Source organism: Apodemus sylvaticus, chromosome 4 (assembly GCF_947179515.1).
Source record: "Apodemus sylvaticus chromosome 4, mApoSyl1.1, whole genome shotgun sequence".
NCBI lineage: Eukaryota > Metazoa > Chordata > Mammalia > Rodentia > Muridae > Apodemus > Apodemus sylvaticus.
Genome location: NC_067475.1, coordinates 67018118 through 67251492, shown reverse-complemented (window position 1 = coordinate 67251492; position 233375 = coordinate 67018118). Strand labels below are relative to the sequence as shown.

At 45.4% G+C, this 233375-nt stretch overlaps 8 protein-coding genes and 1 non-coding gene across 15 annotated transcripts; 4 read left to right on the top strand and 5 right to left on the bottom strand.

The window, feature by feature from the left end:
- The first annotated feature begins 5160 nt into the window (after window positions 1–5160).
- Ankrd35 (ankyrin repeat domain 35) lies at window positions 5161–25801 on the top strand. Its single transcript, XM_052179690.1, is given in 15 exon segments — window positions 5161–5269; window positions 13105–13235; window positions 14119–14207; window positions 14566–14630; window positions 15512–15526; window positions 15528–15573; window positions 16053–16110; window positions 16354–16486; window positions 16488–16495; window positions 17292–17476; window positions 18140–18177; window positions 18330–20318; window positions 24075–24164; window positions 24343–24408; window positions 24978–25801. Coding segments are annotated over 15 exon segments (3012 nt in total). The 5' UTR covers window positions 5161–5230; the 3' UTR covers window positions 25038–25801.
- Window positions 25802–31462: 5661 nt separating this feature from the next.
- Window positions 31463–41324, top strand: Pias3 (protein inhibitor of activated STAT 3). 2 transcript variants are annotated; one of them, XM_052179689.1, is made up of 14 exons: window positions 31463–31571; window positions 34290–34707; window positions 34866–34950; window positions 35064–35114; window positions 35360–35450; window positions 36123–36257; window positions 36457–36562; window positions 37039–37112; window positions 37222–37382; window positions 38743–38876; window positions 38956–39124; window positions 39277–39410; window positions 39565–39602; window positions 40053–41324. In XM_052179689.1, the coding sequence occupies exons 2-14, from the start codon at window positions 34293–34295 to the stop codon at window positions 40317–40319; spliced, it is 1860 nt and encodes a 619-aa protein (XP_052035649.1). In that variant the 5' UTR covers window positions 31463–31571; window positions 34290–34292; the 3' UTR covers window positions 40320–41324. The 2 variants fall into 2 exon arrangements, with proteins under 2 accessions (XP_052035649.1, XP_052035648.1); XM_052179688.1 differs by lacking the exon at window positions 31463–31571 and adding an exon at window positions 32130–32233.
- Window positions 41325–41341: 17 nt separating this feature from the next.
- On the bottom strand, window positions 41342–43930 carry Nudt17 (nudix hydrolase 17). The gene is made up of 7 exons (XM_052179687.1): window positions 43529–43930; window positions 43193–43376; window positions 42982–43007; window positions 42747–42839; window positions 42408–42506; window positions 42123–42259; window positions 41342–41757 (listed from the first exon to the last, which is right to left on the bottom strand). Exons 1-7 carry the CDS (start codon window positions 43718–43720, stop codon window positions 41592–41594), a joined length of 897 nt encoding a protein of 298 aa, XP_052035647.1. The 5' UTR covers window positions 43721–43930; the 3' UTR covers window positions 41342–41591.
- Window positions 43931–46901: 2971 nt separating this feature from the next.
- Polr3c (RNA polymerase III subunit C) lies at window positions 46902–63557 on the bottom strand. 4 transcript variants are annotated; one of them, XM_052179679.1, is made up of 16 exons: window positions 63424–63557; window positions 61519–61684; window positions 59856–60111; window positions 59573–59758; window positions 58262–58347; window positions 54979–55083; window positions 54780–54872; window positions 52848–52928; window positions 52609–52660; window positions 51651–51711; window positions 51145–51295; window positions 50246–50347; window positions 50072–50121; window positions 49072–49221; window positions 47452–47552; window positions 46902–47290 (listed from the first exon to the last, which is right to left on the bottom strand). In XM_052179679.1, exons 2-15 carry the CDS (start codon window positions 61663–61665, stop codon window positions 47471–47473), a joined length of 1602 nt encoding a protein of 533 aa, XP_052035639.1. In that variant the 5' UTR covers window positions 61666–61684; window positions 63424–63557; the 3' UTR covers window positions 46902–47290; window positions 47452–47470. The 4 variants fall into 4 exon arrangements, with proteins under 4 accessions (XP_052035639.1, XP_052035640.1, XP_052035642.1 ...); XM_052179680.1 differs by lacking the exons at window positions 46902–47290; window positions 63424–63557 and adding an exon at window positions 62627–62638 and having other exon boundaries at window positions 47295–47552; XM_052179682.1 differs by lacking the exons at window positions 46902–47290; window positions 61519–61684 and having other exon boundaries at window positions 47295–47552.
- Window positions 60311–60431, bottom strand: LOC127683874 (small nucleolar RNA SNORA5). Its single transcript, XR_007977660.1, has one exon. It is a non-coding gene; the product is annotated as a small nucleolar RNA SNORA5 (small nucleolar RNA).
- Window positions 63558–63689: 132 nt separating the features above from the next.
- Window positions 63690–130300, top strand: Rnf115 (ring finger protein 115). 2 transcript variants are annotated; one of them, XM_052179684.1, is made up of 10 exons: window positions 63962–63993; window positions 92320–92378; window positions 93164–93215; window positions 96616–96673; window positions 115607–115818; window positions 123182–123253; window positions 124262–124334; window positions 125199–125292; window positions 127967–128082; window positions 129224–130300. In XM_052179684.1, exons 2-10 carry the CDS (start codon window positions 92369–92371, stop codon window positions 129353–129355), a joined length of 819 nt encoding a protein of 272 aa, XP_052035644.1. In that variant the 5' UTR covers window positions 63962–63993; window positions 92320–92368; the 3' UTR covers window positions 129356–130300. The 2 variants fall into 2 exon arrangements, with proteins under 2 accessions (XP_052035643.1, XP_052035644.1); XM_052179683.1 differs by lacking the exon at window positions 93164–93215 and having other exon boundaries at window positions 63690–63993.
- Window positions 130301–139103: 8803 nt separating this feature from the next.
- On the bottom strand, window positions 139104–155712 carry Cd160 (CD160 molecule). The gene is made up of 5 exons (XM_052179685.1): window positions 155547–155712; window positions 148335–148476; window positions 144553–144879; window positions 141031–141162; window positions 139104–139442 (listed from the first exon to the last, which is right to left on the bottom strand). Exons 1-5 carry the CDS (start codon window positions 155673–155675, stop codon window positions 139435–139437), a joined length of 738 nt encoding a protein of 245 aa, XP_052035645.1. The 5' UTR covers window positions 155676–155712; the 3' UTR covers window positions 139104–139434.
- A 15525-nt stretch (window positions 155713–171237) lies between these two features.
- Window positions 171238–197404, top strand: Pdzk1 (PDZ domain containing 1). The gene is made up of 9 exons (XM_052179676.1): window positions 171238–171471; window positions 182681–182892; window positions 183855–184104; window positions 187278–187414; window positions 188401–188596; window positions 189662–189858; window positions 195092–195316; window positions 195720–195995; window positions 196881–197404. Exons 1-9 carry the CDS (start codon window positions 171417–171419, stop codon window positions 196932–196934), a joined length of 1602 nt encoding a protein of 533 aa, XP_052035636.1. The 5' UTR covers window positions 171238–171416; the 3' UTR covers window positions 196935–197404.
- Window positions 197405–197857: 453 nt separating this feature from the next.
- LOC127682926 (Golgi pH regulator) lies at window positions 197858–233069 on the bottom strand. Of its 2 annotated transcripts, XM_052179677.1 has the most exons (14): window positions 232914–233069; window positions 225936–225995; window positions 224801–224904; window positions 220285–220391; window positions 219645–219746; window positions 217599–217719; window positions 216527–216607; window positions 209385–209494; window positions 207413–207501; window positions 206755–206847; window positions 202037–202132; window positions 200023–200112; window positions 199271–199336; window positions 197858–198362 (listed from the first exon to the last, which is right to left on the bottom strand). In XM_052179677.1, exons 1-14 carry the CDS (start codon window positions 232953–232955, stop codon window positions 198156–198158), a joined length of 1368 nt encoding a protein of 455 aa, XP_052035637.1. In that variant the 5' UTR covers window positions 232956–233069; the 3' UTR covers window positions 197858–198155. The 2 variants fall into 2 exon arrangements, with proteins under 2 accessions (XP_052035637.1, XP_052035638.1); XM_052179678.1 differs by lacking the exons at window positions 224801–224904; window positions 225936–225995; window positions 232914–233069 and having other exon boundaries at window positions 220304–220385.
- Between the last annotated feature and the right edge of the window lie 306 nt (window positions 233070–233375).

The following is a 233375-nucleotide window of genomic DNA, read 5'->3' as shown; positions in this document are numbered from 1 at the left end:
GTTCTCGGTGGCTGGAAGAAGCCCTTCCACCCTACCAGGTTTGGGCAACAACAGCCCCATGAGATAGATCCAAACAGGCAACAAGCGGAGTCTGCATCTGGGAGGAAGCCGACATGGTTGGCATCGGGTGCCTGGAGCGTAAGCCCTTACTTGCCCAGCGTTGGCTCTATAACAGTGATATCCTGGGAAGATGATTCCCGACTCCTGTCATGTGCTGTAGGTGTCTCTGCTGCAGTGAGCTTTTCAGCCCTTACTTGATTTCCTTTGCTGGAAATCGCGTGTTAACTTTAAACTCTCCCTTTTGTCCTATGTTTTGGTTCATGGGCAATTGAAATTCTCATAGTAATGGGGAAACTTGTTTTTTATTGTGATTCAGACTTTGAACAGCGGGCTGGAGAGTTGCCTCAGAGGTTAAGAGCACTGAGTGCTCTTCCAAAGGTCCTGAGTTTAAATCCCAGCAACCACATGGTGGCTCACAACCATCCATAATGAGATCTGATGCCCTCTTCTGGAGTGTCTGAACACAGCTACAGTGTACTTACATATAATAATAAATAAATCTTAAAAAAAAAAAAGATTTTGAACACCAAAGGCAGTTACTGCTCTCCATAGTTTAGCTCTGACAAATGCCGTCTTAGACTATGAAGAGAGGAAATCTGATTGGGCAGAGGACTAGCCAGAGAACCGGTCTGTCCAGGCTCTTCTTTGAGTCGGCTTGCGATGTTTATTTTGGTGTCTCTGGTCTTCTGCAGAGCCTCCCTCCTGGGGATTGTCAGGTGAGCAGATGGTCTGAACAAATAAAATCCAGTGGCTCTGTTTGAGTTTCCCGGGATATAGAGTGCTCATGAATAGTGTTTGTAGAGGAATTTTAATCCAGCAACATGGCTGCCCTGACAAAGGATCACACCCAAAGACCTTCTAGATCCCTGGGATCTGGCTGGGATACTGACTTGCCTTTACTCCCAGGAGACAGAGGCAAGCAGATCTCTGCGTTCAAGGCCAGCCTGGTACAGAGTAAGTCCCAGGTAAAGAAAAGTTAAGGTCCAGGCATGGTGGCACATACCTTTAATCCCAGCACTCGGGAGACAGAGGATGCAGATCTCGGAGTTCTGTTCAGTGAGGGCAGTTGAGCTGGCAGTCCAGTGGGTTCAGAGGTGGTTTTTTGAAAGGAACAGTTTTACAGGGACAGGTTGCAAAGAGAACACGGTAGACACAGGTGAAGACAGAATGGGCCAAAGAACGAGAAGGAGCCAGAAGATCAGAACAGATTGCCAAGCAGAGTCGAGCTTAGCTTCAGTGAGAAGCTGGGAGGAGTCAGATGGAATCAGTCATCTTGGAGAGGAGTTTGAGCCAGACTGCTGAGTTGACCCAGCCAGCCAAAATTCAGAAAGTGCTAGAAAGGGTGAGCTTATGCAGAAGTAAGCCTTCAAGACAACAATTACAGAAGGTGAATAAACATTACTTTTACAATTATTGTGAATGTTTTCTGTGACTCTTCCTTCCCAGGAGATCAGCTCCATTGTCCTGCAATCCTCATCTGCTTCTGGGACCATTTAAAGTGTCCTGGGAAACACATAGGCCTGGATTGAAATCTGTGCCTTTCATTTGTTGCCATATCATCTTGAACAAGTCATAATTTCTTGGAGGTTCAGACCACACTAAGAAATTCTGGCTTTCAAAACAAACAAACAAAAAACAAAATCAAACAAACAACCGGGTGGTGGTGGCGTACGCCTGTAATCCCAGCACTTGGGAGGCAGAGGCAGGCAGATTTCTGAGTTCAAGGCTAGCCTGGTCTACAGAGTGAGTTCCAGGACAGCCAGGGCTACACAGAGAAACCCTGTCTCGAAAAAAACCAACCCCCCCCCAAAAAAACCCAAAAACAAAAATAAACAAACAAAAAAAGAAATTCTGGCTTGGTGGTGGTGGCACACACCTTTAATCCCATTGTTTGGAGGCAAAGACAGGTGAATCTCTGAATTTGAGGCTATCCTGGTCTATAGAGAGTTCTAGAACAGCCAGGGCTACACAGAGAAATCCTGACTTAGAAACAACAGAGAGAGATAGATAGATAGATAGATAGAGAGTGAGAGAGTGAGAGAGTGAGAGAGAGAGAGATCTTATATATAGTACAGGAATAAAGGAGAATTTGGGCATATAGACCATGCAGTTTCAAATGTATATGACTTGAGACAAATTTAACCTCTGTCCCAGCCTTCTCATGTTTAAACTAGAGGTTCTAAGAACTAAAAGAGGCCATCCAGCTAACACGACCATGTAACAAATACTTAATAGTAACCATAATTACGAAAATATTTTGTTATAGAATAATCTATTGCTCCATGTGTTGCGAGGATGGAGTGAAGACCTGCTGACGGTCCAGGCGGCTCCGGACCCTGATTTGCTCCGTTAAGCTATTTGCTCCTCCTACTGAATCTCTACCCCGTGCTTCACGTCCTGCGAGGCAGACGCTTCGAGCTTCTGTGGTGATGATTAACTTAGGGTTCTGATGGTAACAGTCAAATCTACTTGGTCTCTTTAAATACCTGCGGTTTTCTGTTTCTCTTTTATTTGTCTGTTGCCTTGGTGGTTGGTTTTGAGATACAATCTTCTGTAGCCCAAGTTGGCCTGAACTTGCTATATAGCCAAGGCTAACCTTGAATTCCTGATCCTCCTGCCTGCACCTTCCCAATGCTGGGATTACAGGTGTATACCACCACACTTGGCTTTTTCTAGGCAGTTCATGGGGAACCAGGGTTCTTAAAGCCCCAGCAACATGTACTGAGTGTATGCCACATATGTGCCTGTGCCCACAAAGGCCAAAAGAGGGCGATAGAGAGCTGGAGTTACAGGTAGATGTAAGCAGCCCAACATAGGTGCTGGAAAACAAATTTAGGTGCTCTGGAAGAGCAGGGAAGTACTCTTGCCTACTCTGCATCTCTCCAGCCCTTTCTGCTTTATCCATGTGATTAAAAGAACACTTTGGAGCTGGCAGATAGCAATCAATTATCTTCTAGAGGTTATAAGTTTTCCTCTGTTCCCTAACCCTGAGAATGGGGACCTGCACGCAATGACCTCACTCTGCTCCAAGCTGGTCAGCTGTGTAGTTATAGAAAAGATTCCATAGCAACCCCTCTATGTACTTCCTATAAGCTATAACTTAATCAGAATTTGTGAAGCATATGTCTGGGGCTTGGACTGAGGCCATACTTACATTGGCCACCTCCCTGGGGTGGAGAGATGCCCAGTGATTGACAGCACTTGCTGCGTTTGCAGAGAACCCTGGTTTGTTTCTCAGTGCTCATGTGACGGCTTAAAGTCACCTGAACTCCGGTTCTAGGGAACCTATCCTTTCTTCTGTCTTTTGCAGGCACCAGGCATGCACACAGTACACATACATGCATATATGCAGACAAGACCCTCATACATATAAAGTGAATAACTTTTAAAAAAAACTTGAAAACAAAACAAAGATAGGTAACTAAAAAGAGAGAACCCCTCACTTCTTTACTCCCAGTAAGTCTCCAGTAAGGGAAATGGGCTCATTCACACATTTATTCATTCATTCATTTATGTAACAGCCATTAAAGACCTACTATGTGCCAAGTGGTGGGATTAATAAAAAACACAACTGTTACCATCTGAGAGACCCTGCCTGATAGGAAAAACAAAGATGTAAACATACAACAGGAAGGGGTGGCTGTCTGGGTGACAGAAGAGACAGTAAGGCGCACACCAAGACACACACTCTGTGGGCAGATTGTCAGGGTTTTAAGGGAAATTTGCAACAGTGAAAACACTTTACACGGATTACAGATGCTGCAAAGAGCATTACCCGTGGTCTGCTACAACAGTTAAAATTTGGATGTTTGCAAGAAAATACTGAGAGTGAAGGTAGACTTCTGGTTTTGGACTTGGTTTGTGAGACAGGCTTTATTATGTACCTCTGGCTGTCCTGGAGCTTGCTATGTAGACCCCCAGACTAGCCTCAGCTCACAGAAATCTACCTGCCTCTGATTCCAGAGTGCTGAGACCAGAACCAGTGCAACACCAGGCCTTCTCCAGGCTTCTGTTTCAGAAGAGCCTTGCAAACCGTGTTAAGAACTTTGAGCCTGTAGCATCTTGGGCGTGGGGGTGGGCGTGGGGGTGGGGGTGGGGGTGGGAGTGGGGGCGCTGTCTGCTGCTAAGCCTCACTACCTTTCAAGCATCGGATTCACTGGCCGGTTGTCTTCTGACGTCCACAAGTGTGCCCACCCTTAGCACATACTCTCGCCCTAGTAACTGAATTAATGTAAAACACTTCTAAAAATAACTTTGGGTTTTATTCCCTAGGGTTTTGTGAGTATTTGGGTGGGCTTGTTTGGTTTATAGGGAGGAGAAAGGAGAGATGGGAAGTTCAGACCAGTTGGCTGCAACTAACACCGGTCAAACAAGAATTACTAAGAAGTGAGTCTAAAGAATAAGGAAGGTTTTTTTTGTTGTTGTTGTTTTGTTTTGGTTTTTTGATTGTTTTTGGAGTGGGGAAGCAGACAGTAAAAACTCTCCCCTTGCTCCTTTCTAAGATCTGTGTTAAGTGATCGGCTTGATTCTTTGAGTTTTGTCTAACCTCTGGTTGCGGTGGGTCACACATCACAAACATGTTTCCAAACTGTTCTCTTTAGAAGATCTTGGGGCTTGGGTTTTCATCGGAGGGGGTGGGGGATGAAGCACACACAGGTCATGGCTATGACTAAGAGTTTTTAACCGGTAAAAGAGGTTGGTGACGTCGAAGCTTGTGGAAGTCCGCGCGAGGGCCCGGCGCGGGCCGGGCGGGGCGGGGCGGGGGCGGAATTTGGGGGTGGAGCTCCACGCAGAAGGGCGGGAGACTTAGGGCCTGGAAGTCGCCTCTATGGAGGCTGCGAGCATCCCTCTCGGATTCTGTAGGTAAGTACAAGGAGCGGGCTCGGGCTGAAGGGCGGAACTTGAGAGCCAGCCAGGGTGGCCACAAAGACTGCGGGCTTTTTTGCCTCTGCAGGGGCGGGGTTAGGCAGGGCCAGAGGCGGGGTTTTAAGCCCAGCCTTCAGGTGACCGTAAACGATTGAGCGGGGTGGGATCTGGGGCGGGGCTTGGGGCGGGACCCAGTCTGCTTTTTGACAGCTGTCTTTCGGCAGAGCCGTAGCCGAGTGGGTTTAGGAACTTGTGGCCCGGCTCTCTGCGCGTCCCCGTCCCCCCCGTGGCCCTAGCCCCGGCCATGAAGCGCATCTTCTCCTGCTCCAGTTCACAAGTAGCGGTAGGTGCCAAATGTGTGGGAGAAGGGCTGGGGCTGGATTCAAGCTCTGTGTTGACAGAAGTCCTGAGTCCCATCTCCATGGACAATCGCATTAACCCTGCATCAGTCTTTCCTGCACTGCTGTTCTGATAATGCGGCCGCCAGCCCTGGTAACTGAACCTATGGGTGTTATCCAAAACCTGTCCCCTTAATCTTTTCCTTCCCAAGGTCCTTCCCCTTGGCTCCTTCTCCCAACATATTTGGCTTCCAGTTTCTAGTATGCTTTCTAAAGATCTTTTCTCTTCCAAAGACCATGGTCTCTACTTCAGTTCTGGCTGTATCCCAGTATCAACCCACCTCCAGACATCTGCACCACCCCCACCCCAGCCTTCGAATCCGTTCCTCCTTTCATCCCTAATCCCTGCCCCATAGGTTCATTTCCACCCTTGCCTTCTCCCAACTTTCTCTCTCACATAGCTCCATTTTTACTGTTTGCTTTCTGTCCCTAACAGTATTTTCTGCCCCCAAAGTATTCTCAGCGCAGTGCCTTCTCTCAGTCCTTCTTCACAGCGGCCTTCACCGAAATTGCCTCCTCTACTCCATGACACTTCCTCTCCCATTCTCTCAAGCATCAATCCAAATCTCTTTCCAATCGGCTATCCAGCATGGAGCCTCTGTTTTCTCTTTAATTTCTGGTCACCTTTTCCTCAATATTACTTCCTCTACCTTTTGCCTGGACCTCCTGCCTGTTCAGAGTGGCTTAATCTTGCAATCTCGCTAGCCAGACAAACACTGTCAGAGGACAGGCAGGTCTCCTGGCTGATCCCCAGCCCCCCCCCCCCCCCCCCCGCCAGGGTGAGTTGCCTGCAGAATCTACCCTGGCCAGTTCTCTGCACTGTCTGATCTTCAGACTGGTTCTTGGAACCAATCAAGTTCTGCCTGGTTCTCTCTCTCTGATTATTCCTTTGTCTCATTTAGGATTTGTGTTCATTTTCTTTGGTTGGGTTGGGGAAATGAGTGAGAAGGCAGTTTCTCACAGTGAGAGAGTTCCTGGCCAGAGTTACTCTTCTCCATTCTCTCCCCTTTAGAGCAGAAAAAAGATTTCAGAAGATGGTGGTTCAGGGAGGGTACAGCTTTCCTTCTCTATAGAGTTCTTCCAGAGCGCCCCTTAGTGGAGGGATGGTGTCTCCTGTGGAGGTTGGGGGTACGCGTCCCTTGGCGCTAATATTGCCTAGTTGACTCATCATTCATTCATAAGCAGATGTGAGACATGTTTGGTTATCTCGCTGTGCATGGGAAGGAAGGCCACAGAAACCTGGCAGAAAGCTGTAAGGCAAGAGTAAGAACTGTCGCGGCCTGTCACTGTCCCACTTACATTTTCTTCTACATGGAGTTTCTACACACTGACCAAACAGTCGAAAGGCATTTTACTATTACAGGTAACAGAGACTGAGGCTACCTGGGATCTTAACCCTCAGTGGTTTCCTAATCCATGAATACTATCCCCTAAATATGGAAAGTTCCCAGAATTGTTCCTGCCTTTTAGATTTATGGAGTCTGCTTTCTCTTTAGGAGGTGGACTAATTCATTCTTTGTTGTTGTTTGGGTTTTTTGTTTTTGTATTTGTTTGTTTGTTCCAGACAGGGTTTCTCTGTGTAGCCCTGGCTGTCCTGGAACCCCCTCTGTAGACCAGGCTGGCCTCACACTCAGAGATCTGCCTGCCTCTGCCTCCCAAGTGCTGGGATTACAGTCGTGAGCCAACGTGCCTTGCTTAGTTCATTCTTTTTTGATTCTTCCATCCAGGTACTAACCTGGCCCAACCCTGCTTAGATTCTGAAATCAGACAAATTCAAGGTGATATGGCCCTAGGGCTTTTCTGGTTCTCTAGTCCTTGGGCAGTGCCTCTTTTCCTAGATGCTGGAGTGAGCAGTGGGCTAGATCTTGGGATCTAGAACCTTCCCTTATCCTTCATGGCCCTAGTCCTCTACATGTTTGACCACGAGGAATGCCCACTCATCTGAGTCCCTAGTATTGCAAGATCGTAGTTTATCGAGAGTGCAGGGCATGAAAGGCACACTTAAAACTCTATGCTTAGAACGAGAAATCTTTCTCAAATCAGACTTGCCAAAGACTTTAAAATAGGTTGGCTGTAGCTATGAGTTGTTCCTCAAGAAACCCCATTATAGCCAGGTGGTGGTGGCGCACGCCTTTAATCCCAGCACTTGGGACGCAGAGGCATGCAGATTTCTGAGTTCGAGGCCAGCCTGGTCTATAGAGTGAGTTCCAGGACAGTCAGGGCTATACAGAGAAACCCTGTCTCGAAACGCATGCACGCACACACACACACACACACACACACACACGAAACCCCATTATAGTAACCCCCCAAGATAATGTCCTCCGCTTATCACACAGAGCCTATTGCAGATACTGTGACAGCTTTCCTAGAAACCCCAGAAGCCCAGCTTCCCAGTTATGCGAGCGGATCATCTCTCGATATCCTAATTCAAGTTTTGTCATGAGGAAGACATGTCATCTGAGGCAAGAATGGAGTGATGATTTAACATGTAGTCTGCACTGGGCTGGGGATGTGGCCCAGTTGAGAGAGTGTTTGCCTAGCATGCATGAAGCCCTGGGTTCAATCCTCAGCTCCACATAAAGTGGGCATGGTAACACATGCATGGAATCCCAGTACTCAGGCAAAAGGATGGGGCCAGCCTGATACATGAGACCTGTCTCAAAAAAAGTAGTAAATCAGCAAAATCTAATGTACGGCATTTAGTGTCTTGGAAGATAACCAAAACTCAGGCCCTCTAATCTCAGGCTATTTGACTCCAAGTTGATGATGCCTTCAAGGGTGGCAGAGACCTAGGCTGCTTCTTCCTGGGCAGGACATAGACCAAGAGGCGGGCTGGTAAATAGCTTTGTAGCTTTGGCACCAGCTCAGCATAGAGGCATTTCTATTGCATTTAAAGTGTTAATCACCAGGTCCTCACCCCTCCAAGGCAGGCATTCCGTCTCCATCCACCTGTTCTTCAGCAGAAGCCACTGTTCCTCCACTGCCTGTTGGTGTCTTTGTCCTCCCATCTTGACATCAAGCCTGGGAGTTCACGGTCAGAGATAGAGGGCAAAATTACATCCACCCGGGCTCCTTAATCTCATCTATAGAGTTGGCACAGCTCGTCCATGTTAGGGAGTCTGGTGATTAATTGGGTGATTGCTCGCTTGAGGCTGTGATGGTAATCCAGCGTCTCCTTTCCAGGGCGCTAAGGCAGGCAAGCGGCTGAGTCCTGGACTTTGGAAGAAGCCCTCCTGTCCTGTACTTTCCAGGGGTTTGATCACAAAGAATTTCTACCTTTTCTAAATTCTCCTTGATATACGAGACTATAGAAAGTAAGCCAGAGGAGTCAGAAGGACCTAGCTGGAAAGAAATATATCCACAGTGCTAAAGCACACTTTACCACCCACCCTAGCTCATTGGCTGGTATAACCAAGATCTTTCCAACTCACCGAGCTGGAGACTCGTAAGCCTGGGAACATCGAGAGTGTGTACCCAGCAAAGCCAAGAAGGATGAGAACAGGAACTTCCGTTTATCGTGTGTCTACTATGTGACAGAGGCAGAGCTATATGCTCTGTCTGCTCTTAAATCATTAGGAGGTTGAGGTTCAAGGACATCTGTACATGCCTGACATAGAGACGAGGCGTTACTATGAAGATTATAGAGTAGAGCGGGGCATGGCGGCACACACTTAATACCCTGGCACTCTGGAGGACGGCGAGCACCAGGCTAGACGAGCAAGTGCATGGAGAACAGGAGCACCGCGGAAGGATGGAGGGCAGTTTAAGTTTGGGAAGGAGAACTTGAGCTCAAGGTCAGCTGGCAGCCGCAGGGAGTGGTGGAGGCACTGCTCCAGCTGTTTGCCATCAGATGACCTGGTTCCAAGGGACACTGAAAAATGCCTGTTCTTGCGTGTCCGAACCTGCTGGGTTGTGGAGGAGTCAGTTTGCTTGCTCTGTCATTGAGAATAAACCTGTTTGGAGACTCTTCCTCACTCGGGGAGCAACAGGGAGTGAGTAGTTTTGCCCTGGAGGCATTCTCAAACTTTATCTGGAAGTAGGTAATCCTTTTCCCATAGCTCTGTAACAGTGTGGTCAGACACAGGAATTAGGCCCGGATGCAAGAAGCCCGAGTGCTCTTCTATTACTGTTTTATGTGATCCTGGACAGATGTTTAACATATGTGTGCCTCCATTTTTTTTTTATGAAAGACACAAGATAATATCATCCCCTGACTATTTGGGGTGGGGGTGGGGGCTATTAGAGGCTGATTGGAAGGACTAGGAGAAGTTACGAATGTTTTACAGGAGCGTTACCTCAGGATCTATCTATCCTAGACAATTTTATGGCTTGGACCTTTAAATCTTTCCTGTGTCGGTGATTAAAAATTTGTCCGGGCTATATAAACAGTACTTGAGAATGAATTATTGGGTTTGCACAGACTTTTTTCCCCCACCCTTCCCTATAACCTCTTTCTGGTAGAGATTATGCCTCGTAAAATGCAATAGGCCACCCCGACTTCTCACTACTTCCTGTGTTGTTCGGATGCCATCCATTTATGTGGTCTATCTGCATTAGCTTGTTTAATCCATTGTGGTGAGGTGGTTATTACTGCCGACATTTTATGCACGAGGAACCAGGTTAAGGTGTCTAATGGCCTGCTCTAGGTCACGTAGCTGAGGATGAGGCTGAACCAGGTCTCAGACTCAGTCCACATGAAGACCCGGCTCGAAGACTTTTCTTCCTAACCAGTGATCTTCACATTCTCCTCTTTCTGCCTGTGTGTTTCCATCTCTGGATCAAACCAGGCTTTTCTGTGCTTGCAGCCCTGGGTGGTTTTACAGCTCTCTCTTTTATGCTCGGTAATACTTCAATTATTTTAATTACTCCTCCACCCTCAAAACCTGAGCTGGAAGGTTGGAACAATATAGGCTGAGGTGTGGCTGCTGTCTGGGGCAGCTGATCCCTGCCAGGGAAACTAGGAGGGAGGAGGAAGGGGAGGCAGGACTCCCTTTCTGCCTCTTCTGGCTGCCTCCCCAAGCACAGCTAGAAACTGGCCTGCCTATGCTGGTTGTTTCCAGTGAGGAGGCTGAGAGAGTGGCAGACGACCAGATAAGACAGAGGAAAGCAGAGACTCTACGACTACCGCCCACCCCACCCCCAATTTGGGGCCTAGATTTAATAGGTAGAGATGGGGTGGTTAGGTATGGCTGTGGCTGAAGGCTGTGTCCTTGATTTACTTCACAAAGGACTAAAGACAAAAGGCAGAGCAGCATTTGTGTGTGTGTGTGTGTGTGTGTAAGAGAGACATTGAGAAATTGAGAAGTGCCGAGGACCAATCAGGAGTAGTCAGGTTGGTTTGCTCAGGGAAGGCCCAGGGGGCACTGAGGAGGGGTCGTTGCTGGGGCTGTGCTCAGGCCGGACACCTAGCACATCATGACTGTGCATTGTTAGGCCTGGGTGGTTTTTGTTTGTTTTATGGTATTAAGATTGGAACCTCGTCTCTGCTGGGAGTTTTAAATGAAAATTATTTTAAAAGGTAAATTTAGGGCCTGAAGAGATGACCCAGCAGTTAAGAGCACTGGCTGCTCTTCTAGAGGACCAGGGTTCAATGCCCAGCACAACACATGACAACTCCAGTTCCAGGGGATCTGACACCCTCACACAGACATACATGGAGGCAAAACACCAATGCGCGTGAAATAAAAAAATAAATAATTTGAAAAGAGTTTTGCCAGGTATGGTGGGGCACACCTTTAATCGTAGCATTCAGGAGACAGAAGCAGGTGGATCTCTGAGTTTAAGGCCAGCCTGGCCTACATAGTGAGTTCCAGGTTGGCCAAGGCTCCATAAACCCTGCCCCCCCCCCAAAAAAAACCCCATGACAAACTCCAAAACAAAAACAAAGAAACATAAATAAAAAAAAGTCTTAAAATCTTAAACATTCAGCATCATTAATAATTTTGAAGCCATGTGTGGCATAGAACTACTGACCTATGAGCATTTCAGAGGCTGAACCAGGGGCTCTTGAGTCTGGGGCCGGCCTGGCCTCATGGAGACTCTGAGACTAGCCTGGAAAAGCTTGATTTTGTTTCAACAAACAAAACACTTTTAAAATAATAAAATTAGGCAGGCGGTGATGGTGCATGTTTTTTATTCCAGCACTTGTGAGACAGAGGCACAGAGGCAGGAGGATTTCTTTGAGTTTGAGGCTAGCCTACTCTATAGAGTTCCAGGATAGACAGGGCTACACAGAGAAACCCTGTCTTGAAAAAAAAAAAAAAAAACCAAACAAGGGCTGGAGAGATGACTTAGTGACTAATCTTCCGAAGGTCCTGAGTTCAAATCCCAGCCACCACATGGTGGCTCACAACCATCCGTAATGAGATCTGACCTCTTCTAGAGTGTCTGAAGACAGTTACAGTATACTCATATATATATATATATATATATATATATATATATATATTTACATATATAAATAAATATTTAAAAAACACAAGCTGGGTGGCGGCGGCAGTGCACGCCTGTAATCCCAGCACTCTGGGAGGCAGAGGCAGGCGGATTTCTGAGTTTGAGGCCAGCCTGGTCTACAGAATGAGTTCCAGGACAGCCAGGGCTTATACGGAGAAACCCTGTCTCGAAAAAACCAAATCCAAAAAAGAAAAAAAAATAAAACCAAAAAAAAAAATATTAACCTTGTTGTGATCATAAAAAGAGAAAAGAGATTTTAGAGCATCCCTTCCCACTGAGGGGACCAGACACACAGCGGTATAGCATAGAATAGAGTTTATTCAGGGCATAGGATGGGAGTTAAGGGGGGTAGTAGAGGCAGAGAAAGGCAGAGAGAGGGAGAGAGTAGAGAAGCAGAGGCCGGCCATGACCACGTGGAGGGGGGTGAGGGGGAGGAGAGTCCAAGGGGGGGGGCAAGAGAGAGCTGAGAGTGAGAGAAGAGAGGTAAGAGAGACAGAGAGAGGAGGGGCTGAGTATCTCCTTTTATAGTAGGAGATACTACCTGGCTGTTGCCAGGTAACTGTGGAGTGGAGTTTAAAACAGAATTCTAACAAAACCTCAAATTTGATATTTTCATCTCAGTCTCCCAAGTGTTGAGATTATTGGCATGTATAACTATGCCTGCAAATTCATACAAACATATATACATATGTGTATATATATATACATACATATATACATATGTATACACATATATGTGTGTATATACATGTGCATATATATATGCACATATACATGTGGGGTTTCATGTATCTCAAACTGGTCATGAACTGGCTATGTAGCTGAGGCTGGGCCTGATCCTCCTGTCTTTACCTTCTGGGGGTCCTAGTATTATGTAGAAAATTTGAGCCACCACACCAACCTTCTTAATTTTTTTTTTTTTAATTTTTTGAGACAGGGGTTTCCCTGTGTAGCCCTGGCTGTCCTGGAACTCACTCTGTAGACCAGGCTGGTCTTGGACTTAGAAATCCTCCTGCCTCTGCCTCCTAAGTGCTGGGATCAAAAGCGTGCATCACCACCGCCTGACAACCTTGTAATTTTTACTTCAGAGATCCACCAAGCACCTTTAGGTTCATGTTTGCCTTACTATGGATAATTCTTGGTGACACATGGCGTGATTAGTGTTTGGCCAGCTCATTTAAGTTCTGCTGCTCTGGGTCAAGTGATTGTGAGCATTAAGGACCTCCAGAATAGTCCTTTACTCTTGCTAAGACCTCTGATATCACTTTTATTTCCCTATACCTTTGCTAGCCCCGGTGTTCATATAATCTGTAACTCCTGATAGGTGGAGAAATGGAACCGTCGTGATCAGAAGTTGTTGGAGGCGGTGCAGCGGGGGGACGTGGGTCGTGTGGCCGCCTTGGCCTCCAGGAAGTCAGCCCGACCCACCAAACTAGACTCAAATGGCCAGTCCCCGTAAGTAAGGTCTTCTTGACCTCACCAGTATGCAGTTCTCTTTGAAAACTTGGAACTTCGGAACAAGCAGGCGAGGCCTATAAGTTCAGAATATTGTTTTGAATTGGAGAGCACATGGCATGCATCAAACACGGAACAACTGAGGGAGGAGGAGGAGGAGTGTCCCACAGTTCCAGCCCTGCACAAGCCACACTGATGTGAAAAAATGCAAGGCTCATTAAACCAACAGACAACTAATTGCTAAACAAAGTTTCTTCATCGAAAAAGTAGGAGGGTGTGTACGCTTGAGAAGTTGGGAATGAAGAAGTGAAGTCATGGGGGTCATGGGGCTAGAGGGAGTATTCAGGACGAAGATGGTGCCATCCTGCCAGCCTTCTGTTCCTGTCTGGGCTGACTCTATGAGGCTTCCGGTTCCCTGAAGGTTGTGTTCTGGGAGAGGCAGGCAGTCATTGTGTGCCCTGAACATCCTTGTGACATCTGAAATACCTTGAGATTTGTCGTTCTTGTAGCTTTTCTGGGGGCATCTGGCAGCTTTGTGGCTGTAGGTCATGGAGACAGGCTTGATCCTCCTTTTAGCAAGGTCAGCTAGGAGAGCTGCCGCCTCTGTACTTGGAACTGGCTTTGGGCTGGGGAGCAGAGGGAAGCCTTGTCAGCGGTGGTGCTGGTACCTGCTTATCAGTCCCAGAATTTGGGACTGATTTGGTGTGAGACTGTATTTCAAAACAAACAAACAAACAAACAAAGCCAAAATAAAAAACATCTAGATTTAAACCGATCAGAACAACTTAGACTATTAAACATGATTTTTAAAAAGGAAAGACCCTCCTCTGTTTTATCCCCCTGGTCTTTCATCCTTCTCTGTCTCTTGCTTTGACCCTGCCAGGTTCCATTTGGCGGCCTCCAAAGGCCTGACAGAGTGTCTGACAATACTGCTGCGAACGGGGGCTGATATCAACAGCAAGAATGAGGACGGTGAGTCAGCCAGCACTGCGTGCCCAGCGCGCTGCGAGGCTGCCCGTGGCTGCAGAGGGGCCGTTGCTGGGCTCTGATGGACGTTCCAGCCAGGGGCCTTTCTTTTTTTTTGCTCAGTAAGCCTTGGCTAGCATCTCTCCTGGGGTTCCCCTCCCTTTAAGCCAGGAACATTTCACCCCACTTCCCACCTCCATTAAGGGTACCAGCTGCTCAAGGAACAGGAATTTCTGGCCCGGTGTGGCCTACAGCTTCCTCTTCCCTAATCTCCCTCTGATTATCTGTGCGTCTCTTGCCCTCCCCTCCCTGTGAGTCATCTGCATTCATGGGGCCACACCACCCTCTCCTTTTCTCTGTCCAGGAAGCACCGCCCTTCATTTGGCCACCATCTCCTGTCAGCCACAGTGTGTGAAGGTCTTGCTTCAGGTAAAGGGCAGTCTGTTGATGTTCCTCGCAAGCAAGAAAGAAACGCAGCGTATCCCCAACTGTGTTTTGTAGTAACCAACAATATTGTCTCATTCCAAATAGCACAGCTGGTTGTCATTTATCAATATGTTTTGCAAGCATTTGTTTAACATCTACTCTGTACTTGTCCAATGCTTGATACCGTGTCTGGGGCCAGGTCAGAAAGCAGGGTATTCAAGGGCGACTGACCTCTGCCGGTAGCAGAGCCATTGCAGAGACTAACTGCTATGCAGAAGAACACCAGGGATGTTCAGCTAGAAATGGCTTTGGTGTGAGGGGCTAGCTAGTAAGAACGCTCGGCAGGCAAAAGAATTTGCTGCCAAGTCTGTCTGAACCTTAGAACCCACAAGATGGAAGGAGAGGACCTAACTCCTGTAAGTTGTTTCCTGACCTCCACAAGCATATCCATACTCCTTCCCCAAGTTAAAATAAAATAAAACGAGGAGGGGGGGTTGTAGCCATTGGATGATTTGCATCTCCCGATGGGGCCACTGAGTGCATACTGACTGGTCTACCTTTATGATTCCTGCTCTTTTCAAGTTTCACATAATGGTTTCCGAAACTCCAGCTGGTTCAGGTGTCATTTCCTTTCCTCTGTTTACTTACCGATCTTGCATTTTTTTTTTTCCTTTGGCCCTAGTTAGGAAACAGGACTGAGTTTCAAGGCTGCAGGAAACTCCTGCAGGGAGTGACTGGGCTTGCCTGGTAGTTAGCTTCCCTCAGAGCTGTGGTCCTCCTGTTCCTTTTCATATTACCATGGAAACTGGTGGCTTGGTATGAGGTGCACGCTGAGGATGCTACAGCGGAGCTCCACATCTGCTTCTCTTTGTGGCTCTTTACAGCATGGTGCTAATGAGGGATGCCGTGGATATAGAAAATCGCAGTCCATTACACTGGGGCAGGTGTGTGTCCGGGGAGGGGGTGGGCAGTGTGTGCCCGGGGAGGGGGTGGGCAGTGTGTGCCCGGGGGAGGGGTGGGCAGTGTGTGCCCGGGGAGGGGGGTGGGCAGTGTGTGCCCGGGGAGGGGGTGGGCAGTGTGTGCCCGGGGGAGAGGTGTGGGGCAGTGTGTGCCCGGGGAGGGGGTGGGCAGTGTGTGCCCTGGAGGAGGGGTGTGGGCAGGGTGTGTGCCCGGGGAGGGGGGTGGGCAGGTGTGTGTCCCGGGAGTGGGGTGGCGAGTGGTGTGCCTGGGGAGGGGGGTGGGCAGGTGTGTGCCCGGGGAGGGGGGTGGGCAGGTGTGTGCCCCGGGGAGGGGGGTTGGCAGGTGTGTGTCCCGGGAGTGGGTGGGCAGGTGTGTGCTGGGGAGGGGATGGGAGGCTAACGTTTGTGTGGGAACAGCAGATGTTCTTCCAACCTCTTCTTATCCAAATGTCTTTCCATTCTTCAGCCTCCTCTGGCTGCGCCTCAAGTGTCCTCCTGCTGTGTGACCATGAAGCCTTCCTGATGTGCTGGATAATGTGAGTATGATGGGCCAATGGGCAGCGTCTCACACACAAGCGGCTGCCATCTTCTCTGAGCTTGATTGGCCAGAGTCTATCACACTCCTCCATTCCTCCTCTTTTCCTTATCATTTGGGAGGCTCCTAACTCTCTGAACCCCCAGGACCAGAGCTTGATTCTGTGGGTGGTTAGGGGTGGGGGTGGGGGATGCTTGGGGGGGAAGAGTTGGTGGGGTTTGAGTCATCACAGGGTTCCCCATGCTTTCCCGCCCCCCTCTGCAGGATGGACGCCACACCCCCTGATGATTGCATCGCTGGGTGGCCACGCAGCTATCTGTTCACAGCTGTTGCAGAGAGGTGCCCGAGTGAATGTCACAGACAAGGGACGACAAGTGAGCCATCTCTATGTCCGTCCTATCCCAAGTCCCCGGTTCTTTACCAGTCTGGAAGGAAGCCCGTGGGCCACAGCGTGCGCACTGGAGAGAATAGGCTACTCTGTTCTTTGGGCGCTTCTTCCTTTCCAGGAATGGTTCAGAAACAGCTTTGCCTCACCATTTTGAGGTAGTCATGCTAGCACAGACGATGCCACAAGTGGAGTGGCTGTGCTTGGGGTCACTGCTTTAATTTACTAGTTTTTAAGCTCTGTCCTAAACAATTTTCTTCCAAACATATGCAGATGAGTGTGGTGGTGTATGCTTGTAGTCCAGTACTTAGAAGGTTGAGGCAGGAGGCAGGATCATGAGCATATATGTTGCCATGTGTTTGTGTGTGTGTGCTCGTGCATGTGTGTGTGTGTGCTCGCCCCATGTGCATGTGCAGAACTTTAGCATTCTATAAAGCATACAAAAATGGAGCCCTGCCGGGCGGTGGTGGCACACACCTATAATCCCAGTACTCTGGGAGTCAGAGGCAAGCGGATTTCTGAGTTTGAGGCCAGCCTGGTCTACAGGAGTGAGCACCAGGACAGCCAGGGGCTACACAGAGAAACCTTGTCTGGAAAAAGCAAAATCCAACCCCCCCCCCCCCCAAAAAAAGGAGCCCTATCAGTGGGGAAGAGTCCCTGCTCTGGTCTAAGGTTTTGTCCTCGGCTGGTGTTGGTGTGTGGTTCTGACTCCACTGACCCTGTGAGCGGAATTTCTGAAAGCATGAGGGGAAGCCATGTGTTCCAGATTCTGTCTCCACCCACAGGTCGGCTTTGATCCTGGCCTGTGAGAAAGGCAGCGCTGAGGTGGCCGAGCTGCTCCTGAGCCACGGAGCGGATGCTGGAGCGGTGGACAGCTTGGGGCACAACGCTCTTCATTACGCTCTGCACACACAAGACAAGGAGCTGTGGAGGCTGCTACAGCAGGCCCTGAACCGGCGGCAGAGAGGCGGTAAAAGTCTTTTTGTGCCCTCAAGAATCTCTTCAGTAGCCAAAGAGTTAAAGATGTTTCGTAGTAGCCCACTCTCACGGATGCTGTCCATTCGACAGAATGGACCACCGCCTTAGTCAAGGCTTTACTAATTTAGTGCTGCTGCATTTTGGAAATGTGTGACCCCATTGTCACAAAATTCTCCAGTGTACCCTTTGCTCATTGAAACACTGGCTATATATATTGTTATATATATATATATATATATATTGTTCTATTGTTTGTTATTGTTTTTGTTTGTTTGTTTTGTTTTTGAGACAGGGTTTCTCTCTGTATAGCCCTGGCTGTCCTGAAACTTGCTCTGTAGACCAGGCTGGCCTCAAACTCAGAGATCCCCTGCCTCTGCCTCCCGAGAGCTGGGATTAAACAGCTATTGCTATTGTCATCCATGTGATTTCTATTTTGCTCACCATTGATGTTCCAGTGCCTTCATAGTACTAGCATAGTGATCAATAACAGAGGGGAGTAAACAGAATGAAGGAACACAGGCATCTCCGGAGGAAGAAACCAAAGTTGCTGGATAGTTAGGGATCCATGGAATACGACGGTCACCACTTTTCTCTGACTATCTCTGAAAATTAGAAGAGAGCTGAGTTCTCTTTTGTTCCATGTCTTTTCTTATAGGTCATGGACTGGTTCAACACCCAGATCACGCATCTCAGGTATGACCCTAAGAGTCTCCCTTTTTTTTTTGTTTCTGACTTACCCCCAAGCAATTCCAGCGTCCATGTGGGCACCAAGACATTCTCAGAGAAGCAGGGCCCTTTCAGAGGCTGTGTGGATAGCCTCACACCCTTGCTCTTTTTTGACACAGGCCTCTTCATCTGAGCCTCGGGTGGGATCTCCTCCTAAGAGCTCAGGGAGAGCAGAGCAGGAGGAGGAGGGGGAGGAGCGGTGCTCAGAAGAGTGGCGGTGGAAGTATGAGGAGGAGCAGAGGAAAGTTCATCAGCTGGAGCAGGAGCTAGTGCGGAAGACAGAGGAGTGTCAGGCCCGGGCTGCAGCCTTCTTAAGCCTTGAGAACCAGATTCGGGAGCAAGCGCTAGAGCTAGGCCGTCTCCTAGTGCAAAGACCTGGAGCTCCAGGAAATCAAGGCCCTGGTCTCCGGCCTGAAGGAGATGGTATGGAGCAGGGCTGTCCCCTGGACCTGCTGGCTGAGCGGATCCAAGAGCTAAAGCAGCAGCAGAAGGCGTCCGCCACAACGTTAGCTCCCAAGAGAGCTGAAGGCTTAGCCCCAGCAGAGATTCATTATGAAGCACATGCAAAGTCCGAAGCAGAACAGGGGCTGCCCCAGAGCCCAAGATCTGAGACCATCGGGAAAGCCACAGGACAGCGACCAGACACCAATGGTGGGCAGAACTTTAGCCTCGAAAACACCAATAACATCGAGCAGGTGTGTGCTGACCAGAAGGAGACGGCCCCAGCTCCAGGGACTGAACCAGCGGGCACAGTGGGGGAACCAGTGGGCACAGCAGCCATGAACCAGCTCCTCCTACAGCTAAAGGAAGAGCTGGCTGCAGTGTGGCGGGAAAAAGACGCTGCCAGAAGGGCTTTGTCAAGACCAGTTCTGGAGGGAACCCCAGGGACTCACAGAGCTGAGGCTGCAGCAGCCGCCTGGGAAAAGATGGAAGCCAGGCTTGAGAGGGTGCTGGTGAGGTTGGATGGGGCAAAGATGGGGCTGCATGTGAGACCTGAGGTCCCCGTCCAGGGGTCCAGAGACAGAGCCCTAAAGGCAGTCCCGGGATGCACTAAAGAGAGGGAAGAAAAGAGGGCTCCTGGAGCCAGAGGAGAGCCCTTGGGGGCTCGTGGAGGGGAACAGGCCTCAGGGGGAGGTCTGGCAAAGGGACAGCTGGAGAAAGAGGTGTCAGCTCTGAGACTGAGCAATAGCGACTTACTGGAGGAATTGGGAGAGTTGGGGCGAGAGAGACAACGCTTGCAGGGTGAGCTGCAGTCCTTGACCCAGAGGCTACACCGGGAGTTTGTGCCCAAGCCCGAGGCACAGGTCCAGCTACAGCAGTTGCGGAGGAGCGTGGCGTTGTTGACAGAGGAACTGGCCATGGAGAAGGAGGCCACAGAGAAGCTGCGCAGGCGACTGGCCTCCCAGACCAGCGGCCTCCAAGGACTGTGGAACTGCCTACCCCCAGACCTCGTGGGCAAGGGCAGTGCGCAGACTACAGCTGCAGAACCCCTAGAGGAGCTGCAGGCCTGCATCAGCACCCTGGTGGATAGGCACCTCGAGGCCCAACGGGTGCTGGCTCGGTTGGAGGAGGAAAACCAGCAGCTGAGGGGATCCGTGGCTCCCTGCGGAGAGTCAGAGGCCTCCCTGAAGGTTACAGCGCCTCCGCCTCCGCAAGTGGCCGCCCTGGAGGAAGATCTGGGGAAGCTAGAGGAAGAGCTACGGGCCGTGCAGGCCACAATGAGTGGGAAGAGCCAGGAGATCTGTAAGTTGAAGCAGTTGCTCTACCAAGCCACGGAAGAAGTGGCGGAGCTGAGAGCTCGGGAAGCAGCCAGCCTGCGCCAGCACGAGAAGACGCGAGGCTCGCTGGTGGCCCAGGCGCAGGCTTGGGGCCAGGAGCTCAAAGTTATGCTGGAGAAGTACAACACAGCCTGTCGGGAAATGACTCGATTGCGGGACACCGTGGCGGAGGAACGTCGCCGCAGTGAGGACCTAGTGGCTCGGGCGGCCGAGCAGGAGCGCCAGGCTGGCGAGATGCGCGGGCGCTCGGAGCAGTTCGAGAGAACTGCTGAGCTTCTGAAAGAGAAGACAAACCACCTCATCGGGGCTTGCCGGGACAAGGAGGCCAAGGTGAGCGCCGAGTTAGCCGTGAGAGCATAGCGGGGAGCGGAGGCGCTTTGGCGGGGTTGCAGAACCGAAGGTCAGATTGATACGAAACAGAAACAAGAGTTCTTGCAAGGACCGCTCTGTGCTTGCCTAGAGCAAGAGAGGTTTGGGGTTGAGCTGGAGCTGCGGTGTAGTTCAGATAGAAGAGATAAAATTAAGTAACACCGTACAAGAGAGAAGAGGGCGTAGGTACTAAAATTTAGCACTCAGGGTTCAGAAGTTATGTATGCCCCCAGGGCTACCACCCGGGAACACCATGGACAATTAGTATTTTATCTTAATCCTGCATTAGCCCAGCCTAGTGGTGTAATGAGTTCTGTGGTTTTGCTGAGGTTCTCCGCTGACTCAGAGTCTGGTGGGTTAACTGTAGCTGCTCTTCCTTCCAGATCCATTCACAATGGTCGCCCCCCATCCCCTCTCCCCGCCCGCAAACAATTCCCACTGCCCAAAAAAGACGCTAAAGCAAAGAAAAATAAGAATAAAATAAAACAAAACAGTTTGAAGAAGTGCGTGCAGGAGACAGGTTACAGAGCTGATTCCAAGGCACCCTGGATCCAGAGACCCTGTCTGAAGATCCCAAGAGTTTGAAAGTCACTGTTTTCTTAGTGCTGTTGGGCAATGAGACATATTTTATATATTCTAAACCACTTATTTACAAATGGATTTAGGAGTTGTAGAACTACCCACTAAATGAATGAATTCAGATTTCTTACTAACACTTGTACACCTATCCAAATTTGGAACAACAGAAAAATACAAACAGCATGCACCTCGTGCACAGACAGAAGAACAGCTGTCCAAAATAGGCGCCGTCTTGGGAGGGAGTTAAAGGAGGCATTATGTCAATAAGTGGCAAGAAAGTCAATAAAATTTGGCAGAGAAAATTTGGTGTAGTAGTTGAGAATGTGGCACAAACGTGCACACGCGTGCATACAGACACACAGACACACAAGGTAGGTAGGGGTCAACGATTTAGGTTGGGGAATATAGTTCAGAGGCAGAATAATTGCCTAGCATTTGTATGTAGGCCTTTGGTTCTATCCCCAGCATTGATAGCAAAAACAACAAATAAAACTTAATGGCTGGCTAGGCAGTGGTGGTGCACGTCTATATTCCCAGCACTCTGGGAGGCAGAGGCAGGTAGATTTCTGAGTTCGAAGCCAGCCTGGTCTACAAAGTGAGTTCCAGGACAGCCAGGGCTACACAGAGAAACCCTGTCTCAAAAAAACTAAATCCACTTGGAAAAAACAAAAACAAAAACAAAAATAAAAGCAAAAAACTTAATGGCTGACTGATCTTAGACAAGCTTTTGCTTTGTTTTGAGGTAGGGTGTCACGTTGAAGCCTTTATGTCATAGAGATCAGTCTGTTTCTGTCAGTGCTGATATTAAATGCTTGTGACACCACATCTGGCAACTTTCTTAACATCTCAAAGACCCAGGGGTTTTTTGTTTGTTTGTTTGTGTTTTATTGGTTCTTTGAGACAGGGTTTCTTTGTGTAGCCTTGCCTGTCCTAGAACTTGCTCTGTAGACTAGCTTGACCTGGAACTCAAGATCAGCCAGTCTCTGTCTCCCATATGCTGGGAGTAAAGATGTGCGCCACCACTGCCTGGTTGAAACCCAGTTTTCTCTTCAATAAGATTCTAGGCTGGAGAGATGGCTCAGTGGTGAAGAACAATGGCCCCTCTTGCAGGGGGCTTGCGTTCCCAGTACCCAAGTGGCTGTTCTTCCAGAGACTCCAAGTTTAATTCCTTGAACTTACCCAGTGGCTCACAACCATCTGTAATGTCAGATCCAGGGTTTCTGAGAGCACCAGGCATGCACATGGTACACAGATATACATGCAGACAAAACCCCTACACATAAAAAATTAAAATAAACAAATAAAAGTTCAAAAAGAAGTTAATACAAGAGAATCAGGTATTCAAGGCTATCCTTGTGTTTGAGACCAGCTTGATTTCTAAGAGACCCTGTTTAATTAGATTATTATAACTACTCAGAAGTTTGAGGATATGGAAGCCAGGCATGGTGGCACACACTTTTAGCCCTAGCACTTGAGAGGCAGACACGGGTGGATCTCTGAGTTCAAAGCCAGTGTGCAGTGTGTTTTGCAGAATGAGTTCTAGGACAGGCAGGGCTACACAGAGAAACCTTGTCTCAAAAAAAAAAAAAAAGTTTGAGGTCATGGCTTAATGATAGAGCATTTGCCTAGAATGAAGAGAGTCCTGGTTCATCCCCGATCACCATCTCCCGAGAAAGAAAAAGAGAAAGAAAAAGAGAAAGAAAGAAAGAAAGTAAATTGCCTTATTGGGCCTGGGGAGATGGCTTGGCAATTAAGAATGCATACTACTCTTCTGGAGGACCCCAGTTTAGGTCACTGCACCCACACAGTAATTCATAACTATTTATAACTCTGATAGCAGAGGACCTGGAGTCCTTTTCTAGCCTCCACAGCCATCAGCTACACAGGTGGAATGTATACTTACATACATACCTGCAGGCAAAACACACACACTCACTCACACACACACACACACACACACACATACACACACAGAGGCAAAATAAAATACACAGGATAATTTGGGGCACATGTCAAGTACTCAGTAAAAAAGTATGGTGGCACATTCTTTTAATCTCAGTACTCTTAGGCAGAGGCAGGAGGATCTTTGTGAGTTGAGGCCAGCTTAGTCTATGTAGTGAGCCCAGGTCACCTAGGGCTATACAGTAAGACTGTTTAAAACAAAAACAAAACAAAACAAAACAAAAACAAAAAAACCCCACCAAAAACAAAAACAAAAGTTCATAAACAATAGTAGAGCCAAAGAGAAATGGGTTTAAACCATGATTTATTAGCTGTGTGATTTTGGTTTTGTTTTGATTTGAGGCAGGGTCTCACTACACAGCTCTGGCTGTCATCCTGGAACGCACTATATAGACAGAGTGGCCTCAAACTCACAGAGCTCAGTCTGTGTCTGTCTCCTGATTGCTGGGAACAAAGGTGTGCACCAGCACCTTGGGGATAGCTGCATGGCTTTGAAGATTAGTAAACTTGGGCTCCTACCCTTAAAAGGTAGCCAGTAGTCCCTTCCTCGGAGAAGCGCTCTTCTTAGAAGAAGGGCAGGATTGGATATCATACAAGACAATGCATATAGAAATATCTGGCACACATTAAATACTCAATAAGGAAACATGACCTTGACCCTGGGCCATCTTGGGGAAAATTACTTGGGTCCCCCACTAACCTCAAGGGGTGAGAATAAGACCATTACCACCTTTTAAAGCCAAATTGGAATCAAGCTTCATTAAATACTGGTCAGGATGGGGGACACTGGCTAGGTCCACACCCAGGATTCCCAGACAATGGCTGTAAATTAGGCGCTTACAGAGGCAAACCCCACAAGGTCCTGCACTTCTGTCTTCATCCAGCTGGGGGGGCAAGCACACATTCTGACAGATTTCCTGCCTTCATACCTCCCACCTGCGTGCAATCAAGCACGTCCTGTGCGGTTGGGCAACCAACCTTGTTTACAGAAGTGAAAACCCGTGGCTCGGTTTCTTAAGTGAGCAACAGCCCCAGCTTTCCAGGAAGCTGTCTCTCCTTAGGCAGGCGGGGTCACAGGTTAGGGGCATTTTTGTTTTATAGATCTTAAGCACAGTAAATGTAAACTTAAAATATAACTTCAGCCCTCACATCCCTTTCTTCCCTTTTTGGCCTTAGATCAAGGAGTTGTTGAAGAAGCTGGAACAGCTTTCAGAGGAAGTTCTAGAAGTCCGGGGGGAGAATGCCAACCTCGCCCTACAGCTGCAGGTATATTTTGGCCTGCAGGGAAATGGAGGACGCTAGAGAAGCGGCGGGTGGGGAGTGGAAGTGGGGCGTGTCGGGAGACTAGCCATGGGTGGACCGGCGATGGGTCCGCGGAGGCAGCCTCCAGCCGGGTAGGCATGGGAACGGTAGGCATGCGACTTCCATGGGTTCTCCCTTCCAGGATACCCAGAAGAACCATGAAGAGATCATCTCCACCTACAGGAATCATCTGCTGAATGCTGCTCGGGTGAGCGTCTGTCCCTCCTCTTCCCTATACATCCTCGTCAGGCCCACGGGACCCCGTGGCGGGTCCCGGGATCTCATTAAGCTAGCTAGGCAGTGTGTGAATGGGAGGAGGAGGAGGAGCTTCTGCTTCCCTTCCGGTTCCCTAATCCGTTGTGAGGGTTTTTCCCCGGCCCCTCCCCCCTCAGTTTTCTCTGAGGTGACTTTGCCTTAATCATGGAAGAGTGGGTGTGCCTGCTCCTTTCTTAGGGACGATAAGGGAGTAGAGCTACTTTTAGCATTCATGGTGTGGCCCTTACAGCAGTTCTGAGGGGTAGACAGCGTTGCCCTCCTTGTGAAGATGGGAAAGCAGCCATGGAAAAGTTATTTCATACAAGTGAGGGCTGGGGGTATAGCTCATTGATAAGCACTTGCCCTGTTCAATCACAAGTACTGAAGCAAAATGAGTTAGGGATTATGTAATTGCAAGAGGTAATGACTGACATTGTGCTATCCTACAAAGCTGCCCCCTCATCTGCCTCTCCCCACCTTCTGCACTCCATCATCTTTTGTATCCTTCCTGCCACCCTCCAGGGCTACATGGAACAAGGTGTCTACGACATCCTGCTTCGAATCCTCAGCATGCAGGAGTGAGGCGGGCTCACTGTGGATGCTCAGGGATAAAGGCATTTCCCTTTTGTGAGTTGTAGATGGAAGCCAACCAGGCCTGGGGCTGTGGAGAAAGGACTTGGGGGAAGTGGTGCTATGGAAGGGATGGGGTGGGGTTTGTTTGCTTGTTTGCCTCTCTGGTGGCTGACACTAGGGCACAGAGCATTGAAGTAGTCAACTGAGATGACAAAGTGTGGGTCACTAGGGCGAGTGAGGACCTTGTGAGCAGGTGACACGAGATTAATGTGTAATGGGATGGATGACTGAGGCTAGGACAGACAGAAAAGATGGCGGGAATGTTCTCCTAAAGTCTGGGGGTACAGAGATGCCGGTGAAGGATGAAGGGTCGCGGGACAGTGGGACAGTTGTTTCCTAGGGTGGGACTTTACAGACCCCAGGCTTTCTCACCCTCCACTCAAAAACTAACCATCTCTCAGCCTCCCTCCTACCCCACTGTGGGCAGCCCTCTCTCCAGTTTGAAAAGACAAGCAGACCCTTTAGCAAGTCTATGTGGCTAGCAGCAGAGTGAGGATACAGAATTCATCTTTGAATTTCTTCTTACAGGGAATAATGAGGCTCAATAAAGCTGAGGTGGATGAGTGGGTGGGTGGTGATCGCCTACTAGCGATGCTATGGGTGGGGCTTCACGGGACACATGGACTCCAGACCTGAAAACCTGGACCCTGGGATCAGCACAGATGAGACCAGAATTGTGAATGTAAATGAGCCCCATGGAAAATAAAGCAGAAAGCAGATGGTTCTGGGTGTTGTCTGTGGTTTTTGTCAAAAAGGGTAGGATGAGGAAAAAAAAGAATCTTTTTTTTTTTTAAAGAATTATTTATTTATTTTATGTATGTGAGTACACAGTTGCTGTCTTCAGACACAGCAGAAGAGGGCATTGGATCCCATTACAGATGGCTGTGAGCTACCATGTGGTTGCTGGGAATTGAACTCAGGACCTCTGGAAGGGCAGCTAGTGCCAACCACTGAGTCATCTCTCCAGCCTAGAATAAAAAGAATCTTGATCAAATAACTTAAAAAATAAGCTGGGTGTGGTGGTATATACTTTAATCTCAGTGCTTGGGAGGTGGGGGCAGGGAGAGCAAATTTCGGGACCAGCCTTTGCTACATACTGAGTCCAATCAGCCTGGGCTACAATTGCCACTCTGTCTAAAAACAAACAAATTGCATCCTTTCTCTTGCCCTGTTAGCAAAGTCCCTCACTAGAGTGATACATATGTAACTGACTAACCTATGTCAGTATGCACTGTCACAGGTGTCCATGAATACATTATAGCCCACTCCTGAAGATGCTTAGACAGGCTTGCAATGGTATGTGCCCAGCACAGCAGTCACAGGAGTTTTACAGACATAGGGATTATTTATGGTTTGCTCTGCTGGTTTCTTCCCACTCCTTCCTAGCTTGCTTTCTTTCTTTCTTTCTTTCTTTCTTTCTTTCTTTCTTTCTTTCTTTTCTTTTCTTTTTTTTTTTTTTTTGGCAGGGTTTCTCTATGTGGTCCTGGCTGTCCTGGAGTTCACTATGTAGACCAGGCTGACTTCAAACTCACAGATTCCAACTCCAAAGGGACTGGACACCTCTGACCTTGGAGGATACTCATGGTTTATCACAGACAGTGAAAAAGATTCAATCCAGTCCGGTAGTGGTGGTGCACACCTTTGATTCCAGCACTTGGGAGGCAGAGGCAGGTAGATTTCTGAGTCCGAGGCCAGCCTGGTCTACAGAGTGAGTTCCAGGACAGCCAGGGCTACACGGAGAAACCCTGTCTCAAAAACAAAACAAAACAGATTCAATCTGAGCTTGCAACTATCTCTGGGAGCACCTATGCTTGTATATGGGTTTAGTGACCTGCCCTCAATCTGATGATCTCACATGGGGGAAGAAGAGAACCAACCAATTGTCCTGTCACCCACCCATACACCTGTGTCAAATGCACACACACAAATAAATGGAAAAAGTAAAAAAAAAAATCTATCTGTTAAAATCTTGCCTACAAAACAAAATAAAACAAAAAACCTGGGTGGTGGTGGCACATGCCTGTAATCCCAGCACTCTGGGAGGCAGAGGCAGGTGGATTTCTGAGTTTGAGGCCAGCCTGGTCTACAGCATGAGTTCCAGGACAGCCAGGGCTATACAGAGAAACCCTGACTCAAAAAAAAAACAAATCAAAAAAAAAAATTCTTGCCTAAATAGAACAGGATCACTTATAAAATTACTGTGACTATTGTGCTGGGCACATAGATTATAAACCTGGCTAGGCCCTAATATACTCTATGAATGCCTGTGACATTGTGTTCTGATTTGACACACATGTTCTTGTATGATCACTATTCTTTGCATATAGGGATTTTTAAAAATCTGAATTAAAAAAAATGATACAGATATATCCTAGAGCAGTTTTCAATATACAAGTGACTCTTAGGTCCAATTTTTTTTGTTTGTTTTTGTTTTTGTTTTTGGATTTGTTTTTTTCCGAGACAGGGTTTCTCTGCGTAGCCCTGGCTGTCCTGGAACTCACTCTGTAGACCAGGCTGACCTCAAACTCAGAAATCCTCCTGCCTCTGCCTCCCAGAGTGCTGGGATTACAGGCGTGCGCCACCACAGCCCGGCTTCTGATTCTTGAAAGAAGGAAGGGACATCCAGGTTTGGTTCTAGGACAGAAAGATTTGATTTCTCAGCCAACTGATGCTCCTCTAGCCTGGTACTCCATGAGAGTTTCTCCAAAATCTGCAATGCAGCCCAGAGAGGCCTGCAAGCAGATCCCGCCCCAGCCCTTCCCTCAGCCCTCCACTGGGTCAGGCTGGGTCAGGCTGGGTCAGGCAGCAGGGGCTTGCCAGTAGAGTCTGGTTCCAGGGGAAGAGTAGAGAGAGACTACTGTGGGGAATTGGGGTTACAGAGCTGCAGGAAATGGTCCAGAGTCTGGCTGAGAGGGAATGCAGCTGATGACATAGATCGGATGGTAGAGAAGGATCAGACTAGCCTTGAGGTTCCTGGAGCGAAGACTGGTGGAGAAGGGACTGCTAAGGTGGGGCACTGAAGGGTTCAGAAACTTCTCTTAAGAGGAATAGAATCTTTCCCCTCTTCCTCTCAGTCACTAGAGATTATCGAGAATTGAGATACTCTTTATATTTAGAAGTATAGGTGGTTAAACCAAGAAAATGCAGAGAGGAAGATCCAGAGAGGGAGAGTCCCACTTGGCTAAGTTCAAGTGTGTCAGGAAGTAGTTTTGTTATGAAACAGGCCTTCGGCTCCTGGGAGCTGATCCCAAGATGGCAGTTGAGAATGGTTGGTGATTCTCACAGTGGAGTAGACCGCTCCTGACATAATATATACCTGGACAGTCCCTTAAACTGTCACCTTCAAACCCAAAGAGTGACTGTTCCTTGGTTTCATAGCTGTCGTGTCCCCGCGCTACTGTAATCCTGATGCTCTCCATATTCCCCTGTGTGTACGGGTGCCCACAGAGGTCAGAAGAAGGTGTGGGGTCTCCTGGAGCTGGAGCTTCAGGTGGTTGTGAGTGCTGGGAAGTGAGCTCTGGCCCACTGCGAGTGCAGCGAGGGCTTTTAGCTCCCTGGCAGGTGTGGAGGGTGGGAGGACAGCTCTTGGAGGTTAGCTCTCTCCTTATGCCACGTGGAGACTGGGATTGAGTCATCAGGCACCTTAACTGACCAAGCCTTCTTCCTGCCCCTGCCCCCAGGGTTTCTTGTTGTTCAGGCTGGCCTTTAACTCTTTTTTGTTTGATTTTTGTTTTTCTGAGACCGGTCTCTCTGTGTAATCCTGGCTATCCTGGAACATGCTGCATAGGCCAGGCTGATGTTGGGCTTACAGCGATCTGCCTGCCTCTGTCTGTGGAGCACCAGGTCTGAAGGTCCTCTGCCATATCTGGCTTGACCTTGAACTCTTGATCTTTATGTCTTCATCTCCCAAGTGCTCAAATAATTTGAGACACGATCTTACTATGTAGTACTGTATAGAGTGGGCTGGCCTTGAACTCACAGAGATCCACCTGCCTCTGACTCCCAAGTGCTAGGATTAAAGGGCATGTGTCAACACACTTGGCTGATTTTTATTTTTAATTTTAGGACTGGGTCTTACCACATGGTTGTGGCTGGAGTGAAACTCACCAAGCAGACCAGGCTATACTCAAAGTTGAGTTGATTTGCCTGTCTTTGGCATGGGGGATTTCAGATGGGAGCTGTATCCAACTTTGTTTCTTTTAAACATCTTATTATTTATATATTTATTTTGCTCCCTAACCTCAACAGTTTCCCCTCCCTCCATGTCCAACTTTCTTTTTCTTTTTCTTTTCTTTTCTTTTTGGATTTGATTTTTTCGAGACAGGGTTTCTCTGCATAAGCCTAGCTGTCCTGGAACTCACTCTGTAGACCAGGCTGGCCTAGAACTCAGAAATCTGCCTGCCTCTGCCTCCCAGAATGCTGGGATTAAAGGTGTGTGTCCAGCCTGGTTTTTTTTTTTTTTTTAATTGCTCTTTTGAGGTTTTAGTTTCATCCAAAGAACCAACAAAAACAAAAACAAAACAAAACAAAACAAAACAAAACAAAAACAAAAAACCCCAACCAACCCACCAACCAAAAAACCCCAGCACTTTATTAATGGTGTGTGCCACCGTACATGACGTTTTCATCTTTAATGCATGATGAAGTTATATGTATACCAAAGAATTAGAAAAATATGACTTGAGGGCTGGAGAGATGGCTCAGTGGTTAAGAGCACTGACTGCTCTTCCAGAGGTCCTAAGTTCAAACCCCAGCAACCTCATGCAAACCCCAGCAAACGGTCACAACCATCCATAATGGGATCTGACACCCTCTTCTTGTGTGTCTGAAGACAGCAACAGTGTACTCATATACAATAAATAAAATCTTAAAAAAAAAAAAGAAAGAAAAGAGAAACATGGCTTTTGTCAGTAAACGCCTGATTTTTATGCTTATTTTTTAAGGATTTATTTATTTTATGTATATGAATGCTCTATCTGCATGTACAATTGAAAGCCAGAAAAGGGAATTGGATCCCAGTACAGATGGTTATGAGTCACCAATCACACAATGTGGTTGCTGGGACTTGAACTCAGGATCTCTGGGAGAATACAGTAAAAGAGCCTGGTGCTCTTAGCCACCAAGCCATCTCTCCAGACCCTACAGGCTTATCTTGATATGCCCATTTATCTGGGATCTGTTTTCCAAAAATTTCTGGGCAAAAAGGGATATCAAGCTTAAGAAGAAACAAAAGAATACGATTGGCAATGAGCTCAGCTGGCTGTGCTAGCATCCAGTGCACAAAGTCTGAGGTTCTATCCCCAGAACAGACAAGCACCAGGGCTTGATTAGGATGCAGGAAGTAGCCAATGAGACTTATGGCCAAGAGCTTAGCCTGCGTTTAGCTGGAGGGGCCCATCATTTCAAGCAGTAAGGAACAACCCTCTCCCCCAACCCCCAGTGTTAGGAGAGGTGGGTCATTTCCCTAGGAACAAAACCAGGAAGTAGTTAAGTATAATTAACAGGCACTAGGAATATTGTTGGCACTTTATGGCTTGCAGCTTGGGTTGGGGCACGGAAAGGATTACAGTGAAGGCTTAAACCAAATGGGATTATTCCTAGTATTTACTAGAGCTTTTGATTATTTTGCATGTTTGTTGTACGACTTGCCTCTGATGCCAGACTGAGATTTCGAACGGTTTTAAGCTCTCAGCACCTAGCAATCCCTGATTAGCACTTTAATATTTGCTTCCCCCCTTTTCAAATATTTACTGGACAAACGACTATCAAATGTGGAGGTTTTTATGACATATTAATATAAATAAGGCACAAAGCCTTAAAGTAGCTATCTTTATAGATATAAAAACGAATTACTCGAATCGGCAGGTTAAATGGCCAACCTGGTTGAGACAGGGCCCTCTGGAGGGTCCAAAGCTTTGGAGGAGGGAATAGGCACTTCAAAGAGGGGTAGAAAGAAGTGTTTCTTCTCTACGTGTATCTCCTTGTGTTCACCAACTGTGGGGTCCCGAGTTACTGTAGCATATTTGGAGGTTGGGAGATAAGAGTGTTATCTGTAGGGATTGGGTTGCTTATTTTCCATTTGTAGTCCAGGTTTTTCCCAAGACAGATGAAGATCTCACTCTATAACCTCTCTAAACAACCCAATTCTCAGTGCACATAGTCCAGCCCAGTCCAGCCCCTACACTCAAGCAAGAGATCAAAGGACTACTGAGACTTTGAACGCCTAGAATCTCTTCTGTCTTAAGCGCTCACAGGAGTTAACTCCCGCCCGGCTCCTGGGCTCCGCCCCTCTCCCCTCTCCGAGGTCCTGGCGGGCTTACCCTGGAGGGGGCGGCCCCAGCAGCTGCGCTCGGCCGGGCGGAGCTCTGGCCCGGGCGGTGCTGTGCTTGCAGCGTCCAGCTGCCGGACCGAACTCCAGCCGTGCAGACTGCAGGAGAGGCGCGAGCCCTTTCTGCATCGGGGCTCACCCCCGCAACTCTGCGGGTAAGTCCTGCTTTCCGCACTCAACTTTGTTGCCTGTCAAGCCTTGAGTCGTACGGCGCCAGCAGGAGCTACGCTTGTAGTTTCGACGTGTTTGGGGGAGGTGAAGGATTGGGCACAGCTGTCTCCAACAGTTCGCAAGTCCCCAACTTCCCCCTAAAGGACCAGAGTGCATCACTTCTAGAGTTGGCAGAACTCTGGGATTTCGCTAACTAAACTTGCCGAGGTCTCCCGAGGACAGGGGTTCCAACTTCGCCGCCCCTCCCCCATCTCTCGGAGCTCGGGCAGTTCCGGATACTTTCCCTCCATCTTTCAAGTATCCTTGGCTCCCTAGAAGCCCATCCCTTCGGGTCCGCCTCCTCGTCGTTACCCGCAGGGCCCCGCGATCCCCAGGCTGCACACTCCCTGCGGGGCCACCGAGTCGCCCGCCGCCCGGAGACTTGCCCGGGCCACCGGGCTGCAGGAGAAGGGGCGAGGCCGGCGGCGGTCCGAAGCCCGGCGGGCGGGGCCGGGAAGGGGAGGTGTAGGGGGCCGGACGGGGCGGAGCAGGCGGCCTTTGCGGCCGGCGCTGGGGCGGAGAGTTTGCGCCGGTCCCTGGGCCTGAGCTCCGGCTCGGGCTGGGGCGTCTGCGATGTCTCAAGATGGCGGAGCTGGGCGAGTTAAAGGTACCGGCCCCCTCCCCCAGCCCCAGCGGGACTCGCTCGGCTGCCCGCCGAGGCGGGGAGGCGACCGGGCTGGGCGCAGCAGGATGGGGAGGGTGCGGGCGACGTGGCAGGGACTGGCTGCAGGGATGCGCAGGCAGTGGCCGCGAGAAGGGGCTGCGGCGGCGCCCCGGGGGCGGGGCCGCAGGGCAGATGCAGGGGTGGGGCGGAGGGGGAATTGTCGCCACGGAGGGCCGAGGCACAGGGGGCGGGGACGCGGGCCGTAGCTGCTTTTTAGTAGTGGGTAGTTGCAGGGTACAGTCAGGCGAGGGGAAGCTGCTCTAGAGGAGTAGGGGTGAGTCCATCAGGCCAAGAGATATGGCAGTGAGGGGGAGACGTAGGGATGGGACCCGAGGACCAGATGTTGGTAGGCTCCCGGGGACACGAAGCTTGGGGCGGAGGCTTTGGGGCTGCTGTCGGCATCTGAGCCTCGGGAAGTATCGGTAGGCTGCTGAGACGAAAGGGGGCGGGGCTGCACAGGAGCGTACTTAAGAGATGAGGCAGGAGCATCCTGGAGGCTGAGGGTAAGGACCGTCTAAATGAGGTGCTGTCGTTGGAGAGGTAGAGAAGTGCGAACCATTGGATAGAAAAATAAGCTATAGAGCCAATGGAGAATAAAGACAAGTAGGACGAGCTAAGGATGGAAAGACAGAGGGACAAGGTTTTCATCACATTCCTGAAAAGGAGTCTAGGAGGAAAAGAACTTGGGAGAGCTAATGGTCCGCCCGTGACTAGGTCTTCTAGACATGCACAGAAGGGAGCCCTAGGAGAGAGATCTCGCCCCACTACAACACAGTCTTCAAGGAGCCACACCTGAAGATAGCCTACAGAACCCTAGCCCTTCATTCCCCCATCATCTGGCTTAGCCCCATCCTTGCCCTGGACAAGCTTGAGTTCTAGCCACTGGGCCATCCACCCTTAAGAGCTTACTTCTGTGCTGTGGTCCATGGTCCCCACTCTCATTCTCCCCGTCGTCTCTGTTGAGAAGTTCGCCTTGGTTTCCACCCTGGTGGCTGTCTATGTACACCAAGTAAAAGGGAAAGAAGCAAGATAGCAGTTCTGGACTGTTTGGTTTCAGACCCCAGGACATCAAAGCAGACCTGGCCTCCCAAGTTTTCCCAGCATCCCTCAGTCCCTACCTGGCATGCCCTGCCCCCAACCCTGAACTCTCCAGCCCAGGGGCTGGGCTGCCCTTCCCCCAAGGCTCTTCCCTATATAATCCAGACATTTTGTGCTCTCTTCCTCTCTCTCCCTCTCCTTCCTCACCCCCCACCCCCATGGTGACTTCCTTGGGGCGGTTTCCCAATAAACCTACCTTTAATATAATCTAATCTGGCTTGAATTGGCTCATTTCACTGGCAGAGAATTAACCTATCACTGACAGACGGAGTAAATCTGGCCAATTACTAAGACTTGTGGATTCACCCTTCTCCCCTACACATTCTGGTAGCTTCCTTCTAGTAAACAGGACTAAAGGAGTGTGGGTATGTAAAAAATGTAAAAGGTGGGGATGATGATTGATGATGATGATGATGATGATGAAGATGATAAAGATGGGGGGGGGGGGGGAGGTTGAACTCTGACCTAGAATCCCTGACCATAAAAGTTTCAATTCAGAACTATGGGGGGAACAGGGACGGATTAGGCGATTGGGAGGGTGACCATGGGATGCAATCCCCTTGCCACCTGGCCTCTTTCTCAGGGGCTATCTGCCCCGGATCCTCTCCTTCCTTGGGTCCTATCTTTTTCCCAGGAGGCTAGGGGCTTTGAGAGTCTGAGCCCTAAGAGACAATAATCAGCTTAAGGGAATGTCTGGATTAGGGGTAGGGATGGGGCTAGGTGGTCTTTGTGGGTTCAGCCTGTCAGGTCAGCTGCACAGAGGCAGTCCACTAGCTTTAGAGCACCTTTCAACGCTGGGGACGGGAGTGGAGAGAGAGGTGCCGCCCCCCTGTAGCCCAGCCTCCATGACACCAGCAGGACAGACCTTCTTGAAGCCTCATTTCTGTGCTCCTGTCCGCAGCACATGGTGATGAGTTTCCGAGTGTCTGAGCTGCAGGTGCTCCTCGGCTTCGCTGGCAGGAACAAGAGTGGGCGGAAGCACGAGCTGCTGGCCAAGGCCCTGCACCTCCTCAAGTCAAGCTGTGCCCCCAGCGTCCAGATGAAGATCAGAGAGCTTTACCGCCGGCGCTTTCCCCGGAAGGCCCTGGGGCCACCTGACCTCTCCTTGCTCTCTCTGCCCCCTGGCACCTCGCCTGTAGGCTCCCCTGGCCCCCTGGCTCCCATCCCTCCCCCCCTCCTGACCCCTGGCACCTTGCTGGGTCCCAAGCGTGAGGTGGATATGCACCCTCCTCTGCCGCAGCCTGTGCACCCCGATGTCACCATGAAATCACTGCCCTTCTATGAAGTCTATGGGGAGCTCATCCGGCCCACCACCCTTGGTATGGCTGACTGTGTGGTCCCTCGGGTTTTTCTGGATTCTGGTTCAGGCTGGAATTTTTCCTCTTAGTGTTTACTCTCATAGGGTCAGCACTATGAGATAGAAGCAAGTAGCTTCTCAGGCGCGGGCTTGGGAATAACTGTGCCTTTGTGTCCACAGCGTCCACCTCCAGCCAGAGGTTTGAGGAAGCCCACTTTACCTTCGCTCTCACTCCACAGCAGCTGCAGCAGATTCTCACGTCCAGGTGTGCCTCTCGTCCCCTGCCTTGCCCCCGGGGACCATCCTGCTTTGTCTCATTCTTCTGCGTGTCTCCTCTCTGTGCACACTCTGAGCTGACGTTGCTCTACCTTGTTGCAGGGAGGTTCTGCCCGGAGCCAAGTGCGATTATACCATACAAGTGCAGCTCAGGTGAATTGCGTCTTATCAAGGATGGGTGCTCAACAGGAGGGTGGCATCCTCCTCGTCCTCCCTCTCTCCTCCCCCCTCCCCCTCCCCAAGCCCAGTCCACTCAGGCACATGACCCTTCTGGATACTGATGGCTTTAAATATCTATGACTAATTTTTTTTTCTTTTTTTCTGGAGATCCCTGCTTCAGTGCTAGATTCGCCTCAGAAAGCTGCCACTTCCCGCATTCATCCTTCCTTTCTTACCAGGTTCTGTCTCTGTGAGACCAGCTGCCCCCAGGAGGACTACTTCCCCCCTAACCTCTTTGTCAAGGTTAATGGGAAACTCTGCCCCCTGCCGGTAGGTAAAGAGTCTTTCCCTTTGGCAACCGATAAATATTTAATTAAAAACCTCTTATGAAAAGACATGCTTCGAACAGTGCCTGGCGTGTAGTGGTCGCTCAGTTTATTGATGAATCAGTATAATCTAGAGATTATAGGCTGACAGAGAAATAGGGCTGACCAGTAGAGTAATTTTTGTCAGAACCCAAGAGAGGGACATTAGTCCCCCCTCCCGGCCCTGGTTTCTCTGTGTAGCCCTGGCTGTCCTGGAACTCACTCCGTAGACCAGGCTGGCCTCGAACTCAGAAATCTGCCTCTGCCTCCCAAGTGCTGGGATTACAGGTGTGCGCCATCACTGCCTGGATATTAGCTTAATACAAAGGTTTACAAAGGTCTCTAAAAGGTGACAGCAGAGAAAAGGCCTCTAAAAGATCACAGCAGATGAAGTGGACCTAGTAGCTGGGTTCCTAGTTCCTTGGTTAATAAACTCCCCCTATACTCCCAAAATGAACCCCTTACACGGCCCGGCCCGTTCTGGCCCGAGGCAGGGCCTGGTTTTACAGCGGATCCTTCTTCCTTTGCTGGGTGAGCTGACCGCCCTCCAGAAAGTAATCTGAGACCAGAATTCTGTCCTTAGAGTTGAACCCCTCCCAGCGCTCTCTCTCCACTAACAAGTCCCTCCTTTCCTCAGGGTTACCTCCCTCCAACCAAGAATGGAGCTGAGCCCAAGAGACCCAGCCGACCGATCAACATCACGCCCCTGGCTCGACTCTCCGCCACTGTTCCCAACACCATTGTGGTTAACTGGTCGTCTGAGTTTGGACGGGTGAGTAGAGCTGAAGCTGAAAGGCCCGCAGAGAGGCTGCAGGGAGCCATCTTGTTTTGAGCTGGGGAGTCATCTTGCTCTTCGTAGGCCTCTCTGCTAAAGGCCACCGTCTCCGCTCTCCGTGAGACAAGGGCTATGTATGGGGAAAGAGGAGGCGTGGGAAGCAGAAGCTAACCCTCCCTCTCCCTTCCCCAAGTAGAATTACTCCTTGTCTGTGTACCTGGTGAGGCAGTTGACTGCAGGGACCCTTCTACAAAAGCTCAGAGCCAAGGGTATCCGGAATCCAGACCATTCCAGGGCACTGAGTGAGTAACACCCTTTCCTCCTTCCGCTTGGGCTCCGGGCTTCCTGCCGCCCCGCAGGCTTTGTCAGGAACAGCTTTTTTACATGGTCTCCCTGGTTTTCTGTTCCATCTCAGTTGAGGAGTTAGACGCACAGGCAGTGGGAAGAGCTTTGCAATGCCAATCACACAACAGTTTTGTATCCCAAAGGCTCTATCCCACTCTACTAACATAGGTGTTCTCTGTACTGAAAAGCCCTGAAGTTCATTCCATCTGATCCTCCCATGATGCCTCCCTCCCATCTAGGTCGCCCCTCACATGGCCCACATTTTACCCTGCATTGGTTAAGCATCTTCAGGGATGCAGACATCTCTTCTCCACTCCTGTGACATGCCATAGGCCCCCAGACACTCCACCCAGCTGCTGTCAGCTGGGGCTGTCTACTGCCAGGCTGCCTCCGGCCTCGCTCACCAGTGGCTCTGGCCCCACTTTTGTTTCAGTCAAGGAGAAATTGACCGCCGACCCTGACAGTGAGGTGGCTACTACGAGTCTCCGGGTGTCACTTATGTGCCCGGTGGGTACAAGGTGGGACTGGAAGTGGGAGGAGGCTTGGGTTACATTCTGAAGAGGGTTCCTGAGGATGCTAGGGCGAGGTTTGCTAGCGTGAACTCTCCTCTTCTCAGCTAGGGAAGATGCGCCTGACAGTCCCGTGCCGCGCCCTCACCTGTGCCCACCTGCAGAGCTTCGATGCTGCCCTTTATCTACAGATGAATGAGAAGAAGCCAACATGGACGTGTCCTGTGTGTGACAAGAAGGCTCCCTATGAGTCACTGATTATTGATGGGTAGGGCTCTTCAACTTCCCTCTCTCCTAGGACAGTCAAGCCCCCCTCCCCCTTCATGCTTACTTTCCATAAATCCTAGCTCTCACTCTCTCCATCTCCTTTACCATCCACCTCATGTGACATTAGGGACTTCAGCACTCTGAATGCATTTTCTCATTAGTCCTCATGATAGCCTCACGAAATAGGTGACATTGTGATAGATGAGGAAAGGGACCTAGGGCAGAAGGTCACTGTACTGCTGACAACTACCTGGCCTTCCCACAGAGCATAGCGACTCCTCTTCATTTTTTCCTATTACAAAAGCATTTATCACGCCGGGCGGTGGTGGCGCATGCCTGTAATCCCAGCACTCTGGGAGGCAGAGGCAGGCAGATTTCTGAGTTCGAGGCCAGCCTGGTCTACAGAGTGAGTTCCAGGACAGCCAGGGCTATACAGAGAAACCCTGTCTTGAAAAAAACAAATCCAAAAAAACCCCCAAAACAAACCAAAAAACAAACAAACAAACAAACAAAACCAAAAACACCAAAAGCATTTATCAGATTGACACAATAAGGTTTTTTTGTTTTGTTGTTTTTTGGTTTTTTGAGGTCTTGAATGTCCTAGTCTTCCACCCTAACCCCTAATAATCAAGTGATTTTCTGTCCCAAGTGGTCTTAGTTTTCTTCCACAGCCTCCACTAGAGCTCTCACGTTCTCTCTAAGGGAGGTTTAACCTTGTGCCTAAACGCTTTGAAGCTCTCTTACATTCTTTCTTCCACAGTGCTGGGGATCAGACTGAGGGCCTGTGTGCTAAGCAAGTGCTCTGTTAGTGAGCTGCAGTCCCAGCCTGTGCTGCAGTCCCAGCCTGTGCTGCAGTCCTAGCCTGTGTGGTACCCAGCCTGTGTGGTACCCAGCCTATGCGGTACCCAGCCTGTGCTGCAGTCCTAGCCTGTGTGGTACCCAGCCTGTGTGGTACCCAGCCTATGCGGTACCCAGCCTGTGCTGCAGTCCTAGCCTGTGCTGCAGTCCCAGCCTGTGCTGCAGTCCCAGCCTGTGCTGCAGTCCTAGCCAGTGTTGCAGTCCCAGCCTGTGCTGCAGTCCTAGCCAGTGTTGCAGTCCCAGCCTGTGCTGCAGTCCCAGCCTGTGCTGCAGTCCTAGCCAGTGTTGCAGTCCCAGCCTGTGCTGCAGTCCCAGCCTGTGCTGCAGTCCTAGCCTGTGCAGTACCAAGCCTGTGCTGTATTTCTGTTCCAGCAGCAGCTCAGAGAGGTCCAGCAGGGTGGAAAATGCAGCTGAGGTGACTGAGGCATAGGAAGTGAGCCTCAGAACACTGAGGGCGCTCCAGCCTCTTCCCCCTCATGAACCGCTATGTCCTCCTCCCCTAGTTTATTCATGGAAATTCTTAATTCCTGTTCGGATTGTGATGAGATCCAGTTCATGGAAGATGGATCCTGGTGTCCCATGAAACCCAAGAAGGAGGCATCAGAGGTTTGCCCCCCGCCAGGGTATGGGCTGGATGGTGAGTGACCCCCTGCTCCCTAATTGAGCTAAGTCAGGGCTGGCCCTTTTTCTGAGACAGCCTTCTTAACCACCCACAGGTCTCCAGTATAGCCCAGTCCAGGAGGGGAATCAGTCAGAGAATAAGAGGAGGGTTGAAGTCATCGACTTGACAATCGAAAGCTCATCAGATGAGGAAGATCTGCCCCCAACCAAGAAACACTGCCCTGTTACCTCGGCCACCATCCCAGCCCTTCCTGGAAGCAAAGGGTATGACAAAGGCTCTGTCCTGCGGCAGAGGGACAGATGTCAGAACTGCCTTCTGGCTGCAGGGCCAGCTTTGGGGCGGGAAGGGCAGGAGGAACGGGACCTTGGGCAACTGTGCTTGGTTAGTTTCTCCAGCTCTTCCTCTCTACTCACAGAGCCCTGACCTCTGGTCACCAGCCATCCTCGGTGCTGCGGAGCCCTGCAATGGGTACACTGGGCAGTGACTTCCTGTCTAGTCTCCCACTACATGAGTACCCACCTGCCTTCCCACTGGGGGCTGACATCCAAGGTAGAACCCTGACCCTAAGGTGGAGGGGAGGGCTGTGCCCTGTCGCCCTCTCCAGACCTGTTTCTTTACAGAGCCCCAGGGACAGGGGGATTTTTTTTTTCTTGTGGTGAAGGAGTCAGAAAGGGGTTGATTTTGATTTTTCTTTTCCTACCAGGTTTAGATTTATTTTCTTTCCTTCAGACTGAGAGTCAGGTAAGTGGTCATGTTTAGAAAGATCTAAGATCTCAGGAAGAGTCCATTTTAGACAATTGAAGATATGCTCTTCCCCTGCCCAGTTTCCCTTGGGATTTAAAAATGCTTTTCTGTGAGGGGAGAACGTAGCAGCCTGTGTTCCTTACCCCACCCCCTTCACCTCATAGTCACACCTGTGTCCTAGCACCTCTCTTCCTCCTCACACCCCCACATGCACTCAGAACCTTCCCCAGGGGATGCTCCACATATTTCAGACACCCACAAGGTCAAGAACCAGATGGCTGAAGGAGCTGTCTCAAGGCAAGGCACAGGAGAAGGGTCTGAGGGAGCAGGGCTGAGTCAGAGAGGTCCCCGGCTGTGAGATCCCTGAGGGTTGGTACCCCACGAGGCGGTTTTGAGGGAGGTGCTGAGTCAAGATACCACGTCACGCTGTGCCCTTCGTCTCTCCAGCACTACGGCCCTTCAGTTATCACCTCACTAGACGAACAGGACACCCTTGGCCACCTCTTCCAGTACCGGGGAACCCCTTCCCACTTCCTGGGCCCACTGGCCCCCACCCTGGGGAGCTCTCACCGCAGCTCCACTCCAGCGCCCCCTCCTGGTCGTGTCAGCAGCATTGTGGCTCCTGGGAGTTCCTTGAGGGAAGGGCATGGAGGCCCCCTGTCTTCAGGTCCCTCTCTGACTGGCTGTCGGTCAGACGTCATTTCCTTGGACTGAGTTATTGATTATGAAATCAATCTCCATTGGCTCTAGCCCTGAGCAGATGCATTGTGGGTTCCCAACCCCTGGCTGCTCTGACTCCTCAGAGGTCATTGGCCAAAGGTCAGGCCAGACCTTCATGGATACCTGCTTTTGGCCTTATCGCTGCCTAACAAGGCCAGTACTCACAGGGTTAACATTTAACCTTTTTACAAAGGACACTGGGGTCTGCTTTCGGACGTGTTCTTTGATGGTGGCACATTCCTTTGGGTATGGTAACCTAGGCAGTGGAGGCAGATGGCAGGGAGGAACTGAGGGACGAGGCCGTCTGGCCTCAGCCTTTACCAGATCTTCAGCCTCTTGGCGAAAGGCACTTTCCTGCCCCTTCCCCCAAGACTCCTTTGCCTCCCCAAACCCAAACATCTGCTCTTTCGTGTCCATTCCATTCTCCTCGGCCACAGCCAGGCGGCAGGTCAGAGATGGACAGAGAACTCTATTTTGGGTTGCAGATTTCTTTTTTGTACATAAATGAGAAAACCCCAAAGTATCCAAAGATGACTTCTCCTGCCTTTTACTTCCCAGTGTGACTTGAGGAGGGAACAAGGCCTCCGTTGTGATTCCCAGGGGCTTGGGAGCAGGGCGCGGCCTGTCTACTGCCTGGGTCTCTCTATTTATATATTTAAGTTCACAATGTTTTTATGCTAAACAGCCAAGGGCCTAAGCTTCTAGTGACCTGTGTTCAGGCCTAGATCATTCTTGCACCTTCTGTGGGACACGGGGGCTCTGGTTCTCCTTCCCCATACTCAGGCCCTTCGGGGCCAAGGCCCTAGGATGTGATTTTACTTTTTATCTCCAGAGTTGTAGCAGAGTTCTTGCCTACAATAGATGTTGTGAATATTCTGTGAGTGTCATGGAGGGGAAGAGATGTTGTACCTCGCTTTCTAGACCCAGGGTATGTGGGGCAGAGGACCCATGTTCCATCCTTTCACGTAAAAACAACAAAAAAAGAACATTTAAAATGTTTATTGCTGTGTGTGTGTGTATGTGCGCCACGGTTTTGCATGTGGAAGTCAGAGGACAACTTTACAGAGTGGGACCGCTCCTTCCATCTTGAAGGCGATCCCAGGTATTGGACTCAGTCTCGGGTTGCCAGGCTGCCATTGTGGTCTGGGGTCCACGTGAGCTTCACTTTTACCTGGGGGGGGGGGCATTCACACAAACACAGCCAAGAGCAGCTGCTCTCCCTCTGATGTCCCTAAGAGCACCGGACCATCCTGTACCAAGGCTGTGCTACTCGCACCTGCCCAGATATTGCAGCCAGAGCTGGAGGGCAAACTTGGTTCCAGCGCCGATCCTTTCTTTGTCCTCCTCCGCTGTGGTTGGGGTTGTCCGCATGAGTGTGGCCATGGGCAGGAGCAGAGGTTGGTATCCTCCACCGTTCCTCAGTTCGGTTGCACTGGATTATGACAGTTTCTGTCTAGGTTGTGCCTTGTAGCTTACAATGAACTTTAGTATATTGAGCCATTTAATCCTCCCAACTATTGCCGAAGGCAAGTGTTAACCTCACTTGACAGAAAGGAAAGACTTGCAAGGAAGTTTAAGCAACTCTCTCCTATGGGAGAGTAAGGGCTCAAACCAAGGTCTTCAGTGCTAGCTAGTTTAGAGCATGAAGCCTTAATATTTAGCGTCTATGATCTCAGATCATCAGTAGACAAACTCATTCCCTAAATCTCTTTCACAACATGAAACTACAAATGGCACCCTCCCGTGCATGATCATGCATGTATGTTGTATGCTGATAACTAAAGGGAAAGTTCTTACCAGACAGAGAGTGGTAGGTCCTGGGAGAGAAGTCTGGGTGTCTTTGTCCCATCCTCTGTGGCAGCCACGGCCGCTGCTACATCTGGTCGCAGCCACATAAAAGCACTCACCTCCTTTGGGTTTATTTGGATCCTGGCCTGGGGCAGACATGTTGATTCCTCACTTAGGGGAAGAGGCCACAGTGGAGCAGAGGCAGACAGGGGCAGGGGCGAACTGGTGCTGGGCTCTCTCTCCTACTCAGTCACATCCAGGCCATACATCTGTCTTCCCCACGGCCAAGCCTACCTGCAGCTGCTCCTGTGACTCCTGGGCGATCACGAGCACATAGAGAATGAGGTGGTGGTACTTGGGGAAACCCCAGCTCAGCCTAGGAGGGTAGGCAGACTGAAGAGGAGAACAGCAAGAACAGACAAAGCCAATACAGCATGTTGAGAAACTTACCATCCTTGAGACCTTGTAGCAGGGCTTTAGGGAGACGAGATGCTGGCCCGAAGCCAAAGGAGTGGGTTGGGTGGTAGGTGACAGGTAAGGTGAATGAGAACAATGGCTTGGGGACTCCAATCCACCCACACTTTCCCCCGGTGCCCGAGGCAGACAAAGATTATAGGGGTCCTTCTGTCTCACCTCCCATAACCCCAGAAGGACACAAGAAAACTGGTTCTGGGGCAGCTGTAGTCCACACTCTTCCCTGAGCTCTCGGAGCCCACACTCCAGTGTCTGGGAATCAAAGGGAGCAGGTCAGCGTATCCAAAGCTCAACCCTACCAAGTCCTTTTCTTTGTCCCTCCCTCCCTCCCTCCCTCAGCCCACACCCGAGGTGATGCCACTCAGGTCTCTTGGTTAGGACAGCAGACTGGTACCTCCTCATCATGTTCCATGTGCCCACCTGCAAGAGGAGTGGGCCCGATGTGAACGGTTGTTGCCTTCAACCAGAGACCCCGTTCTCCAGTGGGCAGAGGAAGCTTGTTGTGGACACAGACCTTGAGTCACCCCAATGAGCTTGGGACTCCCCAACAGCATTGTGGAGGGAAAGGGCACCTGTTTCCCATAGACCCTGTTCGTAGGTCTCACCTGGAGGGACCCACAGGTTAGGGGAAATACGGAGAGTGCATGGCCTTCGGGTCAACAATACAGTCTGGTCACTGGACTGAAGAATGACTGCTACACCCAGGTCCACACCTCGATTTGTGAGCGGCTCTGTCCTGTAGATCTCAGGCTGCTGGTCCAGAGCCGCAAAAGGGCAGAAAAGCGGTCTCTGACAAGAGGGGTTTGGTCGGGCTAAGACTTCGGAAGCAGGATGGGACTTCCAGAAATTAAGGGTGCCCACGGTGGTGGCTGGCCTGTCCTCACCCGCCCCGCCCTGTCCCCAAGCTGCCCTCACTTTCCCTGCTGGTTCCCAGTCCCAACCTGGATTGGAAGCCTCTCCGAAGCGCCGGGAAATGGATTGCTAGAGAGGACAAGTTGTCCTCGCTCCAAGCTGCAATGCGTGTGCCACGGCCCGGGTCCCTGCCCGGCGCCCAGGAGGCCACACACGCTCTGTGTGAAGCTCACTGACTCCAGGCGCCCGGCAAGACGCAGCAGCAACCGGGCAGCAGCCATTGCGCAGCTCTGGTCACCGCGCGGCTCTGGTCACCGTGTAGCTCTGTTCACTGAACAGCTCTGGTCACCGCTTGCCTGGCGCCCCCTGGTGGACCAGCGTGGTGAGGCGTACAGTTTCCGGCCGGCCTACGCAAGTCAGGTTTTCCAGACCCGCTGGGAAATTTAGATAACAACTTTTGGGGACAATCCCTGGGTGTGATGTTCATAAAGCACAAATAAATCTTCTAGTTTCTCACTTCCTGTAAGGTTATTTCTGACTTTTCTGTCTGGACAGTAATCCCCAGGCAGAATGATTTCTGGACTGGGGTGTTATTCCCCACCAGCCCTAGGCTAATGTTCACTTAAGCAGGGAGCATCTCAAATTAATCATGCTCCCACATCACACACCTAACTTTTTTTTTTTTTTTAAGATAAATCAGGGTCTCATGTAACCCAGGCAGCCTCAGCCGTGTGCAGTCCAAACTGATCTTGGCTGGCTTCCGTGTGCCTTTGCATCATCACAAGCCTAGTTTGTGCAGTTCTGAGGATCAGACCCAGGAGCTCATGCATTCCGTGCTTAGTAAACGATGGTGAGCAGTTTGAAGGCGGACACAATCTTTTATCTTTAAAAATATATAATCACATTTATTTATGTCACTGTGGGGGTAGGGTTGGCATGCATGTGCTGTGGCACGGCTGTGGAGGTCAGAGAAGTTGGTTTCCTCCTTCCATAATGTGAGTCCAGGGGGAAACCTCAGGTTGTCACCGTCTGCTTGGAATCAAGGCCTACTTCATGAGATGGAATGCATGCCCAGTGCTTCCTGGGACGGCCAAGAACCTAAGACCGGATAAGCCATGGACCTAGTGGGGAAACCAAATACTACACTCTGCCAAAGGAACATGGCAAGAAAATGACTACTAACAACATTCTGCTATATTCTCAGGTTCATGTCCTGTTCAGTCAGCATCAGAGAGGCGTCCTCCTACAGTAGACGGGAATAAATACAGAGACCCACAACTAGGTAATGTGCTGAGTGAGAGACCTTGAAACACTCAGTCCTAAAAGGGATTTCTGTGTCAAACCCCTCCCCCCAGGGCTTAGAAAACTCTGTGGATGAGGAGCTGGAAAGATGGTGGAGCCGGAGTGGGTGGGGACACCGAGTGAACAAGACTGTCAGACACAACAGGGCTCGCACACATATGAACTCACAGATTAGGGACGGCTATGTTCATAGGACCTGCCCAGATCTAAGCCAGGTGGGGTCTCAGCACTGAGAACAGAAGTAGACGCATACACCATCCTTAACCCAGAAGCTATCACAATTGATAACTGTGTACAAAGAAACCTTAGTTTTCACCAACGGACTCTCATTGGTTTTCTTGTTGGGTGTGTAGTGCATGTTTTAATCCTAGTATTTGTGAAGAAGCTGGAAGATTGTTGCAAGTTTGAGGCCAACCTGGTCTCTACAGTGAGTTACAGGTTAGCCTAGCTATACAGCAAGACTCTGTTACAAAAATAAAACAAAACCCAAAACCAACAACAAAGAGCCCCAAAGAGGAGAGTATTTTACTTCCTCCCACAGTCTTTGACATTCTGTACACCATGTGTGTGCATGTTAAATGTTCCAGCTTGCCGGGCGGTGGTGGTGCACGCCTGTAATCCCAGCACTCTGGGAGGCAGAGGCAGGCAGACTTCTGAGTTTGAGGCCAGCCTGGTCAACAGCGTGAGTTCCAGGACAGCCAGGGCTACACAGAGAAACCCTGTCTCAAAAAAACCAAATCCAAAAAACTAAAAAAAAAAAAAGTTACAACTCAGTGCAATAGGCATAGAGAGGGAATTGTTGCTTAGGAAGAAATTTGATAGACTGTGATGGCTCGCAGCTTTCCCTTGGGCATTTGAACACTTGGTTCCCAATTGATAGCACTGTTTGGGAGGGTTAGTAAGCGTGTGGCCTTGCTAGAGGATGTCACTGGGGCAGGCTTCCAGCTTCTGCCACCATGCCTTCATGCCACAATCTTGGACTCTGATCCTCTGTGTGGAGAGCTCTCCAAGCCACTTGGCAGGAATTTGATAATGGGCTAGAACTTGGAAGTAAGCTCAGACCAGAATCTGATTTTGGACTAGAACAAAGAAGTAGGCTTTAGGCAAGAGTATGACTTTGGGCTAAGACAAGGAAGAAGTGGGCTCAGATATCTTGGTCATCCTGATTAAGCCCTTAGAAACAATGGTTATGGGATTTTGTTTATTGTCTTGCTTGGTCCTTAACCTAGAGCTGACCTTATTACTTGCATGTAATTACTTGCATGTAATTAAAATGCTATAAAAGCAGATTGGGAAAAAAAATAAACCCACCTCAGCCTCAGAACTGGCTGGGGTTCTGCTACAACGTTGTCTAATTCTTTTTTTCTTTTTAATCCTTGCTCTTGCCCTGGAGAGCCTGTTGACTGAGCTGGCTTGGTCACTCTGGAACTGTAAGGCCAGTAAGGGTCTTCTCTACGTTCCTCGGTCATAATTCAGGGGTGTTTCAACACTGGCTTGGCTGATTTGTGTTTGTTAAGACAAGTTCTCTATGCCCACACTAGCCTGAAACTCCCCAAAAGGCCCAAGCTGACGAACTTGCAGTAATCCCCCATCTTTGCCTCCTTATTGGTGGGACCACAGGTATGTCTTCATGTCCAGTTTTGGTGGACTTCTATGTGTGGTGTACATTATATGGGTGTGTGCATTGTGCCCAGATCAGAAGTTGGATGTCTTCCTTGATTGCTTCCTATCCTACTATTTTTACATTTATGCGTATGTATGCATAGCTGTGTGTGCCACGGTGCCCAAATAGAGGTTAGGAGACAATTTGTAAGCGTTTTTTTTCTCTTTTACTGTATGGGTTCTAGGGTAGGTCATCAGCCTTGGTAGCAAGCTCCCTTATCCACTGAGTCATCTATCTTGCTGGCCTTGGCCTCTTGAGATAGGATCTCCCTGAACCAGAAGCTCATCAATGAGTTTCAGAGCTGTGACCATCTCACAGGGTTGGGGTCCCGGGCCTCTGAACTCAGGGTGTCATGCTTGAGCCATGAGTATTTTACCCGGGAACTCATCTCACTGACCTCTAGCTGACTTCTTGATAAGAATAGATACATATAATTTATGATTGTTCTCATTTATCAAGGGCTCATTGTCGCGCGAGGATCTGATGAGAGGAGAATATGCTTTTTAAAGAAAGACTTATTTATTTATTATATGTGAGCACACTGTGGCTGTCTTTAGCCGCACCAGAAGAGGGTATCAGTTATCCTTACGAATGGTTGTAAGCCACCATGTGGTTGCTGGGATTTGAACTCAGGACCTTCAGAAGAGCAGTCAGCGCTCTTAACCACTGAGCCATCTCTCCAGCCCAGGAATTTACTCCTTCAGGTGTGTCATGAGCAGCAGGGAACGACAGGAACAGGGGGTCAGTATGAGAATCTGCAGGGTAGCTGGTCATGGTGCTGTATGCCTTTAATCCCAGCACACTCAGGAGTATTCTCCGAGTTTGAGGCCAGCCTCGTCTACAAAGTGAGTTCTAGGACAGCCAGGGCTACACAGAGAAACACCACCTCAAAAAAAAAAAAAAAAAAATCACTGCAAAGAATGTATCCAAACCCCTCCTCCTCCTTTTCTATCTCCTAGATCTGTTGAGGAGGATGCTGGTTTCTGGCTAGGGACGTGCTCAGTGGTGCGTCGGCTGACTAGCATTGGAAGGCCCTGAGTTTGATACCAGCATTGCTTCTTCTGGGTCACTGCCTTTTCATGGTGCTCTCGATGTATGATTCCAGTAAGAAGATGGTTTCATCCACCTGGATCTCGCTGGCGTCCAACCTGAGTGAAGAGTGAAAGCATTTGCTGGGGCCAGTGCTCATTAACATATTCAAGGCTGGAGCAGATGGAGGGTGAGTGACCCAGGAGATGATTCCATCACAGCCCTCCCATGCCAGGTGCCATGGAGTTCCTGACGCTGCAAAGACTGTTAAGGTTTCACTTGCAACCATGAGAAAGAACAGTAAGAATAGAGGCGAAAGCCAGAGTGCTTTACAGCCGCGAGTAGTTGAGAGTTAGTGTTCACTGGGAAGAGGAAGGGACTTCTGCACTGATACAATTCAGTGAAAAACAGAACTGCAACTAGTACTGCACTTAATGGTGGAACACTCAGGTTTTCCTCCTTAGATCTGGAGCAAAGCCAAGATATCCTTCACTGCCTTCCACCCAAGGTGCTAGACAAGGCAATTAGGCAAGACAGAAGTCCAGATTGAGAAGTAGAACTATTCATAAGTGACATAGAAAGTCTCCAGGAGTCCATAAAAATAATCACCAGAACTAATAACTTTATATAATTCCCATTAATGAGTAAAGGAAACGGAAGGCAGAGCTCACTGCTATGAAATTGTGAAAGGGCCCACGGCACAGCAATGAATTTGGATTTCATATTGTAAAAAAATAAACCAATAAATTGTCTCAGCCAGCTGCGGTGATAGACACCTGTGATCCCAGCAGCTCGGGGTGGAGGGGGTTAGAGCAGGAAAATCAGTTGAAGGCCAGTGTGGACTGAGACCTTTAGTCAAAAACATAACCCCTTCCCAAACTGAGGGATGAACAAACACAGACGGCAGGGAAGCCAGTAAGTCACGTAACTAGGAGAATGCTGCTGTCATCCATCACTTTAAGACAATAAATAACTTGGAGGTTGGGGAGATGCGCCAGTGGGTAAAATGCCTGCTGCCATCCAAGTGTGAGGACCTGAGGTCCGAGTTCCAGAATAACCTCCACATGCATGCATGGGATGTATGTGCTTACACACACACACACACACACACACACAGACACACACACACACACACACACACAGACGCGCATACACACAGACACACACACACACACAGACACACACACACTCCCTCCCTGAGGGCATTGTGACACATGGTTTGTAGGATAATTGCAAAGTTCCAGGCAAGAGGTACTGAAAGTCTGTGCAAGGACCAAGATGGATCACCACACTTGAGACTCAAGTCCTTGGTGAATGAGATTATAGACAAGCGTGATACCCTCAGAACTGCTGACCTAGAAAAACAGGCAGGTCTCACACTCTTAAGACAGGGTCTCCCTGGCTATCCTGAAACTCACCACATAGACCAGGCTGGCCCTGAACTCAGAGATCTACGTCTCCTGAGTGCTGGAATTACAGGCGCGTGCCATCACTCCGGAGAGGGTCAACTCTTTGAGTTAGCTAGGGAAGTGCGAGTGCTGTACTCGTATCCCCCCCTAAGGTGGAGGAGGCTGGGCCGAGAAGCTGTGTGTGAGGGGCGCTGCCTGCCAGGGACAGGGCGGGGCTTCCGCAGCTTACTTGTTGACGTTGCGCTTCAGGGTCTCCAGCTGCTGCCGCTCGGGCGCTGTGATCATCTCCTCTATCTCCTGCAGCTGCACCTCCTCTGCACCCGTGGCCTGCATGGACGCCATGATGGCTTCGACCCGCTGAGACTTTTCTAGTAGCCGCCTGTCAGACAGACACAGCTCTGAGGGACGCTCCTTAACTTTGGGGTTTCTTGCCCTTTCCATCTTTCTTCTAAAGACATTTTCCATAAACTTAACTACAAACAGAACTTTGTTCCTGATCTCAGTAGTACTTAAACTCTGGGGTCAAGCACATGCCTTAGAAATCTGCAAGATAATTTAATTGGAGGTATGGTCAGCAAGGGTAAACCAAGGCATGGCTAGGCCAACGCAATCCTATGATTCAGGGCAACTAGACGGTATTGGGCTACTGTCTCCATTTTTTTTTTTTAAAGATTTATTTATTATATGTAAGTACACTGTAGCTGTCTTCAGACACACCACAAGAGGGCGTCAGATCTCATTACAGATGGTTGTGAGCCACCATGTGGTTGCTGGGATTTGAGCTCAGGACCTTTGGAAGAGTAGTCCGTGCTCTTAAGCACTGAGCTATCTCTCCAGCCCTACTGTCTCCATTTCTTTTTTCTTTTTTAAAGATTTATTTATTTATTATATGTAAGTACACTGTAGCTGTCTTCAGCAGCCCAGAAAAGGGCATCAGATTTCATTACGGATGGTTGTGAGCCACCATGTGTTTGCTGGGATTTGAACTCAGGATCTTCAGAAGAGCAGTCAGTGCTCTTACCTGCCGAGCCACCTCTCCAGCTCACTGTCTCCATTTCTATAGCACGTTTTCCCTCAGGCTTTGGACCTTGGAAATGTTAATGTGGGCGTTGGGGCCCACAGGTGCTAACCAGGTCAAGGAGAAGTGGACCATGTATTCCTTTAGTTATTGGATCAGCGTAAAAACCCCAAACCAAAACTGAACATGACTCACGGGAGGCCGCACTCACTTGTTCTCCTTTGTTTCAAATTGCCGCCTTTCTATCAAGTTGGCTATGCTCTGAGGAAAGAGAAGACAGTGCAAACATGCACGTGGTTCTGTTCACCTGACCTGGTAGAGTGGGCTAAGGTGGTAAGGAGGCTGTGTGAGGCATGGGGGTGGTCTGGGGGGTGGTGGTGTTTACCTTATAGCATCTGTGCAACAGCATTCTGGCAGCTGATAGCACATTCACAGTGTACAGATAGAAGGTCCTGGATGGGGCATGGTCTGGCGTTTTAGGAATTTCCTGTTTGTCCACAGAAATAAAGAGAAATCGTACTCTTATTTGGAATGAGCAAAATAACCACCCAAGCACCTGGTACTGTCAGTCCTGATACTTCTTTCCTTCCTAGCCAATCAGGGGCCATGTTTATGACATAATCAGCCACATGAAGCAGGCTGCCCAGTTTCCATTTGTCTATCAGCATCCTGGGTGAAAGAAAGGAAAAAACAACTAATATTTACTAAGCAAATTCTACACACCCTAGGTGGATTTATCTGATTTTCAAAGCAGACTTTATTAATAACCGAGACAGCGTGATACTCAGACTCTCGATCCTCCAGCCTTACTCTCCTAGTACTGAGTTATAGGTATGCATTTCCAGGTCGGTCCAACCACACTGTTTTATATTAGAAGCCACTGCCATTTTACAGATATGAGATGACGGCAGTTGACTTGCTTGGTGAATTGACTCCAAAATCCATCAACCTACTTCCTCAAAGGGTCCTCAACGTAGAGCTACAGGATCCAAGCTATGCTGAAAAGTTATTCTGTTAAAGATTTAAGGCTGAGAAAGGTCAGACAGGCTGGGGGCTAGAAAGGACAGGGAAGTTAGAATTGTGAGCTCATTTCTTGGTGTGCTATGTCTGTCTCTCTGAGAGGCCAGTTAAAGGCTACATGATCCCTCAAGGATTTGCTATGTCTGTGTTAACCCTTTGTCTGTTTCAGAGGGGGCTGGACTGTCTGGGGGCCCAGACTGACTTCCTGAGGGTCTGTCCTGCCGAGGTCAGCCTTGCTGCTCAGCACGCACTGGGCGTGGTCACCTGCAGTAATATGAAGTTTTCTGAGAGCATCTTATACAGCATATCCTTCGCCTCCTTTGCAGGAATCATCGCAAAGTCCTCCACCTGCTTCTGTTCCAGGTGTTTCTTCTGTAATACCAGACGGAATATCCTGGCACAGCGAGACCCGAACCTGGGAAGGGACAAAGGAGTTAGGCATGCTTTAGCTCCTAGTTTCAGAGTGTGGAGGTCCTAGTCCTCATGTGGAGTCAGGACCAGAGAGGAAAACAGCATCCATTCTTCCACAGCTCCCAAGGTGCGTGACAGCACTGTTCCTCTTAACTTGTTGCCAGGTGCCTATTCCTTAGAGTGCCACAGTGCTTGTATTACAGAGCTTTAGGGTGGCTGGTGTATTTGCCTAACCAGGAATTAACTATGGGAAAGATGAGACCAAGTGTGGCAGGGTAGGCCATAAAACCCAAATCATTTGTTCAGTGGGGTGTGGACAGGAAGTGTCTGAGCCCAGTCCCAACCAGTGAGTCTCTTACCTCTCCTGGATGACAGACTCCAGAGTTGCAGTGGCTAGGGATGCTAATGCCTTATGGAGGTCTTTAGGTAGAGGATTAAGGACATTTAGTAAAGTTTTAGCCAGGTCACTATTACCTTGGTTTCATGACTAAATTCCTAATTTTTTTTTTTTTTGGCTTTTTGAGACAGGGTTTCTCTGTGTAGCCCTGGCTGTCCTGGAACTCACTCTGTAGACCAGGCTAGCCTCAAACTCAGAAATCCTCCTGCCTCTGCCTCCCAAGAGCTGGAATTGAAGGCATGCGCCACCACTGCCTGGCCCTAAATTCCTAAAACCAAAAATTAACTGCTATTTTGCTTTTCACATTTCGTGTATAAGTATATTAACATTCATAAGGGTTTGCTTAAGCAAACTTTTTTTAATCTTTTCCTTTTTGAGACAGGGTCTTGCTATGTAGCCCAGACTGACTTTGAACATTCCACTTTTCCGCCTCAGCCCCTAAAGTGCTGATTATAAGCATTTACCATTGCACTGGCCTCTCCCCAGCTCTGTCCCTTTCTTATCTCCTGGCCCTGCCCCCACCCTCTTCCTCTCTGTCGTGATGCTGGGGATCTGGCAAGAACCTGGAACAGTAAGTGTGGTGCTACTGAGCGATGGCTGAAGCCTTTTTTTATTTTCATTAATGTAACTCACTGAGAATTCACAGAAAATTTAATAGAAAGTTAATTTTTAAAGCTTGTTTAGTATATAAAGCATTGACAAAATCTTTTCTTGTGTTGGCACATGTGTCTAACCCAGCACTTGGGAGGTAAAGGCAGGAGGGCCAGGGCTTTATGCCAACTTCTAGGCTACACAGTGAGTTCAAGGCCAGGCTGGGCCACAGAGAATGTCTCAACAACAAAACATAACAAATCTTTCCTAGGCCCTGCTGCTGCTTTCTAACTCAGGAGTCAGGAAGGACAGACAACTGGAAAGGATACTGATGACATACATTCCTCCACCACTGTCGCCAGACTTTCCAATAAATTCTAGCTGTTAAAAAGAAAGAGAGTGAATGGTGTTAATTCATAACTCTCTTTCCCATGGAGCAATTCTGGTCAAGAGTCTGAAGCAGGCAGCTTTCCTGCTGGGTGACAGGGCTTCTTGTCTGGAATGGCGAAGTAGACAAGAAGGCCATAGGAGATAAACTGTGATCAGACTAAGGGGGCAAGAGACTTACGGGGTCATCTGCCAGCAGCGTGAGGTACTGGTCAAGAACCTGCTTAGAGATGTTATAACCGGCGGGCAGGGATCTGAAGATCTGTGGGACAGAAGGAGATGCTGAAAACAGGGCCAGGGATGCAGAAGTGCTAAATGTGACTGAAACAAGATGTCCTAAGTTTAGATTTCAAAATCATAAAAGCATTTAAGAAATATTCATGGGCTGAAGAGGTGGCTCAGCGGTTAAGAGCACTAACTGCTCTTTCAGAGGTCCTGAGTTCAATTCCCAATAACCACATGGTGGCTCACAACCATCTGTAATGGGATCTGATGCCTTCTTCTGGTGTGTCTGCAGGCAGCTACAGTGTATTCATATACATAAAATAAATAAATCTTTAAAAATATTCATAGTATCATTGTTTATAAGAGTAAACAAAGGCCAAGAGGGATGCATACCTTTAATCCCAGATCTTGGGAGACAGAGGCAGGTGGATCTCTGTGTTTGGGGCTGGTCTACTAGCGAGCTCTAACCACCCAGTGCTACACAGTCAGACCCTGACAGAGACAGAGTAGAAAGAGAAACAATCAAATGTCCAGTGATAAGTAATTAATTAAAGTAAACTATAAGCAGGTATAGCAGTATATGCCTGTAATTAATACCAGCTACCCCACAGGCTGGGGGAGGAAGACTGTGGGTTACTGTGTAGCTACAGCCTCCAAAGGTAAACATTCCATTTTGGAGGGAGGCTCCTAAGACTCTGGAAGCTAAAACTTCTAAGGCTCAAGAAGCTCGTGAAATTTACAAGGGCCAAGAATTCAGAAAGTCAGGCCCTTGATCACAGCACTAGGGAGACACAGGCCAGCCCGGTTTGCAGTGCAAGTTTGAGGCCAGCCTGATCTATAGTGCAAGTTCGAGGCCAGCAGAGACCCTGTCTCCAAAACAAATGAATCAACTACAAAAAAGTGTAGAAGCAATATAAAGTATAACAGCAATACTTAAGTAAGTGTAACTATAAAAGCCTTTATCAAAGCTAAGCTGCTGTTGCCAGCTTAGCTCTGAGCTCAGGAGCTCAGGCCGGTAATCCCCAGCAGCCTTCTGAAGAGGTGGATTCCAGGCATGTGCCAGCACTGACTTATCTTAAAATAACTTCTTAAAATAACTAGAAATAAGTTGACTTGACTGATAGATACTACTTGACTGATAGATATTTGACTAAAATAATTTTAATGGCTTAACTTTTTTTTAAAGATTTATTTATTTATTTGGTTTTTTAAGATGGGGTTTCTCTGTGTAGCCTTGGCTGTCCTAGAAAATGCTTTGTAGACAAGACTGGTCTTGAACTCAGAGATCCATCTCCCTTTACCTCCTAAATGCTGGGATTAAAGGTGTGTGCTACCATGCCTGGCTTTCTTTTATTTCTGTTATTTTTTTTATGTCTATCATGTTTACCTGCATGACTGTAAGTGTATCATGTACGTACAGTGCCCAAGGAAGCCCGGAGAGAGAGTAAGATCCCCCTGGATTGCAGTTGCAGACAGTTGTGACTGCCTTGTGTGTGCTGAGACTTGACCCTGGGTCCTCTGGAAGAGCAGCCGTTCTCTTAATTGCTGAGCTGCCTCTCTAGTCCCCATGCCTTAACATTTTTAAAAGCTGGATTCTAAGGTGGCCAAACATTTCAGTGCTTAACATTCCTGAGAAATCCTTGCCCCACTCCAAGCAACAAAACCTCCCTTCCCGGCAAGGCACAGGCATCAACATAACCCTACAGGTTATGTCTAGTAACTTGTAATACCTACGTTTACGGAAAGCTAGCACAAAAATACGAAGCTAAACCAGGCACGGTGGGGCATACATCCTAAGCTCAGCAGTAGGGAGTTCCAGGACAGCTAAGAGCTACACAGAAGACCAAAACAAAACAATTGCTCCCCCAAAAAGAAACCTGAAGCGTACCTCATTGGAGGACAGTGGCTGAGTGAACGGGGCACTAGAGGGAGTGGTAATCTCACTCATCCGGAGCATTGTCCGCACAATCTCACTGCTTGTCTGAAAAATACAGACAATTCAGAATACACTATCGCTGCATCTGACACCCATCTCAACCACCGACCTTGTTCCTTGCTGAACACTGGCTGACCCACTTGGATATTACCTGGTCCATTCGGTTTGCCACTGCGCTCACAATTGCTTGGTCACGGAAGTGCTGGTGGAACCTGTCGAGGTTGACTTGCCAATAAATCCCATCGTCCTGTGCGGGCTGGAGGGAGGAGGATGGGGAGGTGGTGAGACGCAGCACCAGCCACCCCCAGTGCGCATACATTTATATAGTAAAGCTCCACTTGTTTTGCCACATGGTAGCAACTGAATGGGTCAGAGAAAAAGCATTCAAGAGAGAGTGTGGATTAGTGTGTCCCAACAAAGTCTACAAGGTCTCCGTCCTCGGTTAATTCTTCTCCATTACTCTCCAATCTCTCATCTGACACCTTCTTTACTCTAATAGAGGCCAGAACTCATTCAAGTTTGTGCAAGCCTCTCCACTATCCCCCACTGTCCTTCTTCCCTCTCTCCAGGAAAATGTTTGTCCGTTGACCTAAGGGCAAGGGCCTTGCTGCTGTTTCAGATCATGTCCTCCCCTGGGCCTCAGGATCCAGATGTTAGCTTCCTGTCCTCTGAAGCAGCAGGGCTCCTGCACCGCTCTGCTCATCAGCTTTTACCCCTCCTCTGAGGTCCTGCCCTGCCGCAGCCAGCCACCCTGGCTATACACCTGCTCCCCTCCCCGCCTTTGCTCTATGGGATTCCAGTTGTTACTGGTATTCCAGTCCCACCACTGTCTTCAAGGGCCTCCTTGTGGCTAAGCTCAGAGCCACAGTTCTGATTTGACTGTTTTAAAGTATGTAACATAATAGGACATTGTTTCAATTTACCTCCTTAAGTACAGGGCTTGGAGCTTTGTGACACACCACGACCAGCTAAATGTCTACCTGTTGTTGTGAGAGAGTCTCTCTGCACAGCCCTGGCTGTCCTGGAATGTACTATGTAGACCAGGGTAGCCTCGAATTCCCAGAGATCATCTGCCTCTGCCTCCTGAGTGCTGGGGTTAAAGGTGTGCACCACCACACCCAATCAAAATGATTTGTTTTTGATTTTATGTGTCTGTGTGATTGTGTGCATGCATCTGTACCAGGACATGCTTGGTGTGTGGATCCAGAAGAGGATGGAAGATCCCTTAGAATTGGAGTTAGGCTGCTTAGAACTGAAGTTGGATCCTCTGCAAGAGCAAGTACTCTTAACTGCTGAATCATCTCTCTAGCCCTACAAGATTTTTTCTTTAATTCATATTATACATGTGTGTCTTACACATGTGTGAAGAGGCCCCGATATGCCAGAAGGTGTTGGATCTCTTGGGGCTGGAATTACAGACACAGGTATTAGGAACCCAGCTCTGGTCCTCTGGAAGAAGAGGAGGTGCTCTCAACTGCAAGCCTTCTCTCAAGACCATAGACATCTACTTTTATTTATTTTTTGAGATAGGCTTTCTCCCTGGGCTTGAACTTACCAAGTAGGCCAGGATGGCTGGTGAACCCCAGGGACCTTCCTGTGAATTTGTGTTGGGCCTGAAGATTAACTATGCCCCATAGATCATGTTTGTAGATTTTAATCCAGGTATGGTAGCACACACTTTTACTCTGGGCCACACTTTCTGCTGGAGACCTATATAAAGACATTGGAAGAAGGAAGATTCGCTCTCTCTTTTTTGCCTGCTTGCCTTGTGGGACGAGCAACTACTAGATCCTTGGACTTCCATTCACAGCTGCTGCTGACCATTGTTAGGGAGTTGGACTATAGACTGTAAGTCATCAACAAATTCCCTTATGGTATAGAGACTACCCATGTGTTCTGTGACTCTAGGGAACCCTGACTAATACGGAAGTTTTAATACAATCTTAATTTGGCTTTCTTTTTACTTTATTATTTAATATTATTTTATTTTATTTTATTTCTTTAAGACAGGGTCTCATGAAGCTTGGCTGGCATCAACTTACTCCATAACTGAAGGACACAATGAACTCTGGATCTCCCTGCCTCTACCTTCCAAGTGCTGGGATTACGGGCATTTACCACTACATCTAGCTAAAAAGTAATTTTGGCCACTAAATGGATAAAATGCAAGACAGGAGACCCCTGAGGAGAGTTTTGGAGAAGTGGTGCCAAGAGATGACTGACAGTCCTGGGTCTGGAGAGATGGCTCAGTAGTTAAAGACACTTGTTGTGCAACCACAAGGACCGAGTTTGGCTCCTAGCATCTATGTAACAAGCCAGACATGATCTCATACCTGCCTGTAATTTCAGCACTGTAAGGGAAAGGATTGTTAGGAGCTGATAGCTCAGCTAAAAAACCCCATTTTTCTCTTGTTTTCTAGTAGGACCAGGGTTTCAGTAGCCCAGGCTGGTTTTGGTCCTACTTCGTAGTCAAGGGTAACTTCTGATTCTCTTGTTTCTATCTTCTGAGTCCTAGAATTATAGCTACTTAGTGCCATTTCTGGTTTGTTTTGGTTGAGACAGGTCTTCACTATGTAGCCTTGGCTATCCTGGAACTTACTCTGTAGACCAGGCTAGCCTCCAACTCACAGAGATGTGCTAGTTTCTGCCTTTCAAGTATTGCAGTTAAAGGGATAGGTCACTACACTGGGCGCCATTTCTGCTTTTATTTGGTCCTGGGGAATCAAACCCAGGGATTCCTGCATGCCACAAGCAGTTTACAAACTGGGCTACATCCTCAGCCAAAGGGCCCCTCACCACCTCCTCCCCTCCATGTAGCCTTGGCTGGCCTGGAATTCCCTATGTTAGTGACCTTTTAGTACAGTTCCTTGTGTTGTGGTGACCTCAACTATAAAGTTATTTTTGTTTCAACTTCATAACTGTAATTTTCTACTGTTATGAATCATAATGTAGTATTTGTGTTTTCTGATGGTCTTAGGTGATCCCTGTGGGCTGTTTAATCCTAAAGGGATTGTGGCCCAAGGGTTGAGAGTCACTGTACTATGTAAACCACACTGGCTTTGAACTCAGAGATCTTCCTGCCCCTGTATCCCAAGTGCTGGAGTTAAAGGGATGCACCACCACCCGAGCCTTGCTTTCTCTTTTGAATAAGTTAGTACCACTATTTAGTGAAACAAGTTAAGGCCCAGGAGGGAAATGGAGCATTCCTTCCACAAAAGTCCCCCGGACTCCAGGAGTTCTCACTGTTCCTCAGTATGCAGTGAGCAGAGGCAGCAGGGACACTCTGTCCTCATTGGTCTGGCCTGAGCAATGGACTCAAGTTCACAATCCCACCACTCCTTAGCCAGGGACATTTAGGCTGTCGGAGCTTGTTATCTGAGGGCTATTTCTGGACTGCTCTAGGGTGAGGACTGCTAATCAGGAAGCCGCATTACCTCCTTATGATCTGTGGATCTCGGTTTCTTGGCCTTGGGCTCTCCAGTAGCATCTTCGTCAGATGATCTCCTCCTCTTACCTTTTCCTGCCAAATAAAATAACAGAACAATTGGACAGGAAGCAAAGCTGGTGCCTCTTCATCTCAAAGACATCTGTAGTTGCCAGTCTCAGGAGCTGTTTAGGGGGCTGAGGAGCTATAAGAAATTCAAGTCAGTTGGGGCACCACATAGGAAGACCCTGCCTCTGCCCTCCTCCTCCTCCTCCACTGCCTCCCAGTGAAGGGCAACACCAAGCTCTCAAGTGTGCAAATTAGCACACACATGTCTTTCTTGTCATTCTTTTTTTGTTTGTTTGTTTTTTTAAGACAGGGTTTCTCTGTGTAGCCCCGGTGGTCCTGGAACTCACTCTATAGACCAGGCTGGCCTGGGACTCAGAAATCCGCCTGCCTCTGCTTCCAGAGTACTGGGATTACAGGCGTGCACCACCACGCCCGGCTCCTGGGTCTACCTTTTCATAGTCTGTCTCAGTTTGCCTTTGTCCTCACCCTTCAGTCTATTAGACAGTTTACAATGTAAATGAGACCACGTGGCTTTCCTGCTTAACAGCTGAGCCGCCTTCCTTTGCTCTCAGGCTAGCGAACGAAGATTCAGCAATGTCTCTAGCCTCTCCCTTGCTCGCTGGATCTTTGCTCGCCTTGCTGTGACTCTGACCTTTCACTTTCTCTAATGCTCTATTTCCTTTTCTTACTACACACTAGTCTTAAAAAATACCCATCTTTTGTCACTTCACTGGGTAGGTCCTACTTCTGCTTCAAGACCCAGATCAAATTCCACTTTCTCAGAAAAACACAAGCCTTCTCCCCTGCACAAATCCAGTCCTTTATTACATTTATTACATATTTTTGTAATAGCTAGCGCTTCCTTAGTTCTTATCACAGTGCATAACATGTCTTTTTTTTTTTTCAATTTTATGTACATTGGTGTTTTGCCTGCATGTGTGACAGTCAGATCACTTGGAAGAGGAGTTACAGACAGGTGTGAGCTGCCGCGGGGGTGCTGGAAATTGAACCTGTCTTTTCTGGAAGAGCAGCTAGTGCTCTTAACCAGTGAGCCATCTCTCCAGACCCCGTATTACATATCTATGTGGCTGATTAATGTCTTCTGGGCAGGGATCATGGCTTTTCCATTATTACTACAATGACTGGCACACATCAAGGAACTGGTAAACAATCAAGATGTTCATTCACATAACTATCAGTGAAGCAGAATCCCCAGTTAAGGCAAATCAGTTTTAGGATGTAAATTCCTTACCTATCAAGCTCAGTTTGGGAACTAGGTACATGTCCTTTTCATTAATGGCAAGGGTTGGGGCAGGTGGTGGCGGTCCAGGGTCAGAACTGTCAGTGTCAGGAACCAGGGGACAGCGCTGTACAAAGTGAGTATCTGCCAGTCGCACAAATGCATTTGACACCTCAGTGTAGTCCATGGTCTTGCCATCTGTGGAACAGGAGGAACGAGGGAGGCGAGAGGGTCCAAGACAATAGAGCAGCTAACCGACTTACGGCTCTGCTAAGGGCTCGGACGCAGTACTGACCCTCCATGGTCTCTGTGAGCCGGTCTGCTACTTTCTTCACAGCCGCTGACATTGTCATTTTGCCATTCAGGAGGAGCTCCTCGACAACCAGCTCTCCGGTATCACCGTACAGCGTTTTAGTAGTGTAGATGTACCGGGGATACCTAAGCATCCGCAGTACCCGGCTGCACTGGGCCTCATACTCCACCACACCACGCTTATGCACATGATAGATGACCAGGTTATGGTGAATGAGGACACAAAGGGCTTTTTTCACCTAGATAGGACCCAAAAGAAAGACAGGAAAGACCTGATGCTATATAGCTCACCACTGAGCAACACGGCATCCCTCCCAGAGACCAGCCAAGAGTCTAGTGAATCTCTTTTTAATTTTATTTTTTTTAAAGCAACTGGGCCTGAGTTGAAACAACAGGACTTGTCTTTTGTCTGTCCCGAGAAGCCCCGTGTTTAGAGTACAGTGTCTGCAGCTAAACTTATCCCCAGGTTCCAGGAAAGGGGACCCAGAGCCCATGAGCAGCAGCCATCTAGGCCAGTTCCCACCATGACAGGGCAGGGACTGAATTTGACTTGACTGCACCTAGAATCTTTCTTCCTCTACAGGTTAGTGTAGCTAATGTCAGTGCAGGAAACGAGGAGGATTCTTTTCTATGATGTTCATATTATACCCCATCTTTATCTTCTAGTTTTCTATTTTGAATCAGGGTCTCACAGAGCCCAGGGCAGCCTTATACTTGTTATATAGCTGAGGGTGACCTTGAATGTCTGAGCCCCTCCTCTAAAGTGCTGGGATCCTAATCATAAATCACCACGCCCAGTTCTATGTAGTGCTGGAGATCATACCATACTGTGCAGTGTAGCTGGTCTTTGCTACTTTGTGGGTTCTTCTTTTTCCCACCCTTAATTCTCCCTCCCCACCCCTACCCCCACTCCAGTTTCACCTGCTAACACTACATAAGAGAGAAGCAAGGAGGAATTAGGAAAATTCCCGAATTTAATTTCTTTCGTTTCTTCTTTGACCACACTACTAGTAAATTGCAACTTCCTTAAATGACCAACAACCACTAACCACATATCAGAGCTAGCATTTATCTATCCCCTGAGAAGGTCCCAGAATCCCAGACACTGCACAATCACAGAAACTATTTATAGATGACAAAAGCATGCCTCTGTTAGAACACAAGGAAATCAGCTGCTGCGGACAGTCCAAAGCAGTCCCATATCCACACACCTGGGATTAAAACAAATATATATTCTTATAGTACTTTTGTATTTTTAAAGAAAGCAAAATCCCCAAATTGTCACTACCATGTAGTCAGTCACTCTACCAACTGAGCTACATCCTCAGCCAGGATGGTGACAAAAATCTTTCACATCACATTTTCCTTTTTTCCATCCTTTCTATTCCTTAAAGGCAGTACTCGGTCAGTAGGTTTACTCTGAATAAATGCGTGTAGCGTGGGAACAGCAAAGATGAGCTGGGAACACCAATAGCAGCAGCACACTAGGACCTAAGCACAGAGCCACACCCCGGCCTGCCCGTCGGGGTTCTGACCACAGGGCAGCCTTCCTGTTTGTGCCTTCTGGAGGAAGGAAGGCCACTGTTCAAAGGCGCTTGAGGGAAATGAAGAAGGTGAAGAGAGCAGACTCTCTTATCTAAACATACCTGGTCCAGGGATGCTTTTGTGTCATGGGCAATTACTCTAAGAGGCTGGCTCCCAGTTCTGATTAAGTGGACTCCAATCTTTTCTACAATTTCACCAAAATGCTCTTGCAGCAACAAAGAGCACAGTTTAATTTCTGCTTGAGTCATTGTACTTGGGGCCTCAGAACTAGGAAAGAACAACAATATTATTTCACGGTTTTTTTTTTCTAGAGGGCAACCTGACAATATACATTAAAACCTTAAAATCTTGGCATATATTTGCCTTAACACTTATAACTTGGGATCATTTGTTCCAAGGATTTAGAAAAAAACATGACATGAGTCCTCTTCACAGTCCTGGCACTGATATAAACAATTGACCAGAACAACCTAGCATCTATCAGTATAGTATAACCTTAAGTGAGTGCACTATGCCAACATTTAAAATGATTTTGTACAATATAACTACCATAAAATATTCCTAATGTGTTGTCATTTAGTAATTGTAATGGCCAGATATGATGGTGTACACTGCCCGTAATTCTAGCATGCAAAGAATCAATAGTTCCAGCCGGGTGGTGGTGGCACACGCCTTTACTCCCAGCACTTAGGAGGCAGAGGCATGCGAATTTCTGAGTTTGAGGCCAGCCTGGTCTACAGAGTGAGTTCCAGGGCAGCCAGGGCTACACAGAGAAACCCTGTCTTGAAACACCCCCCTCCCTCAAAAAAAAAAAAAAAAGAATCAATAGTTCCAGGCCAACCTGGGGTACAAATTGAGTTCAAAGCCAGTCTATGTTATACAACAAAACTCTGGTGGGTAATACACCTACCTACCAAAACAAAAGACTGGAAAACTAGACCTCAACTTTGTTTTCTAAAGCCAGGTATAGTGGTGCATACCTATAGTTCCAGCACTTAGGAGGTTCAGGAGTTCAGGATTACATATTGAGTTCAAAACCTGCCTGGGAAGTCGGGCGGTGGTGGCGCACGCCTGTAATCCCAGCACTCTGGGAGGCAGAGGCAGGCGGATTTCTAAGGCCAGCCTGGTCTACAGAGTGAGTTCCAGGACAGCCAGGGCTATACAGAGAAATCCTGACTCGAACAAACAAACAAACAAACAAAAACCCACCTGGGTACGTGAGACCCTGTCTCAAAAAAAGATAAAAATAAAATTAAAAAAAAGCCATTCTTCCTTATATATGCTATTTATTTTAATGGGAGTATATGTGGTTCCAATAATCTTTAAAGAGTGGATCCATCTGGGTGTGGTGGCTAACATCTGTAATCCCAGTACTAAAACTAGAAGATTGTCAGAAACTCAAGGCCAGCCTGGGCTACATAATAAATATCATGCAACTCTGGTCCAGAGTGAGATCTCTAAAAGCAAAGGGGGGAGGGGAAGTGCAAATAACTTTGCAATCTGTCATAGATACAAAGAACTAAGGCCCGTGACTCGGTGGGGGTACAAAGTATCATTTCCAGGCCATAAACCGCGATTTAGAAAGAGAAAGTAAAATAAATAAATAAATAAAAAATAAACCTTAACAGAGTATTTCAATTTAGGAGATGAAGTTATGTTCCACTGAGAATCATATTTCATATTACATTTTTACATCATGACAAAATGGGGCACAAGCAGAAATGGTTGTAGTTCACTTATAAATTACCTCCCTATCACAAGCGGCTACCTGGCATTATTCATCTCTTTCTCCAACTCTTTCGAACCTAAATTTTTGTCCCTCCTGCCACAGTGTCGCAGAGAAGGCTATTTCACTTATCCACACGTCTTTGGAGAAACATCCTTAGACCAGTTGCCATCCTTGAAAGCATTTCCTGGCTCCTCTCCCTTCATTCAAGTTTCTGTTCCGGACTTTGTTTCTTGGCCCTGAGTCAGGGCCTCCTCATTCCCGCAGCGTTTTCACTAACCTCAGGGTCAGTGCTAATTTAGAAGCTCCAAATGTTATCCTCCCGAGGCCAGCAGCCTAAGCTCAGGAACAGCCAGCCCATCGCCCCTTCTTGGAAGTAGAGCACCATGCAGGCGGACGCGGAAGGGTCAGAGCAGGCACCGCTCTAGCCGACAGTGTCGGTGGTTTCCGGGGACGCTCTTTCTCTCCTCTCGTTGGAAGGCTGGAGGACCGGCCAGGGGCTGTCTGAGGTGCCGGCGGGCGGGCTCTCCTCAGCCTTTGGTGCCGGGAGGCGGGCCTCGGGTCGTGCGGCCGCTGGCTGGCGGGCGGGCCTCGCGGGGCCAGGCGAGCTCACGTGACCCTTGCGGGCCTTGGAGCGGCGGGCCGCCCACAGGAGGCGGTGACGGCGGTGGCGACCGCAGCACGGGAGGTAGCGGCCTGGGGAGGGACCGCCGGCCGCCCTTTCGGACATCATCGGCGGAGGCGAAACATGGCGGAGGCCTCTGCGGCGGGGGCGGACGCGGGCTCCGCTGTCGCCGCGCACCGTTTCTTCTGCCACTTTTGTAAGGGCGAGGTCAATCCCAAACTACCGGTAAGAACCCTGTGTGTCCCGCGCTCGGGCGCCGCGTAGGTCCCTGGCCCCTAGGGCTGGAAACTGGGTCTTACACCCGTGATTGCCTTGACACCAGTGTCCTCCGTGCCTGCTGCCTGCTTTCTCCGGGCGCTGGCCGCAGACCCTAGGCATCAGGGCCAGGGTCCTGCCTAGCCCTCATTTCCGCGGCGTCTCCAATCTGCCCCTTATTTCGCTTCCGCTCTTTAATACCACCCCCATCTTATTGTCTTCCTCGATGAATTCTCAGCCAAATCTGCGCCCAATTTGCTCGCAGTCCTCTTCCTTGTCTTCTTTTCGCGATGACCTAGCTCCAGTACTCTTTCCGTTTTTGCGTCTCACCTACTCTTTATTTTCCCTCCCACTTCTCAACCAGATCCTCCCCCTCTGCATCCTCAGTGAGACAAAATAGCAAATTGCCGAGGACTCCTTAGTAGGTTTTGTTGAAGTACAGAAAGAGGAGGTTTGGAAGGTAACAAACAGGGAAGAGGGAGATTTTGTTCTTCAGTGGTTTTGGGTTCTTTTGAAAGTGAAAATAGCTGTGTACCAATGACTTGCAGACTGCGCTCCCTGTTGCTATTGAAGGAAATGGCTTTGGGAAGAAGGTAGGACATTCTGTTTCAACTTAGTTTATTTTGGATATCACGTTGCCAGTGTCTTTAGCTCCACTTTCCTAGCCACCCCCTCCATTTTTTTTCCTTTCTGTTCAGGGAAAAAAAAAGAATGTTGGGACTGCCTTCTCTGATATAAAATTGGTTCTGCCAGGCTGTCAGCCAATAGAGAGGTAGGGCTATGCTTTGAGAAGAAAAGGCCTCTGCATCATGTTAGCCAGTGCCAGCGCCCCCAGTTTAAACTCTTTTTCTTGGCGTTTGGTGACATTTCTTCTTAAAACGAGTGACAATGTCATAATTTGTTTTATAATCACAGTATCTTGAATACATGGTATCTTTTTGTTTGTTTGTTTGCTTTTTTGTGCCAGGGTCTCACCATGTAGTCCTGGCTGTCCTGGAACTTGCTATTCTGATCAGGCTGGCCTAGAATTCACAGAGGTCTGCCTGCTTCTGCCTTCTTAGTGTTGGGATTAAAAGTGTGCACCACTATTCCTGGCTTTGAATGCACTCTTAAGAGAAGGTCTACTAAGTTTCTATATCTATCTTCTTAAAAACACAAATGGAGTCCAGTGGATAAGGACTTCACTTAAAAGTGGTGTAATGAGGTAACTAAGGCATTTCCTTTTTCTCTCTGTTCCACCTCCAGCTTCATAATTAGCTACATCTACTGTTGACTGGGTTTGCTGGCTGCCGTTGCTTTATGCTGATGCGCTGTCTGCCATATTTCCATTCGGGAAAGAGTGTATACCTTATTTTTTTCCAGCAGATACTAGAACTTTCTCTGTAGAGAGGGAGTCCGGCATTCAGCCACTGTGTGTGCGATCAGTGACAGGTTTTTGGATGGGATGGATGCCTTGTTGAAACATTGGCCCTCAGATCTGAAGCGTGCACTCAAGAATTTGCCTTGCAAGTGAAAAGACAGAATGTAAAATGCCTTCTTTTTATTACCTGAAGTCTTCACTTCAAAGGGGTGATTTGATTAAAAATTTTTAGGTATTTTTCTAAGAGTTAGATGAATGAGGGCTGGAGAGATGGCTCAATGGTTAAGAGCACCAGCTGCTCTTCTGGGGGTCATGAGTTTGAATCCCAGCAACCACATGGTGGCTTACAACCATCTATAATAAGATCTGATACCTTCTTTGGTGAGTCTGAAGACAGCTACACTGTACTTATATATAATAAATGAATAAATCTTAAAAAAAAAAAGAGTTAGATGAATGAATGATCTTTGCTGGCTTTTTCTTTGTTTTCAAAGATTTACTATATGTAAGTATACTGTAGCTGCCTTCAAACACACCAAAAGGGGGCATCAGATCGCATTACAGACAGTAGTGAGCCATCATGTGGTTTCTGGGAATTGAACTCAGGACCTTTGGAGGAGAGCAGCCAATGCTCTTAAATACTGAACCATCATCTCTCCAACTCCTTTGCTGTTTTTTTTAAAACTCTGATTTATTGCTTGTCAAGCCTGACTTGTACATTGAAGCTTATCATTGTCTAATATAACCAAATGCTGCCTACAACAGACAGGGCTCTCTCCTGGATGCCCTAGAGGTGAGTGAAAACATATGTGGTTCTTAAGGCCTGCAGGTTTTTTTTTTCTTGAAAAACAAGGCAAACATGGAAAAATTAGCAATCATCATGCATTGTTTAAAGATGGGAATAAGTTCTGAGAAACTTGTTATGTGATTTTCATCCTTGTGCAATCTTTGTAGAATCTACTTAGATAAACTAAAATAGATACAAGTTCATTTACAATGTGGGTTGGAGAACTGAACCTAGCTAGGCCTTTGTTAGGAAAGAAAGAGCTCTATCACTAAACTGTCTTATATAGTTCAGGCTAGTTTTGAGCTCAAGAACCTCCTGCCTAAGCCTCCTGTTACTGGAATTACAGGTAACATCCCTGCACTCCCATCCCAGCAACATGATTGTTAGTGGAATTACCCTGTCTAGTTTATACGAAGTCAGTGATTCACAGAAAGGTTATACAGGGCATAGCAGCAAAATAAATGGGGGCAGATATGCATGGTTTCAGTTTCAGAAAGAAAGGCACAGCTGCATTGGAGTTATTGGGGACCTATGACATACAAGGTGGACTCAGATAGGATTTTGAAGGGCAGGTATAATTTAGCTTGAGAATATGCAAGACCAGGAGGAAGCAAAGGGACATATGGGTTGAGGAAAAAAGGAGACTTACCAAGTAAAGCTTTCTTGTCTTTGGCTGACAAATAAAATTGTAGTTATGGGGTACAGCATGTTTGATATGAGTACATTGTGGAATGGCTAAATCAAGCTATTTGAGTTTAACATAACATTATCTTACACTTTTCAATTTTTATTTACATTTATTTGTTTATTGTATGTGTGCATGTGTATGAGTGTGTACCATAGTGCCGTTGTGAAGGTCAGAGGACAGCTTTGGATGGTAGTTCTCTCCTTCCACCATGTGGATTCTGTGGGGGTCAAACTTAGATGGGTAGGGTTGGCAGCAGGTGCCTTTCCCCAAGAGCCAGCCCTGTCTCACATGATTTTCACTTACTGAGTCTGCTGTTTTAGCAATTTTTAACGTCTGTGTAACTTGCAGTCACTGTGGTGTTCAGTAAGTAGCTAATCAGTGTTGTTCTGTGTTTTCAGGAAAAGGTGTGATAAGGCCAGACTTACTGGTTTTTTGTTTTCCTGAGACAGGGTCTCCCTGTTTAGCCCTGGCTGTCTTGAAACTTGCTCTGTAGACTGGGCTGGCCTCCAACTCACAGAAAATATCTTGCCTCTGCCTCCCAAGTGCTGGGGTTAAAGGTGGGTGCCACTGTGTTCAGCTGTTTTTTTGTTTTTTTGGTTTTTTTTTGGGGGGGGGGGTGGTTTGAGACAGGGTTTCTCTGTGTAGCCCTGGCTGTTCTGGAGCTTACTCTGTAGACCAAGCTGGCCTCGAACTCAGAAATCCGCCTGCCTCTGCCTCCCAGAGTGCTGGGATTACAGGCATGTGCCACCATCGCCTGGCTTCGGCTGTTTTTTTTTTTTTAACATATATATATTTATTCCATATATTTTTTATTTACATTTCAAATGATTTCCCCTTTTCTAGACCCCCACTCCTCGAAAGTCCCATCAGCCCCCTTCCCTCCCCCTGTTTTCCCACCCAACCCTTCCCACTTCCCTGTTCTGGTTTTGCGCTATACTGCTTCACTGAGTCTTTCCAGAACAAGGGGCCACTCCTCCGTTCTTCTTGTACCTCATTTGATGTGTGGATTATGTTTTGGGTATTCCAGTTTTCTAGGTTAATATCCACTTATTAGTGAGAAATATTATTTGGTGTTTTTTTTTTTTTAGAGATTTACTTATTTATTTACATGTAAGTACACTCTAGCTATCCTCAGACACACCAGAAGAAGACATCAGAACTCATTACAGATGGTTGTGAGCCACCATGTGGTTGCTGGGATTTGAACTCAGGACTTTTGGAAGAGCAGTCAGTGCTCTTAACCACTGAACCATCTCTCCCGCTCCTCGACTGTTGTTTTTTTAGACAGAGTTTTACTGCATAATCTTGGTTGGCCTAAAACTCAATATGTAGGCCAGGCTGGTCTTGAACTCAGAGATCCTCTTGTCTCCTCCTTACTCCAGTGCTGAGGGTAAAGGTGTGTGCCATTATGCCTGGCCAGATTTAGTTTTGATTTATGTGGGAGCTAGTAACTTTTATTTTGTTTCATGGGCATTTTAAATATGTAATCTCAGGCATTTGTCTTGGAAATGTTAATCAGAAAAAAAAGGTCAGTTAAGTGTATTATTCAGTACAAATTTGTCTCTGTGATTGATAAACCAACTCAAACATTGGTAACATGATCTTCATAGGATTATATCTATATAGGACAACATGGAAGGTTTTTTTTTAAAAGATAAATCCTATTGTAAATTTGAGAATCTCTCATTGGAGGGACCCAGCATAAGTAGGCATGCATAATTCTTTAAATTGGATGAATGGTGTGGGGAATCTGACTGTCCTTTGAGGATAAGCAGACTCAATTTATCGTGGATACAGTTTTTCATTGTCTTAACTGAATTCACAACCATAGAGGATAGACTCTTGTAATAGCTGGATGTCCAGAGCCTTCACTTACTAATGTACCGACTGAACACTACCCTGCATTAGCCTTTGCTTTGCTCTGTGTGGTGGTGGGGCTGTGGATGGTACTCCAGGTCTCAGACATGCTAAATGTTCTGCGATTGAGAGCTTGTAAGGGTCACAGCCCTTGTTTCTTCTCTCCCTTCCCCAATCTAGGATGTGTTTGTCAGTCACCTCCCTCTGTCCCTCCATCCTTCCCCTCCCTCTCTCCTCCCTCTCTCCCTCCCTCCTTCCCCCTTTTTTCCTTCCTCCCTCCCTCCTACCCTTCCTTCCTTCCTTCCTTCCTTCCTTCCTTCCTTCCTTCCTTCCTTCCTTCCTTCCTTCCTTCCATCCATCCATCCATCCTGTCTATATGTTGGACAGAAGAGTGGGAGAAGAGAGGAGGAGGAGGGAGGAGGGAGGAGGGAGATTGATTCTGACATAACTCAAGCTAGCCTCAAATTCTGTATGACCTTGAATTTCTGATCCTCCTGCCCCATCTCTCAAGTGCTGGGATATAGGTGTTAGATAAAGCATATGCTGTTGCGACACCTTGTTTATGTGGTGCCCAGGGCCTTATTCCTGGCAGGCAAGCATTCCATCAACTGTGCTTATTTCTTGGTATATTTTTAAGTACCCAAAGGCAACTGCAGTAGCTTATCCAAATTTATCCCTGAAACTGCCCTCAGGTTTTTGTTTATTATTTTTCTTTGAAGGCTACATGGGCCTAACTAACTTTAGGGTTCATTACTTTGGACTGAGAATGAAGTATGCCTAATGCTATGTAGTCAATCCTGTGCCAGCTGAGGTCATTTCGTTTGGTGGGAACACTTCTCACTGCTCTGCCTCATTTCCCATCTCTTAGCCGGTTGTCTGTAGTTCGTATGATCCCAAGAAGAGGACAGAAGGCTAATTTAGAAATAAGGTACAATGGGATGAGGAAAAAGTATTAAAGGAAATTAAAAAGAAAAATATATTTAGTAGCCCTGTTGCCTCCTTATGCCTCAAAGAGGACTCTCCTAATGAATTACATAGGAATTGCACTTACTAGATGAGTTTTCATATTTATGATGAAAATAATTCTAGCAAAAAGTGGTGAATAGCATACTTGAGAATAGGGCAGGGTCTCTTTATGCAGATCTGGCTGTCCTGGAGCTTAATATGTAGACCCAACTGGCCTTACTTACAGAGATCCTCCTGTCTCCGCCTCCAGAGTGCTGGGATAACAGAGCTCCTCTAGCATCCTCCCTCCCTCCCCCCTCCCTCCCTCCTTCCCCCCCCCTCTCTCTTTCTTTCTTTCTTTCTTTCTTTCTTTCTTTTCTTTTCTTTCTTTCTTTCTTTCTTTCTTTCTTTCTTTCTTTCTTTCTTTCTTTCTTTCTTTCTTTCTTTCTTTCTTTCTTTCTTTCTTTCTTTCTTTCTTTCTTTCTTTCTTTCTTTCTTTCTTTCTTTCTTTCTTTCTTTCTTTCTTTCTTTCTTTCTTTCTTTCTTTCTTTCTTTCTTTCGAGATAGAGTCTCACTATATAGCTGCGGATGCCCTGGAACTTACTGTGTATGTAGGCCAGACTGTCCTCAAACTCACAGAGATCTGCCTGCCTCTGCTTCCTGAGTACTGGGATTAAAGGTTTGCACCACTATGCCCAGCTCCAGAATTTTGAAATAAGAGATTTTAATTACATTGTCTGAAGAATTCAGGTTTATATATGATAGGGTAGAATGACATTTTATTTTTTTTTAAAGATTTATTTATTATATATAAGTACACTGTAGCTGTCTTCAGACCCTTTTCTTGGAGCAAAGGTTCCTATCCTTGGGGTCTCAAAGAGAGAGAGAGAGAGAGAGAGAGAGAGAGAGAGACAGAGAGAGACACAGAGAGAGACAGAGAGAGAGATTGGGAGAGAGAGAGGCTGAGGAAGAAGGAGGAGGTTGCCATGGGGCCGGGAGGATGGCGAGCCCATGGCCATGAGGGCTAGCCTGATGAAGCAGGGGCATCCCAAGGGGAACATATGGTAAGTAATATCTCAGGGATCAAGACAGATAGACACCACAGAAGAGGGCATCAGATCTCCTTATGGATGGTTGTGAGCCATCATGTGGTTGCTGGGATTTGAACTCATGACCTTTGGGAGAGCAACCTCTGAGCCAACTCTCTAGCCCCTAGAATGACATTTTTTTTGAAAGATTTATTTATTATATGTAAGCACACTGTAGCTGTCTTCAGACACCAGACAAGGGCGTCAGATCTCTTTACGGATGGTTGTGAGCCACCATGTGGGTGCTGGGATTCGAACTCATGACCTTCAGAAGAGCAATCAGTGCTCATACCTGCTGAGCCATCTCTCCAGCCCCCCCTTTTTTTTAGAATGACATTTTATGTGTGTGTGTTTTGTGTGTGTGTGCGTGTAGCATCAGATGATAGAAGAAATATTTGAAGAAAAATTTTAGAAGCTTTTATTTCATCTCACTATTTTATTGAGAAACAAATCTGAGGCCAAAACTAATGGAGTTATTACATTACAGTGATTGGGCGAAATCCCACAAAAGGCTGTTTCTAGGAAAGTAAAGGTGTGCTTTATTCCCACATACTATCAGTACCCCCATTCTTGTTTAAATTACACTCTTTCTAGGTAGAATCTGATAGTGATAATTATCTAGCAGAGTAGCCTGCTTTGCATTTAGAAGAGACTAGTGTGGTTCTCAAGTGTTTCATGGAAATCCAGATGACAGACCAGTCTAATTAAAGACTGCTGGGATGTTGCTCACCTCTGCCTCAACCAGGAGGGCTTGGTGGGCTTCTTATGTCCTAGTTCTCTGTTATATCATCTTCTTTGAGCTAATAAATGTCCATTTTAGTAAGTAATGTTTCTCATTTGGCTCTTTCCCAGTTACTTGCACAGGTATTAATCATTGTGTTGTACTTATAATGGCTTCAATGTAGGAAAACATTCTGATCATCTCGTAATAAGGCTAGCTAAGTGGTATACTTCTTAAAAAAATTATACTACTAAACTAGAGGAAATATTACTGATTTGAGATAAATTTCAAAGATACTAATCATTGGATTGCCTTAAACTCTATTATCTGTGACTTAATATCTGTAAGTCTACATGATTAGTATCTATCAGGGATAGCAGTGTTTTAAGAGCTTCTTTATATTTTGTTTAAAAATTGTTTTACATTTATTTATTTATTTATTCATTTATTTATTTATAGTGTATGTGTGTCAGTGTGCTTATGCCATGGTGTATGTGGAGGTCAGAGGATAACTTGTGGGACTTGTTTCCCTCCTATTATACAGGTGCTGGAGAATTGACCTCAGGTTGTCAGATTTGGTGGCAAGTATCTTTATACTTTGAGCAATCTTGCTGGCCCATAATTTATTTTTTGAAGAGAGAGCCACATGTAGATTGGCTGCTTTCAAATTTATAGTGGTGAGTGGTCTAGGATTTCTGATCTTATCTCCTGCTGGGATTACAGATGTACTAATTCCACTATCACTCCTACCACACTGTGCTCTTTTGAGATCTTTAAGAAGCTATAATAGGGGCTGGAGATATAATTTAATGGGCAAAGCTCCTGTCTAGTATGTTCAAGGCCTTGGGTTCAATCCCTTGTTGGCTATAGTGCTGTATGCCTGTAATCCTAGCACTTGGGAGGCAGAGGCAGGAGCCTCAGGATGGTGGCGCACATCTGTAATCCCAGCACTCTGGGAGCCAGAGGCAGGTGGATTTCTGAGTTTGAGGCCAGCCTGGTCTACAAAGTGAGTTCCAGGACAGCCAGGGACACACAGAAAAAACCTGTATCGAAAAAACCAAATCCAAAAAGCTAAAAAAAAAAAAAAAAAAAAAAAAAAAAAGGAATTCAAGGTCATTCTGTGTTATGCAGTGAGTTCAAGGTCAGCCTGGGACATGTGACCTTGTTCCCCCCACCTCCCTTACAAGGCTCTAGTAAAAACATACATTGCTGAGTTTGAAAATAAAGTGCAGCAAGTGCATTCCACATAAGATCAAGGAATAATATTATTTTGTCTCCTGTGTGTGTGTGTGTGTGTATGTGTGTGTGTACATCATGGCACATGTATGAAGTGTGTGTGGGCATGTACATCATGACACATGTGTGATGGTCTGATGACAACGTTTGGGGCCTAGTTCATTCCCTTGTGAGTTTCAGGGATTGAGTTCTGGTCATCAGGCTTATGTGGCTTCAGACTCACTGTGTAACTATGGGTAACCTTGGTCGTCAGGTTCTGTGTCTTCACCTCTAACACTCCTTCTTGCTGAGTGATGGGATTACAGATGTGCTCCGACGTACTCTTGTTTATTTAGTCGGTGTTTCTCTCTGTAGTCCAGGTTGATCTGGAACTCATTATCTCATTATGTAGCCTTGAACTCCTAGCAGTCTTCTTGCCTCGGTGTTAGGATTGCCCGTGCCTAGCAAACCTGTTTTTGAGGGTGGGAGGTTAGTTATAGCCTCAATATTCTGATTAGCACATATGTGTATACTGGGAAATTTTGGAGGACTTTCTCAGTATGAGGAAGAAAAAAACCCTTAAGTTTCTTACAGGTAAAGTCCTTTGGGAAGCATAGCTGCTGACAGGATAGTTATACTGTGTTTCTGTGTGGCTAGGTGGCTTTTTAGTGTCCTTTGCTTTCAGGTTCAGGCAGCCATCTTGTCAGGAGAGCCGGGTTACTTCTTTTTTTTGTATTGTCAAATTATTAGGGATTTAATAATAAGTGTGTATTTCATTGTTTATAGCTTAGTTCTAAGAAATGAAGGAGAGCTCTATCAGAGTGGAGTTTGAGTGGGGCTGTATTGCTCCTCCCGGATCATTTAGTAATCTCTGTAGACGTTTTTGATTTTACAGCTGGGGGAAGGGGGAGGACTGCAGCTGTCATTTGGTAAGTAGCAGACAGAGCTGCTGCTAAGCCTGCTGTAGGCCCAAATGTCAAGAATGCTGAGGCTGTGAGAAACGCTGGTAATGAACAAAAGGATGATCCATGGGCCTTGTCCATGCGTGGGCAGGCGCTTAAGGGTAGTATTTTATTTCTGACTTTGAGATCCTGAAGAGAATTTTCAGTAACATAATTGAGACAGTATAATTTTTGCCAAAGCCCTCATGGGAAACAGAACAGGGACTGGAGTTGGGTGGCTGGTGGCTGCCATTACATCAGAGCAGATCTGTTAGGCTTCCTTTCTCTCTGTGCTTAGTGAGACCAGAGGTATTCAGTTACTCACCTAAGATTACACACTGTAACCTAAAAGTATCCAATTTTTTGTTGGTTGGAAATTTAGTAACTGTGAGTAAATTAGTGAAACAGTTGGGAATTCAGTTTGAAAACAAAAAGAAAAATAGAACACTAATAACTTTTTCTTGTCATTCACATTAGTATTGTGTTGTTTTTTGTCTCTCAAAGCTCTCCAAACAGGAGATGGTATTCTTGAGCTTTTAGGGTTTTTTGTTGTTGTTGTTGTTGTTGTTGTTGTTTTTGGGGGGGAGGAAGGGGGGTGGATTTGGTTTTTTTCGAGACAGGGTTTCTCTGTATAGCCCTGGCTGTCCTGGAACTCACTCTGTAGACTAGGCTGGCCTCGAACTCAGAAATCCGCCTGCCTCTGCCTCCCAGAGTGCTGGGATTACAGGTGTGCGCCACCACCGCCTGGCTTAGGTTTTTAAAAATTATTTATTTTACTTTTCTTTTTTTAAATTTTTTTAAAGATTTATTTTATTTATATGTGTACACTGTTGCAGTCTTCAAACACACCAGAAGAGGTCATCAGATTCCATCACAGATGGTTGTGAGCCACCATGTGGTTGCTGGGATTTGAACTCAGGACCTCTGGAAGAGCAGTCGGTACTCTTTTTTATTATTATTATTTTGGATTTTTGCTTTTTTCAAGACAGGGTTTCTGGCTGTCCAGGAACTCACTCTGTAGACCAGGCTGGTCTCGAACTCAGAAATCCTCCTGCTTCTGCCTCCCAAGTACTGGGATTACAGGCGTGCGCCACCACCACCCGGCTCATAGTTTGTACTCTTAACCGCTGAGCCATCTCTCCATCTTGAGCATCTAGTTTCTTTAAACTCTTCATTGAAAGGGTGAATTGATATTCTCAGTCTTCCTTTTAACTCTGATTCTTCTTGTGATAGAAAGTGAATTTAGAGATACCAGTTAGAAGCTAGAGTCAGCTGCTGCGGGATATTTCCTCCACCTGGATAGAAATAATGGGAGGCAGGCAGCTCCAGCAGCTTTTTTATTTACAGAGTGTCTGATAGGAGCAAGTTTTGGTAGTAGTTAGACAGAAGCATTGGCAAGTGGCACCCCAATATTATGTGTGTGAGTGTAGGGTATATGTGTGTGTACCATGTGCCTGATTGGTGCTCACAGAGGTCGGAAGAAGGCATCAGATCCTCTGGATCTGCAGTTCGGAATGGTTGTGAGCTCATGTCTCTGTGTGAACCGTGTGCATGTAGTACTCATGACAGAAGAGGGCATCAGATCCCTTGGAACTGGAGTTACAGATGTATTCGAACCGCCATGCGGTGCTAGGAATCAACTGAAATGAAGTCCTCATGCCAGCTTGGGTATTGGAATCCTTGGCTCTTTTCAGAACACTACTGTTATAGAACTCAGATATCTGCGATTGGCCTTGAAGACTTCACAACTCTGGGTATTTCTGGTGACTGGCACCTGCAGGTTTTCTCTCTGCTTCCTTAATAATAGCCATTACCAGCTTAATGCTCTTCTGTGGTCTCTGCTTCCACTTCCCTTCCTCCTACCTTGTCCCCCCTTCCCCCCAGACAGGGTTTCTTTGTGTAGCCCCAGCTGCCCTGGAACTCACTCCATAGACCAGGCTGGCCTTGAACTCAGAAATTCACCTGCCTCTGCCTCCCAAGTGCTGGGGTTAAAGGCGTGCGCCGCCACAACCGGGCTACCTTGGCTCCTCTTAAACTGTTTAGTTAGTTGTCAGTGGCTGTTGTCACTGTTAGGTACTGTTAGGTACCAGCAGGTAGGCAGCCAGGATGCATGAAGGGCAGTCCTGGGTACATACAGACTATTGTCTAGGAATTGGTACTGTGTGCAGCCAAGATTGTTTAGGTGCAGGTATCCCCTCCTTCCAGGGCAGGATCTTGGCAGGTGAATGAGATCCCAGACAGAATGCCATGGACAGCACAGCGTGAATGCAGGTCCGTGGGTGCAGCCAGTGGTTCTGAGATCTTCTTAGGCAGGTGCTTCTTTGCCAGGGCCTCTGTCTCTGCTGTTTCTTCAGCTATCAAATGGATGTTGGGTGTTCTGTACTGGAAAGCCAGACTCAGTGTGCTCAGAAACCAGGTATTGGTCCTACTTAAGCAGGCTGCACAGGAACCCAGGATTGGGGATCAGAAGGTGTTTGGAGCTCAGAGGTTTAAGGTTAAGGTCAACTTGGGAGTTCAGACAGCACCCAGGTCCAAGTTGCACTTCAGGTCTGGTGCCATGATTGTGTTGGGGCAGCTGCCAAGCACTATGCAGCTCTTAGTGTGCCCATGGATTGGTTTTGTCCATGGCTGCTTGCCCTTGCTGCTTTTCTGTTTCCAGCTGAGCTTGTCTATGCAGTAGAACTAGTTTTCAGACCTAACATTGGAACACTAGAGGAGGTAGCACAGGAATGTTGCTTAGTAGCCTCTCTGAGTCAGCCTGAGCTCGTGTGTGTACAGTCTAGGGACCGGTTTTCACTGTCTCACTGTTGGGCAGTCCGCCTTCCCTCCTACACTGGTCAATCATTCATACCCATGGTTTGACCCAATCATCAGTTGTAATACTGTTTGACTGACAGTGCTTTGCTCAAGCAACATAAGAGAGAGTGTAAGAATGACTTAATTAGTGAGTCAGAGTGTCCTGTCCTTAGTGTTCTTGTTATTTGCAGGAAACCAAACATAAGGAAGAGTGCTTGCGATATAAACTTACAGAACTGAGCACTAGCAGCCATCACAACAGATTTTGAACGTATTTGACAATGCTCTGTGCCTGCTCAGTGCCCAGAGAGAAGTAGGTCTGTCTTAGAATGGAGCTGCATAATCCTAACTGAAATGAAGTACATGAACACTGTGAGGAAAGAGAGCTTTAAAAAGGAAGGAAGGAAAGACCCTTATCAAAGTAGAAATATTTCAGATTGTTCTTAAGGTTTCCAATATGTAAGTTGAGGTTAAAGACCGAAAGATTTATATATTTTTTTTCTTAATTTGTTAGTAGCTCAAAGTTTCTTTTTGAAAGATTTTAAAATTACATTTGCTTACTTATTGTGTGCGTATTGTGCCCTTTGTTTTTTATTTATATGTGTTTAGTTTATGTGTGTGAGTGTAGGGTATATGTGTGTGTACCATGTGCCTGATTGGTGCTCACAGAGGTCGGAAGAAGGCATCAGATCCTCTGGATCTGCAGTTCGGAATGGTTGTGAGCTCATGTCTCTGTGTGAACCGTGTGCATGTAGTACTCATGACAGAAGAGGGCATCAGATCCCTTGGAACTGGAGTTACAGATGTATTCGAACCGCCATGCGGTGCTAGGAATCAAAGCCTAGGGTTTCTGGAAGAGCAGCCAGTGTTCTTAACTGCTGAGCTCTCTCTCCAGCTCCTTGATGTAGGGCAGGCTGATCTCAAACAAGAGGGAATCATTTTGCCTAGAACTAGAATTCTAGGTGTTTACCACTGCTTTTGATGACTGGTCCTGCTTTGAGTGGTTTCAGATTTCTCACTTTTGAACAGCTTAGGCTGATCAGAAATGTGGTTCAATTCTTATTTTGTGGTAAAGTACCTAAAATTAGGATATTCAGAAAAGTTCATTTTATGTGCCTTTACTTACCTGACTTCTATAATAGATTTAAAAGTGTGCTTTTATAGAGCATATTTTTTTGTTTGTTTTGAGACAGGGTCTCAGTAAGTATTTCTGGCTATCCTTAATTTGCTATGCAGACCATGCTGTCCTTAAACTCACAAAGATCTGCCTGTCTCTGCCTTCCAAGTGCTGGAATTAAAGGCCTGTGCTACCATACCTTTAAAGAGTAAAATTTACTCTGAAAAATTTCTTACATGTATATGACATGTGTTTAGGGGATATTTGTTGTTGTTTTTAAAAGCTTTTAATTTTTTTATTCTGAGACTTTGTGTAGCCCTGGCTGTCATGGAACTCTGTGAACTAGGCTGTTTTTCAACTCACAGATGTCTGTCTGCCTCTGTCTTCTGCGTACTGTGGTTTTTTTGTGTGATTGTCTTGCCTACATGTTTGTATATGCACTGCTCATGTGCCTGTGTCCAGGGAGGCCCAAAGAAGGTGTAGATCTCCTGGAACTGTAGTTACAAATGTTGTTAGTTGCTGTGTTGGTGCTGGAAATTGAACATGGCACCTCTGGCAGAGCAGCCAGTGATCGTAACTGCTCAGCCCTCTCTCCAGCCCTCATGTATAATGCATTTTGATTTTATCCACCAACTGCTATTTCCCTCCTACTTCTTCCAGGACCCTTTCATCTGATCTCCCTCCTAACTTCATGTTTTCTTTTATTATTTTTAGTGGTAATGCAGTTAGTGCTGACCATATGGTCATTAGCATGGGCCATTCACTGGGGCATGGGCAACCTACTAGCAGCCACATCCTCAAGGAAAAGTTACTTTCTCCTCAGTTGTTGTCAATTGCCAGTGGCTCCCCACCTCAGAGTGGGACCTCAGGAGTTCTTCCCCAGTCTATGCTGTAATTGAAAAAAAAAGATGTATGTTTTACAAATTTTCAATGTGTATGAGTATTTTGTCCGCATGCCTGTGTGGAGGTCAGAAGAGAGTGTCAGGTACTCTGGAACTGGAATTATAGAGGGTGATAAGCCATTAGGTAGGTGCTAGGAACCAAACCCATGTCTTTTGTAAGAGCAGTGTGTGTTCTTAACCACTGAGCCATTGTTCCAGTCCCCAAGATGGAATTTTGGCTGGCTTAGTCTTATACTGGTTTTGTACACAATCATGGCTGCTATGAAGTGGGCATGTATGTTCTAGTTGATGTGTGGTTGATGTTATATGTAGAAGACAGCATTCCTCAGACCCCCTTTGCATGCTCTCTGTTGTTCTACTCACTCTTCCTCCTTGTTCTCTGAGCCTTGGACGGGAGAAGCTGACATCTGAGAGCAGCACAGCTCTGTTGGTGTAAACAGCACCTATAGGTTCTTCCCAACTGCTATATCTCTAGTCCCAAATTATGTTTTAAAAATTAGCCTACAAGCATTGGGGTTTCCGTAGACCTCTTAGTCTTGGCTAACCCATATGCTTCTCGCTTACTCACATCTCATTTCCTCAACTCCATGCGAGGGGGAGCCTGCAGAATTCCCCCCACCCTCCGTTCCTTCATATCACTGATTCCACTGCCCCCTCTGATTGTATTTGTCATTTGGGTTGCAAGAGTATAGGTTTCCACGTAGCTTTTACACACATCCTACGTTTTAGGTAAGCCTTCCCCCATTTCCTCATTCCCTACTCTCCTTCATCTTTGAGCCTTCCCACCCCAATATTCTCCCTCTGTACTTCCATTTTACCCATTTCACTGTTTCCTCTGACTTAATGATAGGACATATTCTTTTTGCTTTGAAATTTGGTGATTTCTTTCTTTCTTTCTTTCTTTCTTTCTTTCTTTCTTTCTTTCTTTCTTTCTTTTTCAGATTTATTTATTTATTATATGTGAGCATACTGTAGCTGTCTTCAGACATCATAAGAGAGCATCAGATCTCATTACAGATGGTTGTGAGCCACCATGTGGGTGCTGGGATTTGAACTCATGACCTTCAGGAGAACAGTCGGTCCTCTTACCTGCTGAGTCATCTCTCTAGCCCGCTCTTTTCTTTTCTTTATGTATTTTTTCTTTATGTATTTATGTATTTAATATATGAGTGCTCTATCTGCACATATACCTATATGTCAGAAGAGGGCATCAGATCCCAATATAGATGGTTGTGAGCCACCAGGTGGTTGCTGGAAATTAAACTCAGGACCTTTGGAAGAGAAGCTAGTCCTCTTAACCAATGGGGCATCTCTCCAGCCTGATAGGCTGTATTCTTAATACATAATTACAGTGACTTTTAATTCATAGTTAATTTTCTTTGTGAATAGTGCTTAGTAAACAGGGTTTGTAATAAATATTATCAGTTTTGAAAGAAGTTTTCTTTTAGCTAAACTGGTTAAAATTTGTCTTTGAACTAGTATGGCACATATCAATTCTAAAGATTCATATGTTTTAGCTGAGCATTGTAGCACACCAGTAACCTCTATATTCAGAAAGTAGGCCGATCAGGAGTTTAAAAAACATGAAATACTTACTCTTTTGTATTAGTTACTATATTCTCGATTACTGAGTTGTTACTTTAACTTGTGGTAAACAACATTGTAATTAACTCTTGTGGGTGGTGAGTTGGCTTTCTGGCACTTGCTGTGCTAGCCTAACAACCTGAATTTGTTCCTGGGAAACCCATGTGTATTCATCAGGGTTCTCTAGAGTCACAGAATTTATGGGATGTCTCTATATATTAAGGGAATTTATTGTAATAACTTAGCAGTTTGTAGTCCAACTAACCTAACACTGGGCAGCTGTGAATGGGAAGTCTAAGAATCTAGTAGTTGTTTAGTCCCATGAGGCTAGTTGTTTCAGCTGGTCTTCTGTAGAAGTTGGAATCCTGAAGAGGTAGGGTCCAACAGATGTACTGGCAAGGAAGTGTAAGCAGGGGAAAAAGAGTGAGTCTCCCTTCCAGTGTCCTTATGTAGGCTTCCAGTAGAAGGTGTGGCCCAGATGTGCACAGTGTGTATAACCGTGCCTGGATTTGGAACTTGTTTTGTCCCAGGTTGGCCTTGAACTCCGAGATCTGCTTGCCTCAGTCTCCTGGGATTAAATACTTTCCCTGGGCCTACGCTTTTTATGGCTTCTATGCCTCAAAGACCATGTCAAGATCCAGGTCAGAAGCCTGAGTCTTCCAGCCTCAAGAGCTGGATCACAGGTGTGCCTTCCATTTCTGGCTCGTAGTTCATTGCAGATGTAGTCAAATTAACAGCCAGAATAGCCATCACACTGGGTAAAGGATGACTCCACAGAGTTGTCCTCTGACCTTCACATGGACACCGTGGCACATGTACTCACGTTAATAATAAACTTAAGTCTTGGCTGTGTTGTGTTATATGAGGTTAACTTTTCTTTTTTAAAGATGTATTTATTTATTTATTTATTTACACTGTTAATCTCTTTAGACATACCAGAGGGGGGCATCAGATTCCATTATAGATGGTTGTGAGTCACCATGTGGTTGCTAGGAATTGAATTCGGGACCTCTGAAAGAGCAGTTAGTGCTCTTAACCACTGAGCCATCTCTGTAGCCCAAGGTTAACTTTTTCTAGTGTGTGTGTGTGTGTGTGTGTGTGTGTGTATTCACACCAATAGAGGCCAACTCCAGGAATTCTCCTATCCTGTTTCTGTCTTCCCAGCACTGAGATTATAGGCACACAGTTGTGTCCAGCTTCTCTCCCTCCCCCTCCACCCTGTATTTTTTAAATGTTACTGCTTGGGATCTGAAGTCAACTCTTGTACTTTACTAACTGATCCACCTTTTTATTCTCAGGCCTGCCCCTTTAACTTCACATGCTGGAGCAAGAAATATGTGACACCTTACCTGGTTGTTTTTTTGTTTTTTTGTTTGTTGTTGTTGTTTGTTTGCTTTTCTTCTCTGATTAATTCTTACCATTTAGCTTTTCTATTTTTTAAAGAAAGTTTGACTTAGTGTCCTGCGTTTCTGCCTTTCTACACAGTAAGGTAAAGCAAGTTGTGTACTATCTTGTTTGGAGTCCCTGATATCAGTGTTCAGTCATGATGTGGAATGAAGAGATAAAATGAAGGCTGTGAATGTCAGAACTCAAGGCTTGGAACAGGATGGTAACTCTGACAGTATTACTTAGACAGTCTTATTTCCCACTAAGGGCCTCACATCAGTGGGGAAGTGCTCTACTGCTGCCCCACACCCAGCCGCAGGTTGCTTGGTTTTCCTTAGTAGTAGCTGAAACAACAGTTTGTTTGTTTGTTTGTTTGTTTGTTTGTTTGTTTGTTTCTTTCTTTCTTTCTTTCTTTCTTTCTTTCTTTCTTTCTTTCTTTCTTTTTCTTTCTTTTTGATTTTTTGATTTGGTTTTTTGAGACAGGGTTTCTCTGTGTAGCCCTAGCTGTCCTGGAACTCACTCTGTAGACCAGGCTGGCCTTGAACTCAGAAATCCGCCTGCCTCTGCCTCTGCCTCCCAGAGTTCTGGGATTACAGGCGTGCGCCACCACCGCCTGGCTAGAACAGCTTCTTTTAAGATATCTTCAATTCAGAGAAGATATCTTATTTTCAAAATGCTTATCTGGAACTTTGGCTTTTTATTTTTTGATGTAGGGTCTCTATTAGTCCAGGCTAGTCGCAGACTTGTGGCAGTCCCTTTGCCTCTGCCTCCTGAGTGCTGGGATTATAGGCGTGAGACACCATGCCCACTTCTTCTTTAAGTAAGTGGTTGAATGCAAGAATGAGAAAGATAAATTTAGTATTTTTCTCTGAGGGTTGGGGAGAAACAGCAGAGTCTGGAGGATGATGTGTATGTTGTTGAACTCTCTCTGTGCTGTTCCCTTAGGCACTGGTGGAGCTGGGAACAGAACTCGGAAGCTCTTTGTTTTGGAATTCAGCTGGTGTTCCTTTTTTTAATTTAAAAAAATTACGATTTACTTTTATTGATGTGTATGTGCGTGTCTTTCAAGACCAGAGAAGGGCATCAGATATGGAGCTGAAGCTACAGGTGTTGTGAACTGCATAATACGGTGCTGGAAATGGAACTCTGGTCCTCTATGAGAGCAGTGAGAGCTAACCCCTGAGCCATCTCTTCAGTCCTATTAGTTGATACTCTTGATAAGGGAAAAACTATAGCCTGGCCTGAAAGGTAACATGGAACCAGACTCTACAAAAGAGCTGGCTCTTTGACCTACAGTTATCATTTGGTTTGGAATTAATGTATTTGCTTAGGACCTCAGAACTTGACTCTATCAGACTGGACAGAAAATAGGCCTTTTGTTTTAGATATAAGAAAACCATTTCGAGTTGCTAATGTAGCAGCTTAATGCGATATACTGAACACTTGATACAAATTAGTATAAGTTCAAGAGTATGGAAGTTTCACAGTATAGGGCCTGACATAAATAGGACCTGTCAAATGTCCTGTATTTTGCTAACTGATCCCTAAAAGGTTGGCAGCAAAGGAAAGTAGTGCATTCAAGTTACCCCGTTCCTTCCTCGCTGAATCCAGTGCTTGGTATTCTTACAACTGTGTAGTGGCATGTAAGGTGGAGCATTTGTGTCTGGCTTTGAGTGAAGTGTTTCAGCAAAGCCTTTGCTGTGTTTGGGGGTCAGTCAGTAGAAGTTGAGAAACTGTTTTGGGACTGTGAACCTTGAAGAAATGTTGTCTCCTTGGATAGCTTGCACTTGGTGCTACATGAGAGCTTGCAGCTGTACCAACCTTGGTCCTAAGATATTCCTGGCAAACTTGAAGTTCTTATTTTGATTATGGTTAGCCATGGTCAAAAGGGACTGAGATTTGTGTGGCTTTTCTGCTCTTGATAGGAAGGGCAAGATGACTTTAGTAGTTGGAACTTTTCTTTCCCCAATTAATTTTCTATAATGATTGAATCAAAGTAACTGGAGTGAGCTAGTTGGGGCCAGTCTTTTTCCCAAGAAGGCTGAGCTAGCCCCTCTGCTCCTTCGGAAAGAGCATCTTGGGCTTATCTTTCTAATGGGGACCTGTGGCAACATCAGCCTTTATACCTGGTTAAACGTAAGCTGTTCCTGATTCAGATTATGAATGGTGAGAAGTATTTCTGCTTGCTTATGGTTTTAGATTAATAGCTAATAAATATCTAAAATAGTTGAGTGTATCTAGTACTAAGTATCTTTTATTATTAACTTTTTTTGTGGCATGCAAAATAATAGGTTTCATTATATTGTACTGTGTGTACCTGTGTACCTTGGCAGATGTGGGGAAGTCAGAGGACAGTTTGTCAGATATGATTCTCTCATTCTACCATATTTGTTCCAGGAGCCAAGCAGCTTTTAGGCTTAGCAGCAATTGCTTCTTCCCCATGAACCATCTTGCTGCTCCAAATAGTAGATTTCAATGAATTTTATTTTTTTTCTTCCCTTTTCTCTCTCTCTCTCTCTCTCTCTCTCTCTCTCTCTCTCTCTCTCTCTCTCTCTCTCTCTCTCTCCCTTCCTTCCTTCCTTCCTTTCTTGCTTTCTTTCCTTTCTTGCTTTCTTGCTTTCTTTTCTTTCTCTCTCTCACTTTCTTTCTCTCTCTCTCTTTCTCTTTCTTTCTTTCTCTCTCTCCTTTCTTTCTCTCTCTCCTTTCTTTCTTTCTTTCTTTCTTTCTCTTTCTTTCTTTCTTTCTTTTTTTCTCTCTCTTTCTTTCTCTCTCTTCTCTTCTCTTCTCTTCTCTTCTCTTCTCTTCTCTTCTCTTCTCTTCTCTTCTCTTCTCTTCTCTTTTCTTTTCTTTCTTGACAGGGTCTCACTGTGTTGCCCTGATTGGCCTTGAACTCTCTATGTAGAACAAGTGTCAAATACACAGTCATCTGCTTCCTGAGTGTGGGGATTAAAGGCGTGTACCATAATGTCTTTATTATTATCATTATTATTATTATGTATATATCAGTATATAGTCAAGTCTGTGGTACAAATATGAGAGAGAATGTGGTATTTGTCTTTCTGAATCTAGCTTATTTCACTTTAAAGACTTTAAATACTTTTCACTTTAGAAAGACTATTTCTAGTTCCATCCACTTTCCTGGAAATTACATGATTGCATCCTTTTTCTTTTTCTTTTTTTAAATGGCTGAATAGCTCAGCTGTTGTGTCAGTAATAAACAGAGATGTACAACTGTGTGATTTAGATTCCTTTGAGTATATCTGACAGATTGGTTGAGTTGAATCCCATAGTAGTTTTAGTTTTCTTTCTTTTTTTTTTTTCTTTCGAGACAGGGTTTCTCTGTGTAGCCCTGGCTATCCTGGAACTCACTCTGTAGACCAGGCTGGCCTCGAACTTAGAAATCTGCCTGCCTCTGCCTCCCAAGTGCTGGGATTAAAGGCGTGCGCCACCATCACTCGGCTGCAGCCTCTATTTTCTTGATGTAGTTTCTCTGATTAGGGTAAGATGGAATCACAGTGTAGTTTTGTATGGATTTTCCTGAAGGCTCAGGATATTGAAAATATTTTTCTAACATTGGTTTCCTTCCTTCCTTCCTTCCTTCCTTCCTTCCTTCCTTCCTTCCTTCCTTCCTTCCTTCCTTCCTTCCTTCCTTCCTTCCTTCCTTCCTTCCTCTCTCTCTCTCTCTTTCTTTTTTTGTTTTTGTTTTTGTTTTTCAAGACAGGGTTTCTTTGTGTAGTCCTGGCTGTCCTGAACTCACTTTGTAGACCAGGCTGGCCTTGAACTCAGAAATCTGTCTGCCTCTGCCTCCCAAGTGCTGGGATTACAGGCATGTGCCACCACTCCCCGGCCTCTTTCTCTTTCTAGAACTGGATATTCAATTCAGTTATTCATTAGATAATTTGGGGAATTTTTTGGTGTTTAATTTTTTTATTTTTTATTTTTTTTTAGTTCTTTATAGAATCTAGATGTTAATTCTGTTAGATATGTAGTTGGCAAAGATTTTTTTTCTTATTACACAGGGTACCGTTTTACTTTGGTGAGTATTGCTTTTTAAATTTCATGTATTCCCATCTAATTTTGTTGATTGTGAACTACCATGTGGGTGCTAAGAACTGAACCTGGGTCCTCGGCAAGAGTAGCAACTTCTGAGCCAATCTCTTTAACACCCCCACCCTATTTCTTTTTTGAGAATGTTGTGAGCAGCATTTTTTAAAAAGCAATCCCATTATTGGAAAGTTCATTATTAAAATATTGAAACACCATTTTTTATAAGTGTTATATCCTGCTATTTGCTGAAAGTATCAGGTCTAAGAATTTCTGGTGGAATCAGAATCAGTATCAAAGTAATATTACCTTCATAGAATGAGTTTGGTAATGCTTCTTTCCATTCTATTTTATGGAACAAGATGATCTCAAAACCCCTTCTAGGGTAAGTGTGATATTCTGATTTAGAGACAAACTTCTGATAATTACAGTGTCTAGCCACATCCTAGACCTTGTAATTATCTCTAATAGGGTTAGCTTTGAAATGTTAGGTTTTAACTGTCATGTGATAATCAGGCCATAACTTAAGTTTTTAGATCTTTTAGTCCTTTACTTCTATGCTGCCTCTTCTCTGACCATGCAAGGTGTGTGGTTTGTAATTTCATGCACATTTCCTCAGCAAGTATGTGTTGAAGACTTGTTTGCCCTGGACACTTTAGTGATAAAAAAGACTGATTAGGATCCTGACATTAGGGACCAGCTTGTTGAGTGGAAAAAGACACTAACAAACTATGAAACAAATGCAACTATAATTGTAATCCATGCCATACAGGAATGATAAGAATATCATAGAAGAAATTATTAAGCAAAGAATCTCTTTAGATTGGGTTGAGAGGCTGGATTGACTAGTTGCTTCCTGTTACCAAGAAGAGGACTTAGTGCAGTTTTCTGTCATTTTTATGTGGGACCTCATGTGTTTCTAAGACCTTTCACCTGTAGTTAAGTCTTAAAGCCCTAGGCTTTGTCTTAGTTATTGTTCTGTTACTGTGATGAAGCAGCATGGTCAGGGAAACTTACAAAAGGAAGCACTTACTCAGGCACTTGCTTATAGTGTCAGAGGGGGAGTCTCATCATCATGGTGGGGTGGGATGGGCGTGGCAGGCAGAGAGGCAGGCAGACATGGTGCTAGAACAGTAAATAACTGAGAGCTTACATCTCATGTATACTCTGTAGACAGACAGACTGAGAGACTGAGAGACTGGGCCTGGCATGTTCTTTTGAAACCTATAGTCTACACCCCCCCCCCCCCCCAATGGCACACTTTTTCCAATAAGACGTAACAACTACTCTTTCCTAAACAGACCACCAATGAGGGACTGCACATTCAAATATGTAAGCCTGGATAGGCCAGTCTCATTCAAACCACCACAATCCTTTTCTTTCTTTCTTTCTTTTTTTTTTTTTTTAACACTGCAGCTCTTTGATCCCCCCTCCTCCCCCAATCCTCTCTATAACATGAGAATGGATCTGGCATGTTCTCTCAAAGCCAACCTGTTCCAAAGCATTATAGAGACTTCACTAATGCCTATGATTTATGGACTGAAAGAAAATACCCATCCTTACAAATGTCATCTGCTGTGGGGTCTTATGCAGAGAATATTTTTTCAAAAAGTTTATTTTCTTTTTATTCACTTTTATCCTGATCACAGCTCCCCCCTCTCCTCCAAGTCCTGTTCTTATAAATCCCTTCCCCTACTACTCCCTCCCCTTCTCCTCAAGGGGAGCCCCCCCTTAGATACCACTTACACTGGGTCATCTAATTCCCAACAGGGGTAGGCACATCCTCATCCTCTCTTGATGAGGCCCAACCAGTCAGTCCAGGTAGAGGAAGGGGATCCAATGGTAGGCAACAGAGTCAGAGATAGCCCTTGCTGCTCCACTTGTTAGGGGACCTACATGAGGACCAAGCTGCACATCTGCTGCAGATGTGTAGGGGACCTAGGTCCAGCCCCTGTATGCTCTTTGGTTGGTGGTTCAGTCTGTGAGCCCCCCTGGGCTCAGGTTAGTTGACTCTGTAGGTCTTCTTGTGTCCTTGACCCTCTCTCCAGCTCATTCAGCTCTATCCCCCACTCTTCCACATGACTTCCTGAGTTCCACTTGATGTTTGGCTGTGGGTCTCTGTATTTATTTCTATCTGCTGCTGGATAAAGTCTCCTAGGAGACAGTTATGCTAGGCTCCTATCTATAAGCATAGCAGAGTATTATTAATAGTGTTGGGTTGTCTCTCAACATGGAATGAATGGATCTCAAGTTGGGGCAGTCATTGGTTGGCTGTTTCCTCAGATTCTGCTCCATCTTTATCCCTGTGTATCTTGTAGGCAGGACAAATTGTGGGTTGAAGATTTTGTGGGTGCGTCTGTCTGGTGACAAAAGGTGGTCACTTTAGTCTCCATATCTCCTGTTGGTGGAATCTCAGCTAGGGTTACCCCATTATACTTCCTGTAGCCTCCTCCCATCCCAGGTCTCTAGATTGTTACCAGAGATGCTTCCCACTGATTTCCATGCTCACCCCAGCCCTTTCCCCACCATCTCCCCACATCTGATTGCCATCCTTATGTCCCTTCACAACCCACTTCCCTTTCTCCATCTACTTCAGATGAGTATTTTGTTTCCCTTTCTGAGGGAGATTCAGGCCTTTGAGCCCTCCTTATTGCCCAGTGTTTTGGAGGGGTCTGTGTGGATTGTAGCATGGTTATCCACGCAGAGGTGTTTTCCCCTCTTCCTTCCTCCCTCCTGGACTGGCTATTCAGGATGGCTCTGATCCCTCATCAGAGTCCCAAAGTATAGCTACCTAGTTCTAGGAAGAAGAGTATACAGTTAGGCTGGAGAGATGGCTCACTAGTTAGGAGCACTGGCCACTCTTCTAGAGGACCCAGGTTCAATTCTCTTGGAAACTCACAACTATCTTTAACTCTAGTTCCAGGGGATCTGACACCCTCACACAGACAGATATACATGCAGGCAAAACACCAATGCACAAAAAATAAAAATAAACATCCAAAAAAGAAAAAGGCAAGAGCATAGTTAGTAAATAAGGAAGATGGTAAAGTCCAGGTAAGGAAGCAGATGGTCAGCACTGTGTTAAACTTGGTTGTGTGTTCCGGGAAAGGTGTCAGAGGCAGACATACCTATGCCTCTAGCGATGCAAGGACTTTGTATTATTTTTGAACTGGAGCTACAAACAATGAAATATAAGCGATGATAGAATAGCAGTTGGCCAAAGAATAACAGCAGCATGCCATACAGTGCTCTTAGGTGCAGAAGCAGAGCTTCTACCCTGTCATCAGGTGTGCCTGGGAAATATACGCAGAAATCCATCACGGAGCAACTGAACATGGCAAAGTCCAGCTTACAACATCTAGCCTGGAACAGCCAACCTTGCAACACCATTCCTGGACTGGTAACATACGCAAGCCTGGAACAATCAGACCTTGAAATCCCATCTCAGAATTGGAGAGTGAGTCTCTGTAGGCATTGGGTTGAATTTTTTAAAAAGATGTTTCTAAAATCAGCCTCATTTATATTCACATAAACTTTTTTTAAGTGGGAGAAAGGAGTGGAATCACTGTCCCTGGGAGGGTGTAGCTTAAAAGAACAGGATAGATTCAAGATTTATTTGACTTCAGTTTATTTTACTTTTACAATAGTTCACAGTATACCTCTTATGAAGGTATCTCATCCTCATTGTGAATAATTGAGGAAAAAAGTTGAGCACTCTTGATTCACAGGATAAATAACCCAAAGTTTTCCATAACCCCGCTCCCCATTAGATCTGTCCTGAGTGTCCGTCTTCATCCTATTCCTCTCTGTCTTAGGGTTTCCACTGCTGTGAACAGACATCATGACCAAGGCAACTCTTATAAAGGCAAATATTTAATTGGGGCTGGCTTATAGTTTCAGAGATTCAGTCTGTTATCATCACAGCAGCAGTCAGGCAGACATGATACTAGAGAAGCGGAGAGTTCTACATCTTAATCCAAAGGCAGTCAGAAGGAGACCCTCTTCTGCAGGCAGCTAGAAGAAGGTGTCTCCCATACTGAGTGGAACCTGAGCACTAGAACCTCAAAGCCCACCTATACAGTGACACACTTCCTCTAACAAGGCCACATCTCCTCCAGTAATGCCACGCCTCCCAATAATGCCACTTACGCCAAGCATATTCAAACCAGTACACTCAATATACTCTATAATCTCCTAACCCTCTTCCCTTCCCTTCCCTTCCCTTCCCTTCCCTTCCCTTCCCTTCCCTTCCCTTCCCTTCCCTCCCCTCCCCTCCCCTCCCCTCCCCTCCCCTCCCCTCCCCTCCCCCTCTCTTCCCCTCCCCTTCTTTCCCCTCCCCTCCCCTTCCTTCCCCTCCCCTTCCTTCCCCCTTTCCTTCCCCCTCCTCCCTTTCCCTTTCCTCCCCTCCCCTTCCCTCCCTTCCCCTCCTCTCCTTCCCTCCCCCTCTCCCCTCCCCCTTTCCCCTCCCTTCCCCTCCCCTCCCCCCTTCCCCCTTCCCCCTCCCCTCCCCTCCCCTGACCTCTTTCTACAGGGTCTCAGTATGTACCTTCACCTGGAACTTGCTATGTAGACATATAGACCAGGCTGGGTTGCTACTGTCTCCCTGGTGCTGGGCTTAAAGGCATGGGCTACCATGCCTGACTCACAAGTGCTTTCTTTCTTCTTCTTTTTGGAATAGATTAATATCTTAGATCTCTGTTTTAGAAATACCTTCTCTGGATCCTCAAGACAAAGTCTAGTATTTGTTCCTTTGTCCAGTGTCTGTTAAGGTACTTATTTTACAAAATATTACTGTTTCTTGATTTGACTGACTCCTCATCAAATTAACCTTGATGAAGAGAAATTGCTTCATCACTTTTAAGAAACTGCCTGGATATTTGAGTTACTATTCTTTTTTTGAGATAGTTACAGCTATATTTACAGCAGATCAACTAAGCTTAGTGTTCAGAAAGTAGATGAATCAAGGAACTAGTTGAAAATGCCTTTCTCAGGTATATTTGAATAGATAAAACTTGCAAAAGCTATAAGCAGTCTCTAAGGTGTATTCTTTCTTAGCCCCAAACTTTGAGATTTTTTTTTCAAAGAAAAATTTATTACTGAAGGATAATTAGAAACTAGTGGTGCTATTTAGGTTATTTAAATTCCTTTAAGAAGCATTGTATTTATTATTATTGTGTTGGGGGCACACGTGTGGAGGTGGAGCTCCTTTGTGGAATAGGTTCCCCTTCATGTTCATGGGGGTTTCTAAGATGGAACTGAGGGTTGCTCAGCATGTGTGCTGCGGTGTGGTTTGAATGAGAATGCCCTCATAGAGGCTTATCCTCGGTCTCTAGTTGGTGGCTCTTTGGGAGATGTGGCTTTGCTGGAGGAAGTCAGTCACTGCTGGCCAGCTTTGAAGTTTCAAAAGACTTGTCCATTCTAGTTAGTTTTTTTTCTGCCTCCTCTTTGTGGGTCACGATGTGAACTCTCAGCATTACCTGTTGCCATGCCTCTGCTCTGCTATCCTGGACTCTAACCAGCTCAATTAAATACTAAGATACATGGCAAGTGCCTTTGCTGTAGAGCCGTCACACCGTATTTGAATTCTTATTCCGTAAAGAGCTGAGAACATTACTGTTTACGTGGAACCCCTGCTACCCTGAAGTGTGTTAGGAAATCTATTTGGCTCGTGTCTTTAATCCGAACATTTGAAAGACTGAAGAATGAGGAGCTCTCAGCAGATAAGAGCTCTCAGGACAGAAACTCAAGCAGGACAGGAACCTGGAGACAGGAGCTGATGCAGAGGCCACGACAGGTGCTGCTACTAGTTTGTTCCCCATGGCTTGCTCAGCCTGCATAGACTCCAGTTTGTGTCAAGTTGGCCTAAAACTAACCAGGACATCAGACACCCAGTTTTCGCTATCATTCCCCCCCAAAAAACCTAACAAACCAAAAACTTTAAAAAAGAAAGAAATGCAAATTGTCCCAAATTAAAATAAAAACAATCAGAAACAACCAAAGAAAGAGAAATCTGTAACACTCTGTCTTATTCTCTCAGTGAGAACCACTTAGGTAGCTATGAAACCATTCTGTAAGTATCTTGTGAAATTCTTTATTTCTAGAGTATATTAAAAAAACAGCCTGGAAATTAGCAAGTATATACATTTTTTCTTTCTCTCTTCTTTCTTTCTTTTTGTTCATTTCATTTTGTTTTTCAAGATTTGTTTTTCTGTGTAGCCCTTGTTTTCATGGAACTCACTCTGGAAAACAGGCTGGCCTCAAATTTAGAGATCCATCTGCCTCTCTCCTGAATGCTAGGATCAAAGGAGTGCACCATCACTGCCTAACAAGTACATACAGTTCAAAACCAGCTTTAATTTTTTTTTTTTTTTAAAATGGGGCTGGAAAGATGGCTCAATGGTTAATAGCACATGTTGCTCTTGCCTGGGCTCAGTGTCTAGCACCTATATGGTTCACAACCATCAGTAACTCCAGTTCCAGGGGATTCACTGTCCTATTTGGACCTCCATGGGCATTAGACACACACTTGGTGCACAGACATGTATAAACAAAATACCCATAAACATAAATAAATACATCTAAAATGTTCAAAGTTTTTATTACATTTTTATTTATTTATTATGTGTGTGGGTGTGTAGGTATGTGCATGAAATGGCACAAGTATGGAGATTAGTTGACAATTTGCAGGACATCTGTTCTCTTCTGCTATGTGGGTCCTAGGTATCAAACTCAGATCATCAGACTCGGCAGCAAGTCTTCTTGCTAGCTGATCATCAGCTTTTGTGCTTCATGATATTCTAAAGTCACATGTTTAGGTTCCTAATGAAATGAAAAACATCTATTTACTTATTCTTTTCTTTTATAGGAATATATATGTCCCAGATGTGAATCAGGCTTTATTGAGGAAGTGACAGATGATTCCAGGTATTGTATAAGCTTGTGGATAAATCAAACTTCTTAGTATTGAAACTGTTTTCTCTTAGTGTTGACTGAGTGGAATGGAACGAATTTGTTTTGCAGCTTATCCTTTCCTGGGAGTAGATACTATGTCTCAGACAAACACACACACACACACACACACACACACACACACACACACACACACGCATGCACGCACAAGAACAGGAGATGGGGAAAGGAAAGAAATTTGGAAATCAATGTGATGATATGATTTTATCCACCGCTCCTGATTGCATCACATCTAGAAAACCTCCGTAGCCTTATCAAAGGAAACTTACAAAGTTTTTGTTTGCTTCTTTGGGGGTCCTCTTATTAATTAATTCTTAGTGTCTACTTTGTTGCCGGAAGTTAAATTGCTGATGCACATATTTAGTGGGTTATGGAGTGACTTATAAGGATGCTAACAAGGCAAACAGTATATTCAGGTGTGAAACTGAGTTGTTGCTCTGCCTTGAGGAGCCACAGGCCCCTGGTTCAGGTGAAGATTAGTGTTGTCAGACTGCCATCTTGCTGCTATAATATTAATGTTTGAGATTGTTTTCTTGGCTTTGGTAAAGGTATAATATTGATAAAAAGAGGAAATATTTTCTCTAAGTGATAAGAGATTTCTTTTTTGTTTGTGAATAAAACTGTAATAACTTAATTCTAGCATTTGGCAGTTTGACAAAATATAAACTGCTTACAATGAATCTCAGTGTGACTTTGGAGCTTTATGCCAGTTCATAATTCCTTTACATTGCTGTTGGCAGAATCTAAAGTTGAAGTTCTCTTCCACAACCAGGAAAAACTGCACATTTTAAAGTATGTACTGTTAGTTTCATTGTTCTAATTGTTGATGATTATATGTGTAAATGAGTTGGGGCTTCTTGGGCAATGTGTGGCATGGGATCTAGTTTGGTACAAACACTTGAGTGTTGGTGTAACAGTTTTGGCTTTAAATAACAATGCCAGCATTATGCCTGTAAGATTAGCATGACAGCAAAATTAGTAGTGTGTGGATGGCATGCTAACTTGGAATTTTCTTGTGTTATTATAATTGCCTCAGATACTTAGCTCTTATGCTCTGCATGTGTTCAGTAAAGATGTACTGGCTGTAGGGGAGGACTAATGGATATTCTCCTAAGTTTTAAAATAGGATTTCTAATTTCCTTAGACATAGAGAACTCTTATACAAAGTGCAGTTATATCTGGGTATAATAACTAGCTAGAATCAGGACTCTTTTGACAGGTAACTATGAACTGTGGATTCTATTTCCACTCAACTCTTATATTTGTGCTTTATAGGTCAAAGACTTAACTGTATAGATGCTGGTGGTGACAACTATTCAAAAGTAAATATTGTGAGGTTTGAATGAAGTCAGTGGGGTTTTTGTTGTTGTTTTCTTTTTTTGAGACCCCTCCCCTTTTTTCCCCCCTCAAAACCTGACTGTCCTGGAACTTACTCTATGAACCAGCCTGGCCTGAAACTCAGAGATTTGCTTGCCCTTGCCTCTGGAGTGCTGGAACTAAAATTGTGTGCCACCACTGCCTGGTGAAGTCAGTGGTTTCTTTTCTATTTTTTAAAGATTTATTTATATGTATAAATACACTGTTGCTATCTTCAGACACACCAGAAAAGGGCATCAGCTTTACAGATGGTTGTGAGCCACCATGTGGTTGCTGGGAATTGAACTTAGGACCTCTGGAAGACCCGTCAGTGCTCCTAACTGCTGAGCCATCTCTCCAGCCCGAAGTCAGGTTTTTTTATTTTTTTTTGTTGTTGTTGTTGTTGTTTTGTTTTGTTTTTTTGTTTTGTTTTGTTCGAGACAGGGTTTCTCTGTGTAGCCCTGGCTGTCCTGAAACTCACTCTGTAGATCAGGCTGGCCTCGAACTCAAAAATCCGCCTGCCTCTACCTCCCAAGTGCTGTGATTAAAGCGTGCGCGGCTACCACTGCCTGGCAGTCAGTGTTTTTAAAATCTCATTCTTAGACTCAAGAGTCTTACGGGCAATGAATTATTATTCCCTTTTATAAAATTTTTAAGTATTTGCTGATTTTAGTACTTAGCAGTTGCAGTGATTAATAGTAAATAGTAAAAAATTATTGAAACTGACCCTGATACTGCAAGCCAGAAATTGTAGTTACTCAGAAGTGGAAGCAGAGTGAGTGTAGGATCTTGAGGCTTGCCTGGGCTGTGGCGCTCTCAGTCAGCCTGGGCACTTAGACCTGCTCTCTAGAGAAGAAGTAAAAAGAGAAAATGCAGCTCAGTGGTAGACATGTTTGCCTGTTTTGTATGAGGCCGTAGGCTCAACCCCAGTACCATAAAAATAAATCACTATGAGGAAGTCTTTGCATGTAGATATAAGATAGTGGGCCCCATCTGCTTCTACACATGCTAGAAGTCATCTTGTAAATTTTCTTAATTTTTGTAAAATTTATTAGAAAATTGTTGTTTTTATTATGTCTTCTCCATGCTTAGTTTTTTTATTCTTAAGGTGCAGAAGAACTAGTTTGGGCGGCATAGTGAGTTCATGGCTAGTTTGAATTATGAGATCAGACCATATCTCAAAAACAAGACACACAGACACATACACACACGCCACCAGCACCAGCACCAGTACCAGCACCAACACCAACAACTACACAACTTAGGAAAGGTGAGCCTTAGAAGCCTGTTAGGTTTGGGCAATAAAATATCTATATAGCCATGCGTTATGGAATCTCATAGTTCAATTATTTAATATAGGTGTTGCATAATTAAAATGATTTTTTAAAAAGTGTTTTTAATCTCTTAAACAAACACAAGTTTCAGATGGTTTCTCATCAGAGTAAGGCTTGAGGCGAATGCAGAAAGAACAATATTTGCCTTGGTTTTAGACTAACTAGGGTGCATTTGTTTCCTCAATGAGCTCAGTGCAGTGCCTGGAATAGTACTGTAATCCTGAAGATAAAAGTAGTTGTCAGTAGTTCAAAGGTTTATGAATAGGATGCATGCTTGTGTCTGCTGCTGGAAGAGCTTTCTAGCAGGTTTTTGTGACTCAGTTGTTCTTCCCTTTTAAAAAGTGCTAATCAGTTTTTTTCTCTGCAAATTTCATATGAATAGTGGGATTTAATTTCTTTCTGTTCTTCTGGGTCCTTGAAAAGAGGTATTTTATCAATTAGACATGTGCTATTAATTCAGCAACTTTTATTTTGCAGTTACAGGAATAGGATATGTCATCACAAGGTTTTCAGAGTTGACATCTGATAATAATAGATGTATATATGTGAGGTATTAATTATAAAATATGGCTTTTGGGCTTTTAGTTTATATTTTTGAAAGGAGCAAAGGGTTGAGATGGTTGAAGCAAAATCCTAGCTATTAATAATACCAGGCAGAACTTAGAACCAGAGTCAGCGCAGAAGGATGTGGAGGAGTCATACTCGGTTGGTGAGGTCAGAGGCAGTTCATGGGTGAGGTACCCTGAAGGCTGGGTAGGATAATCTAAGAATAGGATAACCATTCAAAGAAGAAATACGTACTGAATTCTTTCTAATCTGCTAATCTAGACCAGAGCCTTTACAGTATACATTCAGTAATTCCAGAAGCTACTAACCTGGGTTGTCTTGATCATCTATCTGGTTAAATAGTTTCATGCAGAAATATTTTTGTTTTCTTAGACTCTTTGAAGATACATATTTAGTTTTCTTTCTTTGCTAGGCTAACTTTAAATTGGGTTACTGGCTGTAAGTCCTTCTTTCTGAGCAGTGACCCTCTAAATTTCCATTTGATGTAGCTTTTTTTTTTTTTGGTGTTTTTTTTGGTTTTTTGTTTGTTTGTTTGTTTTTTGTTTTTTGTTTTTTGTTTTTTTCGAGACAGGGTTTCTCTGTGTAACCCTGGCTGTCCTGGAACTCACTTTGTAGACCAGGCTGGCCTCGAACTCAGAAATCCGCCTGCCTCTGCCTCCCAAGTGCACCACCGCCTGGCTTGATGTATCTTTAATTCATTTGAAAACCACTTGATTTTGTTGTTTGGTATGCCAATTTTCTTTTGCCTCTCTACTGTTTTATTTGTTAAGATACCTTACAGACATGGTGTCTCTGGCAGGGTCCTGCTGGGATGAGTGATTTTCCCCATTGAGCTGTGTTCTCATTTGGCCAGTCCTAAATTTAGCTTCCTATATTTGGGAAGGGAGGGAGCTTATCCCTGGGAAGAGAGTCACCACCATTACTTTTCTCTTTAGTTTTTTAGGTGGTGGTGGAAACCGGACAGACAATAGCACAGCAACACATTTTGCAGAGGTAAGTTTTCCTATGATTGTAGAGTTGCTTACAGAGATGGCGTGGATGGGGATTAAAGTGACAGATAACCAACCACCTAGTTCAGCATCACTGAGGATGGATGTGTAAGAAGAATACAGTCAAGCATACCCTGGAAAGATCTGTGTCCTTAGGAGCTAAGGGTTTGGCATGCTTCTTCTGAGGAAAAAGTCATAGCCTGTAAAATATCCTGCTGCAAACCTGGCTGTGTTCTCTTTTTCTGCTGCTGCTTTCTGTATATGAATTAAAAGCGTGTGATATTTGTAGAGCATCAGTGCTATAGCCTCCACTGCACTGGCAGCCCTGGTGACTTACTACCCAAATTGCAATAAAGCACTTTTAAAACAACATCATATAATACTAGTTTCTAGAATTTACCTTTTGTTAACATGGTAGTTTGCATTGAAATAAGTATATTTATAGCCTTCCAGATCCTAAGATGGGACCCTTAATTAATTAATTTCTATTCCTTTGTACAATGTAGCATCCATATATTGAATATGAATTCTCTCTCTTCTCCTCCCCCTCCCTGTTACTCTCTCTCCCCCCTCTCTCCCTCTCTCTGTGTCTCTGTCTCTTTCTGTCTCTCCCCTCCTCACCGCTCACCCCCCAACCCCCTGCCCCTGAGACAGGTTTTACTATATAGTCCAGGCAGGCTTCATACTCACTATGTAACATTGGTTTGCCTTGAAACCATAATTCCTCCTGCTTCAGCATCTCAGGTGCTAGTATTCATAGGCATGTGGCATAGGCAGTTAGAAGATCAAAACTCTGAAATCATTATTTGAAAACGGAGTACTACAGGTAAAAATAAATGGTATTAAAGGACTACAGAGTCTGTGTCCTTTAATACGACTTATTTTTCAATTCAAAGTACTTTGGCTTTTCATTGACTTCTTTCTTTTTGGCTTGTGTAACTGTTTGAACCTCTTGTTTCTTTAGAGAAGGAGTTTCACAAGGTTTTACTATATTGTCTTGGCTTGTCTTAAATCATGAGCTCAACTGATCCTCCTGCCTTAGCCTCTGGAGAAGCTGAGGCTATGGACATGTGCTGTTATACGTAGTTCTTAAACTGTTTTTAAGTACACAGTTCAGTGGTGTTCATACTCCATGCTTATAGTTGTTCAAAAACTGCTTCCCAGATGGGAAAACCCAGTTCATTGGACTGCAAGCACTTCCACTTTCTTCTTTGACTTGTGTATATCTCTGTTGCCACATAGCTTTCAGGTGCTAAAAGCTGAAATATGACCAAAACAAATTTTTAATGTTAAATCCCATAATCAGAATTCCCTTCTATTTTAGAATCAGAGTTAATAAGCCCATAAATCACTGAACTTTTCTTTTTTTGAAAATTATCTTAAGGGCCTGGCAGTGGTGGCGCACACCTTTAACCCCAGCACTTGGGAGGCAGAGGCAGGTGGATTTCTGAGTTCCAGACCAGCCTGGTCTACAGAGTGAGTTCCAGGACAGCCAGGGCTACACAGAGAAACCTTGTCTCAAAAAAAACAAAACAAAACAAAAACAAAACAAAATAAAACAAAAACCAAAAAAGAAAAAAGAGAAAATTATTTTAAGATGTAAATGTATCTCCCTCCCTTGTTGATGACAGACATTGTAGTCAAGAATTGTATTAAGATGTTTCCTTTTGTTTATGGCTATGGTAATTGCTAACATCTAGTTCTAAGATTTTTAGTCAATTCATAACTGCTTTAAGATGAGTTGATGTGAGCATAACTCCAGACAGATCATTTTTTGAACACTTACTTGTGTTTTCTTGTTGATAGGTTAAGAAGCATTTGAAGTCTGTATATTCTGTGAGGCCTGGCAGTCTTCTTGATGTTAGCATTTCCCAGGGTGTGCTATTTCTGGGAGCATAGTCTGCTCCTGATTGTGCATGTGCAGAAGAAACTTCACTTGACTTTCTTTAAGCATTCGTTCTCTTTTAGAAATGGAAATAGATGGATCTGTCAGTTTTGTATGTATGATTCATGAGGAGGAGATGCATTGAGTAAGAAGGAAAACAAGTGTATGTGGTCAGCATTCTAACTTTAGTAGGGCTGTATCTGACACTATGGCCTGGGCTACCCTTCGGGTAGTAATTTTACAGAAGTCATGGTCATGAGTTCATGTTCCTTAGCAGTGACAGGCTTTGTCGTAAGGTGTAGTCATGCCCAGTTTCCCCCTCAATAGAGTTTTCTTGTCACCATGCCTCAATATTCTAAATATTTTATTCTCTCTCTCTCTTTCTCTCTCTCTCTCTCTCTCTCTCTCTCTCTCTCTCTCTCTCTTTCTCCTCCCCCCTCCCCCTCCCCCCCCCTCCCCTCCCCTCCCCTCCCCTCCCCCTCCCTCCCCCTCCCCTCCCCTCCCCCCTCCTCCCTTCCCTCCCCTCCCCCTCCCCTCCCCTCCCCTCCTCCCTTCCCTCCCCTCCCCCTCCCCTCCCCCCTCCCCTCTCCCCTCTCCCCTCTCCCCTCTCCCCTCTTCTCTCCTCTCAAGACAATGTTTCCCTACATGGCTCTGGCTGTCCTGGAACTTACTATGTAGACCAGGCCGCATTCATCTCCCAGAGGTCGACCTGCCTCTGTCTACTGAGGGTTAACTTTCTTCTTTTAAAATGTTTTGCATTTTATAACTGGAAAAATGTCTTTATAGTAATATATTGAAATCCCCAAGGATTTTGAAGAATTAGGTGAGAACTTTTTATACATATTGCTTCTAGTACAAGTAGGGGCAGGAAGCACATGTCTGGTTACCTTGCCTGCACAGTACTGCAGTATAGTTGGAGAGCAAGTGTAAACACATAGAGTGGGTGGGGGACACAGATCCAGGAGTGTACCGACTGCCTGGGGTGGGGGCGTATGGAGAAGTACAGTGGGAGGAAGATCATTTAGTCCAGACCGATCATCTACAGTGACAGAGTACATATTCTAGAACCAAGGTACTGGGGTCCTTACCCTAGGTATGCAACCTAACTAACTGCAGCAGGATTCCTTGCAACATTTCTGTGCCTGTTTCCTTGGAGAATGTGGGGGAAGTGGAAACGTCCTTCATAGGATGTTAACAACACATACTTAGTATGTAGATCCCCGTGTATCTGCCTTGAGGAAGAGGCTTAGCGAGAAGAGCCATGAGTATACTTCATGGAGAAGGGACTTAGAGGTTTTTTTAAAACTCTTAAAATAGTATTGTTAGGCTACATGTTTTTATATCCATGTCCCTGGAGACAAAAACAGCTTAGACTTAGAAATACAGTTAAATAGAGCACCAGCACTTAATTTCTATGTTCTAATTGGTTATCTTACCACAGGCTTTGGTTTTTCTGTGTTGTTTTTTTACTGGTTATTTTATTTATTTACATTTCAAATGTTGTCCCCCTTCCAGGTTTCCTCTCTGAAAACCCCCCTATCCCATGTCCCATACTCCTGCTTCTATGAGGGTGCTCCCCCACCCACACACCCACTCCTGCTTCACCACCCTAGCATCTCCCTACACTGGGGCCTCGAGTCTCCACAGGACCAAGGACCTCCCCTCCCACTGATGCCAGATAAGGCCATCCTGTGCTCATATGCAGATGGAGCTGTGGGTCCCTCCATGTGTACTCTTTTGGTTGGTGGTTTAGTCCCTGGGAGCTCTGGAGGGTCTGGTTGGTTGATATTGTTGTTCTTCCTGTGGGTTGCAAACCCCTTCAGCTCCTTCAGTCCTTTCCCTAACTCCTCCATTGGGGTCCCCATGCTCAGTGTGACAGTTGGCTGAGAGCATCTGCATCTGTATTGGTCAGACTCTGGCAGAGCCTCTCAGGAGACAGCTATACCAGGCTCCTGTCAGTAAGTGCTTCTTGGCATCAACAACAGTGTCTTGGGTTTGCTTTCTGTAGATGGGATGGATCCCTAGGTGGACAGTCTCTGGATGGCCTTTCCTTCAGTCTCTGCTCCACTGTTATCCCTGCATTTCCTTTAGATAGGAGCAGTTCTGAGTTAATATTTTTGGGATGGGTGGGTGGCCCCATCCCTTGACCGTGGGCTGTTCCTAACCACTGATGGGGTCTCTACAGGTTCTCTCTCCTCTTTGTTGGGTATTTCAGCTAATGTCATCCCCATTGGGTTCTGGGAACCTCTTGCGTCTGTGTTTTTCTTTAGTAAGTTGCTTATATAATGAAGAAACTATTTTCTATAATTAGCTGAATTTTAATTTTTTTATTTTTAATTTCCTTATTTTTATTTCATGTGCATTGGTGTTTTGCCTATCAATATGTCCAAGTGAGGGTGTTGGATCTCCTAGAACAAGAGTTACAGACAATTGTGAGCTGCCATGTGTGTGCTGGGAAGGGAACCTGGGTCCTCTGGAGAAGCAGCCAGTGCTCTAACTGCTAAGCCGCCTTCTGAGCAGTGGCCGCCCTAAATGGATATATTAGAAGAAGCTTAACTCAAGAAAATTTCCAAAATACTTAATACTTATTTATTTATCTTTCAAAAAAGGATGGAGTGGGAAGGGTAATTGGGAAAGAAGACAGGAAAAGGCTTAGCAGTTACAGAGCAACAATACTTGAGTAACATGTACGAGTCAGTGGAGGGTGAATCTAAGACGCCTACAAGCTGACCTCAGGGCAGATGTCACTGGTGTTACTCAAGGGCTTCCAAGTAATCAGTGCATCCCTGAGTAACTGAGCCCATTACTTCAGGTTCTCATTAGCAACCTCAGGATAGCAGTGGCCTCTCATTCTGCACACTTGGCTATAGCCTATTATTACTAGAGGGATTAGAGGTACATGGGATTGGAGTAACCTGGTTGGAGGATGGAGACCAGGGGAAGAAGTAGGAAGAAGAAGGAGGGGAGAGAGGTAGCCGCCATAAAGGGAGATGGATGATGAACACATGGGCAGGAGAAACAGCAAGTAACTGGGGAACACCATAGGAGAGGCAGCCAGGCCTGCAATTAGAAGAGTAGAATAGGATTACCCTCCACAGTAATTGCCAAAGCCAAATAAAATGACCAGAGTCTGAGTCTCATTTATTTGTAAGCTAGTTGGGGATAAGCTTAAATTGATTGTACTACATGCAAGAAAGCCTTTGAGGCTAGAGGTGTAAGGCCCAGGTTAAGTCTCCAAAATTACGTATGCATGCACACACACACACACACACACACACACACATGCATACATGCATATAAGCAAGCACCCATGCATGCACACTGAACCACAGAGGGAGTTGGAGTGGGAAGAGGGAAAGGAAATGGGGGCAGAGTCAGAGTCAAAGACACAGTTTGACTGAATTGATTATAGCTGCTGCCTCAGATTTTCTGAAAGTAAGATAAAAGAGCTTTTAGGTATGCACAAGAGGACAAGGTGCTCTGAGCAATTTATTTAAGTAAAATTTGTTCTGTTGCATCTTAGATGCATTATAATATAAAATCATGCTGTATAAACAAAGGGGCTAAGGCATTAGGAATATTTCCATTTGCTGGGTGGTGGTGGCCCATGCTCTTAATCTCAGCACTAGGGAGGCAGAGGCAAGTGGATCTCAGAGAAAAGACAAACAAAAAAACCCTAAAACACCACCAATAAAAATACCAACAGCAACAAAAAAAACCCTAAAGAATATTTGTATTTGTATTATTTTTGGATTCCTTCTTGATGTACTGTGACATAACAACATTAAGTAGGTTTTCCTTCCCTCCCCTCCCATTCCCTTCCCCTCCCCTCCGCTCCTTTCCCCTCCCTTCTCTCTTTCTTTTAAAAAGCAGGTCTTAATGTGTAGCTGTTGTTGGCCTGCAACTATGTAGATCAACCAGGTTAGCTTTGAACTCATAAAGATCTGCTTGCTTCTGCCTCTGCCTCTGCCTCCTGAGTGCTGGGGTTAAAGGCCTAAGAAGGTTTTATAAAAATTAAAAGTTCCCCATAGTCTCATTATTTTATTCTTGCTTAAATTTTTCTTTGGCACAGTGTGTCACCATTTCTCCTGTGTGAGTCTCATAACTTTTCAGTTACAATTATTGAGTTTATTCTTTTATAATTTTGCTTTTTAAAATTTACTTAGGGTTTTGCTGTCTTTGTATTCCTAGTCATATATTTTTTATGAATTATTATATTAATCTATATTTTATAACTGCATTTTTTATGCTTATGCTATTTCTATTAAACTATTCTTTTTATAAGATTTATTTATTATTACATGTAAGTGCACTGTAGCTATCTTCAGACACCCCAGAAGAAGGGGTCAGATCTTTTTACAGATGGTTGTGAGCCACCATGTGGTTGCTGGGATTTGAACTCAGGACCTTCGGAAGAGCAGTCAGTGCTCTTAACCGCTCAGCCAGCTCTCCAGCCCTAAACTATTATTCTATGTTAGATATGTCTAGTTGTGTGATGGTTGGTCATGGAATTATATATACTTATTTCTTGCCCACCTGAGTCTAGAACATACTAAGAAATAAAACATAGAAACCAGACAGATGGAAATAATTTTTGAGGGCTGGAGAGACAGTTAAGTGGTTAGAAGCACTGGCTGCTTTTCCAGGGGACCATGGTTCAATTCATAGCACCTACAGGGGCTTGCTGCACAGGGAGGTGTCACCATGGTCTGTAACTCCAATTGCAAGGGGGACTTGGTGTCTTCTTCTGGACTCTTTGAGTAGTGCACACATTTGGTGCACAGCTATAAATGCAGGCAAAACACCTGTATACTTAAAAATAATTCTCAATTTTTTTTTTCCGAGACAGAGTTTCTCTGTGTAACCTTGGTGTCCTGGAACTCACTCTGTAGACCAGGCTGGCCTTGAACTTAGAAATCTGTCTGCTTCTGCCTCCTAAGTGCTGGCATTAAAGGCGAGAGCCACTACTGCCCAACTAATTCTCAATTTTTCTAAAAATTATTTTTCTTGAACCTGACTGGACAACTCAGTTGGACTGTGATCACATCGATGCCCTAAGTTTATATGTGACAAAACATCTGAAAGTTAGGCTGTAGAGTAGGCTCTCGTGCTCAGAATCACACTAAATTTTTTTCCTTCATGTACGTAGCTTCCTAATACAGTAACTCTGTCTACTAGAGAAGTATAATTGGCAGCCATTAGGCCCTTGCTACACACCAACCAGATACATTATTCCTGTAGTCGTGAAAAGGAATGAGCAAAGAGGTTCAAAGTGGAGAGGAGAAGTCAGGTCCTGTCCTTCACCTTTGTGGTTGGTAGTTTCTGTGTGTAGTCAGCAAACAGTGCAGTGTTGTGAGGTAGAAGGGGAGGCCAGCATTTGTAGGTCAGTTCTGCTTTTACATTCATCAGCACCTTCCCCAGGGCCAGTTCATGCTCCATTTGGCGTGCTGGGACCTGTGGCAGGCATCTTACCTTTTGCCTGCAGAAAGCACTGAGTTGATCAAGAAGAATATAAAGGTACATTAGATTGAATTAAATAAAATTGTTGATATCTACTTGTTTTGATTTAAGGCCATTTAAAATGATTAAGCATTTGCTGCTCTTCTAGAGGACTAGGGTTTGGTTTCCAGCGTCCACACTGGGTGGCTCACAGTCACTTTTAACTCCAGCTGTAGAGGATCTAACTCCTCTGGTCTCCTTTTGCAGATACAGTTGTGTGCACATACCCATTCTTAGACACACATATAATTAAAAATAAGTCTTTGATAAAAAAGTAAAATTAGCTGGGTGGTGGTGGCACACACCTTTAATCTCAGCACTGGGAGGCAGAGGCAGGCAGATCTTTGAATATAAGGCCAGCTTATTCTACAGAGCAAGATCTAGGACAGCCAGGACTACACAGTGAAACCCTGACTTGAGAAACCAAAAAATAAAAAGTCTGCCATGATAGTAGGCAATCTTCAGATAATTTTGGGGGTGTCCTTTTATTGCCTTGGTATTACAAACAGTTTAATCTTTATGTTCCTTTTATCTTGGTGGGGCTGGTCAAAAGTCTCTTGTAGCTCAGGCTGGTTTGAAACTTGCCATGTAAATTGGCTGGCCTTGAATTCAGTGATCTTCCTACTTCTGAGTGTATTCTGAGGGAAGGGAGGGTACAGGCATGAGTGGCCATGCCTTGTTCCACTTGCTGTGTTAGTCTTGTGTTCCAGGAGCCCCAGGGCTCTAGTTTTACTTTCTTTCACTATTGCATTGTTCTTTTCTTTATTGTAAAATACATCATTTTTTAAACTTTCTGTCTCTGTGTCTCTGTCTTTGTCTGTCTATCTCTCTTTGTGTGTGTGGTGTGTGTGTATGTGTGTGTTAGAGACAGGGACTGGCTTTATAGTTCTGGGTGGCCTGAAACTAACTATGTAGACTAGGCTGGCCTGAAACTCACAGAGATATTTCCCCTTCTGCTTCTAAAGTGCTGATATTAAAGGTGTGCTTCACCGTGCCTGACTTTTTATTTATTTTATTTATTTATTTTTTTGATTTTTTTTTTTTTTTTTTTTTTTTTTTTTTGAGACAGGGTTTCTCTGTATAGCCCTGGCTGTCCTGGAACTCACTCTGTAGACCAGGCTGGCAATTTTTTTTTTTAATAAGTTATTTTCTGGTGCTAGACCTTTTAAAGTGCAAGTCTTTTAAATTATACTTTTAGCTTTTAACTGATTTTATTCAACCTTCTTACTAACCATTACTAAGTAGAAGCGTTATTTCTGTGACAGATGGGATCTCCTTGCTTCTTCACATTTGCTAATAAAAACTTGATGAAGATGTGGTTTTAGTTTCAAGTATCTAAAACTGGCTGAAGAGTTAGCTATGAAAGGCCTCTTTGGGGCCACACGTCATTCAGTGTTAGATAAAATAAACTTGAAGTGTTTCCCAGTTACTTTTCTGTTGTGATAAAGTACCCCGACTAAACAACCTAAGGGAGGAAGGGTTATTTTGACTTCACAATGCAGCATGTGAGGAAGTCTGAAGCAGGCATTTGAGGCAGCTGGTTGTATGATACACACATGGACTTGGTGGTGCCACTCAGTTTAGTATCTCTTTTCCATTTCATAGGACCCCAGCCTACCTGCCTTTATTAACCTGGTCTATATAATGCCTCATAGGGATGCCCGGAGCTCATGTCCTAGATAAGTCTAGATTCTGTCAAGTAAGCAGTCACCATAACCATCACAGAGCAGCTGCTCTGATGCTGTTTACCTTCCAATGTCATCTATAGCCACTATAAAGACATAGTAATCACATCATTTACTTTATAAGCTGGGATATTATGTGATGGTTTAAATGAGAATGACCCCCATAGGCTCATATATTTGAAAGCTTGGTCTGCTGTTGGTAGAACTGTCTGGGAAGGGTTAGGAGGTGTGGCCTTTTTGGAGGAGGTGTGTCACTGAAGATTTAAAAAGCTCCTGCTAGTCCTAGTTAGAGCTTTCTCTGTCTTGTGCTTGTGCATCAGATACCAGCTGTCGGCTGCTGCTCTAGAGTCACGGCTGCCTGCTTGTTGCCGTGCTCTCTAGTCCTTTGAAACCATGGGCCCCAAATGAAATGCTTTCTTTTATAAGTTGTCTTGATCATGCAACTAAGGTCCAGCTTGGTACTACAAAGTGTTATATTGCTGTAACAGGCTTGGCTATGCTTTTGTTTGGAGAAATGTGAAAGGCTTTGTAGCTTTGAATTAGAAAAGTTGTTGAATGCTGTAAGCCTGTAAGTGGGCTTCAATGGGCCATCCTAGTAGGAATTGGGAGGACAGTGGTGGACTATGGACACCTGAGGCCAGTGTGGACGCCCTGCTCAAGAGGTTTCTTAGAGGAACAACACTGGCTACAGACCATGGACTAGAGACCATTTTTGTGATAATTTGGCAAAGAATGTTGCTACATTTGCCTTTATCTGAATAATTTGCTTGAGACTAAACTGAAGAGTTTTGTTCTAATTTCATTGGTAGATTTCAAGATGGCCTAATATTGATATGTGTGGCTATTAGTGATTACTCTTATGCAGATTTACAATGAAAGTGAAAATGCAGAGCAAAAAGAAGTATAAAATGTACTATTTGAGGAGAAAGAAAGAACCAGGAAATTTAATGTTGGGGCCTTGGTTTGTCTGAGAGAGCGAGGGAGGAATGGGGAAAAGGGAGTGGTGGTCACAGGGCATTTGTGAAAGAAAAGGCCTAAAGAGCAACAACAAGGAAAATGTCTATGAACGTAATTCTAGGAGGGGCCGGGCTGCATCCCAAGCAGGCAGCAGAACTTGGCAGTGCAGTGGTTCTGGCTTTAGAGGAACTGGAATCTTCTTCCATGGTTAAGGAAATATGCTGAGGTTGGGCATGTGGAGGACCAGAGAGTCCATTTCATGAAGCTGTGATAGTAGAGTCTGGATTGTGTTGAAGACCCTAGGATGTTGGAGATGCCAGAGATGTCAGAGGTGTGGGGTATCTGCCAAGAAGAGCTGCACTCAGGGGGTGGGACCAGCTCAAGAGGGAGAAGCAGCAGCTGTAGTCAGCAAAGCTGGAAGGATGACGCGTCTAAGTAGGTCCTTGACATCAGACTTGGAGTTACAGGATTTGGGGTTTTCCCTTCTGTATTTCAGTTTTGCTCTGGCCAGTATTTCCTCACTAAGCTTCCTTCCCTCCCTTTGGAATGATAATGCATATCATATTGTACATTCAAAGTGTGTGGTTGCTCTTGCTTTTGCTTTTATAGGGGATTACAATTAAGATTGGCTTGGGTCTCAGAAGAGACTTAAAACTTTTAAACAGTCATGAGACTGACAGACTTTTGAAGATGGATTGAGTGCATTTTGTATTATGGTATGGCTATAAGCCTATAGGGCCAGGGAGTGAGATGTGGTGGTTTGAATGAGAACGGCCTCCATAGGCTCAGAGATTTCCCAAGTGGTGGAACTGTGTGAGAAAGATTAGGAGGGGTGTGTTTGAGGTTTAAAAGCCCAAACCATTCCTAGTTAGTCTTTTTTCTCTTTCTGCCTTGTGCTTGTGGGCCAGATGTAAGCTCTCAGGTTCTGCTCCAGGGCCATTCCCTCCTGGTCCTGTGCTCCTTGCCATGATGGTCAAGGACTGCAGCCCTCTGGAGCCATGAGCTCCAAATTAACTGCTTTCTTTTATAAGTTGCCTTGGTCATAGTTTTTTGTTATAGCAATAGAAAACTAACTAAGACAGATACTTGGAATGTAAAAGGATACACTTTGTGTGTGTATGTGTGTGTGTGTACATATGTGTGCATGTGCGTGGTGTGTAAATGCACTTGATGGAAAATTGGTTTTTACTATGTTAAGGGACTTTGTGAATAATTGTGTTTAAGTACTTTTCAAAAATAAAAAGGTAATTTCAGTTCTTAAAATAGAGACATTGAAAGGAAAGTATAGACTGTATCTTTTTTTTTTAAATTTAGATGTAAAAAAGTAGATAAAATTTTGACAAGAAATGCATAAAGCCAAGCAATATATAAAATGGGAAGTAAATTAAGATCAAGTAGAATTTACCCCAAGAATGTATGGTTGGTTCAATCCTCAAAAATAAGTTAAGTTAATATAATTCACTGTCTTAGTACGCTAAAAAAAAGATTATCCTATTTCAAAACTTGCAACAAAAGCATTCTACAAAATCTAACATCCATTTTTGATTTTTCCCCTTCCTGCAGTCTGGCATTAAAAGTGTGAAGCAGCATGCTAGGCTTTTTTATGAGAGTCCTGGAGATTGACTTCAGATCCTCACGTCTCTGTCCTATTTGGTGTTGTCTCTTTCCTAACTGGGGTGAAATGGAGTCTCTCAGTGGTTTTGATTTGTATTTCTCTAAATGGCTAAAGATGCTGAAAATTTCTTAATGTATTTTTTCGATTTACTTATTATTTAAGTGTATGAATGTTTTGCCTGCATGTGGGTATATGTAACCATGTGTATGTGTGGTGCCTATGGAGGTCAGAGGGCATTAAATACTCTGGGACTGGATTTACAAATGGTTGTGAGCCACCCCAGGTCCTCTGCAAGAACAAGTGCTTTTACCTGTTAAGCCATCTCTAAAGCCCCCTAATGTTTTTGACATCTTTGTCAAATATTATTTGGCGGTAGCTGTGCCAGCATGCCCCAGCAATTTTCCTGTCCCAGCTCCAGCAGTGCTGGGGTTATAGATACATGTGGTCATATAGGAGCTTATATAGGTGCTGTTCTCCACTAGTTTCTGAGACAGTCTAGTATTGAATTAAAAGCTTGCCAGATTCTGCTAGACTAGCTAGTTCACAAACCCCAGCGATCCTCCTGTTTCTGCTATTCCAGTGCCTGGGTTACAAGCATAAGTCACTGTAGCTTTTTACATGGGTTCTAGGGATCGAATACAGGCAAGGGAAGCCCTTCACTGGCTTTGAAATCTCTCTAGTACTTTATTGAACTTCTTAAACTAAAAGGTTTTTCATTTACTTTACATAAATAAATGTACATTCTTGTACATGTGTGTGTTTTTGTGTGAGCATGCAGTGTTACACGTGTCAAAGTCAGAGGAGTTGGTTCTCTCCTGCTATCATGTAGGTCCTGAGAATTAACCTCAGGTCATTAGCTCATTTACACACGGAGGAGCGACCTTGCTGGCCCCTGCACTAATTTTTGAATGCTAGTTTTGGATCCTTCTACTTTGCAAAAATGTTTATTAGTTCAAAGAGTGTTGTGATGGAACTTTTAAGTCTTTTAAGTATAGAATCATATTATCTGCAATTCGGATTAGTTTTGCCTGTTTGTTCTCTGTTTCCATCCATTCGCTTCTTTCATCATTGCTCTTGCTAAGAATTAAGCACAATTTTGAGTAAGAGCAGAGACTGGACATCCTGGTTTAAATTTCTCCCTTAGCTAGTCTAATATTGGACTTAGGTTTGTCATATATATTCTTTAGTATGTTGAGGTTTCTTCTAATACCGTCAAAGCTTTTTTATCATGCAGGGATACTGTAGTTTTAAAAAGATGTTTTTCAATATCTCTCGAGATAACCGTGTGATTTCTGTTCTTAAGGCTATTTACATGCTTCAGTACATTTACTGGTTTGTCTGTGTTGAACTATCTCAGCATCCCTGTAAAGGCGCCAGCTTGGTCATGGTGTATGAGCTGCTGCTGCTTCTCTCCCCTCCCCCTCCGCCTTTTCCTCTTTCTTCCCTTTCTTCTCCTTCACCTCCTCCTCATCTTCCTCCTTCATCTCTTCCTCTTCTTCCTTGTTTTCTGAGACAGTGTTTCTCTGTGTAGTCCTGGTTGTCCTTAATTTTGCTCTGTAAATCAGCCTGGCCTCGAATTCAAAGATCCTCCTGCTTCTGCCTCTGAGTGCTTGGATTAAAGACATGTGCCACCACAGCTGGTGGAGTATGGGTTTCTTAGTGTGTACTTGAATTTTATTCATACAAATTTTATATCTGTCTTTACCAGGGAAATTAACTCTAGATTTTTTTCTTGTAATGCATTTATCTTGTTTTGGTAACAGAGAAATACTAGCTTTATAGAATGAATTTGATAATGTTTCCTTTATATTTTATAGATTTTTTTTTTAAAAAATACATTTTTCTTTTATGCATATGGATGTTTTGTCTGCATGTACACCTGCACACCAGAAAAGGGCACTGGCTCCAATGTGATAATTATAGACCGCTGTGAGCTGCCACGTGGGTGCTGGGAATTGAACTCAGGACTTTAGAAGAGCAACCAGTAGTATTCTTAACCACTAAGCCATCTCTCCAGCCCTATTTTGTTGAATTTCCGAGGAACATTGGTTCTAGTTCTTCAAAGGTCTGGTATGATCGAGTGAGTTTGTTTCTGGCCCATTCATTGGAGACAGTTTATACTGTTTCAGTAGCATGTGTTATAGGAAAGGTTAAGTCTTTTATGTTTCTCTTCTTTTTCATTTTTCCACAGGGACTCGGAATTTACTTTGTAGTTCTGATTGGCCTTAAACTCATGGAAATCCCCGTAGTTCAGCTTTCTAAAGACTGACATTACTGAGATTACAGGGATGAGCCTTGAGACACCTGGGCTTAGGTAGCCTCTTGGTTAGTTTTCATCCATTTGAATCTAGAAATCTCTTTTAGATTTTGTAGTATTTTGGAATGTAAGTTTTTCTTAAAGTATTTCACTGTGAACCCCAGGGTTTCATTGGAATTTGTTGTAGTATCCCCATTTTTAATCTAATATTATTTGTATGTTCTCTTGATGAATTTAGATAAGGATTTGCCAATTTTGCCTATCTCTCAAAAGAACTATGCTTCATTGGTTCTTTGTCTTGTCTTAATTTCTGCTTTATTACTTACTGCCCTGATCTTTATTATTTTTGGTCTGCTGATTTTGAGTTTGTCTTACTCTTTTTTTCTAAGACCTTGAGGTACATCATCAAGTCATTTATTTGAGTTCTGTTTTACCACTCCCACCTATCTGCTTTCCTCTTTGAACTGCCTTCACAAGTCACCAAAGATTTTGGTAAATCTCACTTTCATTTGCTTGTAGGATCCTTTTATGTTCCATGATTTTTCAGTGGGACATTGATCAGTAAAGAGGGCTTGTTAATCTCTGTCATTTCTATAGATATGCAGTTTCTCTTGCCATTTATTTCTACCCATTTCATTATAATCTGATAAAATATAAAAACTCATTTATTTTATATTTGTTAAGGCTTTTTTTTAACAGTCTAAGATGTGATCTGCTTTGGAGAAAGTCTGTGGCCACTGAAGAGGGTGTTTGCTCTGCAACTGTAGACAGGCTGTTCTGTGGCTACTGAGGAGGATGTGTGCTCTGCAGCTGTTGATAGACTATTCAGTAGATTTGATGAGTGCATTTGATCTGTGCTACAGTTTAACTTTGAAGTTTCTTTGTTGAATTTGTTTAGATGATCTGTTTGTTGGTGAGAGTAGGTTATGAAGTTGCTAGGATTATATCTGGACCTATGTGTTTCTTTATGTCTAGTGATATTTTCAAATTGAGAGGAATTCACATAAAATGTAATTCACTCTTTTAAATGTAATTACCAGTTGTAGCATGTTCACACCATTGTATAGCCATTACCACAAAGTCTAGAACACACATATCACATTCAAACATACATATTCTGTGTGTGTGTGTGTGTGAGAGAGAGAGAGAGAGAGAGAGAGAGAGAGAGAGAGAGAGAAAGAGAGAGAGTATGTGAGAGTGTATGTGAGAGAGAGTGTTTGTGAGAGGGAGAGAATGAGTGTAATGTGTGTTATGTGTTATTCTTCTGGCAGTGTCCAGTGTTTTGAGACAGGGTCTCTCCTGGCCTGAAATGTACCAAATAGGCTTTCTCTGCTCCCCAGAACTCTTCCATTAGCCCCCAATCTTTTAGCCATTTATACTTCTTATTTCTCCAGTTTCCCCACACTAACCAACCACCAATCCACTTTCTGTCTCTATGTAGGACAGTATCTATAAATGTTATCATATAAAATGTGACCTTTTCTGACTGAATTTTTTTCTACTTAGCATAATGTTTTCAAGTTTTCCCATGGTAGAGCATGCATTACTACTCCTTCATTGTGTGGCTGCACAGTACATTGTGCAGACATTCATTCTTTTCCTTTTAGTACTGGGAATTGATCCCTCAACTTCAGTATGCAGGCAGGTCTACTAGCTAAGGCCTAGCTCCATGTGACTTCCTGTGTCTCTCTGTTAGCTGACAGACACTGGACATTTACACTTATTATTCTTACACTTACTATTACTTAGGAGTAGTTCTGCTATTAATATATTTGTACATGTTTCTTTGTGTTTTATATATATTATCTATATATTTAAATTATATATATGTATATATATATAATTATTATATTTGTTTTTGTTTTTGTTTTTTTCAAGTGGATTTAGTTTTTTTGAGACAGGGTTTCTCTGTGTAGCCCTGGCTGTCCTGGAGCTTACTCTGTAGATCAGGCTGGCCTCAAACTCAGAAATCCACCCGCCTCTGCTTCCCAGAGTGCTGGGATTACAGGCGTGCGCCACCACCGCCCAGCTTTGTGTTATATTTATAGCTCTCTTATTTTTATAGAGATTCTTGTGTCATATAATTAACTGTTTAGCTTTGAGAAACACACCTTAACATTTTAAGTATGTGGAGGATGTGATTGCAGATGACTCAAAGCAAGGTCTGTCAAGTGGAAGACATCATCTAGTTTATTTATATTTTAAGAGGTTTGTTGATTTATATTTGTGCATCTGTTTGAGTGTATGTGCGTAAGAGTGTGCTGGTATGTGCATGTGTAGAGGCCAAAAGAGGCCCTTAGATGTCCCCCTTATCACACTCTGCCCTTCTGTTGATCCAGAGTTTTCTTGGCTAGCTTGATGCCAGCAAGGCCCAGTAGCCCTCCTGTCTCTGCCTTCCCGCTGGAGACATGTGCTTGCTGCAACGTTCGTCCATGGGTGCTGGCTTCCAGGCACCAGTCCTCCCTGTGGACCTGTGCTTAGCTGCCCAGCTCTGTCTTGTTTCTAATGACACTGGAAGCTTTGTTTTTTTACTTCTATTCAGAGTAACTTATTTTATTGTTGTTTTTCAAGACCAAATTGGTCAAACTATATAATTCTTTTTTTTTAAAAAGGACTTTTTTTTAAAAAAAATTATTTATTATATGTAAGTACACTGTAGCTGTCTCCAGACATTCCAGAAGAGGGTGTCAGATCTCATTATGGATGGTTGTGAGCCACCATGTGGTTGCTGAGGATTGAACTCAGGACCTCGGGAAGAGCAGTTAATGCTCTCAACCACTGAGCCATCTGTCCAGCCCCTGAATAATTCTTTCAAATGTTTTACTAAAACCCTGTAGTCGTTCAGTTAGTTTATACTTATGTAATCGTGTCCTGAAGACCCAGTTCTGTTAATGAGTTCTTTTCTCTTCTGCTTGTGTAAGTCTGTTCTGAGACAGGTGACCTGGAGTTATTCTTGGCCTCTGTGTTGGTTTGGAATGAAGTTCTGAGATGCACTCTTTTATTCTCTGTTCTATGGTTAGGGCACACTGTCGTCTAGGGATGAAAGTAGACTAGAAAAACACTGTTACTATTCTTTAGTACCACTTTGCATTTCCAAACAAGTAGCAAAGTTCCTCCAGCTGATGCTGAAGGTGCTTTGGACTTTCCATTTTCTTAGCCGTGATAACAATCTAAAGAGTATAGTTAACTGGGCTGGGAGATGGTTCAGTGGCCACAGCACTCACTGAGCAAGTGTGAGGACTAGAGTATGGGTCCTCAGAACCCCATGGAGAGGGAGAGGGAGAAGCACCGACTTGAGTAGTGCACTCTATAAGGTGCTCATGCGCCTGCAAGTCTGCACATGTGAGCTCTGTGAGCAACCATGCTAAAGCTCAGTGGGTCAACAAAAAATATATATACAGTACAAAAGAAAACAATAACAGAAGTAAAAAACGAAGTGGAAGAGACGTTAGAGTAGAAGGGGGCTGGTTGGGAAGCAGCAAGAGTGGAAGGGGGATGAAATGTAATGGGAGGTGTATGTGCTAAAGTCTTTATCTACACGTGTAACTAATGTATGCTAACAAGCACTCTAAAATAAAAACTAGAAAAAAAGCCAGTGAATTATAAACAAAATATTTGGATAACATTTACTTCTGAAGGTTATGAGAGGGATACATAGAGAATTTCAGTAGCTTCAGGGAGATAACGAAGAGATGGCTTATGGGCTTATATCTTCTCTACATCTTATTCATGTGCTATTTTACATGTATTGAATATATTATGGTGGTAATCTTAATATATAAAATATCCATGACATATTGGTACTGAAAAGAATGCTAAGTGGTATCCTGAGGCAATGCAAGCCTTTATTGCTTATGATACGCACAGTTAGCTAACATATTATAGTTTCTGTATTAGTTACTTTTGGATCTGTGTGACTACAGAACCTAACAGAGACAGCTTAAGGGGAGAATGATTTGTTCTGGCTCATGGTTTCGGTTTCATAGTGTTGGAGTTGGTCATGACAGGGAAGGCAGGCATGGGACAGCTCAGGTCTTGGTAGTGTGAGTGCGTGGCAGACTGTTCATTTCATCACAAAGTAGGAAGCGCAGAAACAGCTGGGTTCACGACTTCCTCAGAGGCCCCCAAAGGGGCTGTGTGGAACTTTTGAGCTTCTAGCCTTTTTATGCTAGGATGTTGCTTGGGTTTGGTGTCTGCATCTTTCTACTTGAAAATAAAATTCTTTTGAAGCAGAAGATCTCTTTTTGAAAAAAGCTTGTTTTGGACTAAAGAGATGGCTCAACAGTCAGGAGCACTTGATACTCTTGCAGAGGATGGGTGTGGGGTTCCCAGCACCCGTGTTCTGTGGCTCATAACAGCCTGTAACCTTAGTTCCAGGTAATCCTATGTCCTCTTTGACTCCCTTGAACACTGCATTCATGTGTGTAAACCTACTCAGAGACACACAGAGTTAAAAAAAAAATCTTTGTAAAGATTAGTTTACTTTTACTTTTCCCCTTTGCTTACTGATCCTCCCAAACCCGCCTCTCTCCCTCCCATATTAACAACAAAAATGTGTACAACCAAGGCTCTTATCAGACGAACTGCACCACTTTGGCATAGTTTTGACCCACCCTGTCTTTGATGCCAGTGTCTAGTCAAGAGATGTATTTTAAAGACATCTATCTATCTCTACTTCATAGTGATAAAGTGTTCTTTACAAGTGGAGAGATATATTTGTTTTGTTGGGAATGCAGATGCCATTTGTGACAAAACATAAAAGATAACACTGATTTGAACTGTTAGTTATGCTTGGGCTGGGCGTCCGTGCCAGCCTTTAGCTCATAGCATATTTCTGGAGGGGACACTATGCAAAGGCACGTGGATATGGGTATTAGATAACTGTTAAGGAAAAGAGCTAGGCATTTGCTTGCTTATATATGTAGACAATTATTTTAAGTTTTAAAATTTTTAAATTTGTTTACAATCAACTAGTATAAGGGATTGAACCTCCCACATTCTAGACTAATGTGCTTTTTTTTTTTTTTTTTTTAAACTAGCTTTGGGACCATCTGGATCACACAATGTTTTTACAGGATTTTAGACCATTTCTAAATAGCAATCCACTGGACCAAGATAATAGAGCCAATGAGAGAGGTCACCAAACTCACACTGACTTTTGGGGACCAAGCCGGCCTCCAAGGTTGCCAATGACAAGAAGATACAGGTCTCGGGGAAGTACTCGTCCCGACAGGTCGCCAGCTATCGAAGGGTGAGTTGTTGTTTGAGTTCTTAAGGGCTGTTTAAATTGTTACTGGCACAATCTAATGTTTATAAAGTCCTCAGACTTTTGTGGACAAGACAGAAATAAAAACAATGATGAAAATGAAGCTAAATTGAATGTCATACTCAAGAATTATTTAAGGATTGGTGAAAAAAGAGAGAGTGGTATCTAATACACATCAAATTTTAGAAAAGGCTAAGTTTGATACTTCATGCTTATAAGCACTTGGCAGGTTGTGAAGAGCATGAGTTCAAGACCAACCTGGTCTAAATATTGAGATCATGCCTCAAAAAGACTGTGGTAGCACATACCTTTTTTCCCAGCCCTAGAGAGGCAGAGGTAGATGGATTTTTGGAAAGCCACTCTGGTCTACAGAATGAGTTCCAGGATCATACAGTGAGACCATGTCTCCAAAATAAAAAAGAAAATAGATAAAAAGAAAAAAAAGGAAAAGGAAAAAGAAATTTGGAAGATACCAAAAGGTAAACCAAGTATATCCCATAACCTGGGATGTGCCTTAGTTATGAATGAAAGCACAGAATTGTGCATGTGGTTTCTGAGGGCCAAGAGCCCACTGTGGCAGGACAGCATGGCGGCAAGCAGCAGACAGTTTGGCTGGAACTGAGAACTCAAATCTCCATCCATAAGTAGGAGGCAGAGGGAGGGTGCAATGGGAATGTCTTGGCTTTTGAAACCCCTAAACCTGCCCCTGGTGGTACATCTGTTCCAACGAGGCACGCCTCCTAATGCTTCCAAATAGTTCCAACTGTTGGGTGCCATTCTTATTCAAACCACCGCACAATGCAAAGATCTGTATTTAAAGACTTAAATAGATGAGAATCGCAGGCTTAATATGGGATTGCACTAGCATATCTCTACCCCCATCTTAAAACCAAGTCTTTTTTTTATAAGCTATTTAGATCTACCTGGTAGCTCAGGCTGGTTTTGAATTCCAGATCCTGGCTGGGCGTGGTGGCGCACACCTTTAATCTCAGCACTTGGGAGGCAGAGGCAGGTAGATTTCTGAGTTTGAGGCCAGCCTGGTCTACAGAGTGAGTTCCAGGACAGCCAGGGCTGCACAGAGAAACCCTGTCTTGAAAAACAAAAACAAAACAAAACAAAACAAAAAAAAAAAAAAACCAAAAAACTCCAAAAAACTAAAAAAAACCCCAAAAAAACAAAAATAAGAATTCCAGATTCTCCTGCTTTAGGCTCCCAGTGGGTAGGTGCATGCCACCAAGCTTACTTTATAATACATTTTGTTAAAGGAAAGGGAATCTTTTTCTACTGCCTCTTACTCTGTGCTCAGAATATTTCCTTTACTGAGCACTGTGCCCTAATGTTTCCTGCGCACAGATTTGAGGGAAGCTAGAAGTATAGCGTTAACTTTGTATGCCTTACTGTGAGGTGGCAAGGAGAATGGTGTGGAGAATGGTTTATGATCAGCCCGCTGCAGTGGCAGCTAATCACTTACAGTAGAATAAATGGCATGCTTGAACGGGGTTTGGTGGCACATGCTGGCAACCCCGCATTGGGAGAATCAGGAGTTCAAGCTGGCTTCAGCTCTCTAGGGAGTCTGAGGCCAATCCAGGCTCCATAAGCCTTTAGCTGAAACACCAAACTAAACAACAATAAAAAGTATGTATCAGGTGAGTTGTACTGTATAGTCAATATTTTTCAATATATAGCAATCTTCCAAGGATTTTTATTGTATTTATTTTCAGTTTTGTACATTTTAGTCATTTAAATTATTTCTTGATGAATTCTTTCCTTTATATAATCACTATTATATATCTTTAAATAGGCCTACCTGTTTAAAGGCCTTTAAATAGGCCTAAGATTTTTAATCTTATTGCAATTTTAGATGCATTGTAAAGTGAGGCAGCATGTTTTTATATGCCCAAATGTGGACCGCATCGTCAGTATCAGTTTTTTTCCTCTTACTTTTCTTACCAAGTGGAGACTCTCCCCCCCCCCCCCCCCCCCCCCCCCCCCCCCCGCCCCAGACAGAGTTTCTCTGTGGAGCCCTGGCTGTCCTAGAACTCACTCTGTAGACCAGGCTGGCCTCAAACTCAGAAATCTGCCTGCCTCTTCCTCCCTAGTGCTGGGATTAAAGGTGTGCGCCACCACTGCCTGGTGGAGACTATTTCTTGAATTATGACTAGAAAATACCAGATTGCTTGCTAAGGGTTCTTTACGTAGGGAATGGGTGTGGAACCCACTTTTCACTACTGGGACTCTTAACAGTCTGCTGTCAGGAATCTGGGATGCATCTCCCAACACTCACATGCTTTCTTATGAAGATCCAAGGAGAATACTAGTTTTTTTACTTTATAAAGATACTATTCTTACAGCTGCTGCAACCACCCTGCAAGCTATGGATGGAGGGTGTGGCTGATAAGGAGGGCAGCGGGGTGAGGGGACAAAGAGGGATGTGCTCTACTGACTTCGTCCCCACCCTCTAAACCCAGTTTCTATTGCTTATAATCTTCCCACAATGCTCTGTTTAGACTAAAACACCAGGTTATTAATACCTTTCTTCCTATTAGACATAAGTTCCAAGAAGAAAGGGACCATTATTCCTGCCATGATAGTTGGCATATTATGAGTTTTGTATCTTTCCTTGGCGTAAATTTGTAGCCCAGATTGGCCTCAAAACCTTTCAGTTGTCCTGCCTCAGCCTCCCTGGTACTAGATTGTAGGGGTGAGCCACTATACCCTGAAAACAAAATAATAGTGTATGGGCTGGAGAGATGGCTCAGCGGTTAAGAGCACTGACTGAGCTTCCAGATGTCCTGAGTTCAATTCCCAGCAACCACATGGTGGCTCACAACCATCTGTAATGGGATCTGATGCCCTCTCCTGCTGTGTCTGAAGACAGCTACAGTGTACTCATATAAATAACAAATAAATCTTTAAAAAAGTAATAGTCACTGGGCGGTGGTGGCGCATGCCTTTAATCCCAGCACTTGGGAGGCAGAGGCAGGCGGATTTCTGAGTTCGAGGCTAGCCTGGTCTACAGAGTGAGTTCCAGGACAGCCAGGGCTACACAGAAAAACCCTGTCTCAAAAAAGCCAATATATATATATATATATATATATATATATATATATATATATATATATAATATTATATTGTATTATAACTGTGTTAGTTATTATACATTTCTGGTACATAATATTTGGCAAAAGCAGTTAAAGGTTTACTTTAGCTCCCAGTTCACGGGAGAGTGCATAGGAATCAGGGAGGCACAACGTGAGGCTGTGGCGGCACTCTGTCTGCAGGACACAGAGATGAGTGCTGCTGCCCAGTTCTCTCTGCTGCTCAGGCAGCTCACGCCATCAGCCCATGGAGTGTGCTACCCATGGCTTCGATGGGTCTTCTACCCCAACTAAATGAACCTATTCTAGGAAATCCCAAACCCAGAAATTTGTTTCCATGGTGATTCTAGATCCTGTAAAACTGATAATCAAGATTAATCGTTTTGGAAACCAAAAGTGTAACTGTTTTAAAAAGACACCGAGACTCACTAAAATCAGGAAGAATGGGATACTGCTAAGCCTCTTTTGAAAACTAAGAGTCAGTGCAAGGCTGCAGAGATGGTGGCTCAGAAGTTAAGAGCACTGGCTGCTCCTCTAGTGGTTCAGGTTCAGTTCCCAGTGCCCATCAAGATGGCTCAGCTGTGACTCCAGGTCCAGAGGATCTGATGCCCTCTTCTGGTTTTTACACTGCATACATAGACATACATGCAGCCAAAATACTCATACACATACAAATAAACACATTTGAATTAAAATAAAAAAAATAGGCATGAACACAACAAATACAGTTCATCTATGTAGATACTATGGCTTCTTAGCTGGAAAATTCAACAAAATAAAATTAAAAAGTATGATAGATTAAAGAATTTAACTAAGTAACAAAGCTGTTTTTTAGCACTATTCCATTTAACATGAAAAGTCCTACCTGGGTGTGGCGGTGCACTTGACTCCAGCACCTTTGCTTTGTCTGCAGAGACAAGGCTTGCTGTAAGTCTGAGGTCGGTCTGGTCTGTATTTTAAGTTCTAAGGCAGTGAAGGCTCCACTATGGAGTACTATCTCAAAACAAAACAACTAACTAAAAAGAGGCACTCCTGAGGCAGCTTAGTTGGTAAAGTCTCTTCCTGACAAGCATGAGGACCTGAATGTGGATCCTGCGCACTCAGGTAAAGCAGCCAAATGTGGTCACAACGCCTGTGACCGTGAGGGAAGGGGGGGTAGACAGGAGGATCCCTAGAGCAGTCTAGCCAAGTGGCCAACAGAGACAACCAAGAGACTCTGGAGTGATTAGTATTGGACCAAGATAATAACAATTAAAGTATTTGCATGTGGTGAGATTACAGTGCTTTAAAGGTATGTCAGCATGTTAGGAAATAGAACTTGAGAACTTCAGTGTTTTTTTTTTGTCTTCATGGAAGTATAAATGGAAAATAGAATATTGTTGGCACATATTTCTCTACCCACAGAGCAATCTCCCTATTCTGTATGTGTCCATAGTGGTTGTGTTACCTGTTTTGAAAGTACATTATAATTTTGTTTTATAGATTATATTAAATTAATTTTTAATTTATTTTTACCGTAGCTTCATCCTCATAACAACTTCTGTTCATTTGAGTAGCAGTGTAACTTTTTAAAATCTGCTTCTCAAGCTCTCAGCTGCGCTTGCCATGGTCTACATCCTGCCTAATTCAACAGAGAGTACTTTTCCTTTAAGAAAGTCGCTGTTGAAGATTAGCCTTTGTGAGATTATCAGTGTGTTCTAACCAGGAGTTCCTCTGAAATACGCATTTCCTGTGGCTGTTCACTGATGTAGAACACTTTTGCTAACATAAAAGTGAACTCACATTATTTGTTTATTCTACAATTATTTATTGAAGGCTCATAGTGTATACTTTGTCCTGTAATGGTAGGTGTTTAAATTATATCTCATTTATGAGTAATCAGAGTCAGAAAATACTAACTCACTTCATCTTCAAATGAAGCTGACTTGTGCCAGAAGACCCAATTGTCGATTGACATCTGGGGGTATTGTGTCCTAATAGCTACCTGATACCATCTTTGGATTTCTCAGACACCAAGAAATAAAAATGAGTTGGAGAGCCATCTAAGAAGCCACTGCCTTATCCTAAGCTAGAACTGCCAGTAACTTAGATGAGCATGTTAAGGACTTGCTTGAGTCTGTCCTTGCATATGGGCTACAGCAGCATGCAACAGAAAGAGAGACAAGGAGGGCACCAAGGCTGCTGGCCTGAGCGACTAGAAAAGTGGGGGCACGGTGACAGGGAAAGCACTAAAAAGGAGAGTTTGGAAGAAAAAATTGGGGATTATTTAATTTGGGACATAGTGAGTTTGAAGTGTTTATTACACATTCAAGTGGAGGGTATCAAGTGCAGGTAGTGAGCAAACAGCACATTTGGCTGGAAATAAAATATGGAAGTTATTGCCTGTTTGTGGCATTTTAATTTAGAAAGTTGGATGGAAGAAGGAGGAGGAGGAAGAAGAAGAGGAGGAGAAGACATTGTTGTAATCATGAAGATAGAAAATAGAATTTCTTGGCATGGCGACTATAAGAACTCTGGCTTGCTCAGTTCTTACAGAACCCAAGACGACCAGCCCAGGGATGGCACCACCCACAAGGGGCCCTCCCCCCTTGATCACTAATTCAGAAAATGCCCCACAGTTGGATTTCATGAAGGCACTTCCCCAACTGAAGCTCCTTTCTCTGTGATAACTCCAGCCTGTGTCAAGTTGACACACAAAACCAGCCAGTACAGTGACCTATACCTGTGCTTCCAGCACTTAAGAAGCTAAGGCAGGGGAATTGCTGTGAGTTTGAAGCCTCCTGTATTCCATAGAAATATTAGTCTAGATGGTGCTACAGAATGAGATCTTGCCTCAAGGAAAACCAAAACAAAACCAAAAAAATAACAGAAAGAAAAGAAAAAGGGAAAACAGAACTCAGAGAACAGCCCTGGGAGAATGAACTGGGCACAACATGGAACTGTGTGAGGGGCCTCCGGTGGGCTCAGCGTGGGACTCCCCTCTACATTTGTGGGTTCATTTTGATCCTCTGTAGACTTGTAGACATCTAACTCCCCTCACATACTTTTAACATTTACTCTTTAATAAGAAATTATGTAACCACAAGAACTAAAACAGAAAAGTCAGTATAAATAGTGTGTATATTAGCTGAGTATAATTTTTGAGCAAAACTTACTGAAACCACTCTGAGCAGTCTCTCTTTTGTACTTCTGATAAAACTGAGCCACCTTCTAACTTCTAGAGGGTAAGGAACATAGAATGAAGAATGAATCCCTGTTAAGGAGATGACCCTGGCAGACTCCGCATTTCTAACAGTCTGGCTGCAGAATTTCAGGGGACGAGGCTGCTTTCTCACTGTCATTTCACCAGTGTGGTAATTGAGTCTTCATGCTCCTGGTAAGCAGGAGGGGCTGTGTGAACTACTCCAGCCTACATTTACTGTCTCATTCTTTGTGCAGTTCTGCCATTGAGCAACAGCTTAGTTAGGTGGTTCTGCAGACAGTTCTAGTGAGGTGGTCGTTAGCATGCCTACTGTGGGATAGTCATTTGAATACTTGAGCTGGACATGGAAGATCTGCTTCCAAGATGGCTCTGATTTTAAAATTAGCAACAGGAGGCCTTAGTTTGCTCACCATATGTGTCTCTTCATAGACCTTTTCCTTGTCCCCATGACTTGTCAGTTCTTCTAGAGTAAATGATCCAATATAGATACAGGTAGAAGGAAAGAAATCACGATAACCTTTGGCATTCTAATCTTGCAAGCCACAGTCACTTCTGTCATATCTTATCTAGAAGAAGTGAGTCACTAAGTCCAACCTAGCTTTGAGGGAGAGAAGTATTGAATAATTTATAGACATATTTGTTCTATAGTCTGATATGGCTGATAATCAACATAATCAAAGTTATGTTGATTAGCTTAACGCCTTTTTAAAAAAGGAAATGGGTCCAGAATTTCACTGGGCAGCATCCTTTGGACCCTTTCTCTCCCTGATGTCAAAGATCCAAGGAAATATTTTGAAAACCACATCATAACATCAGGTCATTTTCTAACCTAATTTAAAAAATTGTGTTAGTCTAAAAATGGCAGAACTCACAAAGAGCAATAATGAACACATGTACCACAGGTAGCAGACTGATTTCTGTTGGTGTCTTTTGTATAACAAGCCATAGAAACTGTTGTGGTTTAGAGTGTTGATTGTTGACTAGTCAGCCATCATTGTCTATAGACAATCTGGTACTGCTTTATCTCACTTTTCTTCTCTTTTAACAGAATAATACAACAGATCTTTGCAGGATTCTTTGCAAATTCTGCCATTCCTGGATCCCCACACCCCTTTTCCTGGTAAGTGACCATTATCTATATTGCATTGCTTGAGTACTGCCTTTTCAGGAGCATAGAGAAAGCTAACCTGCAAAGGTGAGTATGTGGATATGCCTGGGATATTGGATTACTTTCTTTTTTTTTAACCAAACCCAAACTCAGTCAGAACTCACTTTTCCTTGTTGATGTTCAGGACTGCTACCCTGGTCCCCTAAGATACTGCTTGACATGCCTGGTTGTTTTCTGCCTTGGTCTGAGTTTTATTGGGTGGGGAATGAGATGGTCCCTGCCAGGCTTCGAATCTATTTTGTAAGCTTTTCTTACGGACCACACAGGAAGAATTCCTGAAGTTGAGAACAACATATCATTTTACCTTCTTTTCTTAAAGTAAGAAAGTTTCCCAAAACAAACAAAGACACACTTAGTTCAGTAGCAGTGACACTTAGGCATGGTAGGGCTTACAAACAGTGTCTTCCTAGGGCCCCCTTTCCTGCAGTTATTTGTGATTTCTAACTGCTGCAGAAGGGCTCTCTGTCCAGTCCTTCCCCGCATTTGCTCCACTTGACAGCCTCTGGTTAGTGTGGTTTGGTGTAGCTAGAGCCTGCCTGTCACTCAAGGCGCTGCACCACAGCACCGAGTCCCTTCCTGAGTGCTCTGAGCCACAAGTCACAGGAACTGCTGTGGCTGCTTTTCTACCAAAAGTCCTTACTGTACAGGGCATGTGCCACCTCTTTGAACAAGGGAAGTCTGCTGTAGATTTGGGCCAGCCAAAACACAAACTTTTTTTTTAACCCACAGTGTGTCCTGTAGCAGTTAGAGGGCATCACATTTTGTCCCAGTTAGGTAAAAATTGTTGAGAATAAAAGCATATTTCTAGATAATCTGCTTAACTTTTCAAATACAGAGACTTTGGATTGTAGAGGACTAGTGGCTTACAGCTGAGAGCAGAACTCCACTGCTAGATCCACTGTGGATGCGGCAGAGAGCCTCCTCACCCACCTGATCCTGTCTGTCTTGTCTCATGTACAGGAGCGGGATGCTGCACTCCAACCCTGGGGACTATGCCTGGGGTCAGACAGGCCTTGATGCCATTGTAACCCAGGTGAGGGGCTGCCTCTGGAGAGGGTGTCTGTCTGATGTGTCTCATGGTCCACAGACTACTGCATTCCTTCTGCTACTTTCTGAAATGTCAATCACTCTGCTCTCATCAATAGTGTGAGCTTTTGGGTTTCTGTTTTTACTAAGTGGGTGGATGGGCTATGGGCATGGCCTAGTTTCCATGTTCCTACTAGGCATCCCAGGATTTCTAGAGAATGACTTTACCTCTGGAAGAAGTAAATACTTATCCCCGTAACAAGCAGGTCATTGTAATTTGTCCTCTTGTTCAGTCCTATGAGGAACAGACGCTTCATGGAAGAATAGGGTCTCCTGTGCTGAAGCAGGGGTCCTGCCAGAGCGAGCGAAGTAGAGGAAGGAAGCAGAGAGAGCTTCCCATGCTGTACCATTGCTTCCACTTGTTTGTGCTCATTTTAACTTGCCTGGTCTTCATTTCCCTGTGGACTGCTGAGAATAGGAAGCATGGTGTTCATTTCTAAGTCTTCTCATAAACAGTAATATGTACATCTCTTGGCTTTATGCTGCTTTCCATACTCCCATGTCTTCCTTCTGACTGAAATTTTGAACCAGTTTACTATTGGTTTTTATTAAGTTGTAATTTTACCCAGGAGATCACAACTCTTTTGAGATCTTAAATGTGCTTTATGCCCAAGGGTGGGCCCTTCAGTTACGAATCTTCCTTAGAATCACACTGGTGTTCCTCTGACATTGGAAAGCAGCTGTGAGTGTCCCAGCACCCGGGCCCCGGGAGGAGTCCTGCAGAAGCTCAGAGCCTATACTGTCTGTCCTCAGCTGGATGGGCTCTCCCCAGTGATGGAGATAATTAGCACTGCTGCCTCTTCCTTTGTAGCTTCTTGGACAGCTGGAAAACACAGGTCCCCCTCCAGCTGACAAAGAGAAGATCACATCTCTCCCAACAGTGACAGTAACTGAAGAACAAGTCAGTAAGTTTACTTTCATATTTGTTCTGACTTCCTATGACATCTAATGGAACATTGTGCATTTCTCTTCTAAAGGTAGGATCCCTAACATTTCTGTCTGGCTACCACATATGGAGGGTCTAATTAGCATGCCTGCTTTCTAGGTCCCACAAGCAATAGATAATTGTTTGTACAATGTTTGATTATAATTAGTATAAAACTTATTATTGGAAACAAAATGCACTAAGTGATTAAAAAAGCTGTTGAAAATAGTGTTGGGCCCATGACTCCATAGGGAGGAAAGGAGGACAGATATGAGGCTGGGGATTCATTTCTCATGTAAGGTCCAGTCAGGTAAATAGAGACATGTTTTGAAAACATTTTTACCACCTAAACTTGAAACGTGTCTTGCATTTTGAAGGTTTTCTAAACAAGCCCCTCCTTTCCCTATCTGGTCAGAGTTTATCTGCTCCTCAAGTCAGAGGTCATTCCAGATCCAATTAAAGAGCAGTTTACATTTGACTCAAGCAGCATAGCCCTGCTGGTATTCTCCTGTGACCTCACCTTTCTGAAAGGGGGCCATCAGATGGAGGCGTGAGGTGTGAGAGGTCGTTAGGAAGGTTCTCCTGGAAATGTGTTCAATGCAGTGAAAAGGATTGAGAGTAGAAGCAGAGATTGGGGAGACTGTTGCTGAGGTTCAGATGGGGTTCTAGTAATGGTTGCAATGCTGACAGGAAGGAAAAGACAGATTTAGAAGTGTGAGTTTTGGATTGTCATGGAGGCACACACACACACTCTACATAGTGAGTTCTAGGTTAGCCAGGGCTACATTGTGAGATGAAAGGGGGGGGGGAGGAAGGGAAAGAAAAAGAAAGAAAGAAAGAAAGAAAGGAAGGAAGGAAGGAAGGAAGGAAGGAGGAAGGAAGGAAGGAAGGAAGGAAAGAAAGAAAGAAAGAAAGAAAGAAAGAAAGAAAGAAAGAAAGAAAGAAAGAAAGAAAGAAAGAAAAAGAAGAGAAATTTCAATTTTGAAAAGAGTTAGTTTTATTATTGATTATATAGTAAGATGAAGGAAGCAAAGGATTATTAAAGATGATTGTAAGGTTCCAGAGCTTTATAAAGGCAGCACTGCCACCACATCGGGTGATGGCAAATCATGAACTGGCCCTGGGCCTGATGAGGAGATTCTGTGACAGTTTTAATTCTGAATGTATTGATTCTGAGGTGCTAGTTGAGAGTCCAGGTAGAAACAAGTGGGATGGTCTTGAGGTTGATATTAGGGAATCAGCTGGTGTGAAGTTTTGTGTGTATTTGGATTGCTAAAGAGTTGAATTGGGCTGCTGCCTGGAAGGCTGTGGCGGCAGCTGGGGCAGGAGAGTGAGAGCCAGAGTTAGGATGGGGGCCAGGAGGGAAAGGGAGGAACAGTCACTTCCTCCTTGATCATCATCATCCTAGCTCAGCCATTATACTATTAACCAAATTTCTGTAATTCAGGGTTTGCCACTTAGAGCCCTTACTACAGAAGCCATTTCCTCTGAGGAGAACGGCGTCTGTTGATTGATTTGGAGTCCTGCGTGCACTTGTCCTCTGTAGTTTTGAAGTACCATCTCCTAGTATAGCCTTTAACGACTTCAGAGGACCTTGGGACAGCTACACTGAATAGCCTAGTAAGTCAAAGAACAGGAGACAGGGACTTAGAACACTGGGTAGACACCGCTAGGGTGCTCAGTCCCTCAGATGGTGGACAGGTTGCCAATATTTACTAGGCAGGACCTGGCTGACAGAGGCTGTCACACATTTGGGAAGATGCTTTCCCTGTTTTATTTAATAGACAAGTAAGTTTCTTCTTACCTGTTTTTGTTTTGTTTTTGTTTTTGTGGTTTGTTTTATTTGGTTAGGCAATTTTTAAACATTTATTTATTTATTTGTTTAATGTATTTGAGTACTTTTTCTGCATGTAAGCCTCCATGCCAGAAGAGAGCATCAGATTCCATTATAGATGGTTGTGAGCCACCATATATGGTTGCTGAGAACTGAACTCAGGACCTCTGGAAGAATAATCAGTGCTCTTAACCACTGAGCCATCTCTACAGCCCTGCTTACCTATTTAAAAACTCCATTTATTTTCTGTATGTGGGCACATGTACCACAGTGCATGTGTAGAGATCAGATAACTGTGGGAGTTGATTTTCTTCTTCCATTGTGTGGGTCCCGCCCCAGGGACTAAACTTAGGTCATCAGGCTTGGTAGCAACCTTTTTATTCTCTAAGCCAGCTCAGTGGGCCAGCTCTGCTGATTCTCCTAACTCAGTACACTAGATAGGGCCTGTTATATGATTCCTACTAGGTCTGTTGAAATTGGCCCCATTCGTCTCCATGTCTGTTACCATTTCTGTCTCCACTTTGAATACAATTCTTATTTCTCATTGCCAAAACTTTTCTCCCCTATCCCCTTGGTGTGTATGGTGGTGGTGGGGGGGGGACCACACCTGTGTTTCTTGGGTTTTAGAGACATCTGGTTTGGTTTTGTTCTTTTTTGTTTGTTTATGAGGTAGGCTTTGTAGCCCAGGTTAGGCTTGACCATCTGTGCTTCTGCCTCCATCGTGCTGGGGTTATAGGCCTGCATCACACACCCAGCTCTTGGTTGTTTTCCTTTCTTCCTTTTGCTTGTTACTTTAAAAGTGCACATCTTCTTCCAACAGATACGGGTTTAGAATGTCCAGTATGCAAAGAAGATTACACAATTGAGGAGAAAGTCCGGCAGTTACCCTGCAACCACTTCTTTCACAGCAGCTGCATCGTGCCGTGGTTAGAACTGGTGAGTACAGCGGCTTGACCTGTGATAGGGCCGCTGGCAGGTTAGCTTTGGTTAGGCGAGGCAGGTTCAGAAGAAAGATGGAGTTACAGTTCAGAGAGCCTAGTAGATGAGACTTTAGCCTCCTGGCCTGTCCTAGTGCTACTGACATTGTTTTGTTTAGTTATTATCCTGTTTTAGTGCTTCTAACCACAGGACAGCACATAGCCCACCGTGACACTCCACAGGACAGTGGCTGTTCCTAGGCTAACTGGGCAGAGTTAGAAAGTTATAACAGAATTAGTATAGAATAGCCTACAGGGCCGAGAACACATACTCTCTGTCCTTTAAAGGTTCAGTTTTTATTTCCTAGCCATGTCTCTCTGTGTGGTTGAAGTGGGTGAGCACAGGTGCCCTTGGAGGCCAGAAGAGGGTTTGTATTCCTTGGAACTTTGGTTACAGGCCATTGTAACTCCTGGGTGCTGGGAACGGAATTCATTCTTCTGCAAGAGTGGAGCATGCTTGTAGCTGCCGAGCATCTCTCCAGCCCCTCTCTGTCCCTTTAAAGAAAAAGTTTGCTTAGTCTCACCGAGTCCACATGAAGAAATGGTTGATAGTTACCTTTCTGTCATAGTAGAGGTCATGGTTAGTAGTTACTTTTGTTTGCTGTTAATGTGTTAGCTTTTATTAACTTCTTGGTTTGAATCATGACCATTCTGCCTAAAATTCTATCCATGAAATATCCTGGTATGGTACTTTTCTAGTGGTCAGCTCATAGACAGGTTCATTAAATCATAATTGGGGGTGAGGTGGCATGTGGGTATACAGGCATACATGCGCATGGGAGGCAGAGGTCAACCTTAGATGTTGTTCCTTAAGAACTGTTCACTTTGATTCTTGAGACAGTGTCTCTGGTTGGTTGACCCTGAACTAAACAGATCAGACTAACCTGGCTGGCCACAAACCCCACGTATCTGTGTGTGTATGCCTCCTTAGCAACAGTTTTACAGACATCTGTCACTGGCATTTTAAGTGGGTTCTGAATTTGACTGTAAACCTTTTACTGACTGAGTCGCCTCCCCAGCTTGGTGTGGGGTTTCTAAAGTGTCAGGTATCCAGTGTCTCAGGCCATGCTGTTTACATGGGTTGTAACATTCTGTTTCAGCACGACACATGCCCAGTGTGTAGGAAGAGTTTAAATGGTGAGGACTCTACTCAGCAAACCCAGAGCTCTGAGGCCTCTGCAAGCAACAGATTTAGCAATGACAGCCAGCTACATGACCGATGGACTTTCTGAAACTAAAGACTACACCTGAACCAGGGCTGCCTGTGTTAGTCCTGTTATCATAGCTGTAAATTGTATCAAAACTAAACAAACAAAATAGTAGATGGATTTAGGAATCATGTAAGAAACCCCAACCCATATATTAATGCAAATGAGTGTATTTCTTCTCTAAATTTAAAGTTAGGACTTACAGATGGAATTGTATCGACAACCAAATGCCTCTTGTTCCTGAATTGAGTGATAGTTTTGTAAGTGTGAAACTTAATTATGTCAGTTTTCTCCTGCCTGAGTAAAATCAATTCCTTAAAGTCTAGTTAGGGTTCCACTGTCGTGTTGTCATGTAATGGGTGTCTCTACCTCCTCCTCCATCTCTATCCTACCATTAGTGGATCTCAGAACAAATACAGAGAAGCCAGAGCCCTAAGGTCTTGTTATATAAAGTCTTTTTTTCTTAATTATACAAGAATACAAGTACCTACTCTTGGCCCCATTAGCAATGCAGGGGTCTGAGACTCTAATGCTGTTCTGTCTTAATCATCAAGGAAATTACAGTGGGAAGGAAAAGTGGCGTGTCACTATACACTTTGATTTTCTTATTTTAGTTCAGGAAGCACAGTTTCCCTAAAAATGACCATGGCATGTCTTACTTAGTCTTGGGTTGGTAGAAATCTGATTGTGGTTCCTCTGTGACATTAAATTGAGCAGCATATAGACATGGAAAGACAGACATGGGGGACTTTTACTACTGAGATGTTCTTAATGACCCTCAACTCACTGTTTATTGTCTTTCATACTAGGAACCTTATAATAATTTTCTTCATAAAATAATTTCCTTCAAAAATACAATAAATTCCTTCATTAAAAAATAGGATTATTTTATTACTCCTTCTACACCAGTTCACAGTTTGGTAATTCATTGTTATTTAGGAATTAAAATTGTATATTGTCTTGCTTTAATTTGTAAAGCCCATTTTTCATGTCTGAAACTTTTCCTGTTGGGTTTAGTTGGAGCTCTACTTGGAATCAATCTGATGACTGTAATCATGCCCAACAGCTTAGCAGATGCTCCGTGTAACACACAGACCATGGTACTTTAACTTCTACAGTCTCTAAGAGGGCATTCGGCTGTCTGGCTGTTTGGCTGTTTCCCAGACCTACTCAAATTTTAGTGCTCTGTAATAGGCACCTCGGACTTCCAGGTTAGTTTATGCTAAGGATTTGGCATATTTCAGACATTCAGAACCATCAGATCTTATAGAAAGAGACATGTCATGAAACGTTGGCCTGTGCGGTGGTGATGGCTAAGGAGTCCCAGGCTCCTCAGTGAGCCAGTGTGAAGTCTAGGAGAGCACTGAGTGAAGTTCTAGTCCCAGGGGAGCTGATAGTTTAGTTGCAAACCCACCAGGCAGGAAAGACAGGTATCCCAGTGTAGACATTTGGGTAAAAGGAGCTAAAGCATCCCCTGACTTGAGAGAGAACAGCCTTTTTGTTCAATTCATGTCCTCATTTGTTTGGGCTTCAGAGGAATAATGCTGCTTTTCAGCCAACTGAAAATGTTAATTTCATTTAAAAATGCCTTCACATAAACCCCGTGAATAATGGTTGAGTGTCTGCAACCTATTCAGATTGCCACATAGACTTGACCGTCACAAGGAGGGAACATAAAGATCCATGACCTGATTCTCCTGCCACGTGAGCAAAGCTTAGTTTCTGGTAAGTGTCTAGGTTGGCTCGGAGGCTGCGGGGTTGGCTTGTCGTCTGTGCTTAACTTCTCTTTACCTTGGCACAGTTTACTCTGGAAGTGAGAGATGTTGCCCATTGTAGGAGAGAATGGAAGAAACATTTCTATATTCGTTGGTATAACATCAGAATGTAAGCTGGGGTTAAAAGCTTATTTTCATAATGCTTTACCCTTAAATTTGAAACAGCTTAGATGCGGTGCCTGTGTCAGAAGGCTAGTAGTATCTTAGTTTCATGTCTTGCTGTGATGGCAAAAAAACAACTTAGCAGAGGAAAGGCTTATTTGCCTTGTACATTCCAGGTTGCGATCATGGTCGTGGGGGAGTCAGGGCAGGAAAGTAAAGCAGCTGGTCACATGCTTAGTTAAGCAGACCTAGGATGTGAGCGTGCATGCCCACCTGCCTCGTTCAGAACCGTGCTTCATCAGGATGAAGGTGAGGATGGCTCCTCCCACCTCAGTTAACATCCTTACAGGATTGTCCACAGGCCAACTTAATCTAGGCAATCCCCCACTGAGATTCTCAGATGATTCTTGCCTGTGAAAAGTTGACAGCTCAGAATGAAGCATCACAAGACCTTATATTAATATTAATCTCTACCCTATGAGGGCAGAGCTCAGGAGACTACTCCAATTTTGCTTGCTGTATATGGATAGACATAAATGCTTCTCTATTTGTACAGATACAGCTATTCTTATCTGCTACTCTGAAACAGTTATTTGCACATTCAGAGCACAGTAGACTTGAGAGCACGGAAGCTCGGCTGGAGCCTTGCTGCTTTCCCGGGACTGAGTGCCCTTCACATTTCAGACAGCATAGTCAAATCCATTTTCACATTGATGAGTGTTTTAGTTCCTTTTCTATTGCCTTGATAAAAGACCATGACCAAGGCAACACGTAAAAGAAAGCATTTAATTTGAAGCTCATGGTTCCAGAGTGTTGGAGTCCATCATGGTGGGGAGTCATGGCAGCAAGGAGCAGATATAGCACTGGAGTAGCAGCTGAGAGCTTATATCCTAGTTCACAAATAGGAGGCAGGTGGAGCTAGCTTTTGAAACTTCAAAGCCCCTTTGTTAGTGACACTCCTTCAACAAGGCCATACTTCCTATCCTTCCTGAAAGCTCCACCAAAGGACCAAGCATTCAGATTTATGAGCCTATGGGCATTGTTCTCATTCAAAACACTCATTCAAAAAAACATTTAGCAGATCTAAATTGGGGAGAAATGGACACATAGCCTTATCTTCCACATCTTTCAAGTGTGAAGACTGAGTTGCTGTAAGGAAGGAAAAGGAATGATATGGTATTTACAGTTAAGTTTTCCCAGAGTTCCTATTTCCAATTCTGTGAAATGTTGAGAAGCCCGAAGACTCCAGGATGGCTGCATCTCTTGCTATATGTAACTCTTTGACCCTTTGTAGTGGGTTGGCCTGATGCTAATTGTATTCTTAAGCTAATACTGGTTCCTCAAGAAGGGTTGCCTCCTTTACATACCCACATGATGCTATGTGAGTCTTCTCTCCATTTTGACTGGTCAATAAAAGGCTAGAGCCTGTGATTGGGCAGTGGAAGGGAAAGGTGGGGCTGGAGGCTCTAGAGGGGAAGGCATGTAGAGAGGAAAGAAGAGGAGAAGCTGAGGTAGACCAATACTTCAGGGCCGGAGAGAAGAAACTGCAAATAGCAAGGGGTCTTATAGATGGGGAATAAGTTAGTATAATACTAGATCTGCCCAATCTAGGCACATAGCTTATAATTAAAATATCTGGATTGTGTGTCTTTTATATAGGCTTATTAGGGTTGGAAATTCCAACAACAATCCTTTCCTTACAATATGGTCATTCTGTGTATGTGCATGTGCGCACACAACAAAACCACCAACAAAAAACAGGGATCAACAATCATTAGTTTTTGAAATCTCTAAATATCGATAGTCTCAATTCCCCCAATAAAAAGATACAGACTAACAACGAATTTGAAAATTCCATCCTTCTGGTGCATCCAAGAAACACACCTCAATATCAAAGATTGGCATTATCTCAGGGTAAAAGGTTGAAAAAAATATCCCAAGCAAATGGACCTAAGAAGCAAGCTGGTATTGCCAATTTAATATCTTAACAAAATAGAGTTCTAAACAGAACTAATCAAAACAGAGAAGAGTCCTGCATACTTATCAAAGGAGAAATCCCCCAAGATGACATTTCAATTCTTAACATCTATGCTCCAAACACAAGGGAACCCAAAGTTTGTAAAACAAATGCTACTACAGCTTAAATCACTTATTGACCCTCACACACTTGATAGTGGGAGACTTCAATACCTGACTCTCATCAGTCGGCAGTGTGGGGGTTTGAATGTGCTTGGCTCATGGGAAGTAGCACTGTTAGGAGGTATGGCCTAGTTTCATGGAGTGTGTCATTGTGTAGGTGGGCTTTGGAGGGCTTCTGGGCTCAAGCTCTGCCCAGTGTGGAAGAGAGACCCTATTCCTGGCTGTCTGCAGAAGATAGTCCTCTTCTGGCTGCCTTCATACCAAGATATAGAACTCTCAGCTCCTTTTCCAGTTCCATGTCTGCTTGGATGCTGCCATGTTTTCCACCATGATAATGGACTGAATCTCTGAAACTGTAAGCCAGCCCCAATGAACTGTTTGCCTTTATAAGCATTACATTGATCATTCTGTCCCTCCAGAGCAATGAAACTGTAACTAAGACAGATAGGAAATGCAGACAAAAACTGAACAGGGAAATAATAGAGATAATAGACATTACAAACCAAACAGAACTAATAGATATCTACAGAACATTTCACCCACGTATACCTTCTTCTCTGCACCTCATGGAACTTTTCCAAAATTGACCACATATTCAGACACAGAGTAACTATACACAGATAAAGAACATTGAAACGACTCCCTGCATCCCATCAGACTGCCACAGATTAAAGCTAGGTATCAACAACCGGGGGGAAAAAAACAAAACAAAAAACAAAACTTAAAAACTCATGGAAACTGAACAACTCTGGTGCATGAAAAAACGGGTCAAGACAGAAATAAAGAAAATGAAGACTTTCTAGAATTCAGTGAAAATGAATACACAGCTTATGGGCCACAATCAAAGAGGAAAAGGTCAGCCGGGCGGTGGTGGCGCACACCTGTAATCCCAGCACTCTGGGAGGCAGAGGCAGGTGGATTTCTGAGTTCAAGGCCAGCCTGGTCTACAGAGTGAGTTCCAGGACAGCCAGGGCTGCACAGAGAAACCCTGTCTGGGGGGGGGGGGAGGGGGAAGGTCATTGCACTAAGTACATAGATAAAATTGCAGCTATCTCATATAGCAACTCAATAGCACAACTGAAAGCCCCAGGACAACAAGGACAGCTGTAAGCACAAGCAGGAGTCAATGAGAGAACAAATCAGAATCAGTGAGAATCAACAAGATAGACAAACCCTTATCCAGACTAACTACAAGAATATCCAAATTGATAAAATCAGAGATTAAAAGGTGGCTATAACAACAGCTACAGAGAAAGTCCAGAGAATCATAAAGATATATTTTAAAGACTTGTATTCCATCAGATTGGAAAATCTTAAAAAAGAAGGTAGTTTTCTCAATAGATACCACTTACCAAAGTTAAATCAAGATCAGATAAACAATTTAAACAAACCTATAACTCCTAAGGAAATAGAAGCAGTCATTAAAAGTTTTGCAACTAAAAAAAAAAAGCCAAGGCCGATGGTTTTAGTACAGCATTCTACCAAACTGCCAAAGAAGAATTAATGCCGATACTCTTCAAGCTATCCCATAAAGTGGAAACAGAAGGAACCTTGCCCAGGTTATGTTATGAGGCTACAGTTAGCCCGATACCTGAACCACAGACTCAACAAAGAGAATTTCAGACCAGTTCCCTGTGAACATAGGGAATTTAATCTATGAACATAGATTAAAAACAAACAAACAAACAAAAAAACAAAAAAACCCTCAATACTTGCAATCTAAGAATACATTAAAAAGATCATCCACACCGGGCAGTGGTGGCGCACGCCTGTAATCCCAGCACTCTGGGAAGCTAACCTGGTCTACAGAATGAGTTCCAGGACAGCCAGGGCTATACAGAGAAACCCTGTCTCGAAAAAAATGAAATAAAAAAAAAAAAATCCACAACGATCAAGTAGGCTTCATTCCAGAGGTGCAGGGATGATTCAGCATCTATAAATCAGTAAATGTAAACAAACTAAAAGAAACCCCTCATATAATTAGATGCAGGAAAAGCCTTTGACAAAACTCCAGTCCATCACCCCTTCATGATAAAAGTCCTGGAGAAGCTCCGCATGGAGGTGCACGCCTCTAATCCCAGCACTTGGGAAGCAGAAGCAGGTAGGTCTCTGAGTTCACTTCGAAGTGAGGAATGCTTTAGAATTGGTTGCTAAAGCTGATGGGCAGACCCACTGACATCAGTGAAGGAAAACAGATTTTGGAAGAAGCAGGGTTTGTATTCAGTAGATACTTGAACTTAGTTAAGGGTTTTTCCCTCTGTAATAGAGAAATGGGAAAGTAAAAGTGCTTGTGATGTCTATTCTTGGTTGCTAACTTGACTACAGCTGGAATCAACTAAACCCACCCTGGGTTACACCTGGGTTACACCTTCTGGGTTAATCTGAGCTCCACCTTCTCGTGGCAGCCTATATAAGAACATGGAAGAAGGAAGCCAGCTCTTTGTCTGCTTGCCCTGGCTCTGGCTGGAAAGTCTCACTCCACTGGCTCTGGAGCCTGCTTCTTCAGGATTCTGGCGTGTGCTGAAGACCAGCTGAGACATCCAGCCTCCTGGACTGAACAACTAGTGGTTATTGGACTTTCTGTCGGTAACCATTGTTGGACTAGCTGGACTATACCTGTAAGCCACTCTAATAAATAATAAGTATAATTCATTAATATATGAATTATATATTGTTTGTATGAATAAATAAATATATTAATATACACTTATGAATATGTATAGAGGATCAGTTCTGTTCCTCTAGAAATCCTGGTACAATGCAGTTTGTGAGATTAATGGAGATTTGAAATTCAGATGACATTACATTTGAATGTCCTAAGTCCTCTATAGGAAGTTGGGGAAAGATTTAATGGAATGGTGTCATTCCTGTGGGAGGGAATTCTGGCTGGTCCTAATGCCCCTGTCTGGCCACACACACTGGGCACCTCAGGGTTGCTCCTCAGGTTTATAATGGAAATCAGAACAGTGTGCATGACTAGGGGCATGCATAGCTCTCACCTCAGCTAGAAAATGTTGGGGGGTTTTGCCCTTTCTTTCCTATCCGAGATGAAAGGAATATAGACATTAAGTTTGAGGTTTTTGTTTTGTTTGTGGTTTGTTTGTTTTTTTTTTAACATATCAGTTTTGTTTTGCTGACAAATTAAATGGTCTACAGAAATGAAGTCTTGTTGTAGCTTTATTTTTCTTCCCTAAGAGCCTCAGGTCTGTCAGTCATAGCTGTTGGGTTGTGGTACTTTCCCTGATCAGAAGTATGGTTCTTAAGACCTCGAATGCATTAGAGATCCTCCCAGCAAGAAGAGAAATAGCCATGTGTCTAGCAACTTTTGATGAATGAATAACAAAAAGCTGCTGTGATTTCTATATGTATTTAAATCAATTTGTCAGTTATATCCAGCTACATATACACACACATACATACATACATATATATATATGTGTGTGTATATATATGCACATAACATACATATATATAACTGGTTATAACTGTATATGTAACATATATGTAAGATATTTATTTGAACAGAAGGAAATGGGTTTGTAGGTTCTTTGTAATAGCTCAGTGACTTCACAAATTGTGAATTATTCATACAGATTTTGGGGCTTCATACATGGAAGTTCATGGACTTACTTAAAATTGTAATTGATTGTGTCAACACATTTTAAACCCAAGACAGTATTTCCCATTTCTGTTCAACTGAATCTTGAAATAACAGAAGAGACAGATTGTTTCAGACCTTTGCTTTATGGTTGCTCGTTTATTCTGCTTAGTTCCGTGCTGGTGAATATCTTGATAATCGAGCAGAGATCACGTCTTGTATGTAGACGTGTGTGTGTGTCCTTCAGTTAATACAGTATGCTATATGGAACCTTCTCTGTATGTGGTGTGGAGGTGACTGTGGTAGCTCAGAAGATTCTCTGAAGAGTAAAAAGAAAAAGACTTCTCTGTTCATGTGAGCTTAACATTTGGTTAAAATTATAAACAGGTAGAAAAGATTATAGAGAATGTAATATAGTGGAGAAAGTTTTGGAGAGTTTGGGGTCAAAATTCAGATGTCTCTCTTGGTTCTAAATATAGGGTCTTATTTGATTCTTAGAAAAACACTGTGGGTGATGTCTCCTTTACACTACTGTAACTGCAGTTCCAGGGGATCTGATGCCCTTTTCTGTGGGCACCAGGCATTCATGTGGTACACACATGCGCAGGCAAAACACTCAACACATAAAATAAAAGTAAGTTTCCCTTGCCTAAAGCCTGCAGCTATTATATTGTAGTGCCAGAATTTGGATCCAGGTTTATACTTCAAGCCTATTCTTTATCTCTATAGGACATAAAGTCAAAAGTCTTCAGTTTGAGGTTCAAGACCATCCTATTAAAGATAATACTGCAACATGTCATCCTTGGTCTCGGTCTCCATAAATCTTAGTTCCCACCTTTGGTAGGTCTGTACCAAAAAGATAAAGGTGAGGTGTCTATTCTGATGGCTTTCCACTTAAGTCCACTAAGTTTTCTGTTCCTATCTTTATTTGAGTACACCCTGCTGTTGGAAATAGTCTGTTCCTTGGTCTATTTGTGACCAAAGTTTTTCTGTCCAAAGTCAAAAAAGGTGTGTGAGTTTAGGAACAGGAAAAGTGTGCAAATAAAGGCTTTGAGCATCTTTTTAAAAGAGCAGTGACCAGCCAGGCTGTGGTGACTCACACCTTCAAACCTAGCATTTATGAGGCAGAGGCAGGCGGATCACTGTGAGTTTGAGGCCAGCCTGATCTAAAGAGTGAGTTCCAGGGCAGCCAGGGCTACAGAGAGAAAACTGTCTGAAACCCCCCCTCCCCAAAAAATCAGTGAACGAAGAGGCTATAGGTCCGTGTTGTGTGGGTGATTGCAATCTGGCGTTCCTGGCCTGCCTGAGTTTCCCTCCTCTTCTAGCAGTGGGGGGTGGGAGGGGGGAGAGGAATGGGGCACCAACGCATTGGACGGCAAATATGCCTTCATTGTTGGTTTCCTTGTAAGCCAGTCACCACACCTGACTCTCTTCCTCTCTCTTCCCCATATTTGCTTATTTTATATTTTTCTTTATAGTTTTAAATAAACAGTTCTTTTTAAGAATGGCGTTTTCATTTTTTAAAGATTTATTGAGAGAGAGAGAGAGAGAGAGAGTGTGTGTGTGTGTGTGTGTGTGTGTGTGTGTGTGTGATGTGCTTGTGCATGCGAGTGCAGACACGTGCACATGGAGACCTGAAGAGGGTGTAGGGTGTCCTCTATTGTTCTCTGCCTATTCTTCTGAGGTAGGATCTCACATTTTCTCCACTACACCAGACACTAGCAAACCCAACAATCCTGTCTCTGACCCCCTGAAGCTGAGGCTTGTGGGAACTCTTAGCTTGTTAGAACTCTTAGCATGGGTACTGAGATGCGCACACCAGCCAGTGTCCGGATTGCACGCTCCCTCTAAGCTTTCTCTTAAATCCCCATCTTCTTACCTTTTAAAAACTTGCTTATTTGGGGCTGGCTCGACAGCTCGGCAGCTGAAAAGGACACACAGGAGCCTGGCTGCTAGGCTTGGTCTCCAGAGCCCACGGCAGAAGAGAACTCACTCAAGAGTGTCCTCTGAGTCGGCGTGTGTGCAGTGCACCCACAAATGCCTCGTGCACATACAGAAAATTAAAACTTGCTTATTGCATTGTGTGGAGAGGAAACATCATTCTGTGGTATAAAGCATACGTGGCATTCCAGAACTGACTACACACGAGCGACATTTGCAGAATGTTTTCTTTATTGACTCCGAGGTGGGAGGAGCCAGCCTTGTTATGGCGGTCAGAAAAGAGATGCAGAAGTATACCACCTGCTCTGCCAGACGCTTGGGGTGTTATTGTTGCCTGGGCTGGAGGCACGGCTCTCCAGTGGAGTGCAGAGGACAGGCTGTGGAAGCAGTGCTGTCCCTCCAGAGTGTGGGTGCGCGGGCCCTCTGGCTGACCCTGCAGGTGCTTGGAGTGCTTAGCGTCGTCCTATGGACCAGTCTTCTCTGTGTGATTGTCAGATTTACTCACTGTACCTTCCTCTGAAGGTTTGTTTTTCTCGTTGTCACAGGGTTTATAGAACTGTAGAGAGAAAAAAAGAGGTATTATTTCCTTACAACTTAGACTAGATGAGAAATAGGACACCTGTCCTGATGTCAGAAGCCTCACCTGTCCTGAGATGTGTGTTTGGTGGGATTTCATGACTGGAAAGAGAATGGGGAAAATATATGAACATAACACATGTGTTATGTGGGAGGCGCAGAGGCAGGCACAAGGATCCAGGAAACTCCATCTTTTTCCTCACATGAAAGGAAGCATTATAACTTGGACTCCACCATGATATTGCTAAGGTCCAAGAAAAATGTGTCTGTTTCTGCTGAACACTGCCTCTTCCATAATTCTAGTAAGCCCAAGTTTCAGAGATGAAGAAAAGGAAAAACTAGCCGTGGGTGTTGACATCCGCAATCCCAGTACTTGGAGGCCAGTCTGGGCTGCATAGGAAGACCATGTCTCGGTTTCTCTCACACAGCTTCTTAATATAAGTAACATGATTCAGCTCTGGGGTTTTTGGTTGGTTGGTTGGTTTTGGTTTTTGTACATTTAAAGCTTCTTGAGTACAGGAGAAAACAAATTTTGTTCTTGACTAGCAAAAGGAACCATGAAGCCAGCGGTGGTGGTGCACGCCTTTAATCCCAGCACTTGGGAGGCAGAGGCAGGCGATTTCTGAGTTCGAGGCCAGCCTGGTCTACAAAGTGAGTTCCAGGACAGCCAGGGCTACACAGAGAAACCCTGTCTCGAAAAAACCAAAAACCAACCAACCAAACAAACAAACAAATGGAACCATGAGCAGAGACTTCATTGTTCTAGGATGGCTTTGGAGTCAAAGTGGTGATAGTTCAAGGCTGGACTCAGTTTCCCCTTTGAGTTTATACTGTGCCTAAAGAACAAGAATATAGCTTGTCCTGCTAGGGATTTAGTGAACTGTGAATAAAGAGTCAGAGCACTTGGTCCCCAGAGCCCCTGTGTAAAAGCTGTCCCAGTTTAGCATATCTTTGCGTGGGTGGTAGACACAGGCTCTCCTCATCTGCACTTCCTTATGAAGTTGTCTCTGGTCCTGTTTCTGGGTATATGAGGAGGCAATGCGAAAGTGCAGAGGGGTGTAACGGGGATAGAAGTGCTTTACATGGTATAGGGCATTGTGCAGCATTCCAAAGATCTGCATTAGGATTGTGAGGGGCACACTTAATTCTCCATTAAATAATAAAGATATTTGCTTGGAGGTGTTGTCTGAGGTTAGATTCACCAATTCATCATACAGTTTATATGAGAGATCTTTGCATTTATAGAGCTTACATTATGGTATCATTCAAACTAGTTATTAATTTGTTTAGTGAGTGGGTGAGGTATCTGTGTTTACTGTCTCCCACAGGCCTCTCCTAAACAGTCTGACCTCTTACCCAGTGGAAAGTCCAATCCGTCTGTTTTCACATAGATACAGAATTATAAGGACTTTAATACCTTAAAACCAGTGTCACCCACATACCGGTTTCCATGCTTGGGGAACATTTTGTCCCTGCCTAAGAGCTTCCTTTCTGTACTTTCCAGGAAATAATTAAGCTGACAAAGATACAGACTCAACTTGGAGAGCTGAAGTCTCTTCTGGACATACCTTGAAAGGCCACCAGGCTGGTGACCAGCATCCCCCAAGCCTTTACTTGCAGGAAGCCTGAACTGAGAGTGCCGTTGATATGGCTGAAGTCAGGATGTGACCTTTGTCTCTGACTCATCTCTGTGTGGTTCCCTGTTCCGGGTTAAAAGGAGAATCATGGATCAAAATAGGGTTCCAGAAGGCATAGCCTCCTTTTGTAGCATTTCCTGTGTAATCTCAAAGAAGGCCTGACAGCTTAATTCACTTCCTGAACAAATATTTTCTTATATCTGTGAGCTATGATATTTATATTTAAATGTAGTAAATTAACAGAGAATCTAGGATTCACCAGAGACAGATGCACATAGGCCTGCAGGAGCTCTAGAGTTTTGACAGAAAGTTAAAACGATTACCCTGGACTCTGGGGACTTTGGGTTTTTGCTAGCTTACGGTTTCTGGAATGGACCAAGTCATTTAGCTTAAGTTAAAATCTCAGGTGCTGGAGTAGAGCTGAGCATCTGTCGTTGCCTCTCCGTGTGAGCACTGAGTGTGAGTTGTCACAGGACAACAGTGATATCGTCTGAAAGTCTGTAGGGAGTAATACAAGCACAGTCTCTGGCACACAATGAGCAGTACATGATGTGCAGTGCTTTTTAATATCACCCATTGCCTATCTGCTACTTTCCAGAAGGAACCTTATTTCCAGTTGATGGTCATATGTGCTGAATACTTAGGTAGCCTGAGAAGATACAGGCATTTCTTGTTAAGGAAAAGTCAGCTCAAGAAGAAACATTCAGGTGTGTTAGGAGCTTATGAACTCTAGGTTTTAAGGAACAAGGACTGTTGCACATCATTCTGGTGTGCAGCACTTGGCACTGTGCTCAGGATGCAGAGTAAGTATTCATTCAATGAATTAAGAGGGGCCAGGAGAATGGCTACTCTTGAAGTTTAACTAGAGCAGAGTAGCTGCATAAATACAATGAAATTGCCTAGAGCAGTAGCTCTCTACCTTCCTAATGCCATGACCCTTTAATATGGTCCCTCATGTTGTGGTGACCACCAACCATAAAGTTATTTTGTTCCTACTTATAACTGATTTTGCTACTGTTATGAATCATAATGTAAATAGCTCATAATGCAGTTCACAGGTTGAGAACTACTGACCTAGAACCTCATACTAGGCAAACTTGATTAGGCATTGTAGACATTGAAAAACCGTTAATTCTTTGAGTGCCAGCACAGCATATACAAGCTGACCTTCTAGATATGTCTGCTGGCAATGTAGAATGGATTGGGACAGTACTTAGAGTTGGTGGCCCATTTATTGAACAATAAGTCCTGTAGAAAGTTGAAAGAGGAATGATTGGTAATCTCAAGGATCTCCCTTGTTAAAGGATAGAGAAATACTTCAATTGTGATTGAAGAGACTTGCTCCAGCCGCGTATGTAGCAGAGGATGGCCTTGACGGACATCAATGGGAAGAGAGGCCCTTAGTCTTATGAAGGCCGGATCCCCCAGTGTAGGGGAATGCCAGGACAGGGAAGCGGGAGTGGGTAGGTTAGTGAGCAGGGGGAGGGGGGAATGGGACAAGGGGAGGTTTGGAGAGGAAATGAGGAAAGGGGATAACATTTGAAATGTAAATAAAGAAAATAATGAAAAGAAACATATTTGGAAAGAAAATAAATGTAGGAAAAACTCATAGTAACTTACTTGGGTAAAGAAATCAAGGAACCAAGGCTTTGACAGAGAGTCATGGACAGATGTAAGTCTCAGGAAGACAAGTTTGAGGAGATGGTGGAGCTGACTGGAATTGGCTCAGCATCAGTGGGGTGCTTGGTTAAAACACTTGAAGTAGAGCTAGAGAAGGTAATTTGTGGGTCACTTGCAAAGTGCAGGTTTAAATCAGGGTAGATACAAGCTTGGGAGAGGGTACAAAAGGCAGAATCAGTGAGGACTCAGGTTAGATAGATGGGAAAAGGAAAGAGAGGCAAAACAGGACAGCAAGTAAACAAGTCAGGGAACACTCAGAGAACCCAAGAGAGGATTTCAGTGGAAGAAGGAATAGTCAGACTGCTGAGTACCAGGCCATGTAGGCAGGTAGCAACAAGCAAGCACGGAAGGAAGGAAACCTAGGGCAAACTGGAGTCAAATGGAGCATTTGAATGATTAGTAGTCATAGAAGAGGATGGGAATGTTTACTAAAAGGCCCTTCCTCACACATTTTTATTTACTATGGGTAGAGAGCAGAAATAATATTTATTTGTTTACTGACATGATCTAGCTATTTAGTCAGGCCCAAAACTTAAGATCAATCTTGGTTTCCTGAATGCTGAGTTCATAAATGTATGCCACCAAGCTGGGTTGATGGCTTCTTTAAAAATTTCATATGAGGCTGGGTGGTGAGGTACATGCCTGTAATCCCAGCACTTGGGAGGCAGAGGCAGGTGGATTTCTGAGTTCAAGGCCAGCCTGGTCTCCACAGTGAATTCCAGGACAGCCAGGGCTTCACAGAGAAACCCTTTTCAAAAACCAAAAACCAAAATAATAATAATAATAATAATAATAATAAATAAAAAATAAAAATTCATATGAGGCTGGCATATGGTTTAGTGGTAAAGTACTGGCTTAGCATGCTCTAGGTCCTGGGTTCAATTTGCAACACTGAGAAAAGTTCATACAGACAGCAAGCTTTTTTAAAAACTACTGTTTATCTGACAGTGTCTCTCTTCTAACATATTGGTTGGTAGTTTGGCTGGGTATAAAAGTCTAGGTAGACGATACTTTTTTTTTTTGGTCCCCACAGAAGTTTTGAAGGTTTGCTCCCAAATGGGCCCTTTATACAGCTTGATTAGGGTTGTTACATTTATTGTTTTGCTGTGGTAATGAAGCACACAATATTGTTCTGTTGAGATGGTATGCTCACTATGAAGGACACAGTCAGTGATCAGAAGCCTTGCTATCTTGATGAGCTCAAGAGCCAGAGTTCAGGGTCCTGTCAACTTTCTGATTTCTGATTCTAGAAAATTGCACTCATGGTGTGGGGGGCAATCCACACTTTTACTTTATTTTGTTTTTTAATCCAGAAGTTTGAGTGGATTCCTGTTTTTTAGAGCTGAATGCTTCTTTGGGCAATCACCCATTTTATTTCAAACCCCTCTCTGTCTGTTTGAGGAAATACAGCTTCATCTCTGGGAGAACTCCAGAGTAAGCATCAAAAGGCCTCGGTTGTAGACCTGTATTTTTACTAGCCCAGTCAATGAGTGTCATTAAACAAATTTCTCCACCTCCCAATGACTTGGTCTTCTAATGGGAGTGAAAGGCATTCTGTAAATATTTGGAGTAGTAAATATGTAATTACCTTTGTATATATGTGTTGTAGAAAGGTGTAAGATAAGGTGTATCTGCCAATTGGAGTGTCAGCAGAGGATTGGGAATTAAGGGTTCTCAAGGGAACTGCTATCGAGGACCTCACATAGCTACTTGAGACTCCACTGTCTGCCCTACTCACTGCTCCTCTGATGGCCTTGGGGATATTAGACTCACCTGGGACTTGAACAGAAAGAAAATGGCCATGAATGTAGATTTCTGGCTTCCGGCTTCTGGCACAGCACTGGTAGGTTCCACTGTCTGATGGTGTAGCTTGTTCTATAGTCAACACCAACTGAGATGACATTTCAGTGATGTCATCTGTTCCAGGGTCCCTTCTAATCATTAGCTGTTTTAAGCTGGTCTCAGGGGAACAGTTCCAAGACCTGTCTTTGCACCAGAAGAGTATTAGCCCATCAGCTTCACCTTTCTTATGCCACAAAGTACAGGTAAAGTCCAGTCGCCCTCCTTTCTGCGATGCTGAGCTGGTGACATGAATACATCCTGGAACAAAATGCAGAAGTTACCTGTGGGAAGCCAGGGTTCCTCAAGTCCTGCCTAGCTGGTCCTTATCCCTAGAATACAATCTAACACTGGCAGATGGGAAACACAACTTCTAATTACTTCTGTGACAGTAAGCACACTGCCTGCTTCTTCTAATTCTCCTGGGAAATGAGAGTTAAGGGACCAGATATATACAGGTAAAGCTTCTACACCATGCTGCTGGGGGCTATGACAAATAAAACATAAGCCCTGTCTTAGTCACTTTTCAATGGCTGTGACAAAACACCATGACCAAGGCAACTTAGAAAAGAAAGTGTTTACTTTTTCTGGGAGAGTTAGAGTCCATGATGTCAGAGCAGAATCATGGTGGCAGGAACAGCTGGGAACTCACATCCCAAACTGCAAGCAGGAGACAGAGTGCAGTGAGAATGGGGAGAAGATGTTGATACCTCAAACTTGCACCCAGTGACACATCTCCAACAGAGTCATATGGCTTAATCCTTCCCAAGCAGCCACTACTGGGGAACAAGAATTCAAATGCCCAAGATTTACTAGGACATTTCATTCAAACCATCACAGCTCTGCTCTCAAGTATACAGCTCAAAGTAAAATTGGCAAAAATACTGCACTTTGTTCTATGGTGAACACTGAGATTTCAGGCCATGGTGTCTCAATAGGGGTGGAGGCAGTAGCGGTGATGTTTCTGGGCCTGGAGGTGGTAGGGCAGATGGGTAGGGGGAAGCCCTATACTGGTGGGGACAAAGGTTTGTTCCTGTGTGAGCGGATGCAAACAGGTGCTCTGGAATGTCTTCCTAATTGAAGGAGAGAAACTGGTTGTATATCATAAAGTCAAATTTCTGGGAAAGTATGGCTTGTCTTTGGCTTCTTTGTGGATTTTTCTTTCTTCTACCCCTTTTCTTCAACCCTTTCAACTCCCTAACACTAGATGGGAGAGAAAAAGGACAGAGGGGAAAGGGGCGACATTATCAGTAGGCTTCCTGTTGATTAGGGGTGTTGAGATCCTTGGGGCAAGTTTGCTCTTCCCGGACAAGGTATCTCATTTCTTCTTGTTTCTTCTTTGCACACAAATACTACATAATAAACTGTGGTCAACAGCAACCAATCAACAACCCACTCCATCTCTCGAGGCCCTAGAATTTATATAATGAGAGACCCCCAACTCAATGTTTTTAGACCTCTAAACAATTAGCCCAGCACAGAGTAACTTGTTTTTCTGTTTTCAGCTTGAGAAAGATAGCCTACCCTGTTCTAGTTCCAATGTTTAACTATACAATGCCCCAAGGAAGTTTGCTCCAGATAATCTCTAACCTTCCTTACTTCCTCATTCTGTGCTTCCCCATTCCATGCATGTTTTGTCCTCCACCCCTTGCCTTGTGAATTGTGTCCTCCAACCCTTGTCTTGTGGTTTTTCCCCTTTAAATACCCCTGACTTCAGTTGCACAGAGTCCTCAGTCCTCTGACCCTGCGTGGGGTACGGCTGTGGAACCCAGAATTCTGGAATAAAGAAATCCTCATGCTATTGCATCGAGACCGTTTCTCGAGAGTGATTTGGGTGTCGCCTTGTGGGATGTGGGGTACTGGGGCACCCTCAGTTTTTTGGGGGGGGGTCTTACAGTACCCTCTGTAAAGTCCCAGAATTCCAAATGTCACACAGACACAGAAACTATCTGCAGCTGGAAAAATTATGCCCTTGCTAGAGTATGAGGCACATCATAGTCAGCTGCTGCAGACAGTCAGCTGAAGCAGCACCATGCTCCACACCTGGGATTAAAATGAAAGCATATTCTCGTAATATTGCTGTGTTTTTCAAAGAAACTAAGATTCTGACTACAGGAAGGCCTTACAATGCATTGTGCTCCAGTATTTGTAAGTGTTGAATAGGTGTGATGGTTTGTATATGGTAGGCCCAGGGAAGGGCACTATTAGAAGGTGTGACCCTGTTGGAGTAGGTGTGTCACTGTGGTTGTGGGCTTTAAGACCTTCTTCCTGGCTGTCTGGAAGTCAGTCTTCCACTAGCAGCCTTCAGATGAAGATGTAGAACTCTCAGCTCCTCCCACACCATGCCTGCCTGGACGCTGCCCTGCTCTCACCTTGATAAGAACGGACTGAACCTCTGAACCTGTAAGCCAGCCCCAAACAAATGTTTTTATAAGAGTTTCCTTGGTCATGACTGTTCACAGCAGTAAAACCATAAAAGAGACAATAGGTTTCCAAAGATAGATTTGAAAAGATTCTCTTACATTATCAGAAAAAGAATATTCTAATTGTTTTGTCCAGGAGTCAGATGGTTTTTATTTCCCATCCATGTGGTCAGAGTTGGCACAGATTGTAGTGGAAGGAGTCAGATATGGAGGTGCCAGTCTCTGCCTGTGAAAGCTTGAACCCCTCTTACATCAAGGCCAAAATCAGGTTGGTTGTGAGCACAGTGACTCCAAGTTCTTGTCCTCCTTACACCATGACAGATACACACCAAAGTTTATGACTAGATTCTTAAAGGTTTCTCAGGAAACTGGCCTTCCTTCCTTCCTTCCTTCCTTCCTTCCTTCCTTCCTTCCTTCCTTCCTTCCTTCCTTCCTTCCTTCCTTCCTTCCTTCCTCCCTCCCTCCCTCCCTCCCTCCCTCCCTCCCTCCCTCCCTCCCTCCCTTCTTCCTTCCTTCCTTCCTTCCTTCCTTCCTTCCTTCCTTCCTTCCTTCCTTCCTTCCTTCCTTCTTTCCTTTATTTTCTTTTTTGAAGTATACAGGCCCCATGACCTGAAGGCACAGGTGGGTGCAGCTTCCAAGACACTGTAGAGTATCAGGGTAAGGCAGGCAGGGAAGTACAGCTTAAATCTAGATCTGTGAGACCCTTAAGGCTCCAGAAGCTAGGTCTTACCCCCAGACATCCCTACTGGCTACAGTTGCCATTTCTAGCCCTTCAAGACAGATGAATGGCCAAGCCCCGCCCTATAGAGAAAAAACAGCCCAAGATCACCGAAATCCCACCAATCCCTGAGCTTGCCCCAAGATCAGGCCACAGAATCCCACCAATCTCAGGGCACCCTGGAAAGCTCCCCGCCCCCAAGAAACCCTACATAAAGTCTGCCTCCTGCTTATTTCTTTGTTGCTTCTTTCTCCAGCAGATGCCTCTGCTTTCTTGTGTCTCTTCCAGTGAAACTCTTGTGTGAGGTGTGTTGTGTGGTGTGACTTTGTGATATGCCTTGGCTCCTGACTGCCAGGGTGCCTTTCCCCTCACAACTGTAACACTTACAAATCTATCTATAACCACAAAATTAAACAATACTATCAAATTATACAGTTACTATAATTTGGGGATTCCTTCACATGTCTGGAAGATTCAGGGATCTTCACAGATAAATGAAATCATGCATGGAGAACATCCGTCCCCTGAGCCCAGTGTTACCCAGTGGCTGTCTCTGCCCTGGGACCTATCCTCACCACCATGTTGGAAGTTCACGATTGCCAGCAGGACAGCCAGGGCCCAGCAGCTTTGGCCAGGGGCCATCAGGATTTGTGTGTTGTTGGCAGCCCCAGGAATTTCCCGTAAAGGTTGACTTTGATGGTCTCTGCCGGTGCACCCCTGAAAAGCACGGAGAGAGACTCATTAGACGAAGGCTTCCAGGCTTCTGTGACCAGCTCCCTGTTTTAGGCACTTGTTGGGGTGGCTCAAAGTGTGACGGAGATGAAGAGACCTTCAGGGTACAGCTGGTTTGGGAGAGATAGAAAAAGATGGAGCAAAACAGAAGTGGAGAAAAGAGTTGGGCGGCGGTGGGGGAGGGGAGGGTTGGGCTGAGAGCCTTTGCCTATTTTTCCTGGGCTCATTTGGCACATAGCCCCTGTTATATACATATGTATGTGTATGTGTATATACATACATGTATATGTACATGTATATATGTATATACACATATTCATATGAATACACATGTAAATACATGTGATAAAGTATAATATGTAGAAAGGAGAACATGAAAGAAGATATGAAGCAAATTTTGTTCTAGTTTTAACCCTATCATGGATATTTTGGTGATTCCTAAAAACTAAAAACCATTTTGGATAGTGAAAGTCTAAAATCTGACATGAAGAAGTCCCACAGCTTCAGAATGGTAGTCCTGGATGTATAGGAGTTTACTGCGATGCATAGACTTTGGGTTGGGCTGATTTTAGTGTGTGATTTTTTTTCTTATTTGCAAATTCTTTACAATAAAGTTTTAATTTAAAAAAAAAAGTTGTTTGGCTCCCAATATTGTTTTCATAAAGTTTCCCTCAGGTTGAGATTATTTTCTCCTAATATTATTATTACTATTATTATTTATATTTTTATATTATAGTCTCAGTTAAGCAAAATTATGTCCACACTTTTAAAAGCATCCAAACAAAAGAAAACAAACCAACAGGAAACTGCTTTGGTAAATTTGATTCATTCACACAGGTGAATATCACTCATTTACCATATACCAACATTTCTGTCAAAGAGCAGAACAGAGGAAAGGAGAATGGGGGCAAAGGAAAGAGAGAAACAGGGCAGAGGAGAAGAAAAGAACAGAACTCATAAGAAAACGCAAGGCAAGGGGTCCAAAGGCGCTGCAGACCTTAGCAAGCTTTGAAAAAGAGGACCAGCTTACAGAATGAGAATGGACAATCGTTAGTGGTAGCACACACTTAATCCCAGCACCCTGGAGGCAGAGGCTGGCCTGGTCTACAGAGTGAGTTCTGAGACACCCAAGGCCACACAGGGAAATGCTGACTTGGAAAACCTCTTTTGCCTTTGACAGCTGTGATGACTGGCATGGGTCCTCCTTCCACACTCCGTGTCTTAGGCTAAATTTAAAAATTAAGAGGGCTGTAAAGTAAAAATGTTATTGTGAGTGGAGGTTACTTTATAATTGAAGTAAGGTGGGGTTTTTTTTTGTTTGTTTTTGGTTTTGGGGTTTTTTTTGTTTGTTTGTTTTTTGTTTTTTGAGGTGCTGAGGATCCGGCCAGGGTTTGGGGCACAGTGTGTGTAGAGTGGCTGATGTGGAGGGTTCAGCAGGGCTCAGTCATTCCTGGCCTCTTCCCACTCCCTCAGTCATACAGAAATTCCCAGTCCTGCACGCTCCAGTCACAGGAAGGGCTTTATCCAAACTGTTGGACTGTAGCTTTACTGTATACAGTCTGTGTCTGCATTCATAACTGCTTCCTGTTATGTTACTGTTGCCTACAATATTCTGCATAGTAACATGCTGTGCCTGAGAGCAAAAGGTTGTACTGTGTGGCCAAGGTAGGCGCAGGCTATGCCATCTTGGTTTCTATGCTTATAGTCTATGATTATGCAGCCATGAAATCATCTAGTGCTATATCTCTCAAGGTACCATCATCATTAGGGATGCATAGAAGATATTATTATGAGAATGGAGACTTTGTGCTGTGGTCCTTAGCACAATGCTAGTGCCACACACTTGGCTTTTCCATATCAAGAATCGTGAGCCAAACCAACCTCTATGATTTATTTAGAAACTGAACTGTGTTGGTCTTATAAATACGGGCTGACATTGTGTCTTTCATAAGTTATTAAACACCTTTTAACTGTACACTGTCTAGATACCTACTTACTGTTGTGTTACAGTTGCCTATAGTATTTAGCATAGTAACATGCTATGTAACTGTGTAGTCATGAGCAAAAGGTTGTGCCATATAGCCAAGGTATGCAGAGCCTATGCCATCTGAGTTTGTATACATACGCTCTGTGATTTTAAGAATCTTTTGTATGTTTATATATGAGTTATATATATATTTTAAATTATATATATGTATGTATATAAATCTGTAAGTACTTCTAGTCCATAACTTCTTGAATAGGTGTACTCACAGGGTTTGTGGTCACTTTTTCATTGGTGTGACACAGTAGCTTACTGGAGTAATTTCAGGGAGGAAGGGTCTTCTCTGATTATGGCTTCAGAGGGATTCAGTGTATTATAGAAGGTTTGGGAGGTGGCTCCACGGTAGAGGGAGCTTGTGGCTCAGGCTTATTCATATGACAGCAAGCATGACACAGAGAATTGGGCCAGAAGAGGCTGGTAGGCTCACGTCTAGTGAGCCCAGTCCCCATATCTCGAGGTTCTGAGACTTCCTATAGCAGCACCGTGAGCTGGGGAATAAGTATTTAATAGCCGCTGTGGCTGTACATTAAAATCTAAGTTTCAGCATTTGAAGGAGAAAGCTAGAAATATTTGCAAATCATGCTTCTGATGTTTACAAATCATATATTTAAAGATTTTTATTAGTTTTATGTGTAGACGTGTGTGGTCTGAGTGTTTGAGCATTTTGTGTGTATAGCTGCCCAAGGGGTCCAGAAGAGGGCGTCTGATCCCTGGAACCTGCGTGGAAGGTGCTTGTGAGCTGCCACGTGGGTCCTGGAGGCTGAACCCGGAACCTGTGCTACGGCAGTCAGTGTTCCTGATCGCTGGACCATCTCTCCAGCCCATAACACGTACTCTTTTTATTTTATTTTATTTATTTATTTATTTTTTGGCCATGTATTTGCTATGTAAAGAAATGGATTTCATTGTATTTTCATGCATAGATATAGTACTTCGATCATATTCGTCTCTTACATTTCCTTCTCCTATTCGCCTCTCCAACCCAAGAATGTTAGATTTTTTTTTCATTTTTATTTTATGTGTTTGGGTGTTTTGCCTGCATGTATATGCATGTGGAGCCCATAGAAGCTGTAAAAGGATAATCCCCAATTGCTATTTTTAAAATTAGGTTATGTTCAATTTATATTATAACTTAGGGACAATTGAAATTTTTGTGGCATTGATTCTTCAGATTCAAGAATATATTTTCATGTTGTGTATCAATTACTTTTCTGTTGCTCTGATAAAATGCTCTGATAAAATATGTTGGCCACAATCAACTTATAGAAGAGTTTGTTTATGTTTAAAATACAGAGGGATAAGATTCCATCATGGCCAGACATTTTAGATCATGTAAAGTATCAATCCCAACACTTGGGAGGCTGAGACAGTCAGATCTCTATAAATCTGAGGCCAGTCTGGTCTACAGAGTGAGTTCCAGGATGGCCAGGGCTTCATAACACCCTGTCCAGAAAAAAAAAAATCGACCATACACTACGCGAAAGAATACTGAGGGGTACTGGGGGAGCTGGCGAGATGGTCAGAGGGTAAAGGTGTCCACCACCAACCCTGCAGGGAAAACACCTGAATACCTAAAAATAAATAAATTATAAAAAAGACAATCTGAAATATGTAATAATCTCTAACTATACGAGGTAAAATTTGGAGAAACTGCTCGAAAAAACGGGAACTACAATGATACCCTTATTTCAACACGGCTGTCTTAACTGTTAAACTCTGAAAAGGTGTAGACAATTTGGAGAATGACCAACCTGATGACTGTATAGAAATTTTTCTTGCAGAACAGCCAGGGCTATACAGAGAAGCCCTGTCTTGAAAAAACAAACAAACAAACAAACAAAAACAATAACAAAAAGGAAAAGAAAAGAAGTCTTTCTGTCAAATTATTGCAGCACACATATTTTAAGAAAACTCAAAAATGTGAAACTTGATAGTATGTTAGTCAATAGTACTAACAGTAGTACTATTGTTAACTAGTACTAATTGTTAACTAGTAACTAATAGTGCTAACTGATTGTAATAGTACAATCAGACACTTGGTATCAGAAGACCAATTCTGTTTCAGTACAATTAGCTGTCAAAAACAATCAGGGTACATCCTAAAAACTAGATCTGGGCATCATCACATTTCTTGGGCTTCTGTGACAGACCCTATGTAATGCCCTTGAAAGGTGAAAACAGTTGATTGGCACTTATAGCCTAGCACATGCCGATACACAGGGGCTGACAGGTCATTAAAACAAAAGTCTGTGTGGCTGAAAAAAAAACCCTCTGCTTAGAGCAGCAGTTCTCAACCTGTGGGTCGCGACCTACCTGCATATCAGATATTTACATTACGATTCATAGCCATAGCAAAATTACAGTTATGAAGTCGCGATGAAATACTTTTATGGTTGGGGGGCTCACAGCATGAGGAACTGCACTAAAGGGTCGCAGCCTTAGGAAGGTTGGGAACCGCTGCTCAAGGGTCAGGTTGGATTTGAAACTTGCCTTGACAATTGTCCAATGTTGGAAAAGTTTCTTAATCTCTCTGAAAACAAGGTTATTGATGGATAAAATGGTGACGATAGTGTTATCTTCCCAAGGGGCTTAATATGGAGTCTTAGATAGCGCGCGCTTGGCGTAGTGCAATTGCTCAATAAAATGCCAGTCATCATCATTACGATGGCTGCACAACTGGCTGCAGTTCTCACCCACCCCTACGTTTGTATTTAGTTCTTATAAAACTCTGAGCATCATTAATCTCGGGTCCTGTGCAGACCTTTTGAAGAAGCCGAGTGACTCGCTTAAAGTGGCAGAGACTGGGTGGCAAAGCTGGGATCCTGACCCTTTGGAGGAACCCTTTGGTTCCTCTTAGAGCTGCCTCCCTACCCTCAAAGAGTGAAACATGAAGGGCTTTGACAAGAACAGAATTGAGGATGCACTTTACAGGGGTTAGGAAGGGAGAAATACGAGCCCGGGACTCTGGGCAGTGGAGGCAGGCCTTGGCAGTTTTGCTGGCTTTTTTAAGAACTGGTGCCCGAAGGATGCGGTGGGAGAAGGAAGGCCGAGAAGGTGGGGGATTTGGCTACCAAGCCTGCTGTGCACTCACTGAATGGTGAGATGTTAGAAGGTCCTGCCTCTTCTCCAGGAATGCGTCCTCAGGGGCTGGTGCGGTGGGATGGATGGAGGGGAGGAGGACCCACTTCCAACTCCGGAATGCCTGCTGCTGGTGGGGCACGAGGTCGGGGGAGGGGTCAGTCACTCCGCATGAGTGGCTTTGCGGTGACAAGGACTAGCTGGATCGGTGTATAAGTCTGTTTGGGCCCTTCAGCTGGCCTGGGGGAAGGTGGGGAGCACTGAGGTAAGGGCTCTCTTGGCAGAAATCGCCTTGATGCCAGGAGCACCTGGTGTGTATGTAGTAGTCGGGCACAGCTGTCCGGAGTTCTATCCGCTAGAGGGCGCTGTCTCTTCGTCAGCTAGGGTGGCGTGCCGGTGTCATACCAGGGTCCGTGACTGCAGTTTGAGAGCACCCACCACTGTTCTATGGGCAGAGTGAGCACCAGAGTCACGTGTGGTGCGTGTGTGTTTAGGCAAAACATTCATAACATATAAAAAAATGAGCCTAAAATTACTAAAACAAAATGTATAGGATAACGAAGGAAACAAATTCTATAAAGACAGTTTATAGAGTTATAGAATGTATAACAGAAGACTATCTATCCTTCAGATCTAGTGTCCATCCGACAACTATTGTAATTTCTCCTTTTAAATTGCAAATATTTTATTTTATGGGTCTGACTGTTTTGCCTGCGTGCACGGCAGTGAGCACCTGTGTGCCTGGTGCCTGTGAAGGCCAGAAGAGGGCATCGGGTGCCCTGCAACTGGAGTTAGAGAGGTTTTGAGCCTCCACGTGGGCGAACCCAGGTCTCTGCAGCCACAGCCCCTGAGCGGTCTCTCCTGCCCTTGTCTAGTTTAACAACGCGGAGACAGCGGGAACAGCGGCCAGTGGATTTGAAGACACCCATGCTTTCTTCCAAGGGCAGACTCCACTGCGGGAGCAAATGCCAACTCCCTAGTAGAGACTGACAAGGTCGAAGCTGCGTTTTATCCCCAGATTCACAAATCCCATTTGTGTCATCTCTGTGTATGACGCCTGGGACATGAATGTCCCTCAGAGAAGCCTCACAGAGGCAGCTCACACCCCAGGCCAGGCCCAAGGGCTTTGGCACAGGCTTGACAGCCTTTGGGACTTTCTTGCAGTATTCTTTATCTCCTTTATCTTTATAAAAAGGCTTGTCTTTCCTCTACTGTCTTCTCATCAACACAGAACCAAAGAGCAGCCCGTGGGGTCCAGCAGCATGTGTGAGGTACGCTGGCCGGGCTTAGCTCTAAAGTGCTCACTGAGACTTGAGACTTCCATCTTAGGAATGTGGTGCTGAGCTGTCCCATTTAAGTGTCTGAACCAGCTAAGGACTTGAAGCCCACGAGAAGAGGATGAGCGAACCAACCCATCTGGGGTAAGTAGTCTCTCTCTGTCTCTGTCTAGCTGTCTGTCTTCTCTCTCTCTCTCTCTCTCTCTCTCTCTCTCTCTCTCTCTCTCTCTCTCTCTCTCTTTCTCTCTCTCTCTCTCTCATATATATATATGCATCTATATCTATCTATCTATCTATCTATCTATCTATCTATCTATCTATCTATCACTCTCACTGTATCTCTCTCTCTCTTCCCCCACCTCTGTTTTTGTTGAGACAGGATTTCTCTGTATAGCCCTGGCTGTCCTGGAACTCACTCTGTAGACCAGGCTGGCCTCGAACTCAGAGATCCACCTGCCTCTGTCTCTGAGTGCTGGGATGAGAGGTGTGCACCACCAGCTTCTGGGGAGGCGACAGAGAGACTTATTTTTACCTTTGAGAAGCAAGCCTCTCACTGGTTTAACCGAAAGCTTGCCCCCCAACACCCCCTGGTGAGCAGTTCTGCCAAGCATTCCACCTCTCCTCCCAGAGCCCAGGTTCCCAGCAGGCCTCGTTACCTCAGGACAGAAGTTCTTCCTCGCTGTCAAGCTGGGGCTCACGCTGATTGTGTTCTGGGTTCCCAAACTGGGTCTTCTGCTCTTGTTAACAGCCTGTCTCCCCACTTCCGTCACAGCTCGACCTTTCATGGTTGATCTTTGAAAAAACCACAGAATGGGTTTTTAGCAGTGAGGGGGTCTTCCTGTCTTTCTTTCCCACACCCCTGTAGTTTTTACTCTCTCCTGTCTCTCCCTCACACCCCCTGACTTCTCTCTTGCTCTTTTGAAATGCACTAAGGTTCAGAGAAGGCTGAGAAAAGCCACTCCTTAAAATAGATTTCTTTACCTTCGGAAATGAAGGCGTGAGGAGGAAGACTTTGGTAATAGACTTGCTCTTGCGGATAAAAGTGCTGCATCTTTTCCTTTTGGTCTGAAATAGGGCTTTGCTATGCTAATTTATTCCAAAAGGTTTTTTATCTTTAGTCTCAAGATGTCAGTCTGACACAACGGTGGGCAAGGAATGGTTATTTGGGGACACTAAAGATAAACCAGCCCTAGGACTGGAGGAAGATCAAAAGGTCCAGGCCAGTCTAGGCTAGAGACCCTGCCTCAAAGCAACAATAACAACAACAACAACAGCAACAACAACAACAACAACAACAACAACAAGACAATTGTTAGTTGGCCTGGTGCTAGATTTTTTACTAATGACCAATCAGTCTGCACTCGCCTGAAGTCTCTTAGCACCAAGGGCCATGCATGTCTCTGAGCTGGCTGTGACCTTACCCACAGGATGTGATGTTCAGAGTACAGTCTCCTGTTCTTATGTGGATTCTGGGCTCCCTGCTGCTACAGGCAGAGGCAGTCACCCTACAGAAACCCTATCTGTGAGTCAGCAAACACACTCCCTGACATCATGCTGACACCCCCACCCACCTGTGTAATGGGCACTCTTCAACTAGAGTACCCCTCCTCCCACTTTTTCCACATCCTGCGAGTGACCCTTTCCTTCTCTGGAATTTCCTTCTCCTGTAGCCTGACCACAGGCTCAGGCTGTGGAATTTTCCTCCTCCTCGGCCCATAGAGAAAGATACTCTGCCTCCCAGGCCTCCATTGGAGGCTTGTCATGCTGTCTGTCCATCAGTGATGCTAAGGACTGAACTCTCCTCATAACCCAGACTATGCTGGTTTCTGCCAGCCTGTTTGTATGTTTAAGGCATTAAAAACTCATCAAAGGGGCTGGAGAGATGGCTAGGGGTTAGGAGCACTGGCTGCTCTTCCAGAGGTCCTGAGTTCAATTCCCAGCAACCACATGGTAGCTCACAACCATCTGCAATGGGATCTGGTGCCCTCTGCTGGTGTGTCTCAAGAGAGCTAGAGTGTACACATATAAAATAAATAAATAAATCTTTAAAAAAAGGACCCCCCCCCCCAAAAAAAACCTCATTGAATAAACTTACCCAAAAGGACAGTCTGCCCCTTGAAACACACATGCGGCCTTTTCCACAGTCAGAGCGGCTCCAGACCGTTGGATGGACGACAAAGCAGTTGTTTCTCTTCTATCTCCAGCAGCTGCTGCTGTAATGGCCTGCCAGAAAAGAGACGCGGTCTCTTCCGTTGACTATCAGACTATTGAAAGAACAGAGTCAACACAAGTAGACATTTCCCCAAGAATCTTAATGCTGGGAGTAGGAAAAAGTCCCAGTCTGATGTGGAGATTCGTCCCCAAGAAAGATTCTCTAAAAACCTGTGAGGCTACTTGATGGGGTAAGGCCAGAGCCCAGGCAGAGATGTGTCAACGGACAGAACCATGCCCTGATGGGGACTGCTCAGCTGTGCATGCCTTTGGCACTCTATTTATATTATATTTTTAAAGATTTACTTATTTTGTGTGTGTGAGTGGTTTTTGTTGTTGTTGTGCTTGTCTGGTGACTACTGCAGGCCAGAAGAAAGCCTAAGATTCCCTGGAACTGGAGTTATAGTCAGGTGTAGGATGTCGGGAGTGCACTGGACACAAACGGGGGGTATTCTATAAGAAAGCAACACAATGGAATACTACTCAGCAATTAAAAACAACGAATTCATGAAATTCTTAGGCAAATGGTTGGAACTGGAAAATATCATCCTAAGTGAGGTAACACAATCACAAAAGAATACACATGGAATGCAATCACTGATAAGTGGATATTAATTAGCCCAGAAGCTCTGAATTCTCAAGACACAATTAGCATAACAAATGATACCCAAGAAGAGGGAAAGAGGGGGCCCTGGTTCTGAAAAGAGTTGATCCAGCATTGTAGAGGAGTACCAGGACAGGGAAATGTGAGGGGGGTGATTGGGAAATGGGCAGAGGGAAAAGGGCATATGAGACCGATGGGGAGGGGGGAACTGGGAAAGGGGAAAGCATTCGGAATGTAAACAAAAAATATAGAAAGAAAGAAAGAAAGAAAGAAAGAAAGAAAGAAAGAAAGAAAGAAAGAAAGAAAGAAAGAAAGAAAGAAAGGGCTTTGTAACCAGGGAGCTCCGGGTCTCGGAACGACGTGCGCCACCCCCGTGGCTCCTTCTCTCGTGTCCTTGCTTCAGTCTCTCTAGCAGTGCACTGCTCACTACCTCAAAAACTACTCATCTGTTATTCTTTTTTTTATTAACATTTTTCTTCATACAATATATTTTGATCACGATGCTTCCCCTCACTTTCAGATTCTCCCCACCTCGATACCTGCCAATGTCTTGTTCTCTCTCAAAAAACAATCAAAACAAGAAAGAATGAGAAAACAAAGAAAGTGAGTGAAAAACAAAACAAAAAAACCCACAAAATGAAAATTAAACAAGCAAAAGTCCAATAAGACATTAAAAAAAAAAAAAAAAAGCAAGCAAAGAAGTCAACCAAATACCACTGACTTTGATTTGCATCGTCCAACTTCTCCTGAGCCTGGGGCCAGCCCTGAAGATAGTTGATGTATCCAGTAAGGCTCCATTAGAGAAAACCAATTTTCCCTTTGTTGGTGGGTATCAATTGCCGATAGCTCTTGTTACGGGTGGGACCTGTGACCACTTCCTCCTCAGTGCTGGGACTTTCTCTTGCTTGAATCTGTGCAAGTCTTGTGTGTGCTGCCACAGTCCTATTGTATCTGGAATACACTGTTGTCTTGGTGTCATCTGTCACCTCTGGCTCTCACAACCTTTCTGCCTCCTCTTCTGCAGTTCCCTGAGCCCTGAGGGAAGGGGTTTGACATCCCATGGAGGACTGACTGCTCCAAAGTCTCTCACTCTCTGCATATTGTCCAGCTGGGGATCTCTGTGTCAAGCCCTGTCTACAGCAAAAAGCCACTTCTCCGATGTAAGCACGGATCCGTGGGTGTAGCAGTAGGCCTGTGGGAGGCGTTATACTGCTAAGGTCCTTTAGCAGAACAGTGGTAGTAGGTTCTCTCCTACTACCTACCATGACCTATCCAGTCTCAGGATCCGGGCCACGTTAGCAGTTGCGGTTATGAGTCCTTCTCCTGGTGTGGTTCTTAAGGTGTGGTTCTTAAGGCTAGTTTTTTAAAAGAGGTTGGTGACTCCCTTAGCATTTGTGCCACTATTGTCCCAGTACACCCTGCCGGCAGGTCACTGCTGGAGGTTGCAGGTTTTATTCCTGGACAGTGTTTCCAATTTCCTTTTCCTCCAGTAGTGTGTATGGCACTTTCCAGTACCATGAATGCTGCACAGTGGGGAGAGGCTTCTAGTTAGGCTCCAGTTTGACTTCTAACGATCAGATCGTGGAGAACAACGGGATTTTCAATTGGCCTTTCTGTTAGTTGGCCTTCCTCATACCCATCCTCAGCTCCTGCCCACCCCTCTCCCTATTTACTTCTCTATTCTAGTTTCCTCTTGTCTCATTGTATACTTTATCTTATTTCCTCTTCCTCGGGAGATTCTCTCCTCCTCTCTGGTCCCTTAGTAACCTCTAGTTATTCAGACTGTAGTGCATATTGAAGACTTAAAAGCTAATGTCTACACATAAGAGAAAACTTACAATATGTGTCTTTGGGTCTGGGTAACCTCAATCAGGATAATTTTTCTAGCTCCATCTATCTTCAAATTTCATTTTTTTTCTAACAGCTGAATAATATTCTACTGTGTAAATGTAATACATTTTCAGTGTGTTTTCAATGACTGCCATTTCGGGGAATTCTGAGTAAAGAAGCAGTAACTAGGATGGGTAAGTGTCTCTGTATTGACCTGACATCATTATTGAAAACCTCTTCTTTAAGTTGCCTTCAAATCTCCCTTGGATTTCTAAACATGGGTCATAGGTCATGGGTCATAGGTCATGGGTCATGGGTCATGAGGGTCATGTCTGTGCTTAATGATCCCAAGCTTAAGGGTCAGACTGTCTGGGTTTATGTCCTGCCATTATCACTTTACTGTATGATTTGGGGGCAGTTCATCCAGGTTTTCTGAATTTTCCTCACCTTTAAAATTGGGATTGTCATTGATACTTAATCGAGGCAAAGCGTGTGAAATAGTTGAGCTGGGCCTCCACAGAGTAGTCCTCAGTGGGTACTGGGCATCACGAGAGCTTCATTTCATTGTTTATTTTGGAATCATTCAAATCTCTGAAGAAAGTTAATTCACCTCAGCGTAGACATTGTAGTACATGCCTGTTATCCCAGCAGCAGGGTGTGAAGTGGGCTCGGGAGGGGCTTGAGTTGGAGGCCAGCCTGGGCTATAAAGTGAGACAAAACCAGAACAAAGTAAAAACTTACTCATTCTCCCCAGTGCTTTTGCTTTGGAGTTAAATATCTCTAGTTCTTTAGATTCTTCCTTCCTTCCTTCCTTCCTTCCTTCCTTCCTTCCTTCCTTCCTTCCTTCCTTCCCTCCTCTCTCTCTCTCTCTCTCTCTCTCTCTCTCTCTCTCTCTCTCTCTCTCTCTCTCTCCCTCTCACTTTTTCAGTGCTGGGGACTGAACCTTTGACTTCATGCATGCTAGGAGAGTATTTACCATCGAGCCACATGATGCCCAATGGCGTGATTTCAATGTCTCCTTTCCCCCGTGGACAGAGTCCAGCCTTCCATGCTCCCTCATTAATTGTAGGAGCTCGGTCTGCCTCCTGACTTTTTTGGTCACTGCTCCCAAGGATCCCAGAGTTAATCTCCACACTTCATTGGGCTGCAGCAGACTTGCAGACAGTGAGGGTTGTACGGCCTGCACGTCCCGAGCAAACGTTGCCACTGGGCCTTGTTTGCTGTTGTAACTCCCTTGCCTGACTCCATGAGATGCTTGCTCGCGTGCTTGGTGTGTGTCTGTGAGGAGTTAGCCTGATCAGGGAGCCCACCGAGTTGTGCTGAGCAGTGCTGGTAAGTGAGGAAGCACATGGACCAGACTGGACAGATGTGGAGACGGTCCATCGCCTGGCTCCAGGGCACTGTTAGGAGACTGGCTTTGTCCCCAGAGAAGGGCAACCTGCTGTTCCAGCAAGGCCAGCAGCTTTCTGGAAGGAGCCCAGTCCTGGGCCAGAGGACGCTTGCATCACAGCCAGGTGGGTGTTTAATCCCCTCCCAACCTCGTCTCTGTTGGCCTTTAACCCAGAGTCCTTGGTAATATAAGACAAGGAGGGAGGCGGGACTGTGTTAGTTGCAGAGGACGGCACCCTGAGGGGTGTGGGTAGCAGGCTGACAGAGCAGGTGTTGAGAAGAATATCTCAGCCTCAGTTCTGATTTCCAGTCTGTATCAAATAGTTCACCAAGAATTTTGATTTCTAATTCTGTCCTTTTAAGCTGGAAGACAGAGCATCTGCCCAGCACTGTGGTGACCTGAACAGTCTGTGCTTTCCTTCTGGACCATGGAGGGCATCAGATCCTGTCCTAATTAGGCCTCCCACTGAAGAGAGACCAGGCATGAGGAGTCTGCTGGCTCAGCAGCTCAGCCACTGTTCCCTGCTCCACACACTCAAGGTCACTTGAGTTTCTCCACTCAGCCTGGTGGCAAAAATGCTCACAGCAAAAACTCTGCCTGACCAGCAGACTCTGCAGCCCTCACTATTACAAAGGGAGATTATGCAACAAGGATTCTCCAGTGCAGGGCCACACTGTTACCTCATACCAAGGTAAGCATTCACACACGTGAGTGTGTGGAGGACAATTGTATTTAAACCACCACAGGGAATGACTATACAAATATTCTTCATGGAACTGGAGAGATGGCTCAGCAATTGAGAGCATTGGATGCTCTTCTAGAAGATTAGCGTTTGACTTTGAGCACCCACATGGTAGCTGACAACTGTCTGTACTCCAGTCCCAAGGGACCCAACACCATTTTCTGGCCTCTGGGAACCCTGCACACATGTGCACAGACATGCATGCTGGTAAAACACCAACTGTATAAAATAAAACCAAAGAAAATAAACCATTTATAGACAACTCACAAATTGTACCAACTCACAGCTCTCTGGGGGTCTTCGGTCCTCCACTGGCCTGAAAGCCATTTGCTATAAAAACTAGAAAATTCTGATCATCAACCACGTGTGGCCTCAGTGTATACTATTGCAAATGGGTGGCACTGTCCCACGGGCCTTCCCACAAGCCTCCCATCTGCTCGCATAGCTGTAAAACATTTATCTCAGTCCTGCATCTGGACCCTGGCCTAATAAATTCCTCCGAGGGTGAGCAGCCCACATGAGCAGCGTCTCTGGATGTCGGCTGAGGCCAGGGACACAGAGGCAAAGGGAAACCGTCATAAAAGTTGGGTCAGGACAGAGGACAGCAGGGGCTGAAATGTCAGGGCTGGAGTAAGTTAATGAGCTACGAACAATACAGAGTCATGTGGGACAATCAAATGTTGAAGTTGAAATAAAAATTGGGGGCTCTCTGATCCTCCATGGCCGCACTGACTTGGAAAGAGCATTGGACGCAGAAACAAGAGCACCGCTGTCAGCCGCTGTATCTCGCTGTGAACTTGAGATGTCCTTGGATAAGTCACTTCATCTCCTGGGTCTTTGTTTCAATGTTAGGAAAAAAAAAACCCAAAACTGAGGCATCACGAGTAGAAGAAAAGGAAAGGCTTTTTTAAAATGGGGGAGGGGGGCTGGGACCATTTGAATCCCGGTGACAGCTGTGTTTTCCAAAAATAAAAAAAATAAAAACAGAAAGCCAGGCAGTGGTGGCACATGCCTGTAATCCCAGCACTCTGGGAGGCAGAGGCAGGCAGATTTCTGAGTTCAAGGCCAGCCTGGTCTACAGAGTGAGTTCCAGGACAGCCAGGGCTACATAGAGAAACCCTGTCTCGAAAAATGAAAGGGGGAGGAGGGCCCCAAGTAGACGTTTCTGTAGAGGAGGTAAGCGGCTAGTAAGCACCTGACAACACTGCTCATCAGCCTGTCATTAGGGAAATGCAAACGAGATGTCACACGCATGTTAAAAAGCAAACAAAACAACAACCAAGCAGAATGTTTATGAGGATGTGGAGGAACTGGAACCTTTGTGGGCTCCTGGTGAAAAAGCAAACAGCGCAGCCATCATGGAGCCGTGTTGGTAGGGTGGCTCAGTGGGTGACCCACAGAGGAGGGAAAAGAAACTGACCGCCATTAGTTGTCCTCTGACCTGCACACATGCATGAAGGCACATGTGTGTGTGCACGCACATGCATAAATATGTGCAATAAATAATTAAAAGAAAACAGTAAAATGGTTCCTTTAAAAATTAAATATATGAACCTAAGTTCAGTTCCCAGCACCCGCATCAGGTGGCTCATGACTCCCTGTAATTCCAGCCCCAGGGGATCCAACACTTTCTTCTGGCCTCTGAAGCACACACACACACACACACACACACACACACTCACACACATAGTTAAAAGTAACAAAATAAATCTTAAAAAATAATTCCTTGCCAGGCATGATGACACAAGCCTTTATTCTCAGCACTCATAAGGCAGAGGCAGGTAGACCGCTAAGTTCAAGGCCAGCCTCTTCTGCATAGCGAGTTCTAGGACATCTAAGATACATAGAAAGACCTTGTCTCAAAAAAACAAACAATTCCCCCAACTTCTTTCCTAACCTCATGATAACATGCATATTCTGAGAAGATGAGTAACTAGACAGTCATCAGCCCCAGGAAACGACCAAACAGCCAGGAGCCTAAACGGCTGCGGCATTCTGGAAATCTTTGTAACCACTGGTCAGGCAGCACGTAATCCTCTGCCCTATATTCAGACACCATCTAAATGGACTTTTATGATAGTATTAAATATTAATATTAAAATGAATACAAAGTACACATATCAACGTGGCTGAATCTCACAAATATTTGAAAGAAATGAAACGCACACATTTATTGTATGAATAAAGCCTAGCGTTTTTGACTGTTTTTTTGGATCACGAATTAACTCTCTGTATTATGTTTAGATTGGTTTAAGGCTAACTTATTCCATTGGCTCGTTTGCCTCTCTGGCCTCAAAGTCGTAAACACCGCCGTCGTAAACACCACCCACCGTCGTAAACACCACCAGTGTATGGTTTTGATAGCCAGATACAGAAACTCCTTCCTTAGAAAGATTGAAAATGTGTGTGCGTGCACATGCACACGTGTGTATGTGCAGGGGTGTGTCTGCTGTGGCATGCTTGTGGAGGTCAGAGGGCACAGCTGTTTCTCTCTTTCCACCTTTTTCTGGGTCTCGGGGCTTGAACTCAGGTCATCAGCCTTGGATGGTAACCGTTTTTACTCGAGGAGCCTTCCATTGGCCCCATTCTTAAGCTTTATTTTAAAAACTATCTTCTCCAGGTTCTAGTACACATGAGGGAAATCTCACTGGAAATCCCTGTCTGTCTGTCTGTCTGTCTGTCGTTGGTTGGCGCGAATTGATATCGTTAATTCACGGACTTTTGGTTCAGTGGTATTATATAGTTTTTCTGAGTGTGCTGGAAGATCAATGGCTCCAGCTTTTGGAGGGACCTGGCTCTAGGCGAGTTCCTGCAGACTTGGGAGGCTATACCTGCCCGTAGTGACCTGCACAACCTAGCTACTACCAACCTGTGCGTGGGACACAGTGGGGAAAGGCCTAAGGAATGGGGGAATTCAGCTTGCTGTTTCTGACCAGTTGCACAGGATGCCTGCCGTGTTAGCAGCAGGCAGAGTGCCATCCAGTGCCCAAACACCCCACAGTCCCCGCTCACCACCTTGTACTTCTAGGATATTTATTCTCACAGATGTTGGTACTTGGTGTACTCAGAAGTTCAGAGCAGCTGAGGTGACCCTGGGGAGATGAGACCTAAAACCTGAGAACTGAGGCCCCAGGTCCCAGAGTCAGTGTGAGGGGGACAAACCAGTTTGACTGACAGGATTAATTTAGTGTTTCCCTCACAGATCCTTGAAACAGTATGTGGTAGTTTTATATTCCAGGCATTTGAGACAAGGCGACAAAAATATAAATCTTAGGAGCTGGAGAGATGGCTGAGCAGTGAAGAGCACTGACTGCTGTTCCAGAGGACCCAGGTTCGATTCCCAGCACCCACATGACAGCTCCCAAATGTCTGTAACTCCATCCGTGGGATCTGGTGTCCTTTTCAGGACTCCCTGGGTACCATGTATGCATGTGGTGCACAGACACACACATAGGTAAAACACCCGTGCAAATAAAACAAAAAATCTAAAAGAAAATACAAGCCTCTGTTCTTGAGGACTTAATGTTCTGGTAGGAGACACAAAGGAATCGGCTAACACGTGAATGTGTCGGAACACGGCGAGTTCATCGGCTAACACGTGAATGTGTCGGAACATGGCGAGTTCATCGGCTAACACGTGAATGTGTCGGAACATGGCGAGTTCATCGGCTAACACGTGAATGTGTCGGAACATGGCGAGTTCATCGGCTAACACGTGAATGTGTCGGAACACGGCGAGTTCATCGGCTAACACGTGAATGTGTCGGAACACGGCGAGTTCATCGGCTAACACGTGAATGTGTCGGAACACGGCGAGTTCATCGGCTAACACGTGAATGTGTCGGAACATGGCGAGTTCATCGGCTAACACGTGAATGTGTCGGAACATGGCGAGTTCATCGGCTAACACGTGAATGTGTCGGAACATGGCGAGTTCATCGGCTAACACGTGAATGTGTCGGAACATGGCGAGTTCATCGGCTAACATGTGAATGTGTCGGAACATGGCGAGTTCATCGGCTAACACGTGAATGTGTGGGAACACGGCGAGTTCATGGACAAAATGGAACAGGGATAAAGGGATGGAGAAGGTGATAAGAAAATGGCCACCTTGGCCTGGGTTCTGCGTGGAAGAAAAAGAAATTTCTCTGGCAAATTCCTAGTGACAGACTGGCCTTGGATGATGGGTAGGAAGAGGGGGTGCTGGGGCTGGGGCATAGCTGCCATGGATTCTCTCCTTAATGGAAACACCAAGTCAGGTGATTAACACAGACTGTAGGTTGTTAAGCATTTATTGTTCTTCCCAGGGTACAGACAGGTGCTGCCTGACCAAACAAAGGCCCCAACTTGAACAAACTAATGAAAAGAAACCATTAATGACATAGTTAGGATTCAATGTCAAATCTTTTTTTTAATTGAATATCATCTTCATTTACATTGCCATGGTAAAACCTTTCCCAATTTCCCCCCTCCCCAAAGACCCCCAACCCCTTGTTAATGTCAAATCTTTTTGATGCCACAGCCATGGCTGGTCCGTGGCAGGCATAAGAGCCTTAGCCTGGCATGGTAACGCCTTCAGTTTCATGGCCAGCACTTTTAGAAACAAAACCACCAAATACCCCTTGCTACATCTTGTGCTCACACTTCATCTGCAGGAGTCTACAGGCCAACCAGAGCTTACACTGCACATCCTCGAGGGAAGGCTTCGGGGCGTGTAAGCTAGCTCACCTTAAAACCCAGCAATTTTAGGATCATTGTATCTTGGAGTTGGAAGTGACCCAGAAAATCCCAACTCCGTCTCCCTAACAATGGAGACAGCTCATTATCAGCCCCTGTTCACAACTCCTGGCAAAGGAGAAAAAGAACCAGGAAAGCCGTTCCTGACAGCAGGAGGCCTTATCAAAGCTGTAAATGACTGATCTAAGACAGGGGTGGAGTCGGAGGCTGGCTCTCCTGTCCTCCTGGCCAAGGGATCCTGGGGAGGATTATTACGCAGATGATCTAAGCTTTATTTGAAAGATGAATACCATGTAACATGGAAAGGGCTAGAGAGTAATGATCCTATTAGACCTATATAATCATTAGAGTGTACCTACTCCACATTAATCAGATCAGACTTAATTATAGGCATATTAAATTTTTATAGTTATCATATAAAATGTCATATTGTATGGGACACCTGTGTCCCAGCCACAATACTGTAAGAAAGATAATCAGCCTTGATCAAACATCTGGAAACTGCAAGAGTCAGAGTTTCAACTCAGGTGTTCTGATCCTATACCTAGAGAGCCCCAGTCTACCCTAATTGCTTTGAAAGTTATATTAGAGGTCCAGAGAATATAGCCTGAAGACGGAAGGCAGCTGAATATGATGGAGTGGCCCTGATGTCAATTTAAACTTCTTACCCACTGGCTTAGGTCACACCTGGGCTGAGGGCAAAGCCAAGATCCAGGGAGGACAAATGGCCAGCTCTTCATGAGGGGAGGAAGGGCACCCAGGCCACAGCCTGGGGCTTGCCTGGTCTCACTGCCATGAGATGTCTTCTGCCCGGAATTAGGAATGTGGGCTGAGAATCCAGGTGAGGATGGTTTGTGTGGGTGTGGTTGATAGAGATCGGCTGTTGCGGTGGCTGAGGCCAGCGGCCTGTTCAGCAACACCAGCCACAGGGAACAGCTTACTGCCCAGCCGCCTTCTTGAGAGAAAGAGTGTGTGAAGAGGAAGACAGGTATCAGAAGTTAGAAAACAGAGGCAGCTGTCGGGAGGGGAGGGAGCCAGAAAGAGTGGAGGAGGCCCTGGTGGCTGTGGTGTGAGCAACTGAGGACAACTGAGGTAGGACCCATAAACAGGGGCTTTGACTTCACTGGGACGTTGGCCTCCTGGTGGCTTTCTGGGTAGGAGTTGCAGTGTCTTGCTCTCAGGACGGCCTGAGTGTGGAAGATAGCTGCTGATTAGCCCCTACCCTGACCCTGGGCTAGGGACGGTAAGGTTCCTACTGGAACTGGGGATTGGTTGAGTGTGACCTAGTCTTCTGTTTATTGGACAGAACTGGAAAGGCCGAGACACCTCCTCCCCACCTTTCCCTAACCCCCTCCCATTGTTAGGCTGGGGTAGGGGCAGGGCCTGATTCTGCTAAGGCCTCTTGAGCAGTTCTAGCTCAGGGCCCTGCCAGCTGGCGCGGAAGCCGGACAGAGGTCACTTGAACTCAGACCACACGTCCCTGTTAAATACATCAGCTTTTAAATCAATCTTTGTCCAAAGTCCAGTGGGTTCCAAGACTAGCAGTGTTCACAGCAGGGAAAATTTCCAGTGAGGGAGTGGATCCTTCTCCACAGGTAAGGAGCGGCTTCTGCAAACTGTGACCGACCTGCTGCCTGGGCTGCAGCCACTTTTTCCTTTTCTTTTTTCTGGCAAGCGACTGTGGGGAGGGAGGTGTTGAGACCTCTGTGGTGGCAGGAGCACAAGTTAAATGTGGGGCGAGGACGGCCTTCCAGGGGCGGCACAGTTCTTTTTACTGGAGATGTGCAGGCTCTCTTCACGAAGGCATTGGTGGGCTGCTGGCTTCCTGAGGGGGACATACAGGATGGAGGGGTGCTATACGGAGATGTGATACATAGCCAAGAGACAGAGACCACAGACGTCTCAGGCCACAGGAAAGTTTCTTCTAGATTTTACTATCCAAGCATTTAGGGTGTAAGGGAAGACTCTTCCAAAGGCAGCCAGCCCTTAAAACATACAGCCTCAACTCTCTTCTCACCAGTGCCTCTTCTATCTCCCAAGACATTGTTAGCCACGAGAAAAGCCATAGATTGCTGGGTTGGCTGAGTGGAAATTCAGGTCTTCCAGTCTCCCTTTGAGAAAATCTCTCAATCTCTATCTTGTGTGAACCTGAAATGCCTTGTTCCTGTGACATTCTCCCAGACACTTCCCTGTGTAGACAGGCTTGGGAGGAGCTCACTTCTGGGCACTGGGGCCTTTACCTAAGGGTCCATCAGTTCTGGAAACTGAAGACTCTCAGGTGCTTTGGTGTAGAAAGCACTGTCCTGTATCCATAAGTCACAGGGCTCTCGCTGCCTCAGGTCGCGCCGTTGTCTAGTCACAGAGAGCCGCATGGTCTTTCATGTACAAACAACTTGGAGACATTGAGTTTGTGGGTTGTGGTTGAGCAAACTGTTCTTGTCTTGGACTCTGGGAAGGTCTCTGCCTCTGCCATGTGGACGTGTCATGCTGTACTATGTTCCTAGGCAGCTCCTGCTCACCCAGGGGAGAACGCCCAGGTCTTTGTTCACGTATGACAGCCAGGCCATTAGATCTGTTCCTCACATCAATTTTGTTATTTGTTGAAGGAAAACCAGACGCCATTTCCCAAAGGTTGTTCTGGAAATAAAATTATGAATGTGACTGTGTTTGAGGGGACCGAAAGTACAAATCTAAGCTGCTTGCTCTCCAAATGTATAAATCAAGTGCACCCTGGAGTAGCGTGAAGTGGCACGCACACGGTTAGCAGGGCACCCTGTGCTAGTCTTTCGGTGCCACCGAGCCTTTATTTTCTCACAACTAAAAGGAGTTGAGACTTGATGTTCACTAAGGGCCTTCCATGTATAAGGTGGGTCTGTGCTTTGAAGGTGTGGTCCCTGCGCTTTGAGGATGGATTCAAATGTCTCCACCCGAGGAGGACTTCCTAGACCGAGCCTCTCTCCCTCCCAGCACTGTGTCATAGCACCCAGGGGTTAAGTTTCAAGAGGGCAGGGTTCTTGCCTCTGTTACTTGCTGTGTTCCCAGGTTTTAGGGCAGATCCTGGCTCAGGACAGATGCCTAGATGTTCGGGTGAATGGAAGCTGGTATGGAGGGAAAGGAGCTGGGGATCCTGGGAGAGGAGGCTGAGAACTTGGAGTCTCCGAACGTGGACACGGACCCCTCTGCTCGCATCTTGGTTAAATACTCTCTCTCTCTCTCTCTCTCTCTCTCTCTTGTGTGTAGAAGATGGGTGAGAATAGTAAAATGGAGATAGCCTGCTTCCCCCCACGCCTCAGTAGCTCCTTTCAGTGGCTCTGCAGGAGAGACCACTCAGCTCAACGGAATCTCCTTGTCGGAGAGGCACTCTGGATAAGCGTGCAGGAAGCCTGTGCTTTGGGTGTGATGTGATGCTGCTCTCTGAGACCCTGTTTTTTTCCTCACCTGAGGATGGCGGGACCTAGTTCTTGCTGCTGGGAAAGTTAAATGCTCCCCAATCCTACACAGGTTGTGTCACAATGATCTTTAGTCCCCTTTGTGATGCATGGGATTCCAGAGAACTCAGGGACGCCTGGCAGAGGCAAGGGCTTTGCACTCAGAACCATGACACCTTGCCAGCCTGATAGCTGCTGAAGATTTGCTCTTGGCTTGGAACGTCAGCCGCCCGGACCGGCTGGAAACAGATGCTGCGTTTATGAAGCTGGGTGGAGCCATGGGAACACAAAAGTAAAACAAGAAAACAACAAACCCCCAAACAAACAAAATACCCCCCCCCCCAAAAAAAAACCAAGCCAGGAACAGCTCATGGGATTCCCATCAGCCGTACAGACTATTTACGTAGCATGAGAATACCACAAGGAACTTTAGTGCCTACACGGCAGGCAGCTTATCTTGATGGGGACACTGACACAAACAACACATGCCCGTCCGCAATCGTCAGGCCTGAGTCCAAGGTGCTTTGTTGTCTAACCTGACCTGTTTCCTTTCTTTCATCCTATATATGCATTGAGGTGATTCTGTCACATGGAGATGTGTGTGCTTTTCTGCCCAGAGACCTGTTCCTCTTCCCACGCTACCTACATGGTCCCCTTGAGGCTGGGGAGTAGAAGGAACCCAGGCCTCACGTTGGAATCTAGGCTCTGCATATCTGGCCAGGAGAAACCAGCTTAGCCTTCTAGAGTTTCCCCTCCCCCACCCCTCCCCACCCCTCCCCCACATGAAATACCTCACTAGTTTTAATTCAGTACTCATAAATAGTATGTAGCCTAGAAACGACTCAATACATGTTTAATTTAACAATAGCCCATTTAAACTATCTTAGCAGGATTATCAGTACTAGTACTGTGCTTTGTAACTGTCTCCACTGGATTTTGGGCTCCCTGAAGGCAAGGCAGGGTTTTGTCTAATCTGGGTTGAGCCTGACACCTGCCTTATTGCAGGTGCTAAATATCCCTTGATGAACATAAGGATGCTGAAAGATGGGGTGGTAGGATCCCTACAGAGTGCGCTGGTCATGTAAGAATTTGAACATTGGCTGGGTCCTGGGGAGGTTTTGAATTCATTCATATGGAAAATTTGTTTACTTAGTACCTCCTATGAATACACTGTCAGCATCTGGGAAGGTAACCCAGGCAGAGCATGTGGCATGTGGCATGTGCAAAGGGCAGGCAGGGTGTTGGTCATGCAGAGCACAGCTCTGTATTTGTATTTGTATGCTGAGGAGCAGTAGAGGGTACTGAGGTAAACAGAACTCGGGACTTCTGCAAGAGCACTAAGTGCTCGGTTCCTGAGCAGGAATCCACACTTTTGTTTTTTGAAGGGTGTTTTAGAGGCTGGCCAGGGAGAGAGCTCGCTGGAGAATTTATCTAGAGGCAGGAAGACACTGCTAACAGACCACACATATGAAAAATGGAAGTGGGTAGAAATGCAAGTTCAGGGACTGGGTAGAGAGCTGAGCCAGCGTTCACAGGACCCTGGGCCTGCTCCCCGGGCTCCATCGCTAGCACCATTTACACCAGATGCTGCCTCGAGTGGGGTCTAAGGAAGTAGAAGCAAGAGAATCTCAAGTCAAAGGTAAGCGCTAAGCCTGGCCTACAGGAGGTTTTCATGTTTTTGTTTTGTTTTGTTTTGTTTTTTGTTTTTGAATTTGGTTTTTTTGAGACATGGCTTCTCTGTATAGCTCTGGCTGTCCTGGAACTCATTCTGTAGACCAGGCTGGCCCCAAACTCAGAAATCTGCCTGCCTCTGCCTCCCAGAGTGCTGGGATTACGGGCGTGTGCCACCACCGTCTGGCTCATGTTGGTTTTTTAAATGCATTATGGGTGTTCTATCTACATATAGATATGTATCTGCATATAGACCTGCATATCAGGAGAGGGCATCAGATCCCATTACAGATGGTTGTGAGCCCCTGTGTGGGTGCTGGGAATTGAACTCAGATCCTCTGGAAGAGTAGCCAGTGTGCTTAGGTGCTGCCCCAAGCCTGGACTACATAAATCCTGCATTAAAAAAAAAAAAAAGAAAAGAAAGAAGGAAAGAAAAAAGAAACCTTTAAGTGCAATATAAAACAAGGTGCTGATTTTGTGGAAGCCCTTATCCAGCTGACCTTCATGGGGGCTTAGCTGTTTGGGTACCAGTTCCATCAACAGTGGGAGGAAGAAGTCCTCTCTCAATGAGTGCCTCCACTTTCACACAGTTTTTGACTCCCTCTCTCAGTTCCTGAAACTCTTAGGTAAGCAAAGTGTGGAGGGCGTTGGACTCCCAGAGCAGAGTCCTACCATATAGTATAAAATATCATTTATGGAGCCTGAAGTAGTAAGGATATTGGGTACCAGCAAATCAAATGACCTTTGCTATAAGAAATTCTATTCTTTATCATAAAAGAGAAATAAAAATTACTCATTGGGGCTTGCCGTCACTGATCTCTAGATAATTCTCAGTGCAATGCATCCATGAGTTCTCTGCATTTGAGATCCATCCCTGGCTAAGAGCAGACGGCAGCTGTCACAAGGGGGAGGTAAGGTTGGCATATTTATTTTTTAGGGCCTTGCTTTTCCTCCCATTGTCGTATTAGCCCCTTAAATATACTTGACTGGTTGAATTTCCACAGATGTTACTTTTCAGAGGATGAGCCCTAGTGGCCTAAGATCTGACACCTGCACCAAAACTGTAAGATGGGCTCTGGGTAAATTATTGTGAAGCATGAAGTCAAAGCATGTTTGAATCTCTTGCCAGAGATTCTATTGTCAGTATTAGCTGACCTTCCTTCCTTTCTTCCTTTCTTCCTTCCTTCCTTCCTTCCTTCCTTCCTTCCTTCCTTCCTTCCTTCCTTCCTTCCTTCATGCCTTTTTGCTTTCCTTCTTTTAAAGTTTATTTGTGGTGTGTATACGAGTGCTCTGCTGGTATATATGCACACACACTGCATATGTGCCTGGTGCCCACAGAGTTCAGAAGACATTAGTTCAATTACAGGTGGTTGTGAGCCATCGTGTGGGTGGTGAGACTGACCTCTGGTCCTCTGCAAGAGCAGCAAGTGCTCTTAACTGCTGAACCATCTCTTCGGACATACAGCATGATTTCTTTAATGCCCTTAGCAGAAACAGCCTGTGCTAGGCTCTGACAGTGGATGTGCCTGTCTAGTGGGAAGCCCTTTGTCAGGGTTGACCGAATAGGGAATTCACAGCCTGTCTATGATTTTGGACTTAACCCCCGCATTCTCCACCAATCATATTTTTTTCCTAACAGAAGTCTGCCAACATCTGCTCTTTCGGGTCACATAGGTGGGCGCAGATGCAAGAGGAGTGACCTTCTAGACACCTGTGGGCAGATACACCTGGTTAAACTTCCTGGGAGTGTTGCTCTCTTCTTGTTGAAGTGCTTGGGTTTTATAACAAGCATGGCGGCCAGTGAAGGTGAACCAGGTCCAGACTGAAGGCAGCCAGCTCAATGCTGCTCCCAGTCACCGGCTTCTGCCTTAATGAGACAGTTCATTTACTCTACAGTTTCATCCTGGGTTACATAACTGAGGATCCTTCTGCGGGCTCAGTAACGAGGTTAAACATTATTCATTGGCTGGGAGGTTAAACATTATTCATTGGCTGGTTCATGAGCCTTTACCTTTCAGTAAAACAGTTTCCTGGAGCAGGTGTTTATATAGATGCCCACGGGGAGAGGCTCTGCTGTCCCTGTCATTCTGATATTACAATTAATTTCTAATTACTACTAGATAAGATTACGATGAGTACTTATGACTAATGGCGGCAGATTACCATGCTTATGTGAAAGTCTTACTACATCCAGACCATCACACAGGCAAAGATGGCAGTGCTTGGGCTAGCATTCTGGAGGCCATTGCTGACCATAGATCACATTTTCCCACTATAGGTAAAGTCCTGGTTTCTCCTACTTCCTTTATCAAATCCTAGGGAAATTTGGTGATGCGTTCTAACTGAGGGGAACCATCTCCTCAGTACTCGCTGGTGGCCGTGGTCCCCACGGAGGTGAGCTATAGGCCTCGAAGGCAGCGATCTGCTCACTCCAGCTCCCCTATCCCCATGTGCTCTCCCCTAGCTGCTGGCTTCAGCTTGGAGCTCATGCGCCGTGGGCGGAGCTGTGCTGAGAGCTTCCGCTCAGCTATGCTGCTCTGTTAGCGTCCTTGATTGACAGCACCTGGCTCTCTAGCTTTCAGGCTGATGGGATACTCCCGGGTCAGGGCGAGTCTCAGTGTTATCCCAGCATCACTGGCAACAATTCGCTCTTCCCAGTGGCTAAGATTAGCTTTACAGAGAGAGACTCTCAGGAGTGAGTGGATGGAGGACCCTGGCCTTGCGATTGTCTTTGCCCAGGTGCCATCAATGACTTGCCTGTTTGACCCCACTGGATATTTTGGTGTGACACTTTGTGCCCACATTACCGAGGTTCCTAATTTTCTACATCTCCGTCTGCTTTTCAGAAAGGACTGAACGGGCCTTGTTTTCCTCTGTACCCCACTTCCCCATTTCTCCTAGCTCCACCGGTGGAGGATTCTGTCTCATCAATGCTACCTCACTTCCTGTGGTCTCCATCTCACTCCACATGCTGACAGGTTTTTTTAAGGTTAAAAATGGGCGCATCTGGCCGAGTGTGCTATTGCATGCCTTTAGTCCCAGGCCTTGGGAGGCAGGGACACACAGATCTTTGAGTGGTCTACTTAGTGAGTTCCAGGCGGAAGACATATTAAAAAGCAAAAGCAAACAAAACAACAAAAAACCCCTCTGCCCCAGCCACTCCCAGATGTGTCTTCATTTGCTGCCTTTGTTTCAGTATTCTGGACTTCCGGTCTCTCAGCTCGGTGGCCTCTCCTGGTCTTGTTCTCTCTTGGCATCAGTTGGCATTGTTACAGTGTCTTATTTTGGGATTCCTCTCTGGATGGCATTGTAAACTTGGGCTTTCTGCTGCTGATTTTTTTTTTCTAGGAATTTCCCAAGGCTGCATCCTTATCTTTTTGTCACTTAGCACATCCACACAGATTGCCCTGGGAAGAGACTCCCCTTCAACATCATCAGAGCGACAGGAAGACTTCTGCTGTGTCCCCTAGTTTAAGCCACTCACAGAGTGACTTTGTTACCAATCTTCCTCAGTTGTACCTTTGTATTTCTTTGAAACAAGGCCTTACCACGCCTGTCTCTGCTTGTCTCTATCACGCTGGAGATTATGGTCCATGTTGGAGTTCAGAGGCAGGGCCATCATTCAGCTCATGCTGGAGAGGGAGTCCCAGGCAATGTATAAAAACTAGACTTTGTGGCAAAGCAGACAGGCTAGACCATTGGCTGGGGAGTCCTAGGGAAGGAAGACGTGTGTGACCCTGATACCTTGACACTGTATGCCCCATTCCTGCAGCTCCCCATGATGGCTGGTGACAGGCACACATTGTGACACTTGTGATGTTGCACTTGTTGTCTGATGCCGTCTCCACACAGAGAAGGAGGAATCTGAAGGGACAGGGTTGGACGGACTCAATTGATTGCTTTGTTCCTCCGCCTGCCCCCTTCATGCTGGGGTCACAGCTTCTGGGCCAAGCAGGCCCTCATCACCTGTCGGATCACCTGCAATTGCCCTCCTCTTCCCTGGCCTGCCTCCAGCATGTCTGTTCTAGTCCAGCACGCCCACCGTTCCTGAGCCCAGCACTGAACTTACTGTTCCTCTGTTTGAACACGCCGATGGTCCCTGTGCACGCTCCGACCACAGCCAGGTCTGGAAATGAAATTCTTTCATGTCTGCCACCCACAATCTTCCTTTGTTTTGATTTTTATCTCTGCCTTAAGCATGCAGAAAGGACTTTCCCATTCTGTGCCCCGATAGCCATTCCCTGTCTAAAACAGTCACTCCCTACCTCTGATGCTGTTGAAATCTTGCTATCTGTTATCAAAGTCAAGCCCTCATTAAAGTATTCCTTAATCTGTTCCAGGGTGCAGATCTTACACATTTATATTCTGTTTGTAGTGGTTATTCCCACCCCCTCTTTATTTTATTTTATTTTATTTTATTTTATTTTATTTTATTTTATTTTAGTGTGTATAGGTCATTTGCCTGCATGTATAACTGTGTATCACATGCAACTTGGTGAACATGGACACCAGGAGAGGGTATCAGGTTCCTTGGAATTGGAGTTACAGGCAATTGTGACCCATCATGTGGGGTCTGGAAACTGAACCCCAACCCTCTGACAGCATGGCCAGTGAGTGCTTTGAACCGCTGAGCCCCGCTGAGCCATTTCTCCAGCTCACGGTTGATCTACTATCAACCCTTTCCCTGACCTAACTGACTCGGAAGTCCCTTGAGAGCTGTATGCTTTGTCTGTTGGTATGGGGTGGACATAGTTGGTGCAAACAGATGAATTGAGTGTGGGGTAAAAGTCCTCTTGATGTTTAGTGGAAAACTGAAGAAGTTGTGTTTGTGGTCCTAAGCAGACTGTTCCTGCTGAGTGAAGGAGATGGCAAGGAGCGAGAGGCGAAGGAGAGCTCGGGTCTCCTCAGGGCTAACTGCCTGCCTGGGCTTCTCAGACCTGAGTGCAACTGGGTGAGGGACGTGGCATGACATTAGCTTTTTTTTTTTTAAACACAACACAACACAACACAACACAACACAACACAACACAGGGTCTTAATATGTAGCCCAGGCTGGCCTCCAACTCAGAGAGTTCTGCCCTGCCTCTGCCCGCTGAATGCCAAGATTAAAGGTGTCCACCACCAAGTCTGGCTAGCTTTGAAGACAGTTTTGGGACTGGCATCAGAGTTCTCTTAAAATCCATAGGTTAAACGTCACTTTTATCTACTTGACTCTATCTGCCTGGCTCACGACTGCTTGGACTAGCGCACGGGGAGGAAGACAGCAGGCATGGGCTTTATTTAGGTTGCTGTGTGTTCCTGAACCGCGCCCTGCAGTCAGGCATCAGCTATGGGCACAGCTGGACCCTGAGGACTGCACAGGGCGACCAGAGGGCCCTCCTAGGCAGACTGTCACCATGGCTTCTTAAGGGAGTAAAGACAAAGCTCTGGGTGACAGTTAATAGTTCATCCAACCGTGATGGATGGACGTTCTTCTGTGACTCCTGAGGGTTCTTCCTGAGGGGGGAAGGGTCATCAACTGCTGGGGGCCGATCTCAAAGATTAGCTTCTTTACTTAAGCCTGTGCCCAAAGATGTGAGGTGGGGACTCAGTGTGGCTTTGTTTGTTGTTTTTTAAATGGCTCTTTGCAGGTGGTTCTGAGGGACAATTGGGATTGAGATCCAATTGGTGGGTGACTATGAACATTGAAATGATATCCCTTACCTGACACTGAGTTCCTCTACTTATGTTTTTTTTTTTTTTTGTGTGTGTGTGTATATATATATATATATATATATATATATATATATATATATATATATATTGCCTACCTGCGTATACACACACACACACACACACACACGCGTGCGCGCGCGGGCGTGTGTGTGTGTGTGTGTGTGTGTGCATACATATAAAAACTCACAGGAGTTAGACAAAGACTAGGTTTTGTTGTTGTTGTTGTTGTTTGACATGTGAGTGCCTGGGCACATGTATATGGTGTGCATGTAGGGATGGGATCAAACCTCAGTGATGTTTTTCACATGCTACCATTTTTTGTTTTTTCTTTCCCGAGACGGGGCCTCTCACTAGCATGGAACAGGCTGGCTGGCCGCTGAACCCCACGAATCTACTTGCCTCTACCCTCCCAGCTCTGGGGTTACAATACCAACCAGCTCTGGGCGTGCCACCATGCCAGCTGTTTCTGGGGATCAGACTCCGGTCCTCATGCGTGTAGGGCAGGAGCCAACTCTCATTTCTGATTCCTTATGTGGCCTGGTTCTTGCTGTGTAGCTTAGGCTAGCCTTAAACTCAGAGATCATCTTGCCTCTGCCTCCCGAGTGCTGGCATTAAAGGTGTGCACTGCCACACCTGGCTCCCGTGTTTTGAGCATGAGATGTTTCAGGGCTCCTATGTTCATGTTTGGGTCTGGAGCACTGTTTATATTCTTGTCAGGTTCCCGCTGAAGTTTAGATTTTCAGATCCTATCAGGAGGTCATGGAGCTGATGTTTAAATAGCGTTAAACCCTTCTTCACCCGCTTCTGTCTGGGTTGGCTTCTGAGCATTCATGGCTGTGATATTTCCCGGTAGGACATTCCACCTACATGAGACATTATCTTGGAACAGAAGTTTGGGATAGACGCTTGTGTGGGTCAGGCAGGCCTTTCCACAAGCCCCACTCATAGTGCAAACAAAGCAAGTTCCTCTTAGATGTGGCAGTGTGAGGAAAGCCCATCAGCTCCCAGCCCCAGACACACAGACGGAGGCCAGAGCGAGACTTCCTTTTAGCCTTCACCGATTAAGCTGGACCTGCTGGCTGTTTGGGTCTCAGTGGCCTTGGCCTCTGGAGACATGGCTTCCAGCTCTGGCTTCTGGCTTGCGTGTGCAGGAACTAGTAAAGAGGAGTGTTCACCTAAGTATCTGTGGCCGCTGTGGACGGCGAGTGGAGAAGCCCTGGCCTGCCTTGGGCTTAGGAGCCATTTTCTGGCCATCAGCTATTTCTTTTCTGTGAGAAAAGCCTAGTAGTTTGAATCCTTTCTACTCTGACCCCTGGCAGAAGAGCCTCCTAATGCTCTCTGTTCCTTCCATCGCCTTCCAAACTTAACAAAATTCACTAAGCTTTTCTTTTGGGCCTCAGTTTATCATTCTTTCTTGGTAGTAAGAATCTAGTTGTTTTGGAAGAAAATGGAGTCCCAAGGGCAGAGTAACATTATTGAAAAGAGTGATGGACAGTCTTCCAGGAACCTTCCTTCCCTGTCTGCCAGGCCAGGGCCTTTGTTCTTTTTCCCACAGACAAGTAATTTTGTTGCCAAGAATTGACTTTTCCATGTCTGCTCGGACAGGGGTCAGTAGTTTCTTTTCATCTCTAATATTTTGATGATTGGGAATAGAGCCACTTTGGGATGTTCTAGAAATCTCCAAGTTTTCTTTGATGCCCTGCACACCTACCCTCAAGGCCTGGTCCTCAGATTTCCTCATCAAGAAGTACCTGGGCTGGCAGCTAAAGAAAGAGGAAACAGATCCTCGAGTACAACGCTTGTGACTTAGGCCGAACCTCAGAGTCCAGATAGCTCCTCATGCAGCAGCGACACATGTGTGTTAGCCTGTCAGACCACGGAACCACATAGAACCAGGATGTGGCCTAGACAGAGTCACGGATGGAGGTGGCCTGGAGCAGGGCCCCTTAGATGCCATAGTGAATTGACTTTCTATAATCCTGCAGCAGGGACAGAGTCTTGTGCCCCAGGCGGCCCATGTAAGATCAGGCATCTGAAGTTTTGAGTGGCTTGGTTGGGGCGAGAGTATTTACCATCTAATGTACATGCTGGTCATGGACGCGGTGCATGGACCAGCATTAGTCTGAGTGGCAGAGGTGACAGGAGACGGCAGAGCTGGAGCACGATGACACTTCAGCTTTGCGGTTGCAGTGAGCTTTGCGGTTGGTAGGTGTGCAGTGAGCTGGCTCTAACCCTGACTTCAGCCATAGCTGTGGGAAGGAGCGGTGACCTCGAGGGCCTGAGTCTCTTCAAAGCCTCAGGGGCAGGTCTCGCTCGCTGTTCTCAGTCTAGCCATTTAGAAACTTTGAACGGTGCCACCCAAACAAGATGCCGCCGAAAGTGTGCCAAGAAAGAGTAAACTCATGTCGCCTTGGCACGTCGGGTTTTCGGATGTCCAGGGAGAAGGGAGAACGTTCCCAGTATAGTCTAGGGAAGAGACTGCATGTTTCATCTTTAGCCTGCAGAGGAAGGTAAGAGGGATCCTGTGGTGGTTGCCACAGAGGTGACCTGTGGCTCAGCGACAGCTGGGTTTCACGGTGGGTGCCTTAAAGATGAGCATTCATCTGTTGAGCACCCCCAGCCTCCTCTTTTGATGAGCACCCCCAGCCTCCTCTTTTGATGAGCACCCCCAGCCTCCTCTTTTGATGAGCACCCCCAGCCTCCTCTTTTGATGAGCACCCAGCACGCAGCAGCCTTTGCTCTGGTTGCAAAGGCTCATTTGAATTGGAAGCATTTGCACAAGGTTGCCCCACGTTTACCAGAAGGGACTGGGAGTCTTGGATGGATCCCTTCAAGGCTTCTCAGCCCCCTGGAGTTGAGAACTGGCAGGAGTTTAAAGAAGAGCTTGCAGGTGGTGGCAAGCGGAGGCAGCCTGTGCAGCCTGGGCAGAAAGAGCAGTTCAGGTTGGAACCGGTGCCTGCAAGTGAGGAGACCTGGCTGGAGATGCACTCAGCCCCTTCCTCCCCAGGGGCCCCTTTCCGAGTTGCGCCTTTTGATGTGGTAGAGCTGCTGTGCTCTCCCAAGGTGTAGGCGATGGCCACTGATGCCTGTGGCTTTGCTTTTCTCTCCTCCTCAAGCCCGATGGGGTCTGTTTCTTGCTTTTTTTGGTCACACGAAGATTCACACCAAGATTTGCAGAGAGCCATTTAAGGTGGCTGAGCCGCAGGTGCTGGAGGCCTTCCTGCCTGCTTGTGCTGCCCGCCTCTGCCGGCCCCAAGGCCAAATGGCGTCTTGAATCGCCACAGCAAGCCCTGAGGGAGCCCGCAGCAGTGTTGCCGGGTCTCCATTCTGTCCCCTCTGTGTTTTATATAGTCACCTCTTCCTGTGCCCCGAGTAGGAGCCAGCTTTCCCTGAGGATGACTGAGGGAATGGGCTGCAGCCATCTTGGCCCTCTGCCTTCTCTGTCAGCCTCTAGCTGGGCTGGACCCCACTCCCACCGTCCTGAGAAAGGGCAGTGCTGAGCAGGGAGGCCTTGGAGCCCGGGTGGTCCCCCACTGTCCTTAGCAGTAAGGGGCCAACTGTGGTTCACGTGTTCCTGTTCTCCCTGCTTCCTGTAGTGGGGGAACAAGAGGGGCAGGAGACGGAGACAGTAGAGGCCTTGGGCTGGAAGCCCTTACCTGACGTTGGAGTTTTTTCTTGGGCATCCTTCCTTTGCTCTGACTAGGAGCTCCTGGGTCCCCCACAGCCATTTTCCTCCCTTCCCATCTCTTTTATTATTTCACAGTTTGTATGCATGTGTCTTGGATTTGATCATATCTCCTGGTTAGCCTCCATCCTCCGCTGCCGAACGCCCTCTTTCCTAGACCACGCCCACTCTCACGTACTGTCCTGTGCTCGGCTGCCTTTGCTTAGTGCTGCTTGTATGAGCTGGGGACAGCAGTCTTCCTATTGCATTACCAGCTTATCAGCCGGCCCAATACCTGCCTTTGTTTTTGTTTTTTTTCTTCTCCTCCCCTTCCCCTCCCCTCCCCCTCCCCTCCCCTCCCCCTCCTCTCCTCCTCTCCTTCCTCTTCCCCTCCCCTCCCCTCCCCCTTCCCTCCCCTCCCCCTCCTCTCTTCCTCCCCCTCCTCTTCCCTTCCCCCTCCTCTTCCCCTTCCTCTTCCCCTCCTCTTCCCTCCCCTCCTCCTCCCCCTCCTCTTCCTCTCCCTTTCCCCTCCCCTTCCCCTCCCCTCCCCTTCCCCTCCCCTCCCCCTTCTCCTCCCCTCCTCCTCCCCTCCCCTTTTTTCTTCTCAGCTCTTTGAAGCCTGCCTTGCCCTGTCCTGCCTCCCACTAGCCCTGTACTTCTTGGAAAGAAGTCGTTTCTCTGGAGCCCGTCTTATTTTTTCCCTGCCCGCGCCTTCTTTCTAAAGACCCTTTGTGTGTCATCCTGTACCTCTCTCGTTCTTCCACAGCATGCATGGCACACATCACATTTTATTTTAAAAACCAATTATGAAAAACAAATATTCCACCAAGCGTGAAAGGCAGCACGTGGCTCCTCCTATTCACAAGTTTATCCTTTGACACCTAGAACCTGAGGGGCCGGAGTGCTGGGTGCTTCTTGGTGGTGGCTGTGGGCAGAGCGCATGCGTGAGAACATCCTAATGAGACTCCTGAGGGCTGGGAGGCTGAATGTGCGTCCAAGTGCTTACCGTGCAAGCTTGAGGACAGGAGTTCGGAGTCCCCTAAAGCCTGTAAAAAGCTGGGCATGGTGGTGTGTGTTTGCCGTGCTCACACTGACGGGGGTAGAGATGGAGGACTGTGGGCCCACTGGCTAGCTACCATGGTCAGATCAGGGAACTCTGGGTCCACTGAGAGAACCTGTCTCAATAAATAAGGTGGACAGGGATTGAGGAGGACACCTGACATCACCTGATGTCTAGGCACACACACACACACACACACACACACACACACACACACACACACATACACACACAGGCACACATGCACACACACATATACACATGTACACATGTGCACACACATATGCATACACATGCACATGCAACCCACACAGGCACATGCACACATATATATACACATGCATATGCACATATACACACAAGCACGCACACATAAACAGGCATACCCACCCATACCAGTACATGCGCAAAGGAATCCTATTATTTAGAATGATAATTAAAAGAAGGTAGATTTGGCTTCTTAAGCTTTCTGGATCATTGTTTTTACCTTCTTTAGGGCAGGGGACAAAGCTGAGTTTGGTTGTCATTAGAGGAAGATCCTCTGGTGGATGCATGGGTCTGACACCAGGTGAGAAGGCTATTCTTAGGAGTAGATTCGGAAACCGTGAGCATGGACCGCACAGAAGAACGGATGCAGACAAGCAGAGACAGAGGCTGTGTCGGCGTGCTCTCAGGGTTTCCTGCTCCAACTAGATTTCCTGGATTGCCCACGGATTTATCCATTTGTTTTTATCACAGAAATGGCCTCCGCCTTCAACCCCAGAGAGTGTAAATTGTCCAAAAAGGAGGGGCAGAACTATGGCTTCTTCCTCCGCATTGAGAAGGACACTGACGGTCACCTGGTCCGGGTGATTGAGGAGGGGAGCCCAGCAGAGAGGGCAGGGCTGCTGGACGGTGACAGAGTGCTCAGGATCAATGGGGTCTTTGTCGACAAGGAGGAGCATGCGCAGGTAAATGGACAGCTGGGGTTCTTCTAGCACCCCCCCAACACACATCTCTGCCGTTATGGTTTTGGGGATCAGTGGTGCTCACTTCTCTTCTGCCTGCCACTGGCAAAGATTTATCATTATATTTTATGTCAGACACTCTAATTGCTTATAATGAACTGAGAACTGTAAACATTATTACACTGTAGGGGCTGTCAATGCGGCTCAGTGGGTAAAGGGGCTTGCCGCCAAGCCTGATGTCCTGAGTTCAATCCCTCGGACCTACTTGGTGGAAGAAGAGAACTGACTTCCACAAGTGTCCTCTGATTTCCACATGTGTGTGCCATGGCATGTGCTCTGTTATAAACCAATCAATCAATACAGTAAGAAATGTTGTACTTTAATGGTGTCAGGTTGAACATGCATTACCCATTTGTTGTGAGCTAGAAATTGTGAGCTAGACAATTTTATCCGAATAACCTATTATCCCCTCAGCACAAGTTTGCGACTGCACAGATGAGGTAGGTGATGTAGCATGCTGACATTCATGTGGTGAGTATGTGTGAGAGGCTGGCCTCGCCCTGTGCATGGTGGCATCCACCCTAGACCTGAGAAGCCCCACTGCGCTCTCTAGGTCAGTGGCTCTCAGCCTTCCTGATGCTGAGATCCTGTAACACAGTTCCCCATGCTGTGGTGACAAAAATAATAAAATTATTTTTGTCATCACTTCATAATTATAATTATGCTACTGTTATGAACCATAATGTAAGTATCTCTTATGCCGATATCTGACATGCGACAAAGGGCTTGTTGTGCCTCACAGGCTGAGAACAGCTGCTCTAGAGCACTCATCTCTGAGACAGACCAGTCCTGGATTCTCACAGTGCCTGGGACCCAGTCTGATCTTCCCCTAGATATTGGTATTGTGGTGAAGGTGTCTGATATCCCCCTGTGTGTGCCCTTTACCACTCCCATTTTCTCCCTAGGTGGTGGATCTGGTCAGAAAGAGTGGGAATTCAGTGACTCTGCTGGTTCTGGATGGAGACTCCTATGAGAAGGCTGTAAAAAATAAGGTGGACTTGAAAGAACTGGCTCAAAGCCAGAAGGAGGCAGCTCCGATTGATAAGAAACCGGGCTCTGGGGTGAATGGAGCAGTGGAGACTGTTGCCAAGCCACGGCTCTGCTACCTGGTGAAGGAGGGCAACAGCTTTGGCTTCTCTCTGAAAACTATCCAAGGTGAGCTTGGGGTGGGTACCAAACAATAGCCTTTGGGAAAGGCAGATGCTGCCTAAGGACAGCATCTCTGTAGCTGCTACGCATGCGCATGCGCAGGGCAGCGTCCCTCTCTCTACTCTCGTAAGAACCCTTTCTCTGCAGTTGCACAAAGAGAGACTGGGACTTTGGACGCATTGGACAGCAGCAGGGCTGAGTGGGGTGCAGGGCACTCTTTCCCATGTTTGTCAGGCTAGTTCTTTGAGTTCAAGGGCTGATGCCTCTTATTGTTTGTGTGGTTTTTTGAGACAGGGTTTCTCTGTGTAGCCCCGGCAGTCCTGGAACTCGCTCTGTAGACCTGGCTGACCTTGAACTAAGCGACGCACCTACCTGACTGAGTGCGGGGACTAAAGGCATGCACCACTACCACAGTGGCTTCATTGTTCTTTTCTAGCTCCCGTAGGGCGAAGATGGAGGGGAAGCAAGGAGGTTTTTGTGATAGTTACCATTGAGAAAGAGTGATAATCCCTTTTTGTGGCCCAGAGAAGCCCTGTGTTCATTTACTTAGTCAGCAAATTCCTCATGTTAGAACCCCATGGAGTTGCTGACGCTGGCGTCTAAACCCTGGCCTCCTGAGAGACGTTAAAGTACTCTCAGTTGTGGTCCAGTCTCAACTGTCCTAAGATGTCACCGACCTACACTTTGAGGGACATACTTGAGAATCCCTGACCCTCAGGGAGTCCTGTTTCTGTGGTTTCAGAGGAACACACCACGCCACAGTGTTGACCAGAGAGAGTTCTTGATGTTTCCCTGAGAATCCGGCTGGAATTGGGAGCCAGGCTAGTTTGCTCGCTGTCTTTGTTATACAGAGAAGCAGAAGGGGTTGGTAGGTTCAGAAAAGATGCTGACACGTAGATAGCTGCCCTTCAGAAATCAGCTTTATTGCAGGGAAGGGGCCATGAGGCGAGTGTGAACGCATCCTCCGACCCTAGCGATGGCCCTGCCCACATTCTCTCTGCTGCTAGTGTGTGCTGCTGCCAGCTCATGGTTTGATGAGAGAAAAAAAGAGAAGTCTATTTGCCAGTTGAAAATTCTTTCAAGAGGGCAAGTGACCTCTAGCAAGAGATAGCCATTAACCACGAGAGACAGTCCTTATATGTCTATTATTAACCACAGTGGTGGGTGCTGACGGCCATAGAACCTGGGTATTTCTCAGAAATCTGTTAATAGTAAAATAGTGTGAGACAAAGGCGAGGGCTGCTGAGCTGGCTCAGTGGGCAAGGGCGCTGCCGCCAGCCTGGTGGCCCAGGGCCCCACGTGTTGGACGGAAAGAACCAATGCTGACCTCCGCATGCATGTTGGTGTGTGTGTGTGTGTGTGTGTGTGTGTGTATGCATGTCCACACAGAAAAATGAATGCAATAAAAATAACCTAAAAAGTCAAATTTCATCGTCTACTCCTTTGGCTTCTGTGCTGATGCAGCATGCCTGGGGTTTCACATTATGAAGAGAATGTTTGTTTTTTTTCTGTGACAAACTACAGCAAGATTACACTGAATATAAAAGCAACTGTCTTAGTTAGGGTTTTACTGCTGTGAACAGACACCATGACCAATGCAAGTTTTATAAAAGACAACATTTAATTGGGGCTGGCTTACAGGCTCAGAGGTTCAGTCCATTGTCATCAAGGCAGAAACATGGCAGCATCCTGGCAGGCATGGTGCAGGAGGAGCTGAGAGTTCCATACCTTTATTTGAAGGCTGCTAGTAGAAGACTGACTTCCAGGCAACTAGGGTGAGGGTCTTAAGCCCACACCCACAGTGACACACCTACTCCAACAAGGCCACACCTCCTAATTGGGTCACTCCCTAGGCCAATCATATACGAACCATCACGGCAACCAAGCAGCAATTGGCTTGGAGAAGAAATTAACATAATTTCCTTCAGGAATGAGGTTTATTAGGATTGTGGGCAGGGTGCTCAAAGACAAGTGGGGCTTTAGGGTGAGTGTGGGGGAGACAACACCATGTATGGAGAGGTGAGCCTGGTGGGGTCTTAAGAGGAAGGGCAGTCATTCCTTTAAAGCCTGGGGGGGGGGGTGAATGAATGAATGAGTGAGTGAGTGAATGAATGAAGCAACCAGCCCACACGGGAAGGATGGCAGGGAGGTGCCTCTTCAGAGATCAGCGTCTCCTATTCCTAGAACAGAGGAGAGGCTGGCTGTTTGACCTTCCACAGTGTGTGTGTGTGTGAGATGCTTCACGTCTTGGAATTTAGTTCAACACAGCATATGTGAGGAGGAGCATGGGGGACTCGGGTATCATGGACCAAGAACTGGCAGGTCCTGTCACAGATACTTCTTACCACTGTTCCAGAGACAGCTGCCGGGAGGTGTGATCTGATTCTCGGCCTGAAGGGGCCATCCTTGTGTTCCGATGGGTAACAGGAAGACTGTTCAGTGCTCAAGAAAGCAGAGCTAAGGCCTTCTTACTCCTAACATTACAGATATGGCTGTAGAAAGCTACCCCCAGTCTAGATGGAGTATCAGGCTCTAGAAAGAATCCTTGCTAACACTCCTTCAGGCTAACACCTCAACCACGCCCCATACACGGTCCCTTTCCTCCTCCTCTCTCCGACCTTGCTGCCTACCACAGCAGCAAGTTTATGGTCTCTCTCTCGCAGTATGTGATCCTAAGAGAGCACTGTTTAAAGGGGAGGGAACAGAGCGCATGACTTCCACGTCTACGGATATAAAGAGAGGATGGCGGGTTGTTGCAGCATGGGCATGGGTCACTACTTTCTGGCTCAAGAGGCCAAAGCTAGATATTTATTTCTCAAATTTATAATGGTGTATACATGCATGTGTGCACACATGTGCATGCACATGCATGTATTCATATGTGTGTGTGCATGCACACACGTGCGTGTATGCGCATGTATGCCATTTTGAAGGCATTATGGGGGCCTGGGGACAACTTGCAGGAGTCAGTTCTGTTCTGTTCCACCACGTGGACCTGAGAGTTTGAGAGTTGAACCCAGGCTATCAGCCTTGGTATCCAGCACCATTACCCTCTGAGCTGGCTCACCGGCCTGGCACTGAGACTCTTGCCATTTGAGTTGGCTCTAAAGGTATCCAGAGGGAACTCTTTCCTGCCAGATGGGTAGCAATTCTTTGCAGTAGATTCTCTCTTCTTGTAGGTAAAAAGGGAGTGTTCCTGACTGATATCGTACCCCAGGGCGTGGCCATGAAAGCTGGTGTCCTGGCTGATGATCTCTTGATTGAAGTGAATGGAGAAAACGTAGAGAACGCCAGCCACGAGGAAGTGGTGGAAAAGGTAATGGCCTAGAAGGAAGGGCGCCTTTCTCACTCCCTTCTGCTCTGTCGTCATTGGAAGTAGCAGGTGGGCTGGGCTGGGCTGAGCTTGTGATGGGAGACGCCACCTAAGAGAGGCGCCTCTTTGTGTCAAGGGTGCATGGAGTCTCTGGTACCATGGACAAGTGCTAATGGGGCACTGGTCCCCCCTCTTCCCTTCTGTTTCCATTTCTGTACTTTTAGTTACTTGTAGTCAGCCACATCCACAAGCAATGGAAACTTTAAAAATAGGTGGTTCATTAGTTTAAATAACTGTCACTACAATATATTGTTATAAGTGAGTTGCTAGGTTTTTTTGTTTGTTTGTTAGTCACTGAGTCTCACAGGTCTGTGTGCAGAGGAAAGAACAGTACAGATAGGGGTCAGTACATTTGCCATCTGTGGATGGCTACTTCATTTAATGACAGACAGGTGTAGTGTCCAAGGTTGGGTGTGCTAGACAAGGATGGGTGGGGGTAGGGTGGCAAGAGATGGATTCCATCACTACTCAAAACAGTACACAGCCTGAAGCTTGAGTAATTTCTGAAGTCTCCACTTAGTACTTCCATACTGAATGACTGTAGGTAACAGACTATACTTGCCAGGTGCTAGAAGACTCCATCATGACCCAGGGCTCTCTTGTTGAGGTCCCATGAAACCTTGAAAATTGACCAGCCTCTTGTCTTAGTAGAATTATATTCCAAAGCGGACCCTTACTTTCTCTTCTAGAATCCTGTTCTGTCCTCCTCACCTGCACATCTTTCAGGGCTCTGAGGGCTCAGGCTCCTACTTGAGTTCAGTTACCATTTGTGTGGTTGGATGTTTTCCCCAAATACCAGTCAGGTTGGAGCAAGCAGTGCAAACGCTCACGGTCAGGCCGCACGCTCCGAGCTTTCTGCTTTGCATGTCCACCAGTGTTCCAGTGTTCTTTGTGGATGCCCTGCCCCTCATCTGTGTGTCTTGCTATAGGTGACAAAGTCAGGAAGCCGTATCATGTTCCTCCTTGTGGACAAAGAAACTGCCAGGTGCCATAGTGAACAGAAGACCCAATTCAAGAGGGAGACAGCCAGCTTGAAATTGCTGCCCCACCAGCCTCGGGTTGTGGTAATCACCAAGGGCAGCAATGGCTACGGCTTCTATCTGAGGGCAGGCCCTGAACAGAAAGGTGAGGCGCGGGGGCAGGTGAGTCCTTCCTCCTAGTCACTGGTTCACCAAGCTCCAGCGCTCCCCCAGATCCACCAGGGACCTGCAGGAGGAGGGAGAGCGGCTCAGGTTGCCCCGGGTGACCCTGTTGCCATTCCAGAGGAGTCAGGCAGACTTTAGGATCTGGACAGATGGAGAGACTAGCTTGGCTCTCTCCTGAAAGAGATACAAATTCGGAGCATTTGCTGAGTTCTGTGGTGGGAAGACCCCCCCACCATGTCTGGCTTCACGTCATCTACACAATGGCCTTGAGTGCAAGGTTGCGGGTTGTACAGAAGTGTCCCAAAGGAATTCCTCTGGGAATCCCATGCTGGGAAAAGAGAGAGCCTAAATCTGGGGTGATGGGCACCCAGAAGGGATTCACAGCTTGTCAGTCCTCCTTGCAGAAGACAGGATGGATCAGTGCAGGATGGGACCTTACCCTCATTTCAGGACCCTGGAGATAGACTTGAAGGAGTCTCTGGATACCTTTGTTCTTCTTACGAAGGTGGCATACCGAATATCTTTTTCTACTTTTCACTATTAAGTTGGCTGTTTCGATTAGTTTATGAAGGACTAGTAGCTGTGCCTGGCTTGTTGGGGCACAGGCCGTTACCCTCCAATCTGGGCAATGTTACTAAAATGCCAGCACAGCTTCGGAGCCTGGAAGCCTATGTTCTTCACCTCCTTCCCTGCCTTTTGCTTCAGGGTCTCACTGTGTACAGACTGACCTTGAACTTGTGACACTGCCCCACCCCCTGGCCTCCACTTCCCTAGTACTGGCCCTGTCCCTTCTGTGGCTTCCCTGCTGGGTGGTGTGGTGGCTCTGAGGACACCCACTGACTGCCTTGGAGCTTGCTCAGCTGTCGCTTTGTCACGTCAGGCACTTTTAGTAAATACTTCGTTCTCAGTCTTTTAAGATCCTTTCATTGTTAGATGCTCGGTGTGCTTCGGGAGCATGCTTTTGTAAGCTCCTGGGGTGGAGGTAGGGGGAGGAGTTGGCTTCAGGGTGCCTTTATTCTGGTAACCTTTCTTTGTGGAATGGTAGGTCAAATCATCAAGGACATAGAACCTGGAAGCCCAGCAGAGGCTGCTGGTTTGAAGAACAATGACTTGGTGGTTGCTGTCAATGGCGAGTCTGTGGAAGGTCTTGATCATGATGGTGTGGTGGAAAGGATTCGAAAAGGTGGAGACCAGACTACTCTGTGGGTGCTGGACAAAGAGGCAGACAGCATCTACAGCCTGGTAAGTAACTCCAGCACTGTGTACATGCGTGCGTCAAGGCCAGGTCTCTTCACTCTTGCCTTCCAGCTTCGGGCTGAGTTACTTTGTTCTTCCACAAGAGAGGGGCATAACCACCATAACAACCACCAAGACCAAACTGTGGCTCAAGTTGGCAGTGGCAGAAGTATGTTAAGTGAGTTATGAATTCCTGAACTAAAGACTTTGTGAATTAGTGGAAGAATTACCCTTGCTGATCCTCGGATAAGCTATGAAGAACAGGAATCTGAAACTGCACAGAGGTGGCCAGGCTTCTCCAAGCTGGCACAGACATAAATAAATATAGTTTTAGATTCATTTTTTTGGGAGTAGTTTGCATGCGTGTGGGTTTAATGGTGTCCACATCCACTCTGGTGGCAGGAATTTCTGACTGTGCTTACCCCATGCCAGCGGGCTATAGGAAGTCGTGGGAGCCCGCTCTGGGGGTGGGGGAGCACAGTCTGAGGTCCCTGGGCCTGCATGGAGGCTGGGGCCATCAGGTTCTCTTGGGTACCTAGGCGCCGCTGGGAGCCATGGAAGAGCTGAAACCAGAATGGGGGCTTCCATGGGCTGAATCTAGCCCAGGGCTGAAGGGGGAAAGAGGGGAGAGCTAGGTCCTTCAGGGAGGAGAGAGTCCTTGGCTTGTTCAGCGGGCAGCTTGGCTTGGAGGAAGCTGTGGCTGGGGTGCTGAGATTAGCGGGAGATCTGGATGAAAAGAGGCAGTCCATGGTTTTAAGTCATTCATTGTCATGGCGAAGAGCTGCAATGAGTAAAACCCCACTTTCTCATGGTGGGCCTTCGGTTAAATACCTTTTGCAGGGGGAGGAGTGTCTGGGAAGGGGAATTTATTGGCTAAGCCCTTCAGACCTTTAGGTACCTCTTTAAAATGGAGATCTATCTTGAGGCTGTGGTCAATGTGTCTTGTGACCTGTGGTCACATCCCCTAGTGGAGGGGCTCGGAGCATTGTCCTTACATGACTGATAGCCACAGACCTATGGAGAACTGTGGTCTCATGTCAGGAGTGTGGCAAAGCGCCTACTGTCCTTTGTAGGACTAGCCCCTGTGGGGTTACCGGGGTTTCAAACTTAGCTCAACCAGAAACCAGGCCTTTCACGGTCCCATGTGTGTGTTTAGGCATGTGCAGGTAGGTGCTGAGGTCAGGAGAAGGTATTAGTTCTGGAGGTACAACAGATTGTGAACCACTCATCATGAGTACTGGGGACTGAGCTCAGGTCCTCTACAAGAATTGTGTGCTCTTAACCACTGAGCCACGCATTCAGCCCTGATAAATGTGATATTGTTGGTCAGAAAGTCATCAATCTTGAGTAAAGATCTGGAAAGGTTTATTATTTTGCTGTTGATAGAAAAACCATAGCTCTTACTTCAGAAGGAATAAGTTATTTTGGAGTTAAATTTAAGTGACTGTCATTTGAGAACAAAGACTCAGGTTACCCCAAGTCCAATTCCAACATGGAAGCAGTTTAATTTTTTTTTTAATAGCTATAGAACAAAGAAAGGTGTAAATCAAGGCTTAAAACAATACATTTGTGGAGATATCAGAGAGGCAGGTTAGTTTGCCAGAGAGGCCTCAGATGCTATGTGACATTTAGCCCTTTGGTTAGTAGAGAACATTTCATTAAATGAATACATTCCAACCTGTTTTTCAGGATGTTAGAGGTGGGCAAGGAATTACTCTTTAGGCTAGAGATCATCCAGAGAAAGTCATTGAACGCTGGACCTTTAGTTCTAACCACTCCACATCATAGAAACTGTAATCAGTGGAGATGCTGCTGTGGTCCGGAACTTCTCAGCCATGTTGTCCTCAGTGAACACAGCACAAACAGGTTCACCAAGAGTGAGCTGATGGAGAACTTACCCCTCCCAACTTGTAAGACAATCGTTTGTGTTAAGGATTTAAAAGATTTATTTTGATTATTTTAAAATTATGTGATATGTGTGGTACATGTTCATGAGAGCAGGTACCCAGAGTCCAGGAGAGGGTGCTGGGTCCCTTGGAGCTGGAGTGACAGGCATCTGTGAACTGGTGTGCATGCAGGAAATTGAACTTGGCTTCATGTGCCTTAGCCACCGAGTATCTCCAGCCCCAACATTGAGGTTTTATATTTTACGAGAACTGGGGTTCAGTTCAGTTTAACAGGTCTGGGTGCCAAAGTGCCATCCATCTGCCTTGCTGGATGTTGGTCACAGAGATGGACAGATGATAGCCTCTATGTCCTACACAATAACAGAGGCACTGCAGGGCATGCCAGAGGGAGCCAGAACATGGGCGGTGACACCGGCTTTTTTTTTTATAGTTCCGAAACCATAGTTAGACACCTGACGGCTTATAGAGGCCCCAGCTTGGCGGACATTCACGTCAGTATCTGAACTCAAGTTCTCAGACGCGATGCATCTGACCATATACTTTCTCCAAAAATCTTGATTTCAAGATGCTTTTGTAAACAAGATTAAAGAATTCATTGGAAAGAAAAAAAGAGAATCTATTTTTTAGCTAGTTAAACAACCATATCTAGAGAATCTTTGGTATGGGATGCTAACCTGAACACAAGTCTCTAATCGTACACATGGACACACAGACATACACAATTGTTCCTATCCTGGCTTATTACCTTGGGATGGAGAAATGGTATACACATCTTATGTATTTTCAGAGGATTTAAAGGAATGATAAATAATCGACAGGACAATGAAATTAATATTCACAATATCCAGCCAGGGCCTGGGGCAACAACTCAGTTGGTGGAGAGCTTGCCTTGCATAAGGACTTGAGTTTGATCCCCAACACTTTTGTAACTAAGCCTGGTGTGGTGGTGTGTGCTTGTAATCCTAGTGCTGGAGATGGGGATAGGAGAGTTCCTGGGGGCCCAGTGGCTGTCCAGTCTAATGGGGGAATACCAGGCCAATTAGGGGCCCTGTCATAGAAAAAGCAAAGTCAGAAGGACACCTGAGGAATGACACCCAAGGTTGTCTTCTGCATACATGTGTGTACTTGCACACCCATGAATACATACCCTCCTAATCAGATTAGGAAGAATAAAACCAAAATGAAATATGGATGCTTTTAAAATACCATTCTAATTTGAAAATAAATAGGAATTGGAAATGCTGGGAGCATATTTGACAATCCAAAAGTTGTCCCATACCCCCCTCCCCAAGGAAAAAAAATTAAAGTTATATAACTGGCTCACTACAGAGTCGGTCAGACCAGCCATGGAAGTACTGGTAATGAGGCTTCCAGGCAGCTGTCCCAAGCCTGCCCGCCTCCCCCCCCCCCCCCTTTCCCCAGGCTGTAAGGTAGCATGAAGGGTAGTGGGCAGACTAAATTAACTATTTAGAGCATGTGGGCGTCACTGCCCAGTCCTGAGAACCTGCTGTGACTAGTCCAGCAACTAAAAAGGTGATGTCAGAGGGGTTGGGAAGACAGCCGGGTGTTACCTTGAAGCAAGAAAGGCTTTAGAGGAGAGGGGCAGCCTTGAGACCGTGACGGCTGGCAGGCAGGCGGACTCATTACTGTGCAGCCTGAATGCACTTGTTTTTAAAAGAAAGAAAATAGTAGGAAAGTTGTTCCCATAACTTAAGCTACAAAGGGCTAATTTTGGCTTAAGGACAACTGAGGCTGTTAGAAATGGCACAGCTGACTTTTGCAAGCCAGTTTTGATGTTGTAAGCTGATGCTGGCACTGAGGATTTTGTTGTAATTCCTGAAAATAAAATCTGTGATGAAATAGTCCTAGAATGATGTATGTTTCCCCCCATTTCGGTTCACGTGAGAGGAGAGTCTGCCTCACTCTCCAAGGCTGGTGTGGGGCTGGGGTGGATCTCTGAGATACAGCAGCTAATAAGGTAAACACCTCTACAGATCCTGATGGGCTAGATTCACGACAGCCTAGACTGAGGACTCAAAAGGTTGGATAAGCACCACCCTGTTCTTCTTTCATGCTTGTGTGCTTTGACATGCCAGGCAGCCACAGTTGCTAAGCCTGCTGGGAGTCAGGACGACTGTGGTGAGAAATGACTCATGGGACTGTTTCAGTCGAGTCACCCAGGTAGAGAATCTGTAAAGACATCCCTGAGGGCTGTGTGTGGGCCTGGATGGGGGCAGTTGAGCTGCTGAGAAGGCAGGCAGGCAGAAGAACCTCAGGTCTCATTTTTGCTAAGCTGCTATAGTGACAAGGTGGACCATGTTTCTCCCTCGCTGCTGGATGTCTTGTTTTCTAACAAATATCCTGAATACCCTTATACAAATCTAGCCCCTAACTCAAGCAAAATCCTCAACCAGTTAATACTATTAAAATAAAAATAAAAAAAAATCAGGAATAGGGATTTATCCTAAGTGCTGAGTCCTCTCTGGCAGGCCCTTTGAGTCTGATCCCAGGGTTCGTGCTGAAATGCTGGGCACGGTGGTCTGCATGAGCGAGCTTTAGGCCACACAGACCTGTCGCTAGACTGAGAAGATGTGCCTGGGGGAAACTACTCAAGGGGCGGTAGGAAACTGCTGGAGGATACCAGGACAGGCGGACAGACAGACAGAGACAGACAGACAGACAGCAGGGGTGTGCATGTACAAGCATAAGAATAAAACATAAACACACCAGTCCCACTTCGCTTCTGTGTCTGCTCTCATGGCCATCATTGCTTTCTTCCCAGCCTTGGCTGTGAGAATGAGAGAACCGGGCGTACTTACAGACGGAAGCTCGGCATGAGAGGGCGGCGATCACTGCAATACACAGCAGCCCTGGGAGACTGGGGGATGGGATTCGTGTTTGCTGCCATGTGAGCACCTTTCCCATTATCAGTGTGTGGAGCTGGTCCTTAAAAAATTAGTCACAGAAATGTTTTGTCCTTTAGTTTCTATAGCATTCTCAAAGACTGTCTTACTGCAGGGCAGGGAGAACAGTGCCGTGGGGTACCCCTCAAAGGTGTCTCCCTAAGGGGGAGGAGTGTAGACAGGGTTCAGTGATTTGCCTGCTCTTGTGGAGACAGGCTTGTCATGCTGTTAGCTTTGGTGTCTGGTGCAGAACTGTACACTGTTTCTATGTTAACCACACGTATGTGTCTGTGTACATGTTTCTACCCTCTCTGACAGCTCTCCTGTCCTCAGGTTAGGGGAGGAGCGTACATGTATGACGCCTTGTGTATTAAACCGTGACATTTGATGAAGTGAGTGCTCAGACCATTTCCCCTTTATTTTCAAAAGGCTCGTTTCTCTCCACTTCTTTACTGCCAAAGTCAAGACCTGCCTAACGGCTCTGTCAAGGAAGCCCCAGCTCCCACCCCTGCTCCTCTGGAGGCCACAGGCTCAGACACCACAGAGGATGCGAAAGAGCATAAACCCAAGCTCTGCAGGCTGGTTAAAGAGGATGACAGCTACGGCTTTCGCCTGAATGCCATCCGGGGTCAGCCAGGCTCCTTTGTCAAAGAGGTACGGTAACTAATTCCAGCAGCTCAGCCAACACAGCCAGTGAAGATGGGATTCTCAGTGCAAGCCACAGTTGCTGTGACACTAACAGTGGTCACACCCCCCGCCTCGGAGTGCTCCCTGTCTACTGCTGTGGGTGTGCACGGTGCCAGGACCCTGTAGGGAAGGGCCAAGGGACCACCCTGCAGCTCCCAAGTTGGGATCCTAAGATGGGGGCTTGATGCCTTCAGCCCAGCAGATGTTTAGTATGGTGTTTTGCCAGTGTGGCTGAGCTCGGTGGAGTTCAGGGTGTGCAGCCCATCAAGGAGAGAGATGTGGCTAACAAGTGTTGAGGCTCTTCAGGAGGGAAGCTGCCCAGTGTACCTCCTCCATGCTCGGAACTGATACTCAGAACCTCTGTTCACAGGTACAGCCGGGTGGCCCTGCTGACAAGGCCGGGCTGGAGAATGAGGACGTCATCATTGAAGTGAACGGGAAGAATGTCCAGGACGAGCCGTATGAGAGAGTGGTGGAGCGGGTCAAGAGCAGCGGGGAGCAGGTCACTCTGTTGGTCTGTGGGAAGGTGGCCTACTGCTACTTCCAAGCTAGGAAAATCCCCATCGTGTCTTCCATGGCCGACCCCCTGGTGGCTGGCCCTGATGACAAAGGAGAGACATCGGCAGACCACCCAGCAAAAGAACGAGTGAGTGGTGGCTGTGCTTGGTGACCCTGCTTCCCTGGGTTAGTCCCCAGTCAGTGCCTCGTGCCTGTGCTTCCCAGTGACACAGGGTGGCCAACCTGCCAGGGTTTTGTGAAACGGGAGGTAGTATGAGGACAAATTTATTATCTTTTTAGAACTGTGGCCTCAGTGTGGAGCCCAGGCTGTCTAGAACTTGCAATCCTCCTGTCTCAGCCTCCTGAGTGTCAGGATTGTGGCGTGTGTCATTATTTTTTAGCATGCAGTTGGCAGTCAGTAAGCGAATCAGTTTATCAAAATCATGGAGACCACCGAAGAACCTGACTGGGTGATGTAGGACCAGTTCCTGGCTCTGGGCTCCAGCCTTCTAAGACATGGACAATGTGTACAGCTGTTCTCAGAACAGAAGTGTGTGAGCTGTGCCCGGCTCCCAGTGTGTACCAGAGTCAGAGGGCTAGGCTCCACGGTAAGTAAGTGGCAGGAGTTACCGTTATTTTTGTCAGAAGAATTTTTTTCTGGTCAATTTTCTCATCATAGATAAACTTGAGTTTCCAAAGTGAACTGACATCCAAGTTCACAGGAGGAGATTTATAGCAGTCAGGTATCCGATGAAAAAGTCTCACTTTAGTCTTCCATTTATTCATTCTACTGATAGGTAATGTCAATTATAGTACTAATGTGGTCTTATAGGAAACTGGTTGTCTATGTGTATGTTGGTCTACATACACAGACAATGAGAAACTTGCTTGTGTTAGTGATGTGGAAGCAAGCCAAGTGAAGACTCGGGTCACGTCTTGTAGAGATGCACGGTTCTCCCAGGCTTAAGGCACTCCAGTTCTAGGGCAGCCCCGCTCTCCTGCTGTGGTAAACCCTTGCTGTTCTCCTTGACAGACTCTCAGCACAGGCTCTCACGCTTCTTCCAACTCTGAAGACACTGAGATGTGAAGAGAACAAACGATGCTTCCTCTTGTGGGTCCAGAAACTGCCTCTCCGAGGAAGGAGCCCTGCTGACCCGGTCAGACCTCCTCTAGATCATCTGTCCCTGAGACTGTCTGCCGTTGTAAGGGCTGCTACTGCAGGTTGCTTATTTAAGCTCAGCTTAGCTGGAGGGAGGACCAGGTTCAGGTTCTTTCTATGTGGTATCTTTCAAAGCGCAACTTTCCACTTCTGTTGATGAAACCTCTTACTTCTGTAGGCTTGAGCATCTGGGATGACTTACTGTGTCAGTGGGAGCACTGCTAATTAAAGGATCAAGCAGGATCTGTTACAGAACTGTGCTTTTGTAGCAAGGTTGTGGCTAAGCAGCACCACTAGGTGCTTTTGAGTTGCTTGCAACATCCCTGTTGGCTAACAGAATCTGAACAGTATCTTTGTTCAATAAAAACATTTCATGCTTTCTTATTTGCTCCAGAAGCCCAAAACATGGCAAAATACATACTGTGGCCTTAGTAATAAAAGGAGGCTTGCAGGAAATATACTTCAGCATTTTCTTATGTTGCATTTGAGAATTAAAAAAATCTCGACCTTCCTTTTATTGGCGGAGAGCTTATGTTTCGGAACAGGAAAGGGCCTGCTCTAGTTAATGTCTACCCATAGCACCGAGGCAAAGGGGAAGCCAGCCTGAGCGAGCCACTGCTGGGTCAGCATGGGCATGCACTCTTCTCTAATTAAAAAGGAAATAAAAATTGGTACACCTAAAGTCTACTTGGTAAAATCTGTTGTCTATCATCCCTTTCCCAGAAAAGAACAGACAATCTTTTGGTTATTTTTCCGGGGTAAAGTTGAGCGAGAAGGAGAGATGCATCTCACCCTAGACTGCGAGAGCGTAACACCGGCCTGTGTTGGACAAGTGACCCAAGGCCAGACAGTTACACACTCTGATTTTACTAACATTCGAGGGAAGCCATCTACTCAGGAGCTCCGGGGCATCCTCATGCCCTGGCCGTCTCCTCACTGCACAGCCTCAGGTCCACAGTGTTCCCTGCTGAATGCTGCAGGTTTTCTTCTTCTTGTGCTTTAGTTGAAGCTACTCATGACTCCAGTATGTCAGGAGGAAGTAGGCATGTGCCCGAGGCAGAACAGACCTCACAGCAATGCCTGTTTAAAGAGCTGTAGGCTCTGGTACCCCACTGTGTCTCCTTCCCTCAAGTCGGCAGCGGTCTGAGTTCAGGGAGCCATATGCTTCTCTGGTGCCTGTTTGTGAGCCAGATAGAGGAACAATATGCTGGAGAGGGCACTGACCAGGAAGATGACATCAAACCAACGGTGATAGAAGTTGAACTGAAGCTCCCCAAGGACTTCTGTGATTATGGTGCGGTATTCTGGGGGCATGCTCATTCGGATCAGCAGTACAGACGACACAAAGTACATACCCTGCAAAGTTGAACCAATTTATTCAAAAGTTACTCTGTTTTGAAAGGCAGGCCAGTGCAAACTTTAAGTTCTTTATTGGGGCCGGAAAGCAGGCCCAGCGGTTAAGACTGACTACTTTTTCATCATGGGCTTGATTCCTAGCACCACATGGGGCTCATACCACCTGTACCTTTAGTCCCAGGAGTCTAACACCCTCTTCCGGCCTCTATGGGCATCAGGCATACACATGGTTTATATGCATACATGTAGGCAAAACACCTATACACATAAAATGAAATTTCTTAAATTATTTGCACACATAGGTGTATTGATGTGCATTTTCCTCAGTGTGTGCGAAGTCAAAGGACAACTCGCCAGGGTTGGTTTGCTCCTTCTACCATGTGGGTCTCAGGTCATCAGGCCTGGAGGTCACCACCATTAGCAGTCACTGAGCAAGCCATTGTACTGGCCCAACTTAAACCATTTAAAAAAAAAAAACAAAACCAAAACATTTCTGGGCTGTAGAAATGGCTCAGTGGTTACCTGTGCATGTGCTGGTTTTGCAGATAACCCAAGCTGGTTCCCAGAACATACACTGGTTGGCTCATAATGCCTATAAACTCTAGGGGCTGAGATACCCTCTTTGGGAGTCAATGGGCAACTGGATTCACATGAATACATACAAACATAGAACTCCTCTCCCTCCAAAGAAAACAAAAAAAACCAAACCCCAAACATTTCTAAGTTGGGTGTGGTGGTGCATGCATGCCTGAAGTCCCAACACTTGAGAGACAGAAAGATCTTTACTACATAGAGTATTTGAGGCCAGTATGGCATATATAGACTTTTTAAAACAAAACCCTCCCCTACAAAATTCTCATTTTTGGCATTTTACACCTGTAGACATAAAGGCCAGTTAATAAACTTACCATTATCTGTGCTAACAGCAGGACAATGACATTGGAGGACTTACTGCTGGAGATGGCATAAAAGAACTGTTAAGGAAGGGAGAGAGATGAACACAGGCGGCATGGCAAGCTCCTGTCATGACAGCCTGCTGCAGTTACCCTCTTTTATGATAGGCACAAAAAGTACAGCAGGCTCGGCAATCGAGGTTACAGAGAGGGACTTAAAATACAACACAAACCAGTTTTATATGACTCAACAAGGGAACCTCGGCTGTTAAGTTTCAGAATCTGTAATGCCCCAGCATCAGCACAACACTGACCAGCAATCTGGGAACACTCCAGGCACCCGCAGCTGCCACAGGGCCCCAGTTCTTTCCTCCCTATCTCTTTTTCAGTGTCTGGATCACTAGGGAGGACCCACGTTTCACCACCAAGCCACCCGCTTTATGTTGCAAAGAAGGAGCTGCATGCTCTGTCCTCCACTTTCCTTGTCTTCCTCTCTGGGTTATAATCATTGGAACCTTGACTGTCCGTCTCAATCATTTTTTTCTATGTATCTGCTGAATACTCTGTGCCAAGCTTGGTTATAGATGATACGACAGATCAATGAACAGAACAGATTACCTTTGGAATGCACCTATGGCTGGTAGATATTGTCATACTTTACCCACAACTTACAGAGAAGTCTATTTTTTGCGTTGTTTGAGTTGTTCAGATTATTGCTGAGGCTCTAACTCAGAAGTCATGTAATTAAACATGGTGACATGACATACCTTGGTAAGTGTAATCAGCAGTCCTCTGATGGATGTGACAATGATTATTCCAACCAGAATGAAGGAAATGTGTTGAGACCAGAACTTTACCTGCCATCAGAACAGGAAAAAAGGCCATTACATCTCTGGGCAGGGCAGGAGCTGATGTGAGCTGTGATGACTTATGAGACACAGCTCATTGGTCCTCCTGGTTGCTTCTGAAGTAAACACCTATGCGTGGTAGATACCATGGGAAGACTGTATTGGATTCCCTAGTCAGCAGACTCAGTCAAGTCTTAAGGGTCAAAGAAAGCCAGTGGAGAGAGGTGGGAGGAACACACTCATCACCAGAAAGCCCATAGCTGATGACAGGCTGCTCCCGGAGAAGTGAGAGAGGATGGGGTGGAGAGGACAGAACTTGGCAGCGCCTGACTGCTTCTAATGCTCTGGAGGAAGGATCGCTGACCACACAGTACTTCCAGGAGATCACAAGGAGACTGCACATGGATCCTCGGAATTTCACTTGAGCTGCACAGTGGAGCTCTCTTCTCTGCACTGCCTGACGGAGAGGCAGTTTTGGGACCCTGTGCTCGACTGTTCTCAGGTATGGAGGCCGGGGCCGTTACATCTAAAAGGCTTGTTATTCAGAGCATGACCACGGGAGAAGTAGATGCATCACGGGTAGACATGTGAGTAGCCTCAGAGCGCTCACTTCTAAAAGTGTAGCCCAATTCAAAACATATAACAAAACTCCATAAAAACCCATTTGTTGGATTTCACTGTGTAATCCTGCTTGGAACTAGCTATGTACACCAGGATGATGTTGAATTTTACCTGAGAATTATCTGAGGTAAATTATCTGAATTACCTGCCTCCCTAGTGCCTCACTCCCAGTGAGCCCAGAGAAATTTAAATGAGAACATCACACAGGCATCAATAAAGAAGCCACGTGGGCACATGCAGAAAGAATATGTTGCTGACTTATCATTCAAAATGAGTCCTTTAAGGGCTGGGGTAAGAGGGCTTGCTGCAAAAGCAAGAAGGCTTGAGCTGACATTCTAAGCACTCACATACGGGCTGGGCACGGCCACATGCACCCGGAACACCAGTGCGGGAACTAGGGACAGGCAGATCCTGGGAACGCGCTGGCCAGTGCTGCTGAAATGTCAAGTTCAAGGAGATCTTCTCATTAAAAATAAGGTGGAGAGAAGCTGTCCTTGCTTCCACAGCAAGGACTGTGAATCTGAGGCCATCCTCAAAGAGAACAAAAGCATCCTTGGTGTGGTGTTTTCAGGGTGCAGCTCAGCTTGCTTCTCATTCTATGTAGCTGCCCTGGAGGTCGGGGACATGCTCTGCTGAGATGGGAGACCCAGGGCAATACACACCCCTCAGCATAGCTCAAAGTGAGCTCAACAGTCCACACCAGGACAAAGAAATGTGACATCAGTCTTACTATTAATAGTTTATCAGCCTGAATGATGTCACCTGGAAATACATCATACTCTGAATACAGACGCTGACCTCGAGATAAGCTGTGTTTATGCTGGTTTTATGAAACAGGAAGAAGTGATCTTTTAAAAAAAAAAAAACCTACTTTGTACATAGGTAACAAATCAACTTTGGTCCAAGGTCCACCTTCTTGATTGATAAAGATTGTTTCTTTATCATTTCTGTTTTACTTTAGAACACTAATTAGTTGTTAATATTCTACCAGAGATCAAAGGTGAGTTTTGAGTTTAAAGAGCTTGTTGAATATCACAAAGAAAGATCTGGATACTCGGTGGGAAGAAACTGTCTAAATGGTAGCTGGCTGTGGGCAGGCAAGTGGACCTGTAGCAGCAGGAAGTACCCATGAAGTACCTGTCACTGCTTACAGTTTTACAAGAAAGCTAAACCTGGCTGTTTACAAACGTGCCACGTGAGTTGTCAACACATGTAGAGGACAAACGGACCCAAAGTTCAGGAGTTAAAGCCAGAGTGTCAGGCGATGGCTAGATGGAGCAGAAGGAAACTTAAACCAGGATGGCTCTCTTACATCGAACTGGATTCCCAGATAATTCACAGTGATCTCGATGCCTCTGGTGACAGGGTCAGTTTTCCCAACACGATCAAGAACAATATTGATGGTCGCCTGCAAGACAGAACTTGCATTAGAACACCTCTCATCACCCCTCCAAGAGTGACACCCGCCCCGATGTCTTGGCGAGCAAAGGCACTTGTCACCAGGCATAGCAACCTGAATTCCATCCCTGTGACCCACATCGTGAAAGGAAAGAAATGGCCCCTGTAAGCTGTCCTCTGACTGCCACACAGGCCCTGTGTCACATGCGTGTCGCACACAAAAATCAACCAATAATTAAAAAATTTAATTAAAAAAAAACCAACATGATTCCACATGAATGAACATACCTTACATGCTGATGTTTCCCAAAATACAATTTAATTTACTTCCAATCTAAACCATGAATAGAAAATCTATTTTGTTTACTTACAAAGGCAAACGAGTCTCTATTTCATATTTATTTTCTATAAGGAGTCAAGGGCAATAAAGCATATGATTCAGAGGTCAGAAAGTTTACATTCTGGTAAATGAAGTCAGAGTAAGAACCAAGGAATGCCATTTCCTGGGCTAATTCTTGACTGCTCTAAGCTAAGTCAGAGGAGGATGGCTGTCGAGGTGACAAATGAGATCATTTAGAATGAAAGGCAAACCATCCCAGTGGAGGCAGAGTAAAGAACAAGAGGGCAGGAGGAGGTTTGACAAATGCCAAGCCAACAGCCACGTAGGAGCTTTAAATCTGGCCATCAACAACACTAAAATGTAGAGTCTAAATCATAGGGTCAGCAAACTCAGCATCTATCGTGTGACAGCAGCCGTGGCAATAAAGGGACAGGCTTGGCTCTGTGCCCAAAAACCTTATTCACACAGGCAAAGAGGTCCTCGGTTTGCCTGTGAAACTGAAATACAAATAAAAAACAAAAACCTGACCACTGTATATATTGCCTACAAGAAACACACTTTAACTATGAAGATACGAATATGTTAAAAGAAAAAGAAATAGGATCTATTACACCAGCAGCATCCATCCACGAAGGTGAAGTGTCTCTGTTCATATCAAAAAGTGGTCACAGCAGAAACACTGCCAGTGTGGTGTTCAAATTTTATAAACACAAAGTATGTATAATGATTCTAAATGTTCTATAGCTCATAAAAAGCTTCAGACTGTTACAGGGAAATCCATTATTTCATACATTAACTAAAAAATAAGAAATTAAAAAAGTAATGCATTATACATCTTAGAATGTCTCAAAGAGAGGACTTAAGGTGAAAGAACTGCCACAGAAGGCGGGTGCCTCCCCAGGAAGTGATCATCACTCAGTGCACAGGAAGTCCAAGCACCACACTGCACCTCACACAGTCTGCTCCTATGTGCCAATCAAAAATAAAAAAGCACGGGAGCTGAGCGTGGTGGCACACGTCTGCAATCCTAGCACTTGGAAGCCAGAGACAGTGAGTCTTTATGAGTTCAAGGCCATCCTGGCCTACACAGTGAGTTCCAGGTTAGCCAAGGCTAGACAATGAAACCCTGTCTCAAAACAAACAAAATCCAAAAAGTGTGGGTCAAAAGATAAAGAACAACAAGAAAAACAAAGCTTCAAAGTGGATGGAGCACACTTCTAGGTACACTGAGACAGAAAAAAAATCAAGAGAGAAATCGGAAAACATTTGGGACTGACATATACATCAGAGTGAAATACTGTTAAAATGGCACCTAAGACACTAAGAGCAAAGCATGCCTTTCTTGGAAAAGTCTCCAATCAAAGACCTTAGTCTTATCATAAGAGCTGATTTGGAACAAGTAGGAGGGGCAATGAAGGGCTTTACACAGGCCAGGGAAATAGGAAGCAGGAGAGGTTAATGAGCTCTCAACTGGTTCTCTAAAAAGTTCAATAAAAATCAACAAAACTATGAAGAGGGAGGGAGGAAAGGAGAGAAGGGGAGAGGGAAGGAGAGAGGGAAGGAGGGAAGGAGGGAGAGGGAGGGAGAAAGAGAGAGATAGAGAGAGAAAGAGAGAGAGAAGAGGAGAGGAGAGAGGAGAGAAAGCTACAAGCTACCAATATCAGGAATGAGAGCAACGGCCTGCAGCCATTAGGAGAGCTGTGACAGAAGACGGTGCCAGCGAGATGGCTCAGCTGTAAAGCTGCGTGGCTGCATGAGCCTGACCACCTGAATTCAAACCCTAGAACCATAAAAGCTGGATACAGTGCTATCCAGTGGTTACAACCAGAATCCCAACACTCCTACTGCAAGATGGGAGGCAGAGAGAGAGTCGCCTGACAAGGAACAGAGGCCAGCGGTCCTGGATATGCACATCGGCAGAAACAAGAGACTGTCAATACAAGGGAACAGACTCACAAAAGCCCTCTGCACTGGACAGATACATCAGTAAGAAACTCAGAGTCCCCAACATTTACCAGTGTCACACTGAGGAAAGATACCAAAGCACTTCCCCTGGAGTAGTGTAGCCCAGAGAGCTGGAGCTCGAACTGTCCGCTTCTTCCACCTCGCTGTAGCTTATGGTTTCTGGTCTGCCTGTAATCTGTCTGTGAGTCTGAAACTGTGCCTGCCTGTCTTCTGCTGGCTTATCGGGGGTTTTGTTCTCCATTTGTTAAACAGCACAGAACACATGGAAAGGGGATATGATGCAGGAACCTTGGACAGTTATATAAGGGACTGCACGTCACTGACTCTAGTGACCCCAACTGACCCAGACACACAGATGTGACCAGGCAGTAGCTGTATTCATTTTATAAGGCTGCTTTTCAACCTATTTGTTGCTTTCAAAAACTATCACAGCACACATACAAACATGCACTGCTCTCTGGTCAGGGCATGGAAGAGAACATGAATTACATTATTAAGATTACAGCTATGCGAGCTGGAGAGATGGCTCATTGGCTGCTCTTTCGATGGTCCTGAGTTCAAATCCCAGCAACCACATGGTGGCTCACAACCATCCCTAATAAGGTCTGACTCCCTTTTCTGGTGTGTCTGAAGGCAGCTACAGTGTTCTTACATATAATAAATAAATAAATAAATAAATAAATCTTTTAAAAAAAGATTACATCTATGCATTAGCTTAGTTAGTGAAAGCTGGCTATGTGGGAAACCCAAGGCAAGTAAGGTTAGCTGTCAAAGTGTTCTCTTCAGAGCTGGTCAGACAAACAGCAATGCCAATCTGAGGTGACCTCAAGCTGTGTGATAACTGGGCTGTAATGAACTGAGATACAGTAACTGGAAAAAACCGGCTGCCACCTCAGCATTGGAGATTTGAGGGCAGCGTTCTAAGGGACATGCAGAAATTTGGCTGTGATGGGTTTTCTCTATCTAACAGCTGTGGCATAGGTGTGCAGTGTCAAAGCTTACCAATATGTACTTAAAACACATGCAGCTTACTGCATGTCAATTACACTTGGGACGCAGCTGTTAACAGGCGACCAACTGGCTCCTGAGAGGCTGCAGCCCAGGAAAGATGGGAGCGCAGCACCTCCCTTCATCCCCTCACAGAAGGAATCCTATTTTCAAATGACATCAGCCCCATTGATTCAAAGCCCCCCATCGACACTTATACAAAGCTATTTTTTGTGCAAATAGTCCCAGCAGGAAACTACACAAGTAGAACATCAAATTGGCCTTTTCCCACAACCACAGGGCCACTCATGGACACCCACAGTTGAGTCAAAAGCAGAGAAATACGTGCACTTAAAAGGCATGAGGAGGGCTGGAGAGATGGCTCAGTGGTTAAAAGCAATGACTGCTCTTCCAGAGGTCCTGAGTTCAAATCCCAGCAACCACATGGTGGCTCACAACCACCCACAATGAGATCTGATGCTCTCTTCTGGGGTGTCTGAAGACAGCAACAGCGTACTCAGATATAATAAATAAATCTTAAAAAAAAAAAAAGGCATGAGGAATAAATCACTGAGGAAGAACCAGAGAGGCTAGAGCAGAAAACAAATTGTATTATGTACACAAATACATTTTAGAATTTATTTTGGACTTAAGTTTTAGGGTGCACATCATCAAAAATATGCTTCTATTCTGGGTTGAAAGCTGGAGTTGAGGTGAAATAGTCAGATGCTCACAGTGACTATGGAAACAAGAAGAAGCGTATGCATATCCCTCCCTATGTCCTCCAAAGCACAGGGGAGGTAAGATGCTTGGTGGTGTGACGGCTCGGCTCGTGTTCTCTGCTGACTTAAGCCAAGGTGGAACTGAGCCCCAATGTATCAGGCAAGCCTCTCTAAATGGCTGCTGCTCCCAGAAAAAGTCACCCAACTCTGGCCATTAAAAACATGGTTGCTGGGACGACAGTTTAGTGGGAGAAAGTGGTAGCCATTTGCAAGCCCAAGGACCCAAGTCTCATCTGACCCTACATCACGCTGGATACAACAGCTTGACTCTGAAGTTCTTGCCTTCTTCTGCCTAGATAGGTGGTGGATTCAGAACTGCCTGAGGCGTGTGGGCCGGCCAGCCTGGAGTACTGAGCCTATAGGAAGACACCTGCCCTAACACAGTGGGAGGAGAGAACTGGCTCCTCAGAGTTGTCCTCTGCCTCATGTGAACCGCACCCACACAGAACTTTATTATTACTAACAGACACTAACAAACAACAGTAATAGAAATATGTAGTAAACGCTAATAAAACCAATAAAAAAATACTAACAACAATAATTCTATAATATACGTACCATAAAAATTTTCCAGACACAGTAAATAGAGAAAAAATAACCCAGGAAATTAAAATACTTTCCCTTGAATGTTTTGGAGTATTCAATTCTTTCCTAAGGAAAACCAAAAAACATATAATTTAGTAAAAGGTGGACATTTTCAATAAAGCATTTCCATGCCTATGGCTGAGTCAACACAACATACATGGTATTAGCATTAAGGGAGGCTACAAGGAGCCAACCCGTGTGGAGTGCTGACGAGCCAGAGACAAGACAGCCTTCGTCTGTGAGCTTCATAACCTCCACCACCTTATGAAATATGTTCTAGAACCTTCACCTTACAGATGAGAGACTCTCAGAGGTTAAACAACTCTCTCAGGTCAAGTGGCGAGTGGGCTCAGGCCTGTCTCCAAGCACATGCTGACAACCTTATACCTTTTAGAGCCACTCGGGAAGTTACCCTCCGGAAAGGTTAGGGTAGTCTGTATTTAAATCATACTGCATTTTAGTTGTGATTTCCATTTATATTTAGGAGTGATTTCATAAACAGTAAGCCTCTTTCCTAACACCACTCGGCTTACACAGAAGCACTGGCTGCTCGCAGAGGACTGCCAGCCCATGCGGTCTCATGCTCTCTTCAACCGTGCTGCTAAACCACAGCTGTCTCCTCACTCTGTACCTTTGTAGCATACAGATCAGCTGTTTCCAGAAAAAGCTGCCTGCTCAGTTCTTCCAAAGCATCTACTTCCTGTTGGATAAGAGTCAGATCTGGCAAAAGGTGGGCATCAAGGTTTAAATCACAGAGAAATTTCAGGAAATAGCAGGAAGAAAGGTTGGACTTGCTCTGGTTGTTTCGTAGGGAAGAAGCTGGGAATAGCCCATATGGCTTCTTCCCATCTCAGCACTGCTTCAGGGCAGCATTCCCAGGCTGACACAGGTTGAAGGAGCACCCCACTGGCATCTGCCAGCTGCTGTCTCAGATGATCTCACGGCTAGTGTTTTACTATATTTTCTATATCAGATGCGGTCTGAGTCCTCAGATGGTGTATCCACCATGACCCACAGCTCAGCAGTTTCATGCTGAGTGATACTGTGCCAGAAAACAGCACAGATAGCACTGTGGTCACTGAGTCTCACCGGGCTGGGCTTTAGGCACTGCCTTCTTTATATCTTCTTTTACACTCCCATAATCCTATGACATAGCTGCAACCCATTTCTCAGACAAGGAAAGAGGCTCAGAGTGTTAAACAACTTGCTCCAAGTCACCATACATCTAATAGGCATGGGTGCATAGTGCTGTCCGCTTACAAGAGGCCCGATTTTCACTGTCAGATGCTAGCCTAGCTTCCAAACTTCAGTGAGATGTGTCACTATTCCTCTATTAAAGAAGCAGAAGCTCAGAGAGCTAAAAGCTCCCTGATACCTTGTTGATACCAACCTACGCTTGGGTCTTTATGAGTTTTAAAGCAATAAAGATAGTAAGATAGTCCCAGAAATTCAAATCTTCCTCTCTGTGAAACCCACAAGTGCCCTTCAGTCCCTCCCCTCAGCAGGGGCTAGCACTCAGCGGCATCGCGGGCCTGTCTCCTTGAGAAGGAGGGAGCTGCTCTGAAGAGGTCAGCCTCACAGTCCTGTCACTTAGACTCTGTCTGGGAACGGGAGACAGAACAAGTGCTGCAGGGTTACTTGTTCTTTAAAGAGAAATTTGATTTTACTTTTAATTGTCTGTATGTAGGTGTGTGGGAGGGCCTATATGCAGATGAGAGCAGGAGCCCTCACAAGGCAGACGCTTTGGATCTCCCTGGAACTAGAGTGGTTACGGGTCACCTGATCTGTGTTCAAGTCCTCTGCAAGGGCAGTCCCCTCTCTTAGACACTGAGCCATCTCTCCAGCCCCTATGACTCATTTTCCTTTTTCTGTGACAGTCACCTGGCTTTCTCTGTCAGATTCTTATCTGCAGTCACATCAGAATGGTGTCATGATCCATCACAATAGTCTGCATCCTTCCTTAACTGACTTAACTGGTGATAGAGACACAGTAACATGTCATCTCATCTCAGTCCCCGGTTTGACCTAATAGCCTGTGGGAGGGAGCGGGAGGAGGGTGAAACACGCAGGCTTGGTTTTCTCCATATGGGCACTAGTCAGCCTCCAAACCAGCAGGGCCAGGAACAATCCATTAACCAGGCTGCCCTGGTTATTTTTAAAGGGGATGTAGAGCTTCTTGAAATCTGTGTGGCACTAACTGGGTTCGGAATGAAGCCTTGCCCCCCCCCCCCCCCCCACTGGGAGCCACTGTGCTCTGTGGTCTTGCATCTATGGGTGACAGAACAGCACAGCGGAACAAGTTCTGAAGCTGAGGCCATACTTCTGCTCACACGTTTGCCACAAGCCACTGTGAGACTTCACCTCTCTGGGTCTACTTTCTCTGTGAAATGGAAAGAATGACCTGATTTGCTCCAGCTCAGAGACAATGCTTCCGTGGCTAGGTATGAGTGTAGGGAGGATGAGTGCCCACTGCTGGGACCTCCTGTGCCCAGTGCTGGCCGGCCTGATGCAGGCAGGCATCCTAGAGGGGTCTAACTCTGCCCTACTTTTTACCCTGCCCCTGGTGCAGAGAGGAGAAGAGTCAAGAGGAAGGTAAAGGATACTTTCGCTTCCCGGGGCTGAGGCAGTAACGCTCTTCAGCATGCCCCAGAGTCCTGACGGCTTGTTCTGCACATCCCCCCTCTGGAACATGGTTCTCCGTGCCACGGCCATTCTGCAATAGAGAACACCTGAGTAAGGACGTGGGCCTTGCAGCTTCATCTCCACACCATCCTGTGTCACAGCTGTGTCTCCACGGGTTCAGGAGTTACACAGAAGACATTTCCAGAGGTGACGTGGCCTGGTCCAGGGGCACAGAATATGGCGCAGACAATACATCTGAGGTCTGGCTCTGCCACCTGGAGGCTGAGACCCACAGTTTACTTCCTCACTCAGGGTGGTTGTAAAGATTAATGAAATAAGACTGTCACCGATCCTTTCCATATGCTAATATCACTTAAGGGAACAAGTGAAGTGGCTAAATTCTAGATAAAGAACCAGGCACAGAGGAGGAACACAAGGAAAAGCAGACCACAGAAAGGAAACAGGAAGTTCACACAGGAGGGGCCTTAACTCACTGCAGTCCACCTCTTGCCATGACTGTCACAGAGCCACTGCTGGACAAGGTGATGTAATGGCACTGTCCCTTCCTCCCCTCCTATCTGCGGAGCACTCAGTGGCATAGTGACAGTGGCTGGCAAGTTCCAATCTGCCCAGAGCTATTAAGAGCAATGTCCTTGTGAGCTTAGAAGATGCATGTGATTACTTGAAGGGTACAATGGGCCTAAAATCAACCAGGGCAAATCTAGTACAGATAGGAGAGCAAGTTACAGAGACTTATGGTGGACAGTTTCAGGTGACAAGAGTTAAAAATGGGAACGAGGAAGCAGCAGCATTGGGATTATGTCCTCGACAAATGGTACCAGGGGACAAGGGCCAGATGGCATTTCTGTGGCTAGATTCCTAAAGCATCAGTTAAAAGGCCATTTATAACACGAGTGTTAGGTGTGCTCAGTGAGGTCTGCCTGGCTAAGGTACAAATCAACCAGCCCCAAGCACTGCCTTCCTCTCCTGACATTCCCTTTAACTTGGCATTTTGGGAAGATGTAGAAACGAACTGAGGAAAGGCTCAGAGCCACGGGATGAGCATGTACGGGGTTCTGGGCTATGCACTTCATAGTCTATTTTGGTTCAACACCTGGGATTACTAGCAAGGCAGCTCAAAGGGGGAGCACAGAGGCCATTTCTATCCTCCTAGTCAACACTAAAGGCTGTGGTGTGGCACTGGCTGCCTGTGTGAAGGTGAGAGGCATCATGCCGTCTCTCAGCAGACAGACAAACAGAATAACCAGAAGTAAAAGTTGGATGGACATAGAAAAATTACCCTAGTTTTAGACAATTTACTTTCACTTGTAATATTTTTTAAAACACTTTTTAAAGAAAGATTTATTTATTTCATGTATGTATGTATGAGGGTACACTGTCATTGTCTTCAGACACACCAGAAGGTAGTATTGGATACCCATTCCAGATGGTTGTGACCACCATGTGGTTGCTAGGAATTGAACTCAGGACCTCTGGAAGAGCAGTCAGGGCTCTTAACCACTGAGCCATCTCTCCATCCCTTACTTTGGATTTTGATCACCTAATTTTAAGCCAGTTTTGCTCTTGGTAAATAAGCTGCAGACAAAAAATAGAAAAGATGAACAGCAGCCAACGTTCTGCGACATGCTTTTACAACACATTCAAATAAACACACAAGCTCAGGAGTCATTTTCCCCTTCTTCCTAAGATCATCTTGTAACAAGAAGAAAGCTATTTGCTATGAGCTGGATGTCATTTAAAAATTCCTAATACATTTGGGTGATGGTGGCACATGCCTTTAATCCCAGCACTTGGGAGGCAGAGGCAGGTAGAGCTCTGTGAGTTTAAGGCCAGCCTGGTTTACAGAGTGAGTTCTAGGACAGTCAGTGCTATTGTTACATAGAGGAACTTTGTCTGAAAAACAACCCCCCCCATAAAAAAACAAAACTACAAACCAACCCCCCCCAAGTTACCCCCCAAAAAAACCATCCTAACAGGAAAACCACAAGCAGGTGGCTGAGGTCTGGCAGGAGAAGCATGAATGGGAAGAGGCTGGGAATGTCCTCTCTTTAAGGACTGTGAAACACTTCATGAGGGTTTATGCTATCCCTGTGCAAGGGCCACACTAATCCTGTACCATCCTATCCCAAGGTTAGCACATGCATTGTTAGACATGTCATCTATTGTTTCACAGTTCTTATTTCTAGCTCAACCATTTAAAAATGGCCTGGTGCTGCTATGTATTCAAATGGTAAATATTGGTACCAAGATCTGGCCACCCCTCCCCCACACAAGCAGATCTTCACATACTCAAGTGATGCTATGTAAACCCTGCTCCCCAATTTAATTGATTAATAAAACGCTAGAGCCTGTGATTGGGCAGTAGGGAGATAAAGGCAGGACTTGAGAATTGAGTGAGGGGTCTGAGGAGAGACAGGAGGAGGAAGAAGAGGAAGAGGAGGAGGAGGAGGAGGAGGAGGAGGAGGAGGAGGAGGAGGAGGAAAAGGGAGACAGAGAGGAGGAGGCCGCCACGACAGGAGATGGACCATGAGAACGTGGCCAGGAGAAACAGCAAGTACCAAGGGACAGATGACTGGGCTATAAGTTGTACTAGTTTAAAACCGGCCCAATTTAGGCTTCCAGCTTGTAAATAAAATACTAGGATTGTATGTTTTTTATACAGGCTAGCTAGACTTATAATTCATTGCACACACCAGCCCACTGGAACTCTGAATTTCAGAGCTAACGGCTAATGTACACTCACATATTTTTATTTTATTTTATTTTATTTTTTTTATGGTTTTTCGAGACAGGGTTTCTCTGTGTAGTCCTGGCTATCCTGGAACTCACTCTGTAGACCAGACTGGCCTCAAACTCAGAAATCTGCCTGTCTCTGCCTCCGAAGTGCTGGGATTACAGGCCTGTACCACCACTGCCAGGCCACATATGGTTTTAAGAATAGAGTCCATGTACTCTTTACCAGATTTCCACTCTCCTGAAACAGGATATTGACATTCAAACACTTAAGAATACAACATCAAAGGACCTTCATTTTGCCCATGGAAAGGCCTGCCTTCCTGCCTATCAACTTGCCTGCCAACAATTCCCCAACCTCTAGTGACCACTAATCTGTCCTCCATTTGTTTGGCTGTCATTTCTAGATGTGCATGATTCAGATTTAACCACTGAGCCATCTCTTCAGCCCTTGTCCACACTGCTTTACCTGCAAATGTTAATTGCAGTGAGTCACTGATCTGGTTCAAGGCCTCTGGTTCAGCCACACTGTCAATACTGGATCCTCACCAAGACTCCTCTAGGATATCCTGTTGTTGCCCTGTGTCACGGAGATCCTGCAGCTTTGGCTCTGTAGGACCAGCTCCTTCCCATGCTCCAGCAGTTTACAGATGGGCTAGATGATGAGGTAGGCTGACTTACAGCCCTGGCTCTGGGCCTGGGTGGTAGCTGAGCTGGTTAGCCTGTCAGCTCTCCTACACCCAGACCACTGGGACAAGATCTCCAAGACTGTACCAGCTAGCTCACCAATGCCATGGCAGGCAAGGGGCAGGGCCAGCTCTACTCTCATGCCCTCGGGACCAGCTCACACACACCCTCTCCTGCCCCCACCCCTACAGTGAGTGTCAGCTCTACTGTGCTGCCCAGGTGAAGTGCAGGGCCCACTCTCCCAGCACTGCACTGGCTAAAGTTCCATCATCTGGACCCATTTGGAGTTACTTTCTTTCTTTTTTTCTTTTTTGGTTTTCTGAGACAAGGCTTCTCTATGTAGCCTTGACTATCCTGGAAACTCACTTTGTAAGTAACAGGCTGACCTTGAACTCAGATATCAGATACCTGCTCCAGCCTCCTCCTAAGTGCTGGGATTAAAGGTGTGCATCACCACCATCTGCTAGTTGGAGTTGAATTTCTATTGCCTGGTTTGTATGCTGAAATGCTCACAGTTTCATTTCTTCACAGCTAAGTTCGAGTTTTGGATGGATATGTAACTATGGAATCTTCTTCAGAGCACTGTACAATGTAGTGTACCTGCAAGATATCTAGCTCACCTAGATTCTAGATGAAAGTCCGTGGAGCCTGCAGCAGCTAATGATTGTGCACAGGTCCACCTCTCAGCTGCTGTTCCTTTAGTGGGCTGCTCTATGGCCTCCCAGAGCCTCTATGAAATCAGTGCTTAACTAAGAACATCACCTGATTCTGTAGCCACATTTTAGGACTCACTTGCTGACGTTTCTCTCCTTATGGGAGTTCTCCTAAACTTCTGATCCCTACACCACTGCTGAGTTCTACCTTCTGATACCTCCTTTCAGAAGGCTTTCCCTTTCTGTCATGAGTGTGTGTATGCCCAGCATGCACAAACCTGGGGCAGCTACTCAAAGGCAGAGAAAACCTGCAAATCTAAGAAGCATGTGCCAATCAGCCATAATCAGCATCTCAGGCTCTTTGGTGTTCCTGTGTGCACATGCTGTTGCGTGTCAAGGCAAGATCTGCTCAGAATTGACATTTAAATTGTGGATCTTGGCCCTCTAGCATTCTGGGATTTGAATACCTCACTTTTGATTCCCAGGTATTCTGCTATTCTGACCACCAGGGAACAACGTTCATACTTTAGTACAGACATATACAAATGGAGACAAATATTGCTCAGTAAATTGGAGTCTTGGTTATTATTCTGTGTCTATGGCTGTCTCTTCCAATAAGGCTGCTTTGACTTGACTGTGGAGCAAACTATAAAAATGTGTTAGAGGAGAGAATATGAAATGTGAAACCATTTGTCAACTCAAAACTATGACCACTCATATGTAGATAATAACTTTAATGAAGACAGCAGACCGATAAGCTTCATGAACATGTGGTATAGCATTGAGCAGAGACTGTTTCATAAAGTTAAAGACAAATGAGTTTATGTAAACCAAGTGATGATTATAGATTATTATTAAAGTCAGTACTTGTCTTTGCTAGGTGTGACTCACTGTTCTTAGAGGCTGCAGGAGTCTCAATGCATTAATAGGTCCTTTTTGGCATGTGATAGGCTTCTGCTATGTAGCCAAGGTACTATGTACCCTAGGCAGAGTCTGCACTCCTGATCTGTGGGGCAGTGGACCATGAAAGGCAGCCTGGTTCTTGGTCGAGCACAGGCTTGAAACCCTGGTGACCCTGCAGGGACACCAGGCTCTTGGCACGAGGCCACAGCTCTCTATAGGTCTATGGCCATCAGTCACATAAGGGCAATACCCCAAGCCCCTCCACAGGTAGAGGACATGATCACAGGTCATGTAGCCTCAAGACAGATTTCCATTTTTATGAGGCACCTAAAGGCCTGGAGGCTTAGCCAATAAACTCAGACACTCCTCCTTGTAAAGGTATGTAACCTCAGGCCCGCCCTGAGAAGTGGGCTATGGTTTTCACTCATCTACTTCCCACCATGACAATAAATGTCTTAAAACCATGGATTGTCTCTTTTCATCGGGCTCTGCCCTGGGGAGCCATGGAGCAGGCCTTCGTCTAAAGAGCCAGCCACCTAATCTCCCACAGAAGGCCTCAGCGCTCCCAAGCCAAGCCAGCCCTGAAAAGCCAAGGTCTTGGCCCCAGCTGGAGCTTCCCCCTTGGCCCCAGGTCAGATCAGGCTTGCGGGGCTCCACTCCACTCTCAGCTCTTCTGAGGCTCCCAGTGGCACCTGGGTGCTCAAGAGCCTGAGAACCAGACAGCCCCACCCCCTGCAGTCGGGACCTCAGACTGTGCTCCCCCTACTCCCAGAGCAGTGTCCAGTGGCTTCCCATAGCCTGACACCTGCCTGGCGATAGCGTAAGCAAGCACAGTCACAACTTCCCTGTCCTGCCTCCCCGGGTGGACACGGGACCCCAGACCCTACACTGATCCTCCTGCCTGTGCCTCACAAGTATAAGCTTTCAGCTGTGTGCCAACCTACTTGGCTTAATTTTTTTACACATAAGGAAACAAAGGCACAAAGACAAAGTACCTAGTTCAAGGATGCATTGTAGGGTGTAGACAAAAGATTCTAATGCAAATAATTTGATTTCAGATGGTTTTGTAAGGTTACTGTGACACAGACTTCTATAAAAATGCCTTTGAAAATATGGATTAGAAATACCTTTTGGGGGCTGGAGAGATGGCTCAGCGGTTAAGAGTACTGACTGCTCTTCCAGAGGTCCTGAGTTTAATTCCTAGCAACCAACCATCTGTAATGGACATCTGATACCACCTTCTGGTGTGTCTGAAGACAGCAACAGTATGTATGAAACATACATGAAATAAATAAATATTTTTTTAAAAAAAGGAAATACCTTTTGGATGACTTTTATATATCTTTTTTTTTTTAAAGACTGAAACATTCTATTGTAGAAGTGTCTCAGGAGTTTATGAAGTTCAGGAGACATAAGACTCAAAGAAGTCCCTCCTATATACAGTTTACAGAAGTGCTGAGCAACTGCTGGAAGAAGGAGAGAGGGAGAGAGGGAGAGAGGGAAAGGGGGAGTAGAGGAGTGGAGGGAGAGAGGGGGGAGGAGGGATGGAGGGATGGACGGAGGGAGGGAGGGAGGGAGGAGAACGCATTCATCTATATGCCTGCTCTTCAGTATAGAGCTGCCTCAAAGTTGCAGGGTTGGGGCTCCAGTACTAGAACCTGCAAGAGGTGTCACCCACACCGTGGGTTTTCAGTGATGTAAGTGCCCGAGTCACTCGTGCTCCTATGGATAATCTCATTAAAGTCACAGGATAACCAAGCCGGACTTGGATGGAATCCTCTTTTTGCTGTTACTGCCCTGTCTATCTGGGTAGAGAGAAAACCACCAGCTAGAAGACTTAGAGAATTCGTAGCTGGAGAAAAAGAAGTTGGAAGCCTTAAAGTAAAAAAACGAATAGCCTTGTCCTTTGCAGCAACATTAAATAAATGTGTCTGTCTATCTGTCTGTCTGTCTCTCTCCAAATAGTAGGCATTACTCTAACAATTTAAAGAGAAATGCTGAAATTCAGAGCGTAGAACTTAAGAATTTTCTTCCTCTGTGGGGAAAGTAAATCTTCGTGGTACATTACCTATGAGTAAGAAGCGGCCCTGCCAGCTCTTTACAGAGACACAGGGTGCCAGTCTCACCTTTTCTTTTTGCTTATGATCATGTCCATGGTCTGCAGCAGTCGCCGTTCCAGGGCAAGGATATCCGTGTCAGTCACATTTCTGCAATGAGCAAGAACTCAGTGATGTTTGGGGTCCCACCCTTGGGCATCATACAAGCCATCTGGAGAAACAGAAACTACATATAGCTATTTTTTTCTTTTGTCCTAGTGCAATAGTGTACCCTGTGCCCAGTCTTTCTTAGCTTTGACCTAGACACATCTAAAATAATGCTTATTGGCTAGAGCAGCAGTTTTCAATCTGTGGGTGGTGACCCCCTTTGGCAAATGTCTATCTCCAAATATGTTTACACTACAACTCAAAACAGTAGCGAGTTACAGTTATAAGTAGCAATGAATATAATTTCATGGTTGCTGATCACCACAAGATGAGGAGTTGTATTAAAGCTCACAGCTTCAGGAAGGTAGAGAACCACTGGGCTAGAGAGAAGGCTTGGGATTAAGAGTACCGGCCACTGCTGGAGAGGACCTGGCTCCTGATACCCATAGGTGGCTCATGAATGTCTCTAACTCCAGTTCTAGAGCACCTGATGTTTTGTGGGTACCAGGCATACACATAATGCACAGACAGACAGACAGACAAACACTCAGACATAAAAATTTACAAAGATGCTTAACGTGGCACTGTCTCCTACTATGTGATGTCAAGGAGGAACCTATTTCCTGCAGGCATGAGGAGTTCATACTGTTGTCCACTGGAAAGACACATTTAAAGAGTGTATGCAAAGGGACATGAAATTCACCACCTAAAAAATAATGAGCCAGATGTGGTGGCACATGCCTGTAATCCCAGTGTTCAGGCGGTTAAGGTAGGAAAATCTAAATGAAAATCAACTCAGGGTACTTGCTGTGATGCTGTTTCAGAAGAAATAAAAACAGAAAACAACTTGTTAGAAAGGCTTCAGATAAACACCATGGACACAGAGGAAGAAAGAGTAAACAAGCAGCCCTGAATCTACTATGTGGATATTAAAGACACGAGACTTACATATTCCAGTAACAATGAAAAAGAAAGGAAATAACGTATGTGTTACCTGAGGAAGTAGGACATGTATGTGTACGGGCAGTTGACAGCTCCAAATCCAGAGAGCAAAGCCATGAGCGTCACCCCGATCACGCCGACCCGGCTGATGAGCTGCTCTATGGACAAGATCCCTGAAACATCATTGCACGTTAATACTGGGCAATGCACACAGAGCGGCTGCCGTCTGTGCCATGGAAGCAAACAGTGCTTAAAACATCATCTGGTATCTTATGAAAGTCCATTACAACTTTTGTTTTAGATTTATTTATTTGTTATGTGTATGAGCATTTTGCTATATGTGTGCCTGGCACCTGTGGGGGTCAGAAGAGAGCTTGACTCTCCTGGAAGTGGAGTGACAGATGGTTGTGAACCATCACATGGATGCTGGGAACCAAGCCTTGGTCCTCTGCAAGAGCAACGAGTGCTTTTAATCACCATCTCACCAGCCAGCAAGCTTAATTTTAATTATTGGCAGGCTGCTGATCTTTGCCTTTGTTAATTATATGAAATGCTGAAACAGATACTGCTATTTCACTTTTAAGTAAATTAGTTATGCTACATATGCTTCCATTAAAATTGTTTTTAATACTTGTACTGGCTTGTCTGGTGTGTCAACTTGACACAGGCTGGAGCTATCACAGAGAAAGGAGCCTTCCTTGAGGAAATGCCTCCATGAGATCCAGCTGTAAGGAAGGCATTTTCTCAATTAGTGATCAAGAAGGGAGGGCCCTTTGTGGGTGGTGCCATCCCTGGGCTTGGTGGTCTTGGGTTCTATAGGAAAGCAAGCTGAGCAAGCCAGGGAAAGCAAGTCAGTAAGTAACATCCCTCCATGGCCTCTGCATCAGCTCCTGCTTCCTGACCTGCTTGAGTTCCAGTCCTGACTTTGGTGATGAACAGCAGCATGGAAGTGTAAACTGAATAAACCCTTTCCTCTTCAACTTGCTTCTTGGTCATGATGTTTTGTGCAGGAATAGAGACTCTGACTAAGACAATACATTATTAACTTATTTGTTTGCATGTGTTCGCATCATAGCACATATGTGCTTAGAGGACAACATGTGGGAGACAGTTCTCCTTCCATCATATGGATCCCTGAGGTGAGACTCTGGTCATCAGGCTGGGTAGCAGATGCCTTTGCCCACTGAGCCATCTCACTGAGGCTATGTGCTTTTAGAAACTACGTTTTCCTCAGACCCAAATGAAGGAAGAGTTTTCCTCCAAGCTACCATACGGAAGGGTGCTGGGAGGTGAGGCAGACTGCAGATGCTGGGTCACTTAGCTCATTCCAATCTTTTTTTAGCATTTCCCCCTGTACTACAGGATCTGGGAAGCACAAAGCTCTTTCATTCCCAGATTTTCTTGAAACTTCGATGTTTGTAAGTTTCACCAACCACCACGCCCATGTGAGATGTGAACAGAGGCTGTTGTGAGCAGCTGGGCAGAGAGGCTCTGCTCAGTGGGGAAGAGTACTGGCTGCCAGGCCTAACAGCCTAAGCTTGATCCCTGGGATCCACACATCAGAGAAAGAGAACTGACTCTTAAAAGATGTCCTCTGACCATCAGAGGAGTACCTTGGAATCTGTACACCCACCCATGAGTGTCAAAGGAGAACTTAAGAAGACAGGGTCTGTTGTCATAGAGGCATGCTCTGGAGAGAACAGTGGCGGCCAGCCCCGCCTCTTCCTTTTCTATATTCCTTGGTTGTTTCCTCGCCATTCACTATCACTATAATGAATGCCTTGCAACAGACCCAAGCAACAGGCCAGCTGACCACTGATTGAAAGCTCTAAAACTGGGAACTAAAATAAATCTTTCTGCCTTTATGATTAACTCTTGTTACCGTAACAGAGATGACCAGCTTTCAATATGCCCTGTAATTGTTATGCGACAAAATTAGCATTTGATACCCTTAGAAAGAAGGAAACACTTTGTTTCGAAGTCGAATACTTCTGAGAGAAATAACTTGCTCTATTTCTCACAATCAAAAGTTTAAAAAGTTACGATTTTTTAAATTAGAAAACTAAAAAACCCCTCTTCCCACTTCCGCTCTACTCACCATGCTTTGGGCTGAGTATGGGGAATGGATCTCCCAGCTTCCAGAAGAAGTACATAAAGGTCAGCCACAAGAGACAGGAAAAGAGCAGGCGCTGTTTGTGCACTGAGACAAGGAAAACAAGACTGTTAGGGAGGACAGCTACTAACAACTTGCTTATTACAAACACGAGTGTAATTAATATGCAAATGCTGAGACTACGTAATTCTTGGCAAAAGAATTCTGACCACCATTAGAAAACCTTTTTCGTGTGTAAGTATAACATTTCATATTTTAGTTAAGAATTTCTTCTCTTATTCAGTCTTTAAACATATTTACTCTTTGAAAACTTCATACAATAGATTTTGATCATATTCTTTTTCCTCCCTTAACTCCTCCCAGATCCTTCCCCATCATCAGAAAAGTGTTGCTAAAAGTACAGTGTGGACCAAGTTCAAGGAGATGTTATAGTATAAGCAGAAATAAATCTGGCAGGAGACACAATTTACTCTTCCAGACAGAATTCATTTGATGACTGCTTTAAGATGCTGTGGTGCCCCCAGATACTAGTATAAAGGAAACACAGAAATGAAGCTGTCTATAAGTCACTCCCGACAACATGCACCCCAGTGTGCGTGCTGACATAGGAAAGCACAGTACTCACACAGCTGGATGTTACTCACGATGAAATAACCAATGTAGAAGGGCACCATGAAGACCAGGATGAGCAGGATGACACACAGGTTCAGTTTCCAGTGAAAGTAACGGGAGCTGAAATGAACACCAAAGGCTCACACAGGGAGCCAGCGACTCTCACTCTTTTACTATCCCAAAGGTCTCTTGCTCTTGGAGCCTGTGCTGAATATGACCCGTGTAATCAGCCAACTTGGCTGTCACTTAGCTGGGCACCTTTAATCCAAGCACTCCGGAGGAGGGGGAGGAGGCAAGAGAATATTTTTGAGTTTGGGGCCAGCTAGGGCTACAAAGAGATAACCTGTCTTAAAATAATATGTACACATGTGTGCACACATATACAAACACATGCACGCACGCACCTATGGTGGTTCATGCTTATAATCCCAGTATTTAAGAAGAGAACATAGGACTTTGAACTCAAGGCCAGTTTAGGTGACATAATTGAAACCTTGTCTCATAAAAGAAAAGCAAAACCAGTAAATCAAACCATATGTGAGTTTCTGAATAGTACATAAGCACCTTGACCTGAGGTTTCTATTAAAAAGAAGAGTGTTAATGTTTCAGTCATGCTCACAGGCAATATGGATAACATACACATACTCTAAATGTATCTACAACAGCAACAAAGAAAACAACAACAGAATTAAAGGAAAGCTTAATCCTACACACCTCTATTTCTAGGACTTGGGAGGTAGAGTCATGAGGATCACAAGGGCAGCCTTTGTCACATACTAAGCATGAGGCCATCCTGGGCTACATGACATCTTGTCTCAAAACTGAACCAAACAGGGCTTGTTCAGTGTAAAGTCGCTTGCTGTCAAGCCTGATAAGGTGAGTTTGATTCCTGGGACCTACATGATGGAAGTAGAGAACTGACTTCTGAACATTCTCCTCTGACCTCCATTCATGCAGGGACTCTGCGTGCCTCTCCCCAATAAATAAATAAATGTAATAAAAGTTAAAAATAAAAAAGTCAAAGGAAAACAAATGTTAATAGTAATTCTGAGCAATAGACTTAGGAAATTCTTTTGTAGTTTGATTTTAACATCTGAAATGCACAAATTTCACTAGTATTTATAAAATACATTTTTTTTCTGTTAAATTTTATACAGGGCAAAGTGGCACATAGCTTTAATTCCAGGAGGCAGAGGCAGGCAGATCTGAGTTTGAGGTCAGCCTAGCCTATATAATAAGTCCCAAGCCAGCCAGGGCTACCTACTGAGACCCTATCTCAAAAAGTAAATAAGTAAAAAGGAAATAAATTTTAAAAAAGCACTTTTGCTTTTCGGAGAAACAATCTGCCCTCTTGAAGTACATAATCCAATGGTCTTTAATTAATGTAGGCATTTTCAAGACCCCACAGAGATCTTGTGCCCACCACCAGTCACTTTCCATTGTTCCCCCATCTCCCCAGCCTGAGGAAACCACCCAAGTCTATAACTGCAGTACTTCTGTTTCCGAGGACTTGCACCTTTGGACAGTTCATATGAATGGAGCCCTATGATAGGTGGCCTGAGGCTGTGATTAGCTGTTCTCACTTAGCACAGGGCTCGAAAGGTTCATCCATGTTACGGCATCTATCAATAGTGCACCCCTTTTATGGTTGAGTAACATGGCCCCGTTATTCACTGATTCAGCAGCCAACACAGATTTGGTTGTTTCAACCCTAAACTATTATAAATAGTGCACAAGCAGTGACCTGTGAACATCTGTGTCAGGTGTAACACGGCCATGCTTTATGTCTCCTCACAGAGATGGGATGGAGTGGCTGGGCCATAGGCTGAGTCGCTGTTTCTCCCTGGGCGCTGCTGCCTTTGGAGCGCTGCACACTGACCCAGCAGTATGTGAGAGTCCAGCACTCTGGCTTTTGGTTATAGCCATCTTGGGGGAAGCACCCTAGCACTGTGGTTTCGGCTGGTGTTTCTTTGATGGTTAATGACAATAACCATTTTTCATGTCCTTATTGGCTACCTATGTCATCTTTGGACAAATGCTCAGTCAGACCTTTTGTCTACTTTTTATACTTTGTTCTCTTCGTTCCCTTTTGTGGAACTCGGGATTGAACCTAGAGCCTCAATGTCAGGTAACTACTCTACAGGAAGTGTATTTTATAACCTTTGTACACTTTTTAACTATGATGTTTTTACCACTGAATTGTAAGAGGTTCTTTCTATGTCTCAGAAAGAAATCCCTTATTAGATAGGTGGTTTGAAATAATCTTCTCCTGCTCATGGGAGAGCTATGCATTTTCAAAGTGTCCTTGCCAGTTACTGAATTTAAACTCAGACCTTGTTACACAAAAATAGATAAATGGCTGGGCAGTCTAAGAGGATGTAGAAAATACAAGACAAGCAAATAAACTAAGGAAATAAGGAAAAAGAATGATACTGGTAAGAGGCAGGTAGTCCTGATGATGGCTGGGCGAGTCCTGACCACCGCGCTAGTCCGGATGATAGCTCAGCTAGTCCTGATGGTTGTTATAAAATAGGAGTTCTGGTCACTTACTATGGGTGGGAAACAAATTTAACTATAAATCATCTAATAATCTATTTTAAATAGATGATTTGATCACACAGATAAGTCATAGTATATGTAAAAAAAAGGTCAAATTGGTCATAATTACACCAATTTATTACCCAGATAATGAGTTTCCTCAAAGTGTCATAGGATTCACTTAAACATGTCCTGAACGATAATATCCTTCCCAAAGAAACCCGTATGGCTTAGAGGGCTGTCCTTACTGTGTCCCTGATTACAGATGGCAGGCACCATGAACAAAGAACCTGTAAGTAACAAGAGTCTCCAGGGAGCCCAAATCACTCAGCGAGATGTGCCTGTTTGCGCTGGCAGCTTTTGCTCTCTGGATCAACCTGGTTAGAACATCTCGAAGGCTAGGGAGCTGCACATAGTCTTCAGTGGCTTCTGGAACATGCTAGGAGGCAGGAGGTCTCACCCAAGTACTTGTGCTGACAACGAAAGGTCAACCAGAGGCTAGAGAGCTGCTGCTCAGTGGCTCTGAGAGCGTATTGCTCTTACAGAGGACCCCGTTCTATTTCCAGCACCCACACGGCAGCTCACAAATGTCTGTGCCATAGGATCAGATGCCCTTTTCTGGCTAACTTGGTACAGCCACACATATGGACACTTAAAAGCATGCAGGCAAAACACACACAAAAGAAAAGCTGATCACATGTTCTAGCTGGACATGTTGAGCTGAAGAGAAAGTGATATAAAGTGATGGTCTCTTGAAAAACAAAAGGGATCCAAACAATACTCTGCATTTGAACAGAATGCTAAATACTTTACTTAGAGGCAAGTCAAAGGAATACTCATATTCAGAACCAAGTTTCTCTTTTGAAAACTATTTTGAATCTAGTGAATGCAAGATAGACTACATACATGATCAAGGTCTACAGTTGTGTCCACAGCTGGACCATGAAGAAATGGGTGTATGTGCACACATGTTTCAGCCTAAATCCTGAGAAATGAACCTAAAGCAGAAAATACTTCATCGGCACTCACACCTACACTCAAAGGTAAACTAAGGAATGTGAGAGTGCACCAAAGCGAGCTGGTCTCTAACTGCACGGATCACGTGTGTTCTTTCCACTACTGCCACTCAGACCCGTGGTCAGCAAGCTAGGACCCTGCACCTAGCCATTTTTACAAATGATGTGTCACTGGGGCAGGACCATGCCCATTGTTTACACAATGGCTGTTTCTGTTCACAGTGGCAGATTTGAGAGTGATGTTAGACATCCTATGACTTACAAAGCTTAAAATATTTACCATCTGGTCCTTCACAGAAAAGTTTGCTAAATTCTACTCAGAGCAGTAAGACATCCATGTTGTGATAATGCAGTTTAGCAAATAGCATAAAAAAAGAGTTGTCCATTCTCCATAGCTCATCCAAACAAGGTCTGGACTGATAAAGAACGAGTCTGAAAGTAGAGGAGTCTTGGCTCTTCCATCAAGCCCCAGGAATTACTTTAAAAAGATATTTTAAAAAACACCCCTCGTCCAAACCACTAGGCTAGGTGTAAAATGAACCGCAGTAGTTAACAGAGGAGCTAGAGCTCAGTCTTCTCTGAGGTTTTTAAACAGCTGAGGAATGTTGTTTTTTCAAGCATTAGGCCAAGTTGGAGGCAGGAGGAGAATTCAGACAGTCTGAGAATCAGACAGCCAGGAGTGAAGCTCGGGCCGAGGCTCCTGCAGCCTCACGCTCAGCTGGTTCTGCAGAGCTAAGGCGCAGGGCAGCTTCCCCCTGGACTCATGCTCTTTACCAAACCCTCTACCATGTGGCCAGGGCCCACACTTTTAGTGATCACTGCAGCTCCCGAGACTGACCAACACCCACATATACAGTAGATATTTTCCACCATGAGGGATGTTTTTAAAAACATCTTTTTAAAGTAACATGATTACAGTGACCCCTCTAGTGTAAATAAGAAGCAGCACACTTCCAAGAAGGATGCAGGACTTACCTGCTGTTCAGCACTCCCAAGATTTCAAAGATGATAAGCTCAAACATGGTGCATGAAAACGCAAAGGTCACGGAGAAGATCACCTGCACCACATACTGCCGCACCTGGTAAGCCACATGCAGAAGCTGGTCATGTCCGTGCTAGAAATCCTTAACTGATAACCTTCTGATAACAAGTCAGAAAACTTCTTTGAAAAGGAAATTAGGTTAAATGACAGAAGTGGGCGGCACTTTTCAATCATGGCTGCTTCTTTCCAGAATCTTCTTGTGGTTGGATAATTTAAAGCACAAGAGGATGAAGTAACAAGGCCATGTGCAGCACTTAGACTCCCGGTATCAGTGATGAAAAGGAAACAGATCTGCAGGCAGCTTGATGTTAAAAGGAGTTCTTCCACACTGCAGTGCTCGCATCAGCTCTGGAACTCTCCTGAGATGCCTTACAGTACTGAGCAGAAGAGAATCCCTACAAGTGTGGGCTCTTCCAGACAGCTCCCCAAACTCCTGGGGAGGTTTAATATAGATCGTCTTAGAAATGCCCCAAAAGTGTCCAGTAACTAAATTATATTATAAAATGTCTAGTATAAGATATGGTTCTTTTTTAAATCTAAGACGTTAAATAAGAACCAGCTCGTTTTGGGATTTGGGTATTAACTTAAATGTGAAGGCTGGCAACTGTAGACTGAAATGGAATCTTCTGAAGCATTAGAAATTGAACTTCCCCGCAATTGGTGAATGGTCCCAACATGACTAAGGAATGGTCTTCCACGCTCTTAGCCATGTGATTTCTTCTTTTGCTTTTAAGTCACCTAAACTAGTATGGCCCGGTGATACCTGCCTATAGTGCCACACTTGGGAGGTTGTAGCAGTAGGACTCTATGAGTTAAGTGCTCAGCCTGAGCTATACAGCAAGTTCCATGCCAGCCTGAGTTACACAGCAAGATCCTGTCTCAAGAATCCATGCTAGAGTTAGTAATACACAGAGACATCAATCTATTAGTGAAGCCTGAATACCAGGTATAGTTTCCTGATAGAAAACCTTGACTGGTGCAGGTTTTCTATTTGAAAAAGTAAATACACTTTTTTTTTTTTTTTAAAGGAACCATTTTTCTTGTTCCATTCTAAATAGTTTTTCTCACCTCATAGTCCTTAAACAACTGGCGCATGAAGAAAAGCCACCCGAATCCAAAAAACAGTATCTAGGGAAGAATAAAAACAAAATGTCAAGATACATTTTCTTTTGACAAATGCCTTATAAAAACTCTTTTATGATAAAATGTCTGCTAACTAGATAGCTATTTTTGGAGATTAAAAATGAGATCCACTTTTATCACTGGAAAAAGACACTTGCATGCTCTTAGAATTTTTAAATTACTCATGGTATAGAATGAGTTTTAAGGCAGACAAAAAATGGAAATACATATCTTTTTCCATAATGCTATGAAACCAGTTTATAGTCATTTGTGGTTCCAAATAAATTTTAAAATAGTGTTTTAGTATTTCTGTGAAGAATGAGATGGGGACTTTTGATTGCGATGGCATGAATTTCTCAAAAGCTTTTCACAGGATTGTTGTTTTCAACAGTGTTAATTCTACTGATCTGCCTTTCCATTTTTAGGTGTCTTTCTCAATGTCTTTCTTCAGAGACTTACAGCTTTTGTTGCAGAGGTCTTTAACTTCTTTCTTTAGATTTATTCCTGGGTACCTTATTTTCTTTAAAGCTATTGTGAATGCAAGGGTGTCTATGGCCTCTGTCTCAGTACATTTGTTGTTTACATAGAAAAGCTATTGATTTGTATAAGTTGGTTCTATATCCTGCCACTGTGCTGAAATATTAATCATTTCTAGAGTTCTCTGGTGAAGTTTCTGGGATTTCTTAAGTATAATATTTCATCTGCAGATAGAAATAGTTTGACTTCTTCTTTTCCTAATTGTATTCCTTTTTCTTTTCTTGCCTTATTGCTCCAGCTAATGCTTCTTGAACTATAGTGAAAGAGTGGGGATGATGGGCAGTCCTCACTCACTCCTGATTTTAGTGGGACTGCCTCATATTTTTCTCCATTCAAAGTGAAGGGGAAGATTGGCAAAAATGGGCTTTATTTGGGAGAGGGAGGGAGGAGGGATAAACAGCACTAAGGATGCTTGACAAAGCCCTAAGGAAACACTATCTGATAATTGCCTAATATTACACACAATACATATAAGTGTATCCATCTACCCACTCATGCACCCACCTATCCACCCACGCATCCATATATGTAAAACTTAGTTATGTCACTTGGGCTAACAATGCTCCCCACAAGAGCCATAGCCCATCTAACAAAAACCTAGCACCAGGCATGTGAAACCTCTTTTTTGAGCTGTTGGTCAGGAAAGCCCAGTAGACTCCCAAAACAATTCAGGCCATTGTGTCACCCTTGGTAACCTCCCTCAGAGGCTGGAGGTAAATCTAGCTTACTGAAGAGCCATGCACTTTGGAGACAGGACTTGGGGAGATTTGAGCTGGATCTGAACAAAAGCTTCATCCCTGAAGTAACTTTTATAACCATAAGTACTAGGTGAACTGCCAAGGGAGAGAAGCAACAGGGAGTCCTACCCAGCTGGGATGCCTATGAGCCAAGACAACGACCAGCCTGGCAAGATGGCCTTGAAGTACAATAGCGGCACGCACATCTTGGTGGTAACCAACAGCTGTCTGCTTGCACTTGAGGCCCACTCAAGAGGAGGGGCATCAAGCCTGGTATATGGTAAATCCAGCCAACCCCCTGGGGCTAGTGACTCATGGATCTTAGAGGAAACCCTGCTACCACCGCTTTACTAGACCAATAAAATTCATTCCTAACTTCAGTCTAAAACATTGTTATACCCACAGATTAGCACAGCTCTCCTCCATTATAAAAGAAGCTTCTCTTTAAAGAAGACGGTGAGCATCACAGAAACCCACACCTGGTCAGAATACCGACAGCGAGGATGGGCAGCTGGCCCTGGTGGATGCACTAGTAGTTTTCATGTGTCTCTTTCAGTCAGCTTTCTTGTGTCTCCATTTTCCAAGATCAAAGGCTATTACATTTGACAGCTTCTACACAAAGTGGCTTCAGAGACAAAGCCCATGCTAGTGGACAATATGGCCTTTTTCAAACTTATCTACCTACCTACACACACACACACACACACACCACACTGAAAAAAACCAAACTCCTCTTTCCTTTTTGTATTGCCTGGGGCTTTATAAATACAATTCTTTTGGGCCTTCCTAGTGACTGCAGCAGGTCAGCACAGACTACCCCACCACTTGTGCCCTTCTTGCCAACCAAACATTTACTTAGGACATAACTTCTCTGGTTCTGGTGACACATATTCTTTCATACTGAATTGTCTCTGGTTCTTGAAAGGAACTTCTCTCCAGCTCTCTCCCTAACAACTCCACAGATCTTCATGCATGCATCGCTCCCTCTGGAAGCATTCTCTAGCCTCCTGACTAAAGATAAGGTATTCTTTTTATATGATCCCATTTGACTTTCCCTCCTCAAGGTGCTGATCATACAGTTCTATGATGCCTAATGAAACACAAGCTGTCAAGGTAAGGTTGGTTGTTTGCTTTTTGTAAATATTCCCTCAGAAAATGTCTGTAGTGTTTCCATGTGTGATGCTAATCACTAGAAAATTCAAAGATGAGTAAGACAGTCATCACCTCCAAAGAGCTTACAGTACAATGGTGAAGACACTAAATAATGTAATGCCGATGATCAACGGAGGGACGTGAGCCTGACACCATAAAACATACAACGGAGGGAGACCAAACTCATCATCAGCTAGGCTTTCTGGAGATGATACCTAAGGTGCAGTTTTCTCAGAGGTTCCAAAGCTTTTAATCATTAAAATACTAAAAAGTGTTCTCTTAAAGTATGAGTAAGAGCAGACGAGCAAAAGGCAAAGGTGGTGGGGACAGAAGAACGGGGCCCTCAAGACAGCAAAGAACACTGTCTTAGTTGGGGTTTCTATTCCTGCACAAACATCATGACCAAGAAGCATGTTGGGGAGGAAAGGGTTTATTCAGCTTACACTTCTGCATTGCTGTTCATCACAAAAGGAAGTCAGGACTGGAACTCAAGCAGGTCAGGAAGCAGGAGCTGATGCAGAGGCCATGGAGAGATGTTCCTTACTGGCTTGCTTCCCCTGGCTTGCTCAGCCTGCTCTCTTTTAGAATCCAGGACTACCAGTCCAGAGATGGCACCACTCACAATCAAGTCCTCCCTTGATCACTAATTGAGAAAATGCCCCACAGCTGGATCTCATGAAGGCACTTCCCCAATTGAAACTCCTTTCTCTGTGATAACTCCAGCCTGTGCCAAGTTGACACACAAAACCAGCCAGTACAAACACTAACAAAGGCAGGTGGATAAGGTGTTGGCACACACTGGCAATTGCATAGCTGGGCTGTCCAGAAGACAATGCTTACTGAGGAGAATTTGAAAACAAGAATAGTTTATTCTTGACAGAAGAAGCAGTAACCAGTTATCCAGAGCCCAGCAACCACCCAAGGAGCTTTAACCATTCTGGAACAATGAGGGTCACTGAGGCTGGAAATGACGCAGTGAGATTTGCTTCATATAACAACTATGGTGGCTTGTGGGACCTATAGGAGGTCTTTGGAGGAACTCACATGAGGATGACAAAACACTGAGTTAACACTGGTACAGAAGAGAAGACCACAGACTTGGGAACTATTTTAAAAGGTAAAATCAGCAGATGTTAAGGATGACAAGATGCAACAGAATGGGACCTTAGGCAAGAGAAACAAACTGAAATTACATTTTTATGATGGGATAGGGAATGGGAGAAGAGAGAGAAAAGGACAGCTTCAATGTGTTATTGGGTGTTCATGACAAGCAGCCATGAGGAAAGGAAAGGTGTCAAGTTGGGCTTTTAGGAATCACAGAGGTATGTATGGTCAGATGCATAACTTAATGAAAACCAAAAACTAAACCAACCAACCAACCAAAAAACACCCAAGATAAAAAGAATGGGACCTCAGATAAGAAATAAAAACATAGTTTGGATGATGGTATAGATATGGAATTGGAACACAGGGACAGATACATATATAGCTTTAGTGAGTTCTCACATGCTCCACTGACAAAGCCTGAAAGGGCTCGTCAATCCTGTGCAGATAACAGGCAATTGCAGTTGGGGAGGTTATCCCAGCCAGCAGTGCAGCTGTTCAGGAAGCAGAGGAGGAGGATCCCCTGAGCACAGAAGTTTGAGGTCAGCTTTGGGCAACATAGTAAGACCCTATCTTAAAAAAGAAAAGAAAGAAATTGGACTATTTATTATATCCAGGATAAATATGAATTCTTGTAATGCTATACAGGGAAAAGGCAACTTCAAAATCTTTTCAAATGCACTGGAACCTGCATGGCTTACTTTTAAAAATGAACAGTTTTACAACTGTGCAAAGTAGACCCTTGACCTTGGGCTCAGTGTACAGCGGGGACTTATGAGTGGACTCTGGAACTGATAAGACTTAACAGCTAAACTGATGCCCAGCACAGGTAGATGACAGTTGCTTTTATGGAACAAATTCAAGGATGGAAGGGTGGATTAAAAAAAAGGGACAATGGATGGCAGAACAGTGATAAAGAATTAAAGACACCTCTCTTGGAATTTACTCATGCTTCTATTCATTAGCCAATACTTATTATCGATTACTGTGTGCCAGGTGTGATAGGTTGGTGACTGCTGCTTTCAAAGGGCGAATAACCTATGAAAGAGATAATGAGTAACTACAAGACAGTGTGGCAGCCCATAAGGGACAGGAGTGAAAGGCATTATGGTGACATGAAGAGAAACATCGGTCTAACCTGTTCCAGAAGTATTTGGCTATCCAAGCTGAAATCTGAAGGTTGAACAGCAGTTGGCCAGGAAGAGGGGAAGGTATGAGGGGGATGATCCCAGAAAAAGACACTGTGGAAATCTGGAGGTACCATAGCATAGGCAGGTTAAGAAACTAAAGGAAGTTTACAAATCTATACAGTATAGAAAACGAAATGAGGACACGGTGAAGACACGAGGTTAAAGAGCTAAAAGTCAGGGTCCCAATGTAAGCGGCTGTGCAAGGCATGTTAAGGGCTTTGTGCTTTATTCTGTGGCATGGTGAGCAAAAATGTCAGAGGTAATACATTTTATAAAGTTTAATTTAATGTATTATTTGTGTGTGTGTGCACATGTGCTTGCAAGTAGAAGGCAGAGGACAGCTTTTGGGAGTTGGTTCTCTCCTTCCATTATGAGCACCAAGATCTACCTCAGGTTGTCAGGCTCCGGCGAGTGCCTTTATCCCTTAGTCAGCTCACTGGCTTGAGGTGATAGGTTTTGATATGAAGTCTCTGATTTCATTCCACATAAAGCTTTCAGTTCACACAGAACAGGAAAAATGGTGTATGGTTGCTTTCCAGTTAACCACACTTCCCTAGGGAGGCGCTTCTATTAAACAAAGACTTACTAGGCCTCACTCTTTGCCACCAACTGGGTCAGATGCTAGGGAATACAAGAGAAAGAAAGATACTGTTCAGGATTTTACGGGGAAGGAAAAAAAAATAGAGATGAGAAAGAAAGTGGGCAGAATGAAAGGCCACTTTGGTTATTGATAGGGGACAAGTTACCCCTCCCTGTAGTGACATTTTCATTTAATTCATACCTCAATGATGATAAAGTAGTCATAAAACAGATAAGGACAGGGAAGATTTGACACAAGGATTGTTCAGGTTTTAGATTTCAGCAGTTTGGTTGGTTAAATTTAATATTTCATGCAGATATATTTGTAAAAGTTAAAGGTTATAAATTTAACTTAAAAGTTTAGAAAGCCATATTCTTGGGTTAACTTTTGAATTAGGTTCATGTTAATCTCACAGGCGAAAGTGCATGGCAATTTTCTACTTATGGGCTGGGAATGAACATTTATATTTTTCTGTGGAAAAAAAACACTTAAAACTTAAATATTTATTTTTCTTGAATTGGTACTAAGGCTGAAATCCACTCTCTGCTGTTATCAAGGACAACAGGGATGAATAGAGAGGTTTTAAGCAGAAGGCAGGGTGTCCAGAATTTTGTGTACTTACACATTTGAAAACTAAGCTAATAACAAAAGCAGTCGAATGTACTTGAAAGGCATTAATTTTGAAAAGGGAAAAATGGTTACTGAATTAAGAGTGGTGAATGGATTGGCTTTTTCTTGTTTCATATTTTCTTAAGTGTTGCTACTGACATTTTCAAGAGGTGAGGGCAATGCTCTGCAGAGGGTGCAGCTGTACAAACCCTAAATTCAAGGATGTACCTTACTTACATTACTAAAGGGAACTGTTTCTTTCCCTTGCTATTTGGATGAGATGAAGAGAAAAATCTTACTGGAAAGATGTGGGGTGACAGCAATAATCAGAGGAAGCTTCTGCAGCTGCTCCTACTCAACCATTATTTAGTGAGTGCTTGCATTTGAAAGTGGGTACACGGCTATGCACATAAATACGTACAAATTAGCGCTATCATAAACACTTGGGGTGGGGTGGGTGGGAAACCTTGGAGAAACACGAATGATAGGAAAAGCAAAAGGCTCAAGAGACGAAGCTTGCAGGACTCGCCAGTGATTTATACTCCCTCGGTTTTGTTTAGTGGTAGAGGTGGTCAAGTGAGAAGAAACGAGGGCCTGACAGCGACCCGCAAAGAGTAAACAGCAGAGGACGAAAGATGAGGTGTCACTGCACAAAGGAAAGTTCAGACTTGGACTTCGCGGACTCAAACACGTCAGCACCCGGATCCAGCAAAGCCTATACCGGTCCCAGCACTCAGCCCAGGTTGGCACGCTGCTGAGGGCCTCCCGGCGGGAGCCAACCTTCTCCGGGCTCCGTGGTCCGCGGAGCTGCCCGGAAGCCTCGGGGCGCTGTGGGAACTGACCCCACGTGGCACCGGCTCAGCGCTGGGGCCAGCGAGGCCTCCCCAGAGTCTAGGGACGCAGGCTTAGTGAGTGACAGGGCCACACTTCCTTCACTACTTTCACTACCCAGGCTAGGGAGCCAGCGGAACAAATCCAGGTTCTCCCGAGCCCGCGAGGGCGGGCGGCGGCTCACCTGGGAGGTGATCATGATGCTGGAGTCGATCAGGAAGCTCATGGCGAAGCCTCGGGAGGCCCATGCCCAGCTGTCTACACCTCAGAGAAGCCGCTTGGTAAGACCTGTCCACCTGCGGTGTTAGGCGCCCTTCGCTCGGGGCTGGCCTGGCGCGTGCTTACGTCATCAAGATGCGCCCCAAGACAGCCAATCAGCAGTCGCATTCCAGGTTTGCACAGCAGGTGAGGGTGGGCCGGGCTGGAAGCAGCTCGGAAGACTTTAAAGCTCAATGCTGATGTGTTTCTTTTTTACTAGGCAAAAGGAGGCGAGGAGAGGTAACATTTGCTTTAAGTAGCACTGCCGTTAAATATAATAATCATAGCTAAAAAAAAAAAAAAACAAACAAAAAAAAAACACACTGGGCTGAGAGTTGCGCGAGTCCCCGAGTGACATCCCCAGTATTGCAGAAAGTAAAAGTAAGTT

What these genes read in the sequence shown, in the direction of transcription:
- Pias3 (XM_052179688.1), top strand. Translation starts at nt 32,210, where the DNA reads ATGGCGGAGCTGGGCGAGTTAAAG. An exon ending in AGACCATTCCAGGGCACTGA is followed by an intron (nt 36,563 to 37,038) that starts GTGAGTAACACC and finishes CTTTTGTTTCAG; the next exon opens with TCAAGGAGAAATTGACCGCC. An exon ending in GGGTGTCACTTATGTGCCCG is followed by an intron (nt 37,113 to 37,221) that starts GTGGGTACAAGG and finishes TCCTCTTCTCAG; the next exon opens with CTAGGGAAGATGCGCCTGAC.
- Nudt17 (XM_052179687.1), bottom strand. Translation starts at nt 43,720, where the DNA reads ATGGCTGCTGCCCGGTTGCTGCTGCGTCTTGCCGGGCGCCTGGAGTCA. An exon ending in ACATGGAACATGATGAGGAG is followed by an intron (nt 42,840 to 42,981) that starts GTACCAGTCTGC and finishes TTTGATTCCCAG; the next exon opens with ACACTGGAGTGTGGGCTCCG. An exon ending in AGTCACAGGAGCAGCTGCAG is followed by an intron (nt 42,260 to 42,407) that starts GTAGGCTTGGCC and finishes TGTCTGCCCCAG; the next exon opens with GCCAGGATCCAAATAAACCC.
- Polr3c (XM_052179679.1), bottom strand. Translation starts at nt 61,665, where the DNA reads ATGACTCAAGCAGAAATTAAACTGTGCTCTTTGTTGCTGCAAGAGCAT. An exon ending in AAAACTTCATATTACTGCAG is followed by an intron (nt 50,348 to 51,144) that starts GTGACCACGCCC and finishes GTGGACAAACAG; the next exon opens with GAAATTCCTAAAACGCCAGA. An exon ending in CTGAAGCGCAACGTCAACAA is followed by an intron (nt 47,553 to 49,071) that starts GTAAGCTGCGGA and finishes CTCTTCACTCAG; the next exon opens with GTTGGACGCCAGCGAGATCC.
- Rnf115 (XM_052179683.1), top strand. Translation starts at nt 63,892, where the DNA reads ATGGCGGAGGCCTCTGCGGCGGGGGCGGACGCGGGCTCCGCTGTCGCC. An exon ending in AGGTCAATCCCAAACTACCG is followed by an intron (nt 63,994 to 92,319) that starts GTAAGAACCCTG and finishes TTTCTTTTATAG; the next exon opens with GAATATATATGTCCCAGATG. An exon ending in GAAGTGACAGATGATTCCAG is followed by an intron (nt 92,379 to 96,615) that starts GTATTGTATAAG and finishes TTTTCTCTTTAG; the next exon opens with TTTTTTAGGTGGTGGTGGAA.
- Cd160 (XM_052179685.1), bottom strand. Translation starts at nt 155,675, where the DNA reads ATGAAAGGTCGAGCTGTGACGGAAGTGGGGAGACAGGCTGTTAACAAG. An exon ending in GGAAGAACTTCTGTCCTGAG is followed by an intron (nt 148,477 to 155,546) that starts GTAACGAGGCCT and finishes CGTGCTTTTCAG; the next exon opens with GGGTGCACCGGCAGAGACCA. An exon ending in TCTTTCTGTTCAAGTCCCAG is followed by an intron (nt 141,163 to 144,552) that starts GTGAGTCTAATA and finishes AACCCGGAACAG; the next exon opens with GGAACCACACAGAGATGAGT.
- Pdzk1 (XM_052179676.1), top strand. Translation starts at nt 171,417, where the DNA reads ATGCTGCCTCGAGTGGGGTCTAAGGAAGTAGAAGCAAGAGAATCTCAA. An exon ending in CTCTCTGAAAACTATCCAAG is followed by an intron (nt 184,105 to 187,277) that starts GTGAGCTTGGGG and finishes CTCTTCTTGTAG; the next exon opens with GTAAAAAGGGAGTGTTCCTG. An exon ending in ACCACCCAGCAAAAGAACGA is followed by an intron (nt 195,996 to 196,880) that starts GTGAGTGGTGGC and finishes TCTCCTTGACAG; the next exon opens with ACTCTCAGCACAGGCTCTCA.
- LOC127682926 (XM_052179677.1), bottom strand. Translation starts at nt 232,955, where the DNA reads ATGAGCTTCCTGATCGACTCCAGCATCATGATCACCTCCCAG. An exon ending in TACATGTCCTACTTCCTCAG is followed by an intron (nt 216,608 to 217,598) that starts GTAACACATACG and finishes TGCTCATTGCAG; the next exon opens with AAATGTGACTGACACGGATA. An exon ending in TGCTGTTAGCACAGATAATG is followed by an intron (nt 198,363 to 199,270) that starts GTAAGTTTATTA and finishes TCAACTTTGCAG; the next exon opens with GGTATGTACTTTGTGTCGTC.